The 243793-nt window shown below is 36.4% G+C and overlaps 3 protein-coding genes across 3 annotated transcripts; 1 reads left to right on the top strand and 2 right to left on the bottom strand.

Moving 5' to 3' along the window:
• Window positions 1–6674: 6674 nt before the first annotated feature.
• On the bottom strand, window positions 6675–133956 carry GCS2alpha (glucosidase 2 subunit alpha). The gene is made up of 17 exons (XM_081725938.1): window positions 133895–133956; window positions 128777–128884; window positions 124343–124579; window positions 118524–118697; window positions 95894–96133; window positions 82981–83082; window positions 82500–82749; window positions 74825–74964; window positions 69320–69507; window positions 43038–43276; window positions 37744–38001; window positions 30392–30641; window positions 26132–26283; window positions 21648–21761; window positions 17633–17742; window positions 17256–17371; window positions 6675–8882 (listed from the first exon to the last, which is right to left on the bottom strand). The coding sequence occupies exons 1-17, from the start codon at window positions 133912–133914 to the stop codon at window positions 8773–8775; spliced, it is 2808 nt and encodes a 935-aa protein (XP_081582064.1). The 5' UTR covers window positions 133915–133956; the 3' UTR covers window positions 6675–8772.
• A 27887-nt stretch (window positions 133957–161843) lies between these two features.
• Window positions 161844–220057, top strand: LOC145661183 (uncharacterized). The gene is made up of 3 exons (XM_081726632.1): window positions 161844–162113; window positions 218344–218506; window positions 219977–220057. Exons 1-3 carry the CDS (start codon window positions 162034–162036, stop codon window positions 220055–220057), a joined length of 324 nt encoding a protein of 107 aa, XP_081582758.1. The 5' UTR covers window positions 161844–162033.
• Window positions 220058–228013: 7956 nt separating this feature from the next.
• On the bottom strand, window positions 228014–228922 carry LOC145661182 (zinc finger MYM-type protein 1-like). Its single transcript, XM_081726631.1, has one exon. The coding sequence runs from the start codon at window positions 228920–228922 to the stop codon at window positions 228014–228016; it is 909 nt and encodes a 302-aa protein (XP_081582757.1).
• Between the last annotated feature and the right edge of the window lie 14871 nt (window positions 228923–243793).

Here is a 243793-nt window from a genome sequence, read left to right as displayed (position 1 = left end):
TTAATATTCCGATGTTTTCTGCATGTGTCTGTGATTGATATGGGGCTACAGCCCCCTTCCAAAAAATCACATAAAAAATTAGCCATAAATATTTTAGCAGGGACATCCGAGAAACTATTATTTCTTGTCAAATTAATGTAAAATAATTTGTTATCTTAATAAAAAGGTACGCGTTTTTGAAATATAGAATGTTATTTTGGTGACACCGGATTAGGAGGGCGCAGGGCGCGCAGCATAAGCATTTGAATCTTTATTTTAAAAAAATGCAAATTTGATTCTGGAAGTGTGAATGAGTATCAGATTAATCACAAATGACCCAGAATTAAGATTCCGATGCTCCTTGCATGTGCCAATGATTGATGTGGGGCTACAGCCTCCTTCCACAAATCACGATAAATTTCCTGAACAGGGACAAACCGGAAGAAGCTATTTTTTAAAAATCAAGTAATGTGAAATTTGGCGCTGGCGTTTTTTTTTTAATTCGGTATAATTTTGATAACGCACCACCTTTAGCGGCAAAGGTGGCGAAGCATAAGATTGTGGATCTTTATGAAAATTCCAAATTTTATTTTGAAAATGCTAATGAGCGTGAGATTAGTCACAAATATCACAGAATTAATATTCCGATGCTCTTTGCATGTCCCAGTGACTTATATGGGCTACAGCCCCCTTCCAAAAATCACAAAAATTCACAATAAATATGTCATAATTAATATGTAAGTTGTCATTATTGCAAAAAAAAAAAAAAAAAAATATATACAATAAACCTGGAAATTACTGTAAATGAATAACTTCTGTTAGTGTAACTGATTATGCATATAGCTTTGTTGTTATGGTGTCACTGGAATATAATCAAAGAATTTTATATTTTTAAAAATCAATTAGGGCTCTTTTTATAGCAGAAAATCTCACACACAAATCACCTACGTATTTTCTACACTCTTAAGCAGAACCATCTCGAAATAGAACACAAAATGACAATGGAAAACGTAGCAGGAACAAAAAAAAAATCTTAATGAACAGTAAGATCTTAAAAATTAAAAGTGAGCTTTAAGTTTCAATATTGTTCGCTTTATTCGTAAAAAGAAAAACAATGTATTTTCATTACTTCTTACACAATAACCATATTATCCAACTTTCCATATAACAACTTATTCGCATGTACTGCAGACGTAATACACACGGACACACAGTTGTAATAGAAACAAATTTTCCCGAGGAATAAAAATCAGTTGCTGGAAATTATTCTTTGTTGAAAACAACTCTTTTTGGCTCTACTATCACTAATTGTTTAAAAAGATCATTAACCTAAGTGTAAACTCCATAAAATCAACTTACTTTTATTAGGTATGCCCTCCTGAACGAGCAAGACATAAATTAATGCGATTTACTAAAGAAACTGTGAACACCTTCTCCAACATATCTGGAGTGATCATCTCTATACTGTGGACAATCCTCTGTTTCAAGTCCTCTACACTGTTACATGATTTTTGGTAGACAATTTGTTTTAGGAATCTCCACAACAAAAAATCGCATGGTGTAAGAACCGGACTTCTTGGTGGTCATTCGATACTTGACCCCATAGAAATAATCCGTTCCCCAAATTTCTCTCTCAAAAGATTTATAGTCGTATTTGAGCGATGCGCTGGCGCTCCATCTTGCATAAACCATAATTCATCACTTTGACCTAAATTTAAACGATCAAGTTCAGCAAATACTTTTTCTCTTAGTAGCTTTTGGTATGATGACGTTGTTACATTTTCATCAAAAAAGAAAGGTCCTATCACCTCAGTCGCAATTATACCACACCAAACCATTATTCCTCGTTTGTCCATTGACACTTCTGATCTCACGTTCGGCTGTATCGATGACCAATATCTTGCATGTGATGAGGCCACATAACCATTTAAGAAGAATTATGCTTCATCGGAAAACATCACTTGACATAAGAACATAGGGTTTTCATTTAACTTCTCGATAAACCAGTTACAGAAATAAACACGATCATCATAATCACTTGCACACAATTCAGAAACCATTCGGACCTTGTATGGTTTTACCTTCAAGTTTCTTAAAATTCTTTGTAGCGTAGTTTTCTTAATATTGAAGACTAAGCTTCGACGAGCAAGGGATTTCCGCGCTGAACTAGTAACAGATAACAACACCTGTCTTTTTGTTTCTTCTGTAGATACACTTGGAGATCTTCCTGCACTTTTTCTAGATGCAAGATTGGCAGTGTGAAAACAATTGCTGCGGAACTGTTTGTACAAACGGTGAATTTGCATATCGTGTACTTTTAATCCGAGTTCTTTAACTATACGGGATCTTGTTGCTCTTGCACACTTTTCTGATAAAATGTACTATTCAATTACATTAGCACGCTGATCCTGAGTTAAAGACTGCATGATCGAAGGACACTACAGTATGAATGCACTCTTAAAGTATACTGGAAACGACAAGTAATTATCAAATGATTAAGCCAGTCTATCTCCGAGATTCACCTACTATGTAATGTCCATTTCCGAAGAAGTCAATCTAACCCAGGTGTTGATTACAGACACGAAATTCTATTGAACTGTCAACACGTTAACTAGGAAATCGTTGGTGTATTGCGATAAGAAAAGGTCTGAAACTGTTGTCAGCACACATGAACAAGAAGTTGAGTCAGGAATTAGAGGGTGTTTTATAAACAAAAGTTTGTTGACATTGCTTAAAATCAGCTTACAGTGGGACGCCAACAAATGATTCGGACGTGTTCCAGTGCTTCTTAAACACACATCTCTTAGCATGCATTCTGAATAGGCCAGAGAGAAGCATGGAAGATAATAAAACAAAGTGGTGTAGTTCTTTAAATGATTTTGGGACCTGGAAGGGGGAATTGAATCACGCTGGCACATGGAGGTAGCTTCTAAGCATTAATTTTGGCATATTTCCAAATATTTTGACGCTCACGGGAAATAACGAAAAGTTTGAATTTTTCTTACTGCCTATCTTCCCCAATTTGGAGGTTTGGCGTAATAAAGCTAGAAACGCATGTACCATCATAGATGAAAGGCGAGGAAGAAGAGGAATGGTATCGTATTTTCTACCTAAAACTGCTAATTTACAGCAAAATTCGTATAAATATAAAGCAAACTGCTTTCCGCATTTTACATTGAAACTCCAGTTAGGCCAATCAAATTTTGAGTTGACGCCACTAAAAGAGATCAACACATGACCATTATCATATTGTCGCTTTAGCTCTTTTTCTAAACAAACATTTTTCGACAATAATGCCAAATTTCACTTTAATAATGAAAAATATTTACCTTTTGTCAGTAGGACCTTGCGTATAAGGACATTCATCATGAATTTCTATTGTTTTATGAAAGGGGATTGTAGCCTAATAACAGTCACTGGTACAGTCCGCAGCAAAAAACCTGCAACATGAGCATATACGTTTCTTGTGAAACGACGAAGTCTTTTGCTCCAAAATAAGTGTGCAGGGGAGGACGCCGAGGTTTCTCCTGGCGTGAGCCATGCCACTTAGACGTTATGTTGATTCCCTGTGCTGTTAGTCGTAGTTTCACAATGAACTTACATGCTCATGTTGCAGGTTCTTTGCTGCGGATTGTACATGGAAATAGCATAGGGGCATCAATTCTGTGCGCCTTGCAATTAACTTCATGCTCATTGGCACAAGCAAAATAAAATTTGGAATTTTTATACTTTGGCCCCTGTGCCCTCCAAAGCCAAAAATTACCAACCGCGCCCTTTTTCCCCTGTTACCAAAATAACATTTCAGATTTGGAAAATAAATAACTTTTTATTACAATAACGCCAAATTTCACATTAATCGACCAACAGAAAAAAAGCTTCTTCTGGAATGTCTCTGTTAAAAGATATTTATCGTGATTTTTGATAATTTGTAGAAGGTGGCTGTAGCACCATATCAATCACTGGCACATGCAAGGAGCATCGGAATATTAATTCTGTGTCATTTGTGATTAATCTAATACTCATTCACACTTCCAGAATAAAATTTGGAATTTTTATAAACATCCATCATTTTATGTTTCGAACCCCGTGCCCCCCTAAGGCGGTGCGTTATCAAAATAACATTCCAGATTTAAAAAACGCATACTCTTTTGATACAATGACGCCTAATTTTACATTAATTAAAAAAAATACCTTCTTCTCATATGTCCCTACTAAGGATATTTATGGTGATTTTTTTATTTTTGAAAGGGGGCTATAGCCCCATATAAGTCACTGGCACATGAAAAAGCATTAGAATATTAATTCTGTGTCAGTGGTGAAAAATCTGACGCTCACTGGTATTTCCGGAACAAAATTTTGAATTTTTATAAAGATCCATCATCAGTACTTCGCCCCCTGTGCCCCCCTAAGGCGGTGCGTTATCAAAATAATATTCCAGATTTGAAAAACGCATACTCATTTGATACAATGACGTCAAATTTCACATTAATTAACAAAAATACCTTCTTTTCGTATGTCCCTACTAAGGATATTTATGGTGATATTTTTTTTATTTTTGAAAGGGGGCTGTAGCCCCATTATCAGTCACTCTTACATGTAAGGACATTGGAACATTAATTCTGTGACATTTGTGATTAATCTCACGCTTACTGGCATTCCGAAAATAAATTTTGGGATTTTGGTAACATATCACCCATTATCTTTATACGCCCCTTGCCCCCCAAAAGGGGGACCTCCGCAAAATAATGTTTGAGACGGCTTTACTAGCTTTGTGAATGAGTGTTTTTGCATTTTGTAACAAATACAACTCATTTGTTCCAAAATCTTCACGAATAATTATTGGAGAAAACGGCTTCTAAAGTTTAACATTGAATCTCCCATAAGGAAAATGAACTTTCGTGTTTACACCCCTAAAAGGGGGGCTAAACAGCAATTTTCTCTTGTTTTCTTTAGAAATTCGAAAAATTCAGATATTTCTCAATAAGAGTGCCAAATTTTACATTAATAGTGTATAAACTTCATCTTCTCCCAGCGCTGTAGAAAATAACACGAATTATGGAACAGTCTGTATATATATACAGGGTAAGACAAAAAAATCTAAAACGTTTGCAAAAGTGTGAAAATCATACCTAGTTTGCGTCCAAAACAGCTTGGATCCGACGTGGAATGGACGTATACAGCTCCTGAATCGTGGTGTGTGGAATTTTGTACCATTGTTCCTCCAAAACATGCTCCAGTTCCTTAAGGGATACAGGAGGAATGTTATGAGACCAAACATGCCTTTCTAACTCAGACCACAATGATTTAATGCTGTTCAGATCTGGTGATTGTGGGACCCAGGAGAGGTGTGATAGCTCCTGGTCATGCTCCTCAAACCATGATTTCACCGTTTGGCAGCGTGAGAAGGTACCAAATCATCTTGGTAGATGCCATCAGCATCAGGAAACAATATTTGGGCCATGGGTAGAACTTGGTCCCCCAAAATGGACTCATACGCCTTAGCATTCATCAATCTATGCAGGGCTATGATGGGACCTGCGGGAAACCACATCACTGCCAATACTGTAACAAAACCACCCCCATGCTTTAGAGTTGGGAGCAGACAGTCTGTATCATAGGCCTGAGACGGTGTTCTCCATACGTAAACACGACTGGTTGTTTTAATCAAGATGAAGGTCGATTCATCGTGCCACATTACGTGTTTCCACTGCTCATGAGTCCACGCCTTGTGGTCCTTGCACCACTGGATACGCCTCTTCGCATGTACTGTTGTGACCAGGGGTTTGGCGATAGCGGCTCTGCCATGAATTTTCATTTTATGAAGTTCCCGTCGCATCGTTTTCGATGAAACCGGGTTCTGTAGGCCGGAATTGAGTTCAGACGTAACTTTCATTGCAGTGGTCTTCTTTTTAGCTGCTACAATCCGTTTTAATGCCCTCCGGTCCCTATATGACAGGATTATCTTTCGACCACTGTTGTGCTTTGCAGAAGTCGTTTGCCCATAAATTGTGTATGCCCTTGTGACATTGGACACAATGCCTTTCGATACCCCGACAATGTTCGCCACTGTACCTCCAACCAGACGGGCACCAACGACCATGCCTCTTTGGAAGTCTTTCAGGTCGCCCATTTTACCGCACCACTTTCATACCACGACACTCACAGGTGAACTGGTTACTGCTGACGGAAGAGGAAGGTCCACATGACACACTGACAACAAAAAACGATCGGCAACCGTAACACGCGTTGTACAGTGGAGGGCCAAACTTACGTGTCCTGTATGAAGTTTTTTTAAAGATTTTTTTTGTCCACCCCTGTATATAAAAAAAAATCCAGTCTTTCTCTGTAAAACCAGAATTCTGGAAAACGCTGCGATACGTGCCAACTTATTTGTAATGAGGAGTTTATATTTCGTTTTGTCTTCATAATTTAATTTACTCGTGAACTATTTTCTACGTAGAAAACAGCCCAAACATGGTACTGCGTTTTAAAAAATGCAAACTGTTCAGTACTTCTTTCCATTTTGAATAATCACAACCTACATAGACTTTCCAAGTCTTCCTCCATCATATAAAATTTACACGGCAGAGGCATTACTTTCGGGATGACCTTTTTAGATCTGATCACCTTAAGGCATTACGTTCCAACACAAAATTTTCCACTGCAATATGAAGGATACAATAATAAACAAAAAATTTCGTTCTAAGTTTATTATTCACGCATTCTCACATTCACAAAATATTTCACATTTCTTATTTCATTTTTGTAATTGCACTTAATTTGGAAACTATCTGAATTTCACTTCTAAGGTACGTACATTAACCTTTGAAATCTAAGAACCAATTCCTCCCTTTTACATCAAAAAGAACTCATCAATGTACTGATTCCGAAAGAATGAAACAAAATCCAACAGCAAACACAACCATTACCACAAGATTTCTTTAATCTCTTCTGCAACTAACATCAAAATGTATAACTAAGAAAACCATAATTACAAGGATTTTCAGAGAGTAACAGTGATTGTAACCAGCGGTACACATGATGCCTAGACATCGTATAAAACTCTTCAGTCTCCGTATCGAACAGGAAGGAGGTTTCCACCCGCAGATGCCATTTACTTCCATTACTGCTTAAATGTACAAAAGGTGTTGAACTCTATATACATATCTTGCCATCCGCACTACCACAAACGTCAAAATATACAATACACGTGTAATATTTCCAGATGCTACTTACATGAAATGTCACACATACACATGAAAATATCTATTGATATAAAATAAATAATCAAAACGTTCCCATCTATATCTTGTCTTTATCGTAAATAATATTTTACGAACTTCTTAAGTGTATCACTATTCTAATCAATCACCCGACACGAAGGAAACAAAGAACAAAAAACTTCATTTTTTCACACAGAAATTACTATCAGAAGGAAAAAAATACTGTATAAAGGAATAATTCAATTAACAACATACGCAGTTAATAGAAAAACAACAAATCAAAGGCACTTTTCTAGAAAACTGTTTGAATTCGAAATTTGTGCACTGGTCATTCAAAAAACAAAATTAGCTGCAGTAAACTACAAGCTTGATAAATTCAAGCAAAACTTTTTTTTTTGATTTAAACCTGTCACGTGAACTCAAACAAAACCACGGAACATGTTGATGTGTATATATATATAATAAGTAACAATTACCTTTTATTGACTTACATAAACAAGGAACACGGTAAAGACATGGAATGCATACAAACCTTTGTTTAATCAGCACCAAACCACAGAAAAAACTAAGAATCCAATTCTGAGTTCAGCATATTATTTCTCAATTTTTCACTGTTCGAAATGAATTACCTTCAAGTTAGTGTATAACCATCTCTCCTATCTAATAACAATAAGGTATTAGATTCAAATATTACTGCACATATCAAGCTGATGAAAAATTCAATTTCAAAACTACTACTTAAAAAAAAAAAAAAATCAATAACACACCAAACTGCACTATTAATTGATGTAAATCAATTCAGTGATTATACTCTGATGTCAGAATTGAATTCTTTACAGTTTTATGTTCAATTGCAGTGAAAATAAATAAGAAGGTCCGGTATGACTACTAATCAAATAAAAAATATGTATGTAAATTTTTGAAAGTAGTCAAAGCGTTTCATCAAATAATAGAAAGTACAACACTTATATTCATAAACAAATGAAATGTTTCAAATAGAGAGATATGCCAACAATATTACAGTACATTTTGATAATTTATATACTTATTCAAAAACGGATTTTCTTTTTTTTAAATGAAACATTTCACATATTGATGAATATTCAGCATTGTGCTAACAATTTTGTCTGTTATTACGTAGCCCTTGATGTACACTTCCTGATTTACTGACACAAACCAACACCGAAGAAAGAAGTGTTAAAAAAAGCCACGGCCAAACACACACTCATGTAAGTCATCTGCTACTATGGAGTCCAAAGTTGAATCATTACAACAGTTCACGATTTTTTTTTTAATCACACTTTTTCACCCTCGTGATAACTGCATTAGTTCATTTATGTAAGAATCCATCACTTCTCAACAGCAACATTATCCATTATATAACAACCATTGCTGAACAATGTATTCTGTTTGTGTGCAGAGCACAATATTTAAGTCTGAATTTCAGTGTGAAAATTACTACAACCCTGCAGCTCATATCGATTCACCAGACGTTGAGAGAGATCAGTATTACAGCGTTTAGAGTTGTTTTCCTAAACCAAAAGAATTTTTCTTGTACTTCCCTTGAAACTTAACGTAAATAGATTGTCCATTCATCTGACATGTTAACTCCTGGCTTCCGGATCACAAGTTCTTCCGTTTCTTTGTTGTATGATGATTCCAGTTTAGTCTTGGCTAATCCTGTGAACAGACAAAAGGACTCTGAAATTTATTGTTCTCTTGCCGAGCCTAGGCATATTGCTCTTTTCAAGTTTAATACAAGTATACTTATATTTCCTGGTTAAAACAAAAGGATTCCGTTTAGTCATAGGAAAATAACAATGTACTGTGTTCCCTAAGTTGCCATTCTCTATTCCTTGTTGCAATGAATGATATGTGAAAATCTGTACACACAATCTGATCCACTTCACCTTTAATTGACATTAAAGGTTTTTAAGCTGTAAACTTGAGCAAATTGTACAAAATAAGTAAGTAAGTATGAAAGTTATACACATCTTTGATCTGTTAAGTTTAATACAAAGGTATAACTATCACTTCCATGTTTAAAGTATATTATATTCATTGACTGTGAATCTGGGAGCAGCGTTCCTAACTACCAAACAGTTGTCTTATATTCGATTACTACAAAGCACAGAGCTTGCTTGCTTGCTTTTTTACTAAAAGAATCCAAAATCACTTGACTACTTGTTCAAACTTGTATTTGTGTGCGTCTAATCCAGAACAAGAGGAGCAAGATACTTTTAGGTATTTAAATTTTATATTATATATATATATATATATATATATATATATATATATACAGATGGTGATCAGATAAATGTAAACACCTGAACGAAATTGCAACTTACCAGATTAATATGCTATCGGGCCACCTTTCGCCTTCAGAACAGCCTTGATGCGACGTGGGATGGAGGCATAGAGGTCGTGAATGGTAGCAAGTGGAATTTTAAACCATTCCTCGTGCAGGGCATCAGCCAGTTCTGTGAGAGAGGATGGAGGTGGAAATCGTCGCCGGAGTCGTGTTTCTAAGACGGACCACAGATGTTCAATTATGTTGAGATCTGGGGATTGGGCGAGCCAGGGGAGCTGTTGAACTTCATCTCGATGTTCCTCAAACCATGCTGCAACAACCAGGTGTGTGAATGGGTGCATTATCATCCTGGAAGATGGCATCATTGTCCGGGAACAACATCCGGACCATAGGATGCAAGTGGTCTCCTAAAATTGTGACATAATCGTTGGCAGTGATTCGTCCGCTAAGTGGGACCGCAGGACCCAATGAAAACCATGATATTGCGGCCCACAGCATCACCGAGCCGCCGCCATGTTTCACAGTTGGGCGGAGACACTGCAGATCATAAGCTTCTTTGGGCGTTCTCCACACATAAACACGGCCCGTGGTTGGGAATAGGGTGAAGGATGACTCATCCGACCATATCACACGTTTCCAGTCCTCAACGGTCCAAGTTGCACGGTCGCGGCACCATTTGCGGCGTGCGAAAGCGTTATGGTCCTGATGAGCGGTTTGGCCCGTGCAACACGACCCCGTAAGTTCATGTCATATAATTCGCGGCGGACTGTGATTGTCAAAACAGGGTAGGGGAGGTGCTGATTGAGTTCTTCCGTCACTTGCTCCGCAATGACACGACGGTTCTGCGTGACAATGCGCTTTAATACCCGGCGTGACTGTCACTCATGATTTTCTTCCGCCCACTGTTCCGCTTCCCCGATGTGGGTTTCCCGTGTGTTGAGTAGGCCGTCATCACCTTCGACACTGTCCCACGCGACACACCTAACACAGTAACCACTGCCGTCACACTCACTCCACATAACCGCGCACCAACAATTTGCCCTCTTTGAAAATCTGAGAGGTCTCCCATTTTACACTACCTCCGTCTGCTGCAGCCACTGGACACTGCTGTTCCACTGCGCCTGACGTAGTATGGAGACCGACCTAACACACCACCACCAGCGGTCCGGCGCCACGACACCACTGCCACCAACCCATATATCTGACGTGTTGCCAACTACAGGTGTTTCCATTTTTCTGATCACCATCTGTATATATATAAACTTTAAAGTAACTTCCAGAAATTGGATATTAAGTAATGGTTATTCAAATTGATATCAACCTAAAAATATAGTATTGGTACAATTTCTTCTGATGCTTATTTTCGTGATACCGTTTTGAGATATCCCAAGATCTTGATTAGTTCTTATTCGACTTGACCACGCCTTCCTTTTTAATCGTCCGGTTTAAAATGGAAAAATTATCTGACAGCTTGGATTAAAAGTACAACAAAAACAAAGCAAAATATTCACTGAATAGTAGATTGCTTCTTCAAATTAAAAACCATGAGGTTACAGGACTGAACCTTCCGGTACGCCTCCCATTTTTTTAAAAGTTATTTATTTATTCAATTAAACCATGAATCATGTCACATTGTCGAATTATTTCTGAAGTATTTACAAGTGTTCAATAAAATAATAATAAGAATAATTCATTTCCGAAAGCTACGTCCGAAGAAAACTCAAAACACAAGTAAAAGACCCTTTGCCATATTCTAATGAAATAATGAAATATTTAATCTTGAAATACTACGAAAATCTTAAAAACAAATATTTTTGGGGAAATAGAAGGAACGACATGCACACCAATCAACTACAGAAAATAATAATTAAAACTGACTTTTCAGTCTATATTTCAAGTTCTTTCTGTGGGCACTTTTCGTCAAGGCTTAGGCTTAAGATTTCCTTCTAAGCAGTTCTTCACACAGTTTTTGTAACTACAGAGGTGTCTACATTTACAAATTTATCAATATAGTATAATTTGCTTAGTGCACTATCAACTAATTCAAACCTGTTTCTGGTATTTTTTAGGAATCTTATCTTGTAATCTTCTCTGTCTTCCTATAGACAGATGTTGAAATTACTGTGTGTACTATGCTGCCAATTTCTACTCAAATTTATTTATTTATTTATTTATTTATTTATTGGAATGGCCTAAATTTATATATAAAATAAGGTATTTACAGTCTTAAAATTTTAGTTAATGTAGTGGGTAATAACTGTATCCCAGTCCTTGAAATTTGTTTTCTTTCTTTTTTTCTGTATATAATAAGCTTTAAATATTTCTTTCAATATAAATAGAGCCCTAAAATAAAACTTCTGTCTTTTAGAACTTACGTTTTATTGTTAGCTAATATATTGTTCAACCATTTTAAAATTAACACCGAATTAAAATACATTAACTATTTTCGTTTTGCAGATGACACGCTTGTGGTGTACTGAAATGAGTAACAGTTGAATTCCCTTCTGCCGAAGAGAGCTATGACAAAAGAATAACATTTACGACTGAAATGAAAATACCTCCATAAATTTTTTGGATGTTACATTTTATAGGAAATTCAATAGATTTCAATAAAGTATACAGGAAATCTTTCATAAGTAATATATTCGTAAAAAGAATTTTACGACATACTTGACAAAGCAAGGCCAATATAAACATGTTTATGAGAGCTTTTAGACTGGTAACGCTTCAAGTCGATTTCGCTGAAGAACTGAACAGAATATCAAATCTAAAGTGTATTACCGGTTACGATGGAAAAAAAACTTTTTTTATGGCGTGGAAAAACGGTTCTTAAAAAATCCGTACAAAGACGCTCCACGTGGCTCTCATTTTCGTTGTATCCAGGGATACCATATAAACTAAAGAAACTAGAAAAAAATTCCTTGGAGTTAGTTTCACGTCCAGTAGAAGCATGGAAAGGACTTTGATTAAAATTACGTGGATCAACACAGCTCAAATGGCATATATATCTGGTACTGAGCTCATGCGACGCTTCTTATACAGGAATGACCAAACGAAACATCAGCACTAGATTAAAGGAAAACATTACAGAATTCTGTAAGAATAACGAAGCTGTCTCAGTGCTGTCGAAACATCTCCGTACTACAAAACATACAGTTTAAAAGATAGAAGTTTTACTTTCGACCACTGATAATACTGAAACAAACTTCGATCACTAGAAACAATCTTCGATCACTATCAACAACATTCTTTTTTTAAAAAAATTAAGACTATAAATACTTTATTATATAATTTTTAAGCCATATAAAAATTATAGATTAAAGGTTGAATTTGGATATAAATTGGCAACAATGTACACTGATGTGCACAAGAATAATGCGAAACTGCATAAAAACGGTTGTTGGAATGAGATGTAAATAGACTGAGTTCATCCCAATACGAGTCCTTGAATGTTTGCCACACGTGATATCTAATGTTCTCTCTTGGTAGCGCTGTTTCACAATACGCCGGTATCTGTTCAAGAAGTACATGCAGCGTACATACAGCAGTCTTTCTGACCTTACTGCTAGTACGCGTGTGGAAAAATGACACAAAGAAACCATATGGATGGTATCATGCGTGGAAGAATTACGGGACGCCTGAGAGGGGTCACACCCAGTTGAGTGTTGCGTGAGCTCCATGCATCCCACAGTCATCCCAAGGATCTGGCGTCGATTTCAACAGGACGAAGGTGTCTCTCGGAGGTGTGACAGAGCCTTCAAGGAGTATCACTCTCCAAGAGGATATTTTATTACACCTAACAACCGGGCGCAATAGACAATACCGCCTCAGATCTCGGTAGGGAATTTGCAACTGTTACAGGGACATCTGTGTGCCAAATGACCAGTATGGTGTACTCCATTGATCCGACTGCAAAGAGCCCGTTTGAATTAGTGCAGAGAACATTACTCGGACCAAGGAACAATGGAGTTACGTTCTGTTCACAGATGAATCCCGCTTTGGTCTCACCGGTGATTTTTCGACATAAATTCATCTGGAGAGAGCCTTGAACATAGTTCCTTTCAGCTAACATTACTGAACTTGATCATAACACGGGTGAGGTAATTCTGAAGTCTCACACACCCCTGCAAGTCTTATTGTGGAGTACGATCATAGGTGTACGGTATTCGAGTGACATTCTGAACTACGATGTTTGTTTGTTTGGGGTGCAGTGGGCCCGGATTTTATTCTAATGGATCATAACGCACATCTCCATCGAGCTGGCATAATGGATGAATACCCTAAGACTCAGAACATTAATAATTCGCCTAGCCCAGTCGAGCATCAAACCTAAACACATTAGAACATCTATGTGGGAGATACTTAGTAGACAAGTTGTACGTCGTCATATGGCTCTAAGATCCACTGTCGAGCTCAGCGAGGCAACAACTCAAGAATGATACGCCACACTCCAGCCACTTATTGATAACCTCATTCTCTGCATGCTATCACGTTATGACAAATGTCTTGCAGTGCGAGAAGATTCACACACACTACTGACGATGTCCCTGTACGTAATCCTTTTCTCGTTTAATATACCACATGGATATATTTCCTGATTTTCACACCCCTGTGCATCTTCGTTTCTCTTGCCTTTCGGTACAATGTTTTCAGTCTGATGCTATCAGAAATTTCACCTCTCATCAATAAATGACTAGCTCTTCGTGATTCATCTTGCAACCACATTGTTCTTAACGTTTGCACATGAGTGTACATACGGTAATTTCAACATCCACAGCAGGAAAACATCGTACATTACAAGATAAAATTCCTCAAAATATCGGAAATAGGTTTGCTTTATATATACTAATGAAAGGAGGAAACAATTGATGTTATATGGACACAGAATTGTCCAATCACAGCAGTGGTCTGTGGTACAACTCACGTAGAATATATCAGAAAATATTCTTGTTAGGTTAATGTGTAAATGAAAACTAATAATAATACATTAAAAAAAAATAAAAATTACAATGGTTTTGCTGATAAAAAATATTCTCGCGAAACCAAGATGGGAATTAAATCATCTCGATCTGATTTTTTTTTTTTTTAATAAAGTTTTAGTACAGATATTAAAACTGATAACTAACAAAAGTGAAGGTAACGTTGTAACGAATAATGTAAAACATTCCGAGATTTTACAAAATACTGTAACCTGTAAAATAAAATGAATGTTTGACCAACTGATTTTTCCTATGTATATCTAAGATTAAATAACATTTCTCTGTAACTCTCTCATGATATCAATCGCTCTGTAGATACTAAACGGTGTATTCTACCCGATTTTTTTATTCGTCGCAGAGGTATGGATATTTTTTTTTTTTTTTAGTTTAATACACTGAGATGTTTCAAACAAACTAATGAACTTGTAGAACGCCTCGTTTAGTTCTCAATCAGCGGACCTTAACAGTATTGTTGGTTTTCTAACGTTGCAGGATATGAAAATTGGAATTGTGAATGCACTTTTGCTCGTGTGTACACATACACAATTATGTACTTATATCAGAAAATCATCTTTATCTACCAAATTATTTAAAGACGTTTTCCTTCTACTTACATAGAACTACACCTAACTTCCTAGATGAAACGGAAAGGGAAAAAGAGAAAAGACTGACGCTAATATAAATATACGTGTACAACTAATATCTGAAAATACACTTAACATTTACAATATGTATCCATGGGTTTCTTTAAAGTTTCGTATAATTTTATCCACGGGTTTCTTTAAAGTTTCGTATAATTTTCTTATTTCAAACAACAATGAAGGTGTCAATAATGTTATTTCAACTTTTGTCCACAGCACTTATATCAGAATTTAACTTCAATTCCTTTGTATGTATACGAAAAACTTCATATGCCTACCTTCCTATGATCTGGCAGACTTCTTTGCGATCTTGATCAATAATTACTACGTACCTACCCTAACCGTACCATACTTACAAGTTCTATTAGTTTAAATATCTACTGCAGAAACTTTACTGGCTCTGGATTTGTGAACATTCTACGGGCGATAGATAGTTTACAACGATAGGCAATACAAAATTGAACGAATCGCAAGATGTTAAGTCACCTAGAAATCTTTCAAACATCCAAGGAAAGACTGCTAATTTCGGATCATGACATGAGTTATCTATATTAATAGAACCAAAAGAGGATAACAATTTAGTAAGGTACTGGCAACCACGTAAAGTAAAATTCACACACAAGTAATACGGAAACTAAGTCTACAATGGTACACCCACGTCAATGATGATGCAATGATTCAAGCAAGATCTCATGTGTCAGTTGTAAAAACTGTATCGAGTGAGTATACTAAGTCCCAGAATAGTTATTTTGGAAGAGATTACTGAACATTAGAACAAGGTTGTCCACTAGTGGAATTGGAGATTTTCTAATACCAAAGTTAGAAAGGACACAACCTACTATTACTGTGGGATTCGAGTCGAGAGGGGCTTGAATCCAGTGTAATTAGCGAATGCACAGATCACTATGCAAGGTCAATCCGTACAGTACAGGCCGTTTGTTATGATAGTATCTCGCCTCAAGAAAGGTAGATTGCAGGACTACTCTATTGGTCTCGGCATATTATGCACCAAAGAGATTCATATATTGCTATACCAAGATTTTAAGATATTATATACGTATTTCGATTTGGTTTAAAGTCTCATTTTAACACCGAGGCTACGTAAGCCTTCTTTAATATTTTACTGACTTCTAAGGAAATATCTCTATGAACTTTCGAGAAGCTTGAAATATTCGCATTGTTACTTTTGGTCTCCCCTCCGTTGCTCGAGACCGCAAAACAGCTTCACAAATACTAGAGTGAGACTGGGATCATTGAAGTAACTTCGTATTCGGTGAGGCTTTTTCTAAAATTCCTTCATGGTTTTATAGTTATTTCTTTAATGTCGAAACTCCCTCGCATGCAAAGATAAACTTATTCCAGTATGAACTTTCGGTGTTTTTATGATTTTATGAAACTAGGGAGGATTTTAAACAGATCTAACATTGTTAAGCCAAGTTTGCAACAACGAACTACTGTTTACGAAACAAAACAAAGAGAGCTTTCTAGAAAATGTTTGATAGCCGTTGCTGGATAATTTTGTTAGTTCCAAAAATCTTTCCTCGCTGGCTCCGAACACTTGATCCCACTGTTCAAGTGATTGATAAGATATCTCCTAAATCATTTCATCAACACTGACATCAATCTACTTTCGTCGACTTTTATCCTACTTTATTTGGTTATTTTTACTATATATATATATATATATTTCTCGTCACCGTTTTATTCTTGTCATCGATGATCTCTTAACCATTCAAGCTGTTGTGACATGTTGACATATCATGCTGTGCGAAACTCAATGGGTTTTGACGCGTACTAACGTCACGACGTAGCTCAACTCTTACTTAACCTTGTGCTGTCTGTTCTCAGTTTGTTCTGGAGTGATTCTGTACACTTCAAAACTGAAACTGACTGAAGAAGGCAGAGTAGATTTAAATACCCACTTCGAGATCGCAAGCAGATAAGGAATGCGACCATTTGAGTGGTTAAGGATGTCTTACGTCATGATCCGAAATTAGCAATATTTCTCGTTGAACTTTCGGAAGATATCTAAGTTGAGTGTCACTATACTTCTTTCTCCCTTCTTAGCGTCTCAGTATCAAATGTAATCCTAACTCTAGAATTTAATGTACTGCAAACTCACCACCAAGTTTCTTCCTACTCTCTAGTTCCACGCTTGAAGGAGGCTCTTGCAAACCTATTATGATCACTTTTTCCAACCAAGCTTTAGTGTCGTAATGAGCTTTGTCATGTAGAAATCTGTAAAAAGCGAAACAATATAATTATAAACTAAGCATGTGAGTTAAAAAGATGATGATTAAAACATATTTGATGCGATTTGTCTAAGTACAAGAATCATTCTGCGCATTCTCTTTAATTTTAATGACTTAATTCTATCGTTTTAAGACAAGACAAGACAAAAGGCTAACTTTTAACAAATACTGTAGTTCAAAATTTAAAACTATATGAGTATTTTATGTGATTATGCAAAACAAGTACACAAAACGTATGCAACCTTACCTTGACTTCAGTGTTTTATCCTTAAATTCCAAAGACAAATACAGATATTTTCCTTGTCTATACTCAAAACTTTCACCATCATCAATATATAAAGTACCAGCAGCAGTGCCCTGAAAAGAATAATAAAAATGGATTTTGTAAAATACAAACTTACCGAAAATCTGACAGAAACACTATAGCACTGATAGTAAACTACAGGCATTTTCGCTTAAACTTCATCACATACGAAAGGGAGTAGAAAGAAAGAAAGAAAAGATAGATAATTGACAATCGTCAGAATAGTGACATATCGGCTTCCACTATCACGTCATATTATTGTTAATGATAGTGGTATTCTCTCTGTAACAGGTTCGACAAATCCAGGACGCCACGGTGGCTCAGTGGTAAAGCGCTTACCTCTGGTGTGTAGGGGTCTGGTTCGATACCTGGCCAAGGAAGTTTGTGGCGGATAACACCGTGCCCGTGGATTTTCTCGGGGTACTCCCTTTTCTCCAACTTTCTCACTCCAGCAATTCATCATAACCATTTACTTGCCTTAATCGTCGTATTTCTAAGCCTAACGGGCATAATCGTGGGACATTAAACTAAAAGATATCTATTGATATTAAACTAAAATTCATATAGAGAATTATTCTCTTTGGGTAAGTGTGATTTTTCTTTTGTACTCATTGTAACAGTCACAGTTTTGCTTCAGTTTCTATTCTACCTTTGCTTGATGGTTTGACCACGTGAAACAAATTCGTGATGCAGGATTCCGACAACACAATCAATAACATTTTCACCAGAAATCAGGTTAGTCTGGTTTTGCTGGGTCTCACGGATTGACGTGACTTCCATTGGGACGACAATATCTTAGTTTCGGGGTCGTATCCGTAAATCTATAATTCACTCTCTGGAATGATATTGGGCGGGAATGTCGGATAGTTGGCGGCAATACCCTCCAGTTTCCTGCTGGTGCTGACATGAGTGTCCTGATTCTGTATGAAAATCCTTAGCAACAATTTCATCGACATACGCCACACCCCTAGGTCTTCATGTAAGATTTACTAACATAAGCCGAATAAAATATTCCTTATGCTATTTCACGGGTAGTCAGTCGACGATCGGACCTCACAAGTGCAGGGAAACTTTTTCCTCATTCCGACTCACGGATGGGTTACTACGACGGAAACCATGCTCCACATTTTTCCAGCTTGGAAACATGCAAACTACTGAACGATCGTTGCGCAACTCATTGTACGTCACCGAATGCTACTTGTTACATTTCGTAGATCTTCGTACATCTCTGTAGCAAAGCGTCATTTGCAGCATCAGGAGGGAGGGGGCTATTGCCTCCTGAGTTTGAAATATATATCTACATAAATACTAATATCTATTATATATAACAACATAGTAATGAAAAATGTGAAAACCTAGGGTAATTATATTGGAGTTCCCCACCGAGCAACACCTGAAATGACACTGCTGCTCTATAGAAGTTTTTTTGGAGTTAAAATACAATTTAACAGATCCGCTATTCCTTTAGACCAGTAAGTACCAAACCGTCGACCGCGAGCTACTGGTAGCTCGTGGGGACATTTTCGGCAGATCGCGTTAACGCTCCTGTTGGCTAACCTTATAGGCAATAAACAAACATAAGTTGTTTTTTTTTTTTTAAGTTGGTAGTTCTTTTGTTTGGTAGCTCTCAGTAGTATTTAAAAACGGTACAGTAGCTCAAAAGCTTTATAAGTTTGGCGACCACTACTTTAGACCATCCTTTTACAATCCGATTCGTATCGCAAAACAACCACACGTAACCACGTTTCATTGAAAGCTGCACAGGGGTAAGATTAGCAATAACGCTGTGGTATCATCATGAATGTTATGGCATTTCCCATATGATCTTGCGTTTCTATAACTATTATACTGGGTAATAAGGAGCGTCTTTAGCATACTCTTTAGTAAAGAAATAGCATGCTCACCGATATAGGCCCAGAATCAATCCCCGAAATTATTTCAGAAGCTCCCTTCATCACTTGAACATAAAGGAACGAGTAGATATTGATAAATTCACTAGCACAAGACATGTCTTCTTCTAACACTAACAACACTTCAAAATATCAAACTAATACAAAGCACGCACTAATCAGAAAACTTCACAGGAACATTGAAAATTATTTATATTAGTTGTTATCCCCAAGCCTTCCGCTCGCTTTACGTTATAGGTTAAAACTATGCTTGATTTGCCAACCAAATATTAATATTCAAAGCTAAATACGGTTACGGCCTGCCAATGATAGTATGCTTCATGTTGGTTGGCGGGTAAAGCTTGTTAAATATTGCACTGCCCTAAAGGTAAACGGTTACAACTGTCTACAGTTTGTGTGTGTGTTCATGTTGCTTAGTAAATTATATTGTGCTCAACATGGAATAAATACTTATGGATTTTATAGGTAATTTCAACCTTATTTACATTTTAATATGGCCCTGTCTTAATAATAATCAGTAAAGCACGTTCATGTGGAGCGTCATCATTTTCAAATAAAAGCAGGCGGTGCGGCAACTGTAGAAATTAGTATTAGTCACAAAATGATACGTTTCCCTTTTATAACCAGGATATATCCGGTTTCAACGAAAAACTCTCACTATATAAATCACATATGCTTGAAAATGCTTCGCTTGACTTGTTGCCAGATCCAAACCTTACACAACTATTGCTCATGTATAACTACTTTGACGGAAGAAAATCTACTGCAGTAATCGCAATCTTTGTATAGGTTACCTTCATGAATTTTAAGAACCAGTACTGTGTTTCGAAGAGTTCTTAGTATTAATAATTGTTCTTGCACTACCTTCTTCCCTATACTATCAGATAGAAGAAGATACGTCTTATTGTGTGAATTTACAGATTCCAATTCCAGTTTTCCAACGTCTGACTGACAAAGGGAACAGTGGAATCCTGAAATTATTTCAAGATTAATTTTGTAGGTTCACTACCAATGAATGCATGTATATTTATTAGGGTATTAGTGGGATAATATAAAAGAAAAAAAACACATAAATCCTCATTGCATGGAATAAACTGTGGAAAATCAAGTGGTCAAAACATAAGATGTTTAACAAAATGGTTGCTTCCAACTACACATATCATACTCTGAGGCATAGAAGAATGTTTACATGAAAAAAACAAAAACGTTGGATATTCATAGTAAGTATTGCGAAAAGAGAGAGAATTTGACTGACAACAAACGAATATATATCAGTATCACTATGAAAATAAAATTACTATCAATTTTCATACATCGCTGAGCATTAAAAATGCAACACTGTCAGGCAACGATTGATCTGAAATTTGCAGAAATACAGAACAATAAAATTGAAAAGACAATAAAATGATTAGCTACGAACCTATACAACACATCACCTGTAACACCCACGTTTCCTGAAAACAATAACCGAAAGCACGCTTTAGAAGCAGTTAAGTATTGGCCGAGTGTTAATGTAACGTATGCGTGTCTAGAAGGTCGAATGCGGCACTAATTCCAACAATTTCCGCTTTTCATCTGAGAAAAATTGTGGTATATTGCAACTGCACATACTTTCCGCAGAACTGGCTGCCTGTGTTGAGTGTATCCACAGCGGTGCGAATATAGAATCGATGACTCCAGGAAGGCAATATTCAATGACATCAAGGAAGGGGGGGGGGGGTACCAATAGCTGCGTCATACCATGGACCAAAAGAATAGAATTCTTGTGCGTATGAATATGGCGAAGCAAAGAGCCACATCACAAAGAATGAAGCAAAAATTGATGGTTGCTGGTCAGAGACCTGCGCCCGATGAGACTGGGAAGGGCAATTTCCATAGTGGTTTATTCCATATTGTTTATACTCTCTCATTTCACATGTAAAAAAGAAAGCCTATTTTATTACTTTACCAAACTATAATATTTTTTGATATAGATCTATGTAAAAATTCACATTTAAAAATAACTGAATATGTAAAATACTGTATTAGATTCTCAGCATAATACTCACATTCTTATTCAGAGCCACAACAAAGGTGTATGGATCATTGTGGGAAAGTGATGATGCTCTTCGAATCCTCTCCTTCTTTGGAATGATTGTACCTCCTCTTTGAAACACTGGAATCTGACAAGAAATATAAATGTTACTCATTTTACTTACAAAATACAAAAGTAAACTTTTTACATTCATCCTGTTTTACCAACACGATTGCTTAACGTTGTTTTATAATTGCTGATCGAAACAAATTTTCTTTTCAATAACACCATTCAAAGTATATGAACAATATAGTGTTTCTAGGTAAAATAAACCAGTTCTTCACTGTTGTTAATTAATGACAACCTAATAATCCTACCAGGATTTGTTATGACTTTTCATGAAAAGTCTTAATTTTTATTCATTTGCGAAAATATAGGCCCCTCCCGACTCATGACCTAACATAATAAATAAAATTTCAATGTTTTCTTCATGTTAAGATACACTTCTGAAAAAATGAATTTTTAGCGCATATATAATTAAATGATATTTAGAAGACTATTCCTATATGAAACTAACTAACTCTATGGCCTATGGAACCCGGAGGTTCAATGTCGCGCTCACAAAAGCTCTCCACTGACTTCTATCCTTAGCTAACTGGGTCAGTTTTTACTTTGTATTCCTATTTCTACGAGATCCATCTTAATATTGTCCTCCCATCTGCGCCTAGGTCTTCCTAATGGTCGTTTTCCGACTGGTCTTCCAGTCGCGTTTCTACTTTCTTCCATTCTAGCTACATGGCATGCTCACCTAAGCCTCCTAGAATTGATGACCCTAACAATGTTTGGCAAACCGTATAAATTATGTATTTTTATGAATCTTTACAAAACATACAATAATTTATTCTAATGTACTATATTAGACAGCTGTGATATATATATTATACATACAGGGTGTTAATGAACTGTACAGACAAATTGTAGGAGGTGATTCCTCACATCAAAATAAGAGAAAAAGTTCATATGGACCTATCGCGAAAAGTGCATTGTTTCAGACCTAGGGCTGTCCAAAATCGCGAAAAAGCCAAATTTCCACAGGCTAACTCTGAAACTATGCACTTTTCCCCACAGGTTGATATGAACTTTTTCTCTTATTTTGATGTAAGGAATCACCTCCTACAGTTTGTCGAAGGTCAGAAAAATGGAAACACCTGAACGAAATTGCAACTTACCAGATTAATATGGTGTCGGGCCACCTTTCGCCTTCAGAACAGCCTTGATACGACGTGGGATGGAGGCATAGAGGTCATGAATGGTAGCAAGTGGAATTTTACACCATTCCTCGTGCAGGGCATCGGCCAGTTCTGTGAGAGAGGATGAAGGTGGAAATCGCTCTTGAGTCGTGTTTCCAAGACGGACCACATATGTTCAATTATGTTGAGATCTGGGGATTTGGCGGGCCAGGGGAGGTGTTGAACTTCATCTCGATGTTCCTCAAACCACGCTGCAACAACACCAGCTGTGTGGATGGGTGCATTATCATCCTGGAAGATGGCGTCATTGTCCGGGAACAACATCCGGACCATAGGATGCAAGTGGTCTCCTAAAATTGCGACATAATCGTTGGCAGTGATTCGTCCGCTAAGTGTGACCACAGGACCCAATGAAAACAATGATATTGCGGCCCACAGCATCACCGAGCCGCCGCCATGTTTCACAGTTGGGCGGAGACACTGCAGATCATAAGTTTCTTTGGGCGTTCTCCACATATAAACATGGCCCGTGGTTGGGAATAGGGTGAAGGATGAGTCATCCGACCATATCACACGTTTCCAGTCCTCAACGGTCCAAGTTGCATGGTCGCGGCACCATTTGCGGCGTGCGAAAGCGTTATGGTCCCTGATGAGCGGTTTGGCCCGTGCAACACGGCCCCGTAAGTTCATGTCATGTAATTCGCGGCAGACTGTGATTGTCGAAACAGAGTGGAGGAGATGCTGATTGAGTTCTTCCGTCACTTGCTCCGCAGTGGCACGACTGTTCTGCGTGACAATGCGCTTTAATACCGGCGTGACCTGTCACTCATGATTTTCTTTCGCCCACTGTTCCGCTTCCCCGATGTGGTTTTCCCGTGTGTTGTGTAGGCCGTCATCACCTTCGACACTGTCCCACGCGACACACCTAACACAGTAGCCACTGCCGTCACACTCACTCCACATAACCGCGCACCAACAATTTGCCCTCTTTGAAACTCTGAGAGGTCTCCCATTTTACACTACCTCCGTCTGCTGCAGCCACTGGACACTGCTGTTCCACTGCGCCTGACGTAGTATGGAGACCGACCTAACACACCACCACCAGTGGTCCGGCGTTGCGGGCGCCACGACACCACTGCCAACCCATACATCTGACGTGTTGCCAACTACAGGTGTTTCCATTTTTCTGATCACCATCTGTATATATATGTGTGTGTGTATTTACTTTCTTCCTTGCATTCATACGTGAATGCTCATTGCCAGTAAAATGCAATTCTTTATTTCCACAAAGAGGCTTACCTATCCAGAATTCGAATCCTTGTTCAAAATAAACATTAGCCCGCGAATCCATTACGTTATACACTAGCCCAAAAACGCACAACTATTAGCCTTTTCTGTTTGTTTCTGTTCCCTTGATGGCGCACTTTACAAGCTTTAATCTTGTATCATATAGTAAGTCAGTTCTTACTTTTATATTTTTTTTTATTTTATTTTTTTTAATTTTAATTTTATTTATTTATTTTTGGGAGGGTCATATTTTATGTTTGTTTTCTACATTGCCACCTGAATATTTATTTGGAGGCAATGTCTAGATGGTCTCTTTTCTATTAGAGAATGGAGGGAAGATCGATTTCCCTTGTAAAGAGATCGGTGGGATGTAAGGATCTAGGTTCAATTTTCTGGACTTAAGTCTCTGGAGGGCCATCCAACCTTTTGTAACCAAAAATGTACCAAATATTTATGATTTGCCATAATTCACATTAGTGGCTATGTCAATCGACAGACTACCATCTTTTCGAGTAATGTAAATCCTAGCTCGTTCGTGAGCAAGAACATCAGTCCCCAAAGGCTGGCTGTGACATTTGTTGAGCTTTTTTCATAGAAGCAGACAGCTGACTTTAACCTTTACATATTGTTGTCTCACGTCACTTAATCACCTTCCTTCCCTAGTTCATGAACGAGCTATTACCAACTTGCCCATTTTTAACGTCCTGTGCGTGCTTTCTTTAATGAGGTATTTCCTAGGCGACGAATAAAATAAGTCTTTGCAACAGAGTGTCCACACAATTTGGCGAAGAAAAAAAAAACTGACTTTCCATGACCAAAGTTCCCGACTTCCCTGACCACTGAATAATTTAAAAATAAGAAAAAAGAAAGAAACTCCAGTCTCCACCTTCCCCATAGCTGGCCTTGTGCTCTCTCCACTTCTGTTTCTTTCTTTTTACAATTTTCTTTAGTACAAAAGAATGTAAATTTACAAACATATGCATTAGGCCGATATTACACTTATTATGCCATAAATTCAATAACTGAACAATGGACCTACATAGATCTTCCCCTGCCTTTCCCTGATACATTTTTACTTCCATGACTTTCCAGAATGTGGACACCCTGTACAATGCCTTTACCATTCGACAGATTTGACATGGGTTGATTTCTGATGGTGGGATGCTTAAAGAAAGGGTGTACAACAGAAAAGTGAACAGCATTATTAACTGAAAAAGAAACGAATTACAGTTCGACCTATTATAACAGTCTTACAGTTTCTATTTTAACGCTTCACCCCCACTGCCTTAATGTGTCTATGTCTTGTAGTGTCCTACAAACAATGTAATGTCCTACTAATTGTTGTGTTGTTTGTAAAGTTCTTTATATTTTTAAAAATATTTCAAGCCTAAATACCTTAAGTATTAACAAAATTACGATATTCCCCCTAGTGACAAAACTAATGGATATACAGAACTATCAAGTTATTTCAGTTGATACACAAAAAATACATCAGGTATATTTTAGAAACTTTGCTAATGTGGCAAAACCATACATATCAGGATAACGTAACATGTAATTCTCTTATGTTATAAACTATTTCAACGAAGTCATAAAGAGCACTTGTTTCCGACAGTCACACTGTGCCAGTGTGCACCATGCCACAAATATTGAAGATAATCTACTTGCTCTTCCTACACTTTCTGTTTTTCGTTCCTTCTGGTTTTGTCATGATTCGGAGGCATTAAAGATAATAAAAAATTAAAGACTAAACTTGTTTTTGTATGCGTGCCGGCGCGGCGTTTCAACTTTCCGCACACCGTCGCTATAACCACAAGCTTGTTAATCTCACAATTATCTAAAAGATACTGATTCTGAAGACAAATCTCAAATATACATTTTCAGCTTTTGTTGGCTTTGGTTAGGGAACAAACCTCATTCAGTTTCACATTAACGCTTACCTTACTTCTTGCTTTAATTATTATACTTTTAGATATTTTACCTTTTCCAAACCTGCAGTTATACGTTTTGGTCCACTGCGCTCAATTTTGGCATGAGTATCAATGTCATACCAGACTTCGTCGTTTCCAGGGAAGTAGACGGTTACCTCCGTGCCTCCTTGCTGGGTAACGGGATGGATCAACAAAGCATTACCTTAGAGCAAGAAATGTAACCAAATATGAGTACCATCTTTTGACAATTGTGAATTTTACTTATATGTTATTACAGAGTTGTTGCTCCAATTACACTACGCTTTCTACCATACAAAGACGAAATATAACAATAAAGTATGAGTTATAATAGTAATAAACGCAAATATAAGCGCTAGACAATTTGATGGTAACATGTAAGGAAATCACTCAATATTTCGAAATCTACTGTTTCGTGACAAATTTTGATGTAACAATTATAAGAATACCATATTTTTATATAATAATACAAAGAACAAGAAGAAAGAAACTACTTCCTCCAGATACTACGCACGTAAAAGGTACAATCGAAAACATTAATACTAGCATAGTAATATAGATTACGAGCAGTGATAATAGTCCCAATAGTAAGTAAAAGATAACGCTTCATACTCACTGCTATAAATCACAGAATAGTAGTACATTAGACAGACCTCATTCTCAGCAGACTCGAGTTTGCACACACGAGGAAAGGAGAAAAGATAAAACTGGTTATTCAAAGTAAATAAACCACTTCACATCCACGAACATTATAGTGAATGAACTTATCTTAAACTTTATGATGATAATTTCTTTCTGACCGTTGGTAGCATTCACTCTACATGGGAATAATTTCTCCTCCTTTGTCTAGACTGAGATCAAAGTTAAATTTATAGAATGTGTATTTAAAAAAAAAAAAAAAAGTTTTAAGTTTAGTCATAGTTTTTACTTTTTTCATTTTCCAAGTAAAAACTGGAATTAAAATTAAGGGGTCTTTTTATATTCATAAATTTAACTCTGAAGTCAATCTAAACAAAGGAGAAATTAATCTAATATACCTATTTATTACGTACTCCTGCAGGTTGGAAACAACAGTAACAAGAACAGTGAATATCCTCGTATTGTTTAACGTTGGTTCATTCGCCATTATGTTTGTGGACGTGAAGTTATTTGTTTATTCCGAATAACCATCCTTCTTTCCCCTTCTCACGTTTTTTACTTTTTTTTTTCTTCTTTCTTTTTTCAAATCGAAAGTCCTATTGTTTTGTGTTTTGTGAGTATGAAGCATTATTTTTTACTTGCTATTAACATATGCACTTATTTAAAATTTATCATTAAACTAAACGAAGTTTTAATGAAAATATAGTGATTTCTAACATAAAATGAGAAATGACTGACGAAAAAATTTTACAGTTAGTATTGGTACAGAGGTACAAATTGAATTACTATGATTATATTATACACTTCTGTAGTATTTAATAAAACAAACACAAAAAATGTTACCTCTCAACAATATTAACTGTCAAACGTTAATAGACTTATCTTTAAAATACTCATTCTCAATTAATTAAGTTATATTAATTTCATTTAAGAAATCCACCTTCATTATTAGCAATTCGATTACCTTGTTAGTTGATCACATATGGTTCACACTGAAATTCTAATATTGATTTCCCTTAATTTCCATGACTGAGGTAACTAATTTTCCCTGATCTACGACAGTGAACACTATTATTTATGATTAGGTTTAGAAAATAATAATAATAATAATAATAATAATCTACCTCCACCATTCCCATTGCCGTCCAATGCTCTCATTTTTACCTTTGAAATACGCGAAATTATTTTCTTACTGTAAATATTTATTATGTGCCAAAGTTACTGTTATTTGGAATATCATAAAACACTGGTACCAAACAATAATTATAAACTAAAGATTTTTAATATCTCAGTATTCTAAATACATTCAAAAACATATATAAATAAACATGTATCATGATTTGGCTGATCTGTTTGATTATTTATAACCAACAAATCTAACTTATCTTTTTTTCTGTGGTATTTGAATTTATTTAATTTGTCGTTTTCTTTCAAAGTTAAAGTTTTAACACCTTTCCGCGCTCCTCAAGCTTCTTTATTTCTAAAGATAAATGTCACTCTCTTACGTATCTTCTGTGGGCAGCTCTCATGTTTGTTAACATTGATGAGTAACAGTTACTTGGTGAACAGTTTCGTGAAATATGATTGTATTTCCCATTGTTCTGTGAGCAAATAGACAAATTTTCTATAAATACATTTTTAAAACTACTATCCAGACCTACTGAAGACCTATCTCCTGCCTATTAGAAACTCTTAGAAATAATGAGCTAGAAGTGAATCGAATCACTTATTTGTATTAACACTGTGAGCATAAAATGAAATTAACTACTAAAGATAATAGTAGTAATATTAAATATGCAAGCAAATTTACAGCTGCATATTCCGTTTTCATTATAAATAATCTCAGAACTTTCTGTGACAGATTCCTCAGACTTTAATGATATTTTGAAGCATTTTCGGATTTTTCTTGACTTTCGACGTCAGTATTAACCTTGAAGCCAGGGTGGCGACAAAATTTGTGGAAAATTCTCCGACTTTTACCGGCTTTTCCGAACATTTTCTGAAATTGTCCCTGATATCTAACTAGCCATACAGACTTTCCCATGTTCATTTAAGAAAAAAAAAAAAAAAAAAAAAAAAAACATAACAACCATGATACATATGTAATATTTTTTTCCGTAATCAACTACAAAAATGAAACACACAAAAACAAATACAACGTATTTTATTATGAAATCATCATCATAGGTATTTTGATATTATTGGCAAGTCACTTGCAACAACTGAGAATCTTCCATGCTCCATGGTCTTCCGCTAACCTATTTCTCTCCACGTACGATTTTTCTGTTTTGATATCATCCATCAATTGCAGTCTCCTTTGCCCCTCCCTCTCTTCCCTGCCAGCATATCCTCTACCACGTCCCTCATGACATAGTTCCTTCTTAGTCAATGTCCCAACCAATTTCTCCTCCTCTTTTTAATAATATATAAAACTGATCTTTTCTCCGAAGAACTCTTCTGTTTTATTATGAAATTACAGAACACTTATCTAATAAAAAGCCCTGCACACAGCAGGAAATTAAACATCCTCCCTGAATATTTAATCTGTAACCTTAGTCATATGATGAAAGTTTCGTCCCATATGAAAGGAAAGTCACAGTAAGACATTCACTGAAGGATGGATATATATATATACATATAACAACATATCTTTTTAAAAAAATCAATAGCATTACGTAATTCATTTCGCTTCTCAAATGCTTTAATTCCTCATCAATATTGCATATCTTTCATTATTTTAGTCTTAGCTTCAAGCTCGTTCAGAATAATCTTTGTTTCCCTATTATCAGCTTGTTTTTGTTATCTTTCTTCTCGTCGCTGATTTGTTGCTTCTGTGACAAGTACGAGCATTTCGTGTATAATGAATTGGCGTGTTTTCTTGATTCACAAAGGCATAACTGTTCCTAATATTGAGGTGGACGCGATCATCTGCATATGTTTCTTACCTTTCACGCGACTTGTTACCGCTTACCGTCCAATGTTACTCAGCAAAAAGACCCTCCGGCAAATGTTGCGGCAAGAAGAAGATATGTCACCTAGTACTTCCCTGGGAATCCATGATAAAGAATTAGCTAACAATTAGGAAGAAGTGAACGTTGTCTTGGAATCCTTAGAAACTGCAATACTTCTTATCTGCACAGAAACAGTGGATACAACCAACACCGAACACCACAATTAAAAGACATCTTCGTTTTCGATTCTGCCTCTGCAACTTGCTAAACCAGCAAAGTTGTTGCTATTCCCCCCACCAGCCCCAAATACACTCACACTCACACTCTATCTCTGTTTCTCAATGACTGCCTCGATCTACTGCTTCAAATCAACTATCATTTGCTACACCTGTTCCTTTGAAACACAGTCAGTTTTTATTTTCGAGCGACGAAAGGAGAGAAGAAAGTATGGTGGTCATCGAATTCGAAGTTTCAACCGATTTACACATTTCATGGCCCATACATACTGAAAAAGTGATTTTTCGACATCTGTTCGTTCCCATGTACACTCAATTAGAGGTCATACCATTCAAAGTGTCTCAAATTATACGTGATCATCCAGAAAAAAAAAAAAAAGAGGGGGGAGTCGAATTTTCTTCTTACGCCTTCCTACGCTTAATAATATAGGGACATATAGGTCGCAAATCACATGCTAAGACTTACCAAGAAGATATTCGTCATCGATCGGGAAGGTCAAGCTGTCAGTCGGAAATTCAGCCCACAAAGGACGCATCACAGGCAATCCAGAGATTTCGTGTTCAAAAAAGAGTGTATACCAATACGGAAGGTACGAATAGCGCTTCCTTACTGCTTCTCTTATCAATAACTTATGACGTTCTTCAAACAACCACGGTTCCCTTCTCTTCGTATCAATGTGAGAATGGCTTCTGAAAAATGGTTGAAACGCTGCAGCCTATCGAGAAGAAAGAACAATCAAACTATGGTCTACTATTACATAACAGTGAAAACAAAATTTTGTGCTCAAACAGTCAATAACTGAGCTACGAATATCACACGTATAGTAGGATACAACGTGTCAGTATATGTAAAAAATGAATAGAAGTCCCAGTGTGGAAATGATATGAAATATCTTTGTTTATTTTTGTAAGTCAGTAACATTATAAACGAGAAAATAATTAACATTATAAGAATATAATTAAAGAAGTACTGTTTAAACTGGTAATAGATATCTAGATCGGAAAATTTTTACACATTTATAATACTTTATACCCTAATTTTTCTTATTTCATTTTCCATTTGTTTCACAAATACTTTCTCTCCTTGCTATTTAGGGGAATTTCTTGCTAATTCTTGCAGAAAAAACATTTTTGAATGGATCAATGATATGTATCCAATTTTTATGTCACTAAACTTTATGAAAAAGAAAAAAAAGCAGCTTTGAAAAACCTGTTTTTCAGTTGGAGATTAAAAATAAACTTGGTAAGAACAAAGTTAAGCCTTTAACTCATGAATTACTCATAAGGTCTACCTACTACATATAAGAAACAAGGCATAAAACACGACATAAAAGACCATGTTTCTTCTATGTTGTATGTAGACCTTATAAGTAATTCATGAGTTAAAGGCTTAACTTTGTTCTTATCAAGTTTATTTTTAATTTCCAACTTAAAAAAAAAGAAAGGAAGAAAAAAAAAAGAAACCTACTGAAACAACTAAAAAAAAAGAAGATAAAAATACTAAGTATAATTTTAGTGTTACAAAAGTTATTTCGTTTCCATCCCTTGGATGCAGCAGCATTTTAAAAACGTACTTAAAAATGCCAACTATAATTATTCTTCTGTTTCTGAATTACCTAAACATTTAAGACTGTGCAAATATCATTTGTCTACTAGAGGTAATGGCAAATCTACATCTTTAACAATAAGACAATGATTTAAAACATGCTTCATAAAAAGAGCTCAGAATTAAATACAGATTTAGAAAATTTGGATACAAGTAACGTCACTAAACGTTTAAAAAAAAATGAAAGAATTGAAATTGTTCTGAACAGTAAATAGAAAAAAAGGTGTATCAAAACAAATGAAGAACAAAAGAGTACATCAGAGCTGGGAACTTTCTTATCCTTCCTGACACCTTGAATATATAACAGAAGATATGGATAAATGTAAATGAAAGATATGGCTCGCCGACAACTACTATTTTCAACCAACGCAGAACAAAACTTCATTGGACAATGCTGTATAGGTGTGTGTTCGACATGACGTGCTGGAACATCTTTAAATAAGTTATGCAGAGCTCTTAAATTTCAACGATCCTCCAGTTCGTTATCTCAATTGCAGTCTTAAATGGTTCAAGCAAAGTAATCAAAAGCTTTCCATACAAAGTGATTTGCCGATGTCTTGATATCTCACTTGAAGATATTCAGACATGTAAAGTTTACACTGTCATTCAATGAAATTTGAATCATCATTTTTTTTTAATTTTATTTATTTATTTATTTATTTATTTATTTTATGTTCAATGGTGAAAAAAGTATTTTTGAAGGTGATTAAAAGGTTAGAAGCTGTAGAATTCACTAAAAATATTAATGTCAAATATCGCGTGCGCACTTGCCACGGTACTACAGAATCGATCATTTATGTCTCCTCCAACAACTGAATTAGTTCACTGATAAAGTGTGCTGATAAAAGAAAGTTTATGCCACTTTGTCATGTTGAAGCTGCATTTTCTCGGTAACCTCATTGTCTGAGAATATAAGTGCTACTGTCACATCTTTAGCGGCAGTGTGCATTGATGTGTTATCATACTGCTTTGATAATATTTGGTCTAGGAATTAATTCGTGCGGTTGGTACGCACACATTGAAGCTGTAGTACAAACACAAAATACATAAATACCTTAAGAAAAATATTGTCCATCGCTAGCCACCACTTTCGCCCATCTGTCAGGCAATGTACGGATTCCGTGGCGAAAGAAGTCCTCATCCTTGGAAGCGATCCAGTCAGAGACCCATGTTTCGATATCTTCTGAAGAAGTAAACCGCTGTCCAATCAAATCGTTGTTCATGCAATCGAACAAGTAGTAGTCCGAAGGAGCAACGTCTGGTGAATACGGCGGGTGGGGTAAAACTTCCCATCCGACATTTTCTAAATAGGTTTTGACCGGTTTTGCGACATGTGGGCGAGCGTTATCATGTTGAACAATAAGTTTATCATGTCTGTTCTCCCATTCTGGTCGTGTTCTGGCCAGAGCTTGCTTCAAACGCATTAATTGCTGTCGATAACGTTCTCCATTCATAGTTTCACCCGGTTGCAGCAGCTCATAGTACACCACACCTTTCATATCCCCCCATATGCACAGCATAACCTTTGCACAGTGAATATCTCGTTTTGGTTGTGATGGACCTGGTTCACCTGGTTTCACCCAGGCCTTTTTTCGTTTAGGGTTCTCGTAATGGATCCACTTCTCATCACCCGTAATAATTCGATGCAGAAACCCCTTTCTGCTCTGTCGTTGAAGCAGCAATTTGCAAATGGTTTTTCGTCTTTCAACGTCTCTGTCTTTCAATTCATGTGGAACCCAATGTGACATCTTTTGAATCATTCCCATGGCTTTTAAGCGTTTGGAGACTGTTGTTTGATCAACGCCTAATGCTGCTGCAAGTTGTTCCTGCGTTTGACACGAATCCTGCTCGAGCAATGCTGTCAATTCTTCGTCTTGAAATTTTTTTGGCTGTCCAGCTCGCTCTTGGTCTGCCAAGCCGAAATCACTACTTCTAAACCGTGCAAACCACTTCTGACACGTTCGCTCAGCTAGAGCATGGTCACCATACACTTCCACCAAAATACGATGACTTTCAGTCGCACTTTTCTGCATGTTAAAGTAATGCAGCAGGACACCCCGCAAAAACACTTTATCAGGCACAAATTGCGCCATGTTCACTTAACTACAAACTGGTGTTGTTGACGCTTTAATCCACTGCCCTATACTACGAACGATACGCGATGACAGGGGTTTGCAACACATGTGTGGATACACGGAACTGTGGGACGCTCCGTTCGTTGCGCCATCTCTTGTCCACCCGCACGAATTAATTCCTAGACCAAATATTATCTTTTATTAAAAATTCCTACAAACTACTTTGTTTGGTCTCCGAACTCATACCCACTTGCATCTTAGACTCCACATTTGAGCACAGAACATCTACAGAAACATATAAGTTCTCTACAGATGAGCTAAAAATAGGATGACACACTACGTCAGAAGATACTGGTTTGTTTCCTTGATTCACAAAGGCATAACTGTTCCTAATATATCGCTCTTCTTAATTCGAACTTGGATAATTTGAACAAAAGCTTATTCCCTTGAAAACTGTACTAAAAACAATAGTAAAAAATCGTGGATAAATCGAAATTTTGAATCTCCTGTTTGGATAATTCGAAATATTGGATAAATCGAAATTTTGAACCTTCTATTTGGATAATTCGAAGTATTTAAGTGGAAAAATTTGCAGTGTTCGACAGATTGCGAACAGAACAATGTAATTTCAACTGGTTTTTTGTTTATGTTATCTTATCCAGAGCGAGTAGAAAATTTTGTCACCTGGAACTTCCCAATTCAATGATAACGAATTATCTAACAACCAGGAAGGACTGAACGGTGTCTTGGAATACTTTGAAGCTAACATGCTTGTCTACACAGAAGTATACTCAATACAATGAACAGCAAACGCCACAACTACAATACCTCTTCACTTTCAATCCTGCCTCTGCAACTTGAACAACAATGCTAAACCAGCAGAAAGCTTTTACTATGATCACCCACCACCAGTAACCACACATTGATTTTACGGTAGATCGCATTTCTATAGAACAATATGCTGTCGCAAATAAAAGTCCGTTGATGATTGTATTTTATATATATATATATATATATATATATATAGTGCCACGTACACTGCTTCGATCCACTGCATCAAATCCACTAACTTGCATTTGTTACTTCTTTCCTTTTAACAAGAAAGCTAGTTTTTGTGTTTAGTCTACGCATTTAAGCATTGTTAAGTTTCTAAGGTAAGAAATGAAAATGCTGAAACCAATAATGAATTACGGTATTCAAAGAATTGGTGAAAAAGAAAAAGAAAACTTCATACACAAAATTGCAGAGTGGGCTTACACCTTATCTTCAAGACTGTTTGATACTGTAGGAGTGGAGCTAAAAAATGACTTGGTAATATTTAAAGAAACAAAAATGTTTCTCTTAGTAAACCAATACAACGCAAAAAAGCGTTTCACAAATGTTTGACATTCTGGACTTTTTAAAAATCATCCCCAAATTATAAAATATCTTAATAGTAGCAGGTTTGGTCTCAAAGTAGCAAATGTATATTATACGAATTATTGTTTCTTAATTTAAACGTTAAATATGTGTCCGATAGTATTTCGACCTTCTGCTTTACACTCCTTTAAATTTTGTATACATTTAAGTAATTATTATGCTAGAATCTAAATGTTAATATTGCTTTTTCTTACAAGCTCAGGCTACTATTTCTAAGGACAGACAAAATTATATTGAATAACCATTAAAACAATTTTGGGATTTCGTGGTATATAAATATCAAAATAACATTATTATGATATGCAATACTCGTAAGAAAGACACTAATGAAGCGTTTTATATTTTTCATTTTCTTTAATCTTAATTCTCATTCAAACACATAAAAGGAATAAAAAATAAACTTCCAACAGTTGATTGAAGGTTTAGAGTGGACCACGCTAGCTTAGCGGAAAGCGCTCACCTCTGGCAGGTGGGTTCCCTTAGTTCGCTTCCCGCTCCCGCCAAGTGGGGTTTGTGATGAACAAACTGTGTTCCTGGGTTTTCTCAAGATTCTTCCATTTTCGTCATTCCCTATTACAATCCATCTTATCATCATCGTCTTCCTTAGCGACTGTGCATAATCGTGAGAAGTTGAACTACAAAATCTGGTCGTGGTATTTCGAAGTGTCTAGGGTAATCCTGAAATGTTGTATATGGAATGCTCCTGTTTTCTGACTGCAACTAGTAATTTATTTTTATTTATTTATTTATTTTTGTGAAGAATGCACAAATTAAGTCACTGTAGTACTCTGTTGTATCTCTTTAACTGCCCTTAAATAAGTATGCCGGGATACTTAATTTTCATTGTTCTTGCTCTGTAAACTAAAACACTTAGGAGCTCTCCGTACTTTTTAATGTACTTTACGACATATGTGCATGCTGGTCAACACTAGTGGAGTAAGCCAGAAAACCAAAAAACAACCGAGGGATATCGAAATTTCCGATATATTTGGTTGTGGGGGGTTATTGCCTGGATCAATGTAATACATCTATGCTGGTAGTCCGCAGGTACGAATGCAGATGTGACATTACACAATACGAGGCATAACATGCGGTAAGACGTGAAATCATCAGGCTATTTACGAACGTTGTTTTAACGGGCAGTAAGTTGATGTGGGCTGCTGTGGTCTAGTGTTGAATAGAAGCAATGGTACATAAGTTAAAGGAATCTGTGGTATGGAGAGCTATAGGCAGGATGGAAGTCGTGCAAATACAACGTGTGGTAGCTGAGGTCCTCGGCGTGTCTCGCAATGTCATTTCCAGACTATGAACACGCTTTCATTCGTCGCAGATCAGGATAAGGTAGGACGTGAACAACGTGAGCAAGGGGGAGACCGTTGCTTGCTGTTATCGGCTCCGAGAAACACGTGCCAAAGTGCAATTGACTTGCAAAGTGAGCTTGTATTGGCAACAGGACGCAGAATACTAAACCAAACTGTTCGGAATTGGATGGGGTATGAAGCATTTCATGTACGAAGGTCGATGGCCAACTAACAGCGTAAGTCTAGCAAAAACTGGGCTGCTGAACATCGTGAGTACGAATATGTTGAGTGCAGCATTATCCTGTTTTGGAACCAATCACGTTTCAGCTTACAATCATACAATTGATGCATTCTCATCTAGAGGGAACGCAGATGTGGATTGCGAAACTATCCACACCATATACAGAAAGCATTGCAATATGGAGGTGATGGAATAATGGTTTGTGCAGGAATCAGTACCGGAAGAGACACAGCCTTGCAAATCATCCGTAAGGGTACTCTTTAACAGCTCAGCGGTTACAGATGAGATGTTCAAGCCTCATGTTATTTCTATGCCTGAAGCAATTATTAATCGTTTCATTTTTGTGAAAGGTAATGCTACACCTCACCAAGCAAGTCAAATAGATATGAGCTGTACATGAGGATATCGAAAGCATGGTGTAGTCTAGATCCTATTGAGTAACTGTCGGACAAACTCGGTAGACATTTTATTGCTAGTCCAGTAACACATGCAACTCTGCAAGAGTTACAAATTGTCCTATTGGAAGAGTGGGGAAACGTTCCACAGCCTAATATCGACAACTTGATCCAATCCATGGCAAACTGATCTGCAGCAGTTGTAATCATTCAGAGATTACACACCTTACGAGAAAGATATTTTACACAAATATCGATTACTCTCATATTACTGTGATGTATTGTTCGTGTGTTTTTCATTCATGCATACATCATCCCTACAGATCATTCCTGTTGACCACCCAGCACAGGTACATTATAGCAATCACGGTACTCCAATAACCAATACATCGACAATGTAGATTTCCTTCATTTTGTATATATTATTTACGTTCTTTTGTCTTGCTCCCGCAATCGTTTTGACCAGTACAATACATAAGATACAAAATAATATCACAGACATAACAGCAACTTAATTCGAGCATTCTTTCAAAAAAATAAAACAGCTGCAATATAGAAATAGGAGCATACCATATAGGATACTTTAGACCATCCTAGACACTTTGATATATTTTCACGACCAGAAGATAACTCCGAAATAATATCCTCTAGACCTTCATTCAAGTGTTGAGGCGCTTGTCACGAAGAGTTTAAAATTTCAGTATGTGCTTACTCCGATCGATTTCTAACAATAAATAATACGATGTACTACAAACAACAAATATCATCATATTGAATTTACCTGATACCACCGAACTAAAAGTTCGCCATCAGGATTTTTGAAAAACCCTCCAACATCAGCCCCACAAAATGATATGCCAGCAACAGATAATGAAAGACACATTGGAAGAGAAATTTTTAGATGGTTCCAATCTGCTGTATTGTCTCCAGTCCACACCGCAGCATAACGTTGAGTTCCTGCAAAGTGAGCCCGTGTTAGAACGAAAGGGCGCAATTTTCTATCGGATCTTCGCAGTAGTCCTTCGTAAGTTCCCATTACCTGAAAGAGAAGATACGAAGTGACACTGTAAATCGTGTTATAACAACACATATTATATATGCAGTGATAAACAAAGAATTAAACAATTCTTGTACAAAGTGTACGGTTCATTAAGTATATATCTGTATACTTAAATTCACTTGTAATCAACTTAGTAGCCGGATTCTGCGTATCATTAGATGAAATATACATTACAAACTCGGTTGCAAATTTTAATATTGTTCTTAATGTTTTGTACTCTCTTGCAAAACTGAAAGTATGCAGTGAAACTGCGTCGACGCACTTAAAAAAGGTGTGAGATTAGAGATAAAAAAAAAAAAAGGTGTTATAATACAATGATACGCAAGCAAGCAAAAAAAAAAAAAAAGAAAGAAAGAAAAAAAAGAAAAGAAAAAAAATATATTTTCTGGTACGGAGGTTTCCCTTCATAAAACGAAACCATTTTGGGAAAATAACTTTTTTCCCCCTTCTTTCTATGAACTACGAAAGTACTTCACAATAAACCATACTTGTGAATCATGTGTTCAATTTGGGGTTGGCCATCTTCATTACCGTATTTTTCTGTGGCCAAACCCAAATTTTGGAAAAAAAAAATTCACGTTTTTATTAAGATATTTAACTTTTATTACTACTTTCTCGCCTTTTCCCTTGGCATCTGAGGATTTTATTTCTGTTACCTCCACAATCTGATGACACTGTGAATGGGAGGAGTCAAAAGCATCTCTCGATGATTCTATTGCTATGCGCTTTAGCACATTTAGTAATACTCTCTGTATGCCAAAACCGTTTCGACATTGTCCGAATGTTATTTCCAACACTTTTGTAAAATGTCAAAAATGATGGTCCAGTCAATGAGCGCTCAAAAGGAAGGTGTAGAGGACATGGTCAGGAACAGAATTTTTGACTCTAGGACTGTGTTTGAAATAGTTAGGAGGTAAACATACTAAAAGTTTCCGGACCAACGAGAGGCAGGAGGGGGGAAGGTAACTTTTTCGGGTTTTCCATTATATCTTGAAAACGGTGGGTCGTAGCGAAAAAGTTTCTATGTTCAAAAAGAAAGCTGAGAAAATTTCCTACAAGATTGTTTCTATTCGTTTCTTCCCTATTCCTAATAGTTTTTGAGACATCCGCTTGCGAAAATTGCAAATGTTCAAAAATCGCTTTTTCCCCTCACTTTTATAGACAAACTTTGCCTTTTAGTGCTTCATCCCTTAACTTCAATCAAGTCCTCAGAAAAAAAAAAAAAAAAAAATCGTAGGACATTAAATTTTCTTTAAAATTAGTTATTATTTAATATTTTATCTTCAGCTGTTCATTGAAACTATAGAAAAACTATTCACATGAGAATTTTGTTGTTTTAGCTCTCTTGGGACGGGAGGGTCCAGCAATTGCTCAGGTGGTGGCTCATATTGCTCATCTTCATCTGTATTTTCTTCAATTTCAGTTTGCACGTCTTCCAGGGACGGCACTCTCTTCAGGAGTGAGTACGGATTCTCTCTCTTCAACTCGTCTTCCTCATTGTCCAACGCGGGGATACCATTCGAACAATTTCCCAGACAGTATTGACATAAAAGAGAACAGTTCCTTGAGGCTCTTCTGCATCCACTTTGCCATTACAGTCTTTGGTGCACCTGCAGAAAATACTCTTCAAAGGTTTCTCTGGTGCTAAGAGGTCTTTATAACTTGTACAGGGGTGAGCTGGATGTCTGTCTTGCGCTTCCAACCTCACACTTCAGGTGTAGCTCATTTCCTAACCAGTGCTGGACCTGGTGATACGTTATGAAGGAATCTCCTTGACTGCCCCCTCAGTTGGTGGGAGAAGAGATGTCAGGTTTGATGTTCCTATAGACTTGACAAACAACTAGTAACGGTAGAGATTAAGGGATCTCTCCGTTCTTGGAGTTCCAAACCGCATCAAGATACATTTGCGACAGCTTCCTCAACTTCAGTTCTGATGAGAAAGGGCTCGAGAAGACTTCAGCTGTTTTGCGAATATTTGGTTGTTTCTGATAAAGTTTGATGAAACCAACTTTACTTTTCCGAAATACTGCACTCGTTGTGTTACAGCCTGTAAAGGCATGCAGCCATTAGTAGAACTGCTAGGTCAACGTCTTCGCCAATGACAGAAGCACTGATTGTTTTGGACTTTTCAATGGCTGTTGTAATAATCAACATATCAGCATCGTCTGATGCTTAAAGAGTCTCAATCTTATTGTCGTGAAGTTTTGATCTCGAGCAGGTCAATCAGTTTTCTTTTGTTGTGCTCATTAGAGTGAAATTGGTCTTGCTTCACAGTTATTTTAGTGTTCGAATTAAAATTGATGTCGAGTCTTTGTGCTGTTCGCTGAATCTGCGTACCTATCAAACACTACAGTGCAGCTCTTCCCAGGAAGGTGGCTCTTGACAAATTTCACATATCCTTCACAAATGGTGGAAACTGAAGATCCTCTTTGCCAAATTGCTCTGTGCATGAGAAATCCTTCATCAACAATTACGTCAAAGTTTGGCAGATGTATGTTCTTGATGGTTGGATCAAACAGTGTGTATAGGACTGATTTTTTTTTTTTTTTTCTCATTCCACCTTCATTGAACAAGGCTAAAAGAGATTCTTCAAGTTTTCGTTCTTTTTTCATTACTGAAATCCTTTGAAAAAGCAGGAAAAGATCTATTGTAACATTTTCATCGTTGATCTTTATGGATGAACTCACAGAGGAAAGAGAGAGTGTTCTATCTTTGTGTGACAGTGTGATTGTAACAAGGTTTCTTTACCTCATTTTCAACAGGGTCAGCACATAGAAAACAATTATTTTTGAAATCAAAATCTGCTAGTGAAGATTTCAAACTCACCATTTCAATTGGTTGTAATGCTATTGATGCAGCATCTCTCTTCAAATCAGCCACAATGGTTTTGGTCCTTTTTTTTTTATTATTATTATTATTATTTTTTCCAACATGAAGTGTGAACTAGCAGGGATTTTAAACCACCATGTATTTGAGAGTCCTTGTTGTAAATTATTTCCTTACTTGCTTTTATAAGCGAAAGTAATTCCCCTTTTCTGACAGTCTTGAAACGTCATCAGTTATCACACACACACAACATTATTAGCGGTAGTCACTGCGAAAGCGAATCATTCTCAGGAAATATAGAAAAACACTCTTATAATCAAGAAGATTCTTTAGCAATGTCACACGATACGCGTTAAAAACAAACTGGACTCGAGAGTATGCATGAATACAAGGGGTCTTTAAAGGAAAATTCCTCTCCATTGTTCACCCTTCCAAAGTTGAGTTGATTTTGAGTTTAATGTCCATTTCAGCAGCGAGGGCGTGTGAGACGGGATCTACTTGATTAACGTGGAATCCGAACCCCATGAGCTCACGCTGGGAATCGAACCCGGCTCTTCAGCGCCAAAGGTGCGTACGCTAACCGCTCAGCCACGAATCAGCTTTAGCCTTAAAAAAACCTGGGTAATTTCTTGTTACAAACAATGAAAGCGACTGTTTTTTGAACTCCGTTAATAAAATTCCGCATTTCGTTCACTTTTCTCGTTAGTTTCCCAATTTTTTTAATTTTATTTTTGCCTTTTTTATTACGATATTCAAAATTAACAGTACTGTAGCCGAGTAATGTTAGTCGTTACACGTCATTTAGTTCTACCATTTTTTTCCCCTGAGGATTTGGCTGAATTAAGGGATGAAGTACTAAAAGGCAAAGTTTGTCTATAAAAGTAAGGGGAAAAGCGATTTTTGAACAATTTTCGCAAGCGGATATCTCGAAAGCTATTAGGAATAGGGGAAAAAAGGAACAGAAACAATCTTGTAAAAAATTTTCTCAGCTTTCTTTTTGAACATAAAAGCTTTCCCGCTACGACGCACCGTTTTCGAGATGTAAGCGAAAAGCCGAAAAAAGTAACCTTCCCCCGCCCCTCCTCACCTCGTAGATCCGGGGACTTTTAGTATGTTTATCTCCTTACTATTCCAAACACAGCCCTGAAGTCAAAAATTCTGGTCCCGACCATGTCCTCTACACCATCTTCATTGGCTGGACTATATTGCTAGTTTCCATGTATAGTACAGAAACAGTAATTCCTGCTGCTTACGCATATTACTTAATAAAAACCTATAATAATTCTAGTGTGGTATTCGTTTGTTTACATTTAACAAACAACAGCTGCTTTTGTTGTAAACGTAACAGATGAAATTGCCAAACTGCATGAATATTTGCAATAATTTGTATAAGATGTAGCTATTGTCTTCAAGAATAACACTTCTAACACTCAAACATACAATATGATAATTAAAAGCATTTAAATACAGGATGCCCCAAAAGTAGGTATACAGTACAGCATTTTATATCATTTCTTCTTGTTATTCATCAGGTAGACTTAGTTTCTTTATTATTTATTATTAATGTGTTTTTACTTACATCTCAAGCTCAGAAGAGCCGACGAAAATACCCCCATAAACTAGAATGTTATACTTGATCAATGCACGGGTGTATATCTACTTGGGCCACCCTGTATAATTTTCCATTAATTCTAATTTTCCTCCTAAAATTATTAGCAGAAAGGTGCCATTTACAATAGTTTTCAACATGCTATTGCGTTGTTTACCTTAAGGGTAAGTTATGCAACTCATTACATGTGTTGTTTTGGTCGCCAAGCTACCATTACGCCAAGCTACGATTTCATTACAAATACGATTTGAACAATTTTATTGATACTTTTCTTGAAACCTTAGGCTAGATGGGAAAGAAGGGTGAACTCGACGCAATTTACCTATGTCAAGTGTGGGTGTTGCCACATATCACTTTGAGTTAATAAGTAAAAGTTACGGGCAATCGGTTCATTCTACCATTTCGTCCATTAATATTACAGTCTCCATTAGCCTCGAAGCATAATGGTGGAACGTCAAACTAAAAACTGAACTCACTAAACTTTTTTCTTGATAAGAAATCGGGGAAGGAAATGAAGAAAACTAAGCATTTTTATACCAACAAGATCATCCAGATTTGTAAAAGTTATCGAAAGGCTTACCTGCATAAAACCATATATGTTGTGTACATCTCTGTGTTCCCAACCTCCATAATGGATACAATCTTTGTGCATCGTTATTTCAGGTCCGTTGAAAACAGATGGTTCATTCATATCATTCCAAGTATACAGATCCAGCGTCGATCCTACGTAGTTATCTAACAAATACCTGTTCGCGTAGTATTCCAACACTTGCGGATTAAACAAATCAAGGTAACTTGAAGACCCTGGCCAACACCAACCTAAAATAAGCATTTAAATAATAATAACAGTAGTAATAATAATAATAATCATAATACTAATAATAATAATAATATTTTTATTTTTGCAGTATTAAATATTAATTAAATACGCATGCTGCAATTTATATAACGCAGTTGAAAGCATTAATCTCGTATTCTTATCTGTTTAAATATAAACAGCACATTATTTTATTGTCAATAGAAAATGTTACTTAAAATTTTAGACCGTTCTGAGGTAAAAACAGATTAGCTGATGCACAACCCTAGTTGCTTCGGAGTAAGTTAGCTGTATTATTCATATAATAAATCAAAACTTGTAATTACAGTACACAGCAAAGTTCTATTATATCTTGCAGTAATAAAAAAAATAAAAATAAAGTGGATGTTAATTACCTAAACTTCTCTCTTAATGCTTCGTCTTCTACTTAAATATCAATAAAATGATTTATTATATAAAGAAAAAATATAAATGTGAACATAGACTACGAATTTATAGACATTAAACCTCCAGCTCTGCTTTAACTCATATACTTATATGCTAGGGATATGTAAACTCAATCTTCTCACAATTTCCGAGTTCAGGAATATTTTTATTTTAAAGAACGAAATATCAGGTTTAATTTTTATATATTCTCTTTATTCAAACAAAGATATCTGGCGAAGTGTGGATAGTGATAATACGAAAAATGATGAAAAAAAAAATCAGCCAGAGTCTGCGTTGAAAACTCTGAAAAAACTTTAGCTGTGAAGGTTCGAACTCGGAGCCATCACTTCCTAACTAAATTCACTAATATACCAGAAATGCTCTAAATTTAAGGGGTCCTGTGGCATAAGTTTCTCTGCGCACACTATTGGAACAATTCCACTTGGCCTTCTCTTTAAAAGCATTTCTCCCACTGAAAGAAAATGCTTGGCCTATCTACATAGGACTCCAGAAAACAAGAGAACTGTGATAAGGATGCCATCTAAAATCATTACTAGGAGAGAGGTAAGGTTTGAAGAAAATTTACAGTCTCTTTCTGAGACAATAAACTAGCCCATAAGATAGATCTTGCCCTATAAATAGTCTATCTCTCCAAGACAAGAAACTGGTCTCTAATAACTAGCGTTTGCCCTAATAAATGGTCTCGCTCTAACGAGACCCGAAACTTATCTTTTTCAAGAGATAATCACTAACACTGGTTTGGATGAGGGATAATAATAATAATAATAATAAAAACCAGTAACATAAACCGAGAAACCGAACTCTCGGAAGGTGAAGGAACTCCAACCCAAAATCTTTTGAGTTCATATAAAAACTTTAATTAACCTATCCCAAAGGTTAAAATTTGTTACTAAAATTCAATCCTACTAAATGTCCTTATGTTCATTGCGGGAGAAAAAAAAAAAAAAAAAAAAAAATCAAAAACTAACTAACAAACAAAATCTTCAAAGAAAATTATTAAGTTCACGTATCTACAAATGGTCCTATTCCCTATCCATGGTTTTACGCCTGACCATCCTAACTTGCCAGCCTTAACAGCACAGCCAAAAAGAAAAATGTGGTTGATCCAACTGGACCTAGGACCGTCGGTCGTATGTAACCATGTGGTCCAGAGTGTCAGAAGAACCAAAACCAAGCAAAAATGTTCACTTATACATGATTCTGTTCACGCGTGATATAATCCAAATACGAAAAGATCCTCAGCTAAAATAAAGGAAGATTGTTAGAATTTTGGGAAAAACAGACGCTAACCAACCTCCCCCTTTGAAGTTTTCTCAGTTCATCTGTACGCATTCGGTCTGAAACAAAGGAATCTAATAACACAGTGTATCTAGCTAACAGTTAAAACTAAAGAAATATTTTCTCTAAAGATATATTTGAAGATAGATAAAATAAAATATACAAAATAAATGAGATAAATATCAGAATTTCCTATAAACTATATACATATATATTTAAATAATTGTCCAGGCCTGGAGCATGAGTTTTCGAATGGCACAAACGATTTTCAGAAGGTATGGAGAAGGTTGAAGATGATGAACGACCCGGCCACAGTTTGAGTTCAAGAACGGACGAAAATGTTCAAAAAATTAATGAACTTGTGCGAAAAGACAGACGTCTGAGCATTCGGATGATCACAGACATGACGAACATTAACAAAGAGATAGTACGACAAATTTTGCATAACAATTTAAACATGACAAAAGTTTGTGCAAACAATGTCCCGAAAAACCTCTCTCAGGAACAAAAAGACATTCGAAAGACCATTTGCTGTGACGTCATGGAACGACTCAAAGCAGAACCAGACTTGCTGACACGTGTCATCACGTGATAAAACATGGATTTTCCAGTATGACCCCGAGACTAAGCATCAACCCATGCACTGGAAGACTCTCACATCACCAAGAATGGAAAAAGCAGGAATGAGCAAGTCGAAAGTGAAGGTAATGCTCATAGTTTTTTTTTTTTTTTTCGATATCAGGGCTATCATCATGACTGAATGAGTGCCTTAGGGTCAAACGGTGAATCAGACCTACTACAAAGAAGTCCTAATCAAGCTGAGGGAAAGAATAAGAAGAAACTGGATTTGTGGAAGAACGATGCATGGATCCTCCAAGACAATGCGCCTGTCCATAATGCCCTTTTTGTGAAGCAGTTTTTAGCAGCCAAGCGCATTCCTCTGCTCGACCATTCTCCGTATTCGCCAGACCTGGCTCCCCGTGACTTATCTATTCCCGAAAATGAAAAGTACAGGGAACACATTTTCACTCTGTGGAAAAGGTGAAACAAAAAACGGCAGAGTTGTTGAACAGGGTGACATCTGATGACCTACAGCATTGCTTTGAACAATGGAAGGCAAGTATGCAGCGGTGTATAGATAGGGGAGGGAGTATACTGAAAGGGATAACAGTCAATTGTAACTTTCTTTGCAATACATCACATTTATGACACCAGTCTCGTCTCGTTATATAATTGCCACACACCTCGTGCATATATATACACAGGGTGAGTCAAAATAAGTGTTACAAGCCAATATCTCACGAACTACACATCATATAAGAAAAATATTACTAGACAATGTACAATACAGAGGGGCCTAAGAAATGAGTCAAACATTAGGTTTTCCCCGCCCCCCATTTTGGGGGGAGGGGGGTGAACGTGAAATTTTCAAATGGGAACATAGGTCGAGTGATACCTTGTTTGATAGATCGTGGAAAGCCAAACAGCTTCGTACAACATTTGTTTTCATTTTTGGCAAGCCTGTTTCAAAACGGCCGCCAAAAATGGTTCCACATTGAGATAGAAAGTGCACTGTTCAAACTGAGATTACACGCCAATATCACCTACACACCACCTCGTTCGAAAGAGCTTGAAAAAATTGAACAATTTTTGTAGGAAACAATTTTTTATATGGGGTACCGTTTTCAAGATAGACCCCAAAATTGGTCCTGTAGCAGATAAAATTTCCAGTACTTATAAATCGGAAACGTATGAGTAGGAAACGATTAAACAAAAAATGAAAAACGAAAACATCATAGGCAACGTGGAATGGTGTTGTCGTGGTGTCCCCAGGGCCCTAATCATGGGGCCCCGGGACCAATTTCAAAATTTCAAATGGGAATATAGGTTGAGTGATACCTTGTTTGATAGATCGTGGAAAGCCAAACAGCTTCGTACAACATTTGTTTTCATTTTTGGCAAGCCTGTTTCAAAATGGCCGCCAAAAATGGTTCCACATTGAGATAGAAAGTGCACTGTTCAAACTGAGATTACACGCCAATATCAAGCGAACTACGCATCAAATAAGAAAAGTGTTAAGAGTCAATGTACAATACAGAAAGCCTGAAATTTGTGTTAAAGAAGTTCCCTCGCTCCGCTTTTGTATGGAGGAGTGTACATGGAATTTTCAAATCGCAACATAGGGCGAGTGATACCTCTTTGATAGATCGTGAAATACCAAACAGCTTACTACAAAAGTTGTTTTGATTTCAGGCAAGCCTGCCACAACAGCATTACCACAACCTAATATCCTGTAAAGTAGTAGAATAACGTTTAGTAATTCTACGGGTATGTGCGATGTTAAAAATTGTAATTTCTATCACTGTAAAGCAAATAATTTCAACACTTACCATGTTACAAATGATGCTCGATATGTCCTCCATCCTGCTCCACACACCTCCGTAAGCGGCGGCATAGGGATGTTCGTACATCATGTAGCATCTCTGGAGTGATAGATGCATACACATCTTGGATATGCGCCTTCATTCATCAGTATTGTTGGTACGTTGGACATTACCCGATCCTTAACATAACCCCAGAGGAAAAAAATCAAGTGGGGTTACGTCAGGAGATCGTGGAGGCCAGTGAATAGGACCTCGACACCCAATCCATTTGTTCGCCATACGGTGGTCCAATAAGGCTCTGACCTGGCGTGCGTTGTGTGCTGGAGCACCATCATGTTGATACCACATTCTTATACGTTCAGCGAAAGGAATATTCTCTAACAACTCCGGGTATAGTACATCACTGATAAATGCGGCATAGGTATCTCCAGTAAGACGTCCATCAAAAAAATATGGCCCAATGATATGGTTACCAAGGATGCCACACCATACATTAAGAGACCACCGATGCTGATGAGCAACTTGTCTCTACCATAGTGGATTTTCCCTAGCCCAATAATGCATATTAAGTCGGTTTACGTGTCCTGTGTTTGTAAATGTAGCTTCATCGCTAAACAAGATGGTGGATATGAAGTTGCGCTGTCTGTTTTCCATACCTTCCAACCATAGACAAAATTGCAATCTGGCATGAAAATCATTGCCAGATAGTTCCTGATGTATGATGAAATGATACGGATTAAACATGTACTCGTGCAAAATACGCACTACAGATCTTTGGCTAACTCCACTGGCCTGAGCGAGGTGTCTCGTGGTAACATGTGGGTCTAAATGCACTGCTGCCAATATTCCTGTTGCACGTTCTTCATTGGTTGCAGAGCGGTAACGACCAATACCTCGTCCCCGGACAAGACTACCATGTTGCCGCAAACGTCTCTCCAATCGCAGAAATGCCATGTGAGATGTTTGTTGGCGTTGGGGATAGCGCATTGCATACATTCGTGCCGCGTTACGATAGTTTCTTCTACATTCACCCACCACCAGCAACATATCTACACAATGATCAAACACCGCCATTGCTCTATTCAAACGCTACCCAAACTAATAATATTAATGCGATAGTGTTCGTTTCCTTTTCGTTTCCTTGTAAGGAAAACTTATCACCAAAGTTGATAACCCGTTCTTTCTACGCTTTTGAACCGTTCAACACACAACTACAGCCCCTACCTACAATATCCACACTGCCACTTCCCTTTAAGTCACTGACACTCTCACTAACAGCTAGGCAATGTAACATCAATGATGATTTTACGTTGAACAATACTACTCAGCAAGAAAAAAATAATACCATACTATTCACACTGCATGAACAAACAACACACAGGTACATTCAAATGTTCTCAGTAGAACAATGAAAATCACATTCCCCGTCCCCTGTGTGAATGCAATATACAACGTTATCGTTGTACTATGTTCCGAAGGCCATCGGTTCTATTCCCCAGGCAATGACGTTGACGGGCTTTCCTTACTCTAACTGGGCACATGTTGAGATGTTGCCTACAAGTAGGGCCTAATAGGTACCTTCCTATCCCTTTCTCATAGGATTGTAGTGATTGAGGAACGACGTCTCTTTGCGTATACGTATTAGTATTATTCATTGTCGTATTATTTTCATTCATATTATTATTATTATTACTAATTTTATTATTATTTTTCGTAGTAGTATCCTTCTTATTATTATTATTATTACGTTAACCCTTATAGGTCGATTTTGCCCCCGAACATTTTACTTGTTATTCACTTACAGTATGATGATGGAACCTCGTGTTCGACATATTTTTAGGCCTGTCTGTATTGTACATTGACTCTTAACACTTTTTATTTGATGCAATAATTCGCGGGATATTGGCTTGTAACACTCAGTTTGAACCACAACAACACCATTCCACGTTGCCTATGATGTTTTCGTTTTTCATTTTTTGTTTAATCGTTTCCTACTCATACGTTTCCGATTTATAAGTACTGGAAATTTTATCTGCTACAGGACCAATTTTGGGGTCTATCTTGAAAACGGTGCCCCATATAAAAAATTGTTTCCTACAAAAATTGTTCAATTTTTCAAGCTCTTTCGAACGAGGTATCACTCGACCTATGTTCCCATTTGAAAATTTCACGTTCACCCCCTCCCCCAAAATGGGGGGTGGGGAAACCTAATGTTTGACTCATTTCTTAGGCCCCTCTGTATTGTACATTGTCTCTTAATATTTTTCTTATGTGAAGTATAGTTCGCGAGATATTGGCTTGTAACACTTATTTTGACTTACCCTGTGTATGTGTGTATATATATATATATATATATATATATATATATATATATATATATATATATATTAGGGATGGCCAATTCCGGAATTTTTACTTTCCGGAATCCGGAAAGTAAAATCGGAAAATTCCGGATTTCGGAAAAATTCCGGAATTCGGAAAAATTCCGGATTTCGGAAAAAAATCCGGGATTCGGAAAAAATCCGGAATTCGGAAAAATCCGGATTTCGGAAAAAATCCGGAATTCAGAAAAATTCCGGAATTCGGAAAAATTATTTTTTCTTTTTGTAATCCTAAGAATTTTGTTCAAATGCAAACGAACAAATTTCCTTTTTGTAATCCTAAGAATGTATGATGCAAGTTAAGCTGAAACTTACATCCTAAAGTATACACTACTCAATCTTCCCATGGCTTATGAGATGTAGTCCAAAAGTACGATGTACTCCTAATATTTAATTTTTGTTTTACTGTGATATTGTCCAGAGGTAAGACATATACCACACTGAGATAAACAACTTGACATAATGAAGATGTTATCATACGTAGTTTTTCAGAAAATCGTGAGAAACGAATTTTTATGAAGTTAAAATATGCGTCGCTTGCTGCCAGTGTGATGCAATTGATAACTTTTATGCTGGAATAGTCTTATTATTATTATTATTATTATTAATCATTTATGTACTGTAAAAGAAAAATATGAACCGTTAAGTAGTAGATTTTATCTGTTGTTTTTTGATATCTTCTAACAGTAATAACAAACTGCTTGTAAATACGCAATGATTATCAAGGACAATGGCATATTAATATAAGGACTACTCTGCAGACTAGCAATAAACAATAGTTGCAAAAAAATAAAAAAAAATAAAAAAATAAAAAGTAACTAACTGGGCCATGTCAGAATGTTCGCGAGAATATAGGGACGCATTGAGACTCTAGCAAAGAGCGTTGTATTATTATTACTCAAAGGGCCGTACGATGGAGGCAATTAACGCTAATGTTAATGGCACTAATGAGCACTTACTTGCTCTAACGGTTAACCTCATTTTTGAGATGATTCTTAGAAGTGGGCGTGTTGGCATGCAGTTAGAAGACTTATATCCATTATTTAAAAAACACACGTTATCTGTGGAGTACTAACGATTTGCGTCACTATCGAACACTAACATAGCACTAGCGAAGTTTAAAGTCGAAATTGGAGTCTGACATAAGTGGCTTGTCAACTTCACGGACATTATATTTTCCTTGAATGCGAGAATTTTGCGCCCGGGAAATTTGCGCCCTACCACAAAAATAGGGAAAAAAGCGCTCGCAATATATTTGCACTGGGATGTTTGCGCCCTACCCCCAAAAAAGGGGAAAATGCGCCGGCTATATATTTGCACTGGGATGTTAGCGCCCTACAATTCAACTTATTTTTGTATTGTGTAAAGTAACTTCCACTCACACTTGAACTAGGCTTGCCTCTCATCGTCTCAGTGAGTTACTCCATCCGTTATAATATTCCGAACAAATGACAAAAAATACAATTTTAGTTCACTAAAGGGCAATCCATACAAATACAATTTTTCATTATACTACAAAATTTACAATAAAAGTATAAATGACTGATATACAATTATTTATTAATATAATCAAAGAGTATAATTTAATCTACAAAAGGTTGTTTGGCTCTACCCAGATATCTCTGTTCACAATCCTTGCGAGTTGTTTGGCTTTTTAGGACACAAAATATAGAAAAGAAAATGTAAAGTGAATGTAAAATCAGTTCAGTAATATTATCAAGAAAACTATGTACAGTGTGTTTACTTGCTGGAATTACACTTCAAACACACAATTGCGTTCAGTCGTTCTTTCAGAAAAAATGTTCCGGGGGGCACACTTAGTATTCCGGAGGGGGTCACTGCTGGTACTATTCTATTTATTATTATATTATAGACGTATTATTTTGGTCTTCTCCGAGGGGGCACTCTGAGAGCTCTGGGGAGGCCAGTGTTCCCCCAAAATCATCTCTGGAAGAAGCAGTGATTGCGTTGATCCGTTGTGTTCTTTTGGCTTATATTGAAGTTTATTCTCCCCTTATATAGCCACAATGAAAATAAATCACAAATGGCATGGTTGTGGGGGGAGGATTGTTTATGCTGTAATGTTAGCCCCTCCGAGCACATGCGTAAGCTCCAATAGGTTCTTTTATTTCGCAGGGCTCAAACTTCCCGGTGGAGGTACATCGCAGGCGCAATTTTCCCTGTTCTTGAGGTAGGGCGCAAATTTCCCAGATGCAAAATTCTCGACACCGTTCGAATGACCTCGGAAGACTATATCTTTTTCAATACTTTTTTATATTTTTTTACTCGAGATTTCTTCATAGCTTCTTATTAAAATACTTACTAATATATCCTCATTTTATTGTCCTAACCAATCAATATGGGTATGTTGTCAGTAAAATATTTAGATTGATCGAGCCTCTGGTGTGTAACCATAGTATTTCATATCATCCCTCCATTAGAAATCTTGGCTAAACGAACCAATATATGTTGCCAAGAAAATAGTTTAGAATGATTGAGCCCCTGGAAATAACCACAGTATTTCGTGACAGGACCCCCCCCCCTTCCTATTACTATATTCTAGCTACGTGCCTGACTCAGCTAATTCTCTACATTCTTTACCAAGCACACATTTTCTAAAGCGGAAAATGCTCTCTAAATACCTAAGCTCATTATTTTCAGCAGATGCACAAATTGGGTAACATTCTATCTACATGAATGTTATATATATGTCGATTACTGGAAACCGCTTCTCGCTATCTATTACCATATTTACTATATAATGATTAACGTTAAAACCGGAAATGGTTGATTTGTACCGCTTCCGGTTTGAATATTACATTCATCAGGGAACTCGATTCTTAACTACTGACTCTGTACATCGTGGCCAAAATTATGGTAATCCATCAGATAGTTCTTGAGACTGTTTGTTTCACTGACGGACAGAATGAATATATGGCTATAGAGTTTTGATAAACTAAATTCGTTAATGAGTGATGATGGAACAAATATAAGAAAGGGAACCAAGAGTAGGCCTACCACCGGAAAAAGTTTCGAACACAAAATTAGCCATCGAAAACCCACATGTCCTGGGTTAGAATACCATAGATGAAAACTCTACCACTGAGTCATCAATCACCCGCTTATTAGTTTTATTAATTATTATATTAATATAAATTAATGAATGACTGCTTATGTTAATTATTGAACAATTACATTGTATACTTCGTAAAGTCAAAAATTGTAAATTTGTATTTACTGTACATACAGTGAGCGCAGAAAGTGTTCGTACACCTATGCTATTGAAACGAGAATGCCTGCGAAAAAGAAACAGAAAATTTAAGAAGTGTAATAACACACACAATATGAATAATGAAAACTAAGCTTTATGAATATATCAATAAAGAACCACAAAGACAAGTTTAATGGCCAGAAAGTAAATAAATTCCGTAGAAAGTGTATAGAGTAGACGCAAAAAGAGATCGTACACCTGACGTACGAATACGAAACAAAGATACCACGACTGGGGTTCACTAGTATTCACCTGAGTATACACCTCTGTATAGTATGACGAATAACAGAATGAGTTTAGTTGTGAATAGGAGTGAAAAAACTGCACGGTGGGCTGTCAAAATGGGAAGCAACCGAACAGAAACAAATGAGGAAACAAGAAAAGTAATTATTAAATTGCATAAGAAAGGTAAGTCTTTGAGAAAGATAGCAAACCTTGCAGACAGGCCTCGTTCAACAGTACAAACAATAATTGCGATGTATAATGTTTCTATCACTGTGCGAAAAAGAAAAAAAAAAAAGAAAAAAGAAAAAAAAAGAAAAAAAAACTGGAAGACCAAGAGTGTTGAGTGAACAAGATAAACGTTACATTATTAGGGAAAGAAAAAAGGTTCCGAAAAGTAGTGCTGTGCAATTGGCAACGGATCTGGAAACACGCGGTGTTAAAGTATCAGTCAGTACAGTGCGGAATATTTGCAGGGTATCATAGTCGGATAGCCAGGAAAATGTTATGGGTGAACAAGACAAATCGTATAAAGAGACTAAAGTTTGAAAAAGAGTATAAAGATAAGGGATCAGGCTTCTTTCTGGAATAGGATCATATTTTCGGACGAAAGTAAATTTAATCTTATCGAATCCAATGGGAGGCGTATGGTATGGCGCAAGGTGAATACATTGATGACTCCTCAAAATCTCGTCCCTAAAGTAAGACACGGAGGAGGGTCCGTGCTCGTCTGGGGTTGTATGAGTGCCTCAGGAGTGGGTCGTCTCCACTTTATCGATGGAGTGATGATCCACAAAGTGTATATTAACATATTAAAGGAAAATCTCCATACTAGTGCGCAGAAATCAATTTATTGTTCAACAAGGCAACAACTCCAAACATACAGCGGAAAATACTCGATTGTGGCTACTCTATAATACCTTGAAACAGCTTCGCACACCTCCCCAATCCCCAGACATGAACCCCATAGAACATCTATGGTCTGTTCTGGAGACAAGAATCAGAAGGCAGAGCTTCTCTACTAAAGAAGGCCTGAGAAAAGCTATTCAAGAAGAATGGGACATAATCAGTCCCGAAGCTACAGAACTACGAACTACTACAGGTGAAATCAATGCCACGAAGACTACAGACAATCATTAACGCACAGGGTAATCCCACAAAATATTAAATAATGTAATATACTTTATAAGCATTAATTCAATCATAAGTGTACGGTGACTTTTTGCGTTTACAAAAAAGGAATTCTCTCTTTTCTTCTGTACAAAACAGTGATTGTCTTTGTTTGCCCTTTCTCTTCTATATATAGAAATAAAATGTATGAATGTGTAGTCTTAATTCTGGTTATATATATATTTTCCACCTCCCGTTCTCATGCTAGCTGTTTCCAATATAAAGTATGCACGGTGTACGAACACTTTCTGCGCTCACTGTAGGTATGTTGACAATAAGCGAATGTTATTAGAATATTTGTTGAGATTTCTTTTCCTTCACTGCGATTCGCCTGGTTAAAAAGTAATTTGCAGTGCTTTGGAGCAGCTGCAGGTGGGAACGCGATAATGTTTGACATACCGGCGACTTTTTTGTGTGTGAAAATAAGACCTTCCTCATAAAGCAGTAAATAACTGCAGTAGCAATTGTCTACGTAAGTGATAAAGACATATCCAACTACAAGAAACTAATACAGTATATATATTCATTATTGTGTTTCTCTTTTAACAGCTACTAGCTAGGGGTGGCCAATTCCAGTATTTTTACTTTACGGAATCCGGAAAGTAAAATCGGAAAAATTCCGAATTTTTTCTAAATTCCGGATTTTTTCCGAATATGGGAATTTATCTGAAATCCGGATTTTTTCCGAATTCCGGAATTTTTCCGAATTCCGGAATTTTTTCGAATTCCGGAATTTTTTCGAAATCCGGATTTTTTCTGAATTCCGGATTTTTTCCGAATTCCGGAATTTTTCCGAATTCCGGATTTTTTTCGAAATCCAGAATTTTTCCGAATTCCGGAAAGTAAATTTTCCGATTCCGGAAAACAAAATTTCCGGAATCCGGAAAATTTTGGCCATCCCTAATATATATATATACAGACTGTTCCATAATTCGTGTTATTTTCTACAGCGCTGGGAGAAGATGAAGTTTATACACTATTAATATAAAATTTGGCACTCTTATTGAGAAATATCTGAATTTTTCGAATTTCTAAAGAAAATAAGAGAAAATTGCTGTTTAGCCCCCCTTTTAGGGGTATAAACACGAAAGTTCATTTTCCTTATGGGAGATTCAATGTTAAATTTTAGAAGCAGTTTTCTCCAATAATTATTCGTGAAGATTTTGGAGCAAATGAGTTGTATTTGTTACAAAATGCAAAAACACTCATTCACAAAGCTAGTAAAGCCGTCTCAAACATTATTTTGCGAAGGTTTCCCTTTTTTGGGGCAAGGGGCGTAAAAAGGTGGTTGGTGATATGTTACCAAAATCCCAAAGTTTATTTTCGGAATGCCAATAAGCGTGAGATTAATCACAAATGTCACAGAATTAATGCTCCAATGTCCTTACATGTAAGAGTGACTGACAATGGGGCTTCAGCCCCCTTTCAAAAATAAAAAAAAATCACCGTAAATATCCTTAGTAGGGACATACGAGAAGAAGGTATTTTTGTTAATTAATGTGAAATTTGGCGTCATTGTATCAAATGAGTATGCGTTTTCAAATCTGGAATGTTATTTTGATAACGCACCGCCTTAGGGGGGCACAGGGGGCGAAGTACTCGATGATGGATCTTTATAAAAATTCCAAATTTTGTTCCGGAAATGCCAGTGAGCGTCAGATTTTTCACCACTGTCACAGAATTAATATTCTAATGCTCCTTGCATGTGACAGTGACTTATATGGGGCTATAGCCCCCTTTCAAAAATAAAAAAATCACCATAAATATCCTTAGTAGGGACACACGAGAAGAAGGTATTTTTTTAATTAATGTAAAATTAGGCGTCATTGTATCAAAAGAGTATGCGTTTTTCAAATCTGGAATGTTATTTTGATAATGCATAGCTTTAGGGGGGCACAGGGGGCCAAACATAAAATGATGGATGTTTATAAAAATTCCAAATTTTATTCTGGAAGTGTGAATGAGTATTAGATTAATCACAAATGACACAGAATTAATATTCCGATGCTCCTTGCATGTGCCAGTGATTGATGTGGTGCTACAGCCACTTCCACAAATCACCAAAAATTACGATAAATATCCTTAACAGGGACATACCAGAAGAAGCTTTTTTTTTCTATTGGTCGATTAATTTGAAATTTGGCGTTATTGTAAGAAAAAGTTATGTATTTTCCAAATCTGAAATGTTATTTTGGTAACTGGGGACAAAGGGCGCGGTTGGTACCGGTAATTTTTGGCTTTGGAGGGCACTGGGGCCGAAGTATAAAAAATCCAAATTTTATTTTGGTAGTTCCAATGAGCATGAAATTAATTGCAAGGCGCTCAGAATTTATGCTCCTATGCTATTTCAATGTACAATCCGCAGCAAAGAACCTGCAACATGAGCATGTAAGTTTATTGTGAAACTACAACTAACAGCACAGGGAATCAACATAACGTCTAAGTGGCATGAATCACGCCAGGAGAAACCTCGGCGTCCTCCCCTGCACACTTATTTTGGAGCAGAAGACTTCGTCGTTTCACAATAAACATATATGCTCATGTTGCAGGTTTTTTGCTGCGGACTGTACCAGTGACTGCTATTAGGCTACAATCCCCTTTCATAAAACAATAGAAATTCATGATGAATGTCCTTATACGCAAGGTAAATATTTTTGCCTACTGGCAGAAGGTAAATATTTTTCATTATTAAAGTGAAATTTGGCATTATTGTGGAAAAATGTTTGTTTAGAAAAAGAGCTAAAGCGACAATATGATAATGGTAATGTGTTGATCTCTTTTAGTGGCGTCAACTCAAAATTTGATTGGCCTAACTGGAGTTTCAATGTAAAACGCAGAAAGCAGTTTGCTCTATATTTATACGAATTTTGCTGTAAATTAGCAGTTTTAGGTAGAAAATACGATACCATTCCTCTTCTTCCTCCCCTTTCATCTATGATGGTACATGCGTTTCTAGTTTTATTACGCCAAACCTCCGAATTGGGGAAGATAGGCAGTAAGAAAAATTCAAACTTTTCGTTATTTCCTGTGAGCGTCAAAATATTTGGAAATATATCAAAATTAATGCTTAGAAGCTACCTCCATGTGCCAGCGACCACTTTAGTGATTCAATTCCCCCTTCCCGCCCCAAAATCATTTAACGAACCACACCACTTTGTTTTATTATCTTCCATGCTTCTCTCTGGCCTATTCAGAATGCATGCTAAGAGATGTGTGTTTAAGAAGCACTGGAACACGTCCGAATCATTTGTTGGCGTCCCACTGTAAGCTGATTTTAAGCAATGTCAACAAACTTTTGTTTATAAAACACCCTCTAATTCCTGACTCAACTTCTTGTTCATGTGTGCTGACAACAGTTTCAGACCTTTTCTTACCGCAATACACCAACTATTTACGAGTTAACGTGTTGACAGTTCAATAGGATTTCGTGTCTGTAATCAACACCTGGGTTAGATTGACTTCTTCGGAAATGGACATTACATAGTAGGTGAATCTCGGGGATAGACTGGCTTAATCATTTGATAATTACTTGTCATTTCCAGTATACTTTAAGAGTGCATTCATACTGTAGTGTCCTTCGATCATGCAGTCTGTAACTCAGGATCAGCGTGCTAATGTAATTGAATGGTACATTTTATCAGAAAAATCTGCAAGAGCAACAAGATCCCGTATAGTTAAAGAACTCGGATTAAAAGTACACGATATGCAAATTCACCGTTTGTACAAATAGTTCCGCAGCAATTGTTTTCACACTGCCCATCTTGCATCTAGAAAAAGTGCAGGAAGATGTCCAAGTGTATCTACAGAAGAAACAAAAAGACAGGTGTTGTTATCTGTTACTAGTTCGCCGCGGAAATCCCTTGCTTGTCGAAGCTTAGGCTTAAATATTAAGAAAGCTACGCTACAAAGAATTTTAAGAAACTTGAAGGTAAAACCATACAAGGTCCGAATGGTTTCTGAATTGTGTGCAAGTGATTATGGTGATCGTGTTTATTTCTGTAACTGGTTTATCGAGAAGTTAAATGAAAACCCTACGTTCTTATTTCAAGTGATGTTTTCCGATGAAGCAAAATTTTTCTTACATGGTTCTGTGTCCTCATCACATGCAAGATATTGATCATCGATACAGCCGAACGTGAGATCAGAAGTGTCAATGGACAAACGAGGAATAATGGTTTGGTGTGGTATAACTGCGACTGAGGTGATAGGACCTTTCTTTTTTGATGAAAATGTAACAACGTCATCATACCAAAAGCTACTAAGAGAAAAAGTATTTGCTGAACTTGATCCTTTAAATTTAGGTCAAAGTGATGAATTATGGTTTATGCAAGATGGAGCGCCAGCGCATCGCTCAAATACGACTATAAATCTTTTGAGAGAGAAATTTGGGGAACGGATTATTTCTATGGGGTCAAGTGTCGAATGGCCACCAAGAAGTCCGGATCTTACACCATGCGATTATTTCTTGTGGGGATTCCTAAAACAAATTGTCTACCAAAAATAATGTAACAGTGTAGAGGACCTGAAACAGAGGATTGTCCACAGTATAAAGATGATCACTCCAGATATGTTGGAGAAGGTGTTCACAGTTTCTTTAGTAAATCGCATTAATTTATGCCTTGCTCGTTCAGGAGGGCATGCCGAATAAAAGTAAGGTGATTTTATGGGTTTTACACTTAGGTTAATGATCTTTTTAAACAATTAGTGATAATAGAGCCAAAAAGAGTAGTTTTCAACAAAGAATAATTTCCAGCAACTGATTCTTATTCCTCGGGAAACATTTGTTTCTATTAAACCGTGTGTCCGTGTGTATTACGTCTGCAGTGCATACGAGTAAGTTGTTGTATGGAAAGTTGGATAATACGGTTATTGTGTAAGAAGTAATGAAAATACATGCTTTTTCTTTTTACGAATAAAGCAATCAATATTGAAACTTAAAGCTCACTTCTAATTTTTAAGATCTTACTTTTCATTAAGATTTTTTTTGGTTCCTGCTACGTTTTCTATTGTCATTTTGTGTTCTATTTCGAGATGGTTCTGTTAAGTGTGTAGAAAATACGTAGGTGATTTGTGTGTGAGATTTTCTGCTAGCTCTAATTGATTTTAAAAAATATAAAATTCTTTGATTATATTCCAGTGACACCATAACAACAAAGCTATATGCATAATCAGTTACACTGACAGAAGTTATTCATTTACAGTAATTTCCAGGTTTATTGTATATATATTTTGTTTTGCAATAATGACAACTTACATATTAATTATGACATATTTATTGCGAATTTTTGTGATTTTTGGAAGGGGGCTGTAGCCCATATAAGTCACTGGGACATGCAAAGAGCATCGGAATATTAATTCTGTGACATTTGTGACTAATCTCACGCTCATTAGCATTTTCAAAATAAAATTTGGAATTTTCATAAAGATCCACAATCTTATGCTTCGCCCCTTTGCCGCTAAAGGTGGTGCGTTATCAAAATTATACCGAATTTAAAAAAACGACAGCGCCAAATTTCACATTACTTGATTTTAAAAAATAGCTTCTTCCGGTGTGTCCCTGTTAAGGATATTTATCGTGATTTGTGGAAGGGCGCTGTAGCCCCACATCAATCACTGGCACATGCAAGGAGCATCGGAATCTTAATTCTGTGTCATTTGTGATTAATCTGAAACTCATTTACACTTCCAGAATAAAATTTGGGCTGCTCGCCCTGTGCCCTTCTAATCCGGTGTCACCAAAATAATATTTTATATTTCAAAACCGCGTACCTTTTTACTAAGATAACAAATTATTTTACATTAATTTGACAAGAAATAATGGTTTCTCGGATGTCCCTGCTAAAATATTTATGGCTAATTTTTTATGTGATTTTTTGGAAGGGGGCTGTAGTCCCATATCAATCACTGGCACATGCAAAAAACATCGGAATATTAATTCTGAGAAATTTATGATTAATCTAATGCTCACTGGCATTTCCAGAATAAAATTTGGAATTTTTATAAACATCCGTCATTTTATGTTTCGTCCTCTGTGCCCCCTAAGGCGGTGCGGTACCAAAGTAACATCCCATATTAAAAGACACATACCTTTTTAGCACAATAACACCAAATTTAACTTAATTGATTTTTTTAAAAAAATAGTTTCCTCCGGTATGTTCCTGCTAAGGATATTTATGGTGAATTTTTAATGATTTTTGGAAGGGAGGCTGTAGCCCCATATCAATCACTGACACATGCAAGAGGCATCGGAATATTAATTCTGTGACATTTGTGATTAATCTGACCCTCACTGGCATTTCCGGAACAAAATTTGGAATTTTTATAAAGGTCTATCATCTGATGCTTCGCCCCCTGTGCCCTCCTAAGGCAGTGGTTACTAAAATAACATTTCAGATGTGAAAAACTAATATCTTTGTGCTACAACGACGCCAAATTACACATTAATTGACAAAAATACCTTCTTTTCTTATGTCACTACTAAGGATATTTATGGTGATTTTTTTGAGAGGGGGCTATAGCCCCATATAAGTCACTGGCACATGCAAGGAGCATTAGAATATTAATTCTGTGACAGTGGTGAAAAATCTGACGCTCACTGGCATTTCCGGAACAAAATTTGGAATTTTTATAAAGATCCATCATCTAGTACTTCGCCCCCTGTGCCCCCCTAAGGCGATGGGTTATCAAAATAACATTCCAGATTTGAAAAACGCATACTCATTTGATACAATGACGCCAAATTTCACATTAATTAACTAAAATACCTTCTTCTCGTATGTCCCTACTAAGGATATTTATGGTGATTTTTTTTAATTTTTGAAAGGGGGCTGTAGCCCCATTATCAGTCACTCTTACATGTAAGGACATTGGAGCATTAATTCTGTGACACTTGTGATTAATCTCACGCTTATTGGCATTCCGAAAATAAATTTTGGGAATTTGGTAACATATCACCCACCATCTTTTTACGCCCCTTGCCCCCCAAAAGGGGAACCTTCCCAAAATAATGTTTGAGACGGCTTTGCTAGCTTTGTGAATGAGTGTTTTTGCATTTTGTAACAAATACAACTCATTTGCTCCAAAATCTTCACGAATAATTATTGGAGAAAACTGCTTCTAAAATTTAACATTGAATCTCCCATAAGGAAAATGAACTTTCGTGTTTACACCTCTAAAAGGGGGGCTAAACAGCAATTTTCTCTTATTTTCTTTAGAAATTCGAAAAATTCAGATATTTCTCAATAAGAGTGCCAAATTTTACATTAATAGTGTATAAACTTCATCTTCTCCCAGCGCTGTAGAAAATAACACGAATTATGGAACAGTCTGTATATATAATTTAGAGAATACAGTCTTTAATAATAGTATATACAATTGACCTATAACGAGTAAGTGACAAAAATGTCTACTTATAATCTATATAAATATATGTACAGTGAAACCTCCCTTAATGTCACTTCTCAATAGAAAAAAGTCAACACCAGCTGTGCCAGAAAGTAGTATTCAAACAGCGGGTGTTGGCAGTCCTGACGCGATGACCAACATCGACTTTTTGAAAGAAGAAAACGTAACATGTTTTCACAGAAGAGAATTAAATTGATATTCTGATTATCATCAGTTGTTGTATTTGTTTTACTTGCATACTACAAGATATTAATTTCTGTTTTCCTATTTACAACTTATTTTAAAGGGAACATAATTTTGAAACAATTTATTCATCATTTAACATCATTTTTGAGTGGTTTATAATATATACATCAGTGTACAAAAAAGACGAAAATAAATTTTGCATGCTGTATTATCCTAAAGTACTGTAGGTAGGTAAAACTCGAACCTTACACAGAAAGTAATCTTACAGTATGATACAGGAAACAACAGAAAGAACCACGTGATTAAAAGAACAAAAATAGTTATTTTCATACAAAGCCAATAACTTACACTGAAAGCACTGCGACTTATCGTAATTAAAAAGGTGATATGACCACGGACAGCGATACATGCTCTGAAACGGATTCCAAGTTGCTCACAAAGTTGGTAATGAATTGTTGTATGGAGTTCCATTACTCCAACAGCGCTATTGACAATTGCTTGATGGCACTTGATGCATCTGGACGTGCAACAAGACGTCTCCCCACAGCGTCTCAAATGTGCTCGATAGGATCCAAATTGGAGGAACTTGCAGGCCAGTGCATTCACTGAATATCACACGTTCCAAGAGCTCCGTCACCTGCGATGTTCGATGCGGTTGCTCATTATCATCCACAAAGAAGTTGAGGACGACTACACCTCTGAAAGACGCACGTGGGAAAGGAGTACGCTGTTACGATAACATTAACCATTGAGATACCTCGTTCAAAAATTGGAAGTCAGTATGCTCATTTAGCATTATTCCTAACCATACAAGAACACGGGACCACCAAAATGATAATGTTAGACAATATTCATGGTTCACTGCATGTTCCCATCTCTCGTTAGATGAGTGTACGTCGAAAATCATTACTCAGACTGAATCTGCTCTCATCAGAGGAGAGAATACGATTCTATTCCTTCTCGGTGCAGTCCTAATGTTCTTGGTACCACCACAAACAGTGCCACAGATGTGCGGAAGCCAACGGAATACAATGTAATGGCTGTCGGACAAAGAGACCACCCCTCTGCAGTCGTCGTGCTACTATAGAACATGAGATTAGGCGCATTGAAGTCCTATTAAATACATTTGCAATTGCACTCGATGTTTGATGTGGGATCCTTCTTGCTTGTTGCACAATGTAGAGGTCATTTGCTGCTGTAGTTGATCGTGGTCGACCATCACGTCTTCTTCGCACAGCATTGCCTGTGGTTCAGAATGCTTTTCATGCACGCGAAACAATGCAGTGGGCAATATTAGACTCCGTCACACTAGTCTTTCAGTTTCCCGATGACTCTTTCTCGTGTAATGTCATCCAAATATTGTCTTCGGTCATGTTGTGAATAACACCACACAATGCACCTTAACCACCTACCGTTACGTTTCTCTTGACGCTCGATGCCACTTCCGTTCTGAGATTTGAAGTGTGCGAGACATCACAATTTACTCTTTACAACCTGTTTCTCATCATAAATAAAATTGTATGACCCCCACAAAACATATTCGAGAACACACACACAAACAATACAAAATATCAAATGTGCGTGTATACTCGTCAAGAACGGCAAGGGGGTTAACACCACATTGACTGACGCGTACTGTCTAGTCCCTTTCATTCAACTGCTCAATGTTGAGGAAGAAGATCCATTCAGCGCTAAAGTAACGCTGACGTCAAGGCATGCAACGTCTTGCTCTCTGTGCACGTACAGAAGACCTCTTGTAACATGCTGCTGAGCTTTCACTCATTTCTATCGACTACACAATAGTTTATGTTCCTTTAGCTATCTCGTCCTCAATAACACAAGACTACGGAGGGAACAAATGTACAATAGGGAGTAGACCACAGCATGCACAGCACCCAGTGACTAACAAGCCTGATATAGGATTCTAAAAAAAAAAAAAAATAAATAAATAAATAAATAAAATAAATAAAAAAAATGTTAGAGTAGCCGTAGAAAGAAGGCCCATGTGACATAATGCGGAAATGTGAACAGCAAGTCTTCCTGTAGCGCAGCAATTCAAATAGCGTTTGTATGGAATCTATATCTCGAACCGTTCTCGAAAGCTATAAAACGAACTGCCTTGGAGTTGCAACACTGCATAAAATCCTGCATACCTTCCAAACCACAGAAACGAAGTCGTAGTGCCTGAAAAGGATACAAAAAAGTTGTGGCACGAAAGGTAACAAACGTGTGACAAAAAAGTACGTCAGAATCGATTCACAAAGATTAATAGGTGATAGGTGTCAGTCAAGAGTATAGGAAACGTTAACATGTAAGACAATGATCAAGACACACACACTGTATTCAGGTTAACAGTAATATACAGGTGCAAAATATTTGAACATTATTCACCAATACACGCAACAGAAAAGCCATAGATAGTATAGCAAAATACATGCATTTCTTGCCCTAGCCGCACACTAAATATGAAGCATCAAGCCCGTTAGTCACTGGGTGCTGTGCATGCTGTGGTTTACTCCCTACTGTACACTTTTTCCTTCCGTAGTCTTGTTGTTGTACATTTGTTCATTTCTCTGTACGGGGCCCATAATTTCTCAACTTTCGAGCCTCGTATCTTTGTTATTTGACCACTGATAACCCACCGTTTGCTTATTTTCTTTCACGTTTCATGCCAATTGTTTTAATGCCATAAAATGGTATACGTTCTATTTGAAAAACTGTAAGTTTGTGTTGGGGTAGCAACACTGCTTGTGACACTACTGCCGTGTTCTTCGTCACGTGTCCTCCTTTCAAAGGTAATAGGTTACCTGGACACATTTTTCATTTTCTGCCATTTTCCGGCGTTTTAAGGGTGTAACTCGGCACAGCCTCAACAGTCACTGCGTGGTATATGTATTATACGTAGCAGGTAAGCGAAGCATTTCCGCACTGAATGACTATCACCACGGTGATTAGCGATCCACAATTAGTCAGGGTACCAATTTTCATAAATATCTAGCTGTCACGATTCGCATACGTCCCTTGTAAGTAACATAATAATAATTTTTGGGCCAATTCTATATTCTCCCATATTCTTTGAAATTCAATTCTCCATAATCATTAACATACGTGTAACTGTGTTTTATAATGTTGAACCGATTCAACATTGCTAATTACAGAAGATTATCAAGCCCTCCCCACTTGCTAGCGTGCATGCCTTTGGAGTGCAGGATAATGGATTAGATTCCCGATATGTATCTTGAAATTTGAATGCATTACGGTGGTTCGGATTTCGCCTTAAACTGTAAGTTTACGTCTCACATAGCTTCGGTGCTCCGGTGAAGGTTATATTAAACTACAATCTAACTAACCAACGAATAAAATTATCAAAAGATCCACTGCAATGTGATACCAGAAAAATCAATAAAGAAAGTGGAATTTCATTTTTCGTCAGTTTACAAGCTGAGACCTATTATTTCATGTTGTGTCTGTTATTCAGCTTAAAATTTGCAAAGTGACTAAGTATCTGTCAAAATATTCTAAAGGCTCAATCAGCACCAAATTTTTGTATGTTAATAATATTATGCTAGCCTCCCTGGATACAATCGATGTGTATGAGCGTAGGAGCTTTAATAGTGGCAACTATTTACTTACAGCTGATACAAAAGAAATACCTCTGTGAACTTCCCTTGTTTTTCGATATGCTCATCAGGATTCCGTACAGCCACATGTATAGAATTCTCTATTACCTTCAGATGCATGAGAGGTAACTTCTACCACGGGCTAACCCACCAACTATCTGCATTAATACACTTACAGTCTGTACCTCCCCTTCACTAGCATTTTGAGAATCGGCCAATACATGTCTGCAATATTTTGGCGTCCTCATTGAGTGTTTTTACTCACCGTGCCATTGCTCTGTGAGGAAACATCGATTCCCATATGCCTCATCAAGCCCTTGATAAAAATGTTGTGCTATACAACAACGATAATCTAATTCTGATGTTTCAGTTTTGAGACCACCATGAGTACACAACTTTAGACTGCAAACTCATACGAGACTATTTCCCTCGTTACAATGCCTGCACGTAGTGTTGGAAAAGAAAGTCAATTTACTGTGGGGTAGATTAGGTATCGAACTAACTTGTTCAAACTAGGAGTAATACACAACATGCTATATATACACATCAGTGTTGACACTATTAATTTCAGCTCTCAACACATAGCCGTAACTAACGCATCACACATCCAACTTTGAACTGAATAATATGCAAGTTGCTGTATGTTCCTTTGAATTTTAATTATTATTTCAATTTTAACGTACTACTTATCACAAAATTGGAGAGTTTACAACAGGGAAATTTCTTTCTTCGTTTTATTAATTTGCTATTCTAAACGATAGCAAACTACTTTCGTTTAACATTTTTTCTCTCTACATTTCTTTCTAACTTTTTATTCTATATTGTGTTGATTAATCTCTAAATCCCAAATAACCTTATTCCTTCAAAGTTGCCTCCACTATCGAAAATGAGTACTTTGTTTCCTGACACTAAAGAACTTTTCAATAATTTCCCTGATTTTCCGACATTCCAAATCTGTGGGAACTCTTTTGTGTATGAATGGAATTTCTTGTTTTTATATTGGTGATTTCAAAACATTTTTCTCCTGTCCTAATGATGAATGTAAGTGTATATTCCAAATACCGGTATGTAGATGATTGGAAGTGAATGACTTACGATTGTAAAGCGATAGAAGAGTAATCTCATCATATTTTTGATGAAACAAAAGCCATTTATCACATTTACGAGAAGCGTTCCAAAAGTAAGTTTACAAGTCATATTTGGCAATAATCACATTTTATGTTATACATAAACCATGCATATTATGTACTACAATCAAACTTTATCTTTCAATATAGTCGCCAAGATGATTGAGGTATTTGTCTAACACGAGACAAGCTTCTCGATGCTACTTCCGTAAAATGTGAAGTCCTAATTGTTGAGCCAGCATTACACCTCTGTTTTGACATCGTCGTCACTGGCTTGTACACTCATGTCCAAAATTATTGTCGCATGTCTATAAATATGCTGTTGTAGGAATATAATTTGATAACGAATTCACCCGGTATGTCTTATAATGTTAGTATGTGTATAATCGGCAAAGACATGTATGTGGCAAATTTCATGTCAAAAGAGCAGTTAATAAGAACAATAAAACGAAAATAAAACTTTCTTGTCCATTTAGCAACATTTTATTTTACTTATTCTAATTTTCGTATATATAATTCTGTTCCTATGAAGACAGTTATAGATATGCAACAAACATTTTGGACATGAGTGTGCATTTATCTTTGGGACGCTCCTGTATGACTGACGTTAGACAATATGTAACTATAGCAAAATGCTTCTATTATTTCAGGGGGTAACGTCACAGTGGTTAAAGATACAGGGTCGATTAGAACAATGATCCAAGCAGAAATGTGTGCTGTCATTCGATTTTTCAATGTGAAGAACGTGTCAGATTCTTCGTCAGTTGGTAGACATCTACGGGAAAGTGTGTTGAGTCGTCAATATAGCAAATTGGATCAGTCAATTTCGAACTGGGATGGTGACATCAATGGATTTTGCGTGGAGTGGGAGACCCAGAACAGTTGGAATAACAAACAAAACACGCTTGAAGCATACAATTCTTAAAATAGGATAATCACTATCGTACGAGTAACGCACGATTTTGGTTTGTCAGTGGAAAAATTAGCCGATTTACTGAACAGTTAGGATTCATAGTGTGCGTTTAATAATGTTGGCAGAAAATGTTACGCATGTTGGGATAGACGAAGTTAGTTAGACGTTGTTAGGCGATAGTTTGAGGGACTCTCAAAGATAAACAAGACAGATAGCAAGATATCACGATTAGATGTTGTTAGGCACAAAAGGAACAAAGTGTAAGATTAGTTTGGATTCTATATGAAGTATGAGATAAGTACTGTCTATAAAGAAAGAGTGATTAATTCAAGAAACATTACAGTTGAAAATTAGTAGCAAGAGTTATTTCTAAAGGCTTTATTTGTTTGAATACCTGTACATCCCAGTCAGATAGTTGCAATATTAAAAATAGACACAATTCTACCGCATAATTAACCCTCTCAAAATAAATCGTAACATATAGGCGCCAAGAAATCTTTCTGAAGACCGCAAAGCACAGGGAATGGTTTGTACCCTGTCACTCTTGTAGCAATATGCCGTTGGCGACCAAGATTTTCTTGAGTACATTGTCACTGATGATGAGATCTGGATTTACCACCTACTAAAAAAAGTGGGAGCGTCCAGGTTCTCCCACACAGCAAGAAATTCAAGGTCGTGAATTCGGTTGGCCAAGTGATGACTACTGTTTCCTGGGATAAGGTGTGTTCCTGATCGATTTCTTGGAGAAGAGAGCAATAATTAATGTAGCTGTCTACAATGCACTACTGGAACATTTACGAATTCCACACAACGTCCTGGACTGCTGCCAAAGGCTGTGCCACTCCTGCAAATAATGCTCGGCCACACACTGCCACTAGCACTCAAGAATGGTTGCGATAGTTTTTGTAGATGTGTGAAATATCTACCATATTGTCCTGATCTAGCATCCAGTGAATATAATCTCCCGGCCTTGAAAGAACATTTTCGAGGGCACATATTCAGAAGAGATAAAGACATCAAAACATCGGTAGAACTCTGGGTTAACAGTCAGGACCTCAAATTTTAGAATAGACTTCTCACGGTTAGACAAATGCCTCAATCATCTTGTCAACTATGTTAAAACGATGAAATGTTGACTGTTGTATACAATAAGCATTGCTTTATATACAACATAATATATGATAGTGTCAAACATACCTTGTAAACTCATCATGAGACATTAAACCTTGTAAATATATTTCTGGAACGCTCCTAATATTTTGAGAACCCTTAGACTGAAAGATAATTTAGGAACACTGTCCTTAACTTTTAGGAGCATGTTAATTACTTAAGTTTTTTTAACAATTCGACCAGTAAGAGGATCAAAAAGTGGAAGGGGAGAGGAGTGCTTCGTCTGGTCAGCCGGATATAGCTTCTGAAGCATTGGATGTAAATTTACGAAAATTGGTATATGGGTCCCTCACGTACAGGTTATTAATACCTTGAATTCAGCAAATTCTAAGACTTCCATTCTGGAGGAGAAAGAAGGGAGGAAATTACTTAAATGAAATTAAAATGAAAGGGGCACAATACTGTCCGTAGAAACGCGTTGGAGTATTAGCTTCTAAAGTACAAAATTGAAACCAAGACTTCATCATCTTACCTTCGAAGTCATTACCATCTTTGTTCTTTACATAAAAACCATTCGCTTGAGCATCATTATGTAGGAAGTATCCAGAATCTCGCTTTATGTGAGGATCTATTATGGTCACCATTTTTCTTCCTTTCGAACTCAAATTGTCTATCATTTCCGTAGGTCTAGAAAATTTTACTTTGTCCCACGTAAAATACCTGAAATAAAGAATAATGTTTGGTTTAACACTTAAAAGTTAATATCTGCTGCATACTGATCAAAGAATAATACAAAGACTTCGCTGAGACCGTAACAACGAAGGCATAAAATGATTGAAATCTTTGGCTTTCTCAAAAGAAAGCTCACTTCAGATTGCACGCAAAGTTTCGAATTACTAGCAGGATTTGAACCTGCCACCAAAAAGAAAACCAACACTCAACTATGAAGATACTAAAGACAGACAGACAGAAGATACTAAAGAAGTCTACTGTGACAAATTCGACTTTATGTAATTACTTGTACGTCAACACGAAATCTGATATAATATTGAATTATTATTACCAACTATTCTGCCTATCGTAAGTCCTAGCAGTAATAGGAGAAAACTTACAACCTCCTTAACTCAATGAAGAAAGTATTAATGGAACTTGAAGACTTCAAGATTGGAGGGTAGATCATCAACGAAGTGAAGTAAGCGGATGACACGATTATTACAGCAAAAACCGAGAAAAGACCGCAGGAAGTAATGGACAGAATGGTCTACACTAGGAAATAATATGGAATAGAAATGGACATCGAAAAATCAAAGGTCATGAGAATATCCAGTGAAAACAAATCCTACGGATTAAAGAAGAAAAAAGAAAAATCCTTCCAAACATCTTGAGAAGTATTTTGATAAGAGACGAAGATTTCAACAAGGAAAGATCACTCTTAACTAGCAGGCTTCATATTGGACTAAAGAAGTTAGTCAAGTGCTACATATGTGGAGCATTGGGTTGTATGGTTTAGAGACTGACATTACAGAAGTAAAAGAAGAAATATTTAGAGAACTTAGAAATGTTCTGTTGGAAGAAGGTAAAATGGACAGAGAGACTAATAAATAAATGCTTTACAACGAGTAAGAGAGAAGAGTACGCTTTTAGCCAGCATCCTTCGTACGAAGACCAATTGGATTGGACACATCTTGCGAAGAAATTGTCTTCTTCATACCGCCATAAAAGGAAGAATTGAAGGAAAGCAAGGAGTAGGAAAAACACAACTAATCGATGATTTGAAAAATAGAAGAAAATAATGGGAGTTAAAAGCGGAAGCTGAAGATCGAAAAATGTGGAAAACACATTTCCAGGTCCGAACCTAAGGATACTGAAATGCTGAAGTTATTAGAAAATAAAATGTACATATACGGAGCATGCGCGCTGACAGCTTGGGCACGAATGAATACATAAAATACAACAAAGAAGCTGGAGGTTTCCTAAAGATATTTGTAATAAAGGTAATTTTCATACTTCAAATTTCAGGACATACGCTAGAAAAAAAAAAAGTCTGCGAATTTCTACGGCCACAGAAAGTACTAATACCACAAATTAATTCGAACAGGTCAAATAAGTCAAGTCAAACGTTATTCGAGATAATTAATAAGACTTCACTGTACTTAGGTTTATTCATAGTAAAATCCTATACGATAATAACGAAAGTTTGATTACTTTGATTACTCTGCAAAGTAAAAATTGCATACTTTTTTTTTTTTTTTTTAAAAAAAAAGTCAGTTTCACACAAGATTTATTACTCAAGGGAAGAAAAACAACAAAATTTAAAAGAAATAAACAAGAATAGTCGAGAGTTCTTTAAAGAACATCATACCCACTTGTAAATATTTTGTAACACGAAGCTAAGTTTCTCCTATATTTCTTTATAGTATACAAATATTTAGTAAATATTTGCCCGCTGGTTTCTTGTAAGAATCTGGAAACGTATCAGTTAGATATGTTGTTTCAGCATGCTATTATGCCATCTGTGTCTTCGTTAAGATACATTTACAGTTCAACTATTCACTACCTCCCTCAATATTTCCACCTTGCCGTGGTGGGGGGCTTGCGTGCTCTAAAGATCGCAAGAGCTATGCCGGAGATAGTTTCGTCAGAGGGCTTCCCATGCCGGACAGGTCTTTAGGGGTAGGAGCCAGACGAAGAGAAATATTATTGTAGTGGATAGCAACTCTACCATTACCACATTGAGGCTGAAGATAATTGACATCGGCAAGGCTCAGATGTGGACAAAAACAGTCACGGACAGGATGTCATCTATGGCTGAGGTGGAAGGACCTAGGACACCACCACTTTACTCAGTCCCTAGAAAACAACATAGAAAGAGAAATAAGAAAATGTAACATTAGGGAATACGACACTACTGTTTCACAGAGGGTCGTCCCCGGCAATGGAGGGAATCAAAGCAGGGCCTCCTCGGTCGTCATCAAACGAAACCCATGCAGGATAGGAACCTGGAATGTGCGATCGCTGTTACAGTGTGGAAAACCTGAAGAAAGAAATGGAACGCATGAAGATAGATATCCTGGGAATCAACGAAGTTAGGTGGCCTGATGGAGGAGACATGTGGAGCGGGGATTTCAGAATGATTTACTCAGGAGCTATAAACGTTACAAAAAAAAGTGAAATCTTTGAGTTTTACGTCCCACGGTTATGCCGGTTAGACTAAAGGAGACAGTAATGATGAAATAATGAATGAAATGGTGGAGTGAAGAAAGTGGGAGGAAACGGGAGAACCCCGAGGAAACCCACGCACACGGTGATTGTCCACTACGAAGTTCACTTGGCGGGATCTGGGATTGAACCCAGGACCATATAAACGGTACAGCAGGAGTCGGTTTTGTTTTGAATAAGAAGAGGCAGAAAGTTACAGGCACCTGGAGATACAATAAAAGGATACTAATGTTGAAGATAGCAACGAACCGAGGAATATGACGATAATCCAAGTATATATGCCTACATCAAGCTACAAAGATGAGGAAGTTGAAGAAACCTATGAGCAAATCGAAGTATTGATGAGTTCAAGACCAGGACAATTTAATCATCATGGGTGTGGAACGCAGTAGTCGGCGAAGGCAAAGAAGAGAATGTAACTGGGAATTTCAACCTAGGAGAAAGGAATGCGAGAGGTGCACGATTAGTTGAGTTCTGCAAAAGCCATAATCTGACTGTAACAAATACTCTTCGAACAACCACTAAGCAGAAGATATACATGGACAAGACCAGTAGACAAAGAAAGATACCAAATAGACTATACACTGGTCCGACAAGCATTTAGAAATCAAGTGAAGAACAGTAAAGTTACCCAGGCGTACACGTTGACTCAGACCATAATTTAGTTTTGATGAAGAGCGAACTCCGACTAAAGAGGAAAAGAGTGGTAGTACCAAACAAAAAATGAAACACAATCAAGTTAAGAAAACATGAAAAGGGAATTAACAAATGCGACAGACAAAGAAACGTATAACGTAGTTTTAGCAGGTGATGACCAACTCGAAATGGGAAACCATGAAATAGGGATTACAAAAACTGCAGACGAGCACATAGGAAGAGAAACGAGAACCCAATATAAACCCTGGATAACAGCAGAAATATTGGAAATGAAGGAAAGAAGATACTTCAAAATAACAAAGAAGAGGAATACAGAAGGTGCAAATATCACATCAACAGAGAAGTAAAAGCGGCCAGAGAAAACTGGACAAACAACTTGTGCAAGGAAATTGAGGAAAATATAGTCGAAGGCAATGCAGGAACAGCATACAGAAAGGTTAGAAAACAGTTCGGTGAGAAAAAGAAACGCACAGACAAGCATGGAACAATGCTAATAGAAGAGGAGCAGATAACAGAAAGATGGAAGGAATACATTGAAGAACTCTACAAAGGAGACAGAGTGAACGAAGAAGAGATAGAGAAGGAAGAAGACGTAGATGAAAATGAATTAGAACCATCAATTTTACAGTGCGAATTTGACAATGCTCTGGAGAAAATGCAACATGGTAAAGCCCCAGGAATATATCAAATACCAACGGAAGTGATTAAGAATCTCGGAATAGCAACAAAGAAGTAACTATTCGATCTTATTAATGAAATGTATATCTCGGAGAAAATACCAAAAGACTTCGAGAAAAGCATATTGGTATTTATCCCGAAGAGAAAAGGCGCACGGAAATGCGAAGAACACAGACCGCTAAGTTTACTTTCACATGCATCAAAAATACTGTGCAAAATTATCGCACAACGAACAGAAGGGAAAATCGAAGAACGGCTATCAGAGGACCAGTTTGGATTCAGGAGAAAAAGGGGAACAAGGGAAGCAATACTGAGTCTACGGTTGATCATGGAACAGCACATCAGAATAGACAAATCAATTGTGATAGCTTTGTAGATATAGAAAAAGCTTTTGACAACGTAGATTGGAATATCATGTTCAGAGCGTTGAAGAATCTGAAAATGGATTACAGAGGCAGAAGAATAATATACCAACTGTATAGGAACCAGACAGCTGTTATAGGAAGAGATCAGAAGGAAGCAAGAATAAGTAAAGGAGTAAGGCAAGGATGTGGACTTTCACCTCTCCTGTTCAAGGTCTATATAGAAGAAGCTATGAAAGAATTCTTTGATAAAAAAAACGAGAAAGGCGTAAAAGTAAATGACCAGGTATTCAGCACAATAAGGTTTGCTGATGACATAGCATTAATAACGGAGAACGAAAAGGACTTGCAGGAAGCACTTTCAAACTTGAACAACCAACAGGAAAAAACATGCAAAATGAAGATAAAAAAGAAGAAAACCAAAGTGATTAAGTGCACAAGAGCAGGACAGGAAGAGGCAAAAGTATAGATAGATGGAGAGAAAATCGAAGACGTTAAGATTTTCCCCTATTTAGAAAGTCTACTATCCTCGGACGGAAGTAGTGAAAAAGACGTAAGTTCCAGAATAGCGCAGGCTAAACAAGCATTCAATAGGAAAAGAGAACTATTAGCATCAAGAAATATGTCGTTGGACGTTCGTAAATGATTTATTAAGACTTGGTATGGAGCGTAGCACTTTACGGATCAGAGACGTGGACATTGAAAAAAGCTGAAATATCCAAGCTGGAAGCATTTGGAATGTGGTGTTGGCGCAAAATGCTGCGCATATCATGGACTGAACAGAGAAGGAATGAAGACGTACTAAAGGACGATAATGAAGGTAATAAAAAAAAGAAGAAACAGCATGCTTGGCCATCTTATTCGGCACTCCGATTACTGTGCTGATAGAGGGAAAGGCAGAAGGAAAACCAGGAAGAGGAAGACCAAGGATAGAATATCTAGATGCAGTTATGAAGAAGAGACCTTATCAAAGTATAAAACAGGTCTCGCAAGGGAGGGAAAAGTTTTAAAATTTCCATGTTGCCCACCAACCTACGGTTGAGGTGAATAAGAAGAATATTCACTAACATTTACTAATTTAAGAACTTATTCTCTTGAATAAAAATTTACGGAACACTTACTTTTTACCATCAGTGTGCTCTATATCCAACCAAATGACATCTAATGGGATATCGTGACTGTCAAATCCTTCATCAACGCTACGAACATCCTCTTGATCATTGTAATTCCAGCGGGACTGGTGATATGCAAGTGCAAAATACTGAAAGACAAAAGGGAATTCTACATTGCAGGCAATTAACTTATAATTCTCTCTTAGACATTTGTTTTGCTCTAATATTTTTTCTTCCTTCTTAACAATTTATCATTAACTGATCAGTAAGGCAACCCAAAAAAGCATAAAAAGCATAACAGCAATTTACACATATGGTTGGTACCTTGAACATAGTTGTTGTCTAAGGGTCCAGAAGATACTAATTTTAAAAGCATAATAAAGCATAATTTTAGTAAAGAAGGTATAAAGCATAATTTAAAATATATAGCACAATTATTGGAAAATTCTATTAGAACAATTCTTGGAAAATTCTGTTTAACATACTGTATTAATATTTTTTAAAATCAATATTTACAATGGAAAATCTTCGAGAACATAACAATGCAACAACGAAAAGGTTATTTTTATATCTATTGTTATGTGTACCTCTTGAACTGAGCACTTTCTGTAATTTTTGAAGGCATTATGTACTTTCCCTTTCTTTATATATGCACCTGCAAGGCACGCACACAAGTAATAAAAAAAAAACTGGTTCAAGCATTAGCATATGTTGACAGTGCATTAAGTAGAAAGTTCATTAAATATGAAAGAAACTGGTTGCATAAAATATTAATAAACAGATCAAGATATTTAGAATATTTAATGTATTGTAAATATTATACATTATACACGATTAATGTGAAACAATTGATTGACATTACCAATAAAGCATAATAAAGCATAATTTGGAAAACAATAAAGCATAACTGAACAAAAAATAAAGCATAATGTGGGTTGTTCTACTAATTAGGTATGGCTTGTCATTCACTTATCTATATCTTAAGAGGAAGAAAATTGGTAAAAGCATGAAAATAAATAATTAAAACTAGGAGCAAACTCAGTGGAAAAAAAAAAAAAAAAAAACCTTCAGAATCTTGGTATGGAGGATAGTTAGCCTTAGTTAATTGACATATATGATACAATTTGTATTGAAATGTTCAACATAATTTGTAACTCTACATGTTACGTACGCTAAACATAATGAGAGCATTCATTACTTCATTCGACATATTCTATACATACTGTTTATATTTCCCAATCAATTTTTATCAAATTTCACTAAATTCTGTATCTCACGTAGTGTAACACATCAGCATAAGAATCGTACTGCTCTTCCGTGGGAATACAACTTATAAATATTAAAATACATAACTTATAAATATTAAAGTACGTAACTTATACATATTAAAATGTATAATTTATATGCATTATTTACGAGAATACATCTTTTCTGATTTATATGGCAAAACAATCTACGAATGTTGTATGGTTATATTAAGTTATTGTATTTTTAACAGCTTTTCTCTCTTATAGAAACAGGATCAGATGATACCATTCAGCTCCGTTTCTGGAAGAATGAGTCTATTTAAGTACAGCAATGTTATTCTTCATTGAATCTGATTAGTGGCCTGCGGTGTCTCAGTGGCAAAGTGTTTATGTGGTGCATGAAGTCCATGCTTCGATTTCAGCCCGAACTAGTGAATTTTGTAGTGAACAAACACCATGTGCGTGGGTTTTCTTGGGATTTTCCTGTTTCCTCCCACTTACTTCATTCCACAGTTATCATTCAACTCATCATCACTGTCTTCCTTAGCCTCGGTAAACATGGGACCTTAAACTAAAATAGATCTAATGAGCTTCTAAAATATTTAGGAAGCTCGAACGAAATACTAGTTAATTTCAATCCCAAGGTATTACAAAAACATACATTATTAAACAGACGCACTTTTTGATTGTGATCATACATACTGCTGTCGTATAGTTGCCAACGGAAGTGCTTACCTCTCCCGTACGTTCTCTTAATACCCTCGGAAGAAACAAGTTGAAACAAGGTTTTTAGTAAATCACACAGAATTTCGCTATCTTTACGAAAAGAGTATAGTATAGAGAGAGCGCGCGAGAAAAAGAGGATGCACTCATGCTCTTCCATTCATTCTGTAATTATTGACAACAGAACATGCAGAGGAAGTATTCACTTCTGCTGGCGATTGTACAATGCGTTATAATGCATTATGTAATGTCATAGTGAAATATTCAAGTGCTACGACTCACCCTTTCCCTCGTTCAAAATAAATAAATAAATAATGTAAAAATAAAGAAAGAATAATTCCTGTTTGCTAATATTCTACAAGATGAACCAGCATGTTTTGTACAGTTCACAGCAAAAAAACCTGCATGTAAGTTTATTGTGAAACGACGAAGTCTTTTGCTCCAAAATAAGTGTGCAGGGGAGGACGCCGAGGTTTCTCCTGACGTGATCGTACCACTTAGAAGTTATGTTGATTCCCTGGGCTGTTACGCGTAGTTTCACAATAAGCTTACATGCTCATGTTGCAGGTTTTTTTGCAGCGGACTGTATATATGCAATTTGTTAATATTAAACCCAATTGTACTGGGCTGTTCTGAACCTTGGAAAACATTTTTTTTTTAGAAACTACAAACATATATACAACGCAAATTTTATTCTACTGCGAAGATTACGAGGGAGTGCTGATAAAGATTGAGCTTTACCAAGAAAAGAATGAGCTAGGAAGCTGAAATTAGCAGGATATATAAGGCAGGATCTGTATAGACTATGTTGCAAAATACAATGTTCTATGATAGTACCGTCCTTCTCTTTTTCATTTTAGAAGTGCCACCTCCAGTAAGCTTTAGTCCAGAGGAGCATAGGACCGTCATGAAGTTTCTCTTCCTCCAAAAGAAAAGTGCGACGCAGATCTGTGACGAAATGAAACAAACTTTGGAAGACCGTGGGCCGTCATATGCAACTGTCAAACGCTGGGTGGCCAACTTCAGAACTGGCCATTTTGATGTTGAAAGTGCGAGACCCAGTGGCAGGCACGTTTCTGTGTCTGTTCTTGAAAATTAGCAAGACATCCAGGACATGATAATGGAAGATCGTCGAATATCAGCCAAAAGGATTGCTACATGTTTGGGCATATCACATGAAAGAGTTGGTACCATTATTAATAATGATCTGGTTATGAGGAAGGTTGCAGCAAAGTGGATCCCCAAACTTCTGACGAAGGAAGAAAAGCAGGAAAGAGTGAGAACTTCGCGGACAGTTTTGGAACATTTTGCACGAAGTGAGGTTGGTTTTTTGGAGAAACTACTAACTGGTGATGAGATGTGGATCTATTGTTATGATCTCGAGACTAAAGAACAGTTTAAGGAATGGAGGCACAGTTCTTCTCCCCGGCTGAAGAAGTGCCATATTCAGAGGTCTGCAAGAAACAAATGGCAACAATCTTTTGGAATAAGGAAGGAGTTCTGCTAGTGGAAGTGGGTGCAACCATAATGCAGTATATTACCGTGGTCTCTTGAGGAAGTTTCGCGAAAATATCAAGGATAAACGTCGTGGTAAGATCTCCAAAGGTGTTCTGCTTTTGCACGACAATGCCTCCTCACACACTGCATCTCAAACACAGGACACATTGGCAACCCTAGAATTTCAAGTGTTGCCTCATTCCCCTTATTCGTCTGATCTAGCTCCATCCGAGTATCATCTATTCCCGAATCTCAAAAAACATCTCAAAGGTCACGGTTTTCAGTGTATTCAAAGCGGCAACTGATGCTATAGATAAATGATTACAGCAGCAGACAAACGACTTCTATTTACAAGGACAGATGTCGCAAATGAATTGACCTACTAGGGGTATGTGTGGAATAGTGTGGGAGTTTCAGCTTCTCATTTCAATTTTTTCTTGGTAAGGCTCAATCTTTATCAGCACCCCCTCGTATTATATATTTCCCAGATGCTGAACGGTAAAGCGGCACACATATATACAATTATCGAGTTCGTCGCACATGTCAGCATATCACGGGCAAACAAAGCTACATCAACGGAGATATGGTTGCGAAGATCCTGGAGGTTAGAAGGAAGTGAACGCACATACGCTCGCAAAGTACTGCAAGAAAATATCACGGGGGAGATAAATCCAGAAACCTGGATAGGAACCGCAATACTGCATCTCTTATTGGAAGATATAATCACTGCTCCCTTCCCTTAACTCAAGTATTGCACATGTTCTGCGGCCTCTTAAGAACTATCGATCAGCCAGACGCGAATACACTGTTCCGATTAACCTACCCAGAAAGAAGTAAGCTGCTTCGCCACTGAAGCTGAACGAGTCTGTAAACCCGTCTTTATATAAAGGTAGTCAAGAAAGTTCTGTCTTTTTTTCATCCACCACCTTCGAACATTGATATGTCACCTAAGACGTACCTGGAAGATCTAAAATAGTCCCCATCAGCATCGACAACTTTCCGCTAACGTTCTGAAATGACATGGAGTCCATCGCGGTAGAACTTGGTGGGCCATGAAGCCAAGAAGGTATCCAGTGCATTTTGCACCTCTACTAGGGATTTCAACTGGCGTTCTCTAACGTGATTGTCCAAGGAATGGAACAGGTGATAATTGGACGGTGCAATGTTCGGGGAGTATGGCGGATGCAATAATGTTTCCCATCCAAGGCGTAGAATGGTGTCCTGGGTCATCTTAGCCACGTGGGGCTTCGAGGAGGACCCCTTTGCGATTCAGAAATGCTGGCTCCAGAGCTTTGAGTTTTTCGTCAATACGGCTCAACTGCAGACAGTACACTGTTGCATTGATGCTCTGACCAGCTAGTAGCAGTTCCCGATGCACGATGTCGCGAGCAATCCATCAAACACACAGGAGGACGACCTGGTACAGTGCTGGTTTCGGCTGTTTTGGAACCGGTTCATGGGATGCTAACCAATAATGACGGCGCCGTGGAGCTTCGTACAGAACCCACTTCTCATCACACGTCAACACCCTGTCCAGGAATGTCTCCTTTCTCAAACGAACCTGCAAAGAAACACACGAGTCTGTTCGCATTGCCTTCTGGCTCGGAGTAAAATTATGTGGGACCCATCAACTCAACTTGTAGTGCTTCCCAAGTTGATGGAGATGCTGCCGAATGGTTTCTCCACTCACAGTGAATTGTAGTCCCAGTTCCTCATATGTCTGGCCACTGTTCGCCTCAATTGCTGTCTGATCTTCATTTTGTACATGTGTTGGTCTTCCGGCACGTGGTGCGTCTTCGAGTGTTTCGTCACCGTCCTTAAACTTGTTAAATTACCGCTCCACTATCCGCGTAGTCACGACACCCTCACCAAAGGCGTGGCATATTTTCCGCTTCGCTGCAGCGGCGTTTGACCCCAGTTTGAACTCGCAGAGCATACACGTCCTTATGACGCTCTATGGAGGTCCCATGTTCACTCTGTCCTTACGCAAGTTAACGGTATAACTGAACTGCCACAATCAGGTAGTATGTTGGATATACCCACACCAACAACTGACCTTTGCCTTATCTCCATTTGCTTTCAACTCAGTGTGAGGGATACTGGAACACAGACCTCCACAAAAAGCGAGACTTTCTTGGTTACCCTTATATAATTGAAGAGTTTGGTGCAAGAAGGAGGCAGCTCCACTTTGTGCCGCTATTGCGTTGCACACCCTATCACATACAAAACAAAAAGACCCTTCGTTTGGTACAAGAATGAGGCAGCTCCACCCGCTAGTTCCAATGAAATGTGGCTGATGGAGGAGTGTGCGTGAAAACCGAGGCAGCTCCAAAACGTTTTTTTGTAATTTGCTACATACTGGAAAAAGTGGAGCTGCCTCCTTCTTGCACCAAACCCTTCAATTTTTGAGGCGACCTCGACGCAGCTTAGTCTTGTAGGATTTACACTTTATAGTTTTCTACGGACAATCGGCCACACTAACTATTAAATACAACGCTCTAGACTTAGACGTGTAGTGGATTTGCGGAAGCTGAGCTAATAAGTTTCTCCGTTTAGTTCCAAGTTCCGCTTAGTACGATCCAAGTTTCTTCGCTTAGTTCTCTGCACAGCCTAGATCCCGAATTTCGTACACCACTTCTTGATACTGTTGAAAAGAAAGTTCTCTGGGATTCTGCTAGAAATAGTCTTGAAATCACACCGGACGAGGTTTTTGTGTATTCCAATCCAAAACAAATTGATCTAACTGAACGCCGTATTTTCTAATACCGTCTCCTAGTGTTCAACTATGGCAACCATACATTTTTCCTTAAGAACTTGGAGAACTTTTTCCTCTTGAGGTGTAAGAATTACCATGATTCGTTCAACAATTTATTTCATGTGATTTTTAAGAACGTAACACATATTTGTTAACAACATGCTACTCGTACCGATTAAATAAGAAATTTTCATTACTCCCTAAGTTGTAGCCAATATATGTACTGATTTTACTGAACAGAGGTAAATCTTGTAATCGTCTATTGTTCATAATATTCACGTTCTTATTTCTAGATTTCTTTCTCTGATCTCGTTCATAAATCAGTTAAAAGAGGTTATCCTTAACTTGTACAGACATGTAGTAGTAAAACAAATCAGCGTAGCTTTTCAAATTAAATGAGACCCTTCATGTTAATAGAGAATTTTACACACCAAGATGGCCCTCTACATTTCCAACAAAGCGTTATAAAAAATACATCTATAGCACACAATGGTCATATTTTCAGAACTTACTATAAACTACACTAAAAATCAAATCAGATAGAAACATCCCTTAGTAATCCTTACTGAAATGGTTCACTGAATCTGCGAAGCTTCAAAGCTAAAGTGGTAGGCGAGGAAGAGACACACATTAGAGCTTAAGGGAAGCTTATGACTGTATTCAGTATAGAAAAACTGGACATGAAATAGAGGAAAACATGATCGTCTTGAATTCAGAAATGTATGGTATGTGATTCTGTAAAAGAATGAATGGCAATTTTCTCAAAAATACAGAGAGTTGAATGTTGCCAAATTTGTATTAATACATTGTTTCATTTTTTTTTTTTTTTCAATCTATGTAATACCGCAAATGAACAGAAACACACTTAAATGTTATCTTAAGCCTAGAAATCCATCTTTCAACACTTAATAGGGGTAATTTAAATAATTCTTGACAGTCATCGATAATTTCACAAAGTATAGCAACAGTAATTTTTACAGAGACTAAAGCTCCCGAAAATTGAGAGCTATTTAAAACATGGAAGAAACTCCCACTTGTATTTCAATTACACTATCATACATTTTGGTTTGTAAGCTCCGGTACTTATTATACCCAACATATCTTAACTCAAACCTTTTCTACAAACATATGGACGAAGAGGACCTGTGATTTGGATCTGTGTGAGAATCCGCTACCTACTTCAATATTACAGGATTTTACAAGGTAAGAACATTATGAATGCTATTTCAGTGCGCTGTCAGCATCATAAATTAAAAGAATATAAAAATTTGCAGCGATGGCAATCTTAACTACGAACTTGTGAAAAGAACACAAACTGGTCGAAATATAAGCAACTGTATATATTAGATGATTACAAGGAATGACTGTTTAAGCTATGTCCTCATTGTGCTTTAAGATAGAAAGAAGTAAACTCTTACAACGAAAGTAATTTCTCAAGTAATGCAATCGTGAGTTGACTCACCTGTGGCAAAGGAGCAGTACCAGTTAATTTTGAATACTGTCTGAATACATCTTTAGGTCCTGGTCCCAACATGAAAAACACATCTATGATTCCACATTCTGATATGAAACGAACATCTACCTGAGGCTCGGAAGTAGAACCGGAAACAAAACTTACAATGGATGACACAACGTTTTGACCTGAACCTTGCCGCACATCAACCCACGTTTCAGCTGCATTCAACCAAAATACTCCAACTGTGCGTTGCATTCTAAAATTAATACACAAGCCAAGTATGCATTAGAAAAGTCATAAAAGGAAATTTACAATGCAAGTAATACATGATTATTGAAATATAATTATTCATCATGCATGATGAATGTATAAATATTCACAGAACTCATTAAAATTAGGATCAGTTTATCAGAAAAGCAAAAAAAATCCATAATTATATCCTACGGCAAGAAAGTTATTTTATTAAAATTACTTAGAATGTACTTACCCATGAGCAAGCAACACTGGAACAGACCCATATAGTGCCATTGGATTTCCAATTTCGTACTCAAAAACATCCAGGTTATAAAGACGATATGGATCAGTATCCCTGAAGGAGGAAAAAAAAAGAAAAAGTGTCCCATTAATTTGCAAACACATTTTTTAAAAGTAACGGTTTTCATTATATGATACTTACCGTACACACTCGCGTAATGTCCGCACCCCAACTTCAGAGATATTGGGAGGGGGGGATGTCCGCACCCTAAAAATCACAGCTTGAAAATCTAAGTTACGTCTTGTGATATTTCTAATACGGTACCAATTTTCGTACTTCTGGCACCAGACACTCTATTTAAAAATTTAGAATAAATTATACAAAATAATTGTGGATTATTTTATTTTGTGTAAAATATAATTTTAAGCTAAATAAAATAATTTATATACTAGCTACATATTCTTTATGGATTTTGAGTCAATCCCTTGAATCCAACCTTAATAATAATTGAGTACCGCTAGTATATGACATATAATAATATCTATAAGAAAAACATGATTCTTTCTTTTTTTTTAAAAAAAAAGAAAAAAAACATTTTCGTATTTCTGGCACCAGATACACTATTTAAAAGATAAATTTTCCTTTACATTCTCGCGCAGGTGTCCGTGAGTCATAACGTCGGCGCCAGAAATCCGGTCAGCAGACAGTAGATAGAACGAAGTGCATCCAAACAGGTTTTCTGCGCACCTGCATCTTGGATTTCGAGGAAATGCTCGCTTTACAACGACATTCCTTTCCCCTCCTTCTCTCCTCTAATGAATCGCGTATTTCAAGCTTTGTTTTCATTCACTGTAACAGTGCTGATCGACTGTCTTGCTAGTAAGTGGCGTGCGTAGAATAAGGTATGGGGAAGTACAGCAGCTATACAGCGACTTTTAAATTAAAAGTCGTTGAATTTGTGCAAGAAAACGGAAAAAGATCTGCAGCAAGAGAATTTAAGGTGAATGAAAAATGTGTGCGCAACTGGTACAAGCACTGCGACGAACTGACAACAAACAAAAACAGACGCGCGTTTCGTGATGGAAAGTGCAAGTTTCCGAACATCTAGCAAAAAGTGATTTCGTATGTTCGTGATATGAGTGCGCAGAGCTGTTCGGCGACGCGGGAAATGTGCCAAATAAAAGCTCTTGCTGCAGCACAAGAAGAAATTCCTACTTCGCAATTCAGGGAAGTGAAGGCTGGATGCGAAGAATGGTGAAGATGAATGGGTATTCCCTTCGCCAGCGTACAACAATTTGTTAAAAAATGTCTAGCAATTACGAAACAAAGTTAATGGGAATTTAGGACAGAATGGCAGGAGGACATAATGGCAGGAGGACATAATGGCAGGAGGACATAATGGCAGCGGACATAATGGCAGGACGACGAAATGGCAGGAAGTTAATTTGGAAAGAATTATAACTCCTAGGGATCGTATTCTTAGATTTCTCCTATTGTGTTTGTTAGTAGGTAACGGTTCTCGATTTAGTCATTTCTGCCTCGAATGTCCAAAGCATATAAATACAGCTAAATTGAAACAAGAGCATGAAAGAGGGTAAATATCAGTTATCCAAACTTAACTTGAAACTTAACAAATCTTAACTTTTTTTCTTAAATTTATTTCTTTGTAACCATCTTCCAATTGATATCTGGTCCTATAACAATTCTAACTACAAGAAAATATAAATTGAAACCAAACAAGGTAAGTACAAAACTGAAAGAATGGTTACTATTTGTTCTGCAATACTAATACATATCATAGTACAGACCTATAAAAACAGCTTGTAGTTGTAAGAATGACTAATTACGTACATCTTTCTTAATTCTCAATAATAACGGATATTGTAGAATAGACTATAAGGAACACTCTGCAGTCGTCAGAATGACCAATTACTTACATCACCATTAATTTTAAATAACAAAACTAGCCTTTGGCTAGCTGGGGGCTCTAGGGGTCTCTTCATCCCACTTTAGACCCCTAAAAAATTAAAAATATTCACTTTTGGCAATTTTCCTGTGGGTTTGTACCGGAAAGCTACAATCATGCAAAATTTAATCATTGTAACCCTACAGGAAGTGCTAAAAAATTTGGGTGTGTAGAAGACGTCCCATATAAATAACATGGGAAAGACTTCAGTTCCCCATAAAACCACTCAACGTTGGAAATTTTTATTTCTGATGATTCACTTAGGTAACGCTAACGAAAACGGGGAAACTCTTCACCCCCTCTTTAGAACCCCTAAAGTTAAAAATATTCACTTTTGGAAATTTTCCTGTGGGTTTGTTCCGGAAAGCTACAATCATGCCAAATTTAATCATTCTAGCCCTACAGGAAGTGTTCAATAATTTGGGAGTGTAAAAGGTGTTCCATATAAATATCATGGGAAAGATTTTTCAGTTCCCTATAAAACCACTCTAACGTTGGAATTTTTTTTTTATTTTTACTGATTTACTTAGGTAGTGCCAACGAAATCGTACAGAGATTCCGAATTTCAAGTTTATATTCCAATTCTAAGTACCTAAAACATGAGATTATATGTCCTAAAAAAAGGCCCATTTAAATAACATGGGGAAATTCTTCATCCTCTCTTTAGACCCCCTAAAAATTAAAAATATTCACTTTTGGCAATTTTCCTGAGAGTTAGTTCCGAAAACCTACAATCATGCCAAATTTAATCATTGTAGTCCTACAGGAAGTGCTCAATAATTTATGTCAGCTCATGTAGTTTTATATATAGTTAGGATAGGATATATCGTAATGTAGACTATAAACATACGTTGCAGTCGTAAGAATGACTAGTTACTTACAGTGTCGTGAACATCCTATAACACATATCCTAGAATACACTGTAAAAACAAGTGCTGTCGATTTTTTGTGACATTTGCTGTTTTCGGTTTTAGAGAAAACCAGTTTTCTGAAAACCGAAACCGCAAAAGCGGTTTTGGAAATCGAAACCGTAAATGCGGTTTTCAAAACCGAAACAAAAAAATCGGTTTCCAAAACCGCAACCGCAAAAGCGATTTCAGGTTTCCTCAAAAACCGATTTCGACAGCACTAGTAAAAAACTCTGCGCTCGTAAGAATGACTAAAACATAGTTCTTAATATTTATGTAACAAAATATATCATAATATAGACTATAAACACACTTTGCAGTCGTAAAAATGACTAATTACATACCAGGCAGGATCGTATCCAGGGGGTCTAGAAGGGCTGGGCCCCCCTAAATTTTTTGCAGCCCTTCACGGCAGGATTGCAAAATTAACTATAATATGGTGATGAACTATAATATGGTTGGATCGCCCCCCCTAACTTCAGCCGGGTCTCCCCTACATTTTTGGACTGGCTACCGGCCTGATACCAGGTCGTTAACATCTTATAACACATATACTAGAACACAATATAAAAACATTCTGCAGTTGTACGAGTAATAATTACATTGGCGTTAATTTTATATAAAAAATATAGGTATATCGTAATATAGACTATAAATACACTTTGCAGTCGTAAGAATGACTAGTTACTTGCAGTGTCGTGAACATCCTATAACACATATCCTAGAATATACTATAAAAACAATCTGCAATCTTAAGAAAAGAATGGCTAATTATTTACATCGTCGTTAATTTTATATTATAAAATATACCGTAAAATAGACTACAAAAACAATTTGCAGTCATAAGAATGACTAGCTACTTACATTGTCGTTAATTTCAAGTTGTAATCAATTCCCGCAAGAATTCCTCAGATCTTTTGTTTGTGTCATAATCCATACATAGGTTCCTCAATCTATGCTGCAGATCAACATAAACCTTTTTAGTTTTCTTGACGGGGTATTGTCCCCTTTCGCACTAGGAAATGGTAGAATGAACGGTGAAATTTTCTTTCTGGAGGCTTTGTATGAGTTTCCGTACCGTTGGGTGGTTGTGTCCAACCAAATGGAAAAACTTATGATTCCACCCCTCACATAAGTTATTTGTGCGAGGATTGTTAGAGTTGCCTCATGAGCATTCCAAACTTCCGGCGGAAATCTTGGTAGCACTCTTAATTCTTACATCAGAATTCTCAGACTTGAAATATGATTAGCAGTTCGAATTTTGGAACTTAATGAATAAATCGAAAATTTATGTTGAAATCTTCATTTACCAAGAAACAAAATAGTTTAAAACCCGAGAATTCAAATTATACTTTCTGCCTTTATGTCCTCCTGCTATTTCGTCCGCCTGCCATTTTGTACCCTGCCATTTCGTCCTCCTGCCATTATGTCCGTTCCTCAATTGATGGACTTTCCCCGCTTCGTAGTCGTAAAGCGCCAATGAGTGAACTTTCCGCAAAGTGTGCTCCATTTTATAATTTTATTTCAATGAAGGCACATGCCCGTGCCCGGCCCGTGAAGAAATTTGTATGGACAAGATACATTACCAAAAGCAACAACAAACGGATGGTTTAGTCGCTTTCGTTCTGGAAATTACGATGTTCCTTGTAGTGGGCGACCAACCACAGAAGAAGTGGAAGATATTCTGCCAACATTCGAGCAAGAACCGGCACGTAAGCAGTCATAATATCGCCAAGGACCTGAACATCCATCACCAAACAGTGTTATGCCATTTGCAGAAGGCTGGATACAAAAAGAAACTTGGTGTCTAGGTACCTCATGATCTGACTCAAAAATATTTACTTCGCAGAATTTCTATCGGCGAAACTCTACTGAACCGTAACGAACTCGAGCCATTTCTGAAACGGTTGAACGAGAGTGGTGAAAAGTGGATGATATATTTACCAATGTGCGAAAAAGATTGTAGTCGAAGGGAGGAAAAGCTCCACACTCTGTGGCAAAGCTCACACTCACGCCAAAGAATGTTTTGTTGTGTGCTTGGTGGGATTGGATGGGCATTGTGCATTACGAGCTGCTGTCACTGGACAGAACGATAGCCTCGGACCTGCACTGCCGATCAGCGCAAGTGCACCTAGCAATTAAAAAAGCCGGAACTGGTTAACAAAAAGAGTGTCGTATACCACGTAGATAACGCCAGACCACATCTATCTTCAACGACTTGTCAGAAATTGCCAGAACTTGGATACCATATAGCCTGAAACTGACACCGTCATACTATCATCTGTTTCGGTCTCTGCAGATGTCCCTGAATGGTATTTAGTTAATTTGAATGGTCGGACGGGATGACGGTGTTACCGGAAAAAAATTCAGATCATCGAATAAATTGGGGGTGTATATGTGATTTCATAGTCCTATTTTCAAATAACAAAAATGTACTTTTAGTTCTCACTTTCAAAGGTTCAATACTTTTTAGATAACCTAATTTTTACTCACGAAAATTATCAGATTTACACATGCGGAAAAATTTTCATGTACCTTGTTACTGCTCGTAAAATATACGAGATTTAAGAGTACCATAAAGCAATAGCTTTGATATGAAAGGATGGAACAACAGTAACTCAATCCATTTGTTATTTTCTCCAAGTTCATTGTAATTAATTATATATAAATATAAAGAGTGATTCAAAACTCCAATACCTTTCTTTATATATACATATTTGCACGAAACTAATGATGTTACAGCAGATTCGAGTTCAGCATAAATAAAGTTAAGAGGATGTATTTTAGGTACTTCAGAGTCATAGGCAGAGCCGTAGCTAGAGATTTCGAAGCCCGGGGCGAAGTAGAATTCGGCGCCCTCCTACATTCAAAGTTTTTCCTTCATGTTTTTTCGTATAAGAAAAGCAGCTTTTGTTGTTATACTATGTTGATTTTTTTTTTTTTTTTAATCAAGCTGCTTGGACAGACAATTGCAACAGCCAAAAGCGATCGTTCTGTATTCTTTCACAAATAAGAGCTGTTTTCAAGATGCGTATTTTGGACTTTTTGTTAAACTTGAAAAACCTACCTTTGGTTGGTATACAGATCCACTTGGAGATCAGTTATGGAAATTTACAGTGTAACTATTTGTAACGTTTCATACTATCGATAAGAAATGAAACTTCAATACGTTAGAAACTATGTGCTTTTAAAATGTTCGAAATGGGTGATAGCATTAATTTCAAGTAATATTGTAAACTTTCGTAATTTTATTCTGTGACCACACAAATAGCATTTTAATTTCGATTCTTTTAATATCAGCAATTAAACGAGTTGAGTTTGTTAATGATCAACTTTCGTATATTACTCTTAAGTAGAGATGCAAGGGCTCGGAAAAAAATCGGCTTTTTTGAAAAAAAAAAAAAAAAAACTCTGTTTTTTCTGATTAGCTTTTTTGCTTGGGAAATTTTGGGCTTTTTTCAAAATTCTGCTTTAAATTGATAAAGCAGACTGTTTCGCTTCTCTATAACACAAAAAGTCATTTAGTTAGTGGTTGATGCTGATAATAATATAAAACCTCGAAAATAAACCATGAATTTCGAAAATATATTTCAAACAATTTTACTTCAACATATTTACATTATGAATTCCAAAGGATTAACCAATGTATATAATAAGAAGTTTTTAACTTCCTATATACAAAAGTAAGCAGAGTTGGCAAGAACCATGGTTGTTTTTGAAAATGCCAAAAACCCGTTTTTGGGGGGATGTTTAAATTAGGCTTTTTTGGTTTAAACCAGGTTTTTTGATTTAGATATTTTGCTTTATGTGTTTATATTACATATTCACAGAAATAAGTTTGTTTCGCCTTGGTGGTGTTATGCAACAGCGGGGTTATGCTGGAAGAAGTCCCATAAGCTTAAAGAAGTCCGGCCAGTAAATTTCTTAAATTGAGAAGCTCCCGCCCTAGCCATCGGGAAAATCCCGTCATTACTTGAAATGTAAAACAATAACGGGAAAATCCTGTTATTGCTTTGAATGTAAAATTTAAAGGTCAACGTATCATAATCAGTACGCTAAAACTGAGGTATTAAATTACAAATTTAGTACGTAGATATCATTGAAAGTCCAATCCAAGCAAATGTTGGAAGCTACGTAGGCAATCGATAAATTTTGCCAATTTCTATCAATATATTTAAGCAATCTTGGCTTCTTTATAAAACAACAGGCATTTAGGCATGCAGAAAATTACAATTTGTTTCGTTTCGTATGTTTAGGCTTAACATCCTTACGTAATACCGAGGTTATCAAGGAGAAGACTTTCGCTTAAAGTGACATCCGAACCGCTACTTGGTTTACGCATGAAAGAAGGGTTGTGGTTCGACCGAGAATTGAACATGGGACACCTTGATTAAAAGGTGAAAGGGAAATAAAACTAATGCAGGTGGTTTGATATGTGGAAACGTCACCATGAAGTTCACACGATTCACATTTTTCGTTCTTTTTATTTTTTTGGTTTAAACCATGGTTATTAAACCTGCAGTTATTAAAAAAAAAAAAGTTGGTGTAAACCAGCCAACCATAAAAGTTAGCACTTCTTTTTAAAAAAAACATAAATAACTAGCAAAATTGTGTGTAGTATTTTTACTTCAAAATATTCCATACCCTCTTTTTGAAACAAAATAAAATTAAAATAAAACATAAGAGAAATATTAGACTGCACATATAGAGCGTTTGGTTCTGTATATTCTTGAAATTCTACAGTTAAGTTTTATATAACCACCATCAGGTTTACCCAATCCTCAAGTTTTCTTAATTTTTAAAAGAGGGATTCAACATATCATTACGGAACTCCCCCCCCCCCCAAAAAAAAAAAAAAAAGGACTACGGAATATATTTAAGTTAAGCTAAATACAAGTGCACAACAAACATGACTGAGTGGTTAGCTTTTGCGCTTCTATCGGGAAGTCCGGAATTCAACCCAGCATTTGACCATTCTGACAAAGCTTTTCTTCATTCCATCTGTGAATGTAGAAATAGTGCGTGTACTGTGAGTTGGCCGACTTCCTTTCTTATTGTTTTTAAATCGTTATTATTACTAATTACCAGCAGTGACGGTTTTGCGAAGATTAGGGGGGCGGTCTTTTGGACTGAAGCCTGTTCCCCAAAGTTACGGAATGTCTGCAACAAACGAAATATTTATTAGTTATGCCTTTACTCATAAACTTTAAGCTCCCGTCAAATAAAAATTACGAATGTTTAGAAAAACTAAAAATTAGTAAGAAAAACCCTTCCCAAAATACTTTTCTAAATCCGCCACTGATTCTCAGTATAAAATGATCCGGAAGATTATTGCTAAACATATAAATGAAACGAAATATTAATTATGCCTATACTCATAAACTTCAAGCACCTCCCAAATAAAATCAGGACTTTTTAGAAAACGAAACAATCAGAGAAACCCCTCCTAAAGTAGTTTTCTTAATCCGTTACTGATTATTTGTATAAATTGGTATTCAAGGTTGTGTCTGGAAAATTATTGCTAAATCACTGCACAGCTACATTATAACAGAAATGTGGAAGTACGGTTTGACGGATATATTGAAAACGTACGCTTTGACGAATATATAGAAAAACGTAAGTTTAACTTTTGCGCTAGAAGCTAGAGTACTAAGTTCTTAGAAATGAAACACGGATGACAAATTGAAATGATCTAAAGAAAGAAAAAAAATGTCGATAGCTCAAAAGTTAAAATAAAGTTAAATAGCCTCTAAAATTGCCCTCAAATACTACATTCTTCATGTTAGCTTTAATTCGTAAAACATGTGCTCCATCCATCTTGATGGTGAATTTCAGAGCGAAAGATCGCATTTAGGTCATGAAATTCTTATCTAACTATAGAATATACTATAAGAAAGCTATTTAGATAGAAAAATCATGAAAATGAAAAAAGCCAAAATTTCCAAAATTCTCGTTTTTTTCCCAAAAAAGCCGGCTTTTTATGTGAAAAAAAACATCGATTCAAAAAAGCCGGCTTTTTTGCATCTCTACTCTTAAGGCTCGGTGGTGAGATATTATTGTTTTAAATGTACATGCCACAACAGAAGATAAGGATGACGATATAAAATACACTTTTTAAAAAAGAAGTATCATGGGTATTCGATCAATTCCCGCGATACCATATGAACATTCTATTAGGGGATTTTAAAGCGAAGGTAGGACAATGGGGTATTTTCAAACCGGTTATAGGGAAAGAAAGTCTGTACAAGGAAAATAACAACGGCTTTAGTTTCGTGAACTCTGGAATATCCAAAAACCTTATCGTGAACAGTACAAAATTTCCACATCGGGACGTTCATAAATACGCATAGACCTCACCAGATGGAAGAACAGTCAAGTTGATCACGTTTAGTAGATAGAAAAAGACAACCTAGCATAATTGATGTTTGCTCTTTCAAAGGACCCGACTGTGGCACTGATCAATATTTGGGAGCAGCGATAACGAGAGAGAGAGAGAGATTATCATTGAATAAAGAGAATATTCAACATCTGAAAACGGAGAGGTTTAGTTTAAAGAAATTAGAGAAGAACCAGGCAAGAGGGAAATATCAGATTGAAGTGTAATAGATTCTCGTTTCTATAAGGTTTCGAGAGCACTAATAATTGAGGATACTTGGATTCAAATTAAGGATATCATTAAAATTCACCAAAAGAAAAATTGGGGCACGCAGAAATACGTAGGAACAAATTATGGTTCGACCAGGAATGCACCAAACTAACGAAGAAGGGATGGGCGAAACTGCGTTGGCTACAAAATCCGAACGATATAACTACACCAAATTTCGTTGACATCAGATGGGAAAGTGTCAAAATGTTTAGGAGAGAAATGCAATTTTTTGAAAGTTTAAATTAATGAACTTGAAGATAATCGTAAAAGAAAAAATTCGAGTCATGTTCAAGGGCATCAACGAATTTAAGAAAGGCTATCAACCTCGCGCGTATATATTAAAGAGAGACGACGGGGCAATTCTTACTGATACAGATAGCATCTTGAATAGATGGGAAGATATCTTTGACGATTTGCTTAGCACGCAGCAGAACCATAAATTTCAGAGCCTAGTCGAACAGAAGTAGAAATTGCTATAAAGAAATTAAAGAAACATAAATCTTCGAGTGTAGATGAAATTCCGGCTGAGTTAATTTTAGCCAGTGGGGAAAATTCTGGAACAAGATACATAAATTCATTCTCCTTATCTGGAACAAAGAGGAATTACCACAACAGTGGAAAGAATCATTGTTCCAATTCACAAGAAAGGCGAACAAGTGGATTGTAATAATTATCGAGGCATTTCTCTTCTGCCAATATCCTATAAAACCAGGGTTGGCAAAAACCATAGTTTTTATTGAAAAAAACTAAAAAGAAACGTTTTTGGTTTAAACCTTTTTTGTTTGTTTGTTTGTTTTTGATTAAACCAGGACTTTTTTGATTTAAATAATTTACTCTAAGCATTTATATCACATATGGACAGGAATAAGTTTGTTTCGCCTTGGTATTATTATGCAACCGGGTCATGCTGGAAGGGGTCACATAAGCTTGAAGCGGAATCCAAACCGCTTCTCGGCTTACATCCGAGAGGAACTGTCCTCTATTTGAACTCGAAACCGGGATTAATTGGCCACACATGCGATACGTCTGCCAACTCACTTACGAAGAACTCCTGATAAAAATACGTTGTTCTGATCTTTACATACTTGTTAATATAATTGTCAAGAGTCATTTCAGAACGACAAAAAGATAAACAGCTGCACAAGTGAAACCATTCCATATGGACAGTCCATACAGAATTACATATGGACAGTTTCAAAATATTGCAGAGTAGAGAAGAAGTAATTTAGTCCAAGTTAGTTCATACGACTTTTATTAGTCCAAGTTAAAGGAATACGACTACTTAATTTGCGTATCACTAAGAAAAGTGAATAAAGATACGAATTATTTGAGTCCACTTTGGCTCTGACCCATTTATACATATATAGATATCAAAGATACTTCTGATTTCAATACATGCCTCTCGTGGGGTTCGTATGAATCCCCCCCTCCCTCCAAAAAAACGTACGGCATTTCGATGTATTTTATCAATAGTCAATAGTAAACATCAATAAAACGAAACAATATTTAGAATTTTTCTTTGATTGCACTTGCATAACCATGTACACACTATAAAAAAATCACACAAGAAACATTCATAAACTTATATGTATATATAAGTTGCTTTTGTAGTATAATCTCTGAGTAATGAATGGGTAATTTAAGTCGGAATATAACACGAATAATATACAGGAGTAAAACGTGATAACCCACAAATGTGTTCATCAAGTTTTTACGAACACTTACACTTTTACGAACATTTTTTTTTTTTTTTTAACCAGCTACCAACCCTGTATAAAACCCTTTCAAATATTTTATTAGCAAGATTGATCCTATACGCGGATGAAATTATTGGAGATTATTAGTATGGATTTAGACTCAATCAATCAACTATGGATCAGATATTTGCCTTTTCTTTCTTCTTGCTCATTCGGTGCCCCCTTAGTATCAGCGCCCGGGGCAACCGCCTCATTCGCCCCGCAACCCGCTAGCTACGGCTCTGGTCATGGGCACAGTCTTGAAGTTCGCCATTGCCGATGAATGTAATGCTGTAATTAGTTTCTTGATATTGTTACTTGATTAAATAAAATGCAATATTTATTATTCACTAAAAAAAAGTACTTACCCTAAAACCATCAAAAATTATCCAACTGTGAATGTTTTGACTAAAGGTTATCGCCTTTCTCAACAGAGATCCTTTCAAAATACTAACGTTGTCTGTGGAACTACATCTCATGGACTATCTACTTTTTAATGTCAGTAGTCTTTCATAAAAAATTCCCTTGCACCCAACTCCTCTTCAGTCAGCTACATAAAGTATAGGTTAATGTTCATCAAGAAGTTTATAAGGAAGGAAAATTTTATAATTATTTCTAAAATTAAGAGTTATAATATTCAGAAGATACCCAACAAGGTTAGTTTTCTGAAACGATCTGTGCTGAGGAAGGCAGTAACTTTTATGCTGAAACGTTCACAGTTGAATAGTTCTGGGTGCTTTTGGGGTAAGGTACTACATAAGGCATTGTACCTTGGGTTGGGATTTTCGGTGCATCCGACAGGTATCTACAGCTAATGTTATTCGAAGAGCGACTGTACAGTAAACTGTGATAAGGGTTCAATACTTACTAAACACTATTTAAGTAGTAAAATAATATTTGCTAAGCTTAAAATTACGTAATTTTTAATTTTCTCGACGATATCTGAGTTAAAAGCTAACAATTAAAACATCGTCTAGAAAATTAAAAAAAAAAATACAATATTATGTTGAGCAAATATTCTTTTATAATGGAATTTGCGTAAAAAATGTGATTTATAACATTGTTATCTGTAAATCTTAACTTTTATATATGACTTTTGCACAAAAAGTTTCAGATCTAAACCAGAATACTTATTATGATTTTATATACATTTTCTATCACAACTAAACCATTACACTTCATGATATTGTTTAATGATATCTCAAAGAAGTATTCTGATTATTTCTCTATTTGAAGACCATGAAAACAAAACGAATATAGGAATGTATAATGAGTGTGTAATATTTCAAGTTCTCATTACAACGTGAATTTGCAGATCCTTCGGTAAAATCATTTGTAGATCGCCTGTACCCAAGAAGGATAAAATTAAGGAAATAAACGCAATTCGGTCTGTCCAGCCTACGTGACCTATTGTTTTCTTTGGAATCTTTCCACCGCATTTGAGTAGAGTCAATTGGTTTTGTAAGGCTGGATATCTAACTGAGCAATATCAAAAGGTTGAGATTAAGGATTTGCCTCGTAATTAGAGGTTGCGGTTGAGTCACAATAAGAAAAACCGTCACTTCTAGTGGATATCACTTATCATTGGAATTTTACGTATTAGGAGTACAAACCTTAACGCATTTTTAATATATTTAATAATTGTATTCATTCAATGAAACTAACTTACTTGGTAGATCTTAACGCGAATGAATCGGCGTGTTCGGGTATTCCATAAACGTGTTCTGCCCCTACGAAAGAGAAATCCATTCCTACTGAAGTAGGACCATTAGGCTTCGAGTCATGATGAGACTTAAAATTCTCTTCCCATGCGCCTGGATCCTCCTGCTCCTCTTCTACAGGCTGGCCTTCCTGCTCTCCTTCTGCTGCTTGTTCCCCTGCGCCTTCTGCTTCTTGGGCTGCTTCATTTCTGAAATGTAAAACATGGAAATATAAAATAAAAATAAGCACGAAATAATTTTTAAGAAATGACTTCTCTATATTAATGAAAGGAGCAAACAACCAATTTACACTTATTTTTACCCACCAAATCCTCTATAGGCGCGAACTGAATAATACACAAAGAGTGAAAAGGTGCATGACTGGATCGGGACTCGAACCCAGGATCTTCGCCGTACCGTGCCGATGCGTTAATCACTACACTGCCCAGTCCACGGAGCAGGACGTTTGGGCGCGAGACGTTTCGGCGCAAAGCAGTCCACGATGAGTGCCTCGGCGTGGTTGTTCGTTCTTGACTGGTCATTGCGAGCTCAGTCATACTGACATAGTGTTGTAAAAAAACGGTTTTTTTTTCTGTGAAGTTTTTTTTCAATAAAAAACATCGTTCTTTTTCATGTTTTTTTTCAAATGTCTGTTTTTTTTCTGGCAGCTATTATTTATCGATGTATGTTGAAGATTATTGAAATAATCAATAGAACTCGAGTCGAAGCCCTCGTAAATTACAAATCGTTTGTTTCCTTGTACATATACGAGCAAAATCGTGTGATTATTCCTTTCGGACCCAGCTCATATTTGGAGTTTTCCTACTTTGTCAGTTAGTGACGTATTCCTCAAAAACCATTTACCCTATTGATATGGTTAAGACCTTGTTTTTTAGAAAAGGAATGTGGCTATTTTTTGGTGTACGTTACATTGCAGTGTTGCGAGCGAGTGGGAAATTACTGAGGGAAATGTAGGGGTGAAAATTTACAAAAAATCCCTAACCGAAATTCAAGATTTTTTGTATCTAACACCACTGTTGCCATATGGGTCTAAGTCACCTAAAAAGATTCTTTGGTGCGTTGACAAGGTACAGTGAAAACCTGAAGTCGTTGGCTTCCATTCAAAGAGAGAAAGAAAAATATCTGTTTCCATACACATGAAATTTTGACACTTTTTACACCTCAAAAGCAAAAATCAACAGATATGCCGACGCTACAGCTTCTCTAATTATCCTATTGGAAACTTTTTATGGTGTGTTCTGTAGGCTAAAGAGAAGGCTTTCAGGTAGTTGTACATTTGTTCCAACGTAGCGAGCAAGAGGGAAATAATAGAGAGGAAAGGGAAATTTGCCGAATTTTTCACTTAAAATCGGGAATTAATTGTTTTGACTGGAAACATTGCCATAAAACATACGTAAACTATCTGAAAGTAAACCTTGATACCCTAAGAATGTATTCTACAAGTATCATTGCGATATCTAACAAAGTAAACATGAAATTAAAAAAAAAAATCTCATTCTAAATTAGAAATGCATAATTTTCTTACCATTTACAGAACATGGTAAGCCACAACTGTACTTCCCCTAATTATTCTACCCTAATTATTAAAACTTTTTATGGTGCGCTGTGTCGGCTAAGGACGAGGCTTTCAGACAGTGGTACGTTTGTTCGAATGTAGCCAACAAGAGGGAAATAATAGAGACAAAAAGGAAATTTTTCCAAAATTTCCTCCTAAAATCGGAAATTAAAATTTTCTGTAGCTGGCAACAGTGCTAGCAGACACACACAAACTATCTTAAAAGAAGCTTTGGTATCCCTATTATATACCATACAAATATTGTGACGATATCTAATAAAGTAAGCAGATCATTAAAAAATATTTCAGTCTACCTAAAAAAATCAATTATCTTTCCACTTAGAGAACAAGGTCTACTGTAAACCTCAACTGTACTTCCCCTAACTATCGTATTGAAACTTTCTATAGTGCGTTGTGAAGGGCAAAGACAAGACTTTCAGATACTGGTACTTTTGTTCCTATGTAGTCAACAAGAGGGATATAATAGACAAAACACGTAATTTTCCCCTAACATCTTGAATTAAAATTTTCCGTAGCTGGCAACACTGCTACCAGACAGACGAAAACTATCTTAAAATAATCACTGGTACATTACTAATATATCCTACAAGTATCATGGCGATATTTAAGAAACAATGCTTTTAATTACCATAAATATATTTCGATAAACAGAAAAGTAGGGAAAATCAAGAGTTAGAACCTAAATCCGAATTTTTCGTGCGTTCCCTAATTACTCCACTGTAACGATATGTACCCGAGTTTGTTCAGTAAGAACAAATGTTCGACTGGCGTAAGTTGACTTGCATTGGGACGTATAGGTAGGTTTATAACAAAAATTTCGAATTTTTTGCCCAAATTTTAGGAGATTTTAATTTCCGTAGTTGGTAACACTGCGCGCAAGTCCATCCAATTGATGTCAACAATTAGGTATCCATCCGACGTATCTACCTGACAAGTCTTAAGGAGGTCTCTCTACAACGAATGAAGCTATAGGGGAAAAGTAATAAAGAAAATTCGAAAATTCTTGAATTTTTGACGGGTGAAATTTGAGAAGGAAATTCGACACACAGAAGAAGAGGAAACTAAAATGATAAACTATGGACCAACCATATTTGGCAAAAAAATATATACCGATATCTTAATTAGTGACCATACAGGAGCGGATACGCGTATGTGCCACTTTGGCCATGTGGGTCCGAAAGGGTTACGAGTGTACATTTAATTACATTTTTTTGACTACTAACTTGGGTTGTTGTAGTAATTACAGTCTTGACTAATAATAATATCGTTGTTGTAAACAATCATAATCTCTCCTTTTTACATCTTAGTTCCAATACTGATGCTGAGAAATGCAGGGTGTTTCAAAATGAATATCGGAGAATTAAGTCTTCGTAGTACTTATTACATTTTACGCACAATTATAAACAATACATCAAATAAAAGAACACCTCAAACAGTTTTTGCTTCAAGTGTTCGATGTGAGCTTCATTCGTCACATGGCACACATTGAGTCAATAGGTGAGAAAGGCCCATAAACTTTCCGCCATATGGCACAAAACATTCAATTCATACAGACGGTTGCACTGTAACTACAGATTCAGTCTTTGCAAAATTAAAATACACAAAGCTTTCTGGTCTCTAGTCTCCATTTTTGCTACTTGTTCTTTCTAACGGCAGACAGAGGAAACAATGCATGGCATGCGTGTGTACAAAACTGTTTGAGTTGCTCTTTCATTTGATAATACTTATAATTGTTAAGTTAATTGTAATAGTTTCAAACCTTAATATTCATTTTGAAACACCCTGCATTACTTCAAATTATGTCATCCTATATTCATGTCTTGTACATTCATGTCCAAAATTATTGTTCCATGTCTATAAATATGTTGTTCTAGGAATATAATTTGATAACGAATCTGCCTGGTATTTCTTATAATGTTAGTATGTGTATAATCGGCAAAGACATGTATGTGGAAAATTTCATGTCAAAACAGCAGTAAATAAGAACAATAAAACGAAAATGAAACTTTCCTGTCCATTTAGCAACATTTTCTTTTACTCTTTCTCATTTTCGTATTTATAATTCTTTTCCTTTGAAATTTACCATAAATATACATTTTCAGATTATACACACAGCATCAGTATTAAAAGTACCCTGCAAAATCATTATCAAATTATATTCTTACAAGAAGACAGTTATAGATATGCGGCAATCATTTTGGACATGAGTGTACATATCATCGGGCCTGCCCTAGGCAATTTGTCGCCCGCGCAATGATGTAATTTGCCGCCTCCCTCTTTCTCCAAAAAGAACAAATCTTAAAAGTCACGATTTAAAGTATGCTACTCCAGCATGAACAACGAAAGGGAGGGAAACTACACCCGCACTCAGAAAGGCTTATATACTTACTACAAATACAATATTGTTGTGTCTGTTTTTTTCTTTAAATATTAATCTATTATGTTAGTGAAAGACAAAGCAAATACATCTGAAAGATGGTGATCCATTTTATAGAATTCAATATCGAGTTTCAATCTCAACATATCAGTTTGCAATTATAGTGCAAGTAGCTCTTTTACCTTTATTTCTTGATTTTCCTTCTACATCTGTTATTTTATTTTTTTTTTTTTAAAGTGTTTCCACCTTCAATGATAATGATCCTATTTGCGACAAAGACAAGAGAACCTCTGCTAACTAACCAAAGGGGGCAGGCATTCGAGAATTGAGTTCCTGTATTTGACAGCAATCAAGCAGTTTATTCTGGGATTTATTTTACAATTTGCTTTAGCACTGATCATGAGACTTAAACTAATGAGACCTAAACATAATTTATGAATGTAGCATTCAAATAGAAGGTCAGCTTAGTAAATTTAGCTACCATGATCATGAAGTCTGTCTCCAACAAGAAATATTTATTTTAAATAAAATACTTATGACAGATATTGCAGCCCTGTGGAAATGCACGTGTCGCACATATGATAGAGCCAGCAATGCATATCATATATCAAGTCGACAAATTATTTATATATGAAAAATATTAGTAGGCAAATTAGTTTTAGTTTTTACCTTTAGACAAGTTATTTGCGTTTTATACTGTTCGTTATATTATTTTCGTACTTATTAAAGGCCTACTTTCACGAAAAAAAAAAAAAAAAATGTTCATTTCTACTTTTATTTCTTTGTTGATAGTAGGTACACTACTCATATAAATTGTAAACTATTTGTACCGTATCAGTTTCTAGTGTTTAATTTATGTTGCATTTTATGGTAATTACACCTACATAAAAATACTTCAGACTTAAATGACGTAAGATACATTACAAATGACTATTTGAAAAAAAAAAAAAAACGAAATTTAGAAAAAAAACGAGACGCAATGTTTTTTTCTGAAAAAAAAAAAACGTACATTTCTGAAAAAAAAAACGAACGGTTTTTTTTCTATTTACAACACTATACTGACATACAGATTCCATGTCCTTATTGGAAATAATGCTGTTCTGCTTATGCCGCCCAATCGTATCGTTCCTGTACGTTAGATGTATTATAAAAGACAGAAATTTGTTTTGGGGTGTCACAGGCTGCCTATAGTAAATTTTATTTGGCCTATTCTTCCTATTTCAATTTATAGCTAGTACCTATAAGTGTCTTGTTTTTATGAAATCTGAAATAACTTTCTATTAATACAATAGAGCAGCGTTTCCCAACCGGTGTGCCGCGGCACAGTGGTGTGCCGCGAATGGATCGCTGGTGTGCCGCGAGGAAATCTAAACAAAATTATTAATTCTATAGCAATCAAATTGCAAGACATAGAGAAAAAGGTATATTTGTATTTCATATTATACTATGAATCTAAAATTTAAAGTTTCATACTGTGTTACTTTTCTGTAGAACATTTTTAATTTTCTGTAGAACATTTTTCTGCACATTTCTAATTTTGAAAAAAAGTATTTGTTATCATTGTTATTAGCATTATTGGTTCTTTATTGTTACAGACTATTTCCTAACTTGAAATTTATAATATTATTCAATCATTCCGACAAAGTAAACATGCATAAGAATTACCTACATTTGTGTTTTAAAAGTAAAAGAAATTTGTTTGTTCGTTCGTTATTTAGTGATCCTCCTCCTTAGTGAAAGGTTGGATACAGTTTTCGAAAAAGAAAGTGCATTTTTAACAACTTGAGCCCTATATCTGATTGCAATTGTTTTCTATTTTTAGATTAAAATGAAAAATAAGCATAATGATTTACCACGGGGAAAAACCAGTGATCGAGCTTTCGTCTCTGCGCGAAGGATGTCAGTAATCAGAAAAAAATTACTACAGTATTTTATATTTTCAAATAATAATAATAATAATAATAATAATAATAATAATAATAATAATAATAATAATAATAATAATAATAATAATAATAATAATAATAATAATGTGTGCCGCGAGAATTCAAGTTACCCTGAAGTGTGCCGTAAGTTGAAAAAGGTTGGGAAACGCTGCAATAGAGTATTAATTATCCGGTCTAATGGGTAGATCAAATAACAAAAAAGCATTCAATAAATACTTACATAGTAATTTATGAACCACCCATAGTATTAAAAACACCATTTTTATTCCAAAACTAGCTCTTATTCGTTTCTTCTGACCTCTTGGTACAGTCCAGTACTTAATAAACACTTCTTATGTTTTGTACCACGCATTTTAAAAATTTATTATAGAAAATGAAAATATGTACAGTATTGTACACATTTTAAGATAAATTTAATAATGTCTGACAAAAAATCAAGTACACAGTGTAGTATGAATATATAGTCACATCTAAACATTGACGAAAAACGTACGTCTTTATACAATGTCTTATTTTATTAAAAGGAAATATTATTTTAAAACTAAGCCGTATAGTATGGAGACCGGATAGTCAATAGTTTGCTGCAGTTCCCATTTCTATTCAGCTGGTAGAGACAAGTTGTGCATGATGTGCAGAAACTTCACTGTGTTCAAGATGTTATTTTTAGTTTTGCAACATTATTTGTGGAAGTTTTTCGAAATTTCCATTGCCTATTTTCATATTTTAGTGTCTAAACATCCGGGCTGTAGTTATGTAATACACAATAACATATGTAGGTAGGTAAACCAATTTGGATAAAAGGTTCTGTACCCAAACGGCCGCGTCCAAATGTCATGGACCCCCAGTCCACTCCCAGACTGGGCAGCGTAGTGGCTAACGCATCGACACGGTACGGCGAAGATCCTGGGTTCGAGTCCCGATCCAGTCATGCACTTTTTCACTCTCTGTGTATTAATGTTTTCTCTAGTCTACAAAATTTAAACTATTAATTTCTACAACAGCAAACGCATGCATCCTTCTACTCACGAATACTTCTGCCAACAGCATTAGCCACCATCTTCAAAAACACTCACCCTGCACTGGTAGCTATTACGTTTTTTTTAGGTATCTATTCTATATTTTGGTTCGTTCTCGGAATATACTCACAAAACGTCTCCTCTGAAGATAGAATACAATAGTTAAACATTAGTTTTGTTAATTTGTCCTGTAACAAAATAAAATAATAACAACATTGTGTATAAATAACACTAAGGTTGCAATTGTGTCCATTTACACTTAGGTTTGTTTTATTATGGAACAAAATCACTGTACACTAACACTTCTCACTAAAAGAAACTTTATCGCTTGAGTATATTTTATTACATCTGTATTTTTATGTACAAAATTTCGTTGAAATTAATTGAAGTAATTTTTTCCTACGTTTCCGTTGCAGAAAACAATCACTGAGCTAATTAGAGAATTCAATGTCTGTGTAAATCACAGTTACCGTAAGTTGATGCAAAACTTACATAATTCTTTCAAAACACTAACTTAAAATACGTACAAAGACTAGGAATAAAACTATATTTTCTCTTAAATGGTCCTTCCTTTGGTCAATCATTCTGTGATCCAATCTCCAGTGTCTAAATTCAGTTTAGGGTTTTTGGTCCTAATCAAGTATGATTCAAGCACATTCCTCTCTCTGTATTGTTGAAATACGGATATAGCACGTTTACTTCGACGATGTTGTGTCCGGATTCCTGTAAACTGGAAGAGGTTCCTCCCCTCTTGCGTCTTTGATGTGTTCTTTCACCCTCGTCAATGTATTTATTTTTGTCGTTTCAATGTAGGTTTCTGTGCTAGAACATGATGCGGAGTAGATTCTAGGTAAAGACAATTTATCTCTATACTAATTTCTGTATTCAGAAAGAGTGTTTTTAATTTTTAACGGAATTAGGAGCGAGTTTTGAGGACTACAATCCTTAATACAAAAATTATTACAGATAAATTGTCTTTATCTTGAATGTAGTCCGCACTGTTTTTGTTTGGGCTGTTAAGACATTTACAGGAAACCAGGCAATATCAACGAAGTAGAAGTGTATATCCGTGCTCCAACGGAGCTCAGATGGAACGATATAATTACTGACTAAAGAAAGAACTATTTAAGAGAAAACCAAGTTTTAATCTTATTCTTTTGTACTATGTTAAGTTAGTATTTAAAGAATTATATGAAGTTTTTGCATCAATATCTGTCAACAGCAGTTTGCACACACATCGAATTCTGCAATTCGCTCAGTGATCGTTTTCTGCAACGAAAACACAGGAAAAATTATTACAATTAACCACAACGAAATTCTGTACACCGAAACACTGACGTAATAAAATGAACCGAAGCGACCACGTTTTTGGCAATTAGAAGTGTTAATATAAATTATCTCAAGTCTTGAGATTAAATGGACACAATTCCAACCTTGTGTTAACGTACATAGCTTTTATTTTTAATTTATTTTGTTAGCAGGACAAAGCAACAGTAATAATATTTAACCAGTGTATTCTCTGTTACACATTAAAAAAAATGCACCACTGGGCTGGGACTCGATCTTCGGCGTACCGTGCCGATGCGTTAACCACTATGCTGCCCAACCTGCTCCTTGCACAGTTATATGTTCTCTCACTCTTGAAGTCGGTGTTCATTTACTCAGACAACATGGTTTGTACCACAACTACTACTGCGCTTGGAGAACCCAGTGCCTATATTGAGAACATCTAAAGGTTGAATTATAACATTATAGTAAATTCTGACGGTTGAATTGAAGAGTATTCTAGCTTCAGAAGTTACGGTATTATGAACATGGTCCTAGAACGGACCAAAATATTGAGAATACATTTCTAAACAAAACGTAATAGCTGCGGGTGCCAGGTGAGTGATTATTTTTATTGAATATATATTCAAGGGCATCAACTCGAGATTACACCATCTCCTTCATTTTCTGACACTTTTCTCAAAGTATTTGGCATCACTAAACATTTTTATGTGACTTATTTAACGATGTTACTTAAAATGACTTTATTTGCAGTCCGTATGTTTTTATATAGCTTCTTCACTTCATGTTAACAGAATATAATTTTAAACACATTATTTCCAGCGTCACCTGAATGTTAATTTTAACAGTAAGTTGTTATGATACCGTATTTTGATATTGAAGACAATTCCTATAATACTGTATTTTAAAAAATCCTGAAGTCTCTTTCTCAAATCTCTCTTGGTTAAATGAGGAATATGAGTTAATATTCTAAATGCAACAGGATAAAACTTTTGTTCAGGAGTTACTTGAAAATTTAAGGTCATTACATAATGTAATCAATATTTCTGGTTGAAAGCCACAATAAATGACATATGTTATCTGTGTTCTCAGCTATTAGGATTTAGTCATCACAATCTCTTTTCAATTTATAGAAGTTTCCTTTAGCCCTGCTATAGAAAGATGTTATCCTTCGAAAATACGTGACTGCCAAATATAGTGAAACCTTTGAACGACTGCCTTTTTATTCCCGCGTAATGTCCCGCGTAAAAAAATTACCCGCGTAATGTCCGCACCCTAAAAATCACAGCTTAAAAATCTAAGTTACGTCTTGTGGTATTTCTAATACGATACCAATTTTCGTACTTCTGGCACCAGACACTCTATTTAAAAATTTAGAATAAATTATACAAAATAATTGTGGATTATTTTATTTTGTGTAAAATATAATTTTAAGCTAAATAAAATAATTTATATACTAGCTACATATTCTTTATGGATTTTGAGTCAATCCCTTGAATCCAACCTTAATAATAATTGAGTACCGCTAGTATATGACATATAATAATATCTATAACAAAAACATGATTCTTTCTTTCTTTCTTTAAAAAAAAAAGAAAAAAATTTTTTTTCGTATTTCTGGCACCAGATACACTATTTAAAAGATAAATTTTCCTTTACATTCTCGCGCAGGTGTCCGTGGGTCATAACGTTGGCGCCAGAAATCCGGTCAGCAGACGGGAGATAAGAACGAAGTGCAGTCCAAACAGGTTTTCTGCGCACCTGCATCTTGGATTTCGAGGAAATGTTCGCTTTGCAACGACATTCCTTCCCTCCTCTAATGAATCGCGTATTTCAAGCTGTTTTTATTCATACAGTGCCGATCGACTGTCTTGCTAGTAAGTGGCGTGCGTAGAATAAGGTGTGGGGATGTACACAGCTATACAGCGACTTTTAAATTAAAAGTCGTTGAATTTGTGCAAGAAAATGGAGAAAGATCTGCAGCAAGAGAATTTAAGGTGAATGAAAAATGTGTGCGCAACTGGTGCAAGCAATGCGACGAACTGACAACAAACAAAAACAGACGCGCGTTTCGTGGTGGAAAGTGCAAGTTTCCGAACATCTAGCAAAAAGTGATTTCGTATGTTCGTGATATGAGTGCGCAGAGCTGTTCGGTGACGCGGGAAATGTGTCAAATAAAAGCTCTTGCTGCAGCACGAGAAGAAATTCCTACTTCGCAATTCAAGGCAAGTGAAGGCTGGATGCGAAGAATGATGAAGAGGAATGGGTTTTCCTTTCTCCAGCGTACAACAATTTGTCAAAAAATGCCTAGCGATTACGAAATGAAGTTAATGGAATTTCAACGCTTCGTAATCGCAAAGCGCAAAGCTAATCATATATTTGGCCTCGCAAATTGCAAATGTCGATCACACACACGTTTATTTTGATGCGCCGGATAATTACAAATTAAATGATCGCGGGGCGAAGTCTGTACCAATTCGCACGTGTGGATCCGAAAAGCAACCCGCTACCGTTAAATGGGTGGATGCATGACACTTTAATTTAGGATTGGTTACAGTGTGTGTGGTGTAAGCGACCTGGCTCACTGTTACGGCTACGTTCTCTTCTTGTTTTGGATAGCATCAAAGGACATCTCACAAACACAGTGAAGCAACATCTTAAAACTTCGAGATCTGATCTTGCTGTAATTCCATGAAGCCTAACATCAGTTCTCCAGCCCTTGATGTTTCCGTCAACAAGCCATTTAAGATTGCATTCAGGTGCAGCTACCGTGATTAGATGGCTTCTGGTGGAGGGGGTACAAAGGCAACTGGAAGTTTAAGAAACGCGTCAATCTCGGAAGTTTATGCATGGATTTTTGCTTCGTGGAAATGCATATCCAGTGATCTCATTGTTAAAAGTTTTAAGGTAACTGATATATCAAAAGCACTTCATGGATCAAAAGCCGATCTCGTTTGGGAAGATAAAGTGAACGAAGAAAACACCGATAATGACTCGGACTTTACCGACAGTTCGTCAGATGACGAGTGAAAAAAAAAGAAGGAAGAAAAGTGCCGGAACTGCTTGTGTATTAACATTTGTTTCTTTCGAGTGGAAAAAACTGCTTACAAGTAATTTTAATATTTTTACATTTATGATTGTGTTGTGTTTGTGACTTGACATTAAGTGCGTGCTGACGTGGTTGAAAATTATGTTCGAGGAGAAAATAAAAGGTAAGATTTAAATAATTTGTTTATTGATTTTAAATGCCATAAATCTGTTTCAATTAGTGGTCCTCATTTGCTTTTCATTTAATTATTTACCGATATTATGTAGGAAGTTCAAAATGAAATTTACTTCGAAAAAAATTTGACTGAAAATTGTGCTTTTTTTTTTTTTTTTTTTTTTTTTTTTTTTTTTTTTTGAACGACCCGCGTAATGTCCGCACCTGCATTTTGACACCGCGATTTTAGTAAAAAAAAAATAATTACGCGAGCGTATACAGTAAATATATTCCTTTTTTTTCTGGTAGGGTTCCGTAATATGTTGAATTCGTCTTGTGAAAAATTCAGAAATCTTGAGGCCTGAGGAAACCGTGATGGTGGTTATATAAAATTTAACTGTAGAATTTCAAGAAAATACAGAACCACCCAAAACAAATCTCTAGATGTGCAGCCTTTAAGTATATTATATAAATGTGAGTATTTCTCTTTTATTTTGTTTCAGAAAGAGGGTATAGAATAGTTTCAAAAAGAGGGTATACAATATTTTGAAGTAAAAATTCTACATACAATTTTGCTAGTTATTTGTGTACCTTTTTTATTTAAAAAAAAAGAAGTACTTACTTTTATATATACGAGAGGTTAAAAAATTCTTATTATATACATTGGTTAATCCTTTGAAATTTATAATGTAAATATGTTAAGAATTAAAATTTTTTGAAATATCTTTTCGAAATTCGTGGTTTATTTTGGAGGTTTTATATTATTATCTGCATCTACCACTAATTGAATGAGTTTTTGTGTTATAGAGAAGCGAAACAAAATCTGCTTTATCAATTTAAAGCAGAATTTTGAAAAAAGCCCAAAATTTCCCAAGTAGAAAAAACAGGGTTTTTTCCCAAAAAAAAGACTTTTTTTTTTCGAGCTCTTGCATCTCTAACATCACACGTTGGATTACTGCAAGAAGCAGACGACGGATCACCTGTAACATTTACAAATCACATAACGACATGGGAGCAGCAGCGCCACGACGCCCGAAGCACATGTATAATGAAGAGGATTCTACGGACAGGCACCATTGGTCTCGATTGGTCTCCCCTCCTCTAGCTTGCCTGGAGCTCTAGAAGATACCCAACCTCAAAGCTTCTAGTCTGCTTTCCTTCCACCTCCCTTAGCTTGCTTAGAGCTCTGACTCCTTACCCCTCACTGCTTGCTTCGGAGCATTAGGGGTTTCCCAAACCACTCTACCTAGCTTGCGCGGAGCACTGTAGAGATTCAGTCGTAAGGCTGTAAGGTCTTGCGCTACCTTTTCTCTACCTTGCATTAGAGAAAGTTATATTTAACTTTCATGGAACTTTAACAGGAGCTGTAAAACCCTCTGGTTACACAACTGAATAATAATAATAATAATAATAATAATAATAATAATAATAATAATAATAATAATAATAATAATAATAATACAGAAGAATAAGAAGGAGGGGAGGAATTAGGTATCAGGATTTTGAATTCTATAAAACACGTTAATAAGCACGATGCCCTAGAGCTACATAAATCATTTGACTTAAATTCAGTATATATTTCAAATATAAGCTAATTTCAAGGAAAGAAGACTGCAATCAAGCAATTTCGTATCACTGTAAATAATACCATACATAGTCAGCTGTTATCTAAGTAAACAAGTTGTATAACATACATAAAATAATAAATTGAACTTACTTCATTGAAGTAAATAACAAGTATCAGCACACCAACTATAAAGAACCGTTCAAGTTCTGCTGGAATAGTAAAATAATGAACAGAAATAGTGTGTTGAATGCAAAACCAGGCCAAATACTATAACAACATTGACTTTTAACGCGTGCATACAAAATGCAATATAAATTAAATCTATACAATCTAGAAATTAAAACAGTGCTGCATATGGTCTCATTCCAAGCAGCATACTGCCAGACATGCATACATTAAACAACAAGCATACCAGAAAAAGTTGAATTAAATTATACTTTTATCTGAGTCGATACCTTCTTTGTAATCTACTTCTTATATACAAATATCTTTGTCTAATTTTCTGGCCTGCTTTTGCATACAATGCATCCATTCTTCTTCTATGCCTGACAGGATTTACATTTAGTTTCTTCCTGAAAACAGCAGGATCGATAGTGTGAGATTCACATTAAGTATGTATGTCAAAATGAATTTTAAACATACTCAAAATACAATCTAAGTTCTATTTTTGGTTTCTGTCACATTAGACGAGATTAATACTAGTGCTAATAAAATGAAACAGTTCATGACCAGTAATATGCCTTAGTATTATTTGCGTCGTTTCAGAACTCTTTTGTACCCTGGGTTCCTAACGCCATTGGACCATTTCTTACATTTTGGACACTGCAAAGTCCAAAAACCTGTCTGATAGAATAGTTCCATTTCGGAGGTTTCTGACCTATTTCATTCTCTGATAAGTTTTTATTGGTCGATACATGGATGAGTATAAGGGCTTATGCTTTTCACACTGATGCCCCCCCCCCCCTATCAAATTTCGGGAGAGGTATACTGGCTGAACACTAAATTTAGGAAATATTAAAAAATGTTATATATATTATAACAATTTAGGAAATGTTATATATATTGGTCAATATTTTCTAGGACTCAAATATATATTTCTGTAAATTCGGTTGGTCCTACTTATTCTCTATATGAGTAAAAAATTGCCAAAAATATACGTAATCAATGTATATTACCACGTGGTCGGTTGTTGACTTAGTTCACCCTCTTTCGTGAGGCATTATTACAATACAGGATAAATTCAAAGCCTCATTCTCTTAAATACAACACAGGTATCATGATGCACACACACTTGAATTTCGCGAGGGATACTCAGAACTACCCCTTAAATTTGAGAATTGTCAAACAGTAAAAACGTTACTGTTCCCTAGGAGGTATACATATATATCTGTAAATTTGGTTGGTTCACACTGTACCCTTCCGTGGAAAAGAGGTCAAAAAGTGTAAGCAAGCTAAGGTCCATTAAGGTGAGGCTTTATTCCAACACATGGTCATACGGATGAGTCAATTGGTTTCTTCTCTTGAATAGGGCATAGGTACCATGATGTAACCACTTGAAATTCCAAAAGGTATATATTGGTCCACAAAGGTGAGAAAGTGAATCAAAATTAGAGTGTGAAACATTCCTACTAGACTTATAATTTGCTGAAGAGATAAAAAGATTCAGTTGCTCGTGCTACCTTATTTAATGGAGAAGAAATGAAATGGAATGAAATCTTTAAGTTTTACATCTCACGGTTTTGCCGGCTAGGCTAAAGGAGATGGTGATGATGAGAAAAACGGTGGAATGAAGAAAGCGGGAAGAAACGGGAGAACACCAGAAAACCCACGCACACGGTGTTTGTCCACCACAAAGCTCACTTGGCGCGAGCTGAGATCGAACTAAGGACTCCATGCACCAGAGGTGAACGCTCTACTACTACTAAGCCACCGCGGCCCCTTAATTAAGAAGAAAAAGTTCGGTTATGCCAACTATTAATGAAACATCGTCGAGCATTAGTACGTTTTCCTGGGTTGTGTAATAAGTTTCAATAGTGTCTGGAAGTAGATATAAGTGAAAAAGTTTGTAAACAGAACGCTGCAGCCTAGTTGTTGCGCACCTAATCCTACATTTCCCCACTCCCTTCTCCGCGACGATGATGTTTTGCAGTGTTGCAATCTGGAGGGAGCGGAATGGTCTAAGGATTTTCTACGACATTTGAGTGTAAATGCTGTATATTGACTGCACTAAATTTTTAATGCATTTTAATATTTTCTCTTTGAATATTAAATGAATTAAGTATGATTAGGGGTATTCCTTACCAACGTAATATATGAATTAAAAGGTGGAAAAGTTCGCAATGAATCTTAATGAAAAATAAATAAATAAATGATAACAGAAATCACCTTCTAAATGTTTTCCATTTCTCCTTCAGTTTCACTCTCCCACTCATCTGAGTCTGTATCGGCCAATGAATCTGAGTCTGTATCGGTTTCACCAAATCTAATTATCAGTTCATCTACACGCTCACCCATAAGCCCGTCTCTTTCAAAGTAAGAATCTTCAATTTTTTCACGTGTTCACAACATTTTACCCATTTCTGTGGTGAATATTCATTAAATAACTTTCTTTTCATCCAGTGAATCGGAAATGCATTGCCTTGCTTTGCTCTTGATCCCCCCCCCCCACAAGTTCAATAGGATTTAAGTCTGCATGGTAAAGTGGAAGTCTTATTATAGTGTGCCTCGTGTTTATAAATTTCTTGTCAATCGCGTGTTGTTTCACATAAGGTACATTTTGAATTCTTAAGAAAAATTGTCTTTTGTTCATTCTCCACAATGTATTTACTCTATTCTCCGCTTCAATTTCGGTTTCGTATATAGGTTTGTCTGTCGCTGATAGCCACTGTATCATGTCGCTTTTAAGTGAAGACATAGATAGTCTTTTATTGATTTGAACATTGTGATAACTGGCATTATCAACGACAACAACGCTGTTTTTGGGAAGATTAGGAAGTAGTTTTTCACCGATCCATTTTGAAAAATTTCTACTGTTCATGTCATCATGATAATCTCCACTTTTTTGCTTAGATTTGAAGAATAATAGAGCATTATCAACAAACCCAAATTCCCCTCCTGCATGGACAATAATAAGACGTGGCCCTTTTCCAACAGTTTCTGTTGCACCTATTTCACTCTTACTTTGCCAACACGCCGGTACTGAATGTGATGCGTGAATGTAGGTTTCATCTCAGGCCGGGCCCGTGAATTAATAATGTGAGGCCCGACTCGAGTTAGAAATATGTGAGACCCGACTCGAGTTAGCATTTAGGCCCGACCCAAGGGCGCCGATTTCTCTGTAAAGTTGGGGGGGTGGCATTCAGCTGCAGAAGGTATATATATGAGGATTTTAAGACAAATTGCATTCAAATTATGCCAAATAATGTATATTCATAAATACAATAGGGGGCCCACATGACCTTTGGGACCTCGAACGTATAATTAGGGTGATAATTAAGTCAAATAGTTTAATTGCAACTATGCCAAATATTTTGATCCGCACTTCTGGAAGAGGAACTAGCTGAAATAAAAGAAATCGTTGAACAAAGTTTTCTCTACTAGTTATCAGTTGTTCTAGTTTTTTTTTTTTTTTTTTTTTTTTTTTTTTTTTTTTTTTTTTTTTTTTTTTTTTTTAACAAGTTGTATCTTCGGCCTTGGAAGTTGAATAATTATTCATTCTTACTCAGAAGGATGGGGGGCGCAAAATGTTAAACATTATAACACTTGAGACATAGTTTGTACTAACAATAGACTGAAAGCAGCTTATTTGTTGTCTTATATTGACAAAAATACTTTTGTCAACTCGTCTCATTGAAGTAAGACAGAAATATTTCCCTTTCAGAAAGATGCGCCCCCCGTTCTGTAAATGCCCCTGGTTCAGTATCGTAATGTTCTAGTAGGCTCGGCTGTCAGTTCAGTCTTTAATGTGGAATCCAGAAAATTAAGTCATTCGCCTTTTGGTTTCTCTTCGTTATAAAGCTTAATAACGAACATACGCAGAATATACTACCGTAGAATACGAAGAGCTACCACCGCAACGCATTTTCAAAAGCGGGATTAAATGAAATGGACCACTGATATGAGAATTACGAGTCGATACTGTAGGTATAAGGCTACACGGTAATATTTGTCATTTATTTTAGCAGGTGATATTTGTTGAAGCATAAGTTTGCTGAGTTAGTATCACTGGTACTTTCAAGGCCAGATCAGTGGATGGAAGAGTAGTGGGGAGGGTGGTGGAATACGAAGTGCTCCGCAGCGATCTGCGCATCTTGGTTTGAAACTTGTCGAGTTATACTAATGAGTCAATAGATGCAAGAACATATGATATTTCGCAGAAATACAAGGTATACACGAAGAAATACATAAAATTATTGCAGTTAAGTGTTATAAAGCCTAAATCATGTCTTCTTTTACTATTACATGTTGTGTTGAAGAAAAACGGATCTCTACTACGTATCGTGACAAACTGTCCTGATTTGAAGGTTTATATTAAAAATCCAGCTTTACGCGCTAAGAGACTTCATATTTATTTGCTAAGTTGAACTATAAAGTGGTGCTGGCTCGTTAGACATTCTCAGTTTTTACCAGCAATGTGGAGTAACACAAGAATCGATGCCATACCTTGCGCTTTTTGTTTGAACGAAATTTATGAGTATACGAGGATGGCTTTTCATGACTTTTTTTTTTTTTTTTTTTTACAATCGTCCTCCCTCCCCCCCCCCCTTAAGGATATTTTCTACAAAAATGAATTCTAACGTATTAAGACTTGCTAATGGTATATTGATTTATGAAATATAAACAAAATAGTTAGAACTATTGCAGAAGAAATCTCAAACTTTAGTTTTCAGCTTCTAAATTACCCCTGCTTAAGGAGTAGGAGGAAAATTCGAAAACCTCTTTTAGAAACTGTGGACTATTTTAGAAAGCCATTAAGTTTAAAATTCGGTCTGGAATGAACAGACGGACAGACATCCAAAAATAACTTTGATATATGGGCCATGAAACGTGGTAATTCGCTGATATCTTCAACTCGATTATTTTCACGAATACCATATTTCTTCTCTCCTACAGACGCTTGAAAGTTAAAATAAAGAGAATTATATTAGCATATAAAAGAATAGGATCAGACGTACAAAGAGTGTGGAAACTAAACTGATAATAAGTAAAATATAAAAATTTCTACGTTATTGAATTCACATCTATAGAGTATATGATGTGCACAAGAATCGGTTGTTTCCCCTTCCATTAATATTTACACTAAGATTGTATTGACGAAGAAACACCAAGTCACTCTAACAAAACATTCGTCTTTTACTTTTGAAATGTATTCAACTTCTCGTTTCGCCTTTCTGAGATCTTTCTTTCCATCTGGTCCAATACAAGAATACCATTCCTCATGAATTTCAACAAGAGTTATGCTCCCTCTGACAGCAGTTTCAAGACTTAACTGTATTTTTTGCTGATGGTTCCAAAGATGCTAATTCTGTTAGCTTTGCCTTTTTATTACATGTACTTACGATTTTAAGTTATACGCCTTTCCTTCAATATTCAGTGCTAAACTGGTTTGCAATTTGACGAACTTGACACATGTCATATATACAGTATCTTAATGTGTTGTGTTCCTCAAAGTGCTCTGAGTAGCTTTCTTGATGTACAAAGTAAATATCCTTTCGTCTAGCAAATCCCCCTATCATGTCATAGACTATTAGCACAGGGATGTGACATACAACTCTGCTAGGTTCCGAGCCATATTGACATAGCTAGAAACGAAGAGGCAGACCGTGTATCAAAAATTGCTGCCCATGAAAGAAGAGAGCTCTGTCTTCCCATATCCAGCACGGATCTGTGTTCGCTTTCCACTGCATACTTGCATCAGCGCTGGCTGCTCGAATGGGACAAGGCTGTCAATAATACATGACTTATACTCAAACTTGCACTTGGTGTCTCAAGATCATCTCGACTTCGAATTGGACATTCACACGTAACATATTAATTTCTACTTCGTGGCGAAGACCCACCATTGTGTGCGCCCTGTAGAGATAGAGAAATTATTCAATACCTGCTTGTAGATTGTCCTTATTATTCCCAGCTTCTAGTTGACTTTGCCCTTACCAAGCAGACTTACCAACACTACCCGGAGATGACCACCGAACAATCTCTCAACGTTTTATGTTTCTTCACCTCAGTGTCCTGCTCACATGATGATTGTCCTCGTGTTTATACTTAACTCATTTCTTGCTTCATCCTACGTGTTTGTCTCCTGTCTATTATTACTCAACGCATATTTCTTTTTCACTTCAATTGACAATCCCGACAAATATTTGACTTCTTTTATCTTCCATACTACATTGGCTCATTCTTTACCATTGCTGCATAGCTTACGCACAAAAAACACTGTGTTACAAATTTTACCCTCGTGCATTTTCATGTTTTTTCTATCTTATATTTTCTTTCATGGCAGACCTGTTACTGAATTTTAGACACTGATGGGTGCAAAAAGACCTTTGCTGTATAACTCTTACTCTCTTATTCGTAGTCTCTTACCGAGCAATAGTGGCACTTCTTGCTTTCCGAAATGTGTAAGCCACTAGATATCGAGAATACGTACCACATACGGTAAGAAAAAGAATATTAATATCCTACTGTGTACATAAATACGGTAAGTAAGCATGTTTTCCTTGTGGATGGTCCCATAAGATCGGCTCGGACTAGATTTCGCATATTTTTAGCAGGAATACTTTGCATTGAACACACTTGTTTTCATACATACTTTACAGTATTGATATCCTTTCTCATGATCTTCCAATAAAAGATTCGACATAATAATTGAACATCCAAAAAATTAAAAATTATTATTATTATTTTTATTATTCATGAAAGCCAATTGAAATGAGGTAAGTGGTACATACAACTTTAGTATTTTGGAAAATGAAAATCATAAATCATCAGCATCTCATTTTCTAATATATAATTTTGTTTCCAGTATCAAGAACCACTTCGGAAAGATAAATTTTTGTACATAATTTTCATTAAATTTATCAAGTAAATACTTAATTATGGAACGATACGCGTCATACTCTCACTGAAGTTTTGCAACTGTTACACCTCAAATTAAATACAAGGTTAACTCGAAAGAAAGAAGAAAAAAACTTTTGGCAGCTGCGATTTATCCCGAACTGTGTGGTGTTTGCGGACCAAGCGTGGTGAGTGAAGATGCTGTACGTGAATAGTGTCACATGTTTCAAAATGGACGAACTGGTGTGCACAATGCGGCAAGAAATGGTGCTCATCTGTAGTCAGCAATGAACTCGGCTGCACATGTACCTCTTCAGGTACATGAAACAGTGGCTTGCGTCGTACCGCTTCGACAAGGAGAATGCGCTTCACAATGCTGTTAGCTGTGGGCTTCATTCCCGGTTTTTTTTTTAAAGAAAGAATTTCAAACCTTTAAACTCGTATGACAAGAGCCTAAATTTGAATGGTGAATATGTTGAAAAGGAATGTAATGTTGTGCTTTTCTAGTGTCTATAATAAAAGTTCTGTATCTGTGGATGTATGTCATTGATAACCATTTTTTTTTTTCCCTCGTAGCTTGTATTAGATTCACATTTACTATGAGTTGTTTTTGTGTTGATAACATACAAGGTGCGCAATTAACAATCACTGAGGACAGTCTCGTACACTACCGACAATCACAGGGGCGTTCGATTTCTCGCTAATAAACTCAATCTCGTAGTCATACTGCTGTAATCCAAGTGCGCATCAATGTAGCATTTTAATTATGCATTCGCTTTGTGTCAATCCATTTAGATAACTACGGATGTAAACCTTCCTTTGGATGGATCCTTTGAATCAAATCTGCCATTTACGCATCACATATACTATCGTTAAGCATTCAAATTCTATAATCGCGTAATTGCGTTCGTACTTCGGTAATATATGACTAGCACATTCCAGAACAAAATTTTCACCATCGATAATTTGATAACCCAAACAAGCTAATCCAGTTAATGCAGTATCAGTGTCGAAGTAGTATGGTTTGTCAAACTGTCAATGATGTGATATCAGCCTTTCATGATTTCTTCCTTTAATGATTCAAACCACAAGGGTGTTTCGGTTGCCGTTTCCATCATTTTCGTTTTTGCATAAGTTCACATAACAGGACCGCGATACTTGTGTGGTTTTTGATGATACTTGAATGCCTCTGCACAGCATCTAAAAATGAACGAAATGTTTTCAAATTTTTTGCATTGATAACTTTTCGATTGCTTCAATAGACTGAGAATCTCATCGTATTCCATTTGCCGACACATAACTCAAATAATTTCGTTATCCTGAATGTTGCCATTCAGGAAGAAAAAAGGGTCGCCAATATTTCCTGGTAATTTTCCGCAGTAACGTGTCCATCAAAGGAGGGACCAATTAACCGTGGGTTGAGAGTACACACCACACTAATAGTTTGGCCGGGTGAAGGCTGGTCTCGACGATCACGTGTGGATTTTGCAGTAGCCAGAAACGGACACTTTGTCTGATTACGTCTCCCGTGAGGTGGAGGTACGCTTTACGTCATCCAGCACATCAGAATTTCTTCCATGTGATCACCAAATTCTCTTAACACAGCGTTTCTTAGCCCCTGGAACACACGAATTTTGTAAGAGAACATCTGGCAGATCTTGCCGAAGAATACGCCAGGTGCTGGTCAACGATACACTATTTTGCATAGACAAACGTCTCAACGATCTTTTTGTTGTGGGAAGTCCACGGCCACGAATGGCCTCGAATGTTTTCAGGTGTGCGAATGCGAGGTTTGCTCCCGCCTTTTTTTTCCTTTACTATCACGTTTCCCGTGAAACGAAATTGCTTCACAAACCTTTCGATTGCAGTTTTATCGGGTGCACATGAACACTTATACTCCTTCTTGCACATTCTCTGCACGGTAGTGAGTGATTTCGTATCAACACGCGAAACCTGTTCCGTCGTTAAGAGTGGCGCCATTTTTAAGTACGTATAGGTTTCAAGTGTTGTCAGATGTCAAAACAAACTTTGATCTCCAGTGTACACGACAATATCACTAACAGCCCTCCATTGCATTTTATTTGCTCACAGTAATAAAATGGAAAAGGGACTAACTGACTGAAACACCTCATAGTTTTAAACAGTAAAAAGTTTTACGAAATCCATTACTGAAGCATATTACGGGTAACATTAGAAGTCTTTGTGCTATATTATGAGTGTTAAGGAATGTATATGGCACATTCGACATCACGTCCTGCTGTCGTCAAGAAGCAAAATGCTATCTACAACATAAAAATTTCAAAATGTGTTCTGTCATTTCTATTGGTGATCAACTTACAGTGCATTAGTAAGTTGTAATACTGAGCAATATAATGAAATACATACCCGCAACTAATGTGTACAAATAAACATTTTACTCTTCTTTAAACAGCCACACAAAAATTATGGGCAAAAGAATATATACACAAATATTTAGAAAGATTTGGTTTGCATAGAATCAAATAAATTTACCAAGTCAATAAATTCTATTAATTTTCTAAAATTAACTTACGCGTTTTTCTTTTGTTGAATGTGTTCAAATTTCATGAGTCCTCTAGCATTAGCACTTATAACCAACAGATCTCCTGAATATAAATCTACTCGAAATGGAACTGCATAAATAATGGCTTTATTTTGACCAGATTGCACAGCTACATATTCTGCTGTTCTCTCTATCACTTCCAGCCTGGAATAAATGTATTAAATAAATATAAACTAAAAAATAAGTAACAAAAAATAAATTTTTACAAATCACTCACATATCAGAAAGTTACGCCAGGAAGTGTTTTCAACCACATTAATTAAAATAGTTACTTTCTGAACTTAATAATTTGCACGAGAATTAAATATTAAATTTTTGAGTTAATAGCTAAATAGTTCTTGTGAAACATTTCATTCTGTGCTCTATTTTGTTTGTTCTTTCGTGTGTCAGCTACAGATATCGAAGCAACAGATATTTCAAAAATTTTAACTGAATATAAATATTTTTTGTAGAAAGTTTTCCCCTTATGCAATAAGCAATTAGTAAGTTTTTAATGTAGAAAACCACAAGCAGTGATATCCTCTTCATGCATGGCAGGGGACGAAGGAAGTAATTTAATGTGAATTGTCTATAACAAACATACAAACAAAAACTTGAATGATTAAATCTTAATTATATACAACACTTACAAACCTCTAGAAGACATTCAGTCAACTTCTCATTTTCTTCATTTGGTCTGTAACAAATTAATAAGAACTGATAGGAGACCACGTCTTTTAACACTTGCTGTTTCAATTCGTTCTTTTGATGCCGAGAATAAGTATGAAAATATGTTTCTGTCATGTTCAAAGAATTCAAATAAAAGAAAATGACGTTATTCACAGGAAATAAATAACCTGATCGTTTCCAAATGATGTTATCAGCAACGAATGTATTTAAGTTCTATTTGCGTACTTATCAGATAAAAACACACCAGTTTCGTAGACAGCTCCGAGTTTCGAATTAGACAGTTCAACCGAAATCAGTATTATGATGTCAAACAGTCATGACAAAACCAAATTACATATTCTTAACATTAACCTATTTACAATCTATGCACAGCAAGAACGATATAATATTGAGATAGATAAACTTCGAAATTCAACAAATATTATTTGTTACAATTATTAAATACTATCACAATGCAATCCAATGAAACGGGGGGGAAAATACCAAGTCAAATTAGCTGCTATGAGAAGATAAACGATTCAGTTTATGATAAGTAAGATCCGTGAATGGGCAAGCAAACAGTGCTTATAAAGTCTCTCCAACACCAGCCCACCACCTAGACGAAAACTGAACCTTCTACCCCTTCTATTCTTTTTCAATAAAGATACAAAAAGACTCCGGAAGAAAGAGCTGCAAATTTTATTTTTCTTTGTGAACAATATTTCTCAGTGCAGTAAGATGGGATTACTTTGATACAATTTTTATATGTAAAAAAAAAATACGAAAACTTACGAGCATGAACTGATTATAATGCAATATAATGAAAAAACAATACTTAAATCTCACGCCTACTAACTGCGAAGATTCGAACCCATGAAGGAGGTCTAGTTACTGCCAGTCTAATACCTTAGACCATTCTTCCGGAGTGACGAACTACTTGACTCACACATTCTCTCCTTGGCTCTGTGCTAATTATCATGTTCTCTTTTGTTCTTTCGGGGGAGGGGGGAAGAAGAAAGAAGAGTTGTGTTGATTTTGAGTGTAACGTCCCTTTTCAGCAGCGAGGCTATATGAGACGTGGACCTATGATCTGAGAGCAAATATTCCTACCTCCACTCGCTCAAAGCCAAAGTCTGACAGCCGTCAAAACAGAAACAAATACCTGTAACCCTTTGTTCGTACTTCTGAAAGACTAAAAAGTAATCGCATTTGAAATTATTATCTTTAAGTAAAAATGGGAGAGGCAAAGAATCCGAAGCAGGGTTGGCAAAAACCATGGTTTTTATTGAAAAAACCCGTTTTTTATTTTTTGTTTAAACCAGTTTTATATATTATATAAACCAGAGTTATATATATATATATAATTTGCTCTATGTATTTATATCACATATGGACAGAAATAAGTTTGTTTCGCCTTGGTGTTATTATGCAACAACCGGGCGGAATCCAACCGCTTCTCGGCTTACGTCCGAGAGAAATTGTCCTTCATTTGGACTCGAAACCGGAACTAGTTGGCCACAACTGCGATACATCTGCCGACTCACTCACAAAGGACTCCTGATAATAATACGTTATACTGAACTTTACATACCTGTTAATATAATTGTCAAAAGTCATTTCAGAATGACAAAAAGATAAATAGTTGAACAAGTGAAACCATTATACAGAATTACATATGGACAATTTCAAAATACTACAGAGTACAGAAGAACTAATTTAGTCCAAGTTAAAGAAATACAATGACTTAATTTGCGTATCACTAAGAAAAGTGAATAAAGATACGAATTATTTGAGTCCACTTTGACCCATTTATACATAAATAGATACCAAAGATACTTCTGATTTCAATAAATGCGGTTTGTATGACCCCCCTCCCAAAAAAAAAAGTACGGCATTTCGATGTATTTTATCAATAGTAAACATTATTAGAACGAAACAATATTCAGAATTTTTCTTTGATTGCAACTGCATAATAATAAACTATTTAAAAAATCACATAAGAAACAATGATAAGCTTATACAAAAAACAAAAGTTGCTTTTGTAGTATAATCCCTTTGAATAATGAATGGGGAATTTACGTCTGAATATAATACGAATAATTTACGGGAGTGAAACGTGATAACCCACAAACGTGTGTCCATCAAGATTTTACGATCACTTTTCGATTTTTGGTTTAAACCAGTTGTTTTTTTAAAAAATAAAAAAAAAAAAAAAATAAAATAAACCAGCTGGTTTAAACCAGGCAACCCTGATCCGAAGTGTACAATATTAATGCACAGAAACAAACAGAAAATCTAGCTCTGTCGTAAAGTTTACTTCATAATTTACCTTAGATCGGTACTTTGCGACAGGTATGATAGTGATGAAAGAAAAAAAGCATGGTAATTTCTTTCAAGTAGCTATCAAAAGGAGATTCTTCGACCCCGCAACAGTGATCTGTTTCCAACAATAGTTACACAGAAAATATTGAAATATCACAAATACAGTTCACTAGATATTATTTGGAATACGAATAAAACCATTCCGCTTTCTAGGATAAAACAGGCGAGAAATAGAATCCCATTTAAAATGTAAATTTATAATTCAGTATTTACGTTTCGCAATTCTTATGCAAGAATGGCTTCTCTATCATACCTACGAAGAGTGTTTAGTAAGAACACAGAATTTGGAAAACTCATGAATTTATCGTTACGAAAATGTTGGAACTTTTTCTTTTATTATAAACTAAGTCTGACTACGAGACATCCCATTTCGCAACAATGTATCTGCTTCCAACAAGAGTTACAAGGAAATTATCGAAATTTCAGATATACAATTCCCTAGATATCTTTATAATGAATCCTGAAACAAAGTTTAGTTGTCTTCTGACCGAAAACAATCGAATTATTTTTTATTGTTTCATAAACAATTGTTGCCTCTAACAATGAGAGGATCAACATATGAGAAACAGGCAAGATATTGATGTGTTCATTTTGCCTAGATGGTTGGTTGAACCCAAAAGTACTCGCGCCCTTTTTGTACGCGGGGATCCAGTAGACCCCCAAATTGATATTTGTTTTATTACAATAAAAATATATTTTTTTAATAATTCACACAATGTAGCGTAACGCTAGACATGTTTTTAAAAGTATTTGCAGTAATCAGATTTTTTGAACTCGTTTTGAGATATTTTTAAATATATTTTCATCAGGACTTCTGACTAGCAACACAAAAGTTACCTGGTTATGGGTCTGTGAACACCCCGCGCGAGTACTTAAGGGTTAAGCTGAATTCTGTAATTGTTTGATATTTTTATGATTATATATATATATATATATATATATATATATCTTTCCATAAATTAATTGGTAAGGGTGCGTCATCCTTTGAGCTAGAATCAAACTATTTAAAGGTCCAAGCAACCTTAAGTTCTTTTCCTTTTCATTTTTTTTTTTAACGCAATTACTAATGATGCTGTCCCAATCACTATCCAGATTTCCTTTACCGGTATTTAGGTTTTTTTTTTTTTTTGGGGGGGGGGATCCTACTGTAATATGCCTCAAACACATTTCTTTCAATAACAGAAATGCTTTGGTAACCTTTAGATAGCTTCTTTCTCCTCACGTGATACTCTAAGGTGTTCTTTTGTGTTAATATTTCGTTTGGTCATTCTTATATATATATATATATATATATATATATATATATATATATATATATATATATATATATATTTCACATGTACAAGAATTTTGGTATTTTCTCCACAAAGGAAATTGATTATTAATACTTTAAAAAAGAAGAGCTCCCATAGTAGGTATTATGCATCGCTTCAGAATAGTTCTAACAACAAATTTAAAAAAAAAAATGGTGTACAATGAGTACATACGAAGTCTCTGATATATTTGTGTATTATCTGAGGATACACTAACAAATCAAAAATACAATCCCTCTTTTAATATTACAAAAAAAAGCAAAAAGAGCTCTGTATGGTCGTCCTATGTACTATCGAAGTAAGAGTGTATTTATGGAATCAAACATACTGCCATTTGATTTACTAATAAAAAACAATTCTTGTATGTAAGTGCATAAAGTACTTACACGTAATGTACATGATAATTTACTTCTAATAAAGAGAAAAGATGGCCAGTTATAATAAGAGAAAAAAAAAAGAATAAACTTGAAATAAACAATGTTAATTCAACAACTTTTGATATAAACAGTGTTAAATATAACTTACAATAGACTGCCCATAAAATTAAGGATTCAAAATCAACCCCTTTATTTAAAAAAGAAACTGAAAAATACTTTTGAACTAAATATGTTGAATCAAGCATAACTTAAGTTATTAAAAAAACTATGGTGATTCAAAAAGACATATTGACACAAAGAGACAAAGATATTGTAAGACAGAAAATACTTAGTTTCTTAATGTGAACTAACGCTCGTTGAGACTATCTAATTCTCATTCGCTGTTTTCCAATTTTTAATACATGTCAATATGAAAATTTTGGAGTAATCGATTCCCTTTATTAAATAATTATCATCAAGTACAATGTAGGAAATCTGGATATCCAATTCCCTTTATTTTCTGTCTTTCTCTCTTTTCTTGGTTATATCTTAAACTACTAATGTATTTAAATTTTGAATTTCCATTTTCTGTTGAATGAATGTTATGGAATTGGAACTTCAGAATAATAATGTAGGTAGTTGTAAGCCCCTTTCTTTAATCAAATACTTCTAACATTTGGGAAAGTAACTCAGATTGGCTTAATAACCTTTCCATGTTTCTAAGTTTTAGACTGACTTTTAGATTATGGGTTTTTGTTATTCTTCTGACTCTGATCGATAAACTTGGTAAAAGTGAAAAGGAAACCTTCTGTTAAGACCTTATCTTTTTGGATTTTCAATTTATTAGTATTATTGGTATTGTTATACTTAAATATAGTCATACTTACATAGAAAACGAAATTATGTCATCGTCAATATCACCACAACTAAGCCTGTAAAGACTCATTTTCCTAACATTTACAGGTAAAATTATTAGTCTGTAGCTTTTTACCTTTACACTAGTTTCCCCGAGATTAAACAAGAATATTGTACAACGATGGAGTACCTAGAGAACAATATAAATTTAGTAAAAAATGAAATATGAACGTACTTCTCAAGTACTGGTTCTCCCACCAGAACGTGCTCAACTTCATAGCGAGTTTTCAAAGGATCCAATTCATTAATTTTCATCCTAAACGTTCCATCTGCAAGTCCAAATAGTTCAAACTTAAACTTCACTAGCTTCTTCGTGTTTACCAATTCTATTTCTAAGCTTGATGAATGTACTTTCATTGTGTTTAGATGAAGTTCATATACTGATTTGCCTGGCTGCATGCCAATATTACGCCTGAAACACAAATAATGTATGTTAGAATTACAAAAATGCACTATGAAACCAAATTTAAAAGCTTAAAAATCCAAAAACCCAAGTACAACTTAATTATACATTCACAAAGACTGGATTTGTTCAACAAGTGTACTACACTGTTACAAGTATAATGAAACATATATTAGCGACAATCCGTTCTAACGAAAAGCTGCTAATTTACGACCTCAATCTGGAACATTCTGCATATCTAACTTGCAGCAAACATTACATACATACACAACCGCGAAAACGAGCTGGATCAACGTCCAAGATGATCCCAAAACCACTTCTCTATTCGAGGAAGGTTATAGTGATACTAGTATGGTATTCTATGTCGAGATGAATATCCTGTCTTTCTTCGTTGAAACAAAAGACATTACTGCGAACCCAGCGCTGAAATCCACCGCTAACTTGTGCGCAAATACCCAGCAATGGTCGACATGGTATCTTCATGTTGCAAGCCAACATACACTCAAAGGACTACAAATACAGGAGATCTCATACAGATCTCTTCATTTCTGTAATGTGTTGTAGCAATTTCTTCAGATCGTGGTGTGTTATTGCTTTCACTGTCTATTTCCCAAACTCGTCAATGAAGGTACCAATAGCAACTATTTTCCTAATGAGTTTGTTTTCTTCCCATGTTGCATATGTAACCTCAGAAAAATCATTTGCTATGTTTTTCAGACCAAATGTGTAAGAAGAGTCCTCCCTTTTCAGGGAAATCATCACATTCTTAAAACAAATAGGTCTTCCGTTATATATCACACGTTTAATCAGGCACATGTGGAACCACCTACTTGGGTTGCAGCGCATAAAATTTTGATCTTCCAAAGTGAAATACTGAATGTCTCTTCCTATGTATAGTGAAAGTTTCTTTAATACTGCGGGTCATGTATCATCACTTTCCCCACGTTTCACCTGTAATTGTTATAATGACAGCATCTTTTTTGTTGACGCTATGGCAAAAACAGTCCCATTTATCTTCCAGATAAAATGACTGCAAGTTTCATTCACAGGATGACCATACTATGGATCCGGTGTATTTTGTTGCAGTTGGAGTAAGGTGCAAAATCTGTACCTTTGAAAGGGATGCTTAGGATAACTTAGAATTTGCCCCTTTTTATCCTTGATGTTTGATACAAATTCCCGTCAAGCTGCACAAGTTTCTTTTGGTTCATTTCCCTCCGAAGATGGAATTTCTACTTTGAAGGGTGGTCAATTTTGAGTTGGTGTACTCACTCACAGTTGAACTAATTTCACTGTGCTTTCTTGATGTATGAAGCTTACAACTTGGCTTCTCTGACCATAGTTTCGTCAATATAACAAATTTCTTTAACTTCCCGCAAAAGTGCCAGGAAAATACTAAGATAGTACCTCAAATTAGGAGCCAGCGATTAAAGAAAGTGGCACAAACGATGTCACGAACACACATCATCAATTATACCTAGAATCTATATGTTTGCTTCAAAGTTATTTATTTTATTTTTTTGAATGTCCAGAGGGTATGACATTACAATGTATAATGATCTTTTCACTCTGCGTTCCAATATAAGGTGATAACGCCCTTTCAAGTTTAGGCTTGAAAGGAAGTTTTTTTTATTTTTTTATTTATGTTTTTTTATTTTTTATTGTCGATATTTTAGGTCCACAGTTCATAAGCATGTATTACGAAATGAACATGGTGGCATTTTCTATTTCCTCTCTCCCCATTCTCTTCCTTATATTCAGAGGACTTTATATAATTTAGTTCTAAGGTAAACAAGGGAAGTAAGTGTTGTTTTAGCTATTATGTAGATTTGCTGCATTTGTACTTGCGAACGGTTATTGAGTAGTTTAATTTGGGTGTGATGTCTGGTATATTAGAAAAATACGAGTGTTGTTACTGGGAGTGATTCTCCGATACTATCTCATTTGTATTGTCAAACATTATTCCAATTTTCTTTCTCGAAATTATTCTACATATTGCAACGAAACTTGGCATACACATTACGTATAGGCGATATTTTCAAGGTACATTATATTCAGATACACGTAGCCGGGACCATTTCATGAGGCGCCAAATTTCTAAGAAGACATTTCTGGAAGGAAATTACCGTATTTACCCCAAGTTTCCCTTTTCTCGTACATTATGAACACATGCACATGGTATAATCTGAAAGCTTGTTTCATTCCGAAGACAATGATTTCTAAGCCATGATACTGGAAAGAATAATACTGTGTTTGCAAAGTTTTATTATATACATATCCTACTTTTTGTATTTATATATGAAATTTTCATGTCAAAGAATTGAGAAATATTTTTTCTCTCGTACCTATTCTAGATATTGCAATTAAACTTGACACCCAATTACATACGGACCACAGTATTTCTCAAGGTTAATTATATTCAAATACCTGTAAGCCACGCTATGCTAACATAAGGAAATTTATTAAAGGACTTTTCTTTTCATTTTACCCCAAATATCCCTTTTTTCGTATGTATGAGCACGGTATCATTTCAAAACTTATTTTGTTCTGCAGAAAATAACGTATAAACCATGATACTCGGATGAAGAGTATTGACGCAGTTGCTTCTTTAAACATTAACATTTTTCTTTCCAAAAAAAAAAAAAAAAAAAAAAAAAAAAAAAAAAAAAAAAAAAGTTACTCTGGGATTTGAAAAAAGGAACACCAGAAAAACTAAAATGTTCTTTTTTCAAATTTTCCGGATTAAAGCATCTTTGTAACGTATGATAAACGTGCTATAAGTCTCACATTCCTCCAGATATGCAAGAGTTTGGGAGTTTCGATTTCCCTTTTAATGCAACTATTTTTCATTGGTGTGTGTAATTATCCAGGTATAGTGTTGAGATATAGAGGTAGATCTTTGGTATATCCTTTTTTTAAGTGAAGCGATTGTAGTGTATTTGATTCAAATTATGGTATTACAACAACGACAAAAAAAAAAAAAAAAAAAAAAAAAAAAAAATCGTGCACTTGTAATTATCATACGAGAAGATTTTGTTTCCTTTTTAATGCAATTCTGTTTTGTTTGTTTGCGTGTGTGTAATTATTCAAATGTAGTGTTGAAAAATTCTTGAAATGAAGCATATTCGATTTGTTACTAACTGACACATGGAAAAAGACATTTTATTATTTATTTGCACTAATACGTGAGTATGTACTACAAAAATAAAGGGAACGTAGTTACATTGTTTTTTGTCCCATATTACAGCAAATCTGACTGCGCGCGAATTAAATTCGCCACGCACAATTTCTAAACACATTTATTTTTCAATGGTATTATGTTCTAGAGAGCTCCTTTTGATAAATACATATTTAAAACCAATTCTGAAACTAAGCGTGTACTGAGAAACACGATTAAATAAAGTAATGATGATCACATTAAACTTATAATTTCAATTCAAGTTTTGAAGTATATTTCTGGAGGTGGGTTTTATTGTGTTTATGTCGATTTTACTCCCCCCTCAAAAAAAAAAAAAAATTGGTGGAAAATTCCATAAACTCTGTTTAAAATATACGTAGACGAACGCTCTAGGATATTGATTTGAAAATAACCAATGGGCGTTTTCTCTATTAAATAAGTTTCGCACATCTTCCAATGCACGAAGAAAAAAACTAGCTAAGTCGTAACCAGGATAGATTTCTCTTATTACAAAATATGTAACTGAAGTTATGCACGTTTTAAAGAATTCGACACACTGATACACCCATTCTAAAGGAACATTCTTCTTTAAGGATTTTTTTTAACACGTACTTAAAGTTTCACAATGAGTGGGTGAATAAATGTGAATTACAGAAATACCTCTTGCAATTACTGTACACCACAATATGTATATATACGTACCACAATTATTGTGTATGTCCGAATCTCCGATTTTCCAGGTCTGTGGGATTCCTTTTGTACCATTATTTCATTATGTCTATTCTAAAAATGTTTCGTGTCATTGTATCTTATCCTTTTGGTGACGAGACGAGAAAGGAGCTAGGAATACTCAATACAACCCATCTAAACATAGCTATGCACAAAATAATTAATGGTAGATGGTTTCACGAGTTAACAGGTCCAACGACAGAGTAACAGTACATCATCCAACAGAAGTTAGACGAAAAACTACTGTAATAATAACGAAACAAATACTGCACAACATGGATTAGAAAACTGTCACTTACCTACAGAAACTGCTTTGTTGACATGTTTTAAAGTTATCTCTATCAACAGCTATTGTATTCTGTACTAGTAAGGCAACTATTACTAGTAAAACTATATGTAGTAACAACCTGTAATAAAGTATTAATAAATATTTCAGATGCATACAATAGGCAAACAGAAAAATTAAAAAAATAAATAAAAGTTAATCTATTCACATTAGTTCCTAGGCGTAAGTATTAACAACACCTTATCAGTTCTGAGAATAAAATGAATCCACTTGTTCCACTTTTACTACTTTTGGTACGGTAAATAAATTCCGTCTACCATCCTGCCCGCGAAACCTAACAGCTTCATTCTGCTTTTCTAAAAAATGTCACAATGCCCGACACTAAATGGACACAATCGGTAAGTACAATTTCCACTGAATATCGGAATTAAACATTGTTAGGATACCGCTGAAACCTTGTTAAAGGTTGCCAAAGGCATGTTTCCTTATTCTGATAGCACTGTCGGAGCTCTAAACAAATGAGAATAATTTGTACACACAACAGAACCAGCCAGAAATCTGCACATGAGACTTAAAATCGTTTCATTTTGTACAAATTCTTTTCATGGTCCATAAACATTGTCAGGTAGCTAAAACCAAGGACTAAGAGGTTAAAAACCTACAATATTATCCACATTTTTTTTTTTTTTTTATTTTAACAGGAGGTGATGTCCATCTATTTTAACCAGTTTAAAAAATATGCATGAAATAAGAATGGAAGCATGTATTAATGGTGTATTCTTTTGTAAATCAGGTTCCACTGATTACATTTTCAACACTCACCCTCGGTTCGTAGGCGTCAAAAACTTACACACACATACCATATGTGTTCATTGCAGTAAGGGCGAACGAGCATTTATATTTTTGCTGTGAAAAAAAACATATATATATATATATATATATATATATATATACATATATATATATATATATATATATATATATATATATATATATATATATATGGATTATGGATATTCCTTGAAATTGTAGAACTGATTAATGACTCCGACGCAGATGGTTATGAGTTATTATTCTGTGCTCAGTGGAGTATTCGGGAATAAACAAGATAGTAACCCTGTTTCACGTGAACTTGAGGATGCGCCGGGAAAAACGCGTCCTTCCTATTGGAAGGCAGAGTCTGATGTAGCTTGGAGCGATAAAATTCAAGTAAACGCAAAACCCCTGTTTAGTGGTGTCCCAAGAATTGATCAAAATGGTGGGCTATCTACGGAGTATTCCCCCATATAAAGTGTTTCAGTTGATTTTACCGATGAAGTTTTATAGTAGAAAAAGAATCAATATGCAAAACAGCAGATTAAGGGAAAAAGAAAAAATTAAAACGAAATTGTCGTCTTCTAAGTGAAAGCGTATTACTTTAATTGAAAACAAGAAAATTTTTACACTAACTATTCACATGCACCGTGTACGGAAGCCACCTTTACGCGATTTTTACAAATTAACTACGGAAGAGATATTAATATGTCTGTCAAATGGTGGAAGCTGCTGCGTCTTTGCTGTTTGCCTTACCGGTTGTCAATGCTCACAGATTGTACAGAAAAACATCGCACTCCGAACTTTTTATGCGAACGTAACAGAAGAACTGATGCACTCTGCAGGCACTTAAGTACAAGAACCATCCCAGTCTTCATCTGGTGGAAGGCTGGTAGCAAGGGGCCATTACCCATACAGAGTTTCCCTAATATCTGGTTAAAGGAAGTTAAAAAGAAAGAAAGAAAAAAAAGAACACTAGCGTTTATTGTTTGATATATGAAGCTGGACTTCGCGTGGAAAAGTACTTCGAAATGTACAACACTAAAGAGAAGTAAAGAGACTTCTAAAGCAGAAAAGAGATATTCTGAGAAATGTAAACTCAATATTACACATCAACTAAGATTATACCATATAATAAACTTTGTGAGTGTATTTGTTTCTGAGCAAATGTACTGTATACAGTAAGTGAAAAAACTGACAAAAAGTAACAAACTTTCAAGGACCATTATATGCAATCCAAACCAGATGAACGGTCCGTTTTTCTAATTTTAAACAAAGTTCATGTTTACTGTTAATTTCTAAGAAATTGGTTAAAAATCTGTGGAGATACAAAATTTTAAAAATACCTCTAAAATGTGCCGGACATTGTGCGAGACACGTTTAAATACCCGTCGTGCTGAGAGTGTATACGTGCCAGGGAAACGTCGCAACACAGCACTTCGTATAAACTGTGATAGCGAAGGTAGCAGAGGAGAGAAAATCATAATGCCATATTTGTCATTGTTTATCTTTCAAAACAAATAGAAACAGTTTGGTTGAAAGAGATACTTTAATATATATATATTTTCAGATTGATAATACAATTCAGAGATAACTTTTTACTAAATAACCAAGAAAATTACGAACTGTTGAGTAATGAAATTTTCAGAACTTAAAGGAAATAGATGCGCCTACATATCATGCTCAGGAAATTATTTCACGTGATCTCATTTCCGATATATAGTCCCATAAACAATCTACCAAAGAAGTACGATAAAATACGCACTTTTCATTAATTCCTATTTTTGTCTCACTACTAACAAAATTTTTGCCTTCGTATTGAAAAGACAACATTCCAGCAATTCTAACGAGGTAAGACAATGCAATCAATATGTTTTGAGTGAACGTCAGGGCAGCACTGCGAAGTCTGGGGCCTATCTTTATGAAATGGATAGTAAATCAATTACACTTGTTTGCCGTAAAACGCTTAAATAATAAGGCCTTTGTATTTAAGGCCAACATATGCGACAGTTAATTCAATAATATAATAATTGGGTTAACAGCTGTATCGCCGGATAAATTTTATGAAATTTATCGGGTTAATTGAATATATTTTAGTTTGTGAGGAAGAATGAGTGAAAGTCAGGTAAGGGCAATAGTAAAAGTTAACAAAGTAGTTGTATTTGCTGGTTGTTTTTTATGTTGTAAGCGGCACTGTATCTAGAGGCGGATGGACTACTTCGCGGAGAGGTACACTTGTTTTACTATACGGATCCATAGATTGTAAAATGTACAGAAAAATTTGGGCATTTTTAATTGGCCCATTTCATGTCGAGAACAGAACCCAACCAACCCGCACGGGGCTTCTAACCCGTTCCTATTACTGTTACTACTTATACTATGGATCCGTATGGTAAAAGTGCACCCTATTGTAACGTAATCTAACATGTAATCCAACCAAATATAACCGAATATAGTACATTTTGGGGCTTAAGTTTAGAGTTGGCCCTCCAGTTTCCAACCTACAAAATGCAGTTAAAACATTAAAAATTGTCAGGTTAGGCTACGTTAAATTAGATTTGGTTAGTTTAGGTTACCTGGTAAGACTAGCTAGACTGGAACAGGTTCTCATGAAAATTTAATAGATTTTCTTCATTATTCTTATATAATTCTATAAAACTCAATGCGGAAATATCATATTCAACACACCGATTCCCCATCCTATACCATGCTGTTCAGTCATCGAAACCTTCCGCGTCTTGCAAATAGTACCCACATCTACATATCTTTTCTCGTATTAAACATAACTTTACTGCCAAACTTTCACACATAAACATCACATAAGAACCCCAAACCATCATTACTTACCCCATTTCTCCCATAAATTTTCCTGATTTTTATTTAAAAAAAAAAAAAAAAATGGTGGGGCAACTCTAAACTTAACTCCATTTTCGATTTTCAAATTGTTCCTTCGATACAGCAGTAATGCCTAATAAATCACAAAGGCAATTGCCATAATAGCTAGTAGAACTACACAATAAACACCAGAAAATGTATGAATTGAACTCCCCAAAGAGTAGCTGAAATTACTAATGCATCCACTCATATTTCGAACAGTGCATCTCTCTGCACCTCATCCAACTCAACTCGCTATTGTTCATTGACCTCCCCTCCAATATTCGTTAGTGGGGTCTTGATAACTAATCCATATTTCCTAGAATGGCAATATCTTGGTAAGATGCAACGTTCTTATAAGCAGTAGCAGACAATTTTCTTTTTTTCTTAAAATTTATAGCCCTAATATTTACGTTCGTTACTCGTGAGACGCACGGCAGATTTTTAAAATCTAATTCAAGAATTACACAATTGACAAGATAATGATTCGATACTATATTTGCGATCCCCTTTCTCAAAACTTATTGAAAATATCATACAATAATTACGATGGTAAATTGTAATTACTAAGCCTTCCTAAATATACATCAGTTGGTTGAATTAGACTGTCGCGTCACTATCAGCACCGAAGGTACAGACGGTCTATCAGCACGAAGGTCTAGATTACTGGCCCCCATGTAAGTTAGTAGCTGGGTTGGTTACTTTCTGTACTAAGGTTTATAAATTTCATTTACACAATATTGCCTAGCGAGCGTTAGCGAGTGAAGGCGGGTTAGAGCCCCCCAGGGCACGTTGTTTTCTGTATTTATTACTGACCAACGGGAAGGGGGACCAGTTATCTAGAACCTTGGTATGAGTCGTAAACCTTGTTTACTGTACAATCCGAACACGAGCTATGGCCGGGAATCGAACTCCCGCAGAGAAGAGTAGAATATAAAGTACAAGGGCATTAGTGTTCTTTGAGATTTGTCCATTTTCAAAATTGCTATATGGAACCTATTGCATAACACGTGATCTACACCGTTATTTAAAAGTTTAAAGTGAGCTCTCTCACCGAGAAACGAATCTAAATCCATTAACATAAAAAGCATGCGCATAAACCACTTCGTCAGAGTACAAAGGCATATAGGAGAAGGCCAGAAACAAACTTAACACATTTCGCATTGACAATACGAAAGCATAATCACTTAAAAATAAACCATCTTTACCGCAAACAAAGAAATTAGTGGCACATTACTCAAAACATCAAAATTTCTAGCCGCATCATTCGTTTCGTAACCTACAGACAACATCATTCGGATTACTTAGAAGTACAAACTTCTTTTACCAACATTTAAAACCTATGTTTAAAGCTAATACAATAGCAATTAAATGATTCTTCATACATGGCTGGTAATTATTTAATATACGTCTAAAAATAGCACCGGCAATATAATGTTCGTACCTCATGGTTCCCATCATCATTGCTGCCACCAATCACTCGGTAATTGGTCGTTTTTACTACTTCTATTCAGTGTAGCCAAAAATTTAGAACATAATGTCCCTTTAAAAGATTCAAAATTTCCCCTTGCCATCTAAAATTCCCTTTTCCATAGAAAATTAGTAAATTTAGTCATTTGGATTATTATTAATTAATCTACTGGAAATAATTCAAATGGCATGTAGCCCTAATACTTTCGAAAAACTAACTGGAGGCTTAAATTATAAAGAACAAACTGTTTTTGATACGAGTAAGAAAATGTTTCAATGTATAAAAAGTAACAATATGTTTTTTAATATTTTTTTTAATTACACCTCTTTTAAAGTATATCAAAATTAATGCTACTTGGTCTTAATGTTCTGATTATTACGAAGGTTATCTCAGAATATTTGAAAGGATAACACTCAAAACAACCTTACATTAAATTTCACATGAGTTTCCTCAAGAAAATTTATCAAGTGCAAATTCAAGAGTTGCTTTAATAGAAAAAAGCACATGTTTCTAATTCAGAAATATTAATTTCTCCCATTCATAATGCTATTTTAAAACAAATTATCATATATTCTAGTTAAATGTGTGAAGATAGGGACCTCATTCTGTAACGGACGCTGCAAAATTTGCAAACTGATTAATAATTTGGTGTTAATAACAATAGTAATGAAGTGAATTGGGTTGGTATAGTACATTCAATGTTTGATTTGTGGATATGCTTAAAAGATATATATTCATCACATATTCTTGATACAGAAGAATAAGAAATAATTCTTTGGCCCAAGTTACACGAAACGGGGAAAATGCAACCAAGAATACTTACGTGGTTTAATGCTATTCAAGGCCTACAGTTCCAAAGAAATTTAGTCATTGTTAAAAAATTTTTTTAAAAAAAAAAGTTTCGCAACCAAACAGCGCTTTGAGATAGAAACGGGAAATGTTATTGAATTTCTTTTTCGAGTCAACGCAGGAAGTAAGGTAAAATATGCATATGTATACTAGTTGAGTAGTGCCGTGTTACTTGTTATACCGAATTTACATATGAAAATTTGTATGTTTTACTTACTATTAAGTTCTATCTGTGCCCAAGATATGAGCAGTGAAAAATTGTTTTAGAAATTGATTGCATTATTGGTTTATTGCAGTGAAATAAAATAAATTATTTAGTTTAACAGACACAAACAAGCACTCAAGGTAAATGAGACAGATGAGTGAACAAAGGTGATGATGAAAGAAAATGATTTTTAGAAAATCCATGGATACGATGTTGCCCATCATGAAGTTTATATGGCATTAGCTAGAGCTAAACAAAAGACTCTTCAAACGCGATGTAAGTACTTTATCAAACCCTCATTGTGATAGTTATGAGCAGGGCCCGGATTTTGTTGACCTAAAATTTTCTAAAAAGTAACCTATAAAATGACACTAAAATTCCTGTAAAATGACCCTAAAATTCACAAAAGTTGGCCTTAAAACTTGCAGTTTTTTAAACGTTTATTTCATTTTTTAAATATCTACTGGATTTTAATTACCATTTCTCACTCATTTTCAAAAGTTTTGTTTCAGTTAGTTGAAATCCATTGATCATTTGTGTCTTTGGTTTTAAAAAAAGCAATAATGTTAAAACTAAACTTTGAATAATTTAGTAAATATCTAAGCATTTCATATTTGAATTACAGATATATAGGTCTATATCCAGTTAAGCAACATATAAACATTTTATAAGCTGTGATACAACAAACTAACTCAAAAACTTTGTAATCGTCAGAAAATTTAGTTCATACCTTATTCAGCATTGCAGTAGATAACTGTAAACATTGTTACGATTTTATTGAATTAGCAGCCTTAATTATATACGGAGCAGCATCTGATACAAAAACAACATGGTCATGTTGGACACCTTCAGGCCAAAGTAGGGATATCGATTTATCGAAAAGTCTACATATTGTAAAATGGTCGACAGATTCCAACACTTCACCAGTTAGCAAAAATATTTTGCTAGGTTCGTCGGCTTTAACTGCCCCAACAATAATATTGACAACATAGCGTTCCTCCACATCACTAGTCTGTCTATAGACTAGTGATGTGAAGGAACGCTATATAGTAAATTATCTGAGTCCAAAGTTCCTCTCTTATTTTTCTTATTGCGTCCTAGTTACACTTTGGCATGTATTTTTTCCTAAGAATCGTTTCGTCTGGAATGGAACAACCTGTATGACGTTCCAGGAAATCCCGCAATTTCACATTGTTGAGTTTCCAAAGAGGAATATTTGAAGACACAAAAACTTCACACAATTCTTTTGAAAACTGAGGATTTGCCTTTACTATTCGAAGCACTCTCCACAAGTAACAACTGCGAACACTTGGTTTTATGTTTGTTTTCAACTGCGCGTAAATGTTTTTCGCTTTTGATATGCTTTTGTACAGTGTCGCTTTTCTCTGCTGCCACTTTTACTTCACATGCCTTGCAAAACAATATTGCACCGTCAGTACTAAAAACATCCTCACCAAATTCAGAAACAATCTGTCTTAAATGAGTAGCTGTAGATGGTTTAGGCCTCAGCATTCTACATACTGAAAGCATCAATTCACTCTCGAGTTGAAACTAGGAAGCACACTTAAAGAATAAAAGTTCGCAAGTGTGGATTGTATACACCAGAATAATAGATAAAAACCCTGTTTAAAACCTTTGAACGTCTTCTAATCTATTTTTAGTTATTCACGTAGTCATATCCTTTGTGGCAAACAACCTACAACCATCTGCTTTGGCCACTTACGACGTGAACAGCCCCAGCCTTCGTCAACCAGGTACAGCTTAGTGTTCATTAACTTGTTAGGAATGCAGTTTTTTCTACCCCAATAATCAGGAAGCAGGAAAGAAGATCATTTAACTTCGTGTTTTTAAATCCATAAACAGTTTTCATTTTAAGATTTCCTTATGTAGAAGAAAAAGAATAAAAAGACCATAAGTGACCTAAAAGTTACCTTAAAATATTAAAAATTGACCTGAAACTTCAAAACGGCAAAAAGTGACCAAAAGTTGACCCTAAAAAAATATTTTTTTAGAACCAAGAGTTGATGGATAATGTTTTTATTTGAACTTGCCTTGTCCTATGCGTAACAGAAAAAAGTTGACTTGTCAACAAGATCCGGGCCCTGGTTATGACGTAAACTCCGTGATCTTCTCTAGCGTTGCCTAAGAGATGAGATTTGAGGCTATCTCATTTCAAAAAGTATCGTAAAACGCAATTTCATGTCAAAAAGACATATATATATATATATATATATATATATATATATATATATATATATATATATATATATATATATATATATAGACTGTTCCATATAGACTGTATATATATAGACTGTTCCATAATTCGTGTAATTTTCTACAGCACTGGGAGAAGATGAAGTTTTCACACTATTAATGTAACATTTGGCACTCTTATTGAGAAATATCTGAATTTTTCGAATTTCTAAAGGAATTAAGAGGAAATTGCTGTTTAGCCCCCCTTTTGGGGGTGTAAACACAAAAGTTCATTTTCCTTATGGGAGATTCAATGTTAAATTTTGGAAGCAGTATTATTTCTCCAATAATTATTCGTAAAGATTTTGGGGCTAATGAGTTGTATTTGTTACGAAATGCAAAAACACTAATTCACAAAGCCAGTAAAGCCATCTCAAACATTATTTTGGAAACTCCTCCCTTTTGGGAAGCAAGGGGCGTGAAAAGGTGGTGGGTGATGTGTTACCAAAATCCCAAAATTTATTTTCGGAATGCCAGTAAGCATCAAATTGATCACAAATGTCACAGAATTAATGCTCCAATGTTCTTACATGTAAGAATGACTGATAATGGGGCTACGGCCCCCTTTCAAAAATAGAATAGTCACCATAAATATCCTTAGTAGGGACATACGAGAAGAAGGTATTTTTTGCTAATTCATGTGAAATTTGGCGTCATTGTAACAAAAGAGTATGCGTTTTTGAAATCTGGAATGTTATATTGGTAATGCACAACCATATGGGGGCACAGGGGGCGAAGCATTAGATGATGGATATTTATAAAAATTCAAAATTTTGTTCCGGAAATGCCAGTGAGCGTCAGATTTTTCACAAATGTCACAGAATTAATATCCTAATGCTATTTGTATGTGCCAATGACTTATGTGGGGCTATAGCCCCGTTTCAATTATTAAAAATTCACCATAAATATCCTTAGTAGGGACATACAAGAAGAAGGTATTTTTTGTTAATTCATGTGAAATTTGGTGTCGTTGTAGGAAAAGAAATTGCGTTTTTCATATCTGGAATATTATTTTGGTAACCACCGTCTTAGGGGGGCACAGGGGGCGAAGCATCAGATGATGGAACTATCGAACAAAATTCTAAATTTTGTTTCGAAAATGCCAGTAAGCGTCAGATTTTTCACAAATGTCACAGAATTAATATTAATGCTCCTTGCATGTGCCAGTGCTTATGTGGGTCTATAGCCGCATTTCAAAAATAAAAAAAAAATCACCATAAATATCCTTAGTAGGGACATACGAGAAGAAGATATTTTTGTCAATGAATGTGAAATTTGGCGTCGGGTTAGCAAAACTTTATGCGTTTATCAAATCTGGAATATTATTTTGGTAATGTACCGCCTTAGGGGGGCACAGAGGGTGAAGCATAAGTTATTAGATCTTTATAAAAATTTCAAATTTTATCTTGGAAAATCCAGTGTGTGTCAGATTGATCACAAATAATACAAAATTAATATTCCGATACTCCTTACATGTGCCAGTGACTGATATTGGGCTACAGCCTATTGTTCTCTTTCTGTCTAATCTAGTCGGCAAGACAAGTTTCTGCACATAATAACATACACATTCACAAGCCACCGATAACCAATGATCATGGTATGTGTAACTGATCCAAAAGATCTAAATGGGCTATTAGGTCTACAAATTATATATATAAAAATCTGGATCTGCCAATTTTGAGCTCTAAATTTTTAGAATAAAATTTACGATTACATATAAACCATATTACAATATAACTTCCTTAAAATTCTTTAATTACTTTCTCATTCTTTGAATAATATGTAAAATTCTTTTGACTAATTAGAACTGCTTAACAAATTGTATTAACAGCTACAGCTTCTGTAAAATCTAAAACAATCTTTATATTTATCCCATGATTTAAAATACATTCTTTCTTCTACTGCAATTAGTCACACATATTGATGTACTTCTAATGAATTCATCTGGATCGTAGTATTTTTCCGTATTTCCGTATGTTATTCTCTAAAATGCAGTGTAATCTTCATATGTCTTAAAATAATCTATCTCTGTATTATCTGCAATTTCTAAGACCAAATTTTTTTCTTGGAAACACCTTTCTTAAGACATATTTTCAACGTCTTAATGATCAAATTTGCTATTATCTTTAGTTTGATCTAGATTTCTACCAGTTTGAAATGTCACAATTAGAAACTCATGCATATATAATTTTCTCCAGTCAAATTATGTTATTACATCAAACTCAAAGAATGAACCAGATATTTTATGAATACATACGACATTACAGGACCTCCTACTATCGCAAGACTGCAAAGCTAAAGACCACCTGACTGACGCCATCTGTGATTTTCTCCACTGGACTATTTCGGGTGATGTACCCACGGAAATTAGAGCTATTTTCTTTGGAGCATTATTAATAGCTTTGAGGAAGAAAAGTGGTGGCATTCGTCCCATCGCAGTAGACAATATGTGGAGGAGATTATCAGCCAAAATCATTTGCCATAGAATTAGAGAACCTCTTACACATATTCTATCCCTACACCAACTGGGTGTTTTCGACTGGAGCAGAAGCAACAGTCCACGCTGCTCGTATACTCTTTTCCACACCATCAGGAGAAAGTGTTTCTGAAGATAGACTTTAGAAACGCATTTAACGAGTTGAATCGTGATTCTATGCTCATACAGGTAAAAAACAGTTTCCCGTCAATTTATCGATACGTCCATCAGTGTTACTCGCAACCAAGAAACTTATACTTAGGAGACGAAATAATCTTCTCTCAGCGTGGCGTACAACAAGGCGACCCTCTTGGCCCTGGTTTGTTCGCACTAACTTTACAATCCATCGTTAACAGTATCGATACGGAAGTGAACATATGGTATTTGGATGACGGAACTGTAGCTGGAGACAAGGATACAGTAATAGAGACATTAGAAATGATCCGTAGACAGGCTAAGGAGATCGGATTGCAAATGAATTTCTCCAAATGTGAGGTCAGCTTTCTCGGAGTCTCCAATGAACAGGCTAATAACCTCTTCAAGCTGCTTGTCGAAGCCGCTCCTGGGATTCAAAGAATTGCGACAGATAACGCCAGCTTACTAGGAGCAGCATTATCTAATGTGGCAAGACGAACAATATTAAAAGACAAAATTTCTAAATTAGAATTCTTCTTTACACGTCTTTCCTTGATTTCAGCACACTTTGCCTTTTACCTACTACGCGCCTCATTGTCCATGCCAAGGCTGCTATACTTTCTTCGCTCTGCTCCATCTTGGCGGGATGCTGATGTTCTGGAATGCTATGACAACACCTTAAAAGCCGGTCTAGAATCTATCCTGAATTGCTCACTCAACAATACGGTAACTCTTGGTTGCAGGCGTCTCTCCCTGTTAACCACGGAGATCTCGGCATTCGCCGCGCCACGGACCTGGCTATTTCATCTTTCTGTCTTCATTCTATGGCGCTAAGCCATTGATCGAGACCATTCTCCAACAAGATCTTAGCCTTGTAACGGATTCGGATGTCAACGACAGCATTTCTAAAAGGTCATTTATCGTGGAATCAGATCCCCCTGATCTTGATAAGAGGAGATTACAATCCTCTTGGGACGACCCCCTTATAACTTATCACTTTTCTCCTCTACTTCAGTCATCCGATAACCCAGAAGACAAGGCCAAACTCCTAGCTACATCATCTGAAGCAAGCGCTTGGCTCCATGCTATCCCATCACCTTCTTTAGGATTGCATCTTCCCAATGACAGTTTTCGAATTGCCAGTGCACTGCATTTGGGAGCAGATGTTTGCGAGCAACACAGATGTTCTGCCTGTAGAAGTGTCGTAAACAAGAAGGGCCTTCACGGACTCTCCTGTGCCAATAGTGCGAGCAGACATTCACGCCACCCAAGCGTCAACGACATGATCATGAGTGCACTAATTTCAGCAGGCGTTCCTTCTATACGCGAACCGTTGAGATGCAGTCGTGCAGACGGTAAGAGGCCAGATTGTACGACTCTAATATCTTGGAAGAAAGGAAAAACACTTCTACGGGATTTTACTTGTTCCGATACCTTCGCCACATCAAATCTACATTCTTCTTCAGCACAAGCTGGCAACGTGGCTGCTCGCCGTGAAACAGAAAAACGCAAGAAGTACTGCAATTTATTTGACAAATATCATTTTGTCACTATAACTATCGAATCAGGTGGTTCATGGAGTCCCGAAGGTCTTAACTTTATAAAAGAAGTCGGACACCGCATTTATTTATCGTCAGGAGACACTAGAGCAACCTCTTTCCTATGCAACGCATCAGTAAGGCAATACAAAGCGGGAACGTTGAATTAGTTTTGGGAACGCTACTCTCTGGTAAGGAACTGGAGCAGATCTTTTTTTCTGTACTCATCTCGGCGAAAGTTTGAAAGTGATGTTGTTTTAAAGTTTCTCGACAATTGTTAATCATTTTAAATTAACCTATATATGTCTTTCTTGTAATTATGTTCATTTGCTTATTCTTTTATATATCGCAACAATTGTTCCGCAGGTTTTGTCAGTTTCTTTTGTGAGACAATACTGTAATTTGTTCATAAACTTCATACACGTTAAATGAATATGCAATTTTTGGATCTCTCAATATATTCGATTTCAATTCACTCTAATAATTAGACTCATATTCTATTATTGGCATTCTTGTTTCCAAACTCTTTATTTTTATTTTTCCATTATAAGGTGCACTTGCAGCTACTCCTATCCCTGTCCACTTAATATAAAACATTATTAGTATTATTAGCATTTCTAAAAGTCATTCTCAATCCTTCTTTCCACTTAATCTCTTTACAATCAGTTAAAAATCCTGATATTAATTTAATGAAAATTGAGTTGTAATTTTTTCTTAAACCAAGTTCATAATCTGTTTCGAAACCTTATTGTTTTAAAAATGATACTTCAGATTTAGATAATTTTAAAATTCCAATTTTCAGTATTTGGATTTTCGATTGAGATTCTGATTTTTAAAATAGCAAATGTACACTGAGGTATGTGTGACCAAAACTACATCTGAAATCGAGTATTGTGTTCGATTAATATTACCAACCTGATGGACAAACTTCCGAGTTGAGCCTCCACTCTAAGCTTCCTAAATCTTTTCAAATTTACGTGGTAATGGCGAGCGGCGTACATAGTTACAAATATCTTCAGCAGCACAGTTGAGTTTATTTAGAATCAAGCATCAGTGTTACGCTTACTTTGCGATCCTCTTACATAGAAATTTGCATGACTATTCCAGAAAAAAACTGTCTAATTATTATTATCTTTCTATATTTATACATAGTATTTCAGTCCAAAAAATCCAATTATTGTTGAAGTTATTCCTGGTAAACCAATTTTATCTATAACAACTTCATGCTTTCTATTTCTGAAAAGAAGAATCAAAAATATCTACAAATTTTATTTTATTGTTTACACCAAATGTTCCTCCATCTTGAGCACCCACAACTTCAAATTTCATATAACAATCCGCTCTATGAGAGTGAATAAAACCATCTCCTACATTAAAATGAAACTCAATGTCTTTGTTAGGCTCTTTAAAATTATTAAATGTTCTTTTATTTGCTGTAAAACTTTCCTACTCATAAGATTCAATAATAGTCATTTATTACAAAAAAAAATCTTTGTGAAAGTATTGCTGTTGTTGCTACACTAAAATCAATTAAATTATAATCTTTGTCTGTTATTTTTGTCTCAAGTTCATTTTTTTTATCTCTTGTTACAAGAAAAAGTAAGAAATAACAAGGTTCATGTTCGATTCTATGTTTGACCTCTGCTTATGTTGTAAACAATTCTATAATTCCTGTTTTTTCTGTAAGTACACTCATCATTTTAACAAACATTCCATCAAATAAATAGCAATGAACATTGATTCTTAAAAGAGTGAAATTTTGGTAGTTTGTCTCTAATATGTATTTCATTTTTCTAAAACTTTTCAATTCTCAAAATCAAGATGATTTCCCATATTTCCAATTGTCACATCTTCACTATCCGTTTTATCTTTACTCTGTTTTCAAAACGATTTCCGATGTTTATAGATTCAAATCTTAAATAATAATTCTTAAGATTTTTAAAACTATATTATCCTTCTTCGACAACAATTTCTCTACCACCATACTTAAATTCGATTTTCCTTCTTTTATATTTGGGGCTAAGTAAGTGGTATAAAAACTAACACTACTTAAATCATTTTTTCTGTTATCTAATTCATAGTGAAGCCACTTCCACTTCCACTTCACCTAACAGTAGGAAAAATTGAAGAGTGCAGACTTAAGTCTGTTTCACCCACGTCCTTAATAGAGAAAACTATGTAAAATTATGATTGTTAGTTGCAAGGTGTGTTCTTAGGCCTTTTCCGGTGAAATTGCAAAAATGAGTTTGTGTAACAGTTCAGTTTGGTAATAAAATTCTGCTATTATGTTTGTAAGAATATAAGTCTATGTATAGTGTAATTAAGTGATTTTTTTCACCGGAAGAAAAGATGCTTAAAAATCTATATATGTTATATTATAATATTTACTATTAGATTCCGGATAAGCATGCTACAGTTTATCAGAGTGCAAGACCATTATTTTTAAGAAAGGTAATGATGTAGTGTAAAATATCTAAATCATTTATTGTCAAAAGTTGTTTAATTGAGAATGGGCCGTAGCCATAGCGTTGATGTAAAACTTTCATAACTATTGTCCTATGTTTAGATAAGAGAGAGCAGTGAAAGAGAAGATGATCCAAAGTGCCTACTTGTTCATTACACCAACATAAAGGTGAAGTATTCTTGCGAATTTTGTACAAGAGGTAAGGTGTGATTGCTGTATTGAACCTGAGTCTATAATATACACTGCTCCACAAAACTTAAGCAACCCGAGAGAACGTGGTATAAGCGACATGTGGGGCCCATTCAACACTGGTTAGTGGCATGCACATACAAAGAGACACACAGGCAAGGTGAGCACCCACTCTATCGCATAAGCAGCACCACTGCAAGCGCGATGAACAAATTATGACATGAGGCGTACACCACAGCCCAGTGGTGTCCGAGGCTCCAAGCATTGAGTTAGTGGTTCTTGTTTGGGGTACACACCTTACAATGGCTGGTAGACGACATTTGAGTGACTTTGACGGCGAGCGAATAATTGGGCGGTTGGAATTGGGCCGATCGCAAGTGGAAGTGGCGCAGGAATTCAACGTGAACAGAAGTGTCGTGTCGAGGCTGTGAAGTCGCTTCCAAAATGGAGGTGAAGTCAGGAGACGTCATGGAGGAGGCCATCCGAAGAAGAAGTCGGCCGTCGATGACCGATTTCTCACAATTTCTGCCAAACGTAACCGTCAAGCTTCATGCTCTCAACTGGACAATGAGTTGCTTCAGGCTAGAGGACAACGCGTGAGTCGTGAAACTGTTCGTCGGCGGCTCAATAGAGCAGGACTGTATGCAAGAAGGCCTGTGCTGTGTGTGCCATTGAAACTGGAGCACAAACGTGCGCGTTACACATGGTGTCAGGAACATGTTGCATGAGGGGAACACCAATGGGCGCGTGTCATGTTCTCCGATGAGTTGAGATTCAGCCTGTCGTCTTATTCTGGTCGGATTTTAATGTGGAGAGAGCCAGGAACACGCTATCATCCAAACTTCATTGCTGAACGGCCGTCCTATGTCGGTGGTTCCATTATGGTGGGGGGTGGAACTATACTGGATGGGAAAACGGACCCATATTGTGCAACATGGCACTTTGACAGCGTAACGGTACCGGGATGAAATTCTCAATACACATGTGCGCAATTTCCGCGGAGCATTTGGCCCAGACTTCCTGTTCATGGATGACAATGCCCGCCCACACCGTGCACATCTTGTGTCCGAGTATCTGGAGAGCGAAGACATTACGCGTATTGCATGGCCTGCATATTCGCCGGACTTGAATCCCATCGATCATGTGTGGGATGCTCTTGGGCGGCGAATAACGCAGCGCAGACCACCAGCACGCACCATCCCTGACCTCCAAACAGCTCTCCTCGAGGAGTGGCGTCATCTTCCGCAAGACTTGATCAACACTCTGATTTGCAGCATGGAGGCCAGATGTCGTGCCTGTATAGCTGTTCGTGGTGGTCACACGCCATATTGACTGCCTATGCCCTCGCACAATCCAGCTTCACCTTTTGAGTTATCGTTGTGCAGAACTTTTTGGTCACTCTGTACATCCTAACTGTATTGTTCGTCTTCACTTGTGTTGCATTGTGCATCTGGACCGTCTGTTTGTTCATTATACTTGGTGCAGTGATCGTGTCGTTTTATTTTCTGCCACTTTCTTCGAGTTGCTTAAGTTTTGTGGAGCAGTGTAGAATAATTTTGGATCTAGACCACGAACGCAGGTCATTCCACGTGGTAATAGTGAAGCCTCTTCTTTAATATAGAAGTGTCACAAATCAAATTAAATTCCCTGTTCATTTATTATATAACAAATGAGTGGGATTAATTTACCTAAAGCTGTTCCAAGAAAAAAGTAACAAAATTAATAGAAGAAATTATACAAAAATTAGAATACTATTTTTAAAAAATTCTAAATACCAGTACTATTATCTACAACAACTGATTTTATCAATGTATTTTTCTGAGAATGCTTATTCGATTATAATAACGTCCCTAGCCATAGGAAACGCAGTAATAATGGGTCCATCATCTAAATATTAGCGAGATGAAAGATTAATATAAAAAGATTGTGAATTGTATGTACTCACTCAAAGAACAATTACGAATGATTTTAACATTATATGGAGATATGGATAAAGAATATATTAAAAATGTTGTTACTAAAATTAATGAAACACTCAAAACATTTTCTCTGTGATAAATGAGTAAGCTTAAGAAGGCTGTTAATTGGAATCTAGAAGAAATTACTAAAGGAAAATCAGTTAAAAAGAGAAACGGAGAATTATTACCTGAAAATATACGATGTCTTATTATAGTCTAATCTGGATGTGGAAACACTTTTCTCTAATTTACTTTTTAATGCAGCGAGGTTGGTTACCCAACAATTACTTCTATGTACACGGGGTGACTTGTAATTCGATGCATACCTTGCACAGGGATATTCTACAAGTACTTTCGAACATTTTCACCTATATGAACCGGGGGTCGCAAATCAATAGTTTCTGAGTAATTTGCACATGTATGATATCTTTGAAATTTCCTGGCTAACGAGAGGTATGAGAGAAAGTTTTACCCTGACCAACTTTCACATATCGTAGAGCGATTAAATTTTACATGTATAAGGCTAGTTTTAGACGGAAGCATTTATCGTAGCATTTCTCGTAGCAGATGTGCTGCCAAAAATTTCATATAATATTATATGGTATCAAGAGTATATGGTGCTTTTAAACGGTAGCATTTTGATAAGCATCTGTCGTGAGGTAGCAAACAAATCACTGGAGAAGAGCGCAATTATGGCTCTGAAATTAAGCGTGAGGTAGCTAAAGCTATAGAAATTATAACAACAGTTCTCGTCGGTCATATTAAAAAAACGAAAATCACAAAGAAGTATGTGGGCAAACAGCATTCCTACTCCAACTCATTTTTCTTTCTACAATTCAATTTCCCATACAAAACAAAGAGTATGGATATTTGGCACAAAATCTTTCGCTTCTTTTTAAAACACCACGGCGCTGCAATCGGACCAGAAATGCTGGGGGAAATGCTACGAAATAGAGCAGGTTCTATCGACAAGAAATGCCATAGGATATGCCATTGCATGGGAAATGCTATAGCATTTCCTACTTTACACGGTAGGATATCTATGATACGATTTTTGCTACGAGAAATGCTACGATAAATGCTTCCGTCTAAAACTACCCTAACACTGCTGTACAATGATTTTTCTGTTTGGAAACCATTAACGTTTTCATAATGTTTTTGACCTGAGAAATCCAAAAATGTAATTAGTTTTGCTCTATCACGTACAGTTTTCTTAAAATAGAGGGAAGAGGGAGAGGAAAAGGGAGAAAGCAATAATGATTGTTTCTGATTTCCACGAAAATTTGTCTGCAGCGCTGCTGTAAAATATAAGCTACGTTAGTTTCAGAGGGGGCCTGAACCCCACGAGGTTGCGCCACTGGGTAGCGCCATCCCGAAAAGTCGAACTGCGTGCTGTTCACAGCTTTCATGAGCCCGCAAACGCGAACAAAAACGGTTCCCTGCGAGAGCTCGATCATCGCGTAGTGCAATAAACATTGAACGTGTGTCCAATGCCATGGACCAAAGTCCAAAGAAATCAATTTGGCAATTGTATCGTCAAGTGCATTTTCCACATATCAGTGTGCGACGAATCCTTCGAAAAGACTTAACGACTGTATCCATAAGAGCTACAGGTAGTGGGGTTCGATAAGGCTGAGAACCTATCGAACTTCGGGAGTGAAAATTTATCGAGTTGTCACCTGTTACTCGAAACCGTTCGAGTATTTGAAATTATCGAAGTTTCGGGTATTATCGAAAGTTCAAGTACTATCGAAGTTTCGGGTATTATCGACATTTCGAGTACTATCGAAGTTTCGGGTATTATCGACATTTCGAGTATTATCGAAGTTTCGGGTATTATCAAAAGTAGTGATGGACAGTTCTGTTCCTTCACCTCTCCAGTGATTCCTTCTTGCAGCCAAACTAGTCAAAAAAAGTTTTTTCATCTGATGAGTTATTGCAAAGTTGTATTTGCCGAAATCATATGTAAAATTATTTTTCTGCCTGCCCGGTTATTGGCGGAATCGGCAAAGTGACTATTAATAGACTAATGGTGTCTTGGATTGCAATACCATTCGGGTGATGCATGTTTTCTCTTCCTCTTTCTCTCTTCTGACAGGCTGCTTAAACCTTGTACAGATCTGTGGGAAAAAAACTTTTCCTTCACTTCATTGCTAAGGAGAGAAGTTTTAAAATGAACACCCTGCATATATGTAATACATATTATATACAACTATGATAACTTCGAATACATTGTTTCTTCCGAACACTCCGATAATCCCAAACTTTTCAAAATATTCAAGCGACTCGACAAATGCGATCATATTGATATATTTCTGTATTTGCTGCTTTCAAAAATTCGAGACTCTCGAACAGTTCGAGTGTCTCGAAATTGTCTAATGTTTATAACATTTCGAGTGCCTCGAACATTTCGGGTGTGTCGAACATTTCGAGAGTCTCGATCATTTCGAGAGTCTCGAATATTTCGGGAGTCTCGATCATTTCGAGAGTCTCAAACATTTCGGGAGTCTCGAAAGTTCGATAATTCGATAAAATTACAATTCTTTATCAATGAAACGGTTTTGAAATTTTATCGAATTGTTATCGATTACTCGATTATCGGAGCAGCCCTAGCTACAGGTGGTGCATAAATTGTGAAGGTTTAAAGAAGCATATACTGTGATTAGCTATTCAGCAAAGGTGATGTCATTGCAACATCTTATCACGTCCGACGAAGCTAATTTCCACCTCAGTGGTTACGTCAATAGTCGATTCAGGGCTAGACAAAATCCGCAGCTATTGCATGAAACTCCATTGCACAGTGCCAAGGTTACTGTGATCAGTGAGTCATGCCTATGTCGTAGGTCTTTCTTTTCTTTTCTTTTTTTATTTTATTTATTTTTATTTTATTTTTTTGAACGAACATAATGATACTACTATAGTCACCGCTGAGCGTACAACACAATGTTACCAACATTTTTCATTCCCGCAATAAGACGGCTTAGCCTAAGGGAAGTGTGGATGTATCAGGATGGTCCCATCAGTCATACTGCAGTAGTGTTAATGACAACTCTTCGACGACGCTTCCCGGGACTCCTCACCTCCAAATTCGATTATTTCATTGTCGAGCCAGATCCCCCGATCTAACTCCACCGGACTATTTGCTGTAGGGTTATCTCATGGAGAAAATATGCACACTGGCGTCGTTAGCATTTTAAATCTAAGGGGGGACGGTCGGATGAACCAAAATCAAAATCCTCTTTCCGACAAAAGTTATATATACAAAGTAGAATAGTTTCTTTAAATATATTTGACTAAAATCTGGGGAACGCTAACGACGTCCGTGGTGTACACCACATAGTCTACAACCATTAATGAACTGAAGGACAGAATTTGAGGGGAGATAGTACCAATCCCTGCCGACACCCTGCAGCAAACTATGCTGAACAAGATTGTTACGGCCAAAGAATGTTCTCGAAAAGATGGTGAAATGAAATGAAATATTTAAGTTTAACGTCCCATGTTATGCCAGCTAGGTTAAAGGAGACGGTGATTATAAGAATGAAGAAGAATAGTTGAATGCAGAAAATGTGAGAATCCCGAGAAAATCCATGCACACGGTGTTTGTCCACCAGAAAGCTCACTTGGCGCGAACTGGGGTCGAACCAAGGATCCATGCACCAGAGGTGGACGCTCTATCACTGAGACACCGCGGTCCTTCGTCAAGGTGGTGCCCATCTAGCCTAAAGGATGTAATCTTCTAACACTGAACATAGTGCAAAACTCCCGTCCTTTGGCAATGTGCTTTATAGTTTGTAATAAATGTGTTCGGCCATGTTGCACAAATGTATCCCATCAATATAGCCCACCCTTCATATATATAAAAGTAGATCTACGGAATCATATGCAAATATGCACATGGTATTAACACTATCATCTGCTGAGGAGTTTTATCGTCTAATTCCAAAAGTTTTCATTAATTCATGGCAACATTTTTATAAAACCTGCAACAGAGTATTCTCTTTGAAACGAGATAGAATTAGGCTAATCAAAATTGGTACATTTATGTTGAAGGTATGTGTAAACATACACCAATGAACTTGGTTAATTAAGATATTAACACTGTCAGCCGTTGAAGATTTCAGGCTCTCAATACCTCTCAAGATTATTGTTAGAAGTTTACCTGCAGCTACAAGGAAAGAATAATATTTCAAGCAAAGAAAGGCCCATCAAAATCAGTTCATCTTTCTTGAAGTTATGAATGATCATACATAACATTAATTATAAAAGCTGTCAGCTATTAAGAAGATTGATGGTCTAACTACGAATATTATACCCCCTATAGCTAGAAGATTATAGATTATAGCTAAACTTGATTCCTTATGAAGTTTACGTAAAACTATAAGAAAAGAATGCTCTTTCAAACAAATGAAAAATAATCAAAATCAGTACATCGATGTCAAAGTTATGCGTAAACGTAATTTTCTCCAGAGCTGGAAGAAGAAGAAGTTTTCACACTCTTAATGTCAAACTTGGCATTCTTATTGCAAAATGTTTGAATTTTTCAAATTTCAAAAGTAAATAAAAGAAAATCACTGTTTAGTCCCTCTTTTGGGGACGTAAACACAAAAGTTCATTTTCCTCATCGGAGATTCAATGTTAAACTTTGAAAGCCGTTTTCTCCAAATTTTATTTAAAGGATTTTGGTTAAATGAGTAATATTTGTTTCAAAATGCAATAACACTCATCCGCAATGCTAGTGCAGTCATCTCAAACATAATTTTTGGTAAGGCTCTCCCTTTGGGGGCCAAGTGGCGAAAAAAGGTCGGGGGTGGAGTATTATCAAAATCCCAAAATCTCATTTTGGGAACGTCAGTAAGCATGAGAGTAATCACAAATGTCACAGAACTAATATTCCGATGCTCCTTGCATGCGTCAGTGAGTGATATGGGGCTACAGGCCCCCTTCCGAAAATCACATTAAAAATTCATCATAAATATCCTTAGCAGAATATACCAGAAGAAGCTATTTTTTAGATCAATTAATGTAAAATTTGTTGTTATTGGGTAAAAATTTACGTGTATTCAAATATGGGAAGTTACTTTGGTAACGCAGCATCTTAGGAGGGTACAGGGAACGAAGCATAAGATGGTGGATGTTTATAAAGATTCCAATTTTTATTCTGGAAAAGCCAGTGAGCGTCAGATTAATCATACATTTCACAGAATTAATATTCCGATGCTCCTTGTGTTTGCTAGTGATTGATATGGGAAAGGGCAAAGGGAGCCTAGCGATAAAATTTCCAAATTTTATTTTAGGAGTGCAAATGAGCATGAAATTAATCGCAAGGCACACGGAATTAATGCTCCGATGTTATTTCCTTGTACCAGTGACTGATATTAGGCTACAGCCCGCTTTCGTAAAACAATAGAAATTCGTGATAAATCCTTACGTAAGGACCTACTAACCGAAGCTAAATATTTTTTTTTATAATTAAAGTGAAATTTGGCATTATTGTCAAAAATGTTTGTTTTAAAAAATACAACTAAAGTCACAATATGAAAATACTCATATGTTGATCTGTTTTAGTAGCGTGAACTCAAAATTTCATTGACCTAATTGAGTTTCAATGTAAAATTTGGGAAGCAGTTTCTTTAGTTATTTATGAAAATTTTACTGTAAATTAGCAGTTTTACTTACAAAATACAATAACATTCCCCTCCTTGTTCCTTCCCTTCCATCTATGATGGTATCATACATACGTCTCTAATTTTTTATGCCCATTCCTCTTTATTTGAGAAGATAAGCGGCAAGAAAAATTCAAACTTTTCGTTGTTGCCCGTGAGCGTCAAAACAATTGAAAATATAGCAAAACTACTTCCATGTGCCAGTGGTCATTTTGGGGCTTCAATTCCCCCTTTCCGGTTCCAAAATTACTTTTAAAAACCGCACCATTTTTTCTTATTATCTTCCATGCTTCTTTTGGCCCATTCAGAATGCAGGCTAGGAGACGTGTGTTTAAAAAGCATTGGAACACTCAACTTCCATGTCTGAATCATACGTTGGCGTCCCACTGTGAACTGATTTCAAGCAATGCCAACAATCTTTGTTTCGTAAAGCATCCTCTAATTCCTGACTCAATTTCATCCACTCTGACAACAGTTTCAGACCTATCTTATCGCAATACATCAACGATTCACAACTTACGTGTTGACAGTTCAATAGGAGTTCGTGTCTGTAATCAACACTTAGGTTAGATCGACTTTTTCTGAAGTGCACATTGCATAGCACGTGAATCTAGGGGGTAGATTGGCTTAATCGTTTGAGAATTGCTTGTCGTTTCGACTATACTTTAAGAGTGCATTCATACTGTGGTGTTCTTGATCATGCAGTCTTCAACTCAGGATCAGCGTGCTAATATAATTGAATGGTATTAATAATAATAATAAAAAATGTATATCTGCAAAAGCAACAAGATCCCGTATAGTTAAAGAACTCGGACTAAAAGTGCGCGATGTGCAAATTCACCGTTTGTACAAATAGTTCGCAGCAATTGTTTTCATATTGTCCATTTTGTATCTAGGAAAAGTGCAGGAAGATCTCCAAGCGTATCTACAGAAGAAACAAAAAGACAGGCGTTGATATCTAATACTAGTTCGCCGCAGAAATCTCTTGCTCGTCGAAGCTTAGGCTTAAATATTAAGAAAACTACGCTACAAAGAATTTTAAGAAACTTGAAATAAACTATAGAGGTCCGAATGGTTTCTGAGTTGTGTGGAAGTGATTATGGTGATCATGTTTATTTCTATAACTGGTTCATTGAGGAGTTAAATGAAAACCCTAAAAGTGGTGTTTTTCGACAAAGCCAAATTTTTCTTAGATGGTTCAGTGTTCTCATCACATGCAAGATAGGCTATTGTTCATCGATTCAGCCGAACGTGAGATCAGAAGTGTCAATGGACAAACGAGTGGTTTGGTGTGGCATAACTGCTATTGAGGTATAGGACCTTTCTTTTTTTGATAAAAATTTAACAAGGGCATCATACCAAAAACTAATTAGAAAAAAATATTTGCTGAACTTGATCGTTTAAATTTAGGTCAAAGTGATGAATTATGGTTCATGCAAGATGGAGCACTACATCATCGCTTAGATACGACCATAAAAATTTTGAGAGATAAATTTGGGAAATGATTTATTTCTATGGGATCAAATGTCGATGGCCACCAAGAAGTCTAGATATTACACCATGCGATTTTTTCCTGTAGGGATTCCTAAAACAAATTGTCTATCAAAAACCACGTTACAATGTGGATGACTCGAAACAGAATTGTCCAGAGTGAGAGATGATCACTCCAGATATGTTGGTGAAGGTGTTCACAATGGTTACGCTAAATAGCATTACGTAACATCTTGCTCATTCAGGAGAGCATGCTGAATAAAAGTAAGTTGATTTTATCAGTTTTACACTTACAGTAAGTTAATGATATTTTTAAACAATTAATGATAGTAAGTTAGAGCCAAAAAAGAGTTGTTTTCAAGAAAGAATAATTTCCAACGACTGATTCTTATTCCTCACGAGACATCTGTTTTTATACAACTGTGTGTCCATAGTATAAGACGTATTTATGTGTGTAGTATATACGCAGGCCCGTGCTGGCCCACCGGGACACCGGGACGTGTCCCGGTGCGCCCTCCGAAATATCACAGTATAAATAAAGGTACAAGTTTTTAGTAATAAATTCTTACAGTTTTATTGGTAAAGAACCCGTGAAAGGTGCAGGTCGCCCTTCCGAGACCACATCAAAGATGAACGATGTTATTTACTCTTCTGTATAGCACAGTTCTGTACAATAAATACACACAGTTACTGTTGGCGAAGAACCCGTGAAAGGTACAGTGCGCCCTTTACATAAGGCACCCAACGAAACATCACATTATAGATAAGTGGTTTTGGTTATCCTGTATAACAGCTTTGTTTAATAAATTGAAATACTGACTGGTAGTACAGAACCTGTGAAGAATACAAGGCGCCCTTTACATAAGATGCCCTGCGAAATATGACATTTTTTTATTTTATTCTTCTGTATTTCAGTTTTGTATTACAAATTCATACAGTTGCTATTGGCAGAGAACAGGTAAAGAGTATAATCTAACTAACTCACTCACTCTATGGCCTATGGAACCCGGAGGTTCAATGCCACGTTCACAAAAGCTCTCCACTAACTGCTATCCTTAGCTAACTGCATCCAGTTTCTACTTTGTATTCCAAATTTCTGCGAGATCCATCTTAATATTGTCCTCCCATCTGCGCCTAGGTTTTCCTAATGGTAGTTTTCCGATTGGTCTTCTAGTCAAGACTTCGAAAGCGTTTCTACTTTCTTCCATTCTAGCTACATGACCTGCCCATCTAAGCCTCCCAGACTTGACGACCCTAACAATGTTGGGTAAACTGTATAAATTTTGTAGTTCCTCGTTATGAAGTTTCCGCCATTCCCCATTCCCGTTCCTCTTGGGTCCGAATATTCGTCTCAGGATCTTGTTCTCAAGTACTTTCAGAAGAATTATTGACTTTAGACTCTGCTAGGAGGGAAACATTGTACAACATGCTTACAGAATTTGCAATACCGAAAAAGGTAGATTAATTAAGATATATTTAAATGGATTCCGAAGTAAGGTTCGAGTAGAGAAATTCTTGTTCACGAGCTTTCACGTTGAGAATGACCTGAAACAAGGAGATGCGTTGTCGTCATAATTATTTAACTTTGTTCTGGAGAACACTATAAGGAAAATCAGACAGCAATCAGGTACTAGAGCTGAATTGTATTTGCCAGGTTATGGCGTATGCTGTTGATGTAAATTTAATAGGGAATGATAGAACAATAGAAAGGAATGCAGAAATCTTAATTAACTCTTGCAGGGATATAGGCTTATAAGTAAATGCAGAGAAAACTAAATAAATGGAAGTTTGTCGGGATCGTAATACTGAATTTTATGGATGCGTTAAAATACCAAATAATATTTTCTTTCGACAAAGTGGATACTTTCAAATATCTAGGATCATTATTAACACACCAAAACCATAATCACTAAAAAAATTGATGTCAACTGAAAGCAGGGATCTCGTGCTATTATTCAGTTGAAAATCTTTTGTTGTCGCTAATTCTGTGAGGAATTTGTAGCTCAAAATATAAAACAATAATCATGTCTGTTGTGCTGCATGGTTGCGAAACATGGTCACTGACTCTGAGGGAAAATCGCAGACTGAAAGTATTTGAAAACAAGATTCTTCAACCAATATTCGAACTCCAAAAGGAACGTAAATGGGGAAAGGCGGAAACTTCATAACGAGGAACTGCATAATTTTATACCGTTTACCAAACATTGTTAGGGTCATCAAGTCTAGGAGGCTCAAATGGTCAGGTTATGTAACCAGAATGGAAGAAATTAGAAACGCTTTCGAAGTTGTAACTGGAAATCCAAATAGGAAAATGACCGTTAGGAAGACCGAGGCGCAGATGGGAGGACAATATTAAAATGTTTCTCGCAGAGATTGAAATATAAAGTAGAAACTGGGTTCAGTTTTCTAAGGACAGAAATCAATGGAGAGCTTTTGTAAACGCGGCAATGAGCCTCCTGCGTTCATAGGTGTGCTATATTAAGTTGTTAATACATTTAGCTTCTTTTTACTTGAGAGAAATGTTATTACAGGAACTAAAAAGTTTTTCTGTAGTAAAGAGGATTTCGATTCGAGGTTAGCTATTTACGTTAACACTAAAACAAATTTGGTGGTGATTTTGATATAAAATGGCACCCATATTTTCTTTCGAAGTCTCTCTCTCTCTCTCTTCTCTCTCTCTCTCTCTCTCTCTCTCTCTCTCTCTCTCTCTCTATATATATATATATATATATATATATATATATATATATATATATATATATATATATATATATATATATATATATATATATATAATATTCCCGTTTGTATGGGCGCCCTTTTAGTAGACTTGTCCACCGCCCTCATTAGTATCCCAGCACGGCCCTGTATATACGAGTATGTTCAATCCTTGTCCTGGCTGTTGTTGAGTAGTGAAGTGACGGGCTTGAGCCCTTGCCTTCCATGTTTGTTGCGGCGTGGCTTGTTTTGAGTGGCGTAACTGTTCTTCGGGGCCGCAACTGTCGCTGGCTCCGTGCTGGTCATCTGGGGTGTTCAGGGGCGAGGCATCCTGTACAAATGTCTTCTTGGTTCTTTGGTGGCGATGTTCTCAATGTGTGGGTATGCAGAACTTCTGACCTGGCGCCAGAAGGAAGCTGATTGTTGTTGTCTGACCTCATTCAGCGTCGCCAAGTTGAGATCTTCATGAAGTTGAGCCACCCTGGTGTCCCACGAGTGTCCTGTGATTGCTCTCGCAGTTTTGTTTTGAACCACTTGCAGCTGGCGGAGATGTGTGTGTGGTACGTGGCCCCAGGCTTGGTGGGCGTACAGCAGTACCGATCTAATGCACATCTTGTAGACGTGAAGCTTGGTTTCATGAGTGATTTAGGGGCTCAGGAAGAGCGGAAGGAGGGCTCGGAAGCGTTGTGTCGCCTTCTTCGCTGTCGTGGAGAGGTGGGGGACGAAGGAAAGTTTCTTGTCGAGGATGACACCGAGGTATTTTGCTTGGGGACTGAGTGGGAGGTTGGTTCCTTGTAGGGAGAGGTGGATGGGTCTCTGCTTCCTGTTTTTTGTAAAGTCCACCAGGGTGGTCTTGTTGGGATTTATCTTGATGCGCCAATTCCGTGTCCAGTTTTCCAACATGTGAATGTGTCGCTGCAAGTAGACTTCTGCATACCGGTGATTCAGATGGCTGGCAAACAGTGCGGTGTCATCGGCATATGTGGCAGTGGTGGTGTTGGCGGTCTGAGGGATGTCGCTGGTATATACGTTGTAGAGAATGGAGGAGAGGCAGGAACCCTGCGGAACTCCTGCTCGAATACTTCTTGACGTGGTGGTATGGCCTGCATGGTGTACATGAAAACTCCTGTTTTGCAGATAGTTGTGTAACAGTTTCACGAGGTAGGTTGGGAAACTCGCTTGCATGAGTTTATGAATGAGACCTTCGTGCCACACTTTGTCAAAGGCCTTTTCTATGTCCAAGAAAAGTCCTAAAGTGTGCCCACGTTCGTTAAATCTGAAAGTGATGTCATCTGCCACTCGCACCAGTTGGACTGTCGTGCCGTGTCCTAGTCGAAAACCAAATTGATGTGGCGGAAGGATGTCCTGGGCTGTGATATGCTGCTGCAGGCGCCGTTGGATGACTCTTTCCACAAGTTTTCTGAGGTGAGATAACAAACTGATCGGGCGGTGGTTTTTGAGTTCAGATCTGTTGCCCAGCGTCTTAGGGATGAGTATGACTCTTGTGTCCTTCCAGGCTGGAGGGAAGTGGCCTGTGTTGAAGATGGCGTTGATCAAACGGCAAAGGAGCACTATGACTTTTCTTGGTGCGTGTTTGAGCGCTTGGGGTGGGATGCGATCCGGTCCAGCGGTACGGTGGGTCGGGAGTTGCTTTACAATTTCTTCCACTTCTCTTGGGCGTACCAGTGGGGGGTGGTTCAACAGTTGAAGGTGATTGGCAGTGTGGATGGAGTGCTGAACTGCCTCCAGCGTCTCGGCGTCAGGTTGTATATCATTCGGTTGAAAAGCACCTTCCAGGTAGTCCGCAAAGAGGGTGGCTTGCTCTTCCGGTTTGTACACCAATCCTTGTTGTTGTGTGGTAAGTTGGATAATACAGTTATTGTGTAAGAAGTAGGGAAAGTATAAACGCCTGTTTATTTCAAGAGTGACATAACTCAAAAATCGTCCTTATTGACTTATGGAAGAAAATAAAAGCTAATCTTGATTTCTATCTCTAGTAAAATTTCACAGATGTGCTTCCAAGACTGGGCGCTAGAGAACACTTTGTGTAGTTCTTCGGCCCATTTGATTTCATTGCGTTACCAAACTTCCAAACGCTTCTGAAAAGTTAGGAATTTTGAGCTATGTCATTCTTGAAATAAACAGGCGATATGCTCTTTTTGCGAATGAAGCAAACAATATTGGAACTTAAGCTCAGCTACTAGGCTTTTAATTTTTAAAATCCTACTTTTCATTATTTTTTTTCTTTTGTTCCTGTTACATTTTCCATTGTCATTTTGTTCTATTTCGAGCTGGTTCTGCTTAAGTGTGCAGAAAATGCGTTGGTAATTTCTGTGTGTAATTTTCTGTTATAAAAAAAAAGGTCCTAATTGATCTTCCAAAATACAAAATTCTTTGATTATATTCCAGTGACGCCTTACGGGACAAGAATAAACGACCAGAATCGCTATTAGTTTTAATGGCATTTTTAGTCGTTTATTCTTGTCCCGTACTTTACATAATCAGTTACACTGACAGAAGATATTCATTTACAGTAGATTCGAGATTTAAAAAAAATCAATAAGAACAAATTACATATTAATTATGACATATTTACCTTCTTCCCATATGTCCCTGCTAAGGATTATTTATCATGAATATTTGTGATTTTTGGAAAGGGGACTGTAGCCCCATATCAGTCATTGATTCATAAAACACGCATCGTAATACTAAGTCTGTGACATTTGTGATTAAACTGAAGCTCATTGGTACTTTCAAAATAAAATTTTGAATTTTCATAAAGATCCATCATCTTATGCTTCGCCCCCTTTGCCAACTAAGGCGGTGCGTTACAAAAAAAAAAAAAAAAAAAAATCTAGATAAAAAAAATACGTACCTTCTCACTACGGAAGCACCAAATTTCACATTACTTGATTTTAAAAAATAGCTTCTTCCGGTATGTTCCTCCTAAGGATATTTTTGGTGAATCTATTATGTGATTTTTAGAAGGGGAGCTGTAGCCACATATCAAAAGATGGCATATGCAAAAAACATCGTGGTATTAATTTTGTGATATTTTTGGTTAACCTGACACTAGCATGTTCAGAATAAAATTTATAATTTTTATAATGATTCATCATCATATATTTCACTCTCAGAGCTCCCTCTAAGGCTGCGCGTTAAAATAAGATTCCACATTTCAGAAACGCGTACCTTTTTACTCCAATAACAAAAAATTCTCACTGTATGACCAAAAAAACTAGCTTCTTCCGTATGTCCCTGTTGATTTTAATGTGATTTTTTGAAAGGAGCTGTAGCCTCATATCAATCACTAGCAAACACAAGGAGCATCGGAATATTAATTCTGTGAAATTAATCTGACGCTCACTGGCTTTTCCAGAATAAAAATTGGAATCTTTATAAACATCCACCATCTTATGCTTCGTTCCCTGTACCCTCCTAAGACGCTGCGTTACCAAAGTAACTTCCCATATTTGAATACACGTAAATTTTTACCCAATAACAACAAATTTTACATTAATTGATCTAAAAAATAGCTTCTTCTGGTATATTCTGCTAAGGATATTTATGATGAATTTTTAATGTGATTTTCGGAAGGAGGCCTATAGTCCCATATCAATCACTGACGCACGGAAGGAGCATCAGAATATTAATTGTGTGACATTTGTGATTACTCTCATGCTTACTGACGTTCCCAAAATAAGATTTTGGGATTTTGATAATACTCCACCCCCGACCTTTTTTCGCCCCTTGGCCCGCAAAGGGAGAGCCCTACCAAAAAATATGTTTGAGATGACTGCACTAGCATTGCGGATGAGTGTTATTGCATTTTGTAACAAATAATACTCATTTGATCCAAAATCCTTATTAATAAAATTTGGAGAAAACGGCTTTCAAAGTTTAACATTGAATCTTCGATAAGGAAAATGAACTTTTGTGTTTACGCCCCCAAAAGTGGGGCAAAACAGTGATTTTCTTTCATTTACTTTTGAAATTTGAAAAATTCTGATATTTTGCAATAAGAATGTGAAAACTTCATCTTCTTACAGCTCTGTAGAAAATTACACGAATATATATAAATATACTAGCTGAATATATCCATCCTTCGCATGGGGGCTATATTTGAAAGTCAACGCCTAAGGGAGTATCACCATTCATTTCAGCGACCGCGAAAACTATGGATTTCACACTAATATTTTGGTCTATTTTTACATCTCTAGGTATCCCCCCTGAACCCCGGCCCGCATACAATGGTAGTTGAATTTGCAAGTCATCGCTAATGGAAGTGTCACCATTGATATCCGCGACCGCGAAAACTATAGATTTGGCACTAATATCGATCATTTTGGATTACTTTTACATGTTTCGGTATCTCCACCCCACCCCACCCCGGTGATCCTCGGCCCTCAATCGAATAGGGTGAATTTGAAAGTTAATGCGATTGGAGTTCACCATTGATCTCAGCGAAAACTATGAATTCGACATTAATATCGGTCATTTTCTATTACTTTTGCTTGTCCCGGTAAACGCCCCTGAGACCCTCCCTGGTTTGAATTTTGACAAAAACGCTTTTTCTTGATCTGGGGCCTGGACCAAGGTACCCCTGACAAAAGTTTGGTAAGTCTCGGTCCACTCGTCTGGTTCCCAGGCCGCACACAGTCAGACAGACAAACAAACACACAAACAAAAGTCTTTATTTATATTAGATTAGATAATATATATATATATATATATATATATATATATATATATATATATATATATATATATATATATATATATATATATATATATATATATATATTTGATGGGTCGATTTGAGAATCTCCTTTTTTATGTCGGTTAAAGGAGAAAAATGTATTTTTTTTTTTATTCAACTGGAAATTCACTTAATTAAATTTTAGCTTTTTCTTACACTGGAAATAATAGAAACAGCCCTTGGGATTTGGTTATACATTAAATTTAAAAATAAAATAAAAGAAGTAACAAAATTACCCTCATTCATAGTAAGGTGTCATGGAAATATACAAATATACTCTGTAAAAAATGAAACTGCATTTAAACACTTTTAGTACAGATCTTGAGGGAGCAATATACCAAGTGTGTGTTTATAAAGTGTATTTCGCGTGTCCAAAAGCATTCATTCTCCGAAAACAGTAGTTAGTTTGACATATTAAAAGCACTTCTTCTCGGCAAACAGTTCGAAACTAAAGTGATGATATGCATACCCATTTTGTACATACATCTGGGACATACTTGGACAACAGCATCTTCAAAGGTTTGATATGTGTCATCTGGAGGTGTTCAAAGAGTGTCGGTAGTGTGTATAGTGTCCTACTGCGTCTAAAAGTAGTTTCTGTATTTTTTGCAGTGTACACAAAGAAAGACTGGGGAAAACTATGGAATGGGACTTTATTGACATTACGAACACATGCGGTTGAGTTTCCATGTTAAACTACAGGTCAATATTTTGTATATCTTCTGTTCTGAAAAGCGAACTTCAACTAAAAACATACAAAGAAAAAAATCAGCAAAGATAATCATTTCATCATTACTAATTATTTCAAAATTTTACGCGTATTTTAATTAATTGATACATGTCTCATGATATGCATATATGCTTTATTCTTTTCTATTTTGCGCTAAGTAACGTGTGGCTGGATTTTAGAATATGATAAACGGAAATGAAATATTGTTTAGTACGGAAATGTTTGAAGATATTTCAAATAAAGAATTCCAAGGAAGCCACAAACGAAAATTGAGTAGACGGCGGACCACCAGTTGGCCATCATTACTCTAAAGTCTCTAAAGAAACTGTTATCAGAGTAGAATATTACTGGCTCTATTCTCTTTCCTGTTATGTGTTATGTAGTTTAGTGTTTCCTCGTTTTGTGGCGCTCGACGTCGTTAAATTCGGGGCGGCAAAATTAGCTCAGGAGGATGGGTTTGGACTATTATTCGTCAGTTGGTTTCTGGCTGGGTGCAGTGGCAAAGGGAGAACACACGGTGCCGTTATTTTTATCTTTACGACTTACTTCAGAACATTTACAGGAAATAATAAGCAGTAATGTCAGATACAAAAGATATAATTCATGTATCAAGTGTATAGTGAGTATCAATAAACACGGTTTAGTGTTCAGATCATTTCGAGGTGAAAGCGCGGTAAAATGTCGTACAATTTGTCTTACTTTTTCACCAAAGGTTTGACAGACAAGGATGGGAGGCTGCCGTTCGGCTTCAACAGAGGGTAAGTGTATATATATATATATATATATTTTTTTTAATAAACTAATTTGTTTTATTGAGTCTAACTTAGTTCCCGTAAAAGAAGATAATTAAAGCACTTAAAAGATGATAATCACGTTAAGGATCAATTCTATTTCACAGTTTTACTCGGTTCAATCAGTGGCGTATATTGGCTTAACGGCTTGGACTATCTATCATTGACCTTAATAATACATTATTATTATTATTATTATTATTATTATTATTATTATTATTATTATTATTATTAATAATAATAATAATAATAATAATAATAATAATATTTAATAATAATAATAATAATAATAATAATATTTAGTTTAATGTCCCACGTTATGCACCGAGACTAACGTAGACAGTTATGAGATGGCTGATAACAGTGCTGAACCGTAGCTAGAGATTTCAGCGCCCGGGGCGAACTAGTATTCGGCGCCCCTCTACACTCACCACGCCAAGCCTTTTTTCCTTTCTTTCTTTGCATATAGGCAGGGGTGTTGCCAAAGGGGGCCCATCGGGGCCAGGCCCCCCAAATGGTTTCCTGGCCCCCTCAAATAACCAGCTTTTAAAACAACATAGTAAAATTATCTCCCTTCATTCATTTAAAAGTAACAAAGTTTATTGACAATTAATAATTTATGGTAAAATAGTAAGGAGAAATATTGCTTTTTCCATACCGATCCAAAAATAGTATAGTATCTCTTCCTTATACCAATCGAAAAATAGGATACTTTTTTTTGTGACAGCAGATTACACAATTTACTGCGATTTATATTTGACAGTTTGAAGACAAACGTTTTAACAAGGTACTACAAATACAGCCATAAAAGAAAGGTACTAAACTGATTTGTAAGTACAGTATATTTTTATATACTTTAACAAGTGTTTTAAGACATAGAAGATGGAAAATTTGGTGAGAAACAATGCTTTTATTCAATTTGGATTTCATTCGCTCTCTTTTATTTCTACTCAGTGTAATAAAATAATTATGTTTTTTTTTTTTTTTTAGTCACGAATAATAAATAAATATTTTTGTCAGGAAACCGTAAAGAAATTAAGTGAAATTTCTAAGAAAATCAATCTTGTGTAGATAGGTTCTGTATACAAGGTCTTAAATATAGATATAAAGGTAACCAAGAAAAGTTTTGTTGCTTTTTCACCCACCACCTTCGAACATCGATATGTCACCTAACCTGGAAGATCAAAAATAGTCCCCATCAGCATCGACGACCTTCTGAAAACGTTCTGGAAGGCCATGGAATCCATCGCGGTAGAACTTTGTGGGCCGTGAAACGAAGAAGGTATCAGGTGCATTTTGGATTTTTACTAGGGATTTGAACTGGCGTCCTCTAAGGTGATTGTCCAAAGAATGGAACAGGTGATAATCGGACGGTGCAATACCCGGGGAATATAGTGGTTGCAATATTGTTTCCCATCCAAGGCGGAAAATTGTGTCCTGAGTCATCCTATCCACGTGGGACTTAGCGTTGTCTCGTAAACGAGGACTCATTTGCAATTCAGAAGTGATGGCTCCAGAGTTTTGAGTTTTTGTTGAGCACAGCTCAACTGCTGACACTACACAGTTGCATTGATACTCTGACCAGCTGGTAGCAGTTCCCGATGCACGATGCACCAAACACACAGAAGGACCTTATTCTGGTACAGTGCTGGTTTCGGCTGTTTTGAAATCAGTTCATGGGATGCTAACCAATGATGACGGCGCCGTGGAGCTTCGTATAGGACACACTTTTTATCACATGTCAACGCCCTGTCCAGAAATGGTTCCGAAACAGTAAATAAACACAGGCGACAGCCGCGTTGCCTTCTGGCCCGGAGTCAAAATATGTGATACCCATCGACTCAAGTTGTAGTGCTTCACAAGTTGATGGATGTGCTGCCGAATGGTTTCTCCACACACTGAATTGTAGTCCCAGTTCCTCTTTGTACATGTGTTGGTCTTCTGGCACGTGGTGTTTCCGGGTGTTTCGTCATCGTCCTTAAACTTGTTAAACCATCGCTGCAAATGTCCGCGTCGTCACGACACCCTCACCAAAGGCCTGGCGTATCTTCTGTACCACTACAGCGGCGTTTGACTTCCATTTGAACTCGTTCAGCATACATGCTCTTATGACGTTCTGTGGATGTCCCATGTTCCCTCTGTCTTTACGTAAGTTCACGGTGTGACTGAATTGCCACAACCAGGTAGTATGTTGGGTATACCCACACCAACAACTGACGTTCGCCTTATCTCCATTCGCATTCAACTCACGGTGTGAGGTCCAATTGAACACAGACCTCCACGAAAAGGGACAGAACTTTCTTGGTTACCTTTATAGTTATGCACAAAAGTATAGCGTTTGGTCCCGGGCAGTAGTTCTTGATTAAGCATAAGAAAAACTATCTTGAATATAATTTATGGATAATAATAATAATAATAATAATAATAATAATAATAATAATAATAATAATAATAATAATAATAATAAGAAGAAGAAGAAGAAGAAGAAGAAGAAGCTAAAATAGTATTTTAGTTTTCCAGAAGAAAACCAAAATTTTCCTTTCTTTCAGGCCTCAAAAACACTAGGAACAACACTTTTCTTTTTGGCTTTGTACATTGTAGCTGCCCCCCCCCCTCAAAAACGACGCCCCCTCTACACAAACCTGCTGGCTACACCCCTGCATATAGGAGAAGCACCTTTTGTTATAGTATGCTGATTTCTTTATCAAACTGCTTGGACAGACCATTGCAACAAGAAAAGCGATCACAATGTATTCTTTTACAAATAAGAGCTATTTTCAAGATGTGTATTTTGGACTTTTTGTTCAACTTGACAAAACTATCTTTGGCTGGTATACAGATCCACTTGGTGATCAGTTATGGAAATTTACAGTACAACTAGGGTAAATGTGCCAGTCCTCGACCACCTAACTCATTTTCTTATGGTCCTTAATCGTTTTTCACTCAATGGAACAACTTAGGAGGGTGCAAGTAGCTTACACGTGTTCCTAAAACTATATTTTATCTATACTTTGTCCAAAACTGAGATAACTTATACCATTTATGTAATATTAGTCGGAGAAAGACCAGTAACTGATTTCTTTTAGTGTTCGACCATTTTTCGTTAATGTTCGACCGCCTACTGTTTAGTCATCGACCACTACTCGGTTAATGCGTTTTTAACTACAGTATGAAGGCTAAAGTATAACTTTACCAAACTAATAGCATCTGTAGATGTTACATAATTAGTTTTCAGGTATCACTTCACAGTTTCGCACAATAGTCGCTGAGATTAAGTAATTTTGTGATGGTTTTATGAAGAAAGGGACCACCAAATTCATTTAAGGTTCAGTGGAATGCAGCACTAAACATGCTTCGTCTTCTCTGGGTTAAAGGGTTATAAACCCCATCTTCTAAATTCGTTTTTAATTACTAATTGTGTTGCTACCTTGTATATCACTCTTTTAATTAGTGGTGCAGAAATAACATGTGTAACATTTTACTCAGTTTCCATGTAGAGCTCTCGAAAACGATTTGAACACTGATACGTCGCAGGATTGAAGAATATGTGTGCTGTTTGGTGGAAGGCAGTAGAGTACTATAGCATGGCTGGAACAAAATTCGCTTACTTCCATTGCCAAGTGAGTCTTGTGGCCGTCGATTAGCAGAAGGCCTGGTTTCTTAATAGAGGGATCATTCACCAATTTTAGGAAGCAGTTTGCTATCCATTCGTAGTGTTTCACTTCGCATCCAGCCGCTATCTGACTTGACTTGCCTATGAAAATCTCTGAAGAAACTCCACTGATGACATCCTTTGAAAGATCTCTTACACAGGGGTGCCCACAAGGGGGGGATATGACGCAAACTGCGTCATTGAAATATTTGGGGGGGGGGTAAAAATCTATATAAATATGTTTGAGGAGGTGTAAAAATTAATCGAAAATATTTTTTTTTCATGGAAGAACACCTACGGATAGACAATTGAGGGGGGGGTGCGTCATGGACATGAGGGGGGTGGGCACCACTGTCTTACATACAGATATATGACCATCGGTGATTAAATTTCTCCTGCTGCGGAAAAAGTGCAAAGGCAGTGTTAATATTTCTTTCTCGTTGCCCTTCACCTCGTACATATTTTTTCACGCTTTGGACCCCAACGCCTTTCCTGATTTGTGACACAGTTGAAAGCTGGATTCATCAGCATTCAATATTCGCTCAGAATCATTTAGAATATCAGATTGTCTCGTTTGTTTCAAGTATTTCTCAAGGTCCTAAAACCACAAGCGAATGTTTCCCTCGGTTACTGCGTATCGCGCCTTGTTCAAAGTTTAGGGACACGATTAGTGGGTGTCTCCTCAAGTAAGTGTAGTACCAGGTTTCACCAGCTCGATTGTCTTTGAACGGCGTTTTGCATGTTTCTGAATCGACAATTTTTAAACACTGTTCAGAAAATCGTATTTCTTCTGTAGAAAGCCCTCTTTCTGTGTTAGGTATGGTTCTGGATCTATTTTTTACTTTTTGGGACTTGGTGACCATGATGACCATGGTGACCATGGTGACCATGAAATTTATCCATCAGCGTTACCCGAGGAATTCCATAGATTACTGATGCCTTTTGTATGGAGCGTTTTTTTTATTTTTTTGCGACAAGCCTCCAGAGTTTTTTGTAGATCCTCATTTGAATAAGCTGGCAGTTTGAGCTTAGGTCTACTCACTCATTATCTCTGAAAGAAACAAAAATTCTTAAGGACATGCAAGGAAAACAGATGTATTCCAGATGTAAGCTGATAGTAGCTATTCCGCTAACAATATTTGAATGCGTTCCACGACGAAGCGAGAATAGTGTAGTTCAGTATTAAACGAATTAGACCAAATATAATAAATTTATTATTCAAATTAAATGTCATACCCCAACAGTGCCGTTAATTTTCCATGAAAATGTTGGGAAACTACATGAATATTCAGTTATTTGAATTTGAATTTATTTTATAGCCTTTAGGCATCTACGGTTCCGACCGGGATAGTATGGGGGAGAAGATGTTGGAAGTTAGACGGCCAGGGCCTCTTTTGGAGATACCATCCCAGCATTTGCCTGGTGTGACTGAGGAAAAACCCGAAAGAACTCAGTCAAGATGGTCGATCGCTGGGATCGAACCGAGGACCTTCCGAATGCTAAGCCAACACTTTACTATTTTTTTTTCAAAGTTTGTCTCAGCCGAGACATTAAGCCTGAATGCTGCTCGAGCCAATTGGAGGTAATCCAATCCTGACAGGGACACGAACAGAGAAATATCGAGGACAATTAAAAATACCCTTGCTGTTGAGAGGGATTCGAATCCTCAGTGGATTGCCTTTTCACCATTACCACTGAGCCACGGCCATTCGGTGAACATTCATGTATTAACGGTAAGACTCAGCAGATGATTATACAAATGTAAATTGATCACTGAATTAGTGTTTGAATCGAGAAATTCTGCGAGAAAATACAAACGCAAAGCATGGTCAGACACTGAGAAAGAAACAGCTAATCTTCGACCAGTACAAATGTATTACGAAAAGTAGTGGTCGAACACTAGTAAATATTTTCGTATTCCATTATAACTTCAGAATTGGTAACTAGGTACTCATTTCATGTAAATGAATCGAAAGTTAGTCGTTATTGATATTTCTACAATTTTTCAGTGCTCGACCACCCTCTGGTCGAACACTAGTTTCATAAGTCATTGTCCGACCACTACATTTTATTGATTTATTTTTCATACCTTACAGTTATCACTAAAATTTAATTACTAAAATGTGCTTTAAAGTTCCATGTAACAGAATAATATGTGCATTTCTTACCTGGTGAGATAAAACTATGGAAAAGCACGAAAAACAGGGCGCTGTCGTTCCCATTTACAACAGATTAAAGTTGTCGAAAACTTAGTGCGTCTTCCGTAAGCATACATTTGATTGGCTATTACCGAATGCACGTGCAATATATTTTGACAGTATCTTTGTGATTGGTTCAGAATAAACTGCAATTCAATTACAACGGAAAAGCATGCTTTTTTATCGGAAAATAAGCCTAATGTATTTTTTTAAAGTGAAAAGTGGTCGGCAACTAGGGGGTGGTCGAAGACTGGCACAACCACCCTATAAAGGTAACCAAGAAAGTTCTGTCCTTTTTTTGTAGAGGTCTGTTTTCAATTGTCCCTCACACCGTGAGTTGAATCTGAATGGAGATAAGGCGATTGTCAGTTGTTGATGTTAGTATATCCAACTGTTGCATCACCATACATAGAGTCGGTATGCACTGAAGGCAACTTAATACAGTAAGAAAATCGTTGCCCAACAGATTGGGGATGATGTCTCCACCACCAGCTTTTATGAAAAGCTGGAAACATGAATAATTAAATTGTATAATTCTTTCATGTAATGCAAAAGATACTAAATTTTGGATATAGCTTTAACAGGATTAATGTTGTAATAATAAATGAAATACACAAAATACATATTTCAAAAGATGCTGCAGAATTTGGGTAGGTAGACTAGAATGTTAGATCTTGAAGAATTGCAGTGGTTTTAAATGTAAAGTTCCTTCAATATGTCAGCTGATTACAATACCTTCAAGTATCGAAGTAGCTCCATGACGTGTCGTTTAACGATGTTTTCTCCGTCAAAATCTTACTCCCACTTCCTCGACAAACTCGGTGTTCGTGGCTTTATTCAAAGGCTGGTTTTACAAAACCCAACCCCTTTTCTTCTTCTGTCCATAAAAGGTAGCAAAACTTCAAATGTTCGGGAACACCCACAATCACGTTGTCTTGACGTAAAATCGAAAGTTCCAGAAGATTTAGGACGAAAACCTCCAAAGTTCAGTACCACAAACATTACCCTCAATCAACCTCACAGGAGGTGACATCGTCCAACGTGAACTCACCAATATAGCTGATAACGTAGAAAATAAGTATTTCCACAATAAAATAATGTTTATGTTTGCGGATATAAATCACTTCACTCAGTAAAAAGAGCATTATCTGGCATGTTAGTCAATATCAGAATATTGACTCAACAAAGTGACAAAACAAAATATAGCTGACATATGACTCTAAGTGAAATGTGAAAAGTAGCAAGTAAGGGAAAAAAAGGCAGGACAAGGAATAAGGTGTAGACATGTGCAGGGTAAAGGACTTCTGCCATTGCATCTAGTTTAATGAACCAGAAAAGTATTACAAATTGCTTCAAAGAAGCTTGAGGCTACATTTCAAATATTCTTGAAGAAAGGAGAAAAAAATAAATGTAAGTGACATCCACCAGAATCGAACGACGGACTTCCGGGACCATATCTCTCATCATGTAACATGGCCGCCCCCAAAATAATGTTTTAGTCCATGAATCGAGAAAATCGCAGAGTCTGGACGAAAAACATGGAATCTGAAAAAAACTACACGAATTTTTAAATAACTGATATCCAAAATAAACACAAGATGAGGATAGAAAATTAACGTAATACCAAAAATAACGTAATATGTAAAAATAATTAACGTAATATGTAAAAAAAAAAAATAAAATAAATAAATGTAAGTGACATCCACCATCCACCGAACGACGGCCTTCCGGGACCATATCTCTCATCATGTAACACAACATACCAGCTGGTTGTAGCAGTTCAGTTACACCGTGAACTTGCCTAAGGACAGAGTGAACATGGGACCTCCACAGAGCATCATAAGGGCGTATATGCTGTATGAGTTCAAACTGGGGTAAAACACCGCTGCAGCGCACATTGGTCAGAAACTGGGAAAAAGCGGTGAAAAATCGATTTTGCCAACTTCGCCGCCTATGAAGTCGGTATTGATATTTGATTATAAGTATCTCTCCTGCTTCCAAACCCGGAGTTTCAGGACATAGGAATATTTTCGCTGTCCATAAAAAGCATATAAATATGAACAAATAAAAATGCTGACTAATCTGTAAAAAAAAAAAAAAAAAAAAAAAGATATGTTTTAACCATTTATATCGTTTCTGAGGTCGATCAAAGCGGTTGAATAGTACATGGGACTCAAATGCTGTGTGTTTAGTGGAAAAGTTTTATTTGTTATCCATTGTCATATCATTTATATGATGGCTTTGATAGTGTTACCGAAAAGTTACATATACGCTGATGGTATTAGCTCTGCAGTCTAAGCTTATCCTTGCTTATTTGCAAAATAAGGCTTATTGAGTTGACCATGAGTAGTAGGCCTACAAAGGTTGAGGATTGGAAATAGCTGCACCCGAGTGCACCTGAAGGACTCAGTCCCATCTAACTGGAAATGCATGATGAATAATGTTGTTGTGATCACATTTGAGATCCGTTATCTGAGCCTTAGAAAGGGAAAAGGCATATGGTCTTGTACGTAATTTGGATTGCCCTTCGTCCCTGAATCAAAGTTGTAGTGAAAGCTTCATACATATTGCAGTGGTAAACTATCAGTCATGTGGAGCTGCTGTATATTATACGTCAGTGCAGTAGTATATAAGAAGATTCTATATTGAATCTTTTAATTTTAGCGAAACAACATAATCCTGAACTAAATTACATTCCAGTAAGTATTAGTGTTTCTTCGAAGATGGTGCGGGTGAAAAACCGCGAACTTTAATTTTGTATCCTAAGGCCGAACACTCATTTGTTTTACACCACCTTTTTATTAGCCGCATATACAATTAGAGAGATCGCACATTGAACCTGTAACCGCTTCTTGGATGCACATTAACTTCTGTCGTAACTTCGTACTGACTAGCGATGTCCAATTCACATAAGGCGTCAACATGTTACGTTTTCAATTTATAAACTGTATGTATGATATGATTCACGATGGTGGATTTCAAGATGGCGACTTTCATTGTTCTATATCCTCCCCAATTGTTCCTCACCTTTATTACTCCCTTACATTGCTCCTTTGGTTATATTTTGCAGTATTTGACATTTATGCGAGGGGATTCCACACTTTATATATATAACTGCACGCATAGTAGCAGGGGTTCTTCGAATCACTTTCGCAGTAGTTGCAATCGATTTAGAAGGGACAATTACGTATACAACGATAGACAGACGTCCGTCAACTTCCATTATTTCGGAATAAACTATTTTTGTCCGCTTTTTCCAAGTTTACGACCACTGTGCAGCGGAGCGGAAGATATGCCAGGCTTTTGGTGAGGGAGTCGTGACTACGCGGACGTTGCAGTGGTGGTTTAACAAGTTTAAGAACGGTGACGAAACACTCGAAGACGCACCACCTGCCGGAAGACCAACACATGTACAAAATGAAGATCTTCAGGCAGCAATTGAGGCGAGCAGTGGCCTGACATGTGAGGAACTGGGAATACAATTCAGTGTGAGTGGAGAAACCATTCGGCAGCACCTCCATCAACTTGGGAAGCACTACAAGTTGGGTCGATGGGTCCCACATGATTTGACTCCGGGCCAGAAGGCAACACGAGCATACACCTGTGTTTCTTTGCTCTCCCGTCTGAGGAAGGAGCATTTCTGGACAGGGTGTTGATATGTGATGAGGAGTGGGTCCTGTACGACGCTCCACGGCGCCGTCATAATTGGTTAGCATCCCATGAACCGGTTCCAAACAGCCGAAACCAACATTACACCAGAAGAAGGTCCTCCTGTGTGTTTGGTAGACTGGTCGCGGTATCGTGCATCGGGAATTGCTGCAATCTGGTCAGAGGATCAATGCAACTGTATACTTTCAGCAGTTGAGCCGTGTTTAAGAAAAACTCAAAGCTCTGGAGCCAGCACTTCTGAATTGTAAAGGGGTCCTCCTGTTACAGGACAACTATAAGCCACACGTGGCTAGGATGACCCAGGACACCATTCTATGCTTTGGATGAGAAACTCTATTGCATCCGCCACACTCCCCGGACACTGCATCGTCCGATTATCACCTGTTTAATTCTTTGGACAATCACCTTAGAGGACACCAGTTCAAATCCCTAGTAGAGGTGCAAAATGCACTTGATACATTCTTGGCTTCACGGCTCACCAAGTTCTATCGCGATGGAATCCATGACCTTCCAGAACGTTGGCAGAAGATCATCGATGTTGATGGGAACTATTTTTGATCTTCCAGGCACGTCTTAGGTGACATATCGATGTTCGAAGGTAGTTGGGGATAAAACGACAGAACTTCCTAGGTTACCTTTATATTTGTAATGTCTCGTACTATCGATAAGAAATGAAATTTCAATACGTTAGAAACAATATGCTTTTAAAATGTCCGAAATGGGTGACAGCATTAATTTCCAGTAATAATTGTAAACTTTTGTAATTTTATTCTGTATGTGACCACAAACAGCATATTAATTTCGATTCTTTTTATCAACAATTAAACGGGTTGAATTTGTTAATGAAGACTTTCTTTTACTACTCTTAAGGGTCGGTGGTGATATTATTGTTTTAAAAGTACATGTCCCAACAGAAGATCACGATACAAAAGATGCTTTTTAAGAAGTATTATGGGTATTTGACCAAGTCCAAAATTTTCAGTTCAAAATCTTTTTTTCGTCGCGAATTCTGTCGTAAAAATATATGGAACGATAATTATGCCTGTTGTTCTGTATTGTTGCAAAACCTAGTCCCTTACTTTAAGGGGAGAACGCAAAATTGATAGTATTTGAGAATAAAATCCTGAGGCGAATATTCGAACCCAAGAGGAACGGCAATCGGAAATGGCGGAAACTTAATAAGAGGACCGGCATAATTTACACCCTTTACCAAACTTGTTAGAGTAATCAAATCTAGGAGGCTCAGGTGGGCAGGTCATGTAGCGAGAATGAAAGAAGGTAGGAATGTTTTCAAAGCTTTGACTGGAAATCGAATCGGAAAACGTCTATTAGGAAGACTAGGCGCAGATGGAAGAACAATAGTATTATGATTCTCGCAGAAATAGGAATACTAATTAGAAACTGGACTCATTGGAGAGGTCTTATGAACACAGCTCGGGTTCTATAGGCAATAAAGTTAGTTAGTTAGTTCTTTTACGGTAAAAAGAAATATATTGTGAAATATAACGAAAAATCAGAAAGTTTATGTTTTGTCCGTATGTAGATAGATGAAACAGCACAACTGATACGTATGCACAGAAAACATATCCTGGCGATAAAACTAGTTGATGGAGAAATGATCCGAATAAATTCCTTTAAATTGGAAGCATTTCATATGTCAATGAAATAAAAATAGTGCTTAGTCTTTGAAAGTCCCAACGAATTAAGTTCTGGCCCTTTTAGCCCCTACTCTACGGTTTCGAGTATGTTATTATTCCCCTTGTTTATCTTCATTTTTAATATTCCCTTGTAAACAGCAGCTTACGTGTGCCTCTTCATTTCCTCTCATTTTCATACCTTCATTCTGATCATCGTGATTAATCCGATTGGATAGAAAAGCGTGATTAACTAAGCAAACTCATCACTATCACGATGCTGTACACGTATTTCAGACTTTGACCGTTTCCAATTTTGTAAACGTTGCTGCGTCACTATACGTTATTACTCGATACCTTGTATATTACCTTGTCATTAGCAAATTGTATATAATAACTTTCTTTAAGTAATAGGTAAAAACTTGTTGTGACTCTTATTGAAATTTTTGGGTTGCGAGCGAAGCGAGAAAGAAAATTTTTAACAAATGTATTTATTTGCTGACAATATTTATTTAAGAGGGCCCCAATTCTTTTACGATGCGCCGTGTCGTTTACTTTTCCGATACCTTTTCTTTCTTCTTGCTCGTTCGGCGCCCCTTGCTATCAGCGCCCGGTGCAACCGCCCCACTCGCTTCCCCCCTCACAGCTACGGCTCTGTAAGAGTGAGATGACGAAAGTAAGAGGAGCTGTGAACTTAGAGAAAATTCACGTACACCATGCTTGTCTTTGTTGTCTATCACACAGCTCACTCGGCGGCACCTGGAATCGAACAAGAGACATCCACGTGCCAGATGGGAACACTCTACCACTGATGCATTGTGACCCCGCGCAGATCATTAATGTTTAATTAATATACCGATAGCGGCTATGTCTTCGCTTTTGCGAAAACATTATAACTTGCACCATAAGAAGATAATAATCTAAAACTCGTTAATGTAAATTAGTTAACCATAAACTAAACCATATTTTATAATGTTGTAGCACTACTGCCAGTAGGACCGGTAGCCTACAAAATACACCGCTGGGTTCAATACGATACAGTAAGTGTGATCAAATTTAGCTCTAATTTTCTTAAGTTAAACTACAGATTAAGGAACTAATTCATTAAGCTATGGTAAAATAATAGAATGAAGTAGAACAACATCTGATTGTATTGATTGGATAGAACCGACCAGGAAAAATCGTGTGCCTGTTAAGTCAACTGTGCCGTCATTTGCTTTGGTACTATAGTGTTCAATAGTGTAGAACTTCCTCAACACACTAGTTATTTTAAAGTATAGTATTTTATACTAGTGGCGTAAATGAGGGAGGGTTATTTATTCAGAATTTTTGTATTGACTATTATTTTTTTTTTAAGTCAAAAATTAGAAATACTAAAGTTTGTTCATTATGGATAATGTGATGCAAATGATATTTACATATATTTAGTTTGTCTTCTCGTTCCAATTCAATTGTCCGTGTTGCACTACATATGTTACTCTGTAGGATGCACATCGGTAGTTCGTAAACAGTAATTCACATAGCGTGATAAGTTTATAAGTCTTTGAGTGAGAGATCAAGAAATCAGATTCTCAATATACATGTGACAATTTACAACCTCGAATATATATTGTATTCGGTGGATTACTTTTATAGATGGTCAGATACAGTGCTATACGCAAGGGGGTTTTAATCACGTCTCGAGCAAAATAATAGGGAAAAATAAACACTTATGTCAGGTAGTCTAAAAAGTGTTGTGCCTTTTGTGCATGAGATGGCGCTAGTGTTTATGAGACTCTACAGTATATGTAAAACACAGCAGGTCATATCTAACGTCAGTGGATAGCTGATAGTTGAAGTTAGTAGTTGTGGAAAAAGTGTTGGAATTCTTATGATCAGACGTAAGGTATTATGTCGTGAACATGAGTAAACTTTCCGCAATACTGCGCTACATTTTGCAATTTTATTCAGATAAAGCCTCAAATGATGCACATGCCCGTGAAGAACTTTGTGTTCTTTATGAGTAAGATGCGTTATCAAAAGCAACAGCTAAAAGATGGTTCAGTCCTTTTCGCTCTAGAAATTTTGATATTCAAGATGCTCCTCGCAATGGACGATCAAACAGCAAAAGTGGATGATATCCTAACAAATGTCGAGGAAAACTGGCATATAATTAGTCATAACATCACCAAGGATCTATAGTCCAGAAGGTATAACGTCGTTGGCTCCCCGCGCTTGGACCTGCTCGTCACTGGGGATGTGGTAAGAGGGTAGCCAATGAACACCAACCATCTACTGCACTCAGCGAGCCATGAGTAACCGAGCTGGCCACTTCCCATAAACGTCACTACAACTTTTAGCGGGAAGCCAACAACGTTATACCTTCCGTACTATCAACATCCATCGATCCATCACCAAACAGTGTTAAACTATTTGGAAATTGAGTGCTTGAACCCTCCTTGATGAAATTCTGCCGCACATAAATATCGCAAATGTCACTTTAAATTCATGAGATTTTAACTCCTTTCCCGTTTATTAGATTGGAAATTTCGTTAAGTTTCAGTATGTGTTGGTTAGGGGTGGCCGGATCCGGATCTGTATTCGGATCTCGGATCTGGGTTCGAAATTCGGATCTGGATCCGAAATCCGGATCTCAGATCTTGATTCTTATCCAAACCCACATCCCACCCAAATTGTGATAAACTTGAATATCTAAAATTCGCCGAAAGTAATTTCACGAAGTCTTGACAGTGAAGAAGAAAACAGAAAATTAAGAATAATATAGACAAGTCTATTTGTCTTCTTCATTCTACACTAAAGATCAAATGCTTGCCTTACTTAAAAAAAAAAAAAAAAAAAAAAATCTGATTTGATCGGGATGAGAGTTCGAATGTCGAATCTAGGTCCACCCGGTTGCAGGACCAAGATGAAATACACACATATTTATATTTGAAACCGGAATACAAAACTCGAATATTTAAAATTCCTCAATACGCCTATTTCATTGACAGTTAAGAAAACACAAACAGTTAAGACAAGTATTGACTAGTTTTTACGTATATTTATCTTACTCAGTCTGCTTAAAATATCAAATGTATACCTTACAATTAGATTTAATAATTATTTAGTAAATCACAATATGAGCACCGAGAATAAACTATGAATTTTGGTGCCCCTTATCTAGATTTGAAATTTCGGATTCATACATAGAATCAGGCTGAAAGATAAATATTTGAGATCTGGAAACCGAAGCATGTGCTAGTACCAAGATCGTAGCCGTTTGTACCTAGATAATGCGAGCGGAAGGCACTTTCACTAATTCCACATGTACTTTGGGGAACACGAGAAACTAAAAACAGATAAATATTCTTTTTCAGGGGCAAGTTGCGCTTTAACATGACTTTTCATGAGTGTTGTGTTCAAATACGAAAACTGTAATGGCGACTTGTTTGAAATAAAGACCTTCTCTATTTTAGTAATAAAGTTAGGTACTTTCACACTGAGGAAAAATTAGCAAAGCACATTCCACTGATTAGAGTGCTGGTTCTTATGGAAGCTTTCACACTGAACCGAAGATTTCCTCATGTGGGTGTCGGATTGCGACAATTCACCTTGCTGAAAGACGTGGTTTATCAGGAGGTCGGCCAAGATTCTTTTGGACTTAGCCTGTAGACTGCTTGTGGTCTCAATTATTCCCATATAACAAGACTAACCATATATAAAGTTGGTTCGAAATGATTTAAAATATCACTAATTGACCTTAAGGGGATAATCGCGATTTATCCTCTTAAGGGGATAAATATTCGTAAATCAGAAGAGATGTAAAAGTTAAGCGTTAAAATAAATCCGATAATTCCTAATGCAACCTAATGATAGCAATAAAACTCCTTATGTAACATTTTCAAAGCTAAGATTAACAGTTTTGTTCCTGAAGAGGGTTTACGGCAACATAGAATATTACAAATCCAATTATCATAAGTAGTACCTCTGACAGCCCCGCATTTCACATCACCATCGTCCTTCATCCTGACAAGTGGGCAATTCACTTACCCACAATGACTTTTCAGGCGTTCTAGTGACATCAATATCTCAGTTTGGGTTTGGGATCATGCTTCGGTGAACCTTGACTATCACCATCAGCAGCTATTAGAGAATCAGAACTTATTTCTGTATTAGATAATGTGGGTAACTATAGCTTTTCGTCTATAGAAGACGGAGAGTGTATGGTATTATCGCAGGAAATATTTGATACATAAGACTTAGATTGTCAGTATTTAGGAGCAACTTTTAAAATAATCAGTTACTTTAAATGTGCTACGGATTAGCCGAGAAAACCCGACAGCCAGTGTCGAGTGGTCTGCGGTATTAGGCTGTGGATTGTTTACTGTGAATGTCTTGGATTCAAATCGCGCTTCGGGCATAGATGTTTTTAACTGTCCTCGTTTACTTCTATGTCTGTGTGGTGTCATAATGGTTACAGTGTAATCCGAGCAAAGCGTTCAACAGGTTAAATAATCTGATAAAAAGCTGTTACCTTTTTATATATATATAAAAAACAATGGTTAGCACGTGCCTTCGGTGCCCGTGGTCATGGGTTTAATTTCCGGAGAGGCACTCAACAATTTCGATGTTGACCCAGCATCGTGAGAACAATTGGGGAGTTTTCTTAAGTAAGAGGTAGCGGACCCCAGTCTAGAAAGCCGGCATTAGGGATTTCGGGTGTCGATGCGTTGACTACACATCCCCACTTTGAACGTAAACCCGTTGGTAGGAACCAAATGACTGTCGTGCCAAGAATTTAGTTTGTTTTAATTATCATAAATGCGTTCTTTATTATTAAATTTTATCCAATATTTTCTTTTCAACTAGTTTGTGAAACTCAGAGCTAGCTACTTGTTTTCTTTTTAATTCATGTTCATAGTTAGAACAACTAATCGCTAAGGAAAAACAACCTTTTCAATAAAATTCGCCTCGCGTCTTTCGTAGCTCTAAGTGTAGTTATTTTTTAGCTTTTTTTAAAGTTTAAGTGAAGTTATCATTTTCCCCTCGGTTTCCCTATTTTTTTCTAGTTTTACCTATGTTTCTTTGCACGGACATTGCCCCTATACGCACGTGCTTAGTGTGTTTGTTTACAAAAGCAGGCCATTTTCCTGCCACTATAGAAAGTAAGAGTGCTCTGCATCAGAGAAATATTACTTGACGCATGTAAGTGAATATATCTGTGATGAAGTTTTTGCATCGTACATAGTTTCCTCTTCTTCATTAATCTCTTTATCCCCGCTTCCTGAATTCCAGTTCTAGTATTCTTTCTTGATGGGGGCTGATGTCTCATGTAGGCCTATTAACTATAACATCAGCAATAAAGGAAGTAGGGTTTAATTTGTACTAATTTTAAAACATTGCGTTAATTAAATAATAATAATAATACGGAGCGAGCTCAGGCTACTTGTTAGGATTCTTGCTTCGCAATTGGATAATACCGGGTTCGAATTCGGAGACCAGCCATCCTGACAAGATTTTCCAGGGTTGTTCCTCAGTTATGCTGGGCAAATGCTAGGTTAGTACCTTGATCTAAGGCTCTAGAGACCTTCCTTCCATTCCTTTTCCAATGTTTTCATCTGTTGATTACTACAGTGTAAAGTGGTCTCTGAGGATATATCCGGTAGCTTATAGTAAATAAACAATAACGACGTAATATATCTTCACGAAACGTGTGGGTTAATTTAACTACAGCCTTACAGTCCCAATAGATAGCTAAAGTTTTAATATCAATTTCCTGTATTTTAAATACCATTTTCATATTGTTTCAGCTTTCAATTTTCTCATATATGTTCCCACCGAGAATTGAATCTGAGATCACATGAACAAATGCGAATATGTTAAATATTTTTGAACACTTTAATATACAAAACACAAAACGCTTCAATGATACGATGCATGGATATGTTTTGATTACGTCCTGCAATGTATGATTAAAGAAATCTGGAGGGTGAAGAAAAAATAACAGAAATCTCTTTTATATTTACTCCTTTAACAAACTCCCGACCTCAGAAGGGCAAGCCATAAGCTAGGTAATAAAGTCATACAACAAACACAACCATATCGCCCTCCTGAAATTCTCGTGTGTATGTTTAAAAATCTACTGTTGTTCCACGCCAACCAATCTATATTTTTTGTTGTATATACCTTCGAAGTGAAAGATATTCATTATTACATTTGTTGATGGTTGGACTCTAGTGAGTCAGAAACTACTATTAATAAAGAGTTTGTTTTTTCTAATATTCCTGCGATTAGAAGGGCCTTATCTAAAAGATATTTCATTTGTATATGAGAAAATAAAGTTTATTTTCTAAGAATAAAATCAATATTTTCAATGTGAAGCTAACATTAAGTTTCGAAGAGGAGCTAAACAGAATTTGTTACAATTTACACCAGTTTTCAGACAATTCAGTATACTCTGAAATGGGAAGAAGTCAAACTTGGAAACATTTTACTAAAGAGACTTCGACAGAAAGTGCAACATGTAAATATTGCAAGGTTAAAATAAAGAACAAAGGTAGCACAAATGTGTTATGGAAACATTTAAAAGCACAGCAACCTACTATATTAGTGAATCCGAAAAAAGTTTAGATGAATTTTAGATATTCAATTTTATCATCACAATTTCAGATATAGGTTTAGATACGAATCAAGATCTGAGATTCGAATTTCGGATCCAGATCCGAGATTCGGTTCCAGATCCGATATCCGAATTTCGGATCCAGATCCGAGATCCGGATCCGAAAATTTTTGGACATCCCTAGCCACATACATAGAGAAGTAAACAGATAGGGCGATTGATTGATTGTATTAGTGAATCTGATTAATTTTCTATTTGAAACACTTGTGAAATAACCAAAAAGGGACATTAACTAGCCTAAGAAATCAAGAAGAAAAGCTTGAATTTTTTAATCTTTTTTTATTCTTTCATAATTATTCCAAGGAGATATCTGAAACTGCGGAAATGTTTTAACTTTAATCTATTACACAATGTAATTTATCTGAAATCTGAACCAGTAACTAACACCTTACAAAATCAACTACTAATAACAACCCATTTTCATTTATTCATTCAGTTTTCATTAGTATAATTTATGTTCTTAACTTGAAAACCATAATGTGTTTTTCAAAATTATCATTCGATTTTGACTGACTTTTGGATTAAAGCCTATCACCAATATGTTGAGAGTTCTTATAGGACAGTTGTTTTCTTTCGTTAACCACCAACTTTAAAAACACATTAAGTTGTAAAAAAATAAAAGACTACACAGTTCTTCAATGGTAGAGCACTCACAAAATTCAGTGAAGAAGCGGGTCTAGATGTGTCTTTTCAAACCCGATCTGACCAGCGCAGACCCTGAGTCCCAAACAGATCCAGTGACTTGGACTTATTACAAATCCCACGTTAGTTACAGGTATACATCTCATATACCCTCGCTGCTGAAAAGGACACTAAACTTTATTGAATTGATCAAATCAAAGTTTAATTGCTGAAGCTTTCTGAAATTTGTTTAGTGAGAGAACAGTTCTCGGGCTACACTCTCTTTTTCTAGCTTCCTTATCAAATACGAACAATTAATTCTTAGTGTCGCTCACTACCTTTCTCATAATCCTCATCAGTTTATTGTATTCATATACATAAAATATGAAACTTTTTAACTACTAGAAAGATTATTTTTTTTAAAAAATAATTTTATTGCTATAATATTTTATTATAATACCATGTATTAACGTTTAATGTACCTAAAGTCACAGACAACGGAGCATCATGGTATATGTGCCCCGTTATGATTGAAATTATTTCCATGACACCATATTATCTATAACATAATTTTCTTCGGGTTTTGAAGCAGTGTCGGGACCAACGAAAGAGCAATACTATCGAGGTTAAAATTTTAAAATTCTTCTTAGGAAGTACAGTATATTCAGACATATTATTTTTCTTGGTTTCTTCAGCTTTGATAATTAATATTTTTTTTTGTTTCATAATCTTTTTTATACTAAAACAAAGAGAGAGTTGTCTATATATGCTTACACTCATGTTCAAAATTATTGTCGCATGTCTATAAATATGTTGTTCTAGAAATATAATTTGATAACAAATTCGTCCGGTATTTCTTATAATGTTAATATATGTATAATTGGCGAAGACATGTATGTGGTAAATTTCATCTTAAAAGAGCAGTAAATAAGAACAATAAAATGAAAATAAAACTTTATTGTCCATTTAGCAACTTTTTATTTTACTCATTATAATTTTCGTATTTATAATTCTTTTCCTATGAAATTTACAACAAATATACATTTTCCGATAATACACATAGTACTGTATCAGTATTAAAAGCACCCTGCAAAATCATTATCAAATTATATTCTTACAAAAAGACAATTATAGATATGCGACAATAATTTTGGACATGAGTGTACATGAACGTCCAAGTAAATTAAAGTGTTACTTGCTACTAGTGTTTCAAATGTGTTATTTTCTTGAAAAAGCATGGAAAGTTTCTTAAATTAATAAAAATATTTGCGCAAGAGGACCACCATTCGCTAAATGTGCAGGTCTCTGGAAATAATAATTACAACAAAATATTGGATAAAAATAGGTAGAGAAACTGAATTTGCTAAATAATAAAAAGTGAAATTTTTATTTTAAAAACTGGAAGATTTGGAAGTAACTTAAAAATATTAACACTTTGTAATATTGTTCATCTACTGCATATGCATACAAAGATAATCTTTTTGACGTTAACGTTTCGCTTTGGGTATAGCAGACACATATTCGATTCCAAGTATTAGTTATGTGACTAAGATCTCATACTTAGCTTTGTACCGATGTTTTATATAGCTTCAGCACTGGAAACTGATGGTCGCATCTTTACCTTTGAGCAGAACCTAGCCTCTCTTATAGCTGTTAATCTGTTAGCGAGGATCAGGTGTAGCATACGCACTTGTGAGCACCACAGACATACGTTATTTAGGGGATTGACGAAAGTTGACACTTTCGGAGGGTCGCTTGTATTTTTGGGATTTCATCATTATCATTCGTCGTTCTTCTTTTCACTTCACTTCACTTCACTTCTCACTGTAGTTAAATCACACGGACAGATAGTGCTGGTCCTTGGACCAATGCACAAGAACCTACCCCCGTATGTGGGGCCACCGGCTCCTGGCTCTGCTACAGTAGACCGTGACAATGTGTCTCGCTCCGGTCGTACCAGGCACCTCTCATGGGGTAGTCAAACCAGTTTACGAATAACTAGACCCAGAGATCGTACTGATTCTGGTGACTCGGCACACTCCAGTAAACGGCCTCGCGATAGATCTCGGTCTCCTGTTCTGACTACCAACTTGGACTCTGCAATGGACACTGCTACCGCTTCTTCTTCTAATTTATACAACACCAAAGAACCAATCTTTTCATTTCTACTTACTGATTTCGATACAAAATACACCCATCCTAAGATGGTGTTTCTACAAATCATCAAGTACTTACCACGAGCCAGCATGGAAACTATTGTTAAAACTCGGAATGGATTTATCATTCGTTCTAAGGACCCGAATTTCGGTACAACACTCCGAAATAAGGCATCTTATGAGATCTTTGGTAAAACTGCGAAATTAACAAAACAAACTGATAGGAAAATCAAACAACCACCACCTCCTCGAAAACCACCCATGTTTTCTATCGTTATCAGAGGAGTGATACCCGAAATAAGCGATGACGAGGTTCTTGAGGAACTCAAACAAGAGGGAATCGACGTTAACAAGTGCATTCGCATTAAAAATAACAATGGCCCCACATACATGGTGCGCGTTCTATCTCAAAATCAAACTTCGTTAGATTATCTATTATCACATGGAGCTCCTATCTATAAGAAACTCCATCGTGTTGAACCTTCCAAGACAACAGGGCCTCTACCAATCCGGTGTGAGAAATGTCAAACCTATAATTCTCACTTTACACACCAATGTCCAAACACATCTAAATGCGGGTACTGTAGTGGACCTCATGAAACCAAGTCTTGTAAAAATCAGCAGCAACCACCAACTTGCTCTGCGTGTAACGAAAATCATCCAACTTACAGTTATCGCTGTAAGGGTAAACCACAAGCTCAACCTGAACGTCCAGAACTCACAGTACCGGTACAAAGCTTTGACAAATCCACACCACCTACTCAGTCTCTCGCTCAGCCTCTCACTGTCGAAGATCTCCTTCGTTACATCACCATAGTACTCCAAAATGTTTTTCCATTCCAACGCGAGCACATTCTTCGGGTTGCCATTTCAACAGCTAAATCTTTGTTCAACTTAAACTTTACAGCTACATATTCAGGCAATTTTGTCCACTTCCACATCGCACCTCTAGAAACAGCAGTCTGAAACCAACATGGCAGTATACATAATGGCTTTGACTTTACTCTTTGTAAATATTCGATCTTTTCATCAACACAAAGTACTTCTAGAGCCTCTACTGCTAGAAGAGAGAGTTGATATTGTAGCTCTCAATGAAACAGCTTTAAAACCAACCATTACTGCGCGACTTTCAGGGTATCAAATTCATCGATGCGATTACCATGATGCACATGCGCGCGCTCAAGGAGGAGTACTGATTGGCTTTTCTCCAAAACTTCCTTATCGGCAATATAATCCTCCGGCATTTGCACAGCTACCTGAACATCTCTTCTACTCTATATACTATCCTTCTCTCACAGTAAATGTAGCCACTATGTATATCCGCCCTGGGCATCCAATACCATTTTCTTTTTTCGATTATATAGCCCGTAATTTTAAAAACATAATTATCATGGCCGACGTAAACATTCATAGCAGAAGTGCCAGGGAAAGAGAACGCTTTACGGAATTTATTTCAACCACCATACAACTTTATATTCACAACCTTCCTGGTCCCACTCGACCAGCCAGTCAAACAACTCCAGATGTGGTAATAACTTCTTTATCGTTTGTAAATGACTGTGAATTGCAGATTCTCGATACGATCGGAAGTGATCATTGTCCGATTAAACTGTCCATTAACAAGGGTCGTTCCTCTGTAAAGCAGTTACAACCTCATTTTATTCCCCGTTATGATAAAGCCGACTGGCCTCAATTTAGACAGTTCATACATACCCAGGTCTCAACCCTTCATCCACCAACTAATGAAGACGAAATGTATTGCACAGTCAACCAGATTACAAACATCTTACATACCAGTGCTCAACAAACCTTCCCTGAGGAGAAATTTTATCCTTCTAAACCTAAATTACCTCCTCAATATCTGTCTTTAGTACAAAAATCACGCCAGCATTTCCGAGAATACAAACAAACCGGAAACGAGGAATGTCTTCGCCATCACCGGCAATGCCATCGCACAGTAACTAATTATCTCATAGCATATAAACGTCGAAGCTGGATCAGCGCCTGTAATAAATTAAACGATGAAGCATCTCCAAGCCGGTATTGGAAATCTTTCCATAGACTCACAGGCAGAAATACTAAAATTTCGTATCCACTTTTGGACAATAGTGCTCCTCTGTTTACTGACCTAGATAAGGCCAACGCTTTTGCAACGCAATTGCAGACAGTTTTTACACCTGAAGTATCTCCTCATTCACGTAACCGTATAGACTTGGCTACTATTCCTGCTCTACAGCCGTCACTTTTACACACAATCGATGAGGAAGCCCCTCTTACATCACCAATCACTACTCACGAACTTCAACGTGCTCTCCATAAGAAACGCAATACTGCACCAGGCATTGATCATATTTCCTACCGACTACTGAAAGAGGCTCCGCTTTCTTTGCTTACGTTACTTGTTGCAGTATTCAACTTTATTCTCCGTACCGGCTTTTATCCTGTCGATTGGAAAGTATCCAAAATCTGCATGTTTCTCAAACCTCATAAACCGGCACATGATGTAACGTCTTATCGCCCTATCCAGCTCACATCAGTCTTTAGTAAACTGTTCGAAAAAGTCCTGGTACAAAGGCTTCATATATATATCCAAGAACATAACTTATTACCTACACATCAAGCAGGCTTTCGACCCTCATTTTCTATTAATGACCAGTTACTTCGTCTTTCGACAATTATCACCAATCAATATAACAAAGGTCTTCCATCATGTCTCGTCTTAATGGATCTGGAAAAAGCATTTGACAAAGTTTGGCACTATGGGCTCATACGAAAGTTGCAGAAACTTAACCTTCCGATCAGTTACTTACGTTTTATATATACCTTCTTAACTAATAGAATCGGATATGTTTACATAGGATCTGCCATCTCCCGTCCTATTTTTCCATACTCCGGAGTTCCACAGGGTTCTGCACTCAGCCCACTTCTCTATATATTGTACGCCTCCGATATACCACCACCTACACAGAATGTGTACTTATTTCAATATGCAGATGATACGGCATTCTTAGCTCTGGGCAAGACCATGCAACAGATCAACATAACCTTGCAATCAACTCTAAATAATTTTATACAATGGTGCACCACTTGGCGACTAACTTTAAATGCCGCCAAAACACAAGCACTGGTATTTCTACCTCCTAAACGCCGCTCCAAGGTTCAACGAAACCCTCGCAACCTTAATATATCTCTACAAGGCCATCCACTTCGACCAACACCTACAGCTACATATCTCGGGGTTGTTTTTGACTCTAAATTAAATTGGAAAGCTCACTTAGAGAAAATAACACAAAAGGCCACTCTGCGGCTCAATCTTCTACGGCGTCTAACAGGAACTTCTTGGGGTTTAAACGCACCTCTCTTAATCAACACATACAAAATGTTCCTCAGGCCCATTTTAACATTTGGCCATATTGCCTGGTGCAATGCTCCAACAAAGTTTTACGACCGATTATCGATACTAGAACGCCATGCTATTAGACTTGCGTACCGCATAAAATTACCATACCCGAACTTCATGACATACGAACACATCAACTTTCCTCACCTTATTCAACATCTTGCAGACCTCCGTTTGAAACATATAGTCTCTCGCCTACCGGTCTCGCACCCATTACTCCTAGATACTTTACAAGCTGATGCTGAAACTGATGCACCGCATAAATATCTGCATACACCGTTAAACGTTCTCCTCACGCTATACCTAAAATCTATACATCCTACAGCTGAAGACCACGACATATTTCATATATATCTTATACCAGATCATCTTCATCATTTGTTTCCATTTTAGCACTATGTCTCAATTCAGTACTAACTTTGGGCTTTCCCCGTGTTTCCATCAGTCTCGAGTCGCCCCGAGACAGAAGAACTAACATGCATTCGTGTATCCAACACTATGTTTGTGATTGTGGCGTGTACGCACTGCATTTCATTTTATACTATCATGTTTATTTCATAATTCAACGCACTGCTTTCATGCCAAAGTTCCATTCTGTTTTCTACCTGCACCAATTCTATAATTATATATGTATTTTGTTTACTTATCTGCACATTTAAATTTATTCACTCACTTATTGTTTTGTTTATTGTTACTTTCAGCACTATTCGTTTATAAAACTGCACTTAGACCATCTTATATGCTAAAACCCACCAGTGTCGTCACTTCTGTGCCAAAGAGAGGGCGTAACCCTCTAATGGCTAGGGTTAGGAGACACTCTACCAGCATACCTTTTGAAATGAAAATAGATGAATAAAGTTTATAGTACCAATCCCTAACCCTGTAACCTTAACAAAAAAAAAAAAAAAAAACTGATGGTGAATCAGTGTCGCAACCTATCTGCATAAAGCTGAAAATTAGTTTCTGAAATGTATCTAGTTGAAATTCTTTATTGCGTCCGTATATCTAATAAAGCGTTTACATACAGCAGAAAATAGTATGCACTAAGAAAGTCACTTGTAGAGATGCGCACGAGACACGATTTGTGGCTGGCTCGTCTCGAAAATGTGTTGTAAAAGTGATGTCTCGACTCGAAAAATGTATATTTCTCTATTGGAAGAGCCTTGTCAGGAAACTCCTGTCTCGATTCGTCTCGTGCGCATCCCTAGTCATTTGACATTTTCAGCCCTCACATAATCATGTGTCTTATTTTAAAAATTAAAAAAAAAAAAACAGTTATAATTTTCTGATTCCATATGCATTGACGAGTTTCGAGCAGGAGCTGCATAGTTAGAGAGAAAGTTAAGAGAACAAGATACGACGTAAATGGTAAAGAAATATTTATTGAAAAAGCAATAATTTGCATTGACATGTTTTTAAATCTATTTAAAAGAACATCTGAACGGTAGCGCTACAATCCATGAAGGTACACGTTCAACTGCATGGTGAATGCTAATTATTGTAATTCAAATAACACAGATTTTAGTAAATTAGTGATTATTAGGTGATCTGCAGTGTAACAAACTCTTGTTTTCTTCTTGCTTTTCTAAAGACGTTGACCAGTTGCAAAACCAAAGATCTGTAAAACAATCTGCCGGTTTATGTTTAGTACCATTAACATTCAGACAATTCAAATTAGAATATACGAATAATGGTTCGTATTTTATTCTAGCAATAGATGTTCAATTAATTGTTCGAATAAAAGTATAATAGTGGAGTAGGAAATATAAATAATTTTAACACCATCAGCTAGGCATGCACTCAATGTTTATAGGGGGTACTCTCGGAGTGCACATATTCTCATCACATAATTTATTCTCATTATCATTCACCTTTACTTTTCTACATTATTTTTACAATCGTGTACTGTGTCTAGGAACCTATATTAAAAAAATCATTAAACCAATTGGAAAGTATTTCTGTGTGGCATAACCTATATTGAATTACACTTTTTTAAAAATATAAGCGATTCGTAAAATGTGTCTTTCAATACATTTTAGTAGTATCAGATAGTACATACTCAGTAAATAATCATATATTCGGTGTGTTCATTCGCTTCCTTCTTTCCCGGTTTTTATGAATGATACATAAACTGAATATGGATCCCGGAAACACAAAGCGCATCAAATATAGATTTGAAAGACTCATGCGCTCAAATGACATGATTTGACTATTTTGTATTTTTATTTTTACATACAATAATTTGATCTTGGAACTACAGATACTAGTTCTGTAATGTATGAATTATGTATAATGCATTTAGTGGAAATTTATTATTTTCAGATTATCTTATTAACATTATTTATTATCTTTAGCATTAACCCTAAGAATTACACAATATTCAGTAAATCTGACTTGAATCCGTTATAATTAACGCAAAATTGTAACTTTCGATAACGTTGATTATTCTTGGATGAGGACAGAAAAATAACAGAAAATAAGAATAATAAACGTACGTTTCATTAACAACAATAAATAACGTCTTTTCACGACTTAATATTGGCTGTGAAAATGAAATACCAAAGTATTGTAATATACGGGGCCGTGCCGTGGAAAATCAGCGCCCGGGGCGAGAGTATACGACGGCGCCCCCATACATATATTCCAAACAATTTTTCGTATCTTTTTTCCTTTTTTCTCCTGAATTTTTCGCCCTTCTTACTTGGGCGGCCGGGGCCGTCGCCCCGCTCGCCCCCCCCACGAGACGGCCCCTGTAGTACACAAATGATACAGCATTTCTTCACTTGTTAATTTAAGTGCCTACTGTATGTTAATTTATTTAAATTAACTATATTAGATTGATTTAAAGGTATTAAAAAATACATATTTTTTTTTGATATTTCCAATTTTGAATAGTCGAGCTTTTCTTGTGCCCCTTTGAAGTTTAAATTAAAAGCATTCCGCTGTATTTATTTGAATCAGTACTATTTATTACATTATACTCTGGGAAAATGAATACAAAAGCAATGTGATATTTGAATCACTTCTTTCCAAAATGGTCTCAGTTTGAGAAAACATTGTACGTAGATAAAAGGAGTTTAGACTAATGCTCACTTGAAATCAAATGAGACTCTAGCCAGGCCCGCAACCAGCCACAAAAGTTTGGGAGAGGGGCATAAATGTGCTAAGGGGGCCAAAGTCGTAACAATTCTAAACCTCTGTATACCAATTATTACTAATAGACCCTATTTGATATTCGTAATTCTCATCCTACCCAGTGATAAAAGTGGATCTGAAAGGACACGCTTGACATCACACCGTCTCAGTTACCTATCTTTGACCATTGAATTTTTTTTATAAAGTGGGGGACGCCATTGATATTTTTTGGAAATTAGGGGACGACGTTCGCCCGCGTTCCCCCTCACTTTACTCCCGATCCTACCCCTTCACTCTAGATCCCTAATGTCTCCCTAACTCATCCGAGGCATATTCTGATCCATATCTTTATCAACCTCCGCGAACTTTACGTACAGCAACGTAGCGCAAAAAAGGCAAAAACCAATTACAATAATGGATCTCATAGCAATATCTAAATTGTATTTTTTGTATTAAAGGAACAATGATGCATTGTGGTTTGAGGGTCAAAAAAATTTAGGGGCTAGGCCCCAGCTCCCCTCTAATTGCGGGCCTGCTCCTAGCCTTTTAATTAACTGCAGTCTATGCATAATTAACATTATATATGTATTGATAACTGAATATATGGATACCCGGTGATAATTTATTAGGTGTAAGAGTGGAAATAATAAATCTGTCGGCAATGGTAATGTGTCTACTTTCTTAAACTAGCACCGTGGGAATTCTTACCTACATCTGGAAAGATCATGCTAAGATTTTCAGAATTTTCTTTATTATTTTTTTTCAAAATCTACTTAAAACTAGAAGCGATCTGGTGCATTGATTGAAAATATATGTATTACTGTATGAAAATTAAAGTGGAAGGTAAAACCAAACTCCGAAAGTATTACTGTAGTTGACACAAATGAGATTCGTACAAAACATTCGCTAAAATCACGTCTGGTGAGAATCGTGATCTTAATCTAGTTATACACTTCGGAACTGGTGATTTCACTTCTCTGTTTATCTGTTTTGATGGATTTAATTTGATTGCGTCGGTGCTTATAGTAACTCCATTCGCTTTACGACTTTTTTCTTTACAACAGTTTATGCCTTTGTTTGTCTTTTTTATGGCATAGTATAAAAGGTTAACAACAGAAACATTGAGGCACAAGGGAAATATAAGTGTATGTCTCTCATATGCTATTGAAGAAAATAACTAAAACTTTCCTAACATCTTAACACAGGTCGTAGGTAACATTGAAAAATAATTCTTTTAAAATCAGATTCAACATTCACAACATCAAATGCATCAAATTAAGATTTGCCAAACTGTACGTCAATTAATATGCTCTGAGAATATAACATTTGTTTCAGACTTAAACTCCACACAGTAAAATATTTGGTTCTAATGATTCCTAGTTTGGGGAGCAGGTATCTTAGGACGTGAAAGTACCATAGGGAGGCACAGGCTACTGAAAGTCTACATCACATATAAATTAAAGAAGTTAATTACAAGTAATTATTCAATTCACTCGAACATCGAGCCTCGACGCGGTGTCTCAGTGGTAGAGCGCTCACCTTCGGTGCTTGGCGTCCCTGCTTCGATCCCAGCTCGCGCCGTGTGGACTTTGTGGTGGACAAATACTGTGCTCGGGGTTCGCCCGTTTCCTCCCACTTCCTTCATTCCACCATTTCATCCATTTCTCATCATTACCATCTCCTTTAGCCTAACCTGCATAACCGTGGTACATAAAACTTAAAGATATAATTTCATTTTTGAAAAAGCACAAACAGAACAAGAAAATTTCCACTTTTGTGGTTGCATGCTGCTTTACCCTATAGATCATAATAAAAAATATTCATGTACTCTGTGTCTAGTCTGACATTTGTTCCATAGAACGATTATGGACTGACAAGGAAGGGTCACGCAGTGTCTCCGCTGAGATCCGAAAGAGACAATTGTGTTTGCATTTGATATGTTATAACTAGGTGAATCACAAAGTTATACGTGCCACCGGGCAGAATAGCGTGAGTTACAACATGTTTTGTAATGCAAAAGCTACAAAAAATTACCTGGCAGAAAAGTTTGAACCGAGTCATTTGTTCGGAAACGGTTGGGTAAATGGAAAACTCGGCCAACACTTATTCCGTCATTTTCAAGGACATACTTTTTGGGGTAAAAAAGTTTGCCCCAGCGTCCCCCTCAAGGTCCGAAACGGGGTCCAACTCAAAATTTTCAAATGACAAGATGGGATAAGTGGCACATGGTTTGAAAGCTATTGTAAAATGAAACAAAATGGAGCAAGTCCCGACTCTCTACGACAATCCTGTACAAAATGGCGGTGGGTCAAAATGTAAACAAAAACTTAATTGAAAAGTCCATGGCCACCCCTATAAATCGGAAACGGTGAGATAAATGTGAAAACAGGAAAGGAAGTGTGGCATTATTTTCAAAACACAACGATTTAAGTTAAAAAGTCTTGTCTCAGGGTCCCTACAGAGTCTCAGGTGTAGTCCAACTAAAAAGTTGCAAATGGCAAGAGGGGTTACGCAGCACATCGTTTGAAAACTCTTGTTAAATGAAAGAAGATGAAGCACGTCTCGACTTTCTACGATAACCCTGTGCAAAATTGCGGTGGGTCAAAATATAAACAAAAGCTTAATTGAAAATCTAATGCCACCTTGAATTCAAGATGGCCGCTTAAAACCTGTGCAAAGCAGGCCCGGTTCCGGTTCCGGCATTGTCGGTGCCGGAGCCGGCATTGCCGGGGACGTGTGCAAATGCTGGAAGTCATGGAGCCTATGAAGTCCTGTTGCTATGAAAAATGTGGTACCATAGACAGTATTTGCAGTGGTGAAGGTATTCTTGCAGACAGCGACTGTTTTTATTAGCCAGTATTGCAAATTTCTTTTCTTTTCTTCTTTCTTTTTTTCTTTTTTGCTTTTGCACTTCGGGTGGACATTTCATTCACCCAACGGGTATAGAAAGGAAAATGGTCCTAGACTATAGAAAGCTGACTTAATCATGTTGAATTTATAATGTTCTGGAACCAAGTGTTACATTTTATTCTGCTACTTTTTAACTTCAGTTAGAATATGCAATAGGAAAATAAAAATCAACGGATGGGCTTAACCAGCTTCTTGTTCACATAGACGATGTGCAAAGCTATCAGAAGTCATAGTTGGTTATTTACATTTTTTTAAAAAAAGCACGCTTTTTTAGTGGTAGAGCGCTTACCTCTGGTGCGTGGAGACCCTAGTTCGACCTCCGGTCAAGTAAGTTTGTGATGGTCAACATTGTATACCAATACACGCTTCCTCTCATATCTATTCTGTCTATCAATACAAAACTTAGTACACACATTTCTTATCTCCTATAGTATTTTTCGAGATACATTTGGATTGTGTGCTTTTACACTGAGCCACTCCAGAGGGGTCCAAAGTCGATTAGAGGGATTTTCCAATTTTCCCTGTTCAGGTACGTTATGGGCCCCAATACATAGCGCCTCTGGAAAGTTTGTTTCATGCTGAAGAGAATGGGCTAAAACCCATGACTTTCCAATGAACAGTGTTGATGCAATAGCTATTTCACTGCGAGTCTACTATTTTCTTTATACTAGCAGCGTTAATGGGCCCCAGGGACTTACTCTCTTGTCCATGACACCTAAGTTTTTTGTGTATGAACATATCTTTGCTTTGTTTATCGAATGAACTAAGTTTAATTTGGATGTCCGATTGACAGGTTTATGTTTGTTCCTTGTTAGAATTCAAGACGACACGATATATTGGGTCTTCTCAAATGACGTAGGTCTACACGAACTACAGAGCACTGTTCTAAAAGTCAAAATAAGGTGAAATATATTTTGGAGACCCGTATATATTTTGGATCCTCGTCTGGAGATCCGAATTGCACTGTGGCAACGTCACAGATAAAGAATTATAGAGTAGATATATCAATTCATCAAATAGTCACATCGATTCCTTGCAGTTGGTGGTTAAAGTCGATAGACATTGGGATAGCACCCACTTATTAGCGTAACAATTGATGTAGGTGCCCAAGGGATTCATAGAACAATGCTAGTAGTTGCCATTAACCTAGGACATTGTCTAGTGAAGTTTCTTATATCCTGTAGTGGCTGAAGGAGGCCCCGGAAGTTATACAATCATATGCATTTTCGCTTTATTGTAACCTGTAAGACAGCGCTTTGTTGTCCGCGTGGAAGTCATTTTTAGAACACCCGATATATGTAGTACCTGCCACGTCTTCAAGACAAGACATTCTGTAAGAAAACTAAACCGTCTGAAATCTCTCGAAAAAGTGTATACAATTTTTGTAAATAAGTTAGGGGAGAGGTAGGGAATGGCGATCAGCCCACTTTGCCCTCTTGCGTGACCCGAGGAGAAGTCAAACTAGAGCTGCCATCTGCCTCTTGTAGCAAGGTTTTTTATGTATTGTAGCAAGGTCTCTACAGCGTGCTGAAACTTGTTTTTGTTGATTTTCTTATAAGGATCTGCATATTTCAACTCACGATACGTACAATTTTAAGTTGTAAGATCTTGAAGTTACTAAGATTTATAAAAAGTTATATTTACGTCTAATACACGACACATAGTTATATTTCAAATAAACTTCATTTTACAGTATAACCAGCTCATTTCAAAATGGCGCAATGTTGGGAATACCGATCAACGTGATAGGTTTACCATCATGGTGATCGTCATTCCGAACAAACTTTTGGAATACTTCTCCAGCCAAAAATTCTAAAAGAGGCTAGACCTAAGATAAGAAATACGCCTACTTGAGTCAAACACTGAAACTTTGGTATCGGCAGGGCCGCCCACAGGGGGGATGAATGGCGCAAGCTGCGCCATTGAGAAAAATTTTGGGGGGGATTTTACTCTACTTTCGAACTAGCAATTTTACTGTCGAAATAGCATTAAGACACGATTTTGAGAAGCTAATTTTCAAAAATTTTCCGGGGTGAACCCCCGTACCCCCTGCTTCGATACTCGATGAATGAAGTACTGCGCAAGTAGCCGTATGAAAGGAAAGGTTGGTTTGTTTTAAGAGAGAAGGTCCGCCCACACGGGGGATGAATGGCGCAAGTTGTGCCATCGAGAAAAAAATTGGGGGGAATAAAAAAATTGGGGAAGAATTTTACTCTAATGTCGAATAAGTAATTTTGCTGTCGTCAGAATAACATTGGAACATGATGCGATTTTTTTTTAATCTCGAGAATGAATCCCCCTACCCCCTGCTTAGAAACTCTATGAATGAAGTACCGCGCAAGTTGCTATATGAAATAATGGCGCCAAGTTCTGGTGAACAACAGTTACAAACACTCAAGGAATCACTTTCAAATTTAGATTTGAAACTTGCCTATGTTGTCTGTTGAAAATTATAAAGTAGTTTGACATAATTGTGAGCTAATGGTAACCATACAGACAACAGCCAAGTTTCAAATCTAAATTTGAAAGTGATTCCTTGAGTATTTGTAACTGTTGTCCACCAGAACTTGGTGCCTATTTTTGTAATTTCAATTCTTTTTAAGGCCACTCGTACTTGGCTCTTTTACAGGAATGTTTTTTGTTGGATATCACTTCTTTTTGTAGGCTAATTTCGAGGACAACATTTTCTTTTGGTATCAAACTCAATAACTTGTAACTTGCGTCTTACTTTTCATGTACAAGGGAATTATATCAATATTTTGTAAAGAAAAAAATAATACTACTAATTGTAAAAAAAAGAATACCTGTGCCATACACAGTGTGTAGAAGTTTTTATACCCTTCAATATCCTTATACAACATATTTAGTATTGTACACTACCAAGACTACTAATAAAAGTAATGCCATTTTTATAATTACTACTGCCCCTACTACTACTACAAGCATTCTATAATACTACTACAGGAAATAAAAACAACAACAAAAATAACAATTACTAGTACTATAAAAACTACTGCTACACTGAGCAATTGTTTTTAGAGGACTTGAGTTTTGAGGAGGGAAGAGATTATTAGTTTTGGGGGGGAGTGCGCCATCAGCTTTGGGGGGGATGGGCACCCCTGGGTATCGGTTTAACCTTTGTGGATCGTGGGTGCATGCTGACTGTACTGCTGTGGACTCACCACGTGGATGTATCTGTGACGTGTCTGAAAAAACGTCAATAAAATATTCAGTTGACGTTTCTCAGTCTTTCGAAGGCACAGTTTAAAAAAAAAAGAATTGTCTATGGAATTATGTGTGTTTATTAAGCTGGTACTGTAATCATCATTACCAACATGTGATGGGAATGGCGACCAAAGTAGTAATTTGAGTTTTTTCCATCATGTTCTCGAACTGTAAGAGTGATTCTCTTTTTATTTTACATACTTATTGTAGAAGGATTGGAGTATATATTTACAAATTTGTTTCAATATATTTTGCAAATGAAACTGCGTAATAACCAATTTTTCTTAGGTGATCGCCATTGCCCACCTCTCCCCTACTTTGAAATAATTATTTTCTTGAAACTTGATACGTAGTTTAAGAATAAGACTTCTTTGTAATATTTTAATAGAGTGAATTAATGTAGGAACTCTTTGGAATTATATTCTACGAAGTGCGTAGACTATAGCCTAAGTAGGGCCTATACAATCCAAAAGAATATTCTTATAGAATTGTTCTACTTCATAATTTCTCCGATTAGCCAGTTTTTAATAATTTACGATTCTGTTATAATAGTTAATGTCATGCAATTTCCACAAGAACAACGCCTATTCATAAAGGATTCAAAAAGAAATCTCCGTAGCCTATGGCAGCCTCGTGAGAAGGTTTTTAGAGGATTATACTCCATAGCTCATAGCAGCCCCGGGAGTCTCCACAGCCCATGGCGGCCTCGGGAGAAGATTTTAGAGGATTATACTCCGTAGCTCATAGCAGCCCCGGGAGTCTCCACAACCTATGGCGGCCTCGGGAGGAGGTTTTAGAGGATTATACTCCGTAGCTCATAGCAGCCCCGGGAGTCTCCACAGCCCATGGCGGCCTCGGGAGAAGGTTTTAGAGGATTATACTCCGTAGCTCATAGCAGCCCCGGGAGTCTCCACAGCCCATGGCGGCCTCGGGAGAAGGTTTTAGAGGATTATACTCCGTAGCTCATAGCAGCCCCGGGAGTCTCCACAGCCCATGGCGGCCTCGGGAGAAGGTTTTAGAGGATTATACTCCGAAGCTCATAGCAGCCCTGGGAGTCTCCACAGCCCATGGCGGCCTCGGGAGAAGGTTTTAGAGGATTATACTCCGTAGCTCATAGCAGCCCCGGGAGTCTCCGCAGCCCATGGCGGCCTCGGGAAAAGTTTTAGTAGGTGAACGATTATTATTACACTGATAATAATCCCATCGTCCCATCGTCCCTAGTCCCATCGTCTCATTTTAAATATAGCCATCCTCTTGGAGGGAGAACATGTGGAGGGGTTGTCGGCCTTCTTCGTGCTTCTTGGCGTGCTCTTCGTTTCTTCTTGGAGGTGTAGTTTCCTTTCGTCTTCTGTCACTGTTTGTAGTAGAAACAGTGTAGTAGAATCGTAAAAACACGTGTTTAAAGTAGAGACATGTGGCTTGCATTACGTATGAGTATACGAATCCTTACAGTATATTTGGATGGTTCACGTTGATCTATTATATGTGTAAAACATTGCCAAAATTTAAGTTTTGGAGATTTTGACCACATCTGAGACGAGAGACTTTATTCTATAATATGATGATATAGATCAGTACAGGACATAGTGTAAGGTCATTGGTCAGAAGTTACCTTTGGTGAAATCTGATCTGTTGATACCTACCTCTCACCCCAAATTTAGGACTTGAAACTTGATAGGCTCTTAATTAAGCACAATTTTAACGTACAATGCACAGCGCGCTGAAGGCTCGGGTAAAACAACTAGAAAAATAAAACATGTTTACTTGAGAAATATTTTTTCTATATTCTTTGTAAATGACTTGAAGGTTGAAATGTATTCCTAATTCTTTTTTGTTATTGTTATTTTACTGTTACTAAATCCAACTCTGGAATCCCGCACAGACAGTGAATTTCAATTACTAGATTCTTTCCTATAACCTGATGACGAATAATTTGAGCTAGGGAGGGAGAAAGGAACTAGTAGAGATGGTATTGGATTACTTCTAGTAAAAGGTAAAAGCTTTTTATAGTCTGAGCTCTATTAGGAACAGAACCCCGGACTAACGGGCCGAAGACGTGCACGCTAATCGTATCTTCATTAGGAAGCTCAGCTTTCCGCCGTATGAACTGCAAGATTTTGATGGGAATGATAAATAAAGTTGCGCTGGAAAGAAATAATCGAAGATAAATATGCACAATGTTATCAAAATTATAGTTAAATATAAACTAATTATTTGCTGAGCAAAACTATATATTTTTTCATTAAAATTCAATACGTGTTACAGTTTCGCCAACTAACTCTTTGGCTTCATCAGACACTATATGATACAGGATAACTGTACAATGTATATACGATTGTACAGTTATCCTGTATCACATAGTGTCTGATGAAGCCAAAGAGTTAGTTGGCGAAACTGTAACACGTGTTGAATTTTAATGAAAAAATATATAGTTTTGCTCAGCAAATAATTAGTTTATACTTAATTATAACAAAGCAAAGCTTCTATTTATGGGAAATATCAAAATTATAGAAATACATGTAATTTGCAAGAATAAGATGTGCGAGATCGTAACACTAAAGGTTATGAGCAGCCCTAATCATTGTTATTGTTGTGTTAGGTGATCGTCTATAGTACGTCAGGCTTGGTAGATCGGAGGCATGTGCTGAAGCAGGCAGACTGGTGATGCAAAATGGGAAACCTCCCTGAGTTTCAAAATAGACCAAAGTACGATTAGTTGGCGCACGTGAATATAAGGTGGCCAGTGTGTTGCGAGAAGCTGTCCAAGGCGATGACTGGAAACCTCATGGCAAAACGACATCGGCGAAGAATAGTAATGGACGGAAGAGAAAGTCTCAGAGACCAGAATCTTCAAGCATTGAAGAGAATTGTCACCAATAAGGACCATGGAGCTACAGTGACAAAAGTGATTGTGGGAGTCAATTAGCATCTGAAACAACCTATTGTGAAAATGACAGTCCAACGAAGTTACATAACATAAACATCCGCGGTCGACCTTCACTTTCCAAATTACCGCCAACAATGCTTTGATGAAAAGACAAAGGTGCTAAGAACCAGCAAAGTAAACCGACTGTTGATGGTTGGAAACGATGTGGTCCAGCTTGTCGTTTTACACCTTTTTTTCCAATAACAGGCGGTGTTTATGTATGGGTGCGTGTGCATCATTCTTTGAACTGTCTCCTTTCTGACGTGAAACATGGCAGTGACTCTGTAATGCCGTGGGCCACAATTTCTTGTTATTTCCTGAGTTCTGTGATTTCACTCACAGGAAGAATTACTGGAAGTGCTTATGTGGACATTATAGGTTATTACATGCATCATATGGTCCAGATGTTGTTTCCGGTCAGTTACTCAATTTTCCCATATGACAATGCTTAATTCACATTGAAGCTTTTGAGGTGTGGTTTCGTTAAGAACAGGATGAATTATATGTACTTCCCTAGATATCAACATTATTGTAAGCCTTGGACCTCAGACTCCGGGTCAAGTATCTTTCGCTTCTCTATCTCCGCTGAGAGAATTGAGTGCTGCACTGCATTACGAGTAATAGAATACTCAACCGGAAATCATTCGTCATTTATATGCTTACAAGGGAACCTTCCGAAAATGATAGTTGCAGTGAAAGATGTGACCTATGCCAATTGAAAGAGCTGTAACAGAGATGTTAATTCCCAAAAAATTAGCTGCCCATAGCAATAGGTTCAAGAAATATAAGGGGTGAAATTCGGGAAACAGCAAGGTTGGACAAGTTGGAAAAGTGCAAATTTCGCAAAATAGGGGGGCACGGCAAAATAGAATGCTGACAAGTGATGTATAGAAAGAGACTTGCCACAATAGGGAACAAATGAAGGCCATCAGTGGGGTTAACAGTGTTGCCAACTGCAATGAAATGTACATGTTTTGCAAAGAGCACTATATGAAGTGAGTGCAATATTCAGTGTCAATCTGTCATGTAAAACATAAGATATGACGTGTATAATCAGTGGTACAATCTAACAAAAGAGAATAGAAAAACAGAAGTACGAAAAATACGGAAAAGACGAAGTTGGCCATAATGCGCCACATTTGATCACGATCTGTGCATATTAGAATGAACAAAATAAGAAGCACCAACTATGCAGGAAACCGACGTCCCTAGAGTCGAAAAAAAAAGAGTTTCCAAGTTGGCAGCATTGGCCATGAAAATCCAAACATTTCTAATAAAATTAGGCCACTCGCTTCACAAAAAGAAAATTCCGGCAAGAGGCATTAGCCTTCGCATCATTTGTACATGCTCGTCCACATTGTACGTGCAATTGTTCGATGAGACAATGGTCCAAACCGAAGATACATTTGCAGTGAGCATAGCGGAATACTGCCAATCCGTCACACATGGTACAATGATCGCCTGTGAATGTCTCGAAACAGTACTCTAGAGGTGTCGGAACCTTTGGTGGTCTTTCTATCACATATCCACACCTGTAGAAAGCAAATATAATCAAAGGCTCGATCTGCTGTGTGTTGCTGTCGCAGTACTATCACCGCCTATATGATATATCCAGAGTGTCCCACCTAACTCTGCGACTGAAATAGTTTCAAAGCGGAAAAAAGGTGACACATCCAGTTGTGCAGGAATGTACTCATGTCAGCGGGCGACAAACTTCTGTGAGACTCAAGTGCCCCCAAGTCCCCCTCATAGGGTCCCAGGGGCCAACTTCAAAATTTCAAATAGCACTATCGGTCGAGTTATATTTCTTTCGATAAATCTTAAAATACGCCAGAATGCATATCAGAAATATTTATTATATGGGATTTCAAAATGGCCGCCAAAAATATCTACTCGGTGACAAGAACGACGTGCATTTTTGGCGGCCATTTTGAAACCCGTGCTTCATATAGCAAATGTTTCTTATAGGCGGTGTTGTATCTATACAGAGAAAAATCATCCGCCCCCTGTTCCCATTTGGATTGTTGCGGTTGACCCCTCGAGCCTTATGATGGGGGCCCTGTGAGACTTGCTTCTTACAAAGTTTTCTTGGCCCTCGACATGAGTACATTCCTGTGCAATTAGATTTGCAACATCTCTTTCCGCTTCGCAGCAATTTGAGATCACAATGTTCGATGCCATGTTAAGACAGAACATATATTTGTGGCGGCCATTTTGAAAAACATGTTTCATATAAAACTGTTTCCTATAGGTGTTGTTGCACATTCCATGATTTATCGAGAGAGTTACCACTCGGTCCCTGTTGCCATTTGAAAATTTGAAGTTGGCTCCTGGGACCCTATGATGGCACTTGCTTCTCACAGACATTTTCACCCCCTGACATTGGTACATTCCTGCACAATTGGATCCGTCACATTTTTGTTCGTTTCGCAAATCTTTCAGGTCACAAAGTTTGGTGGGACACCCTGTATATTCCCACATACGACCCAAACATGACATAATGTTCAGTACTTCTATTATCGATTGTTGGCTCAACCCAACCATTTCATGTTCCCCGACTTGACATTGCCTGAATCACTCTAGCATTGATGCATTCCGAGTGATGCCTGTTGCCGGAATTTTCTTTTTGTGAAGCGAGTGGCCTAACTATATTAGACTTGTCTGGATGTTCATGGCCAGTGTTGCCAACTTTGGAACTTGTTTTTCTTCTCGACTCTAGGTACGTCGGTTTCCTGCATAATCGGTGCTTCTTGTTTTTTCATTCTAATATGCACAGCTCGTGATCAAATGTGTCGCATTATGGCCAACTCCGTCTTTCCCGTATTTTTTGTACTTCTGTTTTTCTATTCTCTTTTGTTAGATTGTACCACTGATTATACATGCCATATCTTATGTTCTACATGACAGGTTGACACTGAATATTGCACTCACTTCATATAGTGCTCTTTGCAAAACATGTACTTTTCATTGTAATTGGCAACACTGTTAACCCCACTGATGGCCTTCATTTGTTCCCTATTGTGGCAAGTCTCTTTCTATACATCACTTGTCAGCATTCTATTTTGCCGTACCCCCCTATTTTGCGGAATTTGCACTTTTCCAACTTGTCCAACCTTGCTGTTTCCCGAATTTCACCCCTTATATTTCTTGAACCTATTGCTATGGGCAGCTAATTTTTTGGGAATTAACATCTCTGTTACAGCTCTTTCAATTGGCATAGGCCACATCTTTCACTGCAACTATCATTTTCGGAAGGTTCCCTTGTTAGATCCCACGACAAATCAGACCTTTTCTGTAAGCTAACGGTGATCCAACCCCATAATAAGCGGGTACGTTGAATTTCTTTCATATGTTTTCCATTATTTTGATTACTATCTATATAAAAGCTTGTAATACACGAACATATTATTATAACACGCTAATAACATTTCCTATCAATATTTAGTTAGTGCATCACAGTGGTAGATCTTGAGAGAAGTCACGTCAGTAAAAATTAAACTTGTATCGCTTCAGACGTAGGGAAGAAAAATTACCTGATCTACTAATTCTTGTATACAATCGTTAGAACATTAGGTGAGTTTTCTTCCCTTAGTTTGAAGCAATACAAGCTTAATTTTTATCGATATCGCTCCCTTCAAGAGTCGTCACTTATGAAAGGAGAAAAATACATACGAAAGAAGTACAACCAACTGGAGGTCGATTGTCGATGCGAGTAGACATCATTTGCCTCCGGAAAATCCAGTAATCTCCTTTAGCCTAAGGGACGTAATGTGGGATGTTAAACTTAAAAAAAAAAAAAAAACAGTACGGGGACATCAATACAGGGTCCACAATGTTTTGATAGATTTTTGGTACTTGACCAAACACAACGGTACCCAAATTTTTGAAATAGTAAATAATAATAATAATAATAATAATAATAATAATAATAATAATAATAATAACAATAACAATAATGGAATACATATTTCAGCATCTGCGAAAATTCCACCTCGAAAGGGGAGAGATTTCTATATTAATAAATCTCCAATTATTGAGAAAATGCTTAAACATAAGGATTTACTTCAATTGGAAGTGAAATTTATATAAAATCTTAATTTTAAAAATAAGGGAATACGTGTTTCAGCTTTTTCGAAAAGTCCAATCCTGAGAGGGCATATGGGGACTAGTCGTACTATTACATTTAAGAGTGAAAGTCACTCATAGACGCCCAGGCCATGTTAGTATATCTAGAAACGTGGGATTTTGATAAATAAACTTCTTTTGTTATGCTTCTTGTAGACGATCCAATAAAGCTTGAACAAGACCATTCAATACCTCAAATTTACACGTTCAAAGGAGTATTGTTCAAGACACTTGAACAAGAGTCTCGAATGGTCTTGAAACAACTTTTACACGATCATAGAGGTATTGAATCATGTTTTATATACTTGTTGATAGGTGGCAGTCCAAAACTAGTGACTGAAACTATGAAAACAAATGAAAGCGAAACTGGCACTGATTTAGTTTATGAATAGCTATAATATTGGCATATCTTTCCTAACTTTCTGCAGGTATTTGGAATTTAACAGATTACCAGTATATTAAATCATTTAGAAAACAGGTCAATTGATTTTGTAGCAACCCCCTTCGAATTTTCACTAAGTATTATGCCCCTTTTACATTGAATGTGGGTTAGGTTAGCTAAAGTTAAAAAAGTAAAGTGCTCCTTACGTACACAGGGATTCCATAAAATGATAGAGTTTTGCTTATTTCTGCTTATATTAGGTTAGTTTAGGTTAGGTTTTGTTAGATTTGGTTACGTTATGTTAGGTCTAAGTATCACAAGAGTTAGGGATATTGAATTCTGTATATAAACTCATTACAAATAAGCGGCCACATTACCCATCACTTTGCAAAATGTGGTTTCGAGGTGGGAAGAGGCAGTTTCTATATTTTTTCTTCACATTGGAATCGACTTTGTTGTTTATCATCGCATAATAGAAAACTGTTTACCTGTTTGAAATGAATTTTTGAACATAATACCTATCTCAAATGTTTTTTATCATGTCACATTGACTAACTGGTGTGTTCTAAGAGGGAATTCAAAATTTATGCCAAAAACAGAATATCTTATGGATTTTTATAATTACACTTTCATTGAATTATGCATTCTAAATGGAAGGAGTTATAATGTTTTCCAAAAACCTATTCTACCTATCGGGCATTTTAGCTGTACTAATGTTTAAAAAATGTTGGATAATACTTAACGGAAAGCAATGCAATGTAAGTCATTTGACTTCCCTGAAAAATGTAACGCATTACTTACTTTATTCAAGCCAGAAAAGTAACTTGTTACGTTACAAAAGAATTAACGCTTTACTTTCCCACCACCTTTCTAGATTCAGTCTTAAAAGGTAGACTTTATTGATTCTGTTCCTTCGTGAATTTATAAAAAATGAAATCTTCGAGTTTTACGTCTCGCAGTTATGCTGACTAGGTTAAAGGAGACGGTGATGGTGAGAAATGAATGAAATTGTGGAATTAAGAAAGTGGCAGGAAACAGGAGAACCGCAAGGAAACCTACGCACACGGTGTTTTCTCGGGACTCTCCCGCTTCCTCCCACTTTCTTCATCCCACCATTTCATTCATTTCTCATCATCACCGTCTCCTTTAGCCTAGCTGGCATAACCCTGGGACGTAAAACAGATTTCATTTCATTTTTAGCACTGACCCTCAGCAACACAACACATTTTTCTGTCATTACTCACTTCATGCAGAATAGTACTGCATACATTTGCATTGTTTCTACTCCTTCTTGGATAAAGGATACTACTGAGGCTAATGAGAAATTGTTAATGCTGTAATGAAAGCAACCAAATATACTTTTTTAGTGGACAGTTAGACTGACTGTTTACTATAGTTGTGTTTCTCATCACACGTGGCCTTACAAAAAGACAGAACTTGGCATGAAGTCGATTTCCCTCTGACTCACTTGGCATTCACCCATCTTGATTTCTTTTATGTTCTTTCTTTCCGGAAGACGACAATCGCTATTACGTGATTTATGCTTTCAGTTCTCTTTTCTGTAACTCAGATGTTTATCATTAGAGGGGGTCAGTTAACTTTAGCGATTGTTTATATAAGTATGAGAGACATTCTAAAAATGGCGCAAAGCAACATACGTATGTACTTCTCAAGGCAACCAGTGTCCAAAACATTTGTCTGCTTTCTTGATTTTGATTGTGTGGGATTCACCATTGGTGCTTTCTGATTATGTAATTAATATTCACCATGTGGAAACTTGGCTTATACCCAACTTTAACGTACGCAGAAAATGATAATTAAAGAAAAACTTTCCTATCTCGTTTTGAAGTTTGTTTAATTCAAGAATTCTCGCATGAAACTTCCTGCTTCGTAAGTTTGTATTTTGTGGAGAGGAAATGGAATTATATAGAGTGACCTAAAAGTAGGTACAGTATATGGTAGGAAGTGTACAGTATTTGTGGTAATCGGATAATTGTAAATTACAGATATTAATATTATGTAATTAAATATGATGTTAAAGATATTAATCCATATTCAATCCTTAAGAGTTCGAAGTGTCCTACACCAACATTACATATTGATTCGTCTCATTTGCTGATAAAACGAGGCAGGCTTTCAGTTTTCTTGTGATGAAAGTGTGTACACTTCTAGTCAGGCCCGTATTTATATATTGTGCGCCCCTGTACTCTAAATAATTTATTCTCCCTTTCCCCCGAAAAAGACCAATATTAGAGTTGAATTTATAGATTTTTGGGTTCGCTGAGATGAATAGTGACAGTTTTAATCCAATTCAACTTCAAGGTCATACTCCACTCCCCAGGGAGGGGACGAGATTTTAAAAGTAACAGAAAACGACAGGTATTAGAGTTGCATTCATAGTTTTCGAGGTTGCTGGGTTTAACGGTATCAGTTTTCATGATGTTCAAGTTCATCCTCACCCCTTGGGGTGGAAGTGGGAAGAATTACTTTTTAAAAATAATCAGATAAGCTAGCTAATTAGTAACTACTGTAATTAGAGCGAATTAAATACATTAACATGTTTCCTCACACTTGCGCGGGACTCTGCGGGCTGCTAGTTTTAAATATTACTTTATTGTGAATCTCTTTAATAATCCAAAATTTTGCCGCCCCCTAAATTCTGACACCCTGTGCTCCAGCACAGAATAGTACTTACCTAAATACGGGCCTGCTTCTACGCAATCGCCACGGATCTTGAATTTAGGTAGCTCGTTTGTTAATACGACCCAATTTTGGCCGGTTTGACTTCTAATAGACACTTTACTTGGACACCCCCCATAGGGAAAGTGGAGCAGAGCTGGTTAGCTAAGGTTTAGTGGCCACTGGAAGCTAAAGTTTTGCACTAAAGCGCTGTAAAAATTATACATAATCGTATGGCAAGTATAGATTCATGTTTACTATCATAACCGTGCAAGTTGTGCAATTCTGTTATTTATTGCGTAGGATAATAATGCTATAAATGAAAAAGGGTCAAACCACTCGGTTTTAAGTCACCTGTAGGGCAACACCAGATACACTCGTAAATTTTACGTAATATGAAGCAATATAAGCCCGACACAAACAAAAGTTGTAGCCTTTTAAGTATGCTTCTATTATTTTCAGATTGAAGAATTAGACCTACTTAAACATTTCCAGAAACTAGTGGGGTACGACCGGATGCTTTCAGCCCTGCCTCACAATAGTGTCCTGTTTCGCGGTTCGCTCTATTTGTCCTTTTTAGACAAAACATGGTGTCACCAAACCTACCAAAGGACTACATAGGATTACTTACCAAACCAATGCTATTCAACCTTTTTTCTCGCGTACCCCTAGACACAGTTCGCCACTAATTGTGTACCTCTGAAGCTGTTTAAAAGAAACTAAATCGAAATGAACTTATTAAACTTAATACGCATGTTCTGTTGATCAAAAAGGGAGGCAAGTAGAGACCCAACAAAAGGACAATCAGTGTGTCAAACAAAATATTATTTACAGGGGGATAAAGTGCACATAAGAAAAATTAACATGGGAAGTTTCAAAACATGGGAGACATCCAGTTCTACTGAGGAGGATTTTCCCCTCATCCTGCTTGATAATTAGAACACTGAAGGCAATGTTAAAAATTTATAAACTAAAAGTAACTTTGGAACTAACTTGTTAATGAGATCACTGAACTTGTTTCCGATATGCCAGCTCCTCGATTCTTGGACGAATCTTCAAGAGTGCGAGAGTCAGAGTTAATTCTGGATTCAAGCAATTTCTCTCATTTTTATTGATGTTAACGAAAAGAAACCATTGGAAAAAATCTCCAACTATGATAATTCAATAAATATTGGAAATATGCTTATTTTAGGATTATGTGCCCCCAGAAATATCTTCGCGTACCCCCAGAACTACGCGTACCCCCGGCTGAATAGCACTGGTTTAAACAATCCGTATTAAATATTGTATGCATAATGTTATGTAAATTCTCTACAGCAGACATTAAAGAAAACTTGAAGATCTAAGGTGCAAAATCAAACTGCAAGAAAACACCAAAAACATCACTGATATAACACAACTGATCGCAGGCAATCGCTGTAATGGGGACTTCTTTGTCTCCTGTTTACCCACGAGAGCAGAGGGAGAGCGAAGAGCGTACGTTTACCTTGTAGAATGGTACCCGGTTTGAGCCCGATTACCCGATCCTACCCCACTGTATTCCTGTACGTAATCTTCAGTGCTCCTGTCTCTGAGCTTTGTTGAGTTGAGTTGATTTTGAGTTTAACGTCCCTTTCAGCAGCGAGGCTATAAAGAGACGGGACCTACTGATTAACGTGGAATCCGAACCACATGAGCTACCACCGGGAATCGAACTCGAGTCTCGCATGCCAAAGGCGCGTACGTTAACCGCTTAGCCATAAAGGAGCTCTCTCTGAGCTTTGTATTTGACATGTAAAAATAATCGAAAACAACCTATGTTGGAGTACAATCCAGAGTTTTCGGTGTCGCTGAGATAAATAATCACATCCCAATGCTGTTTAAGTCAAATTTCATCCCGATTGGCATATGGAGTGTTCAGGGAAGGAAATGACAGGTAAAAATCGAAAACGATCGATGTTAGTATCCAATAGTTAAATGTATAAAATAATAATAATAATAATAATAATAATAATAATATATCAATACAGGCTTTATTAATCCACAATTATTTTATTCGTCTCAATTACTAATATAATTTATCACTAAGCAACTCGAACACGGTATAAACGACAGTTAGTCATTACCTTTCACTTCGGACAGTGCAGTATTAAACTAGTTTTATAGCTAGTCCACCAGAAGCATACTACCATATTAACCCACCCCATAGTTATCGCGGTAGTTGGGATGTATAGTGGCATGGGAGGAGAGAGATGATGGTGGAAAAGAGGGCAACATTGCGAATTTTTGTCATTAGACTTTCACTGAAATGCGTATTGTAAGGGGATAGGTGTTAAAGTAATTTTGAAAGTGTTAAAGTAAAATAAAGTAAGTGTTTAAAGTAATAAAGTAAAATGAAGTAAAGTAAAAACTCATTCTCCCCGCACAAAGAAGGCGCATTTCAACTAATAAACCAATAAAAATAAATCCCTGTCCTGAAATTTTGTAAATCAAAGGATGGTGATACTTGTTTTCTTTTCGTGTTTCAACTATCCATGCATAAGAGTTCGAATTCTATGCCCACCTACTTTTTTATTTCAAACAATTTCAATAAATACAATCGGCTTTTAATAAGTACACTTCGTTTCAGACTATAAGCATGTCATGTTGGAATAGTTTGCAGCGAGAGCCTTCATCTGGTATCAAACTTAGCTATTCTATAGATATCTTTAATCTTGGAAATTTTGACAATTTTAGCTTCTAGCTTTTTCCCCTGGTAGTTGATAAATCTTTTTTTTTTTCAGTTGGCATGTAACACGTGCCTAATCGTTTCATATAATCTCCATTTCGCCTAACCAATTAACTCATGCAATTTAAGCCTAATTCTCGTTATACCTAAAATGGCGGACAATTAAAGAATCACGTAAATAAAATTGAAGGGAAATTGCACAAGAAAGTTCCTTTGAAAAATTAGTATATATATTATTGACATGTTTTTGACTACTAAACGTTTCATCTTTATCAACTGAACTAAATAGAAGTGAGAAAGCTATTATTTGTTTTTCATGAAGATTACTTTTATTTCTTGTAACTATGTAAAGTTAACTAACGGACATAAAAAGTTGACCATATTAAGGATCCGTATTCCAACTTACTTCTTATTAGACTGTTAAAAAAATCTTTACTAGAATCAATTGTTTTAAAATTTACTGCATTTCTGATAATTGTGCTGGTCAGAGGGTCTAGGAAAATCGGTGTAAGAGAACTCGGTGTAAGAAACTTCGGTGTACAGGAAAATCGGTGCACCGAAAATTAAGTGTGGGGAAATTTAGGTATAAGGTGGATTCGGTGTAATACATATTGCATATTACTACTTACGATAACTTATAAGTGTGAAAAAGAAAACGCCATAAAATGTACCGAATAAAATGTTATAACGTATTTCAAGAAAATAAAATTTATTATTATTATTATTATTATTATTATTATTATTATTATTATTATTATTATTATTATTATTATTATTTTTCATTGGGTCCGATGTCTCTTACATGTCTTTTCTGTGATTTCTATAGTTTGTTTTCATCACCCAATCAATCTGACAGTTCTTGTCAGAAATAAAACAAACACAATTAGAAGCTCAGAGAATAGTTACAGAAAAAGAATTTATAGAAATAACTAAGAACACCTTCCATAGAACACATAGAACACATAGTACGCCATAGAACACATAGGCCTACACATATGTAAAAAGCAAAAAATATATTGATCAAAAAAGTCTTAGTCGCATGGGCAACATAAAGTGGGATAGTTTTATCAGATAATAGTTGCAGAAATAATATTGAGATAATAATATGAACAAAGGCTAAAATAATAAATATTAACAAGTTCAGTAAAATATTTACTACGTCCTAAAAACACACACTACAATATATACACTGTGGATAATATGTCCTACAATATACACTATGGACAATATATACAGAGCAAATGCGACATTCAGAATTATTTGTCAAAATGACAAATTGTAGATCACTCCTCTCAAATGTTGAACAATGTTCCCATTTTCAAAAGTGGTTGCAAGCGACTGCAATTTGCAAGTAGTGCATTTCTATTTCTTCTTACTATTATGGAAGCGACCTGCGTGTAACCGTTTTCGAAAAATCTACAATCTTCAACTTTACTCCTCCAGTAGCCTACATTTATTTTTGGAAGTAAAAATTTTTAGAAGACTCTAAAACAGCATAAAACTGAAGTTTCAAATTAAATGTCGATTGATAGGGATGGTCGCTTCGCTAAATCACAGGGATGGACATTTTATGAATATCTTATGAATAAAATCTTGAATTCAAATTATTTCATGATCGGGGGGCGCGGTGGCTCAGTGGTAGAGCGTTCACCTCTGGTGCTTGGGGTCCCGGGTTCGATCCCAGCCCCCGCCAAGTGAACTTTGTGGTGGACAAACACCGTGCTCGTGGGTTTTCTCGGGGTTCTCCCGTTTCCTCCCACTTTCTTCATTCCACTATTTCACTCATCTCTCATCATCACCGTCTCCTTTAGCCTAACCGGCATAACCGTGGGACGTAAAACTCAAAGATGTCATTTCATTTTATATTTCATGATCACATTTCTTTCATTTCCTTATAGTAGGTAGTAGAAGTATGTTCTACACAAAGTTTGAACTTGGAACTAATACTTTCCTTTATGTTCATAGTTTCCAATGGATCCTACGGTCTACTAAACGAATACTTTTATTTACACCTAGCATTCCCCACACCGAGCTTTGCGGACATCAAATTTGCTTACACCAAGTTTTCCTACACCGAACTTACCTACACTGAATCTTCCTGCTCTACTGGTGAGCAGCACGCCGTGCGCATGTGCACCTCATAATATCCTATCACCATACCAAAATTTCTTAAAAATTTATACAAACATGTTGAAAGAGAAATATGAATAAAATAAGTCTTTTATTTTCTATTAGCTAGGTATTTTAACATTCTGTACATCGGGATGATGAACGGCAAATACCTTTCGGCCTAGAAACTGCAAAACATTATATCCGGCCCTGCACAAAAAGAGAATGTAGCTTTGGCACTGTAAATACTTAGAAGTGGTTCAGTAGAGTTTCAACAACGAGATTCTTCGGTCTCTTTTGTTAAATTAATTATTTAAAAACTTGTTCCAGTGGAAAAAAGAGAAACATATTCTTAATAATAACTGTTTTACGTCTAAAATCCTTAAAAAAGAATTTCAAACTTTTTACTCTTAGTGTTAAAGACTCCAAAGAACGCTTAAGTTCTAATTCGTCCAGACGGGAAATAAGTTAAATAAACCTGTGTTATTTATATAAATTGAATAACATAATGCTTTAATTTACTACTTTTAATGAAAATTTAATTTACCAATTTTCATACTTCCAAGTTTAGAAACCCTCGAAGTATATATAAGAGGCGTTGGATGGCAAAGTGGTGTAAGTCAGTTTTGAGACGTTTTGAGATATTCAAACTTTTATTGTAATAGATATAGAAAAATCAGACAAAATCTGTTCCACTCGTATGTACCGCCACATTTTGGCCTATGATCTCGGCTTTTAGCTCTGAGATACGCAAGTTATTGTTTCAAGTTCAAGGAAATGACTTAATCTTACTGTTTTAAAAAAGTGAGTTACGCCACCTTGCCATCCAACGTCTCATATATATATATTTTGAACCCATTACTCTGGAACCCATTATTTGGAACTCTGGAAATATTTTCTTTATATAAGAAAAGCCGTAATACGGCAAATTGTGGATGCATTAAAATATTAAATAATACTTTTGATAAAGTGGATACTTTCAAATATCTAGGATCAATATTAACAGAGGAAAATCATATTCACGAAGAAATTAAATGTCGACTAAAAGCAGGGAATTCGTGTTACTATTCGGTTGAAAATCTCTTGTCGTCGCGAATTCTGTCTAGAAATTTGAAACTTAAAATATACAAAACGATAATCATGCCTGTTGTTCTGTGTGGTTGCGAAACATGGTCGCTTACTCTGAGGGAAGAACATAAACTGAAAGTATTTGAGAACAGGATCCTGAGACGAATATTCGAACCCAAGAGGAACGGGAATGGGGAATGGCGGAAACTTCATAACGAGGAACTACATAATTTATACGGTTTACCCAACATTGTTAGGGTCGTCAAGTCTAGGAGGCTTAGGTGGGCAGGTCATGTAGCTAGAATGGAAGAAAATAGAAACGCTTTCAAAGTCTTGACTGGAAGACCAATCGGAAAACGACCATTAAGAAGACCTAGGCGCAGATGGGAGGACAATATTAAGATGGGTCTCGCAGTGATAGGAATACAAAGTAGAAACTGGATCCAATTGGCTAAGGATAGAAGTCAGTGGAGAGCTTTTGTGAGCGCGGCATTGAACCTCCGGGTCCCATAGGTCATAGAGTTAGTTAATTAGTTAGTTAATTATATAAGAAAAACTTGTGCGTCTAGTTATACATGCAATACACTCTCCAAAATAAACGTCTTTAGCTCTGGCGGTTTAGGCTGGGAGATGATGAGTTAGTTAAGCTCGATTATGACCCTCCCGGTGCTGTATAAGCCAGTGGTTTCAGTTTGTTTACATTATAAGCATTTTTTTTTCATTTCACATACAACTTTCATACAAAGTATTCTATTAGAAAGCAGGAGGACACGAGCCATACGAATCACGGCTTCGCAAGCTAACATGTGGCCCGCGAGCCAAGGGTTGGACATGTTCCGCTTTATGTAGAGTCGTTTTGACGTATGATTAGCGTCATACTAAATGCCTGACCACTGCAGGAATATGTCCAACTCTTTAGTATGGCGCTAAACACGCGCCAGAACGACTCTGCATAAGACCCGTTACGTTTACGAAAACACGTAAAATCTTTCATTGCAAAGTTACAGACATACGTATATTGTTTACTTTGAATAACAAAGAGCACTTTTTCTGAGTTATTGCGAATAAATGCCTCTCTATTTCCTTTTCTTTCGTTTCGTTAACACTTGAATATTGCTGTATTTATTAATTTTCTAAATATAAATCTACTCATGGTGGAAAGTCTACAAGGTGGTTGCATGCGCATGTCGCCTGGAGCGCTGTCGTGGCTGTGACGTCATTTGGTTTGCAAGAGACAACGGGAAAAGGCGCGGCTTTTAAGTGACAAGTCGAAATTCTTTGTTACTTTGTTCTTTTAAATGATATCGAGAATGCCTAACTGTGCAGTGTACGGCTGTAGTAATTATTATAGAAAAACTAAGGGAACTAATATAAAATACTTTAGATTTCCTCAAAAAGAGGGGGCATGTCTCCAGAAATGGATTTTAGCTTGCAGGCGACAGGACAAAATAAACCTAAAATATGGTAAGTTTTACATAAAAGTAATAAATAAATGCAATGTTAAATGAAACTATAAAAAAGCGATTTCATTATGTAGTTGGGCCATTCCATCGTCACGGGCAGGACATTTACACTACGTTTTTGATGCTTTAAAGTTATATATTTCTAAAAGTACAACATAAATTCTGCTAATTGTATGATATATGAGCAGTACAGACTTAGGAGTATATGTAGCTGATGTTTTCAGTATTTTTTTTCCGTTTAGAGTAGAAAATATTAATCCCTAACGTCTGTCACGGGCGGGGACAAAAAAGAGAAGTGACTTCCGACACACCAAGTGAATGTTACAAAACTCTGTGAATTCTTAGCTCAAAATGTTTTTATTTAAACGGAAATGTATAAATGATGAAATTTTTAAACAAACTTCACATAAGAGAAATTTGCCAAATATTTATATTGATAAATAAACTAAACTTTACTGTGTCACGGGCAGGACACATGGTTGTCACGGGCAGGACACCGTGTGAATCAATATACAAAATCTCAATAAGAATGATTTCAAAAATGAAATAAAATCGAAAATAACTCAATTTCTGCTGTTCTGTTATAGTATTGTACACAAATAATGCTCTTTACTTTACTTGAGGCTCGCTTTTATCACATAAAAATAATAATATGTCGTACACTTATTTCTCACCACCTACACATTAGGAAATGGTTTTATTTGCCCATTTACTCCCACCTTGTAGGGAAATTCGTACAAAACACTGTCTAACAGTATATAAAATAGGTGCTGGTATCCAGTGCCCGTGCCGTGGGAAATCAGCGCCCGGGGCGAGAGTATACGACGCGTCACGACGGCGCCCAGTAAATATGATTAAGGTCGATAGACCAGTCGCAAAGCGTCACCTCTGCGGCTGACGCGACGCGTATGAAAATTTTCGAAAATAAACCCTGCCTTTCCTTGATTTTGAGCACTTTTTAATACTATCTTTTATTTTTTTCCTCCTGAATTTTTCGCCCTCTTACTTTGACGCCCGGGGCTGTCACCCCGCTCGCCCCTTCCCCCCACGGCACGGCACTGCTGGTATCACATGTATTATTTGATCGAAATGCACGTAAGACACATCTTCAACAGTCTTGAAAATTTTTACCGCAATCGCCTACAGTCTTCATACGAATTTCCTTGACTTCTTCGTCCTCTTCCACTGGGCTTTGCGCGATAGTTGCATGTCTATGTTTTCTTTTTCTGTCCACAAGAGAAAAATTCCATCAACAAAAATGTTCCTTGTGTTATATCTTCAACAGCTGGTCTAACACAAGCCTTGTTAACATGCACACCTAAGTCGTCCCTCAGGATAGCTTCATGGCTTTCGGAATTATCATTTTCAGAATGTGAATAAAAGTCTGTTAGAAATTTAAAGATTTTACACGGATGAAGCTCTGATTTAAAAGTTCGACGAACTACCAAATTTTCGCTATCAAATTGAAGGGAAAAAACTGTTTTGATTGGAGACATTCAATTGACAAGAGCATTTTCCCGTCTTTTATTCAAAGCGTCTTTTTTTTCAATTTGTGTTGATGATAAAGTACGGGACAAGAGTAAACGACCAAAAATACCATTAAAACTAATGGCATTTTTGGTCGTTTTTTCTTGTCCCGTACTTTAGTAGTAAAACATATTTTGAAACGAAGAGCTTAAAGCTACTACGAAATCAGCAGCACATTCTACAATTACTTTCTTTTGTTTCACAAAGTTCCATACTGGCCTTTTTGTACGTACTCCAATCCCATCCACTTCTTTCTTGAAACGAACGAAAAGGTGACGCTAATGATAATATTTATATGACACTTATTTTAAGTTAAAACATCATACTGACAGTAGTAGATAATCCTCTATTTAAGTAAATATTGTTCATGCTTAGAAAACTTTATTTTAGTGCACATGGAATCATTTTCTATCATGAATAACCAATGTACACAAACTATCCCACCAGTAGCATGCCCACTGTCACGGGCAGGACAAGTTTTCAAATTGAAATAAATCGAAATATATTATTAGCATTAGTCCAAAATTTGGTAATTGTGAAGTACACGTGCAAATTGTTACTTCTACTAAGTACGAACCACATTCTCAAATTTAGTAATTCAGTACAATAACTTTTGGTAGTTTTCTGTCACGGGCAGGACACTCAAGTTGACGTTTATATCTTTAATTATATTATAAACAATTTTTATCCTGTAAACACTTTTTTAACTGCAACTTGTAGCAAAAAGAAGCATCTTGAATAGCTCGAAGTTACTTCAGCCAAACATGTACAATATACCGTAAAATGTTACCGATTACAAGAATAAAAAATTTCCTCGCAGCTGACATGTTACAAATTCACAACTTATACTTAAAATTTTACATGAATTCTAAGTATAAATAAGTTTTTCTTTGTGGAAAAGTAAATTTCATTCTATTTACTTCATATATACGTAAAAATGCATTGGATTTGACAGTTTTCGAAAATTTGGGTTCAGGCTCACTTTCGCGTGGAATGGCCCAGTTTCATTTTAGTATTAATAGTATGTAATAGTAGTATATAGGGCTACAGTAGCTTGTGTTGATTCTGCATACAAAAATCCAATAGTACGATTTAAAAAGACGAACTTTGAAGCAAGACCTGGATTCAAAATCATGAGGGAGGGGAACCGACAGAGGTGATCATTTCTATCATCATTTCCGCAAGATATTGAGACAAAATTTTCCCCACAGAGGCAGGCATGTAACTCGAGAAGGGAGGTACGATGATCTAGGAGGCTTACTTCCCTCGAGTTACGCAAATGGAGAGCATTGAACGCGTTAAAGTAGTTCAGGTCCCATATCATTCTGGAGGTCTGCATTCCTTGTAGCCTCGGTGCTAAAACGGGACGTTGCACTTCAAATTAACTAACGAATGGAAGGTTCGTAATAACGATTAACGGTTACAAAGATATATAACAATGTATTAGATCAAGAGAATAAAGTATCCACCTACCATGTCAGGGCGACATTGTCGGGACATTTTTACACTCAGATTTTGAAATTTTTGTTCATTTTAATCATAACTTTGGATAATTACATATAAATATTTAGGGGCCCCCTCCAGAATTACAAAATTAAGAATAACTACAGTAAATTTAAAAATATGGTAGATTCTCAACTAATCAAGGAAGCACGGTGGCTCAGTGGCAGAAGGCTCACCTCTGGTGCAAGGGGTACTGGTCCGCTTCTCGGTCAAGTGAGTTTCTGGTGGACAACATCGTGTCCGTGAGTTTCTCGGGTACTCCCGCATTCTCATTCCACCAAATTCCAGATAATCATTCACTTGAATTTATCTTTTGTCTTCTTTAGTCCACGGGACAGAAAAGAGAAAACTTATCAAGAAAATTAAGAAAATTATGTAATTTTATGGTTTATATGCTTTCTAGTCTAGCTGTAACACCCCTACATCGTCTTTACCTACGCCTGTATTTTTTCTTGCTTGAAATAGTCATGTTGCAATTTCTTTGTTTGTTTGAGGTGCTTTGTATATACATATTTATTTCTATATATTTTAAGAACACAATAGTATATGTAACGTTTTATTTCGTACAAATGTTTAATAATACAGTTTGTTATGGCGTAAATTTTGACACTAATATTCAGAGAACTGTCAGTTTCACCAAACCTTTTGTTCAAATACAAATTCTATAAATAAGCGATCAGCGATAAGATGATTTCTTTTATAAATCAAAAATAAAAACGATGTTTAAAATATTAAATACATGCGTCCCTGCTCAATAAAGTTTTTAACCTCCCCTGAGATTCTGACAAAACTTACATGGGAGCAAACTCTTAAAAAAAAAAAACTGTATAAGCATAACGAAAATATACGTACGTGCATTTCTGTTTACGAAAACCATTAATTCTCCTTTGAGATATTCTCAAAATTTATATGGGGTCATCAGTAAAGAATTCTCTTTCAAGCAAGATGATAATAACAGTAAATCACAACAGATCAATGTGTTACGAAAATATACTTGAGCATACATAAATATATAATAATGAAATGCATTAACGACACACTGTGTTATAGATTATTCAGGCCTATACATACTCGAGTGTATTTCTTCAGATGTTGAAAAAAGAAAAGAAAGAAAGAAAGAAAAGAAAAGTAAAAGCAGAAAATGTACTGAGTAATATTGGTTTGTTCAAGCTTCAAAGTTGTTTAATATGAACTGATATTGCTGTTTCTTTTGCTATTGTAAAGAATTCACTTAGCTTCCTTTGAATTCCTTTGAATTCACTTAGCTTAAGCATTGATTACATTACGTTTGTATAATTATTGTTTGTACTAAAATTTTTACTTCGTTGAAAATCACTAGGAATAGAAGTTTGCGTGTTACTAGCGAGCAAGCGCTTGTTAAAAGTTCATCTGACTCTTGCTGGCCACGTCTGAGACCAAGATGACGTCATGCGCCAGAGCGACAAGAATGTAGCACTGCATTGCATCCACCTTGTAGTCTTTCCACCATGAATCTACTTGTCGATAACAAACTTTCAAAATGGTAGATATATTGGAATTTTATGTTTGGAGAAGTGTAAATTTTATTGTTTTTACTTTTATATTTTGTGTTAATCACATATTTCACATACTCTACTACTTGTTCAAAGTTTACACTAAAATTTTGATAAAAACCATAAACAATCTGAATCCAGCCCAAACAACATTCAGCAGCTACAAGTGAAATAAAACTGTGCTTCTTGTTTTGTTTGATGATACCCACAAATTGTTTCAAACATTTATTATCTTTATTTGAATAGCTGACAGATTATAATAAAAAATAGGAGGCACGTGGCTTAGTGGTAGAGCACTTACCTCTGGTGCGTTGGGTCCCTGGTTCCATCTCCGGCCAAGTAAGTTTGTGATGGACAACATTGTGTTCGTGGGTTTTCTCGAGGTACTCTCCTTTCTTTCCACTTTTTCAATTCACCAATTCTTTCATCATCAAGGGGAGACGCCGTTACCCCACTTCAAAAAGTATCTAACCTATGACGTCTTCCTACTTCCTAAAAAAAATTGCAATTGGCAAAGATAGGCACAGGGGACGGCGTGACTTCACGCTTCCGCTCACCATTTCAGATCCACTTTTACCCTTGTCCATCATCGTTCACTTGCTTTAATCATCGTCTCCCGTAGCCTAAAGGATATGATCATGGGAAGTTAAATTCAAAGATTTTTACAATAAATAATGTTTTTTTCTGGAAATATGTATTATTCTCAAAAGTTCTGTGTCTTGTTTATTTTCTCGACAAATTATTAAAATAAAAAATTATTTATTATCTGTAAAAAGGATTTGAAATTCTTTATAAAGGGGTTATTCAACATGTCAAATTACGAAAAGAGAAATACCAGATTTCTACGAATAATGCTAATTGAATTTGATTTAGTTTCTATTATTTAAAATTTTATTTCTTTATTTCTTTTCATTGTAGAGACCCTCGTGTTGCAGGCTTAGATCTCGGAAATCTTGGACGACTTGGAAATCTTGCCTGGTCATTTGGCAAGTATCATTTCAACAATCGAAGCTTATTTGGCGGCGGCGCTTCACGACCTGCGAGCGGTGATGTGTTGAATCCTTTCAGAGCTACGTTCAGGGTAAGTCACAGTTAAAATTGGTCACTTTTACTGTCCGCCTATTGCATTAGTAGTTTCCAACCGGTGTGTCGCAACACAGTGGCGTGTCACTCAGTCCCATATGGTGTCACGAAATTTAAAAATCATGAAGTCTTGAATAATTAGTTAAAAATCAATTTTGAAACAGAGCGTATCAGCCAACGCAACGTCTCCAGTGGCAGCAGCAATGATCAGTACTACATAGAGTCAGTACTTCATAGAAATTTACCAACTTTCTGTTGGGCAACTATCTTCTTGCCTCGGCCAAATACATTGAGTCTTATAGGAGTCCGCTCACTGCGGCGAGGGCGACAAAATGTTACCGAGGTGCCTTCAATTAGGGATATAAAAATTAATGGTTTCTACAATATATATATTGACACAACAGTTCGTTCTTTTCACTGGAAACTAATCTGTCTTTTAATTAGTGATGAAGTCAATGAAAAATTCATTAGAAAACAGAGAAACGTCCAGCGTTATATATATATATATATATATATATATATATATATATATATATATATTAAAAACTATACTTACAATGTGTTACAGTTTCAAGGACCTAACGTCCTCTTCATCGGACACAAACACTCTTTTATAATTCTATATTTCATTCTGCTCTGGTCAGAACTGTGTTTTATTTGTTACTCTACTTATCCAGAGCCATGGAGTTTGTTCATATATATATATATATATATATATATATATAAGTTTGCAAGAATACAGAAGAAATTGCGGGATAAAGTGTATTTCACTGTTATAAATAACTGGAATGCTTCAAGGGATAATTGCGTATATCACTAGATAGCATGTAAAATTTTTCCTTCAGCAATCCCTCACTGTATATAGGATGCATCCAGTATTTTTTTCCTTCTTAAATCCAGCATTAATACACAAGCAATAGCACATTCTTAGGAAGTACATCGTACTGTGTCCAATCCCGCCAAATTGTGATATCAAATGCCCAGCAACTTTTCTGTTGCCTCGCTAGTGAGCGAGGGTGTGGCAATAAAACTAATTTGTCTCCGTAGTTGCGCAACTGTTTTGTCTCCGTGAAGTTGCTGACTGTAAGCGAGAGCGACGAGATAGTTGCGCAACTGTTTTGTCTCCGTGAAGTTGCTGACTGTAAGCGAGAGCGACGAGATAGTTGCGCAACTGTTTTGTCGCCAATAAGCGGTAGGCGTTGCACTACATTAATTTATATTATCATTAATGTCGTGATGTCTTGGGTGTTCAGCAAAGTGTCGTCGTCCAAAAAGAAGAAGAAGAAGATTGGGAACGGCTATACAACATAGGTATAATGACAATTAGACTAAAAATACTCGTGTAATTAATTGAAGGTTGTAAACGGAAAAAACTATGGTAGATATCTTAAAAGGCATTTTCTTCTACTGAAACAATTAAAGAGAATCATCATCATGTATTACGTTCTTCTGCTTTTGTTTTCCGTAGAACAAAGCAGCCACTTCATTAGTGATAAAATATAGAAAGAACCTTAAGATAAGCATAAGTGAACTTAGTCAATTTCATTAAATGGAAGGTAATCTGCAAATGATTTTATCTTATTTCATGATATACATACACAGGTGTGTTCGTACACACATATATATACACACACACAAAAGACTTCATTAATTAACCCTAGAAAGGCAAACTTCACTATCAACCCATTAAAGGTAAACATACGTAATATTTACGTACACACTAAAAAATGATCTATAAATATACGATTCATATAGAAACTATTATTGTTGCTTTGCTCTAGGTTCCAAAATTGAAGTGTTATTGTTTAGATAGTACTACAGCACAACTATTATCTAGGGCCGTAATTTGTGGGGCAGGGGGACAACTTCAACCTAGGGAAGCTTCCCGCTTTTCGAGGGGCCCCATTTTAACAAAAATTTTCCTACTCCATATACGATGGGAACATGAAATTATAAATGAAACATCAAACAGGTTCCCTACATTATATAAACAAAACATTATACAAAAGGTAAATAAAACAAAGATGAGTCGTGGGCCCATTTCAGTAAAAAATATCTACTATTAGGTCCCTAGAAATAATATTTATTCGTATGCCTTTGAGATTTGTCAATATTGTCCCCTTAATTAATTTTGGAAGTATGGAACAGGCCCAGGGGCGTAAATAACCGCCTTGCAGATCTTGCCGTGTAGGAGCGCCCACAGGCTTTTGGGGGCCCATAAAGAGTCAGAGAAAAAGGAAAGACGAGGGGCCCATGAATTAGAAAACAACTTTTTTTTAGGGGGCCCAAATACGCGTATGAATGCTTGTCCCCCAGAAAAAAATCTAAGTTACGGTGCTGCTATTATCATAAATTTTTTAGAAGTACATAGAAGAGCAAAATAAATATTATTAACACTTAAGAACAAACGTTTGAGAAAGTCTAGATAGAGGCCTATCACTTTTTTGTTGTTGTTCTTACTTGGAAATATTGAATTCATATTCATTCTTGCACATTACATGTGAGATTGATTCGTAAATCACACACCGTTATGGCACATTTTGATCTAATGTTCACCACATACTGGCTTATTACAGTTACGGCAATGTTCCTTCTTGGGATCTTCCCACTTGAATCTGTCATTGGATTCGTCTTCCAAGGAAAACCATTCTTTCCTAGCAATTCAGTAACACCATTAACTTTCACTTGCCTTTCGTCAAATGGAAGTACATTTGCCTTCTCATCTCTAAAACATACTGCTCACTCTGTCTAATGTTATCCAGATTCTTCTTTTGAATGCATGGCGAGACTGCTATTTTTGTTTTTACTACATTTGGAAACTTTCCGCTTCTTTGGTTGAATTTGTGGTTTCACATTCAACAGTTCAAATTGCTGACACAAAATGTTGTTCAATATCTTTTTCACTGGGATAGTAATATGAATCTTTGTCGGAGTCATCTGTTTCTTCTTCTGATCTCACATCAAATTCAACGTTATCTTCCTCAATTTCTGAATCTGAGATCTCCTCTAATATTCCTAAAATAGCTTCCTCGCTATTTATTGAACCAAACTCGTTCATTTTTGTAGTAGTAATTAATTCTTTGCGAATGATAATTGCTCATTGACGATAAACCTACGTAAAAAATGCGTGCAAGAAAACTAACGCTAAAGGCAAACACACGCTAAACTTACGTGTAAGATTTTACGTTCAAAGGTAAACATACGTCAAATTTACGTATAAGGTTCTACACTCAATCGTTTGGTACAGAGAATATAATACCTACAGAAGTAATTAACGTCGGAACATCAAGCCAACTAACCAGCGATAGCATATCTTGAGGTTTGTATTTCTACACACAGTCCCTGCTACGTCACATCAGTGTTTCCAACTCATACACGTAAAATTTACGTAGTTTACCTTTCTCGGGTTAAACAAATGATAAATGGAACTGTTTACACGCGCTATATGTCTTATAATCTTTCCTTAGCCTTACACAGAACGGTGCCAAAGCAGAGGTGGCAGTTCACTCTTAACGTCACTCCAATATTATTCTGACAGTGATGTTATTAATTAATAATTGTTACTGTACGAATATAATTTTCAATAGTTAATTTGTCATTCGCGGCCACGTCATCTGCGACCATGGAGAAAATGTCTGTTGAAGTGCGTCAGATGCTACCATTGATGGGATTAGCTTTTTATCTATAAAAATGTGCAAGATAGACTCCTCATTTGCGGCCATGGGGAACTGTTAGGTTCAATTTGATTTCATTCGATTCATTATGAATTCACCTGAGTTGGACGCATACTACATATCGTCGCACGAGAACCAGAGGAACATGACTCCAATGCTGTCTTCGTTTACTTCATGTTTGGACATGATTTTGAAAGCCCCACTTGGTGTAAATGGAACGTAACGCCATCTGTTCTCCTTGTTGATCATCTGTTGTAATGTGGCTCAATTACCATCTTATTAAATACACATCTTTCGAAGAAAATAATGTTTTTGTTCTCTCGCCTGTAAACCTACGAAAATGGAGTTATGTTCCTCTGGTTCTCATACAACGATATAGTGTAGGTCGAGAAAACTTACATGGTCAATAGTTGGTGCATCCAGTGTCCTCCATTACTTTGAAATCTAGCCGTGGTCGGTCCCTGGCATTCCTTCTTTCAACTGTATCGCAGTGATGCTAGGTCCTTAAGTTAAAATTATCCTCAGGAATGCTCAAGAATTCCCTTTTTAACATAAAATTTCCCTAATTTTCGTTCACTATATATATATATTGTTTAAAGAGAGCATTATTGCCTATTTATAGATTATGATACTATGCTCATATCTCCACAACATACCTTTGTGCTTTTGGTTGTCTGTTATTACCTCAATATTATCTTGTATAGCTATAAAGGCATCCTCAAGCCAGGCTGCGGAAGGCATGTGGAAAAGAAAAAAGTTTGTAACTTTGTGTGTAGGATTCTGGAAAAAAGTGCCACCGTCTTTCGTCATACTGCCGCAGTGCTTAGTAACACTGATGTTACCGAGCATGTTGAAAAGTTAAGTTTCCCCACATTTTTTCCCATATTCGTAAACTCTTTTTCCCTCCTTAAAAAGTTCTTTGCAAAATATCCCTACGCTGCGGTAAATTTCCCTCAAACTAGCATCACTGCTGTATCGTCGATTATGGTGTGGAGTGGGAGTCCATTGTGTTTCAGAAGGGACCTATGCAGGTGGTTCTTCTTTCCCTTAGTCTAGTATTTCTCACAAACACGGCTTTGTCTCTCTAGCTCTCCCCAATAGCTCTTCGTTAGTCACTTTATCAGCGCAGAGACTTTTCAACATGCTCGGTAACATCAGTGTTTTAATGCCGCTATTCTTTTGTTGTCTTGATTCCTAAATGTCCAAGTTTCACTCCCATACACTTCAAACAAAAGTCTTAATAAGATTCTTCATGAGACGCATGTTAATGTTCTTGGAAGTGAATATTCTTGGAATATTCATATCCCTGGATATCTTGAATATAACAGATCAAATGTAAAATGTTCTAGTTCGATGTTGAAATTAAAATTTATTCTCAGAATTTTTGTTCCGTAAGAATGGTGTAGAAGGTAACTTTATATGTAGTAGTAAAATATTAAACTCGAATGTTTTGTTCTCGCCTACTCTAACATTCAATTTGTAGTGCTACAATGCTCAAACATAAACGTTCAGTGCAAAATCACCTGCTGCACTGATCATTGTTATGAACTAATTTCTAACCATAATAAAAGTTTTATAACCATTAACAAATTTATCAACATTTGTTTAATATCGAGGGATCGCAGAAATTGTCATTAAAAAAAAAAATAGAAATGAGAACGAAACAAGAAATTCTGAAATATGCAAATGGATGATTAGTACGTATGTAAATGTTAAACTATGGAGTTGGATGAACATACATATCCTCATTAGGGTATCAGATGAAAAAAATGTATACAACGAATTGTACGTTTCGTACGTATTACCTCGAATTACAGCATTACAAACCATTCCAAGTACAATTACAGTTGTGCATAAAGCCCAGAAACACATACCACTGGCATCTAGAGTCCTTCGAAGTGATCTCACAAACGATTCACTAGATGGCAGGATCATGACACTGTAGTAACATATCTGCAGAATCTTCTCACGTGAGGGAGATGGGAAGTACTCGAGCATCTACTATATTCAACAGACTTGTCACCTTATATTTCGACCTCACATACTCACTTTGAGTTCGCTTGGAACACGCTTGAAGACATTGCCATAGCAGTGAGTCGTCAAATCAGAAGATTCGCTTATGGTGAGGCTACAAACATTCGGCGCCTTGCACATCGTTGGCAGTGTGTGATTACCGGTAATTCTTTGGTAGAATACTTCGAAGGACTTTAGATCAGAGATGTCATTAAGGAGAACAGGGGGCAATTGCCCTCCTAAGTTTGAGAAACAAATGCTTTATAATGTATACAGTACTAATATATTATATAAAAAACGTAAGAATCTCATATAGTGGACAATCTCCTCACTCCTGGCAAAATCTGAAATGACTCTACTGCTCTAAACCCCGCGTGTGTGTGTATATGTGGGGCTTTGACAATAATTTCTGCAACTGAAGAACAAGTTTTGAGAAAGTTCTTAGCAAACGGGGGAAAGTCATATATATACATGCATAGTCTATGAAGGATATAGAAGCAGAATTGATTTTAGGATTTAGATTTCTGGTCTTTCGGCATCTATGGCCATTTAGCCCGTCTCGTACGAGGGATGTCGTCCCTCGGCGAACACACTATCCGCGGAAAGAGAAGGAAGGAAGCGACCTGGGACCTATAAGTTACGTACCACGCCGGCATTTGCCTGATATGAATGAGGAGAACCCAGGAAAACCTCATTCAGGATGGCTGGCCTGAAAAAGTTTTTACACTTTTCCGACCGAGTGACCCCACCGGAAACCGAACCCGGGACCGCTCGCACCGAAAGCGAGAGCGTTAGCAACTATGCTACGCGGGGTCACAGAGAAAGAACTGAAATAGAGACAGTTAAACTTCCAATAGAGAGGAAATTGGATACAAAAAGAAATAGGAATTATAGAACTGTTAGTCTCACATCATACACAGAAAGAATTTCCAGTATTGAAGGAAAGATAGCATGGATAAATACATTTTTAACGTCACATGATTATACCCTGTATGTTAAAGGAGATGGACGATTAATGAAAGTAATTAATTGTAAAAAAAAAAAAAAAAAAATAGTGAAAATTAGTGAAACAAAAGTTCGAGAAAACCTACGGAAATGATACTGTTCATTACAAACTTACATAGACTAGGATTGAGCAAATCTTCCTCCATGGGGAAATTAAACAGGATTAATTAATTACGGTAGTATTAGGGTATTATATTACTTATGAAGGGAAAAGAGTTTCAATTAGCTTGCATTGAGTAAAAAGTGAAAGATTTTCAAAACAAAATGAAGAAAGTGTATGTAGTGTTTGTTTATTTAAACAGAAGTTTATTAAAAACCTCAACAAGGCTTTTAACGGCGTGAACTGCATAACTTTGATGAAGACTAAATCTGGAGACGGTATAAAAATATCGATGACTCACAAGAAAATTACATATGAATTAGAGTAGAAGAAATAATGTTAGAATAGAATAAAGGATAACGTAATTGGAAGAGATTGAAAGAGAAAGGAAAATTGGAAAAGATTGATAGAAGGATATTGTATCTTCTCGACATTACTCAATATGTACTTACAAGCATAGTTAAGAATTATTTGAGCAGCTTGTTTTTGATATGTAGGTAATATTATTATTTAAGATCTAACATATGAGTGAGAAGTAGAAAGCCAGCTAGAAGTGACGAAAGATTGTCCACAGGGGGCTCATGAGGGAAGTCACCCGGTAAAACAAATTACAATTTTCTTGCTTGAAACGAGAAGAACAAAACTTTTTTTTAAAAGTAGAATATACAACAATAGATAACATATAATTCTTTAGTTTGAAAAGATAAACTTTAATTTTTACCAGTGTTACTTTCCTCAGGAGCCGCCTCTGAGATTGTGAAAAACAAGATAAAACAAAGTATAATGTATATATCACCGAATGAAAATTTATAGAAGAAAGATTCATCAAACACGGAGCATTGTGCTGTACAGAACAGAACAGGACCGTAGCCAGCCTGATTGCTTAGGGCGGGCAATGATAAATACTAAGGGGGCAATGGCTGGGACCTCAAGGAACACAAAACCTCTCTCTCTCTATTATATATATAGTTTTTGTTCCTTGAGGCGCTTGTCGTTGTCAATTTCTATGTTCATTTATATATTTATTTATTATTTATGGAATCTATAAGAGAGTTGAAACACTGTATTATGCTGATAAATATTACAGTACAAATCCACGACTATCAAATATCATCATTTTGTTAAAATGATGGTATATAATTCAATATAGCGGTATATTTTAATACACTAAGCAGTAGTAAAAGTAAAAAATAATAATTTATTTTAGGAACATTTATTAACTGTTATCTCAATTATAGTATTTTAGAACTACAATACTTTTATTACAAGTAAATTAAGGAATATTTTTATGTATAAAATTAAGAAACAACCCTGACACAAGTAAAATAAATATTTTTTACAGTCCTTATGTAAATAATTACATCAAAAGGAGTTTACGTGAGCACTTTGCAAATTCAATTACAAGCTGGTCTAGATCTAGTGCATGCAGAATATCTTTGTTGTAAGCCAGGAGAACGAGGTCCGATTTTCTTTCATGTCCCATAGACAGACGTTGAGGTTGAAGGAGAGCTGTCAGATGTGAGAAGCAGTTTTCGAACGTGGACGTAGAAGACGGAATAATTAGAGCAGCTTCTGTAAGCATCTTTAGGCCCGGGAAAACCTCGCTATATTTTCCAATTTGTTTTGTGAGCTCTTCCAGAGATGATGTCTTGTTGATCACTCGATTTGCTAGATCTATTTCCTGCTTCAAATTCTGAAGCTCTTTGCAATGCAGGTCTTTGTACTTTCCAACATCACACAGAGGTTTCAAATTTTCTTCACTTCTTTTCTCGCTCAGTAAGTGGTGAATGGCACCAATCACAGCTGTCCCTGTCTCACTGAATCTGCTCCGCATTTCTTCAACGGAGATATCGAGAACTTCGCAGAATAATCTTTTCAGCTCCTTCTCGTCTTCCTTTCCGTTCTCCAAATTTATGCCTTCCAAATCAACAACGAATCAGCTAAGCGACTGGGGAGTGTGCATTTGCGTTTCAATGGTTGCTGAATCGAAGTTTTTAAGGCATATGCCTTCATTGCATCGTGAAGGATATTTTCAAATATTCCTTTGTCTTGCCGGCAAGACCTGAGCTGTTCCGTTACCAATCCTATTAACTTCACAGCGGCATTAATATCCAAATCTCTTCTTTGTAGCAGTGCGTTTGTCGGTTTTAGATATCCAAGAACCCTGAACATGAGCTCAGTAAGGAAACAGAAAGTCTTAGTGGAGATCTGATGTAGTAAACCGGTAGCTTCAACCTTCATTGAGGCCTGTTTTTCACGGGAAGTTTAAATTGCCATCAGTGTACTTAATATGTGAAACCTGTCGTCACGAATTACAATCACTGTGTCAAGATGTCCAGTCCAACGTTGTTCCAACAATCGCGTTAAACTTCTTCCTGCGTAATCTGCTGCAACGCGTCCTTTTCTGAAAAAGTAATATAATTGTTGACAAATATCAAAGAACTCTTTCAGTTCAGGAATTGTGTCAATGGCTCTACAAATAACTTAATGTAATTGGTGATTGAAACAGTGAACAAACAAAATGTTCCTCTTCAAATCCTCAGACAAAAGAGCTTGCACTCCATTTTTCTGTCCACTCATGACAGATGCTCCATTAGCACTGTGCTTTTATCGTGTCGGTTTTGAATTCTACTTGTCTTAAACAATCTACAATGGCGTTCTTAATGCTTGCAGCGTCTTTTTTGTCCAACTTCAGTATAGCTACGCATCTTTCTTACACTTTAAAATTCACAAGGTACCTAATTGCGACAGACAAATCTTCGGTTCGTTGCTTGTCTCTGGTTTCAACTGCAAGTAATGAACAAAATGTACTTTCGTTTGCTTCATTTACTATTTTCCTCTTAACAGATTCTGCCATAAAATTAACTATCTCATTCTGAATATCCGGACTAGTGTATGTTGCATTGGCAGGGATAGTTTTGACAATTTCTGCTAATTTAGGATCTTTAGGAATACTAAATTCAAACAAATTTAAGAACAAACCACTTGATTGTTTTCCGAGTTGCTCACACCCAGAATCTCCCCTAAAGGACAACTGATTCACAGCTAAGAATTGAATGACTTCCATCACACTTTTCATATAGCACATATTATTCATAATTACATCACTACACACCTTCTTCACGACCGTTTCGCCCGAGTCCTCACGTTTCCGTTGCTCCAAGTAGCAAGCCACAGCGTGCCTATGAGTTTCAGAATCGGCGTGACGAGAAAATCCCTTATTTTTCTCGATTGCATGCTTCCAGTCTCTGAAACCATTCTGCACAAATGAGAGATCACTGTTTCTTGACGGATATTTCCGGCATGGGAAACAAAAGGCAGCATCTAACATAACAGAATACTCGAGCCAATCCCACGTTTTGTACCATATTGGACGAAATCGTCGAATTGAACAAGAAATGCTGGAACCTGTAAACTTTGCAAGATGTGGCTGAGCGGGTTTTGTATCGCCAAGATCTGATGCATGGTGGAAATCAACACCAACATGGTGGAAATCAGATGTTTGACGTTTAGTTTCTTGTTGACCTTCTACACATGTTGATACAGATGACCCTGCTTCTGAATTAGTTTCATTTTCGATAACTTTTGCACCAAAAAATGACTTGATGGATGCCTGCTTCATATTTATGACGTTATAATAGTCAGTAGAGTAATTGGAAACGTCTGGCGAGGTACATTTGCTTGTAGTTAATTTTCTACTGTTTTTGTTTCCTTCTGGAAATTCGCTAAGCACTCTGCTACGTATTATTGCGCGCAATTATAATGGTGTATGACAAAATCTTTTTAAAATAATAGGTTCGGTGTTCTGCTGCCGTCTTGATTTTTTTCTCTGAGTGCATATAAGGAATTAACGTTGTCTTCATTCCGTATATTTGTAAACAAATCGTGAAACAAATGGTTCGGGGCCTCTCAGAAAACACAAAGTGAGCCGATGCAAACTGCTATTTAGAAACATTTTACAACCATTGATTTATTTTCGTGGGTGCTCCCCGCAAAGACTCAAATCACGTGAAAAACAGCATTGTTGCCGCTTTTACAATAAACAAAACTTCCGAATTTTCCATTGATTTTTTTTTTTTTTTTTTTTAATCTGACTATTCTAGAGGCGCATGTACGTTTTCTCCAGACATCACAGTTTTGGTACCAGTTTCATATTATGAGACATGCGTTTTCCTTGCACTGTAAGGAACATGGACATGTAGCATGTTTTATACGTTAATTACAGGCACACGTGGGACATGCACTGTCAAGTCGGCAAAACATTTTTTTTTTTTTACCTGCAATGTTACACATGCACAAGCCAGGCACTCACATTCATGTAATATAGCCTGTTTTCGGGTCAATTTTCATATGGGTATTCTTTGGAAGGGCATCTTGTCCAATGTACTGAATGCTTGTCGTGTTTGTGATTCTTCAAACTCTTGAAATGAGGAAAAATAATAAAAATGGGAGATTATTGAGTATATATAGCAATAAGAATAACTGTTGTTTTTCGTAGAAATATACGCCACGTTCAATTTCATTTGTTAGTAGTAGTAAATGCGAGCTAAGTTCAATTTTATTTAGTAAATAAAATCACAAAATTTTCCTATTTGGGATTTGCTGAAACAATTTGAAACTTCTTGACAACGTCCTTTTTAGAGCGGAAAATATATTTTAGAGCGGGCAAAAAATATTTTAGAGCGGGCATTGCCCGCTCTAGCCCCTCCCTGGCTACGGGCCTGGAACAGAAACATGAACCTGATGAAGAAATTATGAACTAACAGTATAGGTTGGTTGTTTCGAAGTTTTAGTTTCATTTTCAACACAGAAGCTATACGTGACTTAAGTCGGGAACCCAGATCTCCTGCAGCGAAGACAATAACAACAATCATTTAGACATGTTTGTATGTCATATGAACTAGGGAAACTGTCTACGCTGCTCAGTAGGAAAACGGTTTAGTTAAAGATACGACGTGTATTTTTCAAATATGTATGATGTTGCTAATAAAATAAGGAATAAAAAAGTAATAGAATTTAAGGCTTCTTTTAAAAATAAACTATTTATCTATTTATTTATTACCAATTATTTGAATGTACTTGATTACACAGCCACACATACACACACACACACACATACTCTCTCTCTCTCTCTCTCTCACACACACACACACACACAAAGTTCTGCGCAGTGGAGCCCAGGGTATGGGTTCCATGTATTTTGTTACACAAAATCCAAATTTCGAAATCCCAGGGCGATCGACCATGTGAGTTTTGTTTTATGGTCGAAAAACTTGATCGATTTTGGACAGGGAGGGTACACACATTTTTCGCCATTAAAAAAAAAAAACTGTCATGGTCAATTGTCCTGGAGTTTAGAAATTTGGATTCTGTGTAATAAAATACATGAAATCCATGCCCTGGGTCCGCTGCATAGGACTTTATTTATTTTGTGTGCCTGTATTATCTAAAGACAAAGTTGTAATGTACTAAATTTACAAGATTATACAACAAATTACTACTCAATAATAAAGTCAGTGCATGAATTTACTTGACCACTTAAATATGTAACTAGTGTTACTTTCCTTAGCAGCATAATACAACCAGTGCCTACGAACATACAAAGTACGTACTCATTCAAGTTTTGTAATTCTTTTAAAAGCTGTAATGTGATCTAGACGTAAATGCATACGAAGGCTATTGTTACACACAGTAATTTCATTTAGTACCTTTGCGGTAAATGGGCATTGTTGAAGCAGGGGCGGATCCAGGACGGACTTCTAGGGGGGTTGTAATACTGCTACTTAGAGCTACTTTTAAGAGCTCCAAAGTCTGAGATGGGTTTTATTTATATATATGAAATAAGAAAGTTTCCTCTTTTGGGGGAGGCGATCGCCCCCTGGATCCGCCACTGATTTGAAACCTGAGTTAATACAGTAATTAATGTCCTCATGTTTGGGTTACCAACCGATATTACGAAGCGAAATCTTACTCATACTTAAGAAAACATCAACAATATACCAGCACGGTGATTTGGTTGCAAAGTGCTAATTTCTGGTATACCAGTTGTCATAGATTCGATAAGGGGGGAGGCTAAGGAAATTTACCCCAGAGAAAACATTTCTCTAAGAAAAAATAATTTTAATTCTCTTCCGAATTCAATATTAGCACCCACAAACTTAAGGTGATAAACATGTCTATGAGCTTCTTGGGGATTCTCCAGTACTATTATCGAACTATCTTAACATTAACAATATTATTTCAAAGTAGTTTTCTTTAACCAATGAAACACACTCCTAAATTGATTATATTAGTCCGTGAAATGTTTATAACTTATGTAATTGATAGAATTTGGGAAGCAATCATCCATGTGAAAATTTAGCAATCGACTGAAGTGTTTTGAACACATGAGTTAACATTTAAATCGATAAATTAACATAGCATACTAGCGGCAACAAAGTAGTTCTAATTGGCTGATTACTGAATAACACGAAATGAAATTTCTAGTTTCACGTTCCACGTTTATACCCTGCAGAGTAAGATAAACGGATGATTAACAAACGTGAATGATTATAAAATAATTGGTAGAATGGTCATGTGAGAGGAAACGCCAGAACCGCGAGGAATCTCACGGACACGATGTTGCCCACTATAAACTTACATGGCCTGGAATCAAACCACGGAACCTTCCCACCAGAAGTCAGCACTCCAAAAACTTATCCACCATGTCTTCTGAGCCACTTATCCACGATGTTCCCACTAACGAAACTTAAACAGTTAAAAATAATAATAGTAAACTTTTATAACTTTTGCTTGTCGGATTTTTTTTTTCTCTTGTGAATCTGTCAGAAGAGGTACAAAACACAAACAGGATCTAATCTTTGCAGGTATACCACCATATTCCACACGCATTACTCACAATCAGAGCTGATGAGAGAAAAATTGAGGCGTTGAAAGCAAGAGTGGTCCATGTTATATTTTGGGTGTTTTTGAGATACTGGTACCCACAAGTCAGAACAACGAAGAATTATTTGTTGGTAATGGGGGGTATGCGTAGGCCCTATCTAACTGACTAAGAAACTATACACAAAAGGATTCTAACAGCACATATTCTAATCATGAGAGATGTAACACTTTGACGCCATTTTTTCTTCAGATAATGCTTTTGTAACATAGACCACTCTTGCTTTCAACGACTCAATTATAAATATGTTGGTGTGCTTAGAACACTGTTTCGTGTGAGGTTGTTGAAAAGAAAAAGTCGAATTTCAAAATAATAACACATGCAATATATGATGAACTTCTGCTAATATTCGTCCTGCTCGGGCTCAAAAAATCCCGGGCGTCAGATACAGTAGCTACGGTGACTGGTTATCTGGCACCTAGATAGTTTAAATCCAAAATATGTATGTGTATGTATCAAGTTGTATTTGTAGTGTTACTTGTGTTGTGATGCCTAATTTTGAGAATTGCCGTCTAGGTCAGAAGAAAATAAAAACGAACTATTCTTGTTCATGACGCTCTTTTGTTAGCCTAACCATCTGTACTACTAGTCTGCCTCTGTTTGGTATAGCTTCCTTCAGCTTCAAACCACCGCGGTAAACACGAATGGATTTTGTGTGTGTGTGTGTGTGTGTTAGTGTGTGTGTGTGTGTGTGCGTTGGTGAACCCGCCAATCTTTGTAGGTCGATCGGCTACAGAGCAGCACTCTGAGCAATTTTTGCAAAGCGAGCATTTTTTAGTGGTTGCTCGAAAAGTTTTTTACTTTTAATGCGTGCAGGACCATTATAGGGGTCCCCCCGCGAGTTCTTTTGACTCCGCTCGTTTTTACGGATACAGCCGGTTTGTGTGTGTAAAGTGTGTGCTCAGACTGAAAAATTTCGTTTCTCGATCGGTGTGTATTCCGACGCAGTGCCATCTACGTGTGTATTCCAAGCAGGAACTAGAGCAATTCAAACTCCCAACGGCTGCGTTCACCATTGTTGCCAATCAAGTATTTGTTGAAACGTTAAAGAAAAATAGCAACTATAGCAAGGAATTTTCACAGTAAGAACTCGGATATGAATATTACGTAAAAATAACCCTATGCCTAAAATGCTCTTTTTACTAGAGCTGAGGAGAGGGAGAGGGGAGGGAGACGTGTGTATATAAAAATATATCTATATATATATAAAATTGAAAATCACTATGTTTATGACTTTAAATCTGCTGAACCGCTTGATCGATCTCGATCAAATTTGTAACATGGATGAGGTTCAAAGCCGGGCTGGTTTTAGGCTATTCACTTGGATGGTAAAAGTGAGGGGGAGGGGGAATGGGTATAAAAAATAAATAAAACTTAATAACTCCCGAACCACTCAACCGATCTTGATCAAATTTTCAACGTAGATGAGGTTTAGGCCTGGGATTGTTTCTATAATTTTAAATTGACTGACCAACGAATGGGAGGAGAAGGAGGGGGAGGTATATAAAAATCAATTTATATAAGACTGAAAGTGACTATTTTTGTAACTTAATAAATCTTGAACTATCCGACCGATCTCATTCAGAGTTTCAACATACATGAGATTCTGATCTCGAGATATTTTTGTAATTTCACTTTAACGGTAGATTCTAGGGAAGGGGGTGGGGAGGGGGACATGAATAAAAATTAATAAAACTAATAACTTTTCAACCACACAACCAATCTCGATCAAATTTTCAACATGTATGAGAGTCGGGCCTTGGGTGCTTTTTATCGTTTCACTATGACGAGCCAGTATAGAGGAGGGGGAGGGGGAGATATATGAAAAAAAATAAAAATGACTGTCTTTGTGACTTCATCACTCTTGAATCACCCGACCAATCTCAATCAAATTTTCAACATGCATAAGGTTCGGATGTGGAAACATTTTTGTAATTTCACTTTAACGGTAGATCCTAGGGAAGGGGGTTGGGAGGGGGACATGAATAAAAAGTAATAACTTTTGAACCACCCAAACAATCTCGATCAAATTTTCAACATGTATGAGGGTCGGGCCTTGGGTGCTTTTTATCGTTTCACTATGACGAGCAAGTATAGAGGAGGGGAAGGGGAAGATATATGTAAAAAAAAAAAAAAAATGACTGTCTTTGTGACTTCATCACTCTTGAACCACCCGACCAATCTAAATCAAATTTTCAACATGCATAAGGTTCGGATGTGGAAACATTTTTGTAATTTCACTTTAACGGTAGATCCTAGGGAAGAGGGAAAGGAGGGGAACGTATGAATAAAAACTAATAAAACTAATAACTTTTGAACCACCCAACCAATCTCGATCAAATTTTCAACAAGTATCAGGGTCAGACCTTGGGTGTTTTTTATCGTTTCACTACGACTAGCCACCATAGGGGAGAGGGAGGGGGAGAAATATGTAAAAAATAAAAATGACTGCCTTTGTGACTTTATTATTCTTGAACCATCCGACCGATCTCAATCAAATTTTCAACATACATGAGTTTTCGGGCAGGGATTAAGGCTACTCACTTTGACGATGCAACGTAGTGGAGGGGGAAGGAGGAGAAATTTAAAAATGATCAAAATGACCAATATTAGTGTTGAATGCATAGTTTTCGGGATCGATGAGAGAAACAGTGACACTTCTGATGCTGTAACAATCCAAGTTCAGCCCTGATAGTTGAGGAGGGGGAAGTTGCAACGTAGGGGAGGGGAATAAACATTAAAAATGATCGGAAATGGCTAATATTAGTGTCGAATCCATAGTTTTAGGATTTGCTGAGATTAACAGTGACAATTTTGACGCCGTGTGCCGCAGCACGGTTGAGGGGAGGAGGAGTTGTATATAATAATGATTGAAAATGACCAATATTAGTGTCTAATCCATAGTTTTCGGGATCATTATGATGAACAGAGACATTTCCGATCCGGTTTAAATCCAAAATCAGCTCCACAAGTTGAAGAAGGGGGAGAAAGAGATATGTTAAAAATGGTCGAATATGTCCACTATCAGTAGAATTTATAGTTTTCTTGGTCGCTTAGATGAGCAGTGATACTTTCGATCCCGTTTAAATTCAGATTCAAACCTTCAACTTGGTTGAGGGGGAGTAAAACGTTTAAAAATGGTCGAAAATGACAGATATTAGTGCTCAATCCACATTTTTGGGGTCGCTCAGATGGACAGTGATACTTCCGATGACATAGGCCGCAACAAGGGGGAGGGGGATATAATGATTCGAAATTAGTGTTGAATCTATAGTTTCTGGGATCGCCGAGATGAACAATGACACTTCGTATGGTGTTAATTCCAAATTCAGCCGCGCGTCTTCTGAGAGGGGGAGAGGGAAATAAAAAATAACCCATATTAGTGTCGAATCCATAGTTTCCTGGGTCACTGAGATGACCGGTAACACATCCAATGCCGTGCCGCACAACATGAAAGAAGAGGAGGGGGATATATATATATATATATATATATATATATATATATATATATAAATGTTCAAAATTATCCGACACTAGTGTCTGATCCGTAGTTTTTAGGGTCGCTGAGATGAAGAATGACACTTCCGATCCCGTTTGAAACCAAACTCAGCCCCGTAGCTTGGGAGATAATGAAATGATCGAAAATGATTAATATTAGCGTCGAATACGTGGTATTCGGGATCGCCGAGGTGATCAATAATCTTTCCGATGCCGTTTAATTCGATGCCATTAAAAACGAAAACAGCATATTTTACGGGTACAGAACACATGAGACGCGGAATTGTGCATTTAAATTTTCATTTCACCCAGCGAAGCGGGTATATACTAGTAAAACCTCATAACTTTGGAATCACCAAACCGATCTCATTCAAATTTTCAACATGGATGAAGTTCGGACCTGGGATGACTTTTATCATTTTAGTTTGACGGTCCAATGTAGGGAGGGAAAGAGGGTGTATCAGACCACCAGTCTTAGACATTTTTCTCAGCTTCTAGTGCACGTAGACGCTGGAAACAAAAAATGAATGACCAAATGGTACATGAAGAATCAAATGATGATACTTCCATATCCAGTGGCGTAGCGGGAATACACCAAGGGGGTCAACACCAAAATTTTTAATGGAAAATGGTATCAATTTCGATTTTTAGAAGTAATATTGAAAAAGAATTAACTTTTACGGGAAACACTTTTCGTTAAATTCTACGGTTTCGGATCTACGTCTATTATTTGTTGTATTGCTACTATCAGACAGCCCTTTAAATTCATTTTTCTGTTCGTAGTGCACGGAGACACTTCAAACTTAAAATGAATGACTAAATCGTATCTGAAGAATAAAATTGTGATACTTCCATATCTAGTGGTGTAGCGGGAATGCATCAAAGGGATTAACTCCAAACTTTTTAATGGAAACTGGTATCAATTTCGACTTCTTTGAAAGTATTACTGATAAAGAAACAACTTTTACGGGAAACACTTTTCGTCATATTCTACGATTTGGTATCTACTTATGTTATTTGTTGAATTGCCACTTCACACCAATTGCCATCTCAGTCATTTTCCTCTGTTCGTAGTACACGCAGACACTTCAAACTACAACAAAAAACTGAATGACCAAATCGTACGTGAAGAATCAATGGTGATGCTTCTATATCAATTGACGTAGCGGGGATACATCCACGGTGGTCAACTCCAAAATTTCAAATGGAAAATGGTATCAATTTCGATTTCTTTGGAAGTATTATTGAAATAGAAACAACTTTAACGGGAAACACTTATCGTTAAATTCTGCGGTTTGGGATCTACGTCTGTTATTTGAAGTTGAATTGCTACTATCAGTCCACCCGACAAAGGCGTTTTTCTCTGTTCGTAGTGAACGTAGACACTTCAAAAAAACTGAATGACCAAATCGTATGTGAAGAATCAAATGGTGTTGCATCTATGTCTAGTGGCGTAGGGGGAATATTTCTACGGGGATCAACTAGAAAGTTTCAAATGTAAAGTATCAATTTCGATTTCTTTGGAAATGCTATTGACAAAGAAACAACTTTTACAGTTAACGCTTTTCGATAAATTATACAGTTTAGCATTGTCTGTTCTTTTTTGTGGAATTGTTACTATCTGATCATACGTCCGAGGCATTTCCCTCGGCTCTTGATGCACATAGACACTTTAAACGAAAAATTGAATGAGTAAATTGTATGGGAAGAATGAAATGGTGATTTCATATTCAATGACGTAGCGAATTACCTATACGGTCCGTCATCTCCAAAATTTCAAATGTGAAGTTTTCTTTTTCGATTTCTTTGGAAGTATAGTTGACAAAGAAAGCTGTCTTATTTCTCTTGGCATCTGTATTATTTGTTGTTGAATTGTAATTACAGAACCAGTAGTTTTACTTAGCAATGACTCCAAGACAACACCAAATAACTCATTTTCTATCAAATATTCTGCTGCGGAAACTCTTTACAGCATTTAGTATCAAACGTTGCGACAAATTTCGTGCACGTATCAACGAAAACAATATTACAAGACAGTATGTAGTTTAAATTCCGGGGTTGAAACCATTTAAAACAGAGAAACACTCTTTGATTATAAGATAACTACTTATGAAAGAAATTTGGATGTAAAGTGAAAGCAATAAAAGATCAAAAGAAATCTAAAGTTTCAGACTTATGAAACTTCTGCCACTCTGTCGATCTTCTTAAAGTTCTAATTAACTTTTGTATAGACTACATTTTAATTGAAATCACTTTTCGGAATTCACTACACGAATCATTTTTCAGGAATATACAAATAAACAAACTGAGGATAAATAAATAAAGTGAACAGCAAATTCCGAACATTCTTACCAATATATCGTACTTGGACCAAAATTACTTACAATAAAGGTTCAAAGCATCGTCCAGCACGTGCGATGCATATGTGAATGTGTACCGGGACATTGTTGACTTCTTTTAACACTTAGTTTGCACTTAGTTCGTGACAGCCTTTACGGATCCTCTCCATTATATCCTCCCATGTAGTAGGACAGTCTTGGTAAAACAGGTCTTTGACGTAAGGCCTTTGACAGGTCCCAAAAAGAAAAAGTCGAGCGGAGTCAGGTCCGGACTTTGCTACTTCGTTTGCTGAAGTCACTTTTTCTTTCAATTTACCTCTTATATGGTATCGCAGTCTACACAGTTCTTTTGGTGCGTGACGCTAAACGTCTCGCGATTTTCCGGCAATGATGATAACTGTTCACTACTGGAGAGTTCTTTACTAGTTGATGGACGAGAAGATTCTGATATCTCGGTCATATGTGGAGAAAATGGATTCGCTGGAGACGACAAACAAGAAATATCATCCTTTTCCTCAACCCCTACCGAAGTTGAACATTGTGGGTCATCACAATTAGTCCTAATGTATAATCTTACAACACAAATCAAGTTTACAGAGTGATAGTCGAGCTTGTAAATATCTGAGGGTTCAGTGAATATATTCCGGTGCACTCGAATCTATTCAGAGCACCATCCATGCGACACATGTTTCAATATTCCTCTGAAAAAAGCTTAAAGCCGTAAATTAATTTGAAATAAATAGTTGCTAGCTTATTCTCAGATCGGTGGTATGGTTGCAACGACAGTAGCAACACTATGCGGCTTAGCTGCAATGCTTTTGCCTCTACCGAAGTCGATGGTTATAAGTAGCTTAAGATTAAAAGGTAAACTCTTCTATCCCACAGCGGCCTAGGGTGGTAATTTAAAGGATATCTTTCTTACCTATCGTAGTTTTAGAAGATAATATAGTTGTATCTCTCTGCTTATTGCAGCCTCCGGAGTAGGTAGTTATAGAAATACTCTTTTGCCTATTACGGCAACAGAAGTTGGAATTAAAGAAATCTCCGTAACACAAAAGGACCTCAGAAATAGTTTAGGAAGGTTAGCGATCAGCACTGGAACTTATTCTTCTGTCCACTTGAGGTCTTCTTTTATTGCTGTCCTCTGAAGGGGAAGTTCGTGGGGAGAGTGTTGGCCGCATTCGATTTCCCTCGGAACCAACTTCGCGTCTTTCTGGTATCCTCCTTCCACCGTCTGTTGGTGATTATGTTGTGAACAGAAAACATGTGTTCGTTAATGAAGCACGCTTTCTAGTACTTGCTTACACCTGACGTACGGAACCTTCCAGCCCTCACAACAGAAACAGAATCCAGAAGATTATTTGAAAAATACAAATATTGCTCTAGAAACATCTGTTAAGACGGTTCTATTTCCATGGCAAAATCCTTGATATGTGCCAGTAAGAAGGAACATAAGCCCGTAAAACTTTGCAAAATTTTCTTTTGGTGGAATCTTGAATTCTGTATTTTTGGCTATTATTGCTGAGATTTTAATAGAATTGTCTGATATTAAATATGCGAGAACATTAAGCTCTGAGTTAAATTAATTTGTCTTAAGTGAAGCACAAAAATTTCTTAAATTTAAAAATAAAATTTTTATAGCTATTGTTGAAAAGTATGACTCCCAGCAAGATATCATCGGCAAAAGATCTTATTCGTTTATCAATGTAAAATCAACCTAGTTCCAATTAAGAGAGCTTGCATGGTAGTTTTATGATCCATCACGCATATGAGAATTTTGTAAGATTTTCTTGTGTGATTGACCTCGAAGGTCATGTATCAGCGGCTTCTCGGATGGAGCAAGATTTGGTGCTAGCTCGAGGAGATATCCAAAGTCATTATGTATTTTTTTGCCTTTCAAAGTGTTTAACACATACTCAGTTGACTGGAATGGCACCCACAGATACTTAATGTATGTTTTACACTGCTGTAAATTCAAAACAATTCTAAATGCGTTCCTATTTGATTTCTTGGCAATAATCTGTGGCGAAGCGAAGCTATTATCGTCTCTATGTTGTATAATTCTAGCATTATTGAGTTCTTGAATTTGTTGATCTGCCTGATCTCGAACATTCATTGGAACAGGGAGATCTGTTCTGGAACACTGCCGACTTAGGGATTCTTGTTTTGTGATTGTAGCCCCTATAATGTCCAATGCCGTCCGGAGTGTATAAAAGCATTTTATATTTTTATAATAACTCGTGAATGGCCTGTTTCTGCGACTGGTCTAAATTAGGATTAATATCAAAAACATCAATTTTGAAAAGTTTTTATCTATACTTCAAAGAATTTTGAACCTCTTTTCCTGTACAATTTTTATTTTCTTCTATAGAGCTCGCTTCCATTGTTGCAAAAGATTAATCCTGGCATGCTACAAGATCCATCAATGGTGTATTTTTCTTTAAAGTTACAGGATAACTAATTAGATTTGAAATTACTAGTCAGTTGTTTACGTCTAACCTTTGCTCAATAGTTTGTATTTGTCAAGTAAGCCATGGAGAAACGATACGAAGAAAGATGCAAAATCATCAATCTGTCTTTTGCTATTACCGCAGTAAATGTTTGAAAAAGTGGAACTAACTTAATGTGTTTGTCGATATAAAAAACAAAGCTTTTTGTCTTTGTCTAAGTATGAGTCGTGTGTTGTGATAAAATGTTTTCCTGTTTTCTGGTAATGTTGACTTCTTATGATTTTTAAATAGAGAGATAAGATTCTTTGTTAAATCGATTGTAACATATAAGCTTTTAAGCGAGTCTAAACCAAAAATAATTGGAATACATGATTTCCTTCTCATACAAAAGGAATGAGAGAATGTCGTTCCCCAACGCTGAATGATACCATTGCTACATATTTCAAGTTAATTTTATTTCATATCCCTTTAACCTCCGTTTTATGTAGTATTAATTGAACATTAGGAAGTACATATTCGAAAGGCCAGATGGAAATGGTAGATCCGGTGTCCACTAGCAGTGTTCGTCTGTGAAATTTAGTGATTATTTATGGGCTTTGTTCTGTTATTAGAATTGCTTGATCTTTGACTCCTGAACAAGGTGCGGCCCGACTCGCTTTTTGGACGTTTAAAATAGGCAGAAGCACAATACCTACGCTTTCTGCATTTTGCGAAGTCCAGTATTTAATCTTTTGTTGTGGATTTTGTTGGAGGTTTTGTGGTGTCCCGTTTTCCTCTATACTTCACCCCGTTCTAATAGTTTTTTTTTGTTTAATCGCTTATTCCCTTAATTCCCCTTTCTATTTTGGTTATGCAAACTGGTTTGTGCAACTATTAAATAGGGCTCTGCCGTTTAATTAGCCAGGGAAGAAAAATCGTTTTAAACAGTAGTTTTCAGCTTGTGTGGAGATTCCACGACGTTCAAGTTAGACTTCTGATCTTCTTTCTCTAGTTGTGGTGCTGATATTGAAGTATGTAATGTCGGACCGGGAGGATTATATTGAAAAATATAATTTTGTCTGCTAAATTGACATTAACTTGATCCTGTAATGATTCAAGAGACTGAGGTAGTGCATTTATGTATATACAAGTACAGTGCGACAATAATATACCGAATTGTTTTTGTTTTTTTTTTTTTTGCAATAGAGAAATGAAAACTGCACCTAAAGCAGATGTCTATGAGCTTCGTGGCTAAGCGGTTATCGTGCGCGCCTTTGGAGTGGGACACCCGGGTTCGATTCCCGGCGGGAGCTCACGTTTTTTGGATTCCACCTTAATCAGTATGTCCCGTATCATATAGCCTCGCTGCTGAAAGGGATGTGAAACTCAAAATCAACTCAACTGAAAGTATATGCATATCAAGTGGCTTGCGCAAATGTCAGTAGTCGAGCAGTAACAGAGTTACACATTATTATTATTATTATTATTATTATTATTATTATTATTATTATTATTGTTAATAATAATAATAATAATAATAATAATAATAATAATAATAATAATAATAATAATAATATTGAATAGAATGTTGCATTTAGGTTTTGTTACCTGAAGTTGAGAAAGTCAACTACAAATTCTCATGGGTAGTTATATAATGCCTATATAATGCCTATATGAAGCACTGTGTAGCATTTGAGTTTCGCAATACTTCGTAAAGGCAGTGAGTCTTTGAAGCATGCCGGTAAGACAGAAAACAATGCTGCACATGCAGAAGCCACGGATCAAGTTTTGTTGGTGACTAATTTTGGATTCCAATGGTCTCGCTATTATCTCATTAAATTTTTAGTCGAATCCTTTGGGAGCAATTGTATGGAGAAGTAAAAAATTATGTAAAAGACGTGAAGACAAACATAAAAAAAAGTTATCAAAAAAGTGAAGGCACAGTTATTGCTAACCATTCGCATTAAAATTGAAAACATTGCATATTAGCATAAGCTATGGTTTGTTTCATAGTTACTACGCCTAAATTAATAAAATAGATATTGTTGATTCGGTTAGACAAATATAATATAATATTTCAGAGAATCATAAATTTTAAGTGATACAAGATTACGACGTTCAATAGTATAATAGTTATAGTAACGAACTAATAGTATACTAATTCAATTAGTATATTTGTGTGTTGTTGCTAAGTGTTAATGCAAGTAACTTGATAACGTCTTAACCTTTTAAAATCCCTTCCTTGTCAATTTTAAACTTACTGCCTTTTTCGTTTTATCTTCTATCTTGTTTTCCAATATTCTTGCCATTTAGTACCTCATTTTCGACGTTATAACAAAAATATTAAATTCGATGGTACGAATAATTGAGTTAACGTCCCTTTCAGCAGCGAGGCTATATGAGACGGGACCTACTGATTAACATGGGATACTAACCGCATGAACTCCCACCGGGAATCGAACGCGGGTATCCCACCTGGTATGAATAATGTATCTTGTTTCGTGTTTCTTGTAGTCATATAATATTGTTCTCCCGCTGGTCTTGTAGCGAGCACGTGCCTCTTTGGTCACATGGTCTGATGGAAGTATTAATAAAATCTAAACTATTATAGTGGTTCGGATTCCACCTTAACATATAAGTCTCTGTCTCATACAGCCTTGGTGCTGAAAAGAAACACTAACCTTCATCGAACAAACAAACAGATATAACCCTACTTTAGTCTCGCCATTCCATTTCAAAATGAAATGAAATCTTACAGTTAACGTCCCACGATTATGTCGTTACGTTAAGGGAGTCGATGATTAAGGCAAGTGAGTGACGATGGAGGAATTAGTGGAATGAGAATGTGGAAGGAAATGGGAGTACTCCGAGAGAACCCATGGAAACGATGTTGTCCACCACAAACTAGCTTCTCCGGGGATTGAATCAATGCGCTATTCCATTCGAAATCAAATGAAATTTCTAGTTTTACACCCCATGGTTATACTCTATAGCTTATAATAGACGTGTGATTAATGAGAGTGAATGATCATGAAATAATTGGTGGAAAGGAAATTTGAGGACCCAAGAAAGTCAACAGCATTAATCCATATGTTTCATTTGCTACAAAGTTAACTAGTGTTTAAAGCAGTTGCTCTAATCGCACTGCTCACATTTACTCACTGAACTCGCATTATACACATTTTACACACAATATTCTTGTTTGTTTGTTAGTGTCTTCGTTTGTTAAAATTACTCGTTTTGCAAATGTCCAGTTGGTTTGGGTACTCACTTCTACGCGTCCA

Source organism: Thermobia domestica, chromosome 9 (genome assembly GCF_964235325.1).
Source record: "Thermobia domestica chromosome 9, izTheDome1.hap1.1, whole genome shotgun sequence".
Lineage (NCBI taxonomy): Eukaryota > Metazoa > Arthropoda > Insecta > Zygentoma > Lepismatidae > Thermobia > Thermobia domestica.
The sequence above is the reverse complement of the archived record's forward strand: the minus strand, read 5'-3'. Positions and strand labels throughout refer to the sequence as shown.

Bases quoted from the DNA above. Each gene is read 5' to 3' on its own strand.
- LOC145661182 (XM_081726631.1), bottom strand. From the start codon at position 228,922: ATGAAGCAGGCATCCATCAAGTCATTTTTTGGTGCAAAAGTTATCGAA.
- LOC145661183 (XM_081726632.1), top strand. From the start codon at position 162,034: ATGTCGTACAATTTGTCTTACTTTTTCACCAAAGGTTTGACAGACAAG. The intron at 162,114-218,343 runs GTAAGTGTATAT...TTTTCATTGTAG, and splicing joins CCGTTCGGCTTCAACAGAGG to AGACCCTCGTGTTGCAGGCT. The intron at 218,507-219,976 runs GTAAGTCACAGT...TGTTTTCCGTAG, and splicing joins CTTTCAGAGCTACGTTCAGG to AACAAAGCAGCCACTTCATT.
- GCS2alpha (XM_081725938.1), bottom strand. From the start codon at position 133,914: ATGATGATGGGAACCATGAG. The intron at 82,750-82,980 runs GTAAGTACATTC...TATTAATTTTAG, and splicing joins CCAGTGTTGCTTGCTCATGG to AATGCAACGCACAGTTGGAG. The intron at 38,002-43,037 runs GTAAGCCTTTCG...CTTCTCTTTCAG, and splicing joins ACATATATGGTTTTATGCAG to GTAATGGGAACTTACGAAGG.